The 288,358-nt window shown below is 44.1% G+C and overlaps 9 protein-coding genes across 16 annotated transcripts in view; 3 read left to right on the top strand and 6 right to left on the bottom strand.

Moving 5' to 3' along the window:
• The window catches only part of LOC119657467 (cell wall protein DAN4), a 2,359-nt gene extending 426 nt beyond the window's left edge, over positions 1-1,933 (bottom strand). The window contains exons 1-2 of one of the 2 annotated variants that reach the window (XM_038064386.1): positions 1,407-1,933; positions 1-1,112 (exon numbers count right to left, since the gene is read on the bottom strand). The exon at positions 1-1,112 is cut by the window's left edge and continues 426 nt beyond it. In XM_038064386.1, coding sequence (XP_037920314.1) covers positions 1-1,112; positions 1,407-1,857 — 1,563 coding nt within the window. In that variant the 5' untranslated portion in view covers positions 1,858-1,933. The other variant, XM_038064385.1, reaches the window with a different exon arrangement.
• A 21,651-nt stretch (positions 1,934-23,584) lies between these two features.
• Positions 23,585-25,980, bottom strand: LOC119657380 (mucin-5AC-like). Its single transcript, XM_038064264.1, has one exon. It carries the CDS (start codon positions 25,893-25,895, stop codon positions 23,775-23,777), a length of 2,121 nt encoding a protein of 706 aa, XP_037920192.1. The 5' UTR covers positions 25,896-25,980; the 3' UTR covers positions 23,585-23,774.
• An 11,713-nt stretch (positions 25,981-37,693) lies between these two features.
• On the bottom strand, positions 37,694-39,247 carry LOC119657865 (mucin-5AC-like). The gene has a single exon (XM_038064990.1). It carries the CDS (start codon positions 39,224-39,226, stop codon positions 37,790-37,792), a length of 1,437 nt encoding a protein of 478 aa, XP_037920918.1. The 5' UTR covers positions 39,227-39,247; the 3' UTR covers positions 37,694-37,789.
• A 6,808-nt stretch (positions 39,248-46,055) lies between these two features.
• On the top strand, positions 46,056-56,464 carry LOC119657866. Its single transcript, XM_038064992.1, has 3 exons — positions 46,056-46,285; positions 46,343-46,847; positions 55,649-56,464. The coding sequence occupies exons 2-3, from the start codon at positions 46,358-46,360 to the stop codon at positions 56,317-56,319; spliced, it is 1,161 nt and encodes a 386-aa protein (XP_037920920.1). The 5' UTR covers positions 46,056-46,285; positions 46,343-46,357; the 3' UTR covers positions 56,320-56,464.
• A 7,389-nt stretch (positions 56,465-63,853) lies between these two features.
• Positions 63,854-66,784, top strand: LOC119657864 (tubulin glycylase 3B-like). Its single transcript, XM_038064989.1, has 2 exons — positions 63,854-65,494; positions 65,561-66,784. Exons 1-2 carry the CDS (start codon positions 64,108-64,110, stop codon positions 66,766-66,768), a joined length of 2,595 nt encoding a protein of 864 aa, XP_037920917.1. The 5' UTR covers positions 63,854-64,107; the 3' UTR covers positions 66,769-66,784.
• Positions 66,785-127,131: 60,347 nt separating this feature from the next.
• Positions 127,132-221,811, top strand: LOC119658403 (adhesive plaque matrix protein). The gene is made up of 4 exons (XM_038065792.1): positions 127,132-127,887; positions 213,925-216,481; positions 220,985-221,100; positions 221,183-221,811. The coding sequence occupies exons 1-4, from the start codon at positions 127,885-127,887 to the stop codon at positions 221,297-221,299; spliced, it is 2,793 nt and encodes a 930-aa protein (XP_037921720.1). The 5' UTR covers positions 127,132-127,884; the 3' UTR covers positions 221,300-221,811.
• Positions 221,812-236,436: 14,625 nt separating this feature from the next.
• LOC119656932 (monocarboxylate transporter 2-like) lies at positions 236,437-244,239 on the bottom strand. Its single transcript, XM_038063626.1, has 6 exons — positions 243,806-244,239; positions 243,618-243,743; positions 243,447-243,564; positions 243,248-243,391; positions 236,610-237,482; positions 236,437-236,552 (listed from the first exon to the last, which is right to left on the bottom strand). The coding sequence occupies exons 2-6, from the start codon at positions 243,729-243,731 to the stop codon at positions 236,437-236,439; spliced, it is 1,365 nt and encodes a 454-aa protein (XP_037919554.1). The 5' UTR covers positions 243,732-243,743; positions 243,806-244,239.
• Positions 244,240-250,187: 5,948 nt separating this feature from the next.
• On the bottom strand, positions 250,188-252,075 carry LOC119657557 (monocarboxylate transporter 9-like). Of its 2 annotated transcripts, none has more exons than XM_038064514.1 (6): positions 251,904-252,075; positions 251,711-251,844; positions 251,522-251,648; positions 251,325-251,468; positions 250,380-251,264; positions 250,188-250,323 (listed from the first exon to the last, which is right to left on the bottom strand). In XM_038064514.1, exons 1-6 carry the CDS (start codon positions 251,932-251,934, stop codon positions 250,208-250,210), a joined length of 1,437 nt encoding a protein of 478 aa, XP_037920442.1. In that variant the 5' UTR covers positions 251,935-252,075; the 3' UTR covers positions 250,188-250,207. The 2 variants fall into 2 exon arrangements, with proteins under 2 accessions (XP_037920442.1, XP_037920443.1); XM_038064515.1 differs by having other exon boundaries at positions 251,927-252,075.
• A 7,595-nt stretch (positions 252,076-259,670) lies between these two features.
• LOC119657277 lies at positions 259,671-283,539 on the bottom strand. Of its 6 annotated transcripts, none has more exons than XM_038064118.1 (6): positions 283,347-283,539; positions 267,604-267,769; positions 267,350-267,476; positions 261,463-261,606; positions 260,161-261,396; positions 259,671-260,005 (listed from the first exon to the last, which is right to left on the bottom strand). In XM_038064118.1, exons 2-6 carry the CDS (start codon positions 267,751-267,753, stop codon positions 259,854-259,856), a joined length of 1,809 nt encoding a protein of 602 aa, XP_037920046.1. In that variant the 5' UTR covers positions 267,754-267,769; positions 283,347-283,539; the 3' UTR covers positions 259,671-259,853. The 6 variants fall into 6 exon arrangements, with proteins under 6 accessions (XP_037920046.1, XP_037920049.1, XP_037920047.1 ...); XM_038064121.1 differs by lacking the exon at positions 283,347-283,539 and adding an exon at positions 283,061-283,173; XM_038064119.1 differs by lacking the exon at positions 283,347-283,539 and adding an exon at positions 274,802-274,912.
• Positions 283,540-288,358: the final 4,819 nt, after the last annotated feature.

Here is a 288,358-nt window from a genome sequence, read left to right as displayed (position 1 = left end):
CGGAGCCTGGGACGGGACATCCACACCATCAGTGGTTGATTCCCCATTCTTATGCTTGCATTTATACACTTTGTTACTCACACAAATTTTCAATTTAGGGAAGAAGTTAGTTTTCGGAGGACACGTCATTTTAATGGTTAGGTACCCTCCATTGAAGTTTGAATAGCAGTAATAATATGTCCGGCAATCATGAGGGTCTGGGTAGTAACCGACTGACTTGCACTCAATTGGCGCTGGTGGCGGAATCGGGGTGTCAGGAGCAGCGCATCTGTACAAATCTGGAATGAATACTAATCCCTTTGAACATTGCATGGATATGGCGATGTAACCAAATCCGTCAAATATGCAGACATAGAAGTATTTCTCATTGGTTGGATCGGGGAACATTCCCGTGCGAGTACATTCAAAAGGAGCTGGTGTGGTCGTCTCTTCGGTAGTTTCTGTAGTTTCCACCTCAGTGGTAGTTTCCGTGGCAGCAGTAGTTTCAGCAGTGACTACCTCCTCGGTAGTTGTGTCTTCAGGAGTTGAAGAGGGTTCCTCAGTCGTTGTAATGATTGGTTCTTCCGTAGTTGGCTGGGTGGTCGTTGTTTCAGGTTCAGTTGTTGTGGTAGTTTCACTGGTAGTTGTTTCTTCTGGAGACTCGGTTGAAGATGGTTCACCAGTCGTTGACACTGGTTCCGTAGTAGGTTCGACCGTAGTTGGCTGGGCGGTCGTTGTTTCTGGTTCGGTCGCAGCAGTAGTTTCCTCGGTAGTTGTTTCTTCTGGAGACTCCGTTGAAGATGGTTCATTAGTCGTTGACACCAGTTCCGTAGTAGGTTCGACCGTAGTTGGCTGGGTGGTCGTTGTTTCAAGTTCAGTTGTCGTGGTTGTTTCACTGGTAGTTGTTTCTTCCGGAGACTCGGTTGAAGATGGTTCATTAGTCGTTGACACTGGTTCCGTAGTAGGTTCTACTGTAGTTGGCTGGGCGGTCGTTGTTTCAGGTTCGGTCGTGGCAGTAGTTTCTACGGTAGTTGTTTCTTCCGGAGGTTCGGTTGAGGATGGTGCGTTAGTCGTTGACACTGGTTCCGTAGTAGGTTCGACCGTAGTTGACTGGGTGGTCGTTGTTTCAGGTTCGGTCGCGGCAGTAGTTTCTACGGTACTTGTTACTTCCGGAGACTCACTTGAAGATGGCTCGTTAGTCGTAGTTGGTTCAGCAGTAGAACTCGCCTCAACGGTTGTTGTAACGATTGGTTCCGCCGTAGTTGTCGGGACGGTCGTTGTTTCCAGTTCTGTCACGGAAGTAGTTTTACTGGTGGTTGTTTCTTCCGGAAGCCCGGTTGAAGATGGTGCACCAGTCGTTGACGCTGCTTCCGCAGTAGAGCTCGCCTCAACAGTGGTTGTAACAATTGGTTCTACCGTACTCGTCTGAGTCGCGGCAGTTGAAGATGGTTCGCTAGTCGTTGACACTGGTTCCCCAGTAGAGCTAACCTGAATGGTAGTTGTAATGACTGGTGCTCCTGTAGTTGACGGGACGGCTGTTGAGGGTAGTTCTGTTGCAACAGTTGTGGACTCTCCGGCAGCAGTTGTAGCTAATTCTACAACTGACTCTGCATCCCCATCTCGTGATTCAATTGCAGACTTTGTCACACATTGCTGAGATGGTCCATCGAAGGTATATCCTGGTGAACAAGTGACTAACGTCGATAGGTATTCACTTCCGATTGGTACACAATAATAGAATTTAGCATTATCCGTAGGATGCGGGAATGCACCAGCTGTTGAACACTTAAACGGCTGATTCTCATTAAGCGCGACTGGGCCAACATAACGCCCTGCAGCTATGGCTGCTAATGCTCCGAATATTAAAAGATACTTCATTGGACAAACTTTCCTTTCCGCTTTGAATTTCGCAACATCTACCACTCAAAAATTTAAACCTTCTGCCCCTCTCAAATTTGCACACGTTTATATATCTTTTATTTTTGGAATTATCTTCTTTTGAACTAATTTATAAGTATCTTTATATTTGATAAGAAAACAGATTGGTATCAGATTTTACGTATTTTTGTTGACATATCCGTTCAGAGATAATGTCTATTCAAATCAACCGTTCAATAGATGAGCATATCTTTCCGTAGATGAGCAGTTTCATAGAAATCGTCACTGACTTGGAGATAAGATTTCCTTTTTGTCATAATATCTTGTTAACCAGTAAAAAACGCAGTTCTAAAAATTGGCTTTGTCAATCACTGGTTTTGCGTAATAATGTCTGTGGTTGTTGTTTTGAAATCAGCTTAATTTTATGACTGTTATGCCAGACTTCTGTCTCAAAAGTTGCCTGTTTAGAATATCTAGATACACTGTGTGGAGTTGCCAAATCTCATATCAGGCGCGTCCCTTCGTGTGGATAAGGGAATGCTCGGCGAATGTGTCATGGCCATGCACATGCACGCATCCGGAGATGTGCGTGTATGGGCATGTTTATGCGCAGGCCGGGTAGGTGGGAAGTAAACGCCCACCCGTGGATAAAAATTGGCTATGGGAAGGATACCCAGAAATAAAACCAAACATGGAGGAGCAGAAGAAGAATGAAGTTACGGTGCAGGGCTTCGGAAACCCAGTGCCGGGGGTTTGTGTGAGTGAGCAAGCGGGCTCCCGGCCGTCGATATCCAACGACCGCAGTGCCTCAGTAGTGGGAACCTTGGCTACTGTGGCATCTAATGTTACAAGCGTACGGGAGGAACTTGAACTGGCTCCAGTGATGGATCCGTTCAGAAGGAGCTCGATTTTTCGCAGATCCCCTCCCACACGGGCACAAGCCCCCACCATCGCTACCCCCAGTAGGAAGCGTATAGCGGGAGTCTTCGATGAGGAAGAATCACTGATGCCAATCCACCCGAGCGATGTTTTGGGCAATGATCAGTCTGGAGCTGCCTTTACTGCCCTCGGTAAAAATATCATGGAGCTGTGTGAGTTTATAAAGGAGCGCAAGAAAATTCACCAAAATATAAGGGCCATGATAAGAGGCATCCGTTTGACGTACGGCAAGGCCCAGGATGAACGAGTAGGGAGGTCGCCGATTGGAAAAGTGAACCAGGCAACTCAAGTAACGCCGGTTCAAAACACAAAAGGGGACAAACCGGGGAAGAGGCTGCGCGAGAAGCTGAATGACTCAACAGGCCACCAAACCCCGAAAAGAAAAAAGGACTCAACTCCCAAAAAGGCGGAGTTCATGAAAAGTACGTCTGAAGCTACCAGGGAAAATACTGCAGTGGCTACCTCGAGAAAAGGGATCGAACCTTCAAAGGCGGATGCGGAAGCTTGGAGGAAGGTACAACCGCGGAAAAGAAATTATCGGAGGAAGATTAGACCGGAGGTGATTTTCATTTCCAAACGAGGCGAAGGGTCATACGCCGACATTCTCAGGAAAGTGAAGGCAGACCCCGAACTCACCAATTTGGGAGACAATGTCAGCCGTATTAGACGGTCCCAGAAGGGAGATCTTATGTTGGAACTTAAGAAATCCAAGGATGTAACCGCGGACAAATTCTTAAGCCAAATCGGGAAGACTTTAGGGCAGGAAGCCGACATAAGAGCTAGCAGGCCGGAGATCACTATAATCTGCAAAGATATAGATGAAATCACGACGAAGGAGGAGGTTCGCGAAGCGTTGGAGAAACAGTTCGATCTTGCCGGACTACAAGAGTCAGTGGTGAAAACGCTAAGGAAAGCCTATGGGGGAACACAAACCGCCATCATCAGCCTACCAGTGGAGAACGCACTCAAACTGTTAGCAGCAGGGAGAGTGAGAATAGGCTGGGTTATGTGTCGCCTTAGGGAACAGGTAGCGTTAAAACGGTGCTTTAGATGCCTTGGCTTTGGTCACATTGCGAAGTCATGCACTAACCCAAATGACAGGTCAAAGCAATGCAGGAGATGCGGAGTGGAAGGCCACATAATCAAGGACTGCGGAGCTGACCCAAATTGTCTACTGTGCAAAGGAAAGGAGGGTGTGGACCATCGGCACATTGCGGGCAGCAGCAGGTGCCCGGAATACAGGAGAGCCCTTAGCACAAATCGCAGATGAGGTTGATACAAATCAACCTCAACCACTGCGAGGCGGCGCAGGATTTACTCGCGCAGAGCATCTGCGAGAAAAACATCGATGTGGCCATACTAAGTGAACCATACCGAAACCGCGGTAGGCCTGGGGGGCCTGGGATCTATAGTGAACCTGGGGTCTATAGTGGACCTGACATACGTGAGTGCCACTTTAGCCAGTAGAATCGCTTGGCATGTCAGTGAGGACTATACTCACAGCGACCACCAGGCAATCTGCATAGAGATCAAGGGCGGATTGAGTTCGAAAAAGAGTTTTCGCAGAATGCCGGGTGGTATGGTTGGCTGAACAGTGAAAGCTTTCGAGGGAGACACGTTTTCCGCGGTGCTCAAATCCGACATATCCCCGAATGGTACGGCTGGAGAGAAAGCCACGCAGATCACTCGATAGGTGACGGAAGCATGCGATGCTACTATGCCCAGAAGGCGATTGCTCCCCAGTAGGCAACCCAACTACTGGTGGAACAACGAAATCGCAAGTTTGCGAGCCACATGTTTTCGGGCAAGGAGGCTTTGCCAGAGGCTCAGGGGAAAACCCGGTGGCGACGGTCGAGAGGAGGAACACAAGCAATTGCGTGGCCGCCTAAAGGAAGCCGTTCGGAGGAGCAAAAAGAACTGCTTCAAACAGCTGTGCGACCATGCCGACATAAACCCTTGGGGCAAGGCTTACAGAGTGGTGATGAAAAGGCTGCGGAAATCACCCCAGGTGACCTGTCCGCGCCTCCTGAAACACATTGTTACCACTCTGTTCCCTCACCGCGAAAATAGGGGAAGGCAAATTTTTGTCCAGCTAAATGACGGCATAATACCGCCTGTAACTGTGGAGGAGTTGCGGGAAATATGTGGTAGGTTCGGTGACAACAAGACCCCAGGTTTGGATGGCATCCCGAACCGAGCTTTGAAACTGGCAGTGAAGACTAGGCCCGACCTTTTCGCCAACACCTTCGAGGCGTGCCTAAAAGAAGGAATATTCCCTGCCCAGTCGAAACAACAAAAGTTGGTGTTGCTTCCGAAGCCTGGCAAGCCACCTGGAAACCCAGCGTCGTATCGTCCTATCTGCCTGTTGGATACAATGGGCAAGATGATGGAGAGAGTCATCTACAACAGACTCTTGCCCATCGTCGAAGCCAGCAATGGTTTGTCGGAATGTCAGTTTGGTTTCCGACGCGCCCACTCTACGGTGAACGCAATTGGCATGGTGGTAAACCTAGCAAAAGGTGCAATGTTTTCTGGCGGCTGCTGTGCCGTGGTGGCGTTGGATGTCAAAAACGCATTCAACTCGACCAACTAGAATAGAATTAAAGGGGCGTTGGCTGACATAGGTGTCCCCGGATACTTAGCGAATTTGGTGGAAAACTACCTCTCAGAGAGGACTCTCTGATACGGGACGGATGAGGGCCCCAAAGAGTACATTGTCACAGCCGGGGTACCACAGGGATCGGTACTTGGTCCCCTGTTATGGAATATCATGGATAATGGGGTGCTTGCTCTTCCCGTCCCAGAGGGGACTACGATTGTCTGCTTTGCTGATGACCTAGCTGTGGCTGTTGCAGCAAAACACCCAGAAGATGTGGAGGTTTACGCAACGGAAACAGTGAGAGCGGTAAAGTCCTGGGTAGAAAAGGCCGGGCTGACCTTGGCGGACACGAAAACGGAAGCGGTCTTAATAACGAAACGCAGAAAAAATAACACTGTAAAAGTGGAGGTCGGTGGACATACGGTCGTATCAAAGCCGGCTATCAAATACCTGGGGGTAATAATTGACACCAAATTGAGTTTTAGGGAACACCTAGAGTATGCATGCCAAAAGACAGCCAGTGCCACCACGGCACTTGCAAAAACGTTGCCAAATATTGGTGGACCGAAACATTGCCGGAGGTTGGTGCTAGCCGGAGTGGTGCGCTCCATCCTGCTCTACTCGTCGCCTGTGTGGGCAGAGGCGCTTTCAGACTCTCAGAGACGGAAGCAAGTGAACTCAGTTTACCGGCGGATGGCTTTGAGGGTTTGCAGTGCTTTTAGAACCACATCAGATGAGGCAGTATTGGTGGTGGCAGGCATGATCCCGGTTGACATTCTGGCCAAAGAAATGAGTGTCCTGTACAATACAAGACATATGGAGGGGCATGCACAGCGTAGAAATGCGGCAAGGTCAGAGTCGCTTGATCTCTGGCAACGCAGATGGGACGAGTCTACGGTGGACGCACAGGCTCATTCCCAACATTAGGGTGTGGCTTGAGCGCAAACATGGGGAGACCAACTACCACATTACCCAGTTCCTCACGGGACACGGTGGTTGCTACAGGCAGTATCTGCACCGCTTTGGGTTGGATGATTCTCCGAACTGTCCCAGATGCGATGGCATACCGGAGGATCCAGAGCATGTGATGTTTCACTGCCCACAATTTGCGATGGAGAGAAGGAACTTAAACCAGTTGCTGGGCAGGAGCGGGACCCCGGAGAGCTTGATTACTGAGATGCTGGAGTCCGAGGAGAAGTGGCTTGCGGTTGGCTCCGCAATCATCCAAATGCAGGAGGAGTTGCTGAAGGAAGAAAGAAGGAGGAAAGCTGCAAATAGGAGAAGAATGAGTGCCTAAGAGCAAACCTACCCCGCGAAGTAATACTTCAATGGTGGTCCCGCGGGGCTGGGGCTGGAGAGACCGGGAGTGGTTTTTAGTGGGTGTGAATCCCACACGCGCCCGCTGTAGTTCCGCCGTTCGGGCGGCGGAGCTGCGGCGGACGTGTCTTTCTAAGATTTTCCACCTCCGTGTACGCACAAAAAAAAAACAAAAGAAAAAGATACACTTGGATTTATTAGGCATTACTGCTATACTGACTGCAGAAAGTGTAGTACGAAACCAGATGAAGCACTCAAAGGGCCATAACCATCGCGGTGAAATTACATCAGCCGTTCAGTTACTAAATCCTATCCCTATTTGTACGTGGCAACATTTGGGTGTACCCAGGTTAGAGAAGGCGCAGCAATAGAGGACTTTCCCTTGGTATTCCTCATGGCTTTCGCATGTATAAGGACCCCACCCTTAAGCCCACCATAAAATAATGCGTATCAGGGGGCAGATATACACGTCCAGATATGTGTGAGAAGGCATGTTTATGCATTGGTCGCATTGGTGGAGGCAAAACAAACACCAGTAGACAAACATGACTTTGGAGTTAGATCCACAAAAATAAACCACAATATTATGACCGCTTGGTTGTGGATTAAATCCAGCTCAATGCGCTTCCGTGGACAGGTCACCTAATCTTAGCCCGGAAAATCTATAAGTGCGAAATCTACGGTAGCAAAAGAAGACGCGGCTGACCCTACCTCCCATCTAGCGTTGGTGTAGACTAAGACCTCAGAAAGCTATTAGGGATACCTTGTTGGTGGACTTCGACGGAAAACTGACTTATGACAGTTGCTTGGTATGGTAGATATAGGCCGGATACTAGTAGTCTCTTCACTTTGCCAGTGGATAGCTTGCCAGTCGTGGCATCTAATAGCGCAATGAGTTTGGAAAAAGAAGGCTACAAACACGTTGCACCACATAAAACAATAACGCAGCAGAGGGTGACAAAGGGAAAATGATGGAACCCAAGCTGCAGCGACTCTATGCAACCACTAATGGGTTGAAGATAGTCAAAAGAGCATCATGAGTGGCCGGAGAGCTATCCAAAAACCTAAGAAAAGACAAACAAAACTTGGCGAAATTGACCGTGAAGGCTCGTCCGTAAATCTTGAAGCTTCATCGATACGTGCTTGCACACCTCTATACTAGCCAGGCTCGGGAATGTTAGGGAGGGGGGGGGTTCGAACACTTCGATCCCTCACGAGTCATTATATCAAAATTCAAGTGCCTTTGTCACACGCGAGCTAAACCTAAAAATAAAAATTTTAAAAAACACGCCTTGGCGCCTTCTTTGACAAAAAAAGATATCGATTTTTTTTAATTAAGGGTGGACCGGGAAGGGGGGACCATCATAATTCTGCATAGATCGATATGGGAACTAATTGGTCCCTTTTTCAGTGCTTATTAAACAAGTTGTCTGCAGACATGCGATGATGCGGACAGAAAAATGAGGGCGACAAAAAGAAAAGGATTCCCCAAGCGACCGCTTGTTTGCTGCAGAAAAGAGCGGTTTGACCATTCCGAGGAAGAGTGGTTAAACCACGGCAGGTCGCAAAAATACCAATGTCATCATGCGACCCAACGTCTAAACAAAAAGAATCTGACAGTTGGATCAAGGTTGAACCAAAAAATGAGGTAAAGCCTGTATTGGATCCGTCTGCTGTCGCTGAAGAGAGTAGATCATTCTGAAGAAATGCTCAAATGTCTCATTTTCGGCCATTTTACCGGCGTTCTCAACCTGACAATTTGCATTCCGTAAGAGCTGATCAATTTTTGTTTTTAGATGTATAGTTGCCATTTATCCCTTGCTCAGATATAGTGCGTCAACTACACGCACGCCTCATCGTTCGCGGTTACCTAAAATGCCCTTCAGTGTCCCCGCCCTACAACTCCCTTAGACGCCTGACCTCTTTCCCTACTATTCTGTCTCAAGTGCCCCTAAGACGAACCACCCGTCGGAAATCTTGGGAGAGTGGATTCCACTGCATGGCATAGCTAGCATTGCAAATTATCATCTCTCTTTAATGCGTGACCTATCCACCGCCACTTTCGCCTTCCGATCATAGTTTGCACCAGTGCCAGGCCGGTGCGCTGACAAAGTTCTGCATTTCAGACAGTATCAGGCCAGCTTACTCCGATGATAAAAGGCAGACAATTGTCGTCGAAGCCTTCGAGCTTTTGAGTAACATTGGAGTTCACTTTTCTTGAAAACGCAAACAACACTAGTTCAGAACAGTCTCAACTTGATCTGGGGTAACTGCGTTTCCAGATTTAAGGCAAAGCAGCCAAAGCGGATCAAGCGCTGTTAATGCGTGAGGCAACATCCAGTTCGGTGCCACAGTCGGTAAAATCCACGCTTCCTAAATATATAAGTTGACCGATGCCTTGGATACTTTTCCCATTAATGCAGATGGGAAGAATGAAATAAACCGTCAGACTGAGAACCTCGGATTTGTTGGTGTTCATCTTCAGGCCAATTTTACTTGCCTCTCTTTCCTAATCCGGAGCCATTTGGCCACGGTTCATGACTTAATGAAAGAGGCAGCAGATGTTGTCAGCGTAGTAGAAGTGTTTGAGGAAAGATGTCCTAGTCCATTGAATCCCACCACGTCCTCCCGACAAGGCAGGATGAAAAACGTCACCGATAACAAGAAGAAATAAAAAGCTGATCAGATGCATGATGCAGATGGTAAATGCAGGAGGATCCGAAGAGGAAACCAGCGTGATCTCTAAGGATTCAGCTTTCGAGATGTTCCATAATGCATCCCAGGACTATTAGCTAGCTATTATCTTTGCAACAGCGGGTAGCACACAGAATTGTCACATTCAAAACAGGTCCCCTTCTTTGGAATCGTGACGATCATCCTCTTCTTCCTCTCTCTTGGAAAGGTCTTGGTTTCCCAAAATTTCCGTACGAGTGGAAGTAGCAGATCTTCAGGAACTGCAGGTGCAGCGATAAATAACTCTGCGGAGAGACCGTCAAGCCCTGCGACTTTACTCCGCTTGAATGCATTGGTGACTGAAATGATTTCTCTTCTGATTGGAGGAACAGTTCGTATCCGTATGCCACGATGACTAGCGTTTCATCAACAAGAGGAGGAACCTCACCGAATGTAATACGGTTGAAACAGTAATGAAGTGTTCTTTCTCCCTCTTCAGTTATTCGACATGGTGGATGAGAAGTCGAACGTTAACGTTTATCACAGAACCATCAATAAATTAACCACCACATGCCAGAACTTTCGTGACGCGGTATACACTTCTGAAATAATTGCGATCTACGACATCTTCCGCTTCCTTGACTAGCACAATAGAAAATTCTCTCTTGTCGCGGCATACACTATGCTGAACTTCTCGGGATTTCGCTCGGTAACGGAGTTCCAGCGCGTCACCCTTGCCATCACTTGCACCGGTCAGTAGAGCCTTCAACCTTTCGTTCATCAATCTGTTTTCACGACTCCGCAGTCGGCCAGATCTTATGACTCTCCTTTGGGGTGAGGTCGACGAACGGTACAGCATACGAGAAAAGAGCATTTTTGAAGGCCGTCCAATGTTCATCGATATTTTCAGGCGCATTACCCATTAGATCTGCCGCTCGATCAGTAAGATAGCTCTCCCACTGTCGAGCGATAGCTGCTCACCAACCCTGCAATACGTAAGCGAACGGCAGCGATTATCAGATGGTGATCCCTATTCGAGGTCGATGTCAGCACCTCTCTTGTTACGCACATCCAACAGATAACTCCTAAATCTATTACTGATCATGATCTGGTTGCTCGTACGGTGTTAGTCCGTTGAAACTCAACAGCAGGCTCTGTGCTCGAAGAGTGTGCCACCAATAACGAGGCGGTGCTAGTTGCAGAAAACCTCCAACCATTATCGTTATAGTCGCCAAGACCGTGCTTCCTTATCACATGTCCGAGCAAGATGTTGTTAGATCCCAACTTGGGATTCAAATCACTCATAACGACTGCAATGTCACCTTTAGCAAACCTCCTCCCTTCGTAGAAAACATCCTTCTTCACTCTATCGGAAGCTCCGTGGGTGCATAGTACTGTGTAATTGTGATGCTCCTCAACCTGCACTGGAATTTTACAATTAGGAGTTGGTCAGAAACCGGCCTTCAGGTCAAAAGAGCGCCCGGCCCAACACCGGACTCGTGTCTGCTATCACTTGGCTTTCCAGGGTACGAAAGTACACTGCCGCAAGAAGGAAAGGAGTACACTCCAGAGTCGCAACATCGTAACCCAAAATATCCAGTTTATATTGCTAGAATTCCTGCTGAAGTTGGAGAAAGTGAGCATTCTGAGGACCATTGCTACCGTTATCAAGGAGCGTGCGACCTTTCGAGAAACCAATCGTAGGCAGTTTCCAATAACCAAAGCCCTTTGGCGTGAGCTCAGTCCCTATCCGAGGGGTTGTTGATATCTAGCTGCCAATAAAGTCTCAAAATTATCAGGTTGCAGCCCATATATTTCTATCCCTTTTAGTGGTGCTCTGAGGTAGCGGTGAGGAAAACGAGACAGTAACCCTGTCAGTCAAATCAAAACCAAGTGGCCGCGGAGAACCTCCATAACGGTTTCATCGGGAAGCGCTGTATTCACTTTGGTCTGCTGACCGTGATGTAGTAGGCGAATGCTCCAAAGGCCTATTAGGGAGATCAGACCCGAATTTGCATGGTATTCATCTGGAGTGAAAATTGGTCACGAAACCTTATCAGGGGTAACTGGTACCATGGGAAACAGGATAGCTTTTGAATTCACATGTCTCAAAAGAATTCCTATCTCTTGTGCGTTTATCTCGGTTATAGCGGCTTGCCCCCTAGTGGGGGTTTCATGGGGGTTGTGGTCACGTTCAAGCGAAAAAAGGATCTTCCGGCCTCGGCACAGTCTTGCATTTCAACTCGGGTACCATAATCCTTAGTTCAGTAGAGATTTAGGTAGGTCTTGTATTAACCAGTGAGAATAAACCGAGCCATACACGGTTGCATACCTGTACGGTTGTGCTTGTCTTACGGGGGCTCTGATTGTGGTGGCAAAATCAATCACAAACAATTTTTGCGATCACATTGAATGTGGAACCAAATGTGGAGATCCCTATCGCGTTCGGTGTACCGAGGTACTTGGCTGCACGTATGGATAGGGATGTTGCTCCTAAAGGTTTTTATCTTCGGTACCCTACTTTCGAGAATCATTACACCCTCGAAGCTAAGGAAGCCACGATTGTGGGTTAGGCCAACTAGATAGTTCAGAGCTCAGTCATTTTCGCGGATCACTTGCCCTACCTTCTTGTTGTGTCTCATCGCGGGGTTATTCCACCAGCATGAAGGGGATACTGACAACTTTGTGACAGCGATTCCATCAATAACTACAGACGAGCTGTTAGCGATCTGAAGCAGAAGGCTACAGCAAAGCTCCGGCATGGACGGAGTACCAAATGGGGCCCTTAAACTCCGAGTGAAATCTACACTGAAAAAGTTCGTTAAATATTTCGAAATGTTCGTTTCCCAGGGAATATGTTCTGCAGTATAGAAGCAGGATACGGTGGCATCGCTGACATTCAGGTGAGCCATCATCCTGTAGAACCTTCTAGGCACTAAGAGTAAAATGTTGAAGTATCTTCAACTGGTTGCTCCTGGTTGTTGATAGCCAAGGCCTTTCAGATTGCCAGTATAGGTTCCGTAGCCAGATAAACCATCGATACCATCAAATTGATCACTGCCAAGACCGCAATTCAGGGAAGGGTAGTACCAGCAAATACTGGATGGTGGTGATCTTGGACGTGAAGAATGGATCCGATATAGTCACTTGGAGCTTAATACGGAAGACCTTAGTAACGATTGACGTCTACACCTATCCCGCTGTTAGCATCGACAGCTACTTAGCAGAAAGAGCACCTTGGTAAGACACCGATGCCATAGCACCAATTATAACATAAATACCGTGGAATCCTGCAGCCATAAAAAAGGTTGAACCATAGACTGCATCTGCAATTGTAAATGGGCTGTCTCCACGGGTATCTTATAGGGCTGCGTACCGAGGATGTATTTAATCCTTTGATTCCGGAAGAAGTAGAGCATAGCTCCGGCAAGAATGCCGAACGTGCGAGGGTCGTAGTTTGGTAATCAGCTCCAGCTTGGTTTATGCAGCCCCAGTTTGGGTACAGGCACTTCAAATATCATCCAATGGACGTAAACTGAACGCGGTTTGTAGAAGGACAATTTCAAATGTGTTTTCTTCCTTAAGAAAAGTCTCATAGGAGGCAGTATTAGGCATATCGGGAATGGTACCCATTGTGATCTTGGCTGATTAGATGACGACCATATACAATGGGAAGTTAATACCCCTGCACTGCAGATGGACAACGCCGAAAAGGGGATTTCTGTAAATAGTTGGTAAGGGCGATAAGAACGCAGAAAAGGGAAGAGACAGCATGGTGAGATTTATTATGACCTCACTTACAGGTTTAATTGGACACCTCATCCGATTTATCAAAATGCGGTGGAGTCCTGGAGAGACCAAAGCACGTATTCAGTCCACACTGTCCAAGATTCGGCGAGAATGCTAACATCTCAAGAGGATTGGGATGCGATCAATATCCCCACCAGATCTGTCTAGCGCAAACTGCGAAAGGCAAGGGGGACCAAAAAAGCTCGGTTACGAGCGCTTCATATAGAAGAAACGAAACAAATCTATAGTGAGCTAACTGCAAACCGTGTTGTTATAACTTTTGTGGCCCCACATGATAAAAGAGAGTCGGGGGGAGCAAGTAAATGGCTTACCTTACGCTTAAAATTAGAGAAGGAGGCAAAGTCAAAGGACCCAACTGTAGGGCGTTGTAGGACCGACATAGCTTCGGGATCGGGGAGTGGAAGTAAATTTCGAGCGCCGCGAAGGGTTCTTCAAAAATGGCCGCACTACGTGTGTTATGAGAGGCGGTCAGGAAGGTAATATCCGAGTTGGCAGAACAGTCCATCAGACAATTGCAGAGTTTGAAAAGAGAACACATATCAAGGAAGATACGGGGACGGGAGATTGAAGGTGCGGAGCCGTGACGGATAATCAACCCGTGGAAGGTTCTTTTTGTAAAAGAGGGTCCAGGTGAATTTGTTGTTGTTCTTGTTGTACAACTTCAAGAGCGTGGCAGTCACGAATGCGGTAGGGGGACCAGACTACACAGTAATATTTAAGGATGTTTCTGACAAGGGAATAGAAGAGTGTTAAGGAGAGCTAAATTGAGGTAAAGTCGGAGGAGGAACGTAGGATAAAACCAGACATTTTGGGAGTTCTGTTGATGATGTCAGCGAAGTGGGAATTGATACGAAGTTTGTCGTCGAATATCACACCCAGATCTTTGAAGGAGGCCAGTAGTGAAAGAGGTTATCCACTAAGGATGTTGGGGAGGGTTTAAACGAATAGCACATCCAGTGGCATTTGTTAACATTCAGTGTGACCGAACACCGACGGACTAAATTGTCAAGGTCGGACTGTATGAGCGCACAATCCAACGGAGACGAAACAGAGGCAAACAATTTAAGATCGTCTGTGTAAAGCAAATACCGGCAGGTGTGGATTGAGGTCATTGATAAAAATCAGGAAGGGTAGGGAGCCAGGTATAGAGTCTTGGGAAAAACCAGAGGAGGGAGAGAAGGAACGAGATGAGTGACCATGAAAAGAAACTTTGCAAGAACGGTATGAGAGATAGGAGAAAAGCCAGGAGATGACTGAGGGAGGGAAATTGAGTAATGAGAATTTAGAGAGAAGAATATTATGGTCAACGGTATCAAAGGCTTTGGAGAAATCAGTATAAATAGCATGTACCTTCTGTCGTGAAATAAAGCATGGAGCAACGAAGTTGGTAAAGACCAGAAGGTTTGAAGCCGTAGATCTCTGTTTCACGAAACCATGCTGCTTTTTGACAATGGGGTGACCGAATTGCGCGGTCAACCAGTCGTTGACGTATCTTTCGAGGATTTTGGAGCAAGAGGAGAGTCGGAGAGATGAGGCGGTAGTTCACAGCAGGAGAAGGATCTCCAATCCGGAGGATAGGGATGACAAGGGCCTCTTTCCAGAGATGGGGGAAGTAGCATTCTTCTAGACTTTGATAGTAGATTATACTCAGGGGAGGGAAATATGGTTAGGAAACCCATTGCGGTCAGGTCCGACATTGCGGTCAAGATGACCAATGAGAAGCTTAACCAAGGAAGAGGTAAGAAGAGGAATGGCCGGAGATTCGGAGCAGTCTGCAGTTAGAAGAGGCGTAGAGAATGGAGGGCTCGAGGGAGAAAACACGGAAGAGAAGTAGGTGCAGAGAATGTCGCAGGATTGTTGTGGGGAGTTCGCAGTAGAGTTAGTAAATCTGATAGAAGAAGAAAGAGATTGACTGCGAGAGTGAGACTAAAAGGGCGGCCTCAACACTCAAAAAACACCTTTTAGGTGTTTTTTTAATCATTGACATCCCAGTAGAATGCATGGCCTTAAAGTAAGCCAGGTCGGTGTCATTCTTAGAAGCCCGAAACTTCTTCCGCAGTGCATGTTTCAGGCGAATGTTATCACGAATCTCCGTTGCGAACCACGTTGGGTACGAACATAGGCAAGCAAGGGAAAAAGGGACATAACAGGAGAGGAGATTGAACAGTATTATAAAAGGTATTTTAAGCTTGATCAGTTGCTTAATATATGTACCCAGTTGATAGACGGTAGAGCTGAGTTCACACCGTCAAAGTTGGCTTTGCGGAAGTTGAACTTAGTAGATTTTCGCTCGGTTTTGAAGTTTGAACGTGCGAGCTCCGATTACTTCAATTCAAGCACGGGATGGTGAACGTCAATTTTGACATGCGGAAATGTGCAAGGAAATGGCACTCGGGGAGGTTGGAAAGGAAGAGATCGACGGTACGGCCCAAGGAGTTTTTGGTGGTCTTGAAGTTTAGGACAGAGCAAGTGTTTATAAAGGAGGAAAGTGGAAGGGAAGAATGGGAGAGGTTGTTGGAAGGAATTGGAAGGCTAGGATAATTAGGCCAGTGGAACATGGGGAGGTTAAAATTTCCGCAAAGGACGGATAGGGAGGGAAAGGAATCTGAGAGTAAGAAGTTCAGACAAACTGTCAAACAATTCTTCAGACAAGTGAGAAGGGGAAGTTGGGCGGGGAGACACGAAGAGCAACACAGTCAAAAGGAAAGCCAGAGGAGGTGAAGACGAGTTCGGCTTGTATTGCAATTAGGACCCCAACGCCGGTGGACTTACGAGTTGCATCCCGGTCCCTGTCACTGTAGAAAGTGGAGTATCCTTCGGGGAGCTCGAAGTTTAATATGGCATCGTCCAGCTAGCTTTCGGAGATACAGATGGCATGGTGTTGCTGAGCCAGCGTGGATAAATTGAAGGCCCCAGCTTGGTTCTTAAACACCTAACATTCTGACAAAACAGCCGGACAGTAAACATGGATCCAGTTATATTACTTGGCGAGGAAGACGGATTGCCCTGAAATTTACCCGCGAATTGGGGCGTTTGTATGGCTTGATGAATACACCTTCAGGCCAGAAAGAAGGGTTGCCGAGGACGTTAACTTCGTGTGGATAAGTCTTCTTGAAAGATGTAATCACCCGGTCAGTGTTGTTGTCTTTTGTCAGTTTGACGCAAGACAGAGGAGAAAGTAAACCAACTCCGCTCTTTACGTACTCCAGTACATCGTCCGTAGAAGTCGCGAACGCTAGTCTAAAAGTAAATAGCTAATAAAGTGGGGACGCAACCTTTAACCTGGGCCGCTCGTATGGGTGAATGAAGTACTCGGATATATGGCAGCGGCAGCAACTGGGTAAAAATCCCAGGTGTTCAAGATAGTGTCTTTCCAGCTCCTCAAAACTCAAAAACCTCAAAAATCAAAAATGGAAGATATTTTCGTTGAATATAATTCGTAACCATTAAGGGGTTGCGTATTGACAAAAATCCAGCAATTAGCATTTCGATACTTGCGATTTCGCTTCTTCATGGACAGGGATAAGGCAGCGTTTAAAGAGTGGGAAATCCCGTAGTTCACTTCTTTGAAAAAAAAAAAGAGATTCACAAGTTGCAACCACTAAAGCCTTAGTTGTTCTATGCCAGGTAGGACCATCCTGTTACTGTTGATGTGACCTATCTACTGCCGATTCCGTCCTACGCCGGCCAAGTTCTTCGTTCTTCTGTTCACAGATCCGGTTATCAAATGTATTGAAACAGAACATATTCTGGGTAGACTATTTATTCGCTAAAATCTCCAAACGTTTTGGAATTTGTTCAATATCAGTTGCTGAGAATGCATTGATTTTGAGATCTTCCCATCAATATTTCACACGGTTTTCATAAAGGCATGGATAATAGTCCAACACCTCCAAACTATGCCTTAACTTCTCACTTCTCCACACTATCCTAACTCAGTTACTTTTGAAGCAAAGGCGTTGTACCTATCGTCGATACTTCTGGAATAGCAGTGCTGCCAGATCCTTCCTCGTCTTCGCTATCATCATCCGTTTTACATTGAAAAAGGTCTTCAGATACACAAGCCTCCATATCGGGAAAGTAATTTGTCCCCACCGGACATATCATCGACACAAATAGGTACCCTTGGTCATCCACTTCACAATAGTAGTAGGAGTGGCAATCTTTAGGATTTGGATGATAGCCAGTTGATTTACAATCCATCGGTAAAGTTGGTATCGTTGCATTTGGACGCCCGCATGTTTGCAAATCTGGAAGGAACACTGAACCCGGGAAGCACGGCAACAAGATGGAGATATATCCAAATCCAGTGAATACACACAAATAGTAGTTTGAATTTTCCGTTGGATCTGGGAACATTCCACCGCGGGTGCACTTGAAAGGAGGAATTGGAGTCGTTGTCTGACCTTCCTGGGTTGTAGTTTCACTGCTTCCTAACTCAGATACAGTTGTTGTAGTAGTAATCGGTGCCGATGAAGTTGTGGTCTCATTCGAGGTTTCTTGTTCAGGCTCTGTCGCTGCAGTCCCCTCACTATCTAGCGCGGTGGTATCACCCACAGTTGACGAAGCAGGAATATCCCTGGGTTGATTCGATGTTTCCAAAACACATTGTCGTAGTTTTGCACTAAAAACAAATCCCGGTGAACAGGATACCGATGTTACTAAATATTCAGGTCCGTTAAGGATGCAGTAATAGAATTTGCTTTGATCATCAGGATTCTCAAATTCTCCGCTTCCAGGACATTCAAACGGTTCACTATTGCTATCAATTGTTTCAAGTTTTCGTCCGGCAGCAATGGCCAAAAACACACTGAATACGAAAAGATACTTCATCGTAGGGAGAGTATCTTGTTCCGTTCTTTAAATGAAGCTGTTCCTTTTCGTGAGATTTCTGAATTGAACTATACCCCAAGTGACTCTGGTAGGGTTTTTATATGAAAACTGGTGCAATTATCTTCTCCGAAACTGCACTTTTAATATTTCATTTTATTTTATAGATAACCAAATTGATTTGAATCTGATTTGCAAATCGAAAGATAATGCGTGTCAAATGTGTGATCGAGGAATGCGCACCTGGTCATCCGACGAAATCAGTGGAAATTTGGAAATTCCATCAAGGTTCATCATTAATTTGAAGATAATCCTGCATATGGGAATTGGAGATTATATTGCATTATGTCAGTTGGGAATTACTCATGGATTGAGGTGGAAACAAGAGCCTTCAATAAATGCTGTTTGATTATTTTAATCTAATCAAAAAATACAGATCAAGGCAAGAAATTATAGGTTCACGTGCCAACCACACATCATGTACATAGGTTAAAGTTTGTGAGATCTGAATTTTTTTCTAGTCTAACCTCAGTGAAATACTGAAGACAACATCTAATGATTTAAGACTTAAGATGCAGCCAACATGCTTAGTGATGCCACAACATCACTACCTACAAATTTCACAGCGTAAAATGTATCAGAACAGATGGTCCGGGGACTGCAAGCGACGATTACTTCACTTGAGGCAACTATTCGGACAATGAGCACCTCGGAGGAAGCAGGTAAATACCAAAATTCCTCCAATTGTAGTTGCGAAGTCCGCCGAAAGCTTTGGTGCTACCAATGCTCTCATGTCCGACTCCATCACCAAGGACTTCTTGGCCAACAAATGAAGAAGTTAAGGAGAACTACTCCCTAACCAATAATCTTCTCGTGGAGAACCAAACCTCCCCTCTCCTCTCCTCTCCTCTTCTCCCCTCTCCTCCCCTCTCCTCTCCTCTTCTCTTCTCTTCTCTTCTCTTCTCTTCTCTTCTCTTCTCTTCTCTTCTCTTCTCTTCTCTTCTCTTCTCTTCTCTTCTCTTCTCTTCTCTTCTCTTCTCTTCTCTTCTCTTCTCTTCTCTTCTCTTCTCTTCTCTTCTCTTCTCTTCTCTTCTCTTCTCTTCTCTTCTCTTCTCTTCTCTTCTCTTCTCTTCTCTTCTCTTCTCTTCTCTTCTCTTCTCTTCTCTTCTCTTCTCTTCTCTTCTCTTCTCTTCTCTTCTCTTCTCTTCTCTTCTCTTCTCTTCTCTTCTCTTCTCTTCTCTTCTCTTCTCTTCTCTTCTCTTCTCTTCTCTTCTCTTCTCTTCTCTTCTCTTCTCTTCTCTTCTCTTCTCTTCTCTTCTCTTCTCTTCTCTCCTCTCTTCTCCTCTCCTCTCCTCTTCTCTCCTCTCCTCTCCACTCTTCTCCTCTTCTCTCCTCTCCTCTCCTCTCCTTTCCACTCCTCTCCTCTTCTCTCCTCTCCTCTCTTCTCCTGAATTATCATTCTTGAGATAGTTGTTTATCTCACACCCTACCAGTTCACACTCCATATGCTTGACCCAAGCTTGGAAACTGAAGTTAATGCTTTTTCGCCCTATTCAAAGCCAGCCAATAAGCTGTCAAGCTGGCCTGATCAAAAATTCACTTCGCCAGACTCACTGGCTCTCGCTAATTCATTAAATTAATCAAGCCCAAATCAGTCGAAATGTCCATTAAGCAGAGTAAAAACAAAAAACAGACAGGGCTTGATAAAATCCCAACCATTGTCCTAAAAACATACTCTGCAGCCATTAACCTACTTCTCTAATTAATCACTACCTGGTGAACGCCTACTTTCTCCCGAGCTGGAAGTATGCTCAAACCATTTTTATCCCTAAAAAGAATGAAAATCATCTCCTTCCTGATAGTCATAGGCCTATCCCCATTCTCTCCCAAATGTCGCTAAAATCTTCGAATAAACCAAAAAACTCATCAATGATGAGGATTGTGATAGCAACCATACTATCCCAGATTTCTAGGTCATTCGGTTCAACATGCCCTGCGTAATTCGGCAAGTCCTCGCACGACCTCCTCGCAATGACCGCTGGAAACCGTCTTCGGGCGGGCCAAGAGTTTTAAGGGTCCGGCTGGGAGTACACTCATCCTACTGATGAAGATTTGAATATCTGCTGATCACGTGTCAGGGGCAAGTACATTTAGCGGGAGAATGAGCCGAAGCAACAGCCCGGGGATCGTCCTCCCTGCATTGGAGAAGGTGCTAATAGGACACCCAGCCAAGGTGGAACAACATACGCCGAGGACTGAGTGGTCCATAGCTTGAATAGCTTGAGCACTTTCAGTTTCAAATAAGACCCTTTCCCTGGTGGCGGGCTAGCAAGGGTGGGCATTCTTCCGGAACTACTCGTGGGACCAAGACATGAACTCAATTTTAAAAATTAATAAACCGAAGATAGAAGAAGAGGGGGTGATGCCAGAGGCATCATCGGAAGACGAGCTGCTGACATCCAACCAGGAGACAGTAGCCGTCGAGAGCAGTACACTCTGTGCGAGCCGTAGTACCGCTGTACTGAAATCAACCGCAGGAACCTTCCGGAGCGAAGCGGAAGACGGACTAATGGTTTCCAGCCTGGAATCCACCATAGTGTGTGTAGCGAGTACTAGACATAGTACCCCTAATGAGATACCCTCGACGTCGGGGGATCTCTCAAAAGTAAAGAACGACTAGAACGTCGGTTACCGAAAAGCAGCTAAGAAGCGAAGGCCTACCGATGTCCTGCTCAAGAACCAGTACCAAAAGAAAATATATATTCTCAGCTAGATTTCTAAGAAAAAAGGAGGTCGGTACTGTCGATGAGCGGGACGAAAAAGGCCTCGCTAAATATCAGGCGATTCTTGAGTAATACAACAGCAAACGGCTGGCAGACGGGCAGAAGGTGAAGCCCATCACTCTGAAATGCAATCATTCTCAAGACGTTGTTAGGCTAGATCACAGGCGGAGCTGGGTATGCAAGAGCTTAGACGCTAAGCAACATCTGAAGGAAAGTACGCAGCAACAGCCAGCCGACAAGCCACGAACTGCGAGACCCTTCAGCGACGTGGCCAGGAGTCACTTATGTGTGGCGCTGGTGGGTGGTATTTCCAGTAGCAGCAAACTAGCGCCCAAGGGGTGGACTAGTGTTGAGTTCAATCTGCGGGAGATGGTCATTGGGCATCTCCTGGACGCCGAAGACAAATGCAAAAAATCCATCCCCTTCTTTGATTCCTCTCAGGTGGCCCGTGAATTCCACGTTATAGCTTTCGACGACCAATTCTCCCAAGAGTTTCTCGGGTGGTGCGTCCTAAAATCATCGACGCCTGGGAGGACATCAAGCTCAATGTCATTCCCTAAGACGAGATTCCCAGGAGACTTATCGCTGGCACCTGGTTGCTGAAGATCGGCATAGATAAGGACCAACTCGTCCAATCCCTGCGCCTTCAAAACCCCAGGATTCCCATGGACGACCGAGTTTTTATCAAGGACGAGGAACCCCAAGACAAACAGTCAACCTTTTCAACTCCGTATAAACGAAGAGTGCCTGGAGGCACTGGAAAAGGTCAACAATAAAGTGCGGTTCGGAGTCAGGAACGCAAAGATATAAGTGCTCCGCTCTGGAAAATCGGACAACGACGTAGATTCAATGTACAACGAGCAGTTGGAAGAGATGACGATCAACCGTCTGACGGGGACTGAAGAACTCCCCACTCAAGCAGATCATGCTGAGAATAATCCAGATAAATCGGCACCACTCTAAGTGCGCCTCGGCTAATCTGCTTGTTTTCCTCCTAGAGACATCGACATAGCACTGATACAGGAGCCTTGGCTTGAAGACGACCGAACCATCAAAGCGCTCCAAAGCAATTATTTTAATTTATTCCACAGCACAGGAGGCGCTGATCAAGACAGACCTAGAGCATATACCATCGCTAAGTAGAGTCTACATACTTTTCTGTGTCCGAAGTTGCAACGACCAAGTCTGTTCAAACTGGAGCAGGCGGGGGCAGAAAACCTACATATTTCCTCGGTTTACATGGCTCACGACCGATCAGCTTCGCCAGAAGAACTACAACATTTGACGAACACAATAGCAACAAAGGAGGCCAATCTGTTAATAGGCTGCGATGCCAATGCAGAGGCATATGCTTTGGGACAGCTTGGAAATCAACGAGAGAGGTGAGTCAATCATTGGTTTTATTAATACTTGAAATCTATCGGTGTGTAACAGGGGCAGTACACCAACCTTCCATTTCCCCAGCTCGGAGAAATGTGATATCGCCCTACTAATCGACAATGAGATTCGTAAGATGGAGAATTGGAGAGTGTCTGACCAGAGATCCTATTCAGATCACAGTTGGATACTTTTCAGTCTATATCTTGCCGCAAACCCTTCAGAGACCCCAGAGGGATCGACTGGAGTAATTAAGAACAAACTGTCCGGTGCGCTATTGGTAAGATTGGCACGGCAGACGAGCTCTGGAAAAGGCACTCATTGCAGGAATAAATATTGGCAGCCAAACAAGAAGTGTCCGAAGTCGGCCATCACGACCGCCAAGAGGCCGTCTTGGTTGAGCATCGAAAGCATCAGCGAATCCCCGAGGCTCAGCAAGATCTGCTTTCGTTCAGGAGTCTTCTGGTGAAACCTTGAAACTGCTGGTTCAGACGTATTTTTACGTCAGCGAAGAGGACTGGGAGTCAGAACCTTGTTTGGAGCCTCCGTGCCTAGATGACATAATATCAGTCATGCTACAGAAGAAGCAGGAAAGAGTTGTGTCGTGGTTTGTTGAAATTTACCGTGCTGCATCCCTTTAGGATACGTACCACAGTCCCGGAGACGCGCACGGGTAGTTTTCATACCGAAAGCGGGCAGGCGCGGCCATGGGTCCGCGAAGGACTTTCGATCTCACCTCAATATACTCCTACACCTCCTCTCCCTAGACCTCCACATTAAATACGTTTTAGCGTGCAGTCCCATCAGACTACGTGAATCCCGATGCCGGACAGCGAAGCCCTAAGGCCACAATAACATCCTGGACGAAGTACCTCAGGAAATCTGGGCGTTCCCCTCGGACTACGCCATACCCAAGCTGAACTCCATGAGAAACTTTGCTGTGGAAAACCGGCGGCGTGTTGCAAGGTTATGACTCAGTATTCTTTACCGATGGAGTAGACGGGGAGGTTTCCTCGAATACACACAGTGCATCCGAGTCGTATGGTCTCCCAAGTTTTGCTAGTGTATTCCAAGCGGAAGTACTGGCGATACTGGAAGTTTGCCGATGACTGGAGCATGATCCGAGCCCTAAGCGTAACATAGTCATTCTGACCGACAGCTAAGTGGCCATTAAGACCTTATACTCAGTGACGACATCCTCCCGGCTGGTGGAGCAGTGCAGAGACGCGTTGAACCGTCTGGGCAGCACATTTTAGGACACGCTTCTCTGGGTTCCCCGGTATAGGAACGTAGAGGGGAATGAGCCGGCTTGATGATAAACTCAACTTTAGAATCTAACTGCACAAAGTGCTTGGTCCCTTGGTTCCAAATTCTGCAACAGTACAGCGAAATAAGCTTGTCCATTAAAATAAAGTGTATATATTTCGTATTTTCACAATCACGTTGCCATTTTCTGGACATAGGACCGTTACATTGGTACATAATTAGATATAATCTATAATACATAATATGTGAGATAAATATTTAGTTAAAGAGGAATGGTCTTCACAGCGCTTCCATAACTTCCATGACTTGATTGAGGGGTGGTATTACCACCACCACCACGACCAGTCATCATCAGATACACATTTATGTTTGGAAGCAGAAAACTGGGAACCATGGTCGCACTTCTTCTTGCTTGCTTCCAACTTTCCGCCATGTTTATATTTGCATTTGTAATACTTATGGTCGTCGTCAGGATCTGCGAAGTTCCCTGCACCAGGACATTGGAACTTTGGTTTGGCGGTTGTGGTAGATGTTGTCTCCTCAGAAGCTTCAGTCGTGGATATTGATCCAGATCCTTCATCATCATCGTCGTCATCATCATCATGACCATCTTTGCATTTCAGTACTTTATCAGTGACACAAATTTGCATGTTTGCAAAGTAATTGGTACCCGGAGGACATGTCATTTTGATGGTCAAATATCCTCCGTCAAAGTTCGAATAGCAATAGTAGTAGTTTTGACAACTGTCTGGGTCGGGGTAGTATCCAACTGAGTTGCATTTTATTGGGGCAGGTGGAGGAACTGGCGTATCTGGGGGAGCACATCGATATAAATCCGGGATGAAGACCATATCTTTGGTACACTGCAATGATATTGTGATGTATCCAAACCCGTCAAATATACAAATATAGAAGTGTTCATCATTGGATGGATCTGCGAACATTCCATTTTGGGTGCAACTGAAGGGTGCAAGTGTGGTTGTTTCATTATCCTGTTCGGTTGTTTCTGTACTTTCCGGCTGCAAAGTGGTGGCTGCTTCGGTACTGCTTTGTGAGACCTCGGATTTGCTGCAGAATTTCTTTTGATTGTCGAATACCAATCCCAGTGGACAAGTAAAGAGAACTTCTCGGTATCCACTTCCATCAGGATTCTCGAAACAATAAAAGAATTTAGTGTCATCTTCAGGGTCGGCAAAGACTCCTTCAGCACTACAGACGATGGGCAATGGTGTAGAAGATTCAGCAGGTGACTCGGTGCTAGATATATCTAAATCTACGCATTCGAGTAGATCAGCATCAAATACTTGATCTGCTCCACAAGACAAAGTAATAGGGATGAACCCGCCTTCACCATTGGGGAAGCAGAAATAAAAATTGCTATCACTGTCAGGATCCGCGAAGGCTCCTTCAACAGAACATTTGAAATCACTATTCGCTTCTGTTGTTGTTGGAACTTCATCAGGGGTTGGAATTCCACATCCTCCCAGATTTGCTATGAATTTTGCTCCTGCACCACAATTCAAATCGACAGGAATGTAACCTCCTTTCCCATCGGAAAAGCAGTAGTAGAATTTGGTTTCATCAGAGGTGTCAGGGAAAAATCCAGCTCCTGGGCATACGAAAGGCTCGGGTTCAAGGGTAGTAGCACTTGGGTTTTCAGTTACTGGTTGAACATCTCCGGAAATTCCACATGTCTCAATTGAAGAAATATATTCAGTACCTTCCCCGCATTCAATTTTTATCGAAGTGTATCCACCAGCATTCTCCGAAACACAATAGTAGAAACTCTTGTTGGTTAGTGGGTTGGGGAAGGCTCCTAGAGCAGTGCAGACAAAAGTTCCGTCATTGGTTGTTGGGGTAGAAGCTTCCGTTGTGGATTGTTGGGTTGTGGTTGAAATCGGCTTTTCCGTGGTTGGTTCAACCTTTGGTGTCGTACTTTGTTCCGTTGTTGATACCACTTTAGTCGTTGTAGTTAGGACCTCAGTTGTAATAATAGGAGTTGGGGTAGTTGAGGCAATTGTGGTTGTCTCAAGTTTAGTTGCTGCACTGGTGGAATCAGGACCTCCTGTTTTCGTTGAAACTATCGTTGTTGGTTGTGCTTCTGTGGTCACCGCGACAGTCGTTGGGCTTGCAGTTGAGGAAGGTACCGCCGTCGTCGTAATGGGCGCAGGAGTGCTGTCACCATCCCTAGACTGATTCGGAGTTTGCATGGCACATTGTTGAGATTTAGCATCAAAAGCGTATCCATTTGAGCAGGATATTAAGGTCGACAAGTATCCACTACCAGTATAAACACAGTAATAAAATTTTCCACTATCACTGGGATCCGCGAAAGCGCCTGCTGCAGTACAAGTGAAAGATCCATCATTAATGAATACGACTGGTTTGTAATTTTGACCCGCAGCCAGGACCACCAGCGTCCCGAGAATTAGCAGATACTTCATCGTTTTTATCTAACTTTGTTTGGTACCGTCAATTATTTTTTCACAACTTTCTGAAATTTCAAAGCAGAACTACTTGACTGCCAGCAATTTTGTCCACACTTATATATCAAAACTCCTGCGTGGTTATCTATTATCTTTTCTAAAGCTTGATTGGTGATAAGCAAATCGATTTGAGTCAACTTTTCAATTCCTATTTTCATGAGGAGATAATGCCTATTCGAACAAGTCTTCCAGGGAATGGACATGTTTAATTGATCAATTTCGCAGGGAAAGAATCCGATCGGGACTAATTTAAAGATAACAATGCACCAGATTAGATTGCTTAGTTATAATTTGATGATACTAATGAAAAATGGAGGTAGATATCTCTACTTCCATGTTTGCTTACTCATCAAATCACCTGGTGAATAGGATGACTAACTGCAGTCAATTTTTCTGGGATTTACCCTGCGGGTGACTCTTGATTCTGTCCGTTTAACATAGTATCCACTTTAAGGCTACGGCAGGGCAGGAAGGGTCCTACAAAATATGCCAACAGTTTCAGCCCATTGAGCTGGGGCTTAAGAATTTACGGAAAGTGTTCACCGCTTGTTGGGAAAGGAATATAACTTGTAGGTAAGCAATAATGCTTCGGATAGGGACTGATCTCATCACCACAACGGTATGGCTAAAAGAGGCCTCCTAAAGGCATGTCAGTGAGGACTATACTCACAGCGACCACCAGGCAATCTGCATAGAGATCAAGGGCGGATCGAGCTCGAAAAAGAGTTCTCGCAGAATGCCGGGTGGTATGGTTGGCTGGACAGTGAAAGCTTTCGAGGGGGACACGTTTTCCGCGATGCTCAAACCCAACATATCCCCGAATGGTACGGCTGGAGAGAAAGCCACCCAGATCACTCGATGGGTGACGGAAGCATGCGATGCTACTATGCCCAGAAGGCGATTGCTCCCCAGTAGGCAACCCAACTACTGGTGGAACAACGAAATCGCAAGTTTGCGAGCCACATGTTTTCGGGCAAGGAGGTTTTGCCAGAGGCTCAGGGGAAAACCCGGTGGCGACGGTCGAGAGGAGGCACACAAGCAATTGCTTGGCCGCCTAAAGGAAGCCATTCGGAGGAGCAAAAAGAACTGCTTCAAACAGCTGTGCGACCATGCCGACATAAACCCTTGGGGCGAGGCTTACAGAGTGGTGATGAAAGGGTTGCGGAAATCACTCCAGGTGACCTGTCCGCGCCTCCTGATACATATTGTTACCACTCTGTTCCCTCACCACGAAAATAGGGGAAGGCAAATTTTTGTCCAGCTAAATGACGGCATAATACCGCCTGTAACTGTGGAGGACTTGCGGGAAATATGTGGTAGGTTCGGTGACAACAAGGCCCCAGGTTTGGATGGCATCCCAAACCGAGCTTTGAAACTTGCAGTGAAGACTAGGCCCGACCTTTTCGCCAACACCTTCGAGGCGTGCCTAAAAGAAGGAATATTCTCTGCCCAGTGGAAAAAACAAAAGTTGGTGTTGCTTCCGAAGCCTGGCAAGCCACCTGGAAACCCAGCGTCGTATCGTCCTATCTGCTTGTTGGATACAATGGGGAAGATGATGGAGAGAGTCATCTGCAACAGACTCCTGCCCATCGTCGAAGCCAGCAATGGTTTGTCGGAACGCCAGTTTGGTTTCCAACGCGCCCACTCTACGTGGACGCAATTGGCATGGTGGTAAACCTAGCAAAACGTGCACTGATTTCTGGCGGCTGCTGTGCCGTGGTGGCGTTGGATGTCAAAAACGCATTCAACTCGGCCAACTGGAATAGAATTAAAGGGGCGCTGGCTGACATAGGTGTCCCCGGATACTTAACGAATTTGGTGGAAAACTACCTCTCAGAGAGGATTCTCTGGTACGGGACGGATGACGGCCCCAAAGAGTACATTGTCACAGCCGGGGTACCACAGGGATCGGTACTTGGTCCCCTGTTGTGGAATATCATGTATAATGGGGTGCTTGCTCTTCCCGTCCCAGAGGGGACTACGATTGTCGGCTTTGCTGATGACCTTGCTGTGGTTGTTGCAGCAAAACACCCAGAAGATGTGGAGGTTTACGCAACGGAAACAGTGAGAGCGGTAAAGTCCTGGCTAGAAAAGGCCGAGCTGACCTTGGGGGACGTGAAAACGGAAGCGGTCTTAATAACGAAACGCAGGAAAAATAACACTGTAAAAGTGGAGGTCGGTGGATATACGGTCGTATCAAAGCCGGCTATCAAATACCTGGGGGTAATAATTGACACCAAATTGAGTTTTAGGGAACACCTAGAGTATGCATGCCAAAAGGCAGCCAGTGCCACCACGGCACTTGTAAAAATGTTGCCAAATACTGGTGGACGGAAACATTGCCGGAGGTTGGTGCTCGCCGGAGTGGTGCGCTCTATCCTGCTCTACTCGTCGCCTGTGTGGGCAGAGACGCTTGCAAACTCTCAGAAACGGAAGCAGGTGAACTCGGTTTACCGGCGGATGGCTTTGAGGGTTTGCAGTGCTTTTAGAACCACATCAGATGAGGCAGTATTGGTGGTGGCAGGCATGATGCCAGTTGACATTCTGGCCAAAGAAATGAGTGTCCTGTACAATGCAAGACATATGGAGGGGCATGAACAGCGTAGAAATGCGGCAAGGTCAGAGTCGCTTGATCTCTGGCAACGCAGATGGGACGAGTCTGCGAAAGGTCGGTGGACGCACAGGCTCATTCCCAATATTAGGGTGTGGCTTGAGCGAAAACATGGGGATACCAACTACCACATTACCCAGTTCCTCACGGGACACGGTGGTTGCTACAGGCAGTATCTGCACCGCTTTGGGTTGGATGATTCTACGAACTGTCCCAGATGCGATGGCATACCGGAGGATCCAGAGGATGTGATGTTTCACTGCCCACGATTTGCGATGGAGAGAAGGAGCTTAAACCAGGTGCTGGGCAGGAGCGGGACCCCGGAGAGCATGGTTACTGAGATGCTGGAGTCCGCGAAGAAGTGGCTTGCGGTTAGCTCCGCAATCATCCAAATGCAGGAGGAGTTGCTGAAGGAACAAAGAAGGAGGAAAGCTGCAAATAGGTGAAGGATGAGTGCCTAAGGGCAAACCTACCCCGCGAAGTAATACCTGAATGCTGGTCCCGCGGGGCTGGGGCTGGAGAGACCGGGGGTGGTTTTTAGTGGGTGTGAATCCTACACGCGCCCGCTGTAGTTCCGCCGTTCGGGCAGCGGAGTTGCGGCGGACGTGTCTTTCTAAGATTTCCGTGTACGCAAAAAAAAGAACAAAACGGCCATGTTCAGATCGTGATGGAGGCGTGGACATGGAATAGAGAGGTACAGTGTTGGTGAGCGTAACAGTAATAGTGAAATGTTTACAGATTCAGGCTACCTTCAACGAGTCGTCATCAGTGACACACTATCCAAGTACAGAGTTTACCCCAAGGTCAGTTGAGATTCGGCCAACCGTCAACGAAGAGCTACTCAGATCGACTATATCGTGATCAGCGGTGGATTTTGAAGTTATCTTTTGGATGTGTCTAACAAAAGGACTACCAACGTTGCCCTCGAGAAATATTAAAAGGGATCATCGTCTGACGGTCGCCTGTTTTCCTCTACCTCTGATATGTCGTCGGTTACGTCCTAATGACCAACGTAGATCAGGGAACGGGTGAGATCCATCAAATTCAGAGGGTAAGTGACCACCCCCATGATGGCTCATCATCCGGCAGAGAAGGCATTATCAGACTTCGTGTTTGGAAAAGTGGGCACTGACTTATATGGTTCCCTCCAAATAAAACTAAGCTCGGTCCAAAATTTAAAACCGGTAAAAGTTTATGAAGTTGTGTACATGGATATGGCCAAAAATCGGGAGATTTGCTCGGATTTTGAAGGTTTACGAGTCGTCGGGGCCAACTAAGGACAGTACGCTCTGATGGTGGCACTAACTTGGCCAGAGCAGGCAGTAAGTGTCATCTAAACCTGAAGAGTGTCTGGCGCAGCAGCGTATTGTTTGGCTTCACAATCCCGGTTGGTAGTTTGAAGCGGTACAGTAAGAGAATGCCGTCCGAACATGATGTATGAGGGCTTTCATACCGAAGCATGTCCTTGGAAAGCGGTCCTTAAAAGCAGGCCAATGCGATATTGTCACAGACGGCATGAAACGGTGCTGCATCCTGCTGAGAGCCGGCCGGAGGATGACTCTACAGGGTTCACATCATATCGAAAATTCGACCACAACGGCACCCTCTGGAGTCATTCTTCCCGCAGATTTGATCGAGGTAAATCCAAAAGATATATATGGTTTGCGTCCGTTTTCTAGTAAACCAGGGAAGACAGTGTAGCTACATATCAGAGAGTCTGGTTCAAAAACTGCGTCTTAACAACAAACAAAGGTTTCAGAGGTCTTCGACTGTTGGTCTGACTATTGAGTTAGAGGGCGGGTCAAAGATTACGACCAACAACTTGTCGTGAAGCGGATAGCCAAGAGAGAGCTCTTTCGCCTACTACAAAAAATCGGTGGGTTATTCCCAGGCGACAAATTAGCCAAACCAGCCACAGAGCATGCTTCTCCTTTCCTGCGCTATTAGGGTGTAATATCTTAACTTAGCGACTTTTATAAAAGGTGTCAGTGAAAGATAGATTCCTCGCGCAAAATACACTCAGGTCCAACTGAGTTGCGCACTGCCAACGTTGCCGCCACATATGTAGCACTGGAGGAGTTTCAACGGGTGTTAACAAACTTCTGGGACCTGCCGGTCAGCAAAGATCAAATAGACAGAGAAAACTGTGAATATCTTTGTCAAGTAGGGTCCTACCGTGTTGTGCCCACACGACGGAAAGGTCCTTAAGCAGCCAAAAGCAGCCCACGAGGGTCTTTTCCTTGCTGTAGTCAATTCTACCAGGCCCAGATTCCAAGATGGACCGGTTACCTTAACCCAATTGATATTACGGAACTATAAAGGGGATCAGCGATGCTTTCGATGATGCCGTAATAATTTACAGTCGCGTGGAATTTAGAGGGCAACATGTCGTATGTTTTTATGCAGCCAAGGAACACGTCTTCCCATTAAATGCCCGACAAGCAAGCGCTTTCTACACTACAGAGCGTGGTTCTGTTGGCCAACTTCTATCGGAATGTGAAGAGGAGCGTGGGAGCTATCCTCCAAAAGGTTTATTGCTTATATTGATTCAGAAGTAGCTCTTGCGTAGGTCCGAACCAGAAGGAGCTGGAAAATAAGCGCAAGGTTTCCCAGCTCCTAGACCCCCCAACCCATATGCCATTTGAAAGGTCCAATTCTCCTCTCTTCAGGTGATCACGGATTAAGCTCCTTCTCTGGAAAAAAAGATTCCCCCAATTTACGGCCATTTTCTCAGCTCCTAGACCCCTCCAACCCATATCCCATTTGAAAGGTCTAATCTGTCGAAGAATTACAGATGAAAGGTGCTAGGACATAAGAAACATAATAGAAAATAATAAATGCGCCCGCTTTGGGCCAGGAAATATTTAGGGTAATGCAACTGCGAAGGAAAATTTCAGAGGAGAAGATGGATTCAGCACGGAAGGGATATCTAAGGGCGATCGAGAATGCCTTCACCAAATGCCACCAAAAGTCACATGGTCTTCGTCACAGCGAAAGATAGAATAGCCTCCGTGGGAGTCAGCATCCAAAATTTTGTCATTTACCCAGATTTCAAATATGTAAATGACATGGTGCCGGAAAACCAGGACAGATAGGTTGAAACGCAACGGCTTGGATTTTCTACTTTTCGCGGGAGACGGCGTCAAGGCACGGAGATGTCAGGAGAATGAGGAGGTTTTGCTCTTGATGTGAACGATAATAGTGTCGAAAATGAACCAACTTCGATACGAAAGGTCGGACCGTGGAAGGAGTCGTTGGTCGGTGGAGTTCGTTTGACATAAACAGGGGGCTGCGTGACGAGCTTTGGTTTTAAAGAATCGTTAAATTGAAATCAGTATTTAAGGCCACCCGGGGCCGCCTGGAACAGGCACGGGTGAAGGATAAGGCGTCCAGGGTGACTTGGGTACTATGGTAGTTTTAACATTAACAATTTTCACTAGGCTGCCCGAAAAAGGGGGTAGAGGTTAAGTCGCCAAATTCCTGTCGGCATTCCTAACCCCGGGTTCCAATCGGGGCTACCTGCTAAGGCTAAAGTTTTACCTACGGATCAGCATATATTTTCGGGCAGCAAATAGCCTCCGGGCAAAAATAAGCCTACTGCCAAAAAGCCTTCGGAAAAACCGCCATCGGGCAAATTGCCTCTGGGCAAAGCGCCTCCAAGCAAACCGCCTTCAGACAAAACACAACCCTCGCGTTGTGCCAATGTTGAAGGGAAAGGATCGTCTGGGACATCTACGGCTAAGGGCAAACCAAAGCGGCAGCAGTATTCTGACGCTTCCAACTCTTCGGCTCTAATGGCTGCAAAGGAGGCTCGGCCGGTAACGGCTAAGTCTTCATTTGCAGCCAAGACTATCGAAGCCTGTATAACGACAACGAGTGGTTTAGACAGTGCTGCTCCTCCTTCAACGATGTGTGGGAGGGTGCGCGATTGACCCTGAAGGGGGTTTCCGAGCTACCATTGTTTAAAAAGTGCTTTCTCTGGTTTCCAGAAAGGGGGCGTAATGATGCTGAGGTCCTTGAACAACTTGGAGTCCAGAATAACCGCAACAGCTCCACCTGGATGCTACTAGGTAGCCTATAGGCCGCGAACTTTCCTCACTATTGCCGTTTCTGAACCAGATATTCAGAAGGTTCGGTAACAAATGGGCTATCGACTTCACTACGGGCTTGGGATCGTCACATTATAAATGTCGTCTGTTAAAACCATCAAAAGGGACGTGCAGCCCACGGCATCTTCATCTGAATCGTAGATGAGGTGCCATATCTCTAAGGTAAATTTGCGGCATTGTAAAACAACGACTACACTTATCAGCCTTCGGAACAACAGCTGCTAGACATGTATATACTTCATAAAAGAACCATGGGTTTGTTGGTGGAGAAATGAGGGGCTTAAACTTCCGACATGCTGAGTTGCTGTATACCAATGGAAGTGATAGACCCCGCTCCTGCATACTGATTTCAAAAGAACTTCCAAGCTATCTTGGTTAACGACCTATGTGATGGCGATACCACAACGATCAAATTGACCATAAAAAGCCAACAGGGAGATAAGAAGATTCTAGGGTGCTCTGCTTATTTCCTTAATGACGTAGACAAGGTTTCCAATTGAACATTAATCAGAGCTGACCAACATGCCCAAGGTGATGATAGCAGGATGTGATATGGCCCACTATATATGCTGGGAACGCAAGAGAATCGAGTATCTAGTAGGAACCGAATTGTAGATCCTCAATTTGAGTAATGAACCAACTTTCTTAAAAGTGGTCAGGCAAGAAGTCATCGACACCACGGTGGCATCCCCTGACATTGCGGCTCTTGTCGGAGAGTGGAGATTATCAAATGGTATCACGCTCTCTGATCATTGGCACATTGATTTCGTAAATGGCATGATCGAGCAAAACTGGGCGGCCGAGTTACGATCCCTGGGAGAAGCACCAAATCCATTGCAGGAATTGAGAAAACAACCCAGATGAACCCTACCAGCATGAGAGAGCTGTCTACTCAAGATGCCAAAGAAAAGTAAAATACCACGGTGGAACTCGGATTTGCTGAAACAGAGGAGAATGAGAAGGGTGCTCTTCAACTGCGCTCCAAAGTCTAATTCAGCCGTTTGATGGATTCAGTACAAAGAGGCCCAAAAAGCTCTAAAGAAATGCATAAGGTCCGCCAAAGGATCATCATGGAGACGCTTTTGCGAAGAGACCAGCTCTCTTGAAGCAACCTAAAAGCTAAAGCGGATTCTTTTCGAAGGGCGCAGCCAGCAATTGGGTTGTCTATGTTTACAGAGCGGGAGGTACACAGAAAGCAATAAGAAAACGGCAAAACATTTGCTTGAAGTGCTTTTCCCAGGTAGCATCGAAAATCTCATCTCGGGGCCGACAGACACATACAGCCTTCAACCGGAAGATCGGACTCTGGCATGCAAAATTGTTTCACTGGTGCGAGTGAAATGGGCATTTAACACGTTCCATAGATATAAGTCGGCAGATCCGCAGTGCTTGCCTAGCACACATTTATATTCCAACCAGCTGGCGTGATGCCAAGGTGATATTTATTGCTAAACCAACGAAATGCGTAGCCTACATAACGACGAAATCTATGAGCGATACCATGACCGTCCGGTTGTGGATAAAATCCGGCTCAACAGGGCGGGTCACTTAATCGGTATGATGAGGATGACCCAGCCTGGAGACCCTATAAGAGTAATATCTATGGTAGAAAAAGAACACCAGGCAGACCCTGCGTGAGATGGAAGGATGGCGTAAGTCAGGACGCCAGGCTTTTAGGGATATTGAATTGGTGGACCTCGGTGCAAAAACCGGGGTGTCTGAGGTTGTTACGCCGTTGATGATAATGAAGGAAACCCACCAGCACAGACGCAAGAAGCTTCCGGCGGATCAGTCTGACTTCCTTTCTGGTAAAAGGCATGGAAAGACTCGTATATTAGTTCATAAGGAATACATGTATCCCTAAGTGGCCAGTTCATTGCAGGCAACAATTAACCAGAAAGCAAATCCACGGAGACAGCACTCCATGAAATAGCGAAACTTGAGAAGGAAATATCCGTTAAAGAATACGCCCTAGGCGCATTTATGGACATCGATGGCGCCTTCAATTATGCCTCATTCGCGGCGATTTGTAAAGTGGATAAAGGAAGTCTATCGAGTCAGGGTGTCTTAGGGGTTGCCCACTGGAAGGGGTTCTCTCTCCTGTGTTATGGCTCCTGGCAGTGGACACCTTGCTATGCTTCCTCGAGGGCACCAAGGTCTTCACACAAGCATTTGCCGACGATCTAACCGTAATAATTATCTGCTAGTTTAGGGGCACAGTATCTGACCGCTCGAATGCAATACTGCAAGTAATCCACAGTTGGTGCCTCCATAATGGACTCACGGTGAACGCTAGGAAGACTGGACTAGTTATGTTCACTAGGAACGACAGGTGGTACATCTCACAGCACACCGTTGCAGGGGCGGAAATCCAGCTGGTACAGATAGTCTAATATTTAAAAGTACATCTGGATTCCAAGTTAACGTAGAGGTACCATATCCAGAAACAATACCAAAAATCCTGCAGATTGCCCTGGTGATGTAGGACTGCGATAGGTAACACCTGCGAACTTTCACCAAAACGGATTCATTGGATATATACATGGAGAATAAAACCCTTTTTGATGTATGCATGCTTCGTCTAGTAACCGAGAATGAACTTTGCTAACAGCAGGAGGCTGCCGACGCAGATTCAGAGGCTCGGTTGCCTAAGTAGTGGCACTCGAAGCTATTCATAATTTACCTCCAATCCATTTAGAGGTAAAACGGAAAACAGCTAACGACCCATATAGGATTAATACTATTGGCACGTGGAAAGGCGACCAATGATTCAGTCAGGCGTCCATCTGGAAATTTCATGGCAAACATCAGGTGGCTCTAATGACCGCCAAACGTATGGTTTCCAGATTCGTCTTCGAAAACACATATTCCGTCGTAATCGCTAACAGAGAGGAATGTTCGATAAACGGCCCCGAATCTTTTTGATTTAAAGACTTAATCATCTTCACCGACGGGTCAGTCATGGAAATAGGATCGGCCCCAGAGGTGCTTCCGAGAAATCCGATTACGGAAGTGGTTCGACTTCTGGGAAAAATAAGGATCATATTCCAGGCGAAGATTTATGCCATTTTGTTGACAGCAGATGAATATTTTCGGGAAAAATGGAGGAGTCGCATTATTCGAATCTGTTCCGACAGTCGGGTAGTATTATCAGCACTATCAGCAATTGGTGTGGAACTGTCATCAGACGCTGCTGAAACGTGGCCAACTGAACGAAACATTCCTGATGTGGGTACCGAGGCACTCAAACATTGCTGGTAAAGAGGAAGCTGACAGATCGGCTTGCCAGGGTTCCGAACCAACAATAGTGGGGCCAGACCCGACTTTTGGCATCCGGCCATCTACTGTCAAGTCTACTCTGACAGGAGAAATGACAAGGATTCACGCAGCCGAATGGAGAAATTCGAACTTCTGCCGGCAGACGAAATTCTTTGTGAAGGAACCCGAGGCCGCTATAGAGGCATTTTTGTTGTCCCTTATGAAGTGGGACTTTAAAACCCTAGTAGGGCTTTTGACGGGACACTGACCCTTAAACTACTGCTTGGAAAAAATCGGAGTGGTGGTCTCGGCCATATGCAGCCAAAGCGAGGAGGAAGAAGAGGCGGCCCTGAACTTCGTATGCAGCTGCCCGCCTTCTCAGAACTCAGACGAAGATACCTTGGTAAGATTTTTTTCAGCGAAGATCCTAAGCATCCTCTCTCTCTGGAAAATGTTCTCAGATTCACGAAAGTCTGCGAAAGCCATGATCAATAGGCAATCTCCGGGGATAGTGGGGTCTAGCAAAGGTCTCAGTGCTTGGAGCTGCGGCTCCTCGAACTAAACTAATCTAATTAAGTCGCCGAAGAAACACTGTCTACCTTTGAAGCAGCCAGAAGGAGTTGTACAGTGGGGAAGACTCTTAAGGACTATATAAAGGAAGGGGTCATGTCAACTACCTGCTGCAATCGCCATTTGGTTTGCTGATGCTTATTTGAACCCCGTTACTAAGTAATCCACCGGTGGTTGAAGTACCTTACCAGTGAGGTTAATATCCTTACTCCTCATTGATTTTCACTCTCTTCCGCCGTTTTGCATTGAGTGGGAGCTTTAACGAGTCTACCGGCGATCACCACATGACTTTCTCATGGTTTATACTGTGACCTACGCTAACTTTTAGCAGCCCTTTTTACTGCTGAAAAGCAGTTTATAGTAGTCGATAAAACGACATTCGGGGTTTCTTGCCAGTCGAACAAACCCTCCTATAGTACCACGAAAATAAATTGTCCATTAACATAGGGTGCATGAATATATTTGGTCCTTCCACAATCAGAATCTTTTTATAGACATACGACCGTAGCATTAGTACTCAACCATAACGAAAAAGTCGGATACAATTTATGGTAGATATTTAGTTTAAAGGGAATGGTATTCATAGCGATTAGACATAGCTTGACTAAGCGGTCGTCTTACCACCACCCCCACCATCAGTCATCGTCAGACTCACATTTATGTTTGGAAGCAGAAAACCGGGAGCCATGGTCGCACTTCTTTTTGCTTGCTTTCAGCTTTCCACCATCTTTATATTTGCATTTGTAATATTTATGGACGTCGTCTGGATCTGGGAACTTCCCTGCCCCAGGACATTGAAACTTTGGCTTTGCGGTTGTTGTTGATGTTGTTTCCTCGGAAGCTTCAGTCGTGGTTATTGATCCAGATCCTCCGTCATCATCATCATCGTCGTCATCACTGTCATCGTTGTCATCATCGCCATCTTTGCATTTCAGTACTTTATCAGTGATGCAAATTTGCATGTTTGCAAAATAATTGGTACCCGAAGGACATGTCATTTTGGCGGTAGAATACCCGCCGTCAATGTTCAAATAACAATAGTAGAAGCTTTGGCAGCTGTCTGGGTCGGGGTAGTATCCAACTGAGTTGCATTTTATTGGTGCAGGTGTAGGAACTGGCGTATCTGGGGGAGCACATCGATATAAATCCGGAATGAACACCAGACCTTTGGAGCACTGTAAGGATACTGTGATATATCCGAACCTGTCGTATATGCAAACATAGAAGTGTTCATCATTGGATGGGTCTACGAACAATCCATTTTGGGTGCAACTGAAGGGTGCAAGAGTGGTTGTTTCATTATCCTATCCGCTGGTTGCTGTACTTCCCGGCTGCGAAGTGGTAGCGACTTCGGTGCTGCTTGGTGGGACCTCGGGTTTGCTGCAGAATTTCTTTTGATCGTCGAATACCAATCCCAATGGACAAGTGAAGAGAACTTCTCGGTATCCACTTCCATCAGGATTCTCGAAACAATAGAAGAATTTAGTATCATCTTCAGGGTCGGCAAACACTCCTTCCGCACTACAAACGATGGGCAATGGTGTAGAGGATTCACTGGGTGACTTTGGGCTAGATATATCCAGCTCAATACATTCCAGCAGATCAGCATCAAATACTTGACCCGCTCCACAGGACAAGGTAATTGGGATGAACCCGGCTTCGCCATTGGGGAAGCAGAAATAAAAATTACTATCACTGTCAGGGTCCGCGAAAGCTCCTTCAGTAGAACATTTGAAATCACTATTCGCTTCTGTGGTTGTTGGAACTTCATCAGGGGTTGGAATTCCACATCCTCCCAGATTTGCTATGAATTTTGCTCCTGCACCACAGTTCAAATCAACTGGAATGTAACCTCCTTTCCCATCGGAAAAGCAGTAGTAGAATTTGGTTTCATCGGATGAGTCAGGGAAAAACCCTGGTCCTGGACATACGAAAGGCTCTGGTTCGAGGGTGGTACCATTTCCGGAAATTCCACATGTCTCGATTGATGAAATATATTCAGTTCCTTCTCCGCATTCAATTTTTATCGAAGTGTATCCACCAGTATTCTCCGAAACACAATAGTAGAAACTCTTGTTGGTTAGTGGGTTGGGGAAGGCTCCTAGAGCAGTGCATACAAAAATTCCGTCATTGATTGTTGGGGCAGAAGCTTTCGTTGAGGATTGCTGGGTTGTGGTTGAAATCGGCTTTTCCGTGGTTGGTTCAACCTTGGGTGTCGTACTTTGCCCCGTTGTTGATACCACTTTAGTCGTTGTAGTTAGGAGCTCAGTTGTAATAATAGGAGTTGGGGTAGTTGAGGCGATTGTGGTTGTCTCAAGTTTAGTTGCGACATTGGTAGAATCAGGATCCCCTGCTTTCGTTGAAACTATCGTTGATGGCTGTGCGTCGGTGGTCACGGCGACCGTCGTTGGTCTTGCAGTTGAGGAACGTTCCGTCGTATCAACCGCAACAGATATAATGGGCGCAGGAGTGCTGGCACCGTCCCGAGGATCATTAGGAGTTTGCAAGGCACATTGTTGAGATTTTGCATCAAAAGTATATCCATTCCAGCAGGATATTAAGGTTGACTTATATCCACTATCGGTATCTGTACAGTAATAGAATTTCCCACTATCATTGGGATCGGGGAAAGCACCAGCTGCAGTACAAGAGAAGGACCCATCATCAATGAATACGACTGGTCCATAATTTTGACCCGCAGCCAGGACCACCAGCGTCCCGAGAATTAACAGATACTTCATCGTTTTATCTAACTTTCTTTGCTATTCTAAATGGTTTTTTACACAACTTTCTGAAATTTCAAAACAGAACTACTTGAATGCCAGCAATTTGGTTCACACTTATATATCCAAACTCCTGCGAGATTATCTTTTCTAACACGTGACTTCTATCGATCTGTCTTTCATGATAAGAAAATTGATTTCGGACAACTTTTCAATTCCTATTTTCACGAGGAGTGATGTCTATTTTAACAAGGTTTTCTGCGAATGGACATGTTTAATTGATCAATTTCACAGGAAAAGAATCCAATTGGGACTAATTTAAAGATAACAATGCACCAGATTAGATTGTTTAGCTATAATTTGATGAGACTAATTAAATATGGAGGTAGATACTTTACATCCATGATCACTAACTCATCCAATGACCTGGTGAATAGGATGACACTCATGGCAGTGTTTCTGGGATTCTCTTCTAAAGGGGCAGTGCGTTTTCCGACTCCGGTATCATAGGGAGTAAAAGCGAAGCATTTAGGACTCACGTCTGAAGCCAAGTGCCTTGTTTCACATATTGAAGAAAAGGGAACTAAGGATCTTGAAAAATATTGGTTCTCGATAGCCTCAGTCCATTGAGCAGGGGCTTAAGAATCACCGGAAAGTGTTCCCCACTTGTTGAAAAAGGGACAGAACTTCTAGGTAAGCAACGATGCTTCGGATAGAAACTGATCTCATGGCTACAAACTTTGACTATCGAAAACGGATTCTGACTGGTTTTAGAAATGTCCGCGCAGTCCTCCACAACGATGTAGGTGTCCTTCGGTATGTTCACCTTTTCCAGCTTGGGCCTGGATGAAATTAAATGAAGAGACACCACTCCTCCCCATTTTGCGGCACTATGATTGTGTACTTTGGAAAGCCTAAATGAACATGGCGCGCTAGCATGGCTTGGGAGTTGATTACTGACAGGTTCTTGACTTTGAGGTTCCGATCCAGGCTAAGCAACATCAAAATTGTTTATAGTGTACACAATCCGTTAGAAAGTGCCGTCCCCAAATAGTAGAGGAAGGCGATCAGGCCCGAGTCTGGAAGGAACTCATCAAAAGTGGCTCTTGCTACGGAGCCTCACCGGAGGTTATCTAATACCCTGGGAACCAGGAGGGTTGTGAGAGCATATGCTCCAGGAGGGTTCCTGGACGATGTGCTTTCGGCCCGGTTATTTGCGGTTAGGCGCTTGTGGGAGTTTCATGGTGGTTGTGGATAAGCCTACATCGCGGGCAGAAGTGTCAGATAGGTTTTGCATCCACTGGTATGAATGCTAAGCCTGCACTCAGTAAAAACCAGTACCGCTGTACCAGTCATGGCGGGACTCTGATTGTGATCTCCAAATCAATCCGTGTCCGAAGAGGACCTACACGGCAAGTACTCACATTAAACCCCCAGGACCTTCAGTAGTGTACACCAACGAACATTTCCGATATACCCCAGGAATATACCTTCTGTAGACAATTAGATGCTCAAAAAGGCTTCCTAAAAGCGATGTTGAGATTGTGTTGAGATTGTGATGGTTTATACTGAGTGCAGGCTCAGCATTCATGCAAAGCCTATCTAACACCTCTCTCGCAACTAAGGGGTACGACGTCCGAGTTGTACAGCGCTGAAAGCAGAGAATAATAATGAGTATTAGGCTATCGTCCATGGTGGTATTTGTGGTCCAGGTTATGTTTCCGGTCAAGTCCCAAAAAGGTGCTAAAAAGGCTATCTGTGAAAATGTGGCAGCGGATTGATGAATGCAATGAGTTGAAAACTCTTTTGATGGCTTCGAACAGGAGTGAACCCGACGCGTTGAGACTCCAATACCGTGACAAAGTACGAAAGGTGTACCGTAACGTACTGTCTAATAAAAAGAATTTCAGCATAGCGTTGGTCAGACAAGCGAAAGTGGCAGAAAATGAGAACAATTTATATATATACAGTTGACACTTACCCCTTGGTGTGGTATAACACGTCAACGACACCTACGCGCCATGCTCGCGGTTACCTGAAATGCGATTCATTTCCCCGCCGACTTCCCGAGCCGCTCGCACTCCTCCTTTACTGTTCTGTACCAAGTGCCCTTGAAGCGACCCACTCGTCAGCCATCTTGGGCATGCCCGTAATGCAATTGTCGGCCCTCCTTGAGGGACCTATCCACTGCCACTTCCGTCTTCCTATCACATCGCATACGAGTGAAAGCCTGTGCGCCGACCAAGTTGTTCATTTGAGATATCGCAGGACAGCGTATTGCGATGGCACCACGTAGATAGCTATTGACGAAAGCTTGAGGCTTTTCGGTAACCGTGCAGTTCACCTTCCATGTGTTACTTGCATATGGCATTACAGAAAGAACACTAGCGCATAACAATCTCAACTTGATCTTAGTGTTGAGAAAATCGTATTTCCAGATTTTAGACAAGACAGCGATAGCAGATCTAGCGCTGTTGATGCGCCAGAAACCATGCTTCCAAGATATACAAATTGATCGACGTTTTCGATGCTCTCCCTATTAATGCAGATAAGGACAGTGCGGTGAACCGTCACAAGAAGAAATAATATAATAATAATAACCGCCATAGCCGGTTGTGGAAGGAGGAGGGAACCGCGTCCACGTCCTCCGTAATAGCATCCACCGTGGATCTCCCTGCTCTTAACCCGAACTACCTTGGGAATAACTTCCAGGCAGCGCGGGTCGCTTCAGTCACTCTACTCCTGGTGAGCTATTCGAGCACTTTCCGGCCGGGTCAAGCATACACAGCTGTCGGTATGCTGACGCCAGCTCCGGGTATCCTTTTCTATTGCTAATGAGCGCGTCTCACTACTTTCCAGTGACAGGGGAAAATGCCCCCCCCCCCCCCTCCTTCAAGCAGCAAGTCTGGTCGTTGTCGGAAAACCAGTTTGCAAACTTCCGCCGTGAGACCATCAGGACCCTATCGTGCTGCGGAGTCTCCTTTTTGCTGATCCATACTCTGCCTTCATGACACATGCCTCCTCGCAGGCGAGTAAACTTTGTACCAAACGTCGGAACTTATGACACTCTCTCCGTAGTTCGGCAATTTCTGCCGTCCATTAGTAGGCTTGTCACGGTTGCAGCCCCTCCGGGGCATGGAAGCATCACACGCTGTCGTTATCAGGTTCATCACTGCGTTTATGACAGTGTCAGCTGCTAGGCAACCAGACCCTGAAGCACCCTCCAGCGCGCCTCTTCCGAGAGCTTCGACGTACTTCCCGATGTTCACCCTGGCGACATTCCGGGTTGGTGCACGTCGGCAAGTAGCGTCATCCACTTCGAACCCGGTGTACTGCCGAGATGGTGACCAGGATCCGATGTTTAAAACTACGAACCATTTCCAGGACCTGTTTCCCTCAAGAGCCTGGGTGAAGCACGCCCCATTCAAAGGCCCAAGCATTAAGATCACCGCCTACTAAGATTCGCACTCTGCGCCCGAAACGGCGTTCTCGACAGCATCAAGCCGGTGACGAAAGTCGACATCGTCTTATTCAGCGTCAGGTAAACGCTAAAAAATGTTATCTATAAACACCCAATCCACACAAAGACGTCCCGGATGGCAGCGGTACCCGATAAGTCGAGATGCCATGAAGATGGGTCCTTATTCCAGTATTACTCGCTAATTAGCACTAGATCAGCGTTTACTTTCGCAGCGAACTGCGCTTGCAGCTGTTGAGCGGATGCACTCCGATACATGTTAATTTGTAGAATACACCCTAGCCCTTTCTAGTTCCGCTCTAAAGATTGGACACCGTCCCGAGTTCGGAGTGTGGGCGAGGATCTCATCAAACGCGCTACAATCCCTGCAGAGAACAAAACTCACGCTATCAATGCAGGAGTTCGCTTGATAACCCACCTGACCGCATCTGCGGCATGTGTCCCTAGCAAGATGCTGACGCCCATAGTCCAGATACCTGTAACGCTTAGTGGGGATTATCCGCATTCCTACCCTGCATACTACCCATCCAATTTGTATTTTCCCACTGGTAAGGAGTTTCCTCACATATTGCTCGGCAACTTCCATCACGGCGAGTTTTTGGCCTCGAGCATTTATAGAAGTGATTCCTACCCGGGCATTGGTTACCTCTGGAAGTTCACACTTTATGATCTCCCTCACTTTTCTGTGGGGCAGGCAAAATCTCGGATTTCTAGAGAGCGCATAAGCTCTAGATTAAAACCAAGAGCATTCTTCCCCCAGAAACCCCTTAACCGCTTCGCAGAACGTACTCTTGCTAACCGTCTTTGAGCCCAGTTCGACGAGGACTCCGCAAGCTTTCGTTTTCCGTATGGAGTACACTTCTGCTCCGTTATGTTCGTAATTCATCCAGTAGCGGATTTCGCTAAGAAATATCGCAAATGTCCTGCCTCGACTTAATGAGCAGAGTCGGCTGTCTAGTCCTTCTTCGTTTCTTCGTCACTGCTACAGGCTTTTGGTTTATAGCCTCTTTGTCCTTGGACATACGGGTTTCTGGTAGGGTAGCCAGTTGTTTCCTTTTATCTTTGTTCACCTTCTTTTTTTGGGCCCTGGAAACTGCTTTGATAGTCTTCTTCAGGCATTTCGTCCTGTTTCCGCCTTCCCTCCAGTTCACTTTGCAGTGGGCTAGCTGCGATCCGTTTAGCGCTAGCATTGTTCTTAGCGGGAAGTGCGGTCGTTTCAGTTTTTCAAGCGTGTTCCGCTACTCTTCAAGTTCGCCTGTAGAGGGAGATGCGGTCCAGTAGTTCCTTTAGTTCCATCAACCCGGTTTTGACGTCTTAGCTGACGTTCTTCTGGAGGAACTTTGCCTACCGCATACGCTTCACCACTGCCACACAGTTCCTGATAAGCCTTTCCTCTAGCTAGGACGATCGACTGCACTTCTACTCGATTCGTGTCCGAATCCACCTGCTCAGGACTAGCGATTCTGGTTAGGTTTTTTTTCCGGAATAGGGACTCTACAGCGTATAAGAATTATCATCCTCGCACCCTCAGTCGCGCCACTTGGCAAGGCTTCCTCTTAATGTGGACGTCCCGCTGTCACATCGGGCATTTCAGCTTTCGCTGCCTCTTTCGTTGGTCGCTGCGGTAAGCCACGCATTATTGTGCTGCGCTTTCCCTGCTACTTCCTTGGTTTTACATTGCATAATTAGATTTATTCTCCATGGAAGATTCACCAGCGCATCGTGTGCCAGAGAGCGGACTGCAGTAGCAGCAGGAGCGGGTGTACCCTCGGGGACAAAGCCCCTACCCAAGTTCCCTGAAGCCTAACCTACGCTTAGCTGATCTCACGGATGAATCAGCGCTTGCTCGGGGCAATGCGGTTTACTAACACCGGTTCAATACATACTACCTGACCAGGGCCCCGAGAGGGTTGGCTCCTGATATACGTCACAACTACCACCTTGGCAGAGCTAGATTCACGTCGCACAGAAAACTTTCAACGGCTCCGGGGACTCCCAGTGTGTCTCCACGTGGGTCACTCATTTGCGGTTCATGCGGTAGAAGAAGGGAAGTCTGGGAATATCTTACAGATCAGGATATTTTGGAAGATGTGCAAAGGCAGAGGACCGCTAATGACAATCAGTCTTAAGACGAGGAAACCACAACAACCACAATAAGGTTCGACTGTATTTGCATCGCGCGGTGATGTTATGTGATATTACACTATAAAATGATATCAGTTCCGTGATATTACATACATCACCAACCTGAATATGCCACTGAAGAGAGTTTCATTTACTACCCTACCGTCGACAGTTGTAATGTAGATAGTTGAAACCTGTAATTGTCATTTGCTACCTTCATTTATAGTTACAAGGATGTGAGTGGGTCCTGTGTTTCCATCGACTCCATTCTGCTTATATCTAATTTCAAATCTATATATGCCACCAGGAGGATAAATATCCAGGTAGGTTCGTGCTAATGGTGCATTCATTAAGGTTGTTTCTCTTATGCGCTTTTCCCATGAACAGAGTATATAGGACTACATAAGCTGATCATTGCAAAAGACCTTACCTGATGAGTTTCCATTGAAATTCCAACCAAAGACCATCCCAAAGAAGACTCGGGGAGTAAACAAAGATCTGTAATACAACTTACCAAGATATCACCTGAAATAGCCGCTCCGTTACCATACACCTGCTTGGCATACGTTATCATTGTCACGGGGCACAACAGTAGTTTTTTTTTTTGGCTTTTACGAGGTTACGTAAATGCTTTAACGAGTTCCAGATAATGCGGGTATTGTTCAGACAATATTTTTCTGGTTGTCAATTTGTTTATCGGTTGGCAATCGACAACAACATGTTTTGTGTTTTATGCATGTTGAAATCAAAGTGGACATTGGTCATCGGAAGTGTGACCAATTTGGGTTGAGTCGGCATCATCTTAAGGATTTGGAAAATTCAATTCTACACTTCGTCTGGAATTTCCGCTGCAACAATTGTCAAATAATGAAGCATTCTGGAATCAACCCTTGTGAAACTAAGACTACCCTGAAGCGAACCCAAGGTTTGCTGAGATATGACAGAACTTTCTACTGAAGCAATCTATAACTAGTATACTGCGTACTATCTTATCTATAAATGGTAACTCCACGACAAGTAGCGCATCATCTCTCCTCACTATTACGGAAACATTACTGGAATTCACCTGGTACTTTGGGCACTGAAGAAGTGCAGATTTGCTTATTATGCCTCTTTCGTAACTTCCGTTGATGGTTACTTTGTATCGACAACTGGCACAAGATATCTGCAATTTATGCAGTCGCGCGTCTAACCCAGATGGACGCAACTGGAATAGTTAAATAGGAAAACTCTCTCATCAAAGGTAATTAGGTATGAATAGGCACGGCCTTCCTACAAAGACCGCACAAAACCACGTAGTGCTTCGCGAATATGCAAAAGTAGATACTTTTTGTCACTAGATTGCTGTGTGTTTTATGTTCATCGTGAAAATTTCCCTTTCATTTTGCCTGTCAGGTTCCCGTCAAGATATTTTAATGTTTTTAGTAAAAAGGAAATAAACAACTCGAGAACTGAGTGAGGATATATTTGATATGGTGAGTTTAGATACTCCACGAACAGGCTGAAAACTTAACTGACCTCTTGGATTACAGCATCCGAAGACCTAAATGTCTCTGGATTGGTTTTATCTATTCACTGTCGGAATAATGATGTTATTCACTTTAAGAGTCAATGCGAATGGTAGCACAAGTACCCTTCCACCTTGCGGTCAGTATGGATTTCGGTGTTTTGACAGTAAAACCTTCCAAATTTGTGCTATCAACGAAGATCCTGAGGACGCTAATCAAGAAGTTCATGAATGCCGTGAAGGACTCATATGTGATGAAGACAACCCAGCTTACTGTACACCTATAGATCCCATGTTTACTACCCACAAAATAGCGTGTCCTGGAAGGATTGCCAGGGAATCGCAGTACGTTATGTATGATGAATTTGATGAGGGATCAAAGATGAATGGTCGAAACAATCGTGACAATGATAATAATTGTGGTTGCGTTGACGAGATTGTAGCCACGACCTCGACAACCACGGAAATACCAACTACCGGGCCTTATGTCCAGCCTGAATTCGACTGTGAAGGATATGGGTTCTTTCCAGGTATGTCCTCAGATACTTTCTATTCTTAATATTTCGTTCATCATTGGGAATCTGATAAATTCGATTTTGTCACTTGGGTCATGAGAATTTTTTAGTCCATCAGTGAGATTTTGGCATTAACTATTTTGAAAAAATCCTTGTTGGATACTTGACAGCTTAGGTTTGGTGACTGAAATTTGCAAGATTGATGAAAATCTTTCAAAATGTTGGTGAAATTTTGAAGCGAATTTCAACAATGAAGCTAAACAATCTACAAGGTTTTTAGAAGATATTTGAATCTTTGAATTTTCCTTTTGACATTTTGGTAAACAAGTTCCTTATCAAACCAGATTTCAGAGCTAACCTAACTCAGTGGGTATCCAGACTAATTCTCCTGACAGCATTTTTTGGGGACGTTAGTCCTTGAACGAGACAGGTCTTTGTTAGGAAGTCCATATACCGCCTACTAGACCCATAGGTTAAGCAAGCCATGATTTCCAAACCAGGCAGAACAAATTTGCAAGAGTACTTGACCGCCTTGAAGTAGCGAGGATGACATGCTGGAACTCCTATACCGTACAATATTCCAGGAAGTTCACCATAGTGTTAGTGTTAATTGAGGGAACGGGGGAGAGAAGTGGTAGGGGGAGAGTTGACGGTTCTTGCAACCCCCTCAACATGCAAGTGTTGCAAGGGGAACTGGAACACTGCGAAAGCGGTTGTTACCCATAAAAAGGTGAGAGCTGCCATACTGTCCTTTGAACATTTCAAAGCATCTGGCATGGATGGCATCTATCCGGCAATGCTAAAGGAGGGTATGGAGCATTTAGAGCGACCTCTAAGAAATATTTTTCGAGGATGTCTTGCTCTGGGCTACGTGCTTTCTTCTTGGCAACAGGTTAAGGTAGTTTTCATACCGAAACCTGGGAAAGATGACTATTCTAATCCAAAGAACTTCAGGCAAATCAGCTTGACTTCATTCTTGCTGAAAGGTTTGGAGAGACTGGTGGAGCGTCACATTCGTGGAAAGGCACTTAGGTCACACCCACTTAGTGAAAACCAACATGCTTACCAACGTGGAAAGTCCTGTGAGTCTGCTCTTCATTCTTTGGTCACAAAGATAGAGGATGCAACTTTGAGTGGTGAGTACGCGATGGGGGTGTTCGTGGACATTGAAGGGGCTTTTGACTGCGCCCCTTTTCAAAAACTTTGTGATGCTTTAATTAAGTGGATCCATGCTATGCTAATGCAAAGATTGCTGTGCGCTGAGGTAGGGATCGATCGCTACCTGACTACGGAAGCAACGAAGGGCTGCCCCCAAGGAGGTGTGCTTTCGCCGCTTCTGCGGAGTATGCTGATCGACAATACACGCTCAAGCTTATGCTGATGACGTGGCTGTACTTAATGTTGATCGGGATCTTGGAACGGTGTGTAGGAATATACAGCGTGCCGTTGATTTGATAGACAACTGGTGCCTTAGACATGGTTTGTCAGTTAATCCAAATAAAACCACAATGGTTTTATTCACAAAAAGGAGAAAACTGGATGGACTTTGTCTCCCTGGGATGAGGGGTACTACCCTTCAACTCTCCGAAGAAGTGAAATATCTGGGGGTTACTCTAGATAAAAAACTTCCTTGGAACAAACATGTAGAGGTAAAGATGAAATGAGCTCTCACAGCTTATGGGCTGTGCAGACGGACCTTTGCCTCGACATGGGGACTCAGGCCTCATGTGGTAAACTAGCCGCACTGCAAAGAACTGTTTGTCTGGGTATCACTGGTGCCATGAGCACGACATCCGGCGCAGCTCTGAATGCACTACTCAATTTGCAGCCACTGGATATATTTATTCAAAGCACTGCAATGAGAGCAGCTCAAAGGCTAATTCGATTAGATCTATGGGAAAACAACGGATGGGGGGGCCACAGAGCATTGGAAGAGTTACTGGGAAGACTGAATCCAGTTCTTACAATGCCTTCCGATTCTCGTGTCCCCATACATCTGTTTGGTAGAAGATATGTAGTTACCCTGAAGCGTAGAGAGGACTGGGAAGACCCAGAGGAATGCGTGGCGGGATATACGGAAGTCTTCTACACCGATGGCTCAAAAACAGAAGAGGGTTCTGGAAAGAGGGGTCAATCTCGCCTATGCCGGGACCGGAGCCAGCAATTAGGGTATCAGTAGCATTGGCTAAATCTGTTTTCAAAAACTAGCAACAAGTTTCCCATAATGACAGGTGGCAGAGCCTAAATGCTGCTCGACACATCAAACTTTTCCTGCCAGAACCCTTTTATCCTGTCGAAAAGCAGGAGGACTTGCAGGTGTATTGTGGGCATTCTGACAGGCCATAATTCACTAGCTGGGCATTTGTTCAGAATAGGAAGTACCGAAGATGATACGTGTCCCTCCTGTAATGAGGAAGCGGAATCCACGGAGCATTTCCTATGTGAATGCCCCGTCTATGGCATCAGATCTTTGGTGCCGATGTTCTCCAATTGCAACGGGTAGCATCACATCCACTAATGGAAATCCTGCGATAAATTAACGAATCCGGAATATTCCGTTAGACGGGGGTGGCGAGTACAATGGGTCAACACGGCCTGAGTGCTCAGAATGCGGTAGCTTCTCCCCCCCCCCATACATACACACACACACACGGTTAGGGTAGCAGAAACTGTAGCAATAATTTCAGAACCGAATATGGGATCACGAAAGAACTGGCAAATCATTTCATGGGCCAGTGAGACTTCTCGGGCAGTCGTGGAGTAAGTTCAAGTGCATTTCAATGCTTCTAGTTAAATTGACCCCACCAACTATTTATGCAAAACTGAATTAATAATAATAGGCTTTCCGCCAAATTTCGTTGTGGTATATTTTCAAGAAAGTTTGTTCGTGCAGCTTAAACTTAAGGGGGGTTTCCAGTGATGCAAAGTACCAATGGCCGCTTCGAGGAACCTAATTAGCACCATGGTGAATTTTTTTATACCTCCAAGACCATGAATGCTAGGGGGGGGGAAGCATGCAGAGCAGAATTCTGCCTAATCAAATCTTTAAAGCGAACCCGCATCGCTTATGAAGGGTATTAGCTCCCACACCCTGCAAATCTTTGAGGTCCCCAAAGAATTGTTTACTTAGCGTCCGCAGCCTAGCTCTAGCTAAAGCTACGCAATTTCTCCCTCATGTGTGGCAGAGAGGGTCCCTCATATCCCTTGTGTGGGGTTACCAAATCTCCCACCAGGCACGTCCCTTCGTGCGGATAGGAGAACGCTCGTTGGATGCGTTGTAGGAATGCACATGTACGCATGAATGGATGTGCGCGCTTGACAAGCTTATCTACAGGCCAGTTACGTGTGCCAACCCCACCCGTGGATAAAACTTGGCTACGGGACAAATACCCAATAATCAAGCCAAATATGGAGGATGAGAGAGGAAGTTTGATTACAGTGCGGGGCTTCGGAAACCCAATACCAGCAATTTTTTGGAGTGGGCAAGCGGTCTCCCGGACATCGATGTCCAGAGACCGTAGTGCCTTAGTAGTGAGAAACTTGGCTACTTTTGCATCTAATGCTGTAAGAGATATGTTAATAATGGAGCGGAAATGAGATCCACGCCGGAGCATTTTTGCAAGAGCTGAAAGCTTAGAAGACCACCACCGCGGGCAACGTTACTCCTAGGTAGTCGGTATTCGCAGGACTCGAAAAGGAACACGGATAGTCTCCGGGTCAACATGAATGCTGCTGGTGTAAAAGCCGAGCGTAGAAGTATACATATGGCAACAGTCTCTTTTATTGGGAGAACTCATTAATGAGTTCTGTAAATTTATTAGGGAAAGGAGCAATATCCACCAAAATATCAGAGCTCTGATACACGGGGCATTAAGTTGTCGTATTATATACTAGGACGGTGGAGGAGAAAATCACTCAAGCGTCATGTGACAAAGTCACGTGAGAGACGGAGAAGCCGTAATATAAGGTAGGTGTGAACATAGGCAAACGGCACAATCAGTAAACCCCTTGGCATCCAGCAAGCATATATGAAGGAAAAATCCTCTTCGCCAAAGAAAGCTGAGCTGATAATTCTTCGATAAAAGGCAGAGATTCTGCAGCAGGCAGAAGATTAGTTTGTAAATAATGATTATTTTCAAGGAAGGGGATATGTCTTCCACCGATATCCTTTGGAAAGTCAAAGCTGGTCCGGAATTAACAGACCTGGGCGGTAGTCGAATCAGACGTACACGGAAGGGCGACCTGATGTTGGGACTAAACAAGTCAAGCGAGAAAACAGCGGATAGTTTTCACGACCAGGCAAAAAGAGTGCTGGCTGAACAAGCAGAAATGAAAGCTCAAAGAGAAGAGATAGCAATGGAATTTAAAGACCTAGACGAGGTTATATCACGGGAGGATATCTGTGTTGAGCAATTCAACCTTGGCAGGATACAAAAAAAAATCGACCGCTATTATTGGCTTGCCGGTGAAACCAGGAGTTAAACTGATTACCGCAAGCAAGGTAAGAGTAGGTTAGGTCATGTGCTGACTCAGGGAGCAAGTATCTCTCGAAAGAAGCTTCAGATGCCTCGATTTCGGCCACAGTACAGCACCGTGTACTAGTGAGTGTCATAGTTTGAAAATGTGGATGAAATGTGGAAAGGAGGGCCTTATCAAAGATTCAGATCCACAAGGCATGTTCTTGCAGAACATGGGAAAAAAGGGAGTGGACGGTCGACACGTTGCAGGTTTTGGTAGGTGTTCGCTTACTCGAGGGAACTGAATCGTAGGGCTGAATAAGGTTGACCTGCTCTTGTGAACCATTCGAAAATCGACTGTGGACATGACGGTAATCCGTAGGTGATAGACTCATCTGGAAACGCGGTGACATGGGCATGCAGATGGCAAGCCATTCGAAAAACAATAGCATTTCCGGGAGCAGTTTTGTAAGGGCGAATGTCATCGGCGTCCATATACATCATTAGCGCAATATGAAAAGATGATAGACGAGTTGGTGTTGGACGCTAGCGATCATAGTCCCAAAATTATTACGATTTTAATGGGTAATGAATACAAGGGACCAAATCTTGCTTTAAACTTTCGCGAAGCTGGACATCGTACTAGCCAACTTTGGATGCCAGAGGGCTAGGCTCGATCGTCGATCTAACGTTCTTCAGTACCTCGTTCGTGAAAGGGATGGTGAGGTGAGCGAGTGAACGCTACACCCAGGAAACACCATTCAACTTTTCTTGATATCAGAAGTAGTGGAGACGGCAACCGCGTGCGAAATGGAAAAACAAGGATGGTCTGCTGGTCCACTGGACCTTTTGAGGAAGAGACATTTCTGGGCGCTTTAGAGGGGTTGACGACTCAAAAGGGACGGCTACGGAACAAGTGATTTAATTATGTCGGTGGTTAACTGAGGCATGCACAGTACGAAACAAAAGGCTGGTGGAACCAGAAAATCTTGCTGTTAAGATGATCGTGTTTGGGAGCTATGAAATACAAGAATCAACCTAGAACATCGGCAGGGGGGAAGGAATAGCGGGATTTTCGAAGAAGCCTTAAGAAGGCCAGACGGGAAAGTAAGCAGAATTGCTACAAGCAGCTTTGCCTTGAATCAATACGAACCCGAAATGTGCTACTTACAAAGTTGCAACGAACAATATTCAGGGGTAAAAATCACCCCAATTGACGTGCCTACCACGTACCTTGTTCCGAATAATCGGAATTTTTTTCTCCCAACTGGCGGGAAATGAACCTCAACCGACGGTTCAACAGGATGTCTTCTCTATCCCCATGGTGACCGAGGAGGAATTACAAGATATCTGTTGACGAACTGGGTATATCGATGCTCCGGGATTAGACGGGATTCCGAACAAAGCCCTGAAGTAGGCTGCTAAAATTAGGCCCACATGGTTCATAAGCGTATTCGAATCGTCCATGATGGAAGGAGTATCTCCCGCCAAATGAAATTTGCAGAGATTAATTCTGCTACCGAAGCCCCAAAAACCACCTTGGGCAGCCTCTCCATATTACCGTATCCATATCTGTCTTTTAGACACTGTGGGAAAGATGTTGGAGAGGGAGTGGCAGCATGAGTTTCGGAGAGCGCGCTCTACGGTCGATGCAATAGTAGTAGTCATGAACCTGTCTTGGAAAGCTTTGGTGGCTAAAAATTAAAGGCACCCTGGCTAAACAGGTTATTTCGCTCGGATAATCGAAGATTGCCTCTCTGAGAGACTTCTTCGGTACGAGACGGATGACAGGCCGAAAGAAAATTTTGTGAAGGCAGGTGATTCTCAAGCTTCCGGCTTGGCCTTCATCTGCCAAAGGAGGCAATTTTGATTAGTTTTGAAGACGACCTGCCGATGGTGGTAATTACGAAACACTCCGAGGACGTAGAATGGAAGTAAAATCAGAGAAGAATAAATTCTGCATACCGGCCAATCGCGGAGGTGTGCAACGCATCTAGGCACTGGTGGGTTAATTCCAAAAAGGGCCAGTGAATCCATGTGTTGAGAGATGGGTCGAGCGAAAACAGGGAGAATCAAATTACCACCTAACATAGTTCCTTACGGGACACGGTGTATACAAGAAGTACTTTCATCGCTTGGAATTGGGTGAGTCCCTGGAATGTCCCGAATGCGCCACTACACCCGAGGGCTCGGAGCATCTTGCCCTCCAGATTCGCGAATGAAAGAGAGAAGTTAAATGACGCCTTCAACGTAATTATCGGAACCCATCAACTCTTGAAGAGATGCTGAGGTCAGAAGCAAATAGGAGGTTGGTAAAGGCAACAATGGCTGCGATACACGAAAAACTGCAGGGACTGGACCGAGCCCGGAAGGCGCATGGGACGCGTGACTTAATCGTGCTGGTATAAACCAGAACCCTCCTCACGCTGGTCCCGCAGGTATATGGACGTAGAAGTCGAGGTAGTTTTATGTGGGTCAATATCCCACACACTGCTGCAAACTAGAACATCAGCAGCTTTTCAAGATTTGCTCATCCATCCATAAAAAAGCCCTTGAGACTGCCAGCCACATTGGCACTCGGCGCCAGAAGCTCTGGCGACCGTGACTGTTAAACAAGGATCAAACCCTCGACTTGGCGCAGGTAGTGAGCCTTCACCATCTAAAGTCAGCAGCTATTAAGTAGTGTGAGTAGATTCCCCCATTGACAGTTCCCGTCGTGACGCCGAATGCACCGACAACTGCCAAGCCCCACCTGGCCAGCTCTCCGATACTCTCATTCCTTTCTATGTTCCTTTTACCGGGAACCCAGGGGACGGTGGCTTCGAGCGTGCCACACAGTCTGCGCAGCGACTTCTTGCACAATCCTACCAGTATGCAGGATGCCGCCACTTAACGCAAAGCCTTAATAGGTGCTTGGCTGTTGGTTAGAAGGACCATGTTACACTTTGGGACGGTCCCTGCCATCGACAGGTTTCCAGTACCCCCGCTTGAAATACACGCCGCACTGACTCCTCATCATCTTTGAATCGTCGGTGCACAAATATGTTTGCCGTATATTCCCACGTTGAAATCCGCTATGTTGGGCCTACAGTACCTGTCCACCGGTCTCGAGTACAATGGACCAACATGACCTGAGTGCTCAGAAGCTGTAGCTTCTCCCCCACTATACACCTGTCCAACGCGCCGCAAGTACCGTTCGCCTTTTCCACGATGTGCAGAGAACTTGACCAAGGGCTGTCCATGGATGGATGCATCATCGTCAACTTAAATTCTTCTTTTGCCGCTTGAAACTATGCTGGATCTGGTCACGGTCTCGCATAAGGTTGAAGTTCAGAGCCTTGTTCGTTCTGTCAAAAGTCTACCAAAAGACTAGTATCGTTGGCTGCGTAGAGAGTGCAAGACTAATCCCAGCAAGACTAGAACTCTGTGTCGATGAGGCATGTCTCGTTTATCCGCTACTTGTTGTAGAGGCGGAGTAGTGTGCCAGCGGCGGTTTCCGCCAATAACATTGTTGGTTGGAGTTCAACTTACGCAGCTTGATATCTCCATGGTTCTGCGCCAAAATTGTGATGGTAGTAACAGCAGCCATCGTACAATTTACCTTTTGAGCTACTGCAGCTTTCTTGGTCGTCCTTGAAGCTGTAGTTGGGCGATTTACTGGCGGAGGTTTGCTTTTACACCTTCCTAAGTTGATACGATCGGTATGCGTTGTTCTGCGTAGAACGTGGAATGTGACGGGTCAGCTTCGCCTATTTTATCCACTGAAGCTCCCAATTTGAAGTTTGTTTGTCCTGAAGCTTGTAGAGTCCCCTATGTGCACTTAGAAAGCGCTTGCAACCAGAGCGGTCGCAGGAGATAGTCTAGTCTTGAGTAAGACTTTTTACTAAGTCGAAGACCTGTTGTAATACCTCGAAATTAAAGTTGGCGATAACCAGTTGGAATCGGAGATCGTCCTTCTTTATTCAGAAAGTGGCAAACACGGCTTCCATCTGGTAAAACCAGAGTGTTGGCTCCGCTTTCCAGAAATGTAAAATGCGCGGTGCCGGCCTTCGCTTTCCAACTCCACGCTTGCAGGGATAAGGACAAAGCTGACGTTATCCCTGAAATCTGAGAGAACAAGCAGTCACTGCTTGTTCCCTACAGAAGTATTCGTCCACTGATACTTTCACGCCACTACGTTAGTTAGCTAGGGAATTCAGGCGCGACCCCTGTCAATTCTTGGTTTGGATTTTATTTTAAAGTCTAGGTTTCTTTTGGAAATTTTTCATTCAGAGTTTTAGGGAACAAAGAGGGCCACTGCAATATGCTCTCAGTACTTTCTCAAGAAACACCTTAACGAAACATCCCTTACTTTTCCAGACTTCACCAATCAAACACTTTTCTGGTTTTGTGATGTCCCTGCTAGCGGCGAAGGTTACTACATCCGTCACATGATATGTGGTAATGAGCGAATATTCGACCCCGTCCATCGAGCCTGTGTCCTCATTGGAACGACGAGAAGCACCCGAATTGGCGAAGAACGAAAACGAAAGAAACAAGTGGATCCAGAGTCTCTAGCTCGACCTAAAAAATTCAGTTGTTGCGGTAAAGTTCCCGGACGATATGCGGATGAAGACAATTGTCGCCTCTACCACTATTGCCTTAGTAAGGAGTTTGCACCTGTTGAGCAGCTTACCCTCCTATGTCCTTATGGGACTGCGTATGACCCAACAACAAATAAATGTTCATGCTATGCCACTTATCGGTGTCTGGATAGACGACGAGCGGAACGTAACCAGAATGCTTTGGATGAGGAAAGTCTGAAGGATTATCCAGAGGAATTCCAGGAGGTCCAGGCAGCTGAGAGGAGACAACGCGAGGGTAGAAACATCAACTGTCAAACCCCAATGCGGTTTCGCGACCTCAATTATTGTGATGGATATTTTTTGTGTTTTGGTGATGAAGTTATCGAAATGGAGTGTCCTGAATTCTATAAGTTTGATGATAACTTGCTTGAGTGCTTACCTGAGAAAATTGCAAGATGTCAATGACATATTTATTTTTATTGTTAAGTTTTTGAGATATATTTTAAAGAATTTTATTGTGATTGAACTTATACAGTGGTCTATATTGCCTATGAACGTTATAAAAAAGTTTTTAAGAGAAAACCGAATTCTTTCGTTCTTTCGATGGATCATGCACCAGCCTCAGATGATAGACCCGGGGTTCACGACCTGCGAGTCATTTATTCTACTCTAGACGTTAATTGAATTTAGTGCGATGTTCTATGTAAAGATTTTTATCTAACTTTATACAAATTCTGTAAAGTACAGGAGCAAATATTGTCCAAACTATCTCAAACTGCAACCGTACGGGGACATAAATAGATACACATTCTTAAGTAATAGCTACTGTTCTAATCATCGACGAACCCAAACGTTCAATAAATTCCTGAATTAAAAAAGATACATTATTATTTACTCGAAACTTAGAATTTTATGAATTTATAACTATCCAGGTTTACGCCTTCAATTTAGCGAGGAATGTTCACCGGAGAGGAGGAGATAAAAAAGAATCTGAGTTAGTGCAGAATATAATATTTAATCAGTTATACTGCAGGTGGACTACTACCGTCTATCGTCGTTATTATTACGTATATGATGGCGTATCAACATTTGTTTGAAGTAGGATTAAAAATGATTAAATGAAATATTTTTGGAGAATATCATGGAATAGAGTTGAAAGCAATGCGCTATCTTAAACGGAATTATCTTGGAAGGAAGCAGCAATTGACGTAGTTGTTTCTGGATATGCACTGAAGTGGAATGGATTCTTGTCAGTAGCGAACTGCGTCTTTCGCTATGGACCCTCATGTCATGCTCGTAAAGCCAAAATTGCGTTGATTTTCTGTGAAAATAGATAGGAATACTCTCAAAAGATTGGAATTTATTTTATTGTAGTTGTTCTTTTAGAAGCTGATATTTTCCGCTCGATTTATATTTAAATACAAAATATTAACTGAATGCAAACATTTGATAAAGCGTCATCTATGCCTAAAATGCTCCCCCTCGGACAGCACCCTGTCGTGGTGGGGGAGCTTGTGGTAATTTAGTACTACACTAAGGGTGTCCAAAAACAGATGAAGATGGAAACAAAGATTGTAACTTTCCAAGTGGTAAGAAGTCACAGACTTCCAATCCACCCGCGACTTTGAGAAATCAGCTCGCGACCGAGGCACGGATTTTGGAGGCCTCACCTAATTCATGTTCCCCCACGGAGAAATCTGTGGAAGACAAGCTCTCCACTTCAGTGGAAAACTTACACTCGGTGTCTACGGCGCGGTCAGATAAAAAGGATAGTACAACAACTCCCTTAATGAGAGGAACTGGAAATCTGACTACGGCCGGCCTGTCGGTGACACTGTTGCCTAACTCTTCTAAAATACGGGAGAGGAAGGCTCGGCAGCAGGAAACTTTACACGCAAAGGAGAAGGGACTACAAGCTCGCCTGTTAGAACCTTATCGTCCACCTGTATCCGGAAAAACGGAAGAAAGGGAAGCTAGTAATGTAGATGCAACTGGTCTAACGCGGTATTTGAAAACTGATCCATGCAGCCCGGACACCGTGAACCTAGGAGAGCTCCTAGCCGGCGACACTGGAGGGCACTGCGAAAGAAGGTGAAGTTTATTTGGAATGAGGACATGGACATTGCTACACCACCAAGTGTGGCGATATCCTGGAAAATCGGACACAAGTAAGCGGAACTTTCGGCGGAAAGTGAGAACAAGCTGGTAACCCCGCAGAGATCCACACTGAACCTAGCAGACTTTTCAGTTAGTGCGGTTTTCATACTAGACTGCGCTTATGGCTACAAACATAAGAGTTGGGCAAACTTACCTGCAGCATGCCAAAGCTTCTTCATATCTACTGGCAGCATGGTTGTACTTATATGTTCCTGGTTCAAGAGCCATGGGAACGCTTTAACAGAATCTGTGGTATTGTATCAGCCAAGGGGACTAGGATCTTCTTCGATGGGAGATGTACAACCCTCCCACTCTCCAAAGAAGTGAAATATTTGGGAGTTATTCTAGCTTCTTTGCAACAAACATGTAGAGATAAAGATGAAACGAGCTCTCACAGTTTATGGGCTTTGTAGGCGGACCTTATCCTCGTCATGGGGACTTTGGCCTCAGGTAGTAATGTGAATATATGCTGCTATCATTAGACCGATGTTCGGTTATGCATCCATAGCGTGGTGAGTTAAGATGAGACAAATGAGTTTTCGCTGTAAACTAGCCACACTGGAAAGAACTGTTTGTCTGGGTATCACCTGGGTGGTGCCATGAGCACCACATCTGGCGCAGTTTTGAATGTATTACTTAATTTGCAGGCCTTGAATTTGTTTATTCAAAGCACCGCAATGAGAACAGCTCATAGACTAATCCGAGTAGTAGATCTATGGGAAAATAATGGACGTGGGGACGCAGAGCATTGAAAACGTCATGGGGGGAACTGAAACTAGTTTTCGCAATACCTTCGAATTCACAGATCCCCATACATCTGTTTGGTAGAGGATATGATGTTATCTTGAAACGAAGAGAAAACTGGGACTAACCAGAAGAATGTGTGTCAGGATATACTGACGTCTTCTGTACCAATGGCTCAAAAGCAGAAAATGGTTCTAGAGCCAAGGTCTACTTCTGGAATAAAAACGAGAAGTGGGCTTTTCCTTTGGGACAATACACAACGGTCTTTCAGGCTGAAGTGTATGCGATCCTAAAGGCTGCAACCTGGATGATTGACGAGCGGTCGAAGGGCAGGCGCATCGCAATCTGAAGCGATTGTCAATCTGCAATGAGGGCGTTGAGTAGTACTTTGATCACTTCAAAAATTGTTCAGGAATTTAGAAACCGATTAAACTCTGTTTCTAGATTCAATATGGTGGAATTACTCCAGGTAATGCAACGGTATACAAGGGGCTACCAGCTAAACACCTCCTCATCCTCTGAGAACTAGCATGGAACCGTTTGTCACATTACTTCGAGCTAACTTTCCCGCTCTCTCGCTCAAGGGGGCCAAATTCACGAATTCCTTTAATCAACGGGAGAGGTAAAGAGGAAAGGAACTGTACCTCTCACAATGCCAATACTCATTCAGTTCGTATGATGGATTTGTCTGCACTTTCATATTCCAATTTTTATCCATTTGATTTCTAGTTCAATGCTGGCATTACTTCAATATTTTCAATATTTTAAAACGAGTGTTTTAGAAATTAGTCGAAATTTAGTTTATGAGAATTGGTTTATCGTATTCACAAGATTTATTTTTATGAGAAATGTTTTTCGGATTGATCCCGCCTCCGAGGAGCGTTCATCCTAAAGGGGACCCGCGAGCATGCCTCCAGGTCCCTGGGGTTGTCGACCTCTGGCGTTGTGTCGGAAAGGTTGAGTTGGTCGCAGTCTCCAAAGCGTGCCCCTGAGCAGACGCATCAGGCTTAACCCTGCTCTGATGTCCAGCACAGGGTCGACGGGTGCCGCAGATTCTCCTCATACACCATCTCCGCGGGATTGGCCATGAACTCCTCTCGATGGGCTGTGCGAAGGCCGAGGAGAACGAAAGGCAAGGACCGCAACCATGACGGATCATCGCAAGCTATTAAGACGGCCTTTAGCGACCAGCGTTCCAGCACCCCAGATGCAGATGGTATGCAGTGCGTATGTGGCGTTTGAAACCGAGGAACTTATGAACTTCGAGAAAAGAGTAGATTCAAACTGCATTCCCTGGTCCGGAATGATTACAGAGGGCCTCGGTACATGATTGTGTCTTGTGTGTGAATAAATACTTGCATCCGTGCGAGTCTCGCAAAAGGCCAACGATGTCAAAGTGGATGGTGTGGAAGCGCTTGGTCGACCCAGGGAGTACCCCTACTTCCTCTTTTACGTGCTTGTTGATGTTACATTTCTGGTACACGATGCACTGTCTGGCCCAAAAGTTTACGTGCTTGTTCATGGACGACCAGAAGTATTTTCTGGTAACTAACCGCTTCGTCGTCCTGATCATGATGCAAAATCGTGGACAGCTACTTTCTTCCGAAAATCAGCCGGAATAAATGGTATATGTCCTTTGGCTGAGGTTTTGCAGAGTTAGTAGGAGTTTGAACCGAGGATATCCTGAAGGTCTGCGTCGTTTTTCAACGGCGCGGCGGGAATTGTGATCTCCGAGGTTTGTGGCAAAGCGTCTGCAGTGACTTTGCTTTTCCAGACACGTGTTGGTTGTCGGGAGTAAACTGACTGATGAAGCCTATTTGCCGAAGTTGGCGAGGAGGCGCTATGTTGGGTTTCTGTTTAAGCGCGAACGTAAGGAGCCTGTGGTCCGTGGAGACAGTGAACGGCCTGCCTTTAATGGTCAGCAATGCTCTCGAAAACAATGAAAAGGGTGCGTAAGTAGAAATTTTTGCTGACGACTTCAATGAGGTTGCGGGGTTTGTCAAGGCTTTATTCTGCACGGATGGGAGACGAGCTCGCAGCAATCAATCGCAAGTTTTGCGGTATTAAGGTGTTTGGATGGAGTATGTGAGAACCGACAGCCCTGTAACCGTGTCGACTAGAAAACAACGTCTGCCCAGAGGTTCGAAAATTGTAAGGCGATGTGGCACTGCACTTCGGGTAGTCGCTGCCAAGGCGCCCAGCAAGACTAGTATTTGTTGTATTGAAATTGGATCCGATGGTACATTTAGTCGCGTGAGCTCCGAATTTACGGTGGAAGCAGCAAATTTCCGTGGCCTATGAGGGTCCCGGAGTGTAACAAGTGTAACTGCGATTGAAATTTATTTTCTGAAAGCGAAGTACTCAATCATACTGACTTATGGTCCTCAACCTCTCGACTTTTGTTGCTAGACACTCCCACAAATAAGGTGGGGGGGACGCCTACACCTCGTGGAATTAGCCGGCCGAGGCGGGACCCCGAGTCTGCGCAGGCCAAGATGGGGCGGGTACTCTCCGGCGATTCCTAAAGCCTCGAGCCGACCTTATCCCCACCCAGCTGCCTCCTTTCTCGAAGCAGCTGACTAGGGGTACGGTCGCATAGCGTCAGCTCGTTTAGCAAGTAATTCAGCTTCGTTTCCTGACTTACTGACAGCCGGCGTATGTGCTGCTCTTTTAGTCGTTCGTATGAGCAGTCCTCCAACACGTCCGCGATTAGCCCGATGATCTCTTCGTCACGACCGATAAGCGCGTGATCAAAGTGGAACTACGTCGCCGTATTACGCCGCCAAAAGGGGCATCCTGACTGCAACACGCCGCCGTTTTGTCATTTCGGGTAGTAGTACTCAACTACGTCGAGGTCACCAATGTAGTTCTCACTATGCAAATACACATTCAATTTGCATGATGGATTTGTCTGCATTTTTTTCCCAATTATTTTCCACTTGATCTCTAGTTTGCTGCTGGCGTTACCACAATATTCCCAATAATTTAAAACGGGTATTCCAAGAATTACTTAAAACGTTTTCGGAATGATCCGAAAAACAACTGTACCCTGCGGCGGTTGGAATAAGAAGGAGGAAGTGTAACCGCCGGACTAGTACCAGGGCAATGAGGACAACTCGTACGATCATCATCACGGGCGGTTCAAAGGAAGGGCTCTGGAGGCGTTGCAGTGCGGAATCGCTTAGCGGAGATTCACACAAGCTCCACACCAAAGTAGTGCAGCACAACTCAGCTCGGCTACCTATTGATAGCAGGATGACAATCACGGGCCAGGATAGGAACCGGGCTAGTCAGTCTGAACTCAGTCATTGATCAAGACGGAGCAATGAATAATTGTAAAGGAGAACCAACTGCCTCGGTACGACCATTAAAATCTGCGGAAGCTGCGGCAGTAAAAAGGAGAGACTGTTGACAAAAAACCAGGAAGTCCAGAGGGAAATTCACGACCTTAAGAGTTTGCAACAACAAGCGGAGGAAGCAACTGCAGAACCAGCCAAGGCTCCTCCAACTCTACGAACAAAAATACCTTCCTGCCGAAGGTCCGGTACTACCCCCAGAGAGCCCAGTAGTTTGCTCATGCCCCACATTCGAATAGCAGAATAAGTCACCTGAAAAACTCAGCCACCGAAGGAAGAAAAACATACATTTCGAAGAAGTTTCCACAACTTCAACAACAGCCTACATTTTTTTTTGTGTATCAATATTATTGAATTGGTTAAATTTAAAATATTTGAAGGAATTGTTAAAAGTAAAATACGTCAAGCCGCAGAAGCCGGCGCAAAGTTTTTTAAAGACAAGGTTGGGCAGGCTGTGGCCTCTATTGGTCTTCCTGGTTCCTCATCCTGATATTGACATTCCACCCTTGCGGCTACCGTCTCTAAGCTAGTGGCAACAGTTGGCGCTTTGGGTTCGGGAGGAAGACCCCGAACTCATTCGGGTTATAGCGAACGACAGCCGCTAAGCATGATGTATAGCACCACATCCACACTACTGGCTCCCCTATCTTCTCGGAGGTACATCCAGTACCACGGATGAAGATGTAACGACTGGTTCCCATAGATGAAAGTGTGGAACGCAACTAGTGTTCTATGTGATAGACGTATCAACGAACATCTCAAATCTAAAATTGACCACCATCCGTCATATCGCTCTCTATAGTTCTGAGTGTTGGCCAAGTATAAAAGACAGTGAACCGCGCCTTGGGGTAATGGAGACGAAAATGTTGCACTGAAACTAATGGCGTGACATGTTTTGATCACATCCAAAATGGGGATATCCGCGATCGATATCGGCTTGCACCGATTGTGGAGAAGCTGCAAGGGAGGCATCTTCGATGGTATGGTCTCGTAATTCGCGTCAATGAGAACTCAATTGTTAAAAATGGTCGAAAAAAGTCGATAGTAAGGGACTAAAAAGTCGGCTAAAACAACGCTAAATGCGCTGGATGGGGATTTAGAAGTCTCGCGATTGCATCCAGATCAGATGTTGATAATGGCGAAACCGATCACGACGAGCCGACCCCGCTTTTGAACGCGACAAAGGCTGAAGAAAAAGAAGAAGAACACCTGCGAAGAGTTTCGGTCATGCTGTTCCCAAGGCAAAAGTAATACAGCGTCGAATGAATTGCCTCTACCTTGGTACGAAACCGGAAGCCGTCCACGCCCCCTTTTAATTTTTGAAGCTTAGTTGGTAAGCTCAAGAAGGGGTAAGAACTTTGTAATAAGTTGCTCTCCATTTGGTCTAGTCCCATATCAAATGTATGGGGACTAAGGATTCCTTAAACCCCTACAAAAGAAACCCGCATGATTTTCACACCAGACCCGTATAATTCTCATCCTAGGCCACGTTTTTCAGCAAAATTTTCATTCTGGGCCCAAATTTTTCCTCTACGACACTGCTCAGGAATAATCAATCATCAAACGGAAAAATTTCGTCCACAATATTATATGATACAATTCTGAGTATTTTAGGCCGCTTAAACTCAGCCATAAATGTCGGACAATTGATGATTGTCATATCATTGCCGCACTGTAAAAACTACTGACATTATACCTGTGAGGAGCCAGGCCACAATCAAACATTGCAAATGCCAAATGAATATCAGTTATTATTATTGCAATAAAGGACACGAAAGGTCCGCTTTAATCTCTGTTTGAAAATTGGATTATTTATCCACTGTGTTCCAATGGAATCCAAAAGCAGGCAGATTTCTGAAATGTTTGACTAAATTCCTGTCAAAATTTTAGAAAATCACATGCACCAAACAGAAAACTAAAAAAAAAAAAACCTAGGAAGGAAACCAAAATCTCATTTAAGTAGATAACCCAAATTCACAAGTAAGTTAAAATCAAAATGGAAAGTGCCAAAAAGAAGCATAGTGCTGCGAAAAAAGGAAAATCGACACGGATGCCCACTATCGGGTACTGGGAATCACCTCCAGAAGTGCCAATTCTGAACATCCGCAGCATGCTAACGAGCCTGGAGAAGGAACTAGAACTACTGAGTGAAGCGAGTGAAGTCAAAAAGACGGAAGGGACATCGTCAAAACCGGGTGTCTTCTTAGCCCAGACGAAGCTACCACCACCACCGGTACCTCCTAAATTATTGCAAATATCTCAATGGCCGGAGTCATCTAAGCCGCAGCCCGTACAACCAACGGTCCCTCGACCGACCGTGCCTCAACCAGCTCGTCCTGTTGTCCGACAAACAGCGTCCCAAACGCCCGTCCCAAAAATCGCATCAGTTCGTAACATACCGTCTGTGGCACGTCACTCATCTTATAGTTTTGATCGCTATAAACGATACAAAACCCTGGTTTTGAATGCCTACCAGAACCGTAAAATCTTCACTATCTATGGTCACTATCCGGAGCTTAGATCGGCTCTATTGGCTCGTGGTTGGCTGGAAAAACTCCCAAATGGGTCGCATCGAAGTTTGCAGAAAATGTCTCAACATAGTCTAATAGTAAACGCCAAAAACCATAACGAATACGAGACTGTGGTGCTGTCCAAAATGCTTGAGAGCTATCCACCCTATTTTATCTGGCAACCGAAGAACCACTATGACTACCACAATTACGCAATGCCTTTTCGTAACCGAATCCGACTACGTGTTGACTTTGACTTCACTACGAAAGAGGGGTTGGTGTCGTGCGTGAACCGTGCTCAGGAGCGTGGTACTTTGGGAGCTGAGCATCTGATACACCCTCGAACTTACAGATTGGCATTCAACAACGAGGTTGCCGAATTCACCCGGAATTTTAGATTGACTCATTGCTTCAATTTACTGTTGTTTATAAGCGAAAAGTCCACCATTGAAGACGTATTTAGTGCAGTCGGAGAAGTCGATATTTGCTGTCTAAATTTCGCTATGAGTCGTATTGAAAACGAACTTGCTGTAAAGAAGGGTCAACCTTCGGATACCTCTGAATACATGTCAATCAGCCCAGTAGAGTGGGAGCGATTTTTGAGCGATAGTGACAAAGTCATCAACAAGGGGATGAAATTCGTCTGGACTAACACAGAGCAGAATACACATCTGGAGAAATCTAAAAAAATGATTGCCGAAGTAAAGGAATGTTGGCCAACATTCAAAATGGACGGCTATTCAAACGTGTGGATTACCAAGCCGTCAAATTATTGCCGGGGGTGCGGCATTATATTGGCAACTGATTACAATAAAATTTTGAATCACTCAAAGAGGCACTTTAAGCTTCGGTACATTGCCCAGAAGTATATTGGTAAGTATTCGTGGTTGTCTACCAGGAGCAATCTTCTGTAAAAGAGTAATCCCTTCTTTTCAACAGAACGACCCTTACTGATCTATAAGACGAAATTCGATATTCGACAGTACGTCCTTGTGACTGTTGAAGATGTTATAACGATTTACATGTACAAGGATATGTATGTCAAGTTTTCATCGCAGGAGTTCGATTTGAAAAGGCTTCATGAGTCCGTGCATGTTACCAATTTCGCCGTGCAATCCAAGTATAAGAACGCAGAACGCTCTGACCTTCTTCCTCCCCACAACATGTGGTCCTTAGAGGAGCTGAAAAACTACTTCAAGTTGATTAAAAAGGATAATATTTGGGACGAATTCATATTTCCGCGCATGGAAAACACAGTGGTATCCGTTATGATGGCCAGCTTTGATTCAGCTGACCTAGTGACGAATGCCTTTGAGTTGTACGGGATTGATTTCATGCTCACGGAAGATTTTGAACCTGTTCTAATCGAAGTCAATGCAACTCCAGATATGACACATTCTACGTGTGTCACTGCCAAGATTTGTCCAGCCACATTGAATGATTTAGTGAAAGTTGTAGTCGACCTGCCTAAAAACCCGCATGCAAACATCGGTAAATTCAAGCCGGTGCATAAAGCAGTTTGGTCAAGAGGAACCAATAACAAACCTATTATCCACAACAATGCGAATCTGTCGACTACGCCTACCACAACGCCGCTCGTTCCGTCAGCTCCTGCCAAAGCAGTGTCCCCCGTAAAGAAGCCAAATACAAATATTTCAACGCGACTTCCACTGAAGGGAAACCGGACTGGAAACTACCGACAACAAGTGATTGCCAAGAAACAGAATACCACCAAGCGCAAGGTCGTCTCCGTACCGATGACAAAAGACGCAAGCAATCGTTCAAAAACTAAACCTAAGTCAACACACAAACTCAACGTGGTCATCGCGAAACCGATTACCAAGAGCACCAATGCCTTCCTGCAGCATTTCTCGAACCAGGTCCGGAGTGTCCAGTCAGTGAAAAAGAATACATCTAGGAAGGAAGCTATTGCCAACCAAGTGCTTCATGTTATCGAGGCTCTCTACAAAATCAAAAACAAAGCATTCTCAAATACTGACCCCAAAACACTCCTCCCTGACAAAAATATCCTTTTGAAGTCCTCGGCATCCAAGAAACCCTCTCGTAACCACAAAAACAAGAATATCAACCACGAAAAGTTTGTGAAGAGTCTAGGGGAGGCATTATATAACAAAATCTGGAACTAGTCCTTGGACAGTTGACTGCTAGCATCGTTTTTAGTAAGGCGTGGGTTCCTATATAGGAGAGGGTTGTATTGGTACGTCTGAGAATGTTTCGCAATTAATATCCTTAAAGCCATACTGGGTTGGCAAAGATCAGTCGACTCCAAACGCTGCACTATGATTATTCGTCCTTTGGATAATGCTCGTCTTATTCAGAGACCAGAAAACTGGTCAAAGATATTTGGCAATCACTTTCCAGCACATAAAAATTTAAAAAATTTGGTTTGGTGTACAGTTTCTTCAGAATAAAAAAAATGAAAAATTATCTTCAGCTTCCTTGCCTTCCTTCCGTTCATTATGTTCTTAAATATGTCGATACTGCCTTGCCAAGCTGGTTCAACGAAAGTTATCTTCCTAGGAGAATTCATCATCATCAACGGTGCAACAACCGGTATCCGGTCTAGGCGTGCCTTAATAAGAAACTCCAGACATCTCGGTTTTGCGCCGAGGTTCACCAATTCGATATCCCTAAAAGATGTCTGGCGTCCTGACCTACGCCATTGCTCTATCTCAGGCAGGGTCTGCCTCGTCTTCTTTTTCTACTACTTCTGGGATAATGAGCACGATCATACTGATTGGAATACATTAGTGCTTCCTTTCCACTCCTTATTGTAGTATTTTGCATCCACATAGTCTCCTTGTTGCTATTGTTTGTTCCCTTTACACTACAACGAGACAGCGCTTCAGTTTCGTTATCACACTTAACGCTATGCAAGTGGTAAAGTCAGAGCATCGTGACAAACGACCACCATAGACGTCTATGATGTCTTAGATTTCAACTCGAAGTAATGAGATTGAGGGGCTGACGCTCTACCCCCACAATCATCTCGCCGCCAAGTTGGAGGCAGAGCGTGTCAACCACACCCATTCGTCTTGGCTTTTCGTCCCTGGGAGTAAATTTCAGCCCCTTCTCGATTTTCGCGCAAAGTAGTTCTAGAGTGACTTGTCGATCGTCCCTATTACAGCTAGAAGTGGAGTTTTCACCCTTTCTCAATTTGTCACCTATCCACTGCCACTTCCGCATTCTTATCAGCAGGGCACAAATATATGTGAAAAATATTTACAGGACATTTTGGAGGAAAAGTCGAAAAACACCTCCACTCGTTGAGCATATTTAAAAAAAGGGTGGAACGGGGAGGGAAAAAGGAATGGGTTAGGATGGGTGATAGGCGGGAGAGGGATGGGAATCAGAAGCTAGGAGAGGCGCTACTGATGGGTAGGTTTAAAAAATTGGGAGTCGAAGAAATTGCCAATGTAGAAGACTACTCTACTTTGGGGATCAAAAAGACGATTCTGCGATTGGAAGGATAAGAGGATCTGGGGAAACAGATGAGTCCGAAAAAGGTTATTTTCAACGATCTGGATCTGCATGGCTTTGGAGACAAGAGGATTGGGATGGGATTGATATTTAACCAGGAAGTGGAGGGTATGACGGATAAGGAAGGCATCTATATGTGGGGTTTGGCAGGACCCGTAAGGAATCAGGTTGGCAATGTATTCGGAGCGATCTTCGTTTTTTAAAATGTTGGCGCAGTGGCGAAAGATTCCGCGCTCTTTATAACGGAGTCCTTCAATTTGGGATAGGGAGCCGAAAATGAGGAGTGGTCGGATAAGCTGCTTATAACAAAACAGCTTAATCCTTTTCGAAGTAGGGACATTGTATTTAAGAATAGGAGGTAAGGACCTGTAGGCACCAGTTGCACCGCCTAGTGCCTTAGTTATATGAGACACATGGGAGAACCGGGAATTCATTGTCACTCCACGGTATGTGATTTCCTTTACAGTAGGGACGGGATCTTCGTGGATTGTGAGTGGCAAAGATCTAATGTCACTCCACATTTTCGGCGTCATTCTCATGTTTTCATGGAAGATGATGGTCTCGCATTTGTCGGGAATTAAGGATTTCAGACGAGCTTCACTGTGGGAGATATCTTTGGTGGAAATATAAAGGATGAGGTCATTAGCGTATTGAAGGATTCGGATAAGACACGGGTATGGAGTTGGTTGGGGGATGTCAGCGGTGGACAAAGAGAAAAGTGTTGCGGAAAGGACTGAACCCTAAGAAATGCCGACGGGGCAGGTATAGGACGAGGAAAGGTGCTGTTGGATGTTGACTAAGGATTTCTGCCCATTTAGAAAGCTAAGAATTAGCATACAGAATTTCGGATGGAGGAGTTGCATACGATATCGAAAGCTTTCCTTCGTCAACGATCCTTAACGAGTCGCTTACGATACAGAGAGTGGCGTCCCCGGAGTGCTCAAGCAAGTAGTTCTAACCCCCTAGCTGGTATAATACCTGCGTCCTAGGTACTAGCCTCGAGAAAGTTCCTCAGTGAAAAGAGAACTTCTAATGACCGATACACGCCGGGACATATTGGGAGTACCCGGAACCGTCGACCACGCCTTGTCGACGTCGATGGAGTGATGTGAGCCTAGCTCTGCCAGGGTAGCAATTGGGGCGTGTATCAGGAGTCTCTTCGGGACCCTGGTCAGGTAGTGTGCATTGAAGCGGTATTAGTAGATCGCCTTGCGCCGAGCAAGCGTTGATCCGCCCGTGAGTTCCGGGAGCAGCTAATCGTAGGTTAGGCATCAGGGAACTGCGGTAGGGGCTAGGTGTGTACCCTGATTATTGCGGCCCACTCTCTTGCACCAGATGCGCTGGTAAACAACTTAAATGGCGAATAAAAACAAATCAAACGAGATAGTGGAAATGGAGAGTGAGCTGGCTGCGTTTATTCGCAACACGAAAACATGGAGAGTAAAAGAAAACATGCAGGAAGCAGAAACAAACGCGCCTCCCAACGAGAACACTACGAGTACCAAATGAATCGCTGAAAGCCCATTTCAGAACGAATTGGGGCAGAAACGAAAGGAGGAAGGGGCATCTGAAGGAGACTTCGCTCAGGCACTCTCCAGGGCTCAAAAGAAGAACGCGAAGAGGAACAAGAGACAACAGCACGTCGCGCCATCAGTAAAACCTCTGCCTAAAATTAAGGCGAACACGAAGGACGCAGCACCAAAAGAAAAGGAAAAGGAGGATTAGACCGCCAGCTCTGCTTATTAGGCCGACGGAAGGCAAGACTTTTACTGAAGTCCTCAGTGAAATCCATTTCAAGATTAAACCCGAAGATAATGGAGCAGAAGTGTCTTCCATTCGTAAAACGAAGGGTAGTAGAGTCCTAGTCGAACTAGGCCCGAAGACAATAAATAAAGCTACGTTCAGTGAAGCAACCAAGGGGCTTCTTGGAGAAAACTCCGGGCCGCCCCAACCAAATGTTACAGATGGTTAGATTATGGGCACACATCAGCAACCTGTCGAGGATCTGAGAGAAGAGCACATGCCGTAAATGCGGGCAGGCAGTCCATAAAATGAACACCTGCAATGAAAAGGAAAGCTGTGTCCTATGCAGGGACCGTGGTGCGACTGATGAGAAAGTTGTACACCCTGCGGGCTCGGGGCGGTGCCCAGTTTTCAGAGCAGAATTGGAAAGAGATAGAACGCGGTCAACATGATTCCCCTCCAACAAATCAATATACACCAGAGCGCAACCAGTCACGATTTGCTAGCGCAGTTCGCTGCGGAGACCAAAGCTGATTTAGTACTCATCAGTGAGCAGTACCAAAACAAGGACCCAGTTTCATGACACCCTCACATATCAGGTACCGCTGCCATCTGGGTTCGGAACGCACTCTCCTCTTTCTTACCTAAGGCCGAGGGGACAGCTTTGTCTGCATTCGGGGTTAAGGAATAACGTTTTTTAGTGGCTATCTTAAGCCGAATGAGACGATGCCGGACTTTCGACGCAGGCTTAATGCTTTGAAGGACGCAATCTTAGGCACAGATGGGCGCATCCTGGTCGAGGGTGACTTCAATGCCAGGACTCTTCAATGGCGCATGCCTCACATAGACTCCAGAGGGAAACAAACTCTGGAATTGGCGGCTAGAACAGGACTGGTGGTTTTAAACACCGGATCAACCCCAACGTGGACTGCGAGGGAAGCATTCCAGACTTAACCTTCGGAACCACTGGTGTCGCTGGTGGACGGGTGCGAGTTCAAAAAGACTTTTCGACAAGCAATACATTGCCTTCAAAGTGGTGGACACAAACTCTCGGTGTGCGCCACCGCAGCGCTCTTTCTCAGCATGGAACGTCGCGAAAGTGAACACCAGGAGGTTTGTCGAAACTCTTGGATAAGCTAGCGCCACGCTGGAGGGTACTCCTGGGCGCGGTGGCGCTGGAGCCGACACTGTCGTAATTTCAGTTATGAACCTGATAACGACAGCCTGCGGAGCCTCCATGCCCAGGAGGGCATCGAGAAGTGACAAATCCTCTATGCATTGGTGGACAGTGGAAATCGCAGAGCTTCAGAAGGAGTGTCACAGTCTCCGCCGCTTAACAACAACGTCTAAGCGACCGGAAGGAGGTATGCACCATAGTGATGGAGTAAAAATCAGCCAAGAGGAGACTCCGCAGCGCAATAAACAAGAACAAATCTCGCTGCTGCCAGGATCTGGTCCGGGGGGATTCGGTTACAAACTGGCAAACCGAAAAATCGTGGCTCTACGGAAATCCTATTCCCTTAAAGCCGAGCAGATGGACCCATTGTAAGGACACTATTCCCTGCCCACAACGTATGGGATGATGGCGTCGGCGCAGAGAGCGCAGAGGACTGTCCACTTTTCTCTATAAAAGAGTTGGAACAGGCAGTCCTCTCTATGAAAAGCAAAAAGGTGCCACTACCCGATGGTATTAAAGCAGAGGTATACAAACTGGTATTCCAACACCGGTCAGACCTACTGCTCGGCGCATTCAACGCTTGGCGAGGCTTGCGCTGATCCACAAGGGACAGGCGACCCCGAGTTGCCGTCTTCATACCGTCCACTATGCATGCTCGACACTACTGGAAATGTGCTCGAAAACCTCATGAGAAGTAGACTCGCTGAAGCGATATTCGCTGCTGGAGACTTATCTCCTCAGCAGTTCCATTTTAGAGCAGGGAGATCCACAGTTGCTTCTGTCATGCAAGTTGTGGATGCCGTTCGTCGAGCGGAGGCACACAGCCGCTGAACTCCACAGGTGGTGCTCTTCGCAACGCTTGACATCAGAAACGCCCTTAATTCCGTAAGATCGAAAGACATTCCAGGCACACTAGACAATACTTTCAACGTGCGGAACTATCTCTTATGGATATTGAGGAACTATCTGCGGAACCGCTCCCTTCTTTATGAAACACACTAAAGATCAGAGGAGAGGATTGAGGTCACGTCGGAGGTAGCACAGGAATCTATCCTAGGGCCGGACCTCTGAAACACTACCTATGATAGTCTACTTAAATTCGACATGCCAGAAGAGTCGCACCTGGTCGGCTATGTAAATGATGTCGCCCCGCTTGTTGCTGGACACACTGTCGAACAAGCGCAAGGCAGACTCGGCATATTGATGCGACGGGTAAGCGGATAGATGACTGCTTATGGTTTCAACCTTGCCCAGGAAAAAACAGAAGTAGTCATTCTGACTAAAAAAAGAATTCCGACCCTGCGTCCCATATCGTTCGGCGAGTTGATGATCAAGTCAAAACCAGCAGTAAAGTACCTCGGACTGACTCTTGACTCAAAGATAAGCTTGTTTGAGCAAATCAAAGCAGCAGCGAACAAGGCTGCAGCTGGAGTTTCTTCGTTAAGTAGGCTGATGGCAAACATTAGCGGTCCTACGTCTAGCAGGCAACGTTTCCTGATGAGTTCAACGCAGTCTGTCCTGCTCTACGGCGCAGAGGTATGGGCTGACGCTATTGGCAAGGAGGTATATCGTAAACGTCTCGTGCAAGTACAGAGACGGGAGCGTTGTAGGTGGCGTCTGTATACCGCACTGTCTCTGAACCGGCCGTGATGGTGATCGCGGGAGTGATCCCCATTGCCCTTCTTGGTAAGAAGCGTCAAGTCATATATAAACGCAAGGGAGATAAGCCAAGGGAGGTGGTTGCTCGTGAAGAACGGCAACGTACCCTAGACGAGTGGCAGCTCTCTTGGCAAAATGAATCTAGAGGCAGATGGACTGCGCGGCTCATCGGCAACTTAGATGCGTGGTTGGATAGGAAGCATGGTGAGACTGACTATATTTCCTTACCCAATTTTTAAGTGGGCGTGGAAGTTTTCAGTCTTATCTGCACAAGATTGGAAAGGCGCGTTCTCCGGATTGTGTGTTTTGAAATGGAGTTGTGGACGACGCCCACCACACTTTTTTTCTTGTGGAAGGTGGGATGGGGTTCGTCAGTAGCTCTGTTTAAACAAAGGGGATCTCTCTCCAGACAACATTTTCGAGGAGATGCTGAGGACTGCTGACAGGTGGAACCGTGTTGCACATTATGTTCGGGCCCTTCTCGTTGCTAAGAAGATAGAACTCGACCGGTGGAGGAGCCGGACAGCAGGGGGTTCCTTGAACTGACAGTTCCCTTCCTCCTCTCCTCTTCCGTTGGTGAAAGGAATTCGCTGATTTGAAGGCTCCGCAAGAGTTCGGAAACCAGCCCGAAGTAATGTGACAAACGGTTTCAGGCTAACTCTCTGACGATGGGGAGGTGTTTAGTTGGTAGTCCGACGACGTACCGAATCGGGAGTCCAACACTGTGTGCGTAAATGCATTCACCTACCCTACCCAAAAAAAAAAATACAATTTTTCCTACAGGTGGGAAGGGCAAGCACAGAGGGCATATACACAAGATAGAATGAACGGGAGGAAGCAGGGCGGGGAGACACGAAGAGCAACACAATCAAAAGGAAGGCGAGAGGAAGAGAAGGCGAGTTCAGAGGGGAGTGTATCTTTTATTCCGGTGGACTTACGAGATACATCCCGGTTCCTATCACAGCGGAAAGTGGAGTACCCTTCGGGGAGCTCTGAATTTAATAAGGCATAGTCCAGCCAACTTTCGGAGATACAGATGGTATGGTATTGCTGAGCCCGCGTGGATAAATTGAAGGCCCCCAGCTTGATTCTTAAACCCCGAACGTTCTGATAAAACAGACGGACAGTAAACATCGATGCAGTTATATAGCTCGGATAGACAGGCGGGTTGCCCTGAAATTTACCCGTGAATTGTGGCACTTGTATGGCTTGATGAATACACCTTCAGGCCAAAAAGAAGGGTTGCCAAGGACATCAACTTCGTGTGGATAAGTCACCATGAAAGATGCAATAACCCGGTCGGTGTTGTTGTCCTTTGTCAGTTTAACGCAGGACAGAGGAGGTAGTAAATGAACTTTGCTCTTTATATACGCCAGAACATCGTCCGTAGAAGTAGCGAACGCTAGCCTGGAGATAAAGAGCTGTTTAGGTGGGGCTATGTTCCGATTCGTGACTTGTTGAGGAGGCTCCGGATATTGGATGATCCCTCCCATAGGAGAGAAGCATGGGGAGATCAATTATAATCTCATTCATTTTCTCACCGGCCATGGCGAATACCGTCAATACCTGTACAGGTTTGAATGGTGTCCATCACCTAATTGTCGAAACTGCGACGGGGTATCAGAGGACCCAGCGCACGTGTTCTTCCAATGTCCTAGGTTTGTGGAAGTAAGGAGAAACCTAGAAGAAACTCTAGGTGAAGAGCCATCATCAGGCAATTTTGTCCGGAGAATGGTAGCTTGCCAGGAGAAATGGGATGCGATCAATTCCATGAATCCAGGATGAACTGGGAAAAGCAGAAGAAATGTGGAAAGCGCGGATAGACGGAAGGAACCTAGCTAAAGTAAGATAACTCCGCTCCATGATGTAATACTTAAAGGTGGTTCCACAGAGTAGGGGGCGAGTCGGGGGTGGTTTTAGTGGGTAAAAATCCAGCGTGCCCAGGTGAGAGTCTCCTGAAGATTTCCGTAGAGTGTTATATTCCGCATTCGTCTATCCGTCTATCTAATACCAAAACCAGAACGTTGTCCTTCTTTCCATTTTCTCCATCTGAAAGCGATGAAAGTTGAAATCACCTCGCGGAAATTATCAGCTTCCATACTCTCATTTGTGTAGCTTTAATTAAAGTCTAACTGCCAGTAATGCCTTAGAAAAGATAGATTGTTCAAATTCCTAGCAATTATCGTTTAGCGTATTTAGATTAATTGAAAGCGATAAACGTTGAATATTTTCAGCACCTGAATGAGCAGTTAAATGAGTCATTACACTGTTTACTATGTCCATTAACATAATCTCAATGTATAACTTGGTTATGTGCCAAAAAGTGAATGAATGAGATTAAAAACGAGATACAGATACATATGTACGTGTGTACGCATTTGATTAGCGACTCAACGGATAGCCATCAACACTTTATAATCGAAGAAATCCTCCGTGCTTTCCACATCCATCAAGAGGTAAATAGAATCGAAAGTTGACTGTGAATTCAATCTGAATTTGATATGGCAAATTTGTATCTGAGGACAAACATTAAAGCTGATTTCCGCTCACGTAAAGTCTTCAAAGTGTCCAAGCAATAATTAAAACCTCGTTACAAACTGTTGGCTGTTGCGTTTATTATTACAAGTAGCCATGATAACCAGCCGAGAAACCTGAAAGCTAATAAGGAAGGCTGAGGAGCAGATACATATCTTACCTGGGACAGATGAGTGAAATCAAATCATGAATTCAATTGACTCTTACGCTGTAATCAATGAAGTTGTAAAAAACTTAAAGAATTACCGCCCTCCGGGGCTGTTCCGTAATTGACGATTCCACTCGCGGCCGGAAGAAAGCGTGCTTTGCCGAGATGACGCTTGGCTTTTCTTTTCTTCTTTCCGAAGAAATTCTGGTGACCCTGATCCCACGCGCCTAAACAATAAATCCATTACGAACTGAGGGAAAAAGTATTTTGCGCACCTCAGCCGTACGACAACATTGTTTATCGCCGCATCGTAAATTTTTACTTTTCCACAAACACACCTGGAAAATTTCCTGCTCAATGAAGAAAGACGCAAGTCGCCAAGGTGAAGAGCATCTTAGATGACGCTTAGTATGGAGATGGTCAGGAATGTTGCCAGTTGGAGTTAGGAACGAAAGCGGAAAACTCTATTTTTCTGAGAGTTGTTATTGAAATTCTGGATGAGATTGACATGGAATAACCGGGAAGGACCTGGTACTTTCATGGTCGCAGGATTCGCTGCCCTGCATATTTACTGAGCTAACTGGGGTCGTTATCATTAGCGCCACATGTTTATCATCTCTATCAAAACTTTTCCCACCAAATCAGATAACCATTTTCTCCATTTGTTAACACGACAACATCGGTTTTCCCACGCGGAGCGCCGATCACTTCTTTAAATACACATGACGGCGGTAACAATAGCAATCTCCATTCAAAAGCGCGATTTACTAATATCGCGTAATTTTCATGAAAATGAACGGTCAGGGTGGGAAAATGGTCAAAGTCAAGCGAAAATTTGCCTATGGGAAGGTTTTGCTAGTGAGCCGCATCTGAACTTGAATGGACTTTCACTTTTTTCCGTGCGGTGGATGTCGTGGGCGGAGGGCTAATTACCGTGGCTACTTCGCGTGAATTCCAGACTCAGATTCACTTTCAATGTCCGGTCGATGGCCAAACTCATGCCTGTTCTGGCTTTATACTTTCCTTTCAAGCTGCCAATTTCGGTTGTTTTGGTGACCATATTATGTTATGGACATTAGAAAAGGTTACGTAAGTTTTGCAGCATATAATTTAGACACAATCAATATTTATTTAATGAAGACTCGCAAATTGCAGATCAGTAGTTTTTGGAACTGAGAAATGACAAAATTCCTATGCAGCCATGGTTTCCCTCTGAATTTCGGCCGACCTATAAGGTAAGAAGTACTATGTTCATTGCTGACATTATATAATAGAAGCAGGGACATGCCACTCTTCCCAATTATATCTAGATCCCTGTTCCCGCCCAATTGGACTGAAGGGTGACTAACCTTACAATGAGCTGATTTGTTTTAACGCTAATTACGAATGACCTCCATCGGAAGAGCTTCCTGCCAATCCCCTAAAAACTACCAAAGTTATTACCACTAACCCCTCTGAATCGTGGAGGGACCACGATTATCTACCTTGCCGTACTGACGAAGCTCAGTAAGGATTCTCCGAGAAACCAGAGGTGACACCTGAAGCTAACCGGGAATCAATTCCCCAAGCCAAGGTGTGACTACCGTCTCGAGGGCTGAATAGTCACAAGGGTTAAGAACTCTGGGTATCAGGCAACTTCCAGTTTCAATAGCCTTGTCTCGGCAAAAAGAGGCTCTGCCAAGATCAACTCTATCTAGAAACGAAAAATTTAAAAAACAAAACAATTCAACAGCACTTTGATCATGACGATCCAATCCTGAGCGAAGGGGCAACCCTGACCTCTGCGATGGAGAATCTAAGTCTAGACTCAGATACGCCACTTATTCAAGTGTGAACCAACCCTATTGGGGCCCAGTCTTTAACGAAGCAGCCCAATTCTCTGAAAATTGCTAATTCCAAGCTCCAATCAGCACCACCTGCTGAGGCTAAAGTCTTACCTACGGGTAAGCATCTGTCCTCGAGCAGCAAACAGCCTTCGTGCAAACCGCATACGAGCAAATAATTTCCGGGCAAATCGACTTGAGGCAAAACACAACCCCCAGGTTGTGCCAATGTTGAAGGAAAAGGACCGTATGGGACATCTGCGGCTAAGGGCAAACCAAAGTAGCAGCAGTCTTCTGACGATCCCAACTCTTCGACTCAACTGGCTACAAAGAAAGCTCGGCCGGCAACGCCTAACTATTCTTTTGCAGCCAAGGCTATCGAAGCCGATTGATGGGTCTTGTATGACAATACCAATCCTTCCTGTTACGATACAGATCAGTGGGAATCCCTCCTAGCTGTAAGGGCTACATCTTTGTAAGGGATTACACTACTCTTTGAGCCGGTAGGTGTATACCGTCAAATGTTGCGGATAAACTTTGCCGACGAAAGCACGAATGAGCGACTGAGACAGTACTGCTCTTCCTTCAACGATGTGTAGAAGGGATATGACTAACCTTGAAGAGGGTTTCCGAGCTACTACCGTTTAGAAAGTGTTTTCTCTGGTTTCCAGAAAAGGAGCGTGATAGTGGTGAGGTCCTGGAACAACTTGGAGCCCAGAATAATCTCAACACCTCCACCTGGATGCTACTAGGTAGCAAAGCAGGAGGAAGAGCCAAGAGGCGGGGAACTTTCCTCACTAGCGGCGTTCCTGAACCGTATATTAAGAAGGTTCCGGAACAAATGGCTCTACTACGGGTTTGGGACCGTCACATTACAAGTGTCAGCTCGTAAAACCATTGAGGGGGACGTGCAGCCCACGGCATCTTAATCTGAACAATAAATGAGATGCCATATTTCTCAGATAAATTTGCAGAATTGTAACGCGGCGACTGCACTTATCAGTCTTCAGATCAATGCCTGTAAAACATGTATATACCTCATACAAGAACCATGGGTTGTTTGTGGGGAAATTAGGGGCTTAAACTTCCGGCATGCTGACTTGCTGTATGCCATGCTCCTGCATAGTGGTTTGAAAATGCCTGCAAGCTATCTTGTTCAACGACCTATGGATACCAACCAGCACAAGAGAAGCTTTCGAAGAGAGCTGTCCACTCATGATGCCAAAGACGGGTAAAACACGGATTTGGAACAAACAGAGGAGAACGACAATGGTGCTCCTCAACCGAGCTCTAAAGTCTGATTCAGCGGCTTGCTGGCTCTAAAGAAAAGCATAAAGAACCTCAAAGCTGAAGCGGATCCTTACCAAAGAACGTAACTAGCAGTTCGGGTATCTACATTTACGAAGTGGGAGGTACACAGAAAGCCATTTGCTTGAAGCACACTTCCGAAGCAGCATCCAAAAATCTCATTTCGGAGCCAACAGACACACATACCCCTGCACCAGAAGATTGGTCTCAGATATGCAAAGTAGTTTCACGGGGGGAGCGAGTGAAGTAGGTATTTAACTCGTTCCATTGACGCAAGTCTGCAGATCCGGATGGCATTATTCCTGCTCTAGTAATAAAGGGAATGGATGCAGTACGCCGACCGTGGCACTCGAAGGCGGTCATAGGGTCATGCGTCCATCTGGAAATTTCTTGGCAAACATCAGGTGGCTCTGATGCCCGCCGATCATATGGTTTCCAGATTGGTCTTCGAACAGACATATTCCGTCAAAATCACCAATAAAGAAGAATGGTAAAAAAATGGCCACGAATCTTCTGGGATTGCAGACTTAATAATCTCCACCGACGCGTCAGTCATGGAAAACGGATTTGGTGCAGGGGTGTTCTCGAGAAATCTTGGTATGGAACTGGCTTGACCTCCCAGAAAAATGAATACCATATTCCAAGCGTAGCTATATGCCAACATTGTTGGCAGCAAAAGAATACTTGCGGAAAAAATGGAGGGGTCGCAACATTGAGATCTGTTCCGACAGTCGGGCAGCATTATCAGCACTAAACCGCTGCTAAAACTTGGCCGATTGGACGTAAAATTCCTGATATGAGTGGGCAGGGCACACAAACATCGCTGGTAATGAAGAAGCTGACAGACTGGGTCGCCAAGGTTCCAAATCCACAATTCAGCTTTTGACATCCGGCCATCTTCTGTCAAGTCTACTCTAACAGGGGAAATGGCAAGGATTCACGCAGCCGAATGGAGAAATTTGAACTTCTACCGGGAAGCGAAAATTTTTGTGAAGGAACCTGAGATCACTGGATCGGCATTTTTGTTGTCCTTTAAGAAGCGGGACATGTAAACCTTAGTAGATTTGTCACTTCAGTTCTATGCGCAAACATCTCAAAACATTTTGATGTTCATAAATTCGTAGCTGACGGTGCGCAAAAGGCTCCCCAGGCTGTAAAAAACAGCTTATAATGGATACGGTAGCTATGAAGCAGGCTGTCTACCAAAAACCATTACCTCAACAGCCTACATCGATTATAAATTAATCTTTGACTCCATATCACATTCGTGGTTCAACCCGAAGTTACTATGGAATTTGAGTGGTGTCTGGATCTTGCCCTGAAACCTGAGCTGTTAAGGAAAAACAAAATCATGGCAATCAACAAGTTCGCCGTCCCCGTCGTTCGGTTTGATCCAGTAGAGTAACACTAATTTAGGATTTGTCAATAGACGAATAAAGATCGTTCTTGGAAATAAGAACATACACAATAGAGCTGCCGAAAAATTGAGGATCACTATTCCACGTCATCACGTCGGAGGTACTTCACGTCATCAGGGGGGATGGGGGTGCTGGATTTAAAAATATTACACTGCAATCAAGCGCATTCTCTTCGTAAGAGAAACGCCAGGCATTGACACCGAAGTTTCCAAAGCATTTTTCACTAGAATGCAGGATGCTTCGCTCCCAATAAATTATAAACGGTTCATTCTTCACAACTCCTCAGTTACTAGTTGTAGGTTAAGCAACTGTGAAGAGGAGACCATCAAGCAAATAAGATCTGCGTTGTGGGTTTTGAGCCGAGTACATCAGTCATCATAAGTCGGTCTCTCGGTTGCGGTACAGTATAGCTTACTGACAAATTACCGTCCTTATTATAAGGATACTCCGCAGAGAATCTTAGAAATAGATTGGGTAAGTCACTGTGGGATTACACTATTGCCACCGACCATAGCGTTAATCACAATAGAATATGGTGCCAGGAAGACGACTTTCTGCATCTCTATGTATAGTTTGGCCCTTAGATCAAGCCTCTTTCAGGAGTAGTCCCATCGTCCCGGAACGGTCTCACCCCTTAAAAAGTTATGGTCCCTCAAAATGAGTTAAGTATTTGGCGATACGTTCTTCGCCAAAAAGTGTTCCATAGACCAATTCTACCAATAGTGTACCTAAATCCTCCATTATGGTGTTTCTAAGTCCAGAAAGGTTATAAGAATGCTTAACCTGTTGTGACTCTTACACATCACCGTCGCTTTCACCCACCTGCGCCAGCGCTCCGAAATCCATTTCGAGGTGGAGTAGTATGCTCTTCTCGGAACCAGCTTACATCGGAAGCCCCTTGAACAACCTTGCTTCAATGTGCGACCTTTAGCCGCTGGTGTTTTGTACCAGAAAACTTATGTAGCAAAAAGGCATCTGCTACCGTCCCTACTGATATATTTTTGATAAGTTCTGCTTGTGGCCATCTCGTGAATCTGCAAGATTATGGTCAGGATATGTGTATACCCCTGCTAGTCTGCAAGGTTTAGCGCGGTTTAGCGTTTTAGTGTGCAGAAGTGGTAAACTAGCGTTCCTGACAGTTCTAAGCAGTTGACAGGATAAACAACGACATAGGGTCATATCTTGTCTGTTTACGTGGCTTAGTAGAAAAAATCCTTACTTCATCTGGAACTTGCGTAACTGTAACTGCTTGGCCTGTAAAAATTCTAGAAGTCGGGTCCTCGCCTCTCAAGTATTTAATGGTGCTATAGATCTCCTGAAGTTCACGATCATAAGTGCTGCATCTTATTTGGGCTTTGCTAAATTTGCTCAAAAAGTAAGTCAACGGCTAAAATTGCTACCCATTGAAGAAGATCTGAAATGAGCAGCTCCAATCCTTGAGAACATCCCGTATTGGTCCTATCAGCATTAATGAACCGATTATTTCGTTTATAAATTATTTAAAGAATTTTCCAGTTCATAAACACTATGCTATTAACACAGTATGCTGGTCCCAAGCCCGGGTAAAGGAGGAGGGTTTGAGGCAACGTACTCTGTACTATCCTCAGTAAAACAAAAATAAAACGCTGAGATCAGGGAAATAGATAAATAGAGTATAGTTGGAGTTATCCTACTATGCTAAATCCTACCTGATCTCTCTTGGTGACAGGCTCCGCGACAGGTCGACCAAGAAAATGCATAGAATGTCGTTACAAACATGATGATCGGATTGAGTCACAACGCTCGGAGAAATGCTAGGGCGTCCACCTCAGTCGACGAGGCAGGACTAGCCTCGGTCCTGTCGAGAAATGGGCAAGGGTTCTTGACGCATGGACGGCGTCAGGACGTAAGCAAGTTAGTCCGCACACAACGAACAAAACAAATACGTGTCTGCACGCTAAATATTGGTACCCTAACTGGAAAGACGGAGAAACTCGCAAGAGCCCTTCGGAAAAGGTGCATTGACATCTGCGCTCTGCAAGAAACCCGATGGTCTGGTTCCAAAAGCTGCGACATTGAACGCGAACGCGGTAAAAATGGCTACAAACTTCTCTATTTTGGTAACCCACACACTCAATATGGTGTTGGCATTGCCATCTCAGAGGGTTTCCGTGATGCCATTAAAGAAGTCGAACGATTTGATGATCGGCTGATGAAGCTCACCATTATATCAGCTGATCGCACTATTCACTTCTTCACCGCGTATGCACCACAGACAGGTGGACCTGATGCCGAGAAAGATGCCTTCTGGCAACTTCTCGATGAAAAGACTTGTCACGTGCCTGCTGACGATTATATAATCATTGCCGGCGACTTTAATGGTCATGTGTGTGAAAAGGCAGGCGGAAACAGGTGTAATGGGGGAAAGGGGTTCGGAGCCCGCAATGAGAGTGGCGTGCGTATAATCGATTTGGCGGACACCCATGACCTTGTCCTTATGAATACATGGTTCATCAAACGATTGTCTCATCTTCCCACATTTTATAGTGGGAACAATAAAACGCAAATCGACTATATTCTCATAAGACGCCAACATTTTACCACTCTCACTGATTGCAAAGTCGTTCCCTATGAGACCATCGCACCTCAACATCGGCCGTTGATTGCTGTCCTGCGAATTAAGCCACCGATAAAACAGCGTGAGGAACGGACTGGCCCGCCGCGCATTAAATGGTGGCGATTTGGTGAGAAGAAAGAAGAAACGGTCTCACTCATACGATTGCCAACCATTACGAATGTGGAAGAATCATGGAACCAAATGAAAGACACGATCCACAAAGCGACCTCTGCAACCCTCGGGGTCACCAAGCCGGGTAAGCGGTACATCAACCGAGATACTTGGCTTTGGAATGATGATGTTGAAATGAAGGTCCGTGAAAAGAAACGCCTCTACCACAAATTTCTCGACGATAAAACGCCTGCTAATTGGCAAATTTATAAGAATGCCAACCGGGAAGCAAAGAAAGCGGTCGCTGTCACCCGAGCGAACCATTTCAAAAATCTTTACGATAAACTGGACACTCGGGATGGCGAGAGATCTGTATCGACTGCTAAAAGCCGTGATGAACGCACACAGGATATCGAACACTTCTGTTGTGTTAATGACAAGAACGGTACTTTGCTTACCAACTGTTGAGCCGCAACGGATAGATGGCGAGAATACTTCGAGCACATTTCAACTGAAGAATTTGCTCATCCTCCACTTCCACAATCATTGCCGACAAGGAGGCAATAAAACAAATGAAATCGGGGAAAGCAACAGGACCTGACGACATCGCATCTGAGCTCTGGAAAGCGAAGAGCTGGGACCCAACACTGTGGCTCAGTGAATTCTTTAACCGAGTTATTCAGGAAGGAAGAACACCATCTGACTGGCAAGAAAGTACCACTGTTCCAATATGGAAAAAGAAAGGTAGCCCAGCAGAATGTTCAAATTACCGTCCGATCCGGCTACTTTCCCATACCATGAAGATTTTTGAACGCATTCTTGACAACCGTATTCGCGAAATCGTTCAAATAACCGTGAATCAAGCCGGATTTGTCAAGAACTACTGTTAAGTGGTGAAATCGAAATGTGTAAAAAGCTGAAACTGAGACAAAATATGAGTTCTATGTCTCTCACTTATTTCGTATTCGGAATGTGCAATGAGAGTTAAAGTGTCTCCGACTCATTGATTATCAATGCGCAATCGGATGAAAACTATGTAATAATTGTCGTGGAAGAGGTTTAGTTAAACGTGTAGGACGAGCATGGTAACACGCAATTAGTAGATGTACTAACTTGTTACCATAGCTTGCAATCCTACACAAATGAGAAAATTGGGAACAGATCTCGACGGAGATCTTCCAATAATACATGTGTGTGGTGAATATGTGTGTGTGAAAACCGGTTTAGCTTGAAACCCTTCCACTTGTCCAGTTTTACGCTTTAAGATAAGAAAGGATCTCAATCGGAGATACGCGGTGGAACGATAACATAGGAGAGGATAGAAGAGGAAAGATCTCGGTCGAATAGATACGACCCGAGTAAGAAATAAAAGACAAAGTGACGAAATTATTTTGTGTTTTAATATTTGAGCGTTTAAGTACTTTACAACTACGGAACTACTGACGCAATACACGCTGCGCGGTTACTCATGGAGAAACACCGTGAGAAGCATCGCCCTCTTTACATTGTATTTCTGGATCTAGAGAAAGCGTTTGACCGTGTACCACACGAACTCATCTGGTATGCTTTACGACAACACTTCGTGCCAGAAGAACTCGTGCGCTGGGTTCAATTGCTCTACCACGATCCGAAAAGTAAAGTTCGAAGTATGGCGGGTGTATCAAAACCGCTTCGTGTCTCTGTTGGAGTTCATCAAGGAAGTGCCCTCTCACCACTCCTCTTTGTCCTTGTTATGGACACCGTCACACGGGATATCCAACGTCCAGCGCCCAACACACTGCTTTATGCAGATGATGTTTTCCTAGCATCTGATAGCAAAAATGATCTCGAGCAACTTGTTCAAAAATGGAATGATCGCCTCATGCAACACGGTCTCAGATTGAATTTAAACAAAACTGAATTTTTGACGACCGATCCCCATGAAACAGGTACAATAACTGTCAGCGGCAGTGATCTGCCCAGAACTGAGCGATTTGAATACCTCGGGTCAACGCTATCAGCCAATGGAGAACTGCGTTATGAAATTGCTTCACGCATTAACGCAACCTGGATGAAGTGGCGTTCCACAACTGGTGTCCTTTGTGATCGACGTATCAACGAACGTCTCAAATCTAAAATTTATCGCAATGTTGTCCGTCCAGTCGCTCTCTATGGTTCTGAGTGTTGGCCGACCATAAAAGACAATGAACGGCGTCTTGCGGTAATGGAGACGAAGATGCTACGTTGGACTAGTGGCGTCACACATTTAGATCACATCCGAAATGAGGATATCCGCGATCGTTATGGGGTTGCACCGATCGTGGAAAAGTTGCGAGAGAGGCGTCTTCGATGGTATGGTCACGCAATTCGTGCAAACGAGAATTCACTTGCCAAGATTGGTCTGAACATCGAAGTCGATGGTAAACGCCCAAAAGGCAGACCTAAGCAACGATGGCTTGATACGCTGGATGGGGATTTGAAAGCCTCGAGATTGCACCCAGATCAGGCAAATGGCGAAGCCGATCACGACGAGCCGACCCCGCTTGTGAACGGGACAAAGGCTGAAGACAAAGAAGAAGAAACCCTGAATATCTTGAAAAACTTATTGCCTCTAATATTCTGAACTAGCATTCTCTCACTGTCAGATAAATTTTTGTTTGCCATCTTAGCCTATTTCTTTGTCTATTTCGAAATGTAAAATTATTCTTTTAACAAACATTAAGGTGTCTTTATACTGGCACGGCCTACCAAAGACTACGAACCCTGGCTATCAACTAATGGTAGAATTAGGGTCAGCTTCAAAAAGTACCAATTGAGACCTTCCATTTCATAGCGAATTTGTGAAAGATTTGATTAAATTATGGAGATTGCGGAATGTAGTAAAGAAAGTGAATGTGGGCTGTCAACGTAGCTGATCCTATCTGGACCCAATCATCACCTCTGTCATCACGGTTACAAATTTCACACGCACAGACCCTAAGGGCTGATAGGCTCCCCCAGGAATACTGAGTAACTGGTTGATTGTTAGCACCCCAACAAAGCCGGAAAAGGATCATACATTTTCCGAATTTATCAGTCGTACTGGTTTTCAAAACACTGATTTTCCTTAGGTCATATATCACTAATTTTCCTGGACTCAAGCTTGTGCTCCTATCAAAATAGCTGCGGCAAACCTCTTATTGTTTTTGACTGAAAATCAATGGCTACTTTTTCCACAAAATGTCGGAGCGATTAGGATCCGCATAAAAGCAATTGAATTGCATAAATTAATGAGCAATTTCGTATCTAATTTCAAATTATTCGAAAAAAAGTTATCAGATCGTGGCATTGAAAACTAATGAGTAAGCTTTATTGGAGTTCTAGAATTCCGTTGAAATCGAAAGCAGATAATCTCTAGATGAGAAGAAAATATTGTAATGGGTAAATTTCCATTAATAATAATTTATACTGCATTCAATCTATAAATTATATTCCCCTCCTAATGATACCGAAGTGGTAAAAAAATTGAACTTATCATTGACGCATGGCGTGATCGATTAAAAGTTGAACAGATTATGATAACCATTGTATTGGATTCTGTTTTTGCTTTGTTGTCTTACTCGAAAGGAAGTTTACTGCATTGTTTATTATTTGGAAGTAGAGTAAATATCAACAATTAAAAGCAATCAATCAAAGCGCGGAAGCGTCGTGGTGAATCACTCAAACGGATATGAGCGACCAAAAAACAATCTGAACGCCTTGGACAACCAAACTGAAAAAACCACCCATTTATCTATATTTTGATTGTTTGTTTACAGTATCTTTGATCTGGCTTTTTGACTGATTTTGGTTTGTTTTGTGTTTTTGGGTGGAATGTATCTCCAGTGGTGTGCATCGTATCTTTTGAATACTCATCAAACCGTGTCATCAAATATATGATAAGTTTCTTTCTACATATGTTTTCTAGCTTTTCCCTTCGTTTAATCAACTTGTTGTTGGTCAACTGTCATCAGATTTCGCCAAATATTAGCGCATCAAGGCGCATTGACACAGAGCAATATTTGTTTAAAGATTTGGTCGAAGTAGCCTTAGGAACCATTTTGAAGTTCAGTCTGGTCTAATTACGATCATCTTGGAAAAATACGGTACACCATAGCATGTTTCTATTCTAGGTATACATATGTAGGTACATGCTCTCATTCCTACGTTTGAACGATTCGCTCGCTCCCTTCGTAAAAAGTCTAATTTAAGACCATGTGATCCAGTACCCTCACATAGCGCTGTAAAATTGTGGATCGAGAATACTAGGGAACTGCCATCGCCTTCAAAGGAAAATTCAACTTCTGAAAACTGAACTGAAACCACCACAGAATATAGGTCGTGTGAGGAGTTAAGCGACATTGGGAACCTCTTTCAGAAGAACTGCTGACTACGTACGTCTAAAAGTCGCCAAAGCAGTGATGGAGAAGTGGAGCGGTGAGGAGTGTCGAAACTTCATGTCCATCGGCAAAAATGCATATTTATATTCCGATAAATGAACAAACAAAATTTACGACACTAGGTATTACCAACATGGAAAGCGATCAACTGACAGTTTTGTCCAAGATTGGGGCATACAAAAGAGGATGCCCTATCATGCGTCGTGTTTAACCTGACCCTGGAAAAAGTGATTCGTGATGCTGTGGTAAATGCGAGGGTTACGATCCTCTTTAAGTCTTGAGATACCATTTTTGGGTAGGACAGGCTCTGAGGAAGGGTCCGTGGAGGAAATGATCTCTTTGGACCCCCCGCACCCCTCACCTTTTCAACAAATGTCAAAACTAAAATTGGCTTTGGAAAGTACTAACCGAGACCTTACTTTCGACCATATTTGGTCAAAAACAAAAAAAAATACAACCTCCCCCTCCTCTGCACGTATGGGAACCTTCCCTTAATTTCGACGTAGAATGATGTAAATCACTGTATTCTTGAGCGTTCACAGTTCCCATGTTTCCACCGAATTCGGCGTCAATCACCATAATCATTTTCAGGAAATGTGAGTGTGACAGACAGACGGAGAGACGAACGGACAGTAAATCGATTTTAATAAGGTTTCATTTTACAAAAAACCTTAAAAAATGGTTCGACTGCGCACGTGGAGCCGTAAAACTCCGGACTCAAGTGCCGCAATCGAAAGGCAGGATCCACGACGGACCGCATCCTCGATCATTGTTCCTCGTTCCTCTGACGTTTAATAAGGCGTGGCCTCTCTCAATCTAATCCTCTGCGACGGTTAGGAATTTGATTGTTGTTCTTCGTTAATAACCACGGCGAGCGAAGGGTTTTCTGCTCACTTGACGAAAACAATTTCATGAAGTTGGAATGGCATTTTGGCCATCCAATAGTTTTCCGGAAAATAATAAAAAGAGAGAGTCCCGAACACTAAACGAATCAGGGACCACAATATCAGCCTGCTTCAACTCGTGTCACGCAGACGTGACATTGGACGTAACACAAATAAATTTTTCCGACATGACGATGAACGGAACCAAATTTTTTATAAACTTGACGACAGATTCGGATTCGAGAATTTGACTTCTCTCTTCTCTCTTTTTTCTTCTCTATTCTCTAGCACATCAACTTCTTTGTCCTTCCGCATAGAAGCATTCACCAACACAACGTTAAAGGGGATTTCGATCTGCTGTGTAATTATGTACACACCCTATTCAGAGACAAAGCAGCAGATTGGTATTAGGATTACCTCCAGTCTGCCGGACGAATCGAGTGGACTTTTTTTGGTAAGGCTCTTCACCAGCAGTTCAAGGATTCATTATATGATTGGCACATTCTGAAATGATGCGAGGCCGTACGTAAAGTCCATCCGAGGACTTCGACAGTTACTATAAAGTCATGCGTTTGCTAGCCATTATGCTAGAAAATTCCTTAACAGAAGACAAATTGGTACAGTTGCTACATCGTGGGTTAAGATCCAGCGTTCAGAGGTAACTTCTCTACTTTCCGGCTAGCATGGTTCGCGAGCTGCGTAAACTAGTGCAACAGGAAAAAGTTTTAGGGAAGCGTCTTCCAAGCATACTCTCTAGTCAATTGCACAGCTGAATCTGTAGAGGGTGTTGGTATAATGTGCATCTGAGGAAATCCTTAGTCTAAGATTCAGGATTGTCATTCAGATTTGGTCGGGTGGAATCCTCTGCCGATTGAACATTTGTTCGGAAACTTTTGCTTCGGTGTGGGTGCCCGAATACTTATAAGCCCGTATGTCCACAGTATCAAATTCCATAGGCCAGCTCCAGTCATCAGGGCATTTCTGCATCAGCGCACGCGACTGCGCGACACAGTAACTCCGAAAGTTACCGTGTTGAAGTGGTTCGACAACTTAGATTTGACCATCGCAATTCTCTTTAAGTCATTACAAAGACTCCTTATTCTATCTAGAATTTTCACACTTCCTAGTCCGATTAGACTAGGAAAATGATAACCAGCGAAGCTATTATTGAAAGCTATGCAGAGTGGGAGGGAAATGTATTGAATAGCGGAAACAGATCAGGAAAACTATTGGGGCCAGGCCCAACATTGACGTCAAGGTACTATGGAAGGGGTAAGGGCGTGCACCTGCTCGGGAAAGGAAAGGAAGTAGATGAAATAATACACCGAAAAGCCAGCAGAGGAGGCTGTGAGTGGCTATGGCAGCGGGACCAATGCGAATTCGGCACTGACCAGACTTCCTGAACTTACTGCGCGGTGCCTTCACAGAAGTTCGCAGAGTTTTAAAATAAGTGAAATCAGCGTAGCTCACAGGATACTTATAATTTCTGCTTGCTGCGAGTTTTAGATAAAGTTTCCTATGGACCTCAGTCATAAACCAGAATAGGTAAGAGCGTATGAATAGAAGAAACAAAGGTTACAGGAGCGAGGATGAGATGCCAGTTGATAGTCGCCAAGAATTAATGCAGGCTTTCCAAATTGACTTTTCGAAAGTTGAACTTAGCAGGTTGTCCACAATATAGGATTTGCGCGTTGCCTTTGAGACCAGGAGGGCAAACATCGGAGAAAATGTAAGAAGGAGCATTTACAGATAGAAAATGGCAATGTGCAGGCAGACTTCGAAGGTGAATTGGTTTTGCTTCTATGTATTCGAGAAGGATAAGGGAGAGAATTTATTATTGCGCTTGCAAGGAAGCAAAAGATGCTGCAGAACGCAATGACCTCAGAAGTGTATACCGCATCACGAAGCAACTTGCATATGTTATGATCGCAAATCCCTCATCGTTCTTAAACGTGCCACATTGGATAACGTCCCTCCTCTTGTGGATGAAATGGAGAGTTCCCGCAGCACGCGGATTCAAATTGTTCCTCGAAGCAGAAGAGACAGCGTTTCCACTGTGAATGCACTCAAATGTGGTGAAAGTGCAGGGCTTGACTGTCTCCTGCAGAGTTAATTATTGCTGCATCTGCAGTTACTGCAGAACTGCTACTTCTACTCGTACAAAAATCTTGGCAATCTTCCCAGAGAGTGGAAGAAGGGGTTGATATTCAAGATTCCAAAAAAGGGGACACGTTTTGACTATGACAGTTGGAGGAGTATCTGCGTGCTCGATGCCATTGAAAAGATAATGGCTAAAATAATCCTGGAAAACATCAAAGAACATCTCGAATAGTTGATCGACAGAGAATAGGCTAGTTTCCGCCCCGAATCCTGCTGCATTGGCCACATCAACACCCTACAGATCATTTAGGAACAGTGCGCGGAATTTAGATCTGTGCACCTTCTCTTTACCGATTTCAAGAAAGCTTTCGATAGCGTGAACAAGGAGTGCATCTGGAGTACTCTCTCTAGAGTACGTATGAGAGGCATTCCGGAGAAACTAGTAGCTATTATCAAAGCGACATGTGACGCTGCAAAATGTCACGTGCTGCACTGAGGTAAAATCTCGGAGGATTTTGAGGTCCAAAGAGCAGTCCGCCAGGGTTGAATTCTATCATCGATATTACTTCTTTTTGTTATCGGTGACGTTCTTCATCCTGCGTTGACGAAATGGCTCTGGATTTGGAAAGAGAGGCAAGTACAGTTGGACTGAAGATAAATACCAACAAAAACAAAGTTCTCAGTCTGACGGATCATCGCGCTCTCCCTATCTGCATTAATGAGCATAGCATCGAAAGTGTCGATCAATTTATATATATAGGAAGCGTCGTTACTGCCGACGGTGGCACCGAACTAGAGGTTGCCCGACGCATTAACAGCGCTAGATCTGGAAATGCAGTTATCTCAACACAATGATCAAATTGAGACTGCTCTGCGCTAGTATTCTTTCCGTGTTGCCATATGGGAGTAGTACAGGGACTCAAAAGCTCGGAGTTTTCATCAATACCTGTCTGCGTCGTATCATCTGACTACACCTGCCTGACACTATTTCAATCTATCAATTTGGTCAGCACGCAGGCCTGGCACTCATACGCGATGTGATCGGAAGACGGAAGTGGCAGTGGATAGGTCACACATTGAGGAAGGGCGACAATTGCATTGCAGGCTATGCCATTCAATGGAATTTACTCTCCTAAAATGGCCAAAAGGTGGGTCGGCAGAAGGGCACTTGGCGTAGAACAATAGAGGACGAGTGTGAGCGTCTCGGGATGTCGTGGTGGGAGCTGAAGGGCATTTCGGGTAACCGCGAGTGATGGGGCTTAGATGTGGTTGACACACTACACCCCAACAAGTGGTGAAGGACTTCCTTATATATATGACCACTATGGATATACCCGGTCATTTAGCGGCCTTACGACAGCTATCTTCAGGGTTAGCTTGGTATGTTACCGATGGCGGACTGAAAAAGCAGCTGCATCCATAGTTGTTCCATAGGGTTCTGTACTGGGTGAAATATTTTGAAATATTATTTACAAAGACGGCCTTAATATTGTAGATGTTGATCAGACCACGATAGTAATTTTTGTGGACAATATAGCGGTAGAGAATGCTGGACATGTCACTAGCGAAGGATGAGATGGAAACGGTGATTATCACAAAATACCATAAGGACCGTCTGTTCATATCAGAACAGGAAACCACATTGAATACATTAGAGGGATAATAGACGGTAATCTGAACTACAGGTAGTATCTTCAACATGCTGACGCCGAAACATGTAGTGCTAACATAATCCTAGGAAGTATGAAGAAAAATAACTGAAGCCTGCATTACTTAGCTAGACTGCTTATGATTAGATTGATAAGCTCTCTAGTGCTCTTTCGAACACCTGTTTGTTGACCTGGACTGCATTCTCCCCTCAATGTTCTGAGGGCGAATGGGATTTACAGGAGCCTAACCTAAAGAGTATCGTAGGAATTCAGGGATGTTTCTGATACGCTAGTGACGAAATAGTACCCACCGACATTCGAACCAAAGATACTATGCGCATCATCAATACTAAGTTAGGAAGATACAGTTGCGAGAGCAATAGAAGGGCGAGAAGGACTACGTAGCAAGAGCTTAGTCAACCCCATGACGTGGTGGTTCCCCGCAGGACACACTTCTTCCTACACAAAAGCTTGAAATCCATATCTGCTTTGCTTTGCCTAAGATATAGTTTCCCCAAAACGTAGCTCACTGTATACAGTCGCTGTCAAGTGGAGATCGTTTTAGATACTTTTGTCGACCAGAAATGTTATTCATGTTTCATTCTTATCTGGAACTTGTTGTGCTTTCTTATTAGCTAATGAGTAGAATCTGATTAATATGCATAAGCTTTTCAATGGCATAGCGTATCTTATTTGTTTGCTATAAAGTTTTCCAGGCTTTTTTGAAACACAAGCAATCTTACCCATAAAACTAGTAACTGAAAGGTACCCGACATGACTTACTACTGTTTTTTCCGCCTACTTTCACATCAAAACACTATCAACGGCCGGCAGCCTGCAAAAGGCAAATATCACTCCGACATTGCACTGTACTATTCAATTTCCATGGGAAAATAGCATTTCCACATAGTTCGAACAGCCAACGTGCAATATAGGCTTTTTGCTGACTGTAATCTTGGCACCGTGTATGACTTTCTTCACGCCGTTTGCCAAAAGAAAACACAGAAACTGACTTACTATGTATGAGCCATGCAGCCATAAGTCTCCTACCTCCTCAGAGACCTTTTAGCAATTATTGAACATATTGATTCGGAATTCGTATCAGATTAGCCAATATTTATAGATACAATGTTTTTGGTAATTGTTGCAGACAATCGATGAACAAATGCTCAAATATTAGAACCAGTTTCGCTGGAATCGAGGCTGAGAGCCGTGGAAAACGAGGTGCTGTGCCTCGTAATCAACACCCTACAGGTGTTAATTATTGTTGTCTTTCTTTGTTTACAAAGTTCGGGTAAAGAGTCCACCAAGAAAGATAAGAAAGTGAGACAATTAGTTTACCAACAGCCAACGTGATGTAATTAAAAATTAAAAGTTGGATAAGGCCATGTTGAGGCAACCTGGGATATCACAATTGATAAATTGAATTTTAATGGCGAAGGTAAAACGGGTGCTGACAGAGGTGGAAAATCTGGTTGAGGTGATGATAGTTGGAGTACTTTTCTGCTCAGTGTGGAGTATATACATTCTTGTGTCATGTTGAGGATGATTTATGACTTCAGTCTGCACTAGATGTGTTTCAAAATAATAACAGAGATAGCCGTTCAGGCACATGGAAATATTCAATGTTTTTTGAAAAAATTTTCGACTCTTTTGAGTTCTCAACTCGGAAAAGTGAAAGCTCTCTTCGCATTGACATTAACCTTCAAGCTATCAATAAAGCGGATAACATCGGACCATGAAAATGGCTCTTTTTCCACTTTTTGGAAATATTCAATACCTCATTTATTAGTACCAATTCCCCTAATTCGTGCAACGAACGAGGTAGTAATTCGGCAAAAGCTAGGATATCCCTGAGGTTAAGATTAAGTTAGCCATGCTACCTAAACAATTTCCGGAGCAAATACTCATTCGTGAGAAGCACAAAATCATCACCAAGTTTGTGTTCAGCAGCATATCCTTTTGACCATCGATGACACGCCAAAATTGCTGAAGACGCCAGCCCATATATTGCTGGGAAGAGAGCATAGCAGTGAACATCTTCTGGAGATGAAATGTCACTGTCATCATACAGTTAACCTTCCCAATGGGGAGAGAGAAGCTTGTGAATTTCTTAATCACCCAAAACCAGAGTCTCCACGCACGACTGTCAAAAGTGTTGAGAAGAAAAGCGCAGCGCAAGGGCAAACTTCTTGGGTGGATCCGAATAAAAATACTTTAAAAGACACATCGGGAGGAAATTCTACCGCGATCCTTAATATAATCGTGGATGTTATGTTGGCCGAAAGGAGAAGATGGAATAACGAAGTGAATCTACTACCGTTTAAATAGGAAGCACTGAATTATCTAGACCTGTATCTCCTAAGGTCCAATACAAGAACCCTGGGTGTACCAGCGATAGAATCATAGTCTCGAAGTCAGAAGTATGCGGTTAATTTAGGACTCCTTTTCTGGAAAACCTAAAGCTTGCATCTTCTTCAAATCAAATTAAGTATGTGCCTACAATGTAGGTCCACTGCTTCCTACCTACTTGACTTTACCAACTTTTTCGCCAAATATCACGGCAAGAAGTGCATACCATTTACACTGACTTCGCGAAAGTCTTCGACACTGTAAATCACAATATACTTCTATCCAAACTCTCGTCCCTAAACGTTCCCATACCACTTGTTTTATGGCTTGCCTCTTACCTTTCCAACCGATCCTCCCGCGTCTCTTTTGACGGCTGTACTTCCTGCTCCTTCTCCCCCTCTTCTGGCGTCACACAGGGGTCTATTCTGGGTCCTTTTCTATTTTTATTTTTTATTAACGACCTTCCTCCCCTCCTTACTTGTCCCTGTTTGCTCTATGCAGACGACCTTAAGCTGTTTTCCACTATATCGTCGCCTATGGACTGTGTTTCCCTTCAGAATAACCTGGACACTCTGGTTCGTTGGTGCTCGACTAATGGTTTAGCGCTAAACGTCAGAAAGTGTCACTCTATGTGCTACTCCCTAAAATCCTCACCCACTTCTTTCTCCTACTCGCTTGACGGACATTCCTTATCCTGCTTAAATTCCACTCAAGGCCTCGGAGTCACTTTCGACAATAAACTCCGCTTTGACACCCATTGCCTCGATGTCATCAATCGAGCAGCAAAATTGTCAAGCTTTATTCTTCGCTCCTCCTCTGATTTTGACTCCATCCAACCCTCCTTAGCTCTCTTCAATTCCCTCGTGAGGAATACCCTCGAGTATTGCTCCGTGATCTGGTCACCCTCCCGTAACTGTGATTGTCTTGCCCTTGAAAATGTGTAACGTAAATTCACCCGTTCCCTCTTCTTTAAGAAAAGCTTCCCTCGTGTGGATTACCCCCCCCCGCCTCCGCTTTCTGAACCTTCCCTTCCTACAACAGCGTAGATCCTATCTGGATCTATGCACATTCTTTAAACTTTCCTCGGGTCTGATGGATTGCTCCGCCGCTGACGAGATCACCTGCCGTCCTGCGTCTTATAACACACGTAACGCAGACATTTTCAACGTGCCCTCCGCAGAGCTCGAAGTCAACTTTCATTCCCCGATTCCTAGCCTTGGAAGAAACTATAATGCAGAACAGCTTGGTCCTTTTAACTTCCCTACTTTAAGTAGTTTTAAACGTAGGATAAGTTTTTTGGTTTCTCCTCCTCCTGAGGACAATAATTAATTGGAATTTTCTCTGTTTGTTGTCCGTTAATTAAATAAATAAATAAATGTCTTTGGGGAACAAAACACAGAAACATGCAGGCCTTACGAAACTATAGCACAAGAAAGGTAGTATCTTCTGTCTATCTGAAAAAGGAAAATGGGTTGTTCACCGAGAATAAGGAGGACAGGGTAAACTGCTTGCGTTGCGTTGCGTTTTGCGAATTATAAAAGGGAGCGTGGAACACGTGCGAACCGCCTCGGTCACGCTGCTCTCAGGGCAAAGGTGAACCAGTGATGATGAGTCGTCGCTACCTTGGTAGAAACCGTAACCGTCGTCGTCTTTAATTTTTGGGCTTTGGAAATTAAACCCAAGCAAGTTGACCTCCATTTGGTCCAGTCTGATATCAAGTGGATGCGGACTTAGGACAGGAAAGGCAGGAGTGTCTACTTTAGTCTGCAAAGGAACCTGTGCGGTGTTCCCAAATCTCCCTGAGGAACGATCGGATGATGTCTTATGGGCGTGCCCATATACTTGTCCAGAGATGTGCCCCTATGGGCATACTTATTAAGAGACTGAATAATAATAATAATATCCATTGTAAATCCGCCTACAATTCAGACCAAAGCTTGACCAGAGCTAGACAATTTTTGTTTAGGGATTGAGGAGTCCGAAGTCCGCATCCACGATGTCGAGCAGCTTGCTCCTACTCTTCATGGCGCGCGAACTCCTCTTCTTTAGGTTAAAGTTCGAACATTAAAAGAGGGCTCCTCAATCCCTGAACAGAAATTGTCTAACTCCCGCCAACCTATGGTCCGAGTTGCGGGCAGATTTACGTTGGATATAATTCGTACGAATTATAAAAGGGAGCGTGGAACACGTGTGAACCGCCTCGGTCACGTCTCAAGGCAAAGGTGAGCCAGTGATGATGAGTCGCCTCTACCGTGGTACGAAACCGTAACCGTCTTCGTCCCTCTTTTAATTTTTGAACTTTGGATGTTAAACCCAAGTAAGTTGGTCGGGTCCGACATCAAGTGGATGCGGTCTTAGGAAAGGAAAGGCAGGAGTGTCTACTTTAGTCTCGAAAGGAACCTGCGCGGAGTTCCCAAATCTCCCTGGAGAACGCTCGGCTGATGTCTCATGGGGGTATTCATGCACTTGTCCAGAGATGCGCCTCTATGGGCATACTTATTAAGAGACTGGATTGGTGACACGAAAAAAGCATCACCTCTAAATAAAAATACCTAGAAATACAACTGCAAATGGCGGAAAAGTGGTTTGGCGGTTTTTCAGGGTGGGCAAGCAGGCTTCCGGTCGTCGATATCCACTGCAGTGCCTTTGTAGCGAGGACCTTGAATAATGTATAATGATTCTTTGCGGAGCCCCACTTTTGCAGACACAAGTCCCCGCGATTGTAAGTGCTACTGTTCACGGGTAGAGTGCAGCGGGAGCATATGGAAAAGAAGAAACTATGACATCTAATTACCAGAGCGACATAAGGTGTAGTTACCTTTGTTGCCCTAGGTTGTAATATACTAGAGCTCTGCAAATTCAACAAGGAACTCCGCAATATACCTCAGAAAATGGGTCCATGATAAAAGCCATAAGGTTTGCATCCCGCAAGACCCAGGATGAAAGATGATTGAAGACGTCTGGCGAAGAAGTAAGGCATTCAACACAAGTGACGTCCATTCAATACATGGAAAAACCGGGAAGGAAGCTTTGCGAACAGTCGAACTAATCTACAGAGCAGCAATTACCAAAGAGGAAAAGGAGCTCCACACCCAAGAAAGGGGAATGGCTAAAGCTGACCCCACAAGGAGAATATTAAAGCCTGTAGTGAGAGGTTATTAACCGAGTGAGGGAATAGGGTAAAGGGCTGATATTCTGAGGGGGGTGAAAGCAGATCCAGAACTCACCAATTTGGGAGATAAAGTTAGCCTCATTAGACGATCCCAAAAAGGACAGATGCTTTGCTCCACCCATCTCTGCACTTGTCGAGAGTGAACAAACGCTGATCGCTCTTGTTTTGAATGCGACATGATCTGGGGCGATGATCCGGCAGAGAATTTGAATGCGTGGGTTCTTGAATGGAGTAGCCGCGAGGACGAATGAGAGTAAACGTGTTCTGCTGGAAGCATTTGCGAAGCTGAACATGGTACTTTCAAACCTCGGGACCCCATATACTTTCAGGGGTGTGTATGTGCCACTTTGACAGTTGCAAGAGGAGTTAGTCAGGACTATATTCACAATGACAACCGGGTAATCCCCATTAAGATCAAGTTGAAATCAGTCTCAAAATAGAGCTCTCACAGAATACAGGGTCGGTTGCACGAGTGTACGGTGAGCCCAATATATCCCTGTGTTGCCAGAGAAGTAGTCACCTTCGTCACCCAATGGATGACAAACGAACGCGATGCTACTATGCCCAGAAAGTGGCTGCTCCTCAAAGAAACAAGGAAAATCCCACCTTGCATGCAGCATGTTTTCGGACAAGGAGGATTTATCAGAGGGCCAAGAGGAACCCAGGCAACAAGGATAATCTACAGGAGGCACATAAGCCAATGTGAAAAAGCAGGGGTAGTTGCTTTACACAGTTGTGCGAAGACGCTGATATAAGCTCTCTGGAATGGTGTTTGCAGGGTGTTAAAGAAGGTGGTACAAAGGGCAGCCCAGGCGACCTGCCTACGTCATGTAAAAGAGATTTTTTCCAGTCTATTTCCTAACCACAAACTCAGCGAAAAACAAATGGTCGTCTAATTCAACGAGCACGTGGTACTTCAAGTTACTGAAGAAAAACTCCGGGAAATATGTGGTATTTTCGGTGATACTAAGGCTGTAGGTTTCGATGGCATTTCTTACAAAGCTTTGAAGCTACGCCTAATCTTCTCGTCAACATCTTCGAGGTGTGCCTAAAGGAAGAAATATTTCCTACTGAATGCAAAAATTGATGTCGGAGCCAGAGCTTCTGCCTGATTCTAGTTGCATTAGCTCTCCCACACTGACTCCTTCTTACTCTGCAGTTGCAGAGAACGAATAAAGACCAAAATCCACAGTTTACCTTCACCTAAACACTCTTCCATCCACCGAGGGGGTTTTCATGGTAGCTAGGTCCCTTTTCAACGCGTTATTCTCCTCCAATTGGACCTCAATCTTGGACTTGGACTGATGACAAACGCGAAACGTACTAACAATTTCTCTCCAAGTTGCTAGACAACCAAAATGAAGATGCTCACACTCATCACTAACTCGCTCCTTTCAACCAACAAACGTTTCGTCCTTCACAAATCCCTTGAGAGCATCGAGCCCAATGTTTCTCTCCTAAAAAAAAATAGGCTTGGAGAAGGTCCCAACATCAAACTACACGTGCATGAGTACATTACCTTCCGCAATGATGTAAGCAGAAGTAAAGTAATTCCAGCCGGAGCTAAAGGCAAATATCATCCCAATGGATTCACTTGCTTCAAACTGCCTGTTAACGGTCGTTTGACAACCGGCTCTCGCTAGTTCCTAGGTGGCACAGGCCGCCGCCCTACCCGCCCCCTCACCCTGTGTGAATCAGTTTTTACGCTTTCATTCTAGGAGGTGACCTCAGCACCAATTCAGTCAACAACGACGACGGCAAACCTCTCCTCAATTGGTTTCAGTCAGGCCCATTTCTCAGTGCGGACTTTATTAATCTGGAAGTCCCAACTTTTCCCCGGGGGTCATTCTTCCTAGACTTTGGTCCAACCTGCCAACTTGTGTCACTAGCTGTTCTTCCGTAGCAACCCACTCTAACCGTCATGCCCTCAACCTGTCAATGCATTTACAGCGAATTCTCCGTTCCTACAAGTGATCAAACTCCCACGAGTCAGACTGATAAAGCAGTCAATCCTCGCCCAGGTGTCGATCACCTGTTCCATTTTATATTGCTTTAGATTAAGGTAGTTCTCTCACTTTTGTTAACCTGTTGCCTGAATTAAGGCTCCTTCACTATCCAGACTCACCAATTCACGTTTCCTCAATCTTTCAGTCTTCTCCTTCCCGCTTTTGGCCCTTACATAAAAAGCAGCTCTCATTCCTTGTTTGCCACTTGTCATCCTGGGGACTTCTGTTCTGGTTCGTTGCTTTAATCCTGAACTTTCTCCTATTTCAAAAGTAATGTTCTCAAATAGATACAAATTTTGGAAGCCACTTGCTCTCTTCATCAATACTTTGGGTGGCCAATGGCCAATAACACACCCTTTAAATTTCCAATGGACAAATTTTCCACCCACATACGAGAGACAATTTTTTTTCGTCTATTCAAAGTCTTGCTTGTTTCGAGTTTACTATTCAGTTCAAATGTGTAGCTATATCTGCACCCACTTCAGATAAAAAAAGATCTAGAACGGAATCTATTCTATTTTTAATTGATTTACTGTCCAGTTCTGGAAGGATTTGATTGACTTTGATGGATCACCTTCCTTTCGGGCAGTTTTCCGACAATCCAAACCCGCATTTGAAAGTGAAACTGATCATCAATTGCCACCGCCGTCGCAGAGGCTCTTCCACGGGATGGGCCAATATGCGGGTACCTACAGCAAACATACCAATGGTCTACCCGTGGTAAATGATGACACCATGGGAAAACGCAGGTGGAATTTAAAATTCCACCTTGATATTTTCAGTTCAGTTACTCGTACGTTGGGCGAAAAACAAAATTATTGTAATTTCGAAGTTTAGTGGATCATGCCATGTTACCTTCGCAATTTGCGACCAGAATTCGGAAACACTTTGAAAGTTGGCTGGAACCGTGCGTAATACTCGCGCAGAATTGGCGATCAGAAGAAATGATGAGGTTCCATGTCATAGTGAAAGTGATCGAGTGGTTGGATTCGGCCATTTATTAAGTAACGAAATGCTTTATTTTGGGTTTTTGTATAACAACATTTACATATGCTCAAACATGCGCTGAATTCGTTCTTCACATGTAATAGGGTAAAATATGTGTTCATTTATCAATTCGATGAAGCACGAAGGTATGAATAATGGTAGCAAGCAAAAGTGGAAAAAACGGTGCCCGTTTATTGTTGTTTACTGAACATTACATCACACAAGGATCGTTTCGCAAATGGAGGATTCTAGACAGATAAAGAAATATCCATAAGGGCTGTTTGTTAGCATCAATCCTCAGTCACTTTTGCCAACCTTGTAACAGGAAGTTAAATATTATTAGAAAGTCCGTTAAAGAAATCATCAATATCGACCCCCGCACTCCCTTTTTTCAAACTAACTGTCAAAACTATGACTACTAAAGTACTAATCAAGACCTTTCATTTGATACCCAACATGACTATATTCGGTCAAAAAAAAGTGTCCACCCCCCTTTTGCATGAATGACGACCCCCTCCCTTAAACTCAACGTAGAAAGATATAAGATGTTCATAGTTTCCACCTTCCCACCAAATTCCGTGTCAATCGGTATAGCTGTTTCGGAGAAAAGTACGTGTAACAAACAGACGGACAAAGGAACAGACAGGGAGACATTTCTGTGAGAAATTGCCAGATGTCCCGTCAGATGTGACCTCAGGTGGCGGAAAGGCGTATACCTAGGCAAGTTTTGCTCCTCTCTGGTGCGTGGACCAAAATGGCTATGGAAAGGATACCCAGAAAATAAAACCAGCATGGAAGAAGATGGGTTGAAAGAATATCGTTGCCCGACTAAGGCAGTTTCGATACCCACCGCATTTGCAGAGGGACGACCATTGGAGCTACTCCGAGGCTAAAAAATTGACCCCACCAAACTCCACCAATGACTGCAAAAAGTAAAATGCAGGAAAGCACCTCAAACGCTACGGGTAAAGGTGTGTTTAGAAGGAGTAATCCAGCCAACAGCCAGGGTAGTTATAGAGAACAGAATCCTGTCCCGGAGGACCTACCTTTCAAGTAGCTTGGAGCCAAAACAGTTGTGCCGTCCGAGGTCATCAAGGACAAGCACGACGTGCACCAAGATATTAAAATGATAGTGAGGGCCATTAAAGTCTTCTATAATATACTATAGGAGGACGAAAGAGACCTCAAGGAAAAGACGAAACCTGCCATTTCAACAGTCTCACAAGCGACCCAAGTGACACCGAGCGGTAGTGTGTGCGACCTGCCAGCAAAGAAAAGAGTCCGGAAGAAAGACGGTGATCTTCTAGGGAATCAGCAGACGCGTGAGCTTGAGAAAAGCCAGTGGAAACACCGCAGAAACGATTGTCGGCCGGAAAGGTTCGAATTGGATGGGTCGCCTGCCACCTGCGAGAGTATGTTTTATTAACGAGGTGCTTCAAGTGCCTCATGTTTGGACACTTCGCGAAGGCATACACCACCGGCATTCATCGATCCGACCTTAGCGAGGGCCACACCAACAGCGATAACCAGGTAATCATCTCTGAATTGAGGAAAGAGTCACATTCCTGGGAAACAGGATCCCTAAAGCCGAGGGGTTTGGAAAACATTGGACGAAGGAAACTTCTTGAAACTGTGGCTAGGCCAACCTACTAAGGAAGGCGATTCAAGGGAGAAAGCTCTCCATATCACACAATGCATCACAAGTCATGTGCATGCCCAGGAGGTGCTCATTCCCAAGTGTTTTGGCCAATCTTTGATCAGCCTACCACCGAGCCAGACGAAGCGAAATTACGCCTGAATTGGAATTGGCAATCACAACAAATACATACTTGGGAGTTATGATACATACGAAGCTAAGTTTTAAACAACACATGCAATATGCTTGTGACAAGGGATCCACGGCGAGTATGACTCTGGCAAGGATAATGCTGAATATAGGAGGGTCACGATTTTTCTTGTAACTTATTTATTGCCAGGATAGTGAGCTCGATCTTGCTTTACGCCATCTGAGTCTCTGAGCTGCCGTCTGCCCACCTACCACTTTGTATGCTACAAATGGATGGGAAAGTGCTTGAAAAGCTCATCAAGAGAAGTGATACGTATCGTCGGGGGCTTATCCCCAACATAGTTCGACTCCAGCAGGACAGGATAATCGATGGCTGATGTTATCCTGGAGAACATGGATGGCAAACAGCCCTCGATTTCAATTAATAGTACTGGTCGACTTGATGTTAGAAATACCTTCGTTTTCGTAAGATATGTTAGGCATGCAGGAAAATTTATACCATTTGCTGGGTTACTCCTTGTCAATATTTGTGGATTATCTGAGAGACTGAAGGGGGAAAGGAGGATGGAGACCACATCGCAGGTAGCACAGAGATCTATCCTAAAGCGACACCTTCACGCGGTCAAGGTGGCCCCGTAAGAGTAGGTCACTGTCGCTGTCGATGGGGGGATGTGAGCTTACCTCTACCGAAGTGGTAGTTGTGACGTGAATCAGAAGCCAACCCCTTCGGGACCCTGATGGGGTAATATGCATTCAACTGGTGTTAGTAGACCTCGTTACCCTGAGCGAGCGTTCATCTGTCCTTGAGTTCCGGGATCAGCTAAGCGTAGCTTAGGTCTCAGAGAATTGGGATAGGGGCTTTGTCCTGGAGGGTAGACCCATTCCTGACTATTGCGGCGCGTTCCCTTATACACACAAAAAAATCGACGAAATATCAGGGAAGGAGCAAGAGCTGAGTGCGTTTTGGGCGCTGCGACCAACAAAAGAAGCAGCGAAGTTTGAAATACCTGATTAAACACCTAGACGCCTAAATAAGAAGGAATGCTTACCAAGTGGTGGGACTGACGGCGCGGGGCCGGCAACTCTAATACCCTGTAGTGTCCCTATTCCGGAAAAAGCCAAGTCAAAATCGCTAGTTCTGGGCAGGTGGATTTGGGCACAATCCGAATTGAATTGCAGACGACCGTTCTAGCTAGAACGGAAGAAGAAAGGCTCATCATAAAATGCGCGGCGGTTGTGAAGGTCAGAAAAGGCGTCATAAACGGACTAATGAAACTGGAGGAACCACTAGAAGGCATCTCCCTCTACAGGCGAACGTATACAGCAGCGGAGGACGCGCGGAAAGCAGAAACAACCGCACTACCCGCTGAGGATACTTCAAGCACCAAACGGATCTCAGATATCCCACTGCAAACCGAACTGGAGAAAACGCGGAAAGAGGAGGACGTGCCTGAAAGAGACTTTATCCAGGTAGTTTTCAGGGCAAAAAAAGAAAACAAAGAAGGATAAAAGGAAACAACTGAATTTTTATTTGGGATATTTCGTTTTTTTTTTTTTAGGAAGCAACTGACTACACCTTCAGATACCTGTCTGTCCACCGACAAGGAGGTTACAAACCAAAGGCCAGTAACAGAAAAGACGAGGAAGCGACGAAGAACTAGACCGTGGGCTCTACTCATCAAGTCGCCGGAAGACAAAACATTCGCGAAAATCCTCAGTGAAATCCGCTGCAGAATGAAACCCCAAGTTAACGGAGTAGAAGTGCCTTTCATACGGAAAACGAAAGGTTGCGAAATTCTCGTCGAAATAGGTTTTGGGAAACGGTCAAGCGAATGCTAGGAGAGAAGGCTCTCATTCCTAGAAATCCGGGGGATTTTCACTGCGTCATAGAAAAAGTCAAAGTGGGGGTGGCCATAAAGAGTGAATATCCAGCGGTAACCAATGCTCAGATTCGTATCACCCCTGTAGATGCTCAAGGTCAAAAACTCACTGGGGTGGAAGTCCCCAAGCAATATGCGGAGAAACTACTTAGAAGCGGAAAAATCAAAATTAGATAGGTACTATGCCGTGTGAAAATGCCCCCCCTCCTTCTCAGCAAGCGATCGCCAGTACATCGTGTTCGAAGTAGTTGACGCTACTTGCCGGCTTGCGTGGGGTGGTAACGTTTCAGTTGATAATGTCGTGCACTCAGTACTAAACCTGGTAACGACAGCATGTAAGGCTTCCATGCCCCAGAGAGGGCCGCAGCGGTGACAAGTTGATGTGAGTAACGCGAAAATCGTCAAGGATTGTCCCCTTTTTACAAGGAGGCGGTAGATCTTGATGATATCCCGGTGGAAGTTTACAAACTCAGGATGTTCAATGCTTGCTAAAGGAGGACGTTTTTGTCTTGTCGCTGAGAAGAGCTGATCAGCAAGGAAAAGGAGACTGTTGTCGGAATACCGACCGCTGTGTATGCTTGACAATCTCGTGAAAGTGCTCCAAAAGCTCATCAGGAGTAGATTCGCTGAAGCGATCTGCACTGCGGAGATTTATCCCCAAGGTAGTTCGGGTTCAGAGCAAAGAAATCTACCGTGGATGCTGTTATTGAGGTCGTGGATGCAGTTCATCGAGCCGAGGCACACAACCGTCGATCTCGACTGATAGTGCTCCTCATAATGCTTGATGTCAGAAACACTTTCAATTCCGTAAGATGGAGAGATATTATATGCCAGGCACATTAGAAAAATCATTCCATATGCCAAGCTATCTCATGCAAATATTGAGGGATTATCTGAAAGAACTGCTCTCTATGAGACGCTGGAGGGCCAGAGGAGGATGGAGATACCGGAATAGCGCAGGGATCTATCCTGGGGCCGGACTCCTGGAATGCTTCCTAGGGTAGTCTGCTACAGCTCACTATGCCAGAAGAGTCGCACTTGATCGGTTATGCAAACAACGTTGGAGCAGCTGTTGCCGGACGCTTAGTTGAACAGGTCAGTTGCGCTGAAAAAAACGAAGTATCTTGCCCAGAAAGAAAATCCCAACCCTGCATCCCATATCAATCGGTGAGTTAACTAAAGGGTGAAAATCAGCTCGACTCGAAGATGATCTTTTTCGAGCAAATCTTGAGTCAGCTAAAGGCGAATGTGGGGGGCCTTATATATACCAGGAGGCAACGCAGACCGTTCTGCTCTATGGTACGGGGGTATGGGCTGGTGCCCTAGCAAGGAGGTGCATTGTAAGCGTCTTCTTATGGGAGCAACGCAGTCCGTTCTGCTCTATGGTACGGAGGTATGGGCTGGTGCTCTAGCAAGGAGGTGCATTGTAAGCGCCTTGTTCAAGTGCAGAAATTGGGAGCTTTGCGAGTGGCGTCTGTCTATCGCACTGTCTCAGGACCGGCTGTAATGGTGATCGCGGGATTGATCCCCGTTGCCTTTCTGCCTCTACAGCCACAAGGGTAAAAACTTAAGAAATGGGTTTTTCTGTGAAGAACGTCAACGTTCTTTTAGTGAGTGGCAAGTCTCTTGGCAAAATGAGCCAAAAGGAAGATGGACTGCACGACTCATCGACAACCATGGCAGAACCGAATGCATGGTGAGATTGATTACTTCCTTATCCAACGTATCTGCATAAGATTGGGAAGACGCAATCTCATGATAATGTGTCCTGCAATGGAGTGGCGGACGACGCTGAACAGAACTTTTTCCCTCGTGAAAGCTGCGACGGCTTTCGTCAGCAGCTTTATGCCGACACCGGGGAGCTCTCTCGAAACAACATTGTCGGAGTGCTGGCGGATGTTCCGGATTATTTTCGGGCTTTTCGGCCCTGGTCATAACTCCTCGACTTACATGATTCATGACCGATCAACTTTACAAGAAGAACTACAACATTTGACGATCACGCAGCAAGCCAACCTATTGATAGGCTGCTGAACCAATGCAAGGTTACACGCTTTGGAGTAGCCCAAAATTTAATGAAAAAGGTGAGTCTCTTTTTGAATTTATTATTCACAAAATCTTATCGGTGTGTAACAGGGACACCAACCTTCCATTTCCTCTACTCGAAAAACTGGAGGACTGCAGATTGTTTGATTAGAGATCCTTCTAAGGACATAATTGTATATTTTTCAGTCTAAATCTCTTTGTAAGGAAGTATCGACTGGATGAAGTTTGGTCAAGTTGTCGAGAACAAACTCCCAGGTGCGCGAATCGGTAATATTGACACGACGTACAAACTGGAGTCAAAGGTCGGTGCTTTAGAAAAGGCATTCAAAACCGTCTTCAGAAAGCTGATCTTGGAGCCTTTAGCTTTAGTTTCAGACACAAATACTGGCAACCATACAAGGACGGCCTGAAGAGGTACTTGTTGACTATCAAGACTGCCTTTTTTTTTTGAGGAGATGGAAAATCCTCTGCCTTTCGCAGTTTGCTCTGGATAGATATGACCATGGAGTTGATCGCATCCCAGTCTTCCAGATATGTTAGCATTCTTCGCACCAGATTCTCTGGTACGAGCACCTCTCCTAGAGTCTCCTCTAGGTTCTTCCTTTCTTCCACAAACCTTGAACAGTGGATGAATACATGCTCTGGGTCCTCTGGGACTCCATCGCAGTTTGGACAGTCGGGTGAGGTATCTAGTTTAAACCTGAACAGGTACTGGCGATATCCTCCATGCCCCGTGAGAAACTGAGTAAGATTATAATTAATCTCACCGTGCCGTCTCTCCAACCACTCCTTGATGGCAGGGATGAGCCTGTGTGTCCACCGACCCTTTCCCGAGCATTCCCAACGCTCTTGCCATCTATTTAGCGATCTCTCCCTTTCGGCGTTCTTCGTCTGCGATAAAGGAGAGATAGACTTCGCATTATCTATATTCGTCATCTCATCTGCCAAGATGTCAATGGGCATCATTCCAGAAATGACGAATGCTGCATCGTCTGAGACTCTCCTGAATGCCGAGCACACTCTTAGGGCTGTTCTTCTGAAGACTGAACTCAGTTTGTTAGCGTTAAATGTAATCTGCAATGCCTTTCCCCAAACTGGAGCTGCATAGAGCAGGATCAACTCACGTTCGGCATCATTCTTGCCAGGGCCACACTCGCAGTGGATACTTTGTCATAGACATACTGCACGTGTGGCTTACAGCTAAGCTTCCCATCAATCAAGACTGCCTGAAAAGTGCTCGATTGGACTGTCTTCAAAACATTGAAGACAAAGGCACCTGGACGAAATCTCCTATGGCAAGGAGGACTCTGAGGCAGAGTCTTGGTTGGAGAATAAGAGTTAAATTGGAGATTGAAAGTAGAACTGAGGGTTAAAACGGCCTGTACAGCCTTCTATACCTGCGGAGGACCTTTGCAAAGAAATAGGACCTGTGATTGAGGATGTACATAGCCATGGTTTGTCCTGTCCAAACGTATGTTTCCATTGTGTGGTGGTAGGCGCTGAGCAAGACCTAAAATTAAACCAAACTTCATAGGATTCAAAAAACTGTTTGTACAACTGTTACGAAAGCTCCGCAGACCCGCAAGGCAAATGTGTTCAACGAGATGAAGTAGGTCGACATCCGTAAGCATTTTCAACAGACTACGGCACAAGCAAGCCGAGCTTCATGAGAAACTTTGCTGTGGACTTCCAATCAAGACAGAGTGGAAAACTGGCGACATGTTGCAGGGTTACGCCACAATATTTTTCACCGGTGTATCGAAGAGTGTGCGGAGTTTTCTCATATACACCTGAAGTAGCCGTGTTGTAAAACCTCCCAGAATTCACCTGTGTATACCAGGTGAAAGCTGGAAACCTGTCGCTGAGCCATAATCCGGGCCCAAATGTAATATTGTCATTCTGACCGGAAGTCAAACGGTCATTAAGGGTTTGGAATCAGCGTGGGGTAGAATCTACCCGGACTTCTTAACAGCCGATGATTTCAAATGGCAAAGGCTCACCACCTGCACAGAGTGGAAGAGGATTTGGCCCGTCTATAACAAGACCCGATCGCAAGAGTTTTTGGGCCAGACACGCGCAAATGCGGCTTGCACCGGGCACTGACCTATAGGGTTTTTGTTGTTTTCCGAACCATTAGCGCTTAAAAAACCAACTTTCTTTTGTTACGACTAATTTTTAGGAATTACCACTTTTGATTGGGATGATTGGGATCCAGGTCCACCCAAACATTGAACAATATGTTGGCCTGTAATTGCTCCAGTCTCTTTTGAATTCGTTGAGGTTCATGGCTTTAGCATAATTCTAAGTAAGATTTTCCACCAGGCAGGAGAGAAAAATGATTGAGTCTCACTAATACCGCTGTTAGAATACGCAATGGCTCTCCAAAATTGCCAAGTTTCATAAAATTTATCTTCAAATCATTAACGCCAATCAGTGGAAAATCCACAATATGGCTTATCATAGATTGATAACCAAAACAGAAGGAAATTAGTCCTCAGAACACTCGAGATAAAAATTTCACTTCTAACTCTTCAACTATCATGACTGTGTTGAAATTTTGATAATAATCCCAAATAATTTATTATGGCCAATTATATTTTATTGATTTATTATTCACGTGCAGAAGGAACCACTCAATCGGGCGAAATGTTCAATTCACAAATTATGGTGATTAAACGCGTAGAGTGCGGAGCGATATGATCAGATTTATGATAAAGAGGCATTTCAATGAAATGAGATCGGTAAGACATACACACGTTTGTATTTGAATAAACTCGCCTAGATTTTCCGGACTTTATACGTCTGAAGATAATTTTTCCAAACTTCCTTTTTGCCTTTTCAATGAAACTTTTTATATATAGAGTCGACTCGTTTAATTAAAAGATTAAATAAGGTAACAGATAGTTACCAAGCATCGAAATTCAAGCTTGTGAACAAAAAGCCACCGATATGATACCGATAATTAGATATTTCACCTGTCAAAACTTATTACCTTTTTGGGAAAATTAGATTATTTCATTAAGGATTGTCGTCGGACCTATACATCACTGCGATATGATGAAGGAGACAGTATATGCGACTTTGCCTGACCAAAGCTTTGAAGCTGAGGTCAACGCATCAATTAACTTCCTTGGATCCTCAGACTCCTACATCCAAACAACCTGTTAGGCTGAACTATTCAAATACCCACTCCTCCCAAACAGCCTTACTCCTTCAATCCCTCCTATTAGCTTTGTTAAACCCAAGATGATCGCAATGTTTATAAAGCAGAGCAAGAATAATAAGTTGACCGGGCTTGATCAAATTCCTTCCATAATCCTTCAAAAATGCTCCATCAACTCCTTCTTGTCGACATTATTCAACCACTGCTTGTTGAATGCTCATTTCCCTTTGAGCTAGTAGTGTACTCAGATCACATCCACCAGATGAGCATTGCGATAGAAACAGCTCTATCCCGGATTTCCAGTTCGCCAACCAGATAAGTCGGTTGAACATACCCACCTTGTTCTGAAAATCGACGTCTTACTCGGATTTAGTCTCAAGAGACCTACAATAGCCCGTATCCTTGACGTAAGGCAAGCTATTGACTCCGTATAGCAATACGGACACATTTATGTCGCACTTCCATCTGCACCTCTGTAAACTAATACTTAGCTTTCTTGATGGGAGGCAATCCCAAGCCAAAGTTCAGCAACAACTATCGTCCCCTTACAACAATCCAGCTGGAACTCCCAAGGGTCAGTTCTCTGCGCAATCCTTTTCTCACTGTTTTTCCACGGATATCCTGAAACCTACTTCCACAACCAATTCTATCAAGATCCTCTAATGTTCCGACGACCTTATCGTCTACAGCACCACGAAGGACACAGTAGGCGGCGGGACTCGTTTGAATTCATACTTCGATGAGTTCCACCAATACTTCACTAAGTGGAAAATAGTCCTCAACCCGCAGAAATGCCAAACAATCGTCTTTATTGGAAAAATGAAGATGACTCCGAAAATGGTTTCCGCTGTCAAAACCTGTCTTTAAGAAATCCATACATCGCCCATTTTCACAGTGAACCAAGTGATCTACCTTGGTCTCACTATAAACTCAATCTTATCCAATATTTCTCCTATCAATAAAGATCTAAACCGTGCAAACGGCGCCTTCAGATCATTATACCCCATAATCCACTCAAAGAAGTTCACCCCTCCAAAAGAGAAAAGAAGGAATGCTTCAGCCGATTCAAAAATGGTAATTTTGACTTTTGCGGCCAACTACACCCCGGTGCATCAAAATAAGGTTTGAAGACGAAAAATTGGAAGCGTTATTCCAAGAATATCTTTGTCAAACTCTTCAAGAATTATTATCATCATCACCAACGGTGCAACAACTGGTATTCGGTCTAGGCTTGCCTTAATAAGGAACTCTAGACATCCCGGTTTTACGCTGAGGTCCACTAATTCGATATCCTTAAAATCTGCCTGGCGTCATGGCCTACGCCATCGCTCCGTCTTAGGCAGGGTCTGCCTCGCCTTCTTTTTCTACCATAGATATTGCCCTTGTAGACTTTCCGGGTGGGATCATCCTCATCCATACGGATTAAGTGACCCGCCCACCGTAACCTATTGAGCAGGATTTTGTCCACAACCGGACGGTCATGGTATCGCTCATAGATTTCGTCATTGTGTAGGAATCGTCCATCCTCATGTAGGGGGCCAAAAATTCGTTCGTTTTGAGGAATTTAATTAAAATCCTAAAGAGTTCGCCAAAAATTGTTGCGTCCAGTGGGCGGAGAAATTGCGGACAGAAAATGTTCTATTTGGGGGAAATTTACGATGTGTATTGTACAGCTAACAAGTTAGTTTGTGTAGATCAAAACCTTATTACAGTTGGCTTCCTGGCTGTTCGCTTGTCGGTTTATTTGAGCGTCTTGCTTTTCTTCCATGCGTCTACCCTGTCCCTGGCATTTACTTCACCTGAAAAACGGTTCCATTTTTTTAAATATTAGAACAGTAAACTGTCACGTTAACAGCATCATTCCGGATATAAATCACGTTTATGCCACTGATCCAAAGTTTTCGTCTCCATTACCGCGAAACGCTGTTCATTGCCTTTCTTACCCGACTAGCACTCAGAATCCAGAGGGCAACGGTTGTCAAATGCCTTCTCGACGAGTGACCGTGCAATCTGAATAGCATGTAGTTCCACATTTCTTGACTAACGTGTGACGCTTGGTTCAAATTGAACGCTATTACAAGCACGATTATAAAGAACGCGCTCAAAAATCTTTATGGTATTGGATAACGACCAAAATAGACCTGAACAGGCAGTAATTCTTCTTTCTCTTTCCTTAGTGGAGCAGTAATGCTTGTTAACCAATCGACGTTGTTCCATTCCCCTCAATAACGAGATTAGAGAATTCAACGAGCCTCCATGCTTTCCAGAACTCAGCGGAGATTTGATAACTTGCCTGTTTTCCGTTATGCTGACAGTCACGTCCTGGTGCTTTTCGTGAGTAACTGTCATTTAAAGTTACTCCCACGATCTTCTAAAGGCAATTAGAGCCCTGCTGTGGCAAGTAATAAATAACACCAATCTATAACGAGTGCCTGGCTGAGCATTCGTACTGGTGAAAGCAATATCTACCCAATTTTCTACCCAACTAAGGATTGCGACACTCGAGTTGTGGACAAACCTCCACATTTGAGGCCGAAAGATCTCTTATTCGCTTGGACGTAACCATGACCGTGAAAGTCCCACTAGAGCGCAACCACAAATAACCAGGCTAACAACACATGCCCCAGGAATTCCCCTGAGACTTATGAATTCAGAAAGCTATCCTGATTCCTATGGTACCAGGTAACCTTTGGTAAGGTTTCGTGGTCGAAGCTCGTAAGCGTCGATAAAATCCACTATACGGTTTTCCTCCATGGCACTAGTTGCCGTCCGCCTTTTCACTAACATGACCACTCTGATCACCCACAATGACGACTGCCAGAAGATGGCTTCTTCGGTATCGGGAAGGTTTCCCCTCCCCTGGGGAGCATATGTTGGAACGAACTTAATCAGCCGGTCAGCTGCAATAGCCATCATCATCATCAAGGGCGCAACAACCGGTATCCGGTATAGGCCTGTCTTAATAAGGCATCCCGGTATTGTGCCGAGATCCGAATTCGATATTCCTAAAAGTTGCCTGGCGTTCTGGCCTACCCCATTGTTTCATCTCAGGTTTAGTCTCCTATCGTAATTCTTTCCGTTTGAACAGTACGATTTGATGTTATAGGTTGGTTGGCTTTTGGCGCTAGCGTTGCTACCATATATTTTGTCTTGCCTTCATTGATGTACAGCCCAAGATCTCGCGCCAATCACCGCCTGCTCGATCTGGATGAATGCAGTTTGTAAGTTTCGGATCATTCTTCCAATGATGTCGATATCGTCAACATAAGCCAGTAGTTGGGTGAACTTAAAGAGGTTCGTGCCCCCCGCAGAATCAGTCTTATCAATTTCATCGGGATACCGAATTCTCTCATGCCCCTGGCTATGCTATCATAGGCGGTTTTAAAGTCCATATCCTGATATCCATCATAGCCGCAGAGAGAAAAACTGATATATCGTTGATTTGCCTGAATTTACACAGACTGTATGTTGTATGCTTGGTGGTGGTAGCATTTGTCCGTAGTCTCCAGTTGACGGGACCTCCAACTCTCTGATGGTCGCTCCCTGTACTTTTATATTATCCTATCCAGAAAAAGGTGACAAACTGGCATGCCAGAAATATAGAGGCATCTCGTACTGATATACTTCCTACGAAGTATTCATCAAGTTTCTGGAGAAGAGATTCAAACCTTACGATGAAGATCTTCTTCTTCTTTTTCTTCAGCCTGATAGGTGAATATCAAGGAGGTGTCAGGACAAGGCGATCTACAAAAAATCAACCAATTATGACAATGATTTACCAGTTGAAAATCATCCCTTAATTCCCATAAGTGAGAAACAATTGTGTTGCGCGGCAACATATTAAAGTGTGGAAAGACATTGCCGTCCTTTCCCTCAAAATGCATGATACGTCCCCTACTGCCACTGTGAAAAAGAAGTTGCTTATCAAATCCAGTGTGGTCCTCAGACGAGGTTCTTTTTATGTTATTCATGAGTCATCATCATCGACGGCGCAACAACCGGTATCCGGTCTAGGCCTGCCTTAATAAGGAACCCCAGATATCCCGGTTTTGCGCCGAGGTCCACCAATTCGATATCCCTAAAAGCTGTCTGGCGTCCTGACCCACGCCATCACTCCATCTTAGGCAGGGTCTGCCTCGTCTTCCTTTTCTACCATAAATATTGCCCTTATAGACTTTCCGGGTGGGATCATCCTCATCCATACGGATTAGGTGATTCGCCCACCGTAACCTATTGAGCCGGATTTTATCCACAACCGAATGGTCATGGTATCGCTCATAGATTTCGTCATTGTCTAGGCTACGGAATCGTCCATCCTCATGTAGGGGGCCAAAAATTCTTCGGAGGATTCTTCTCTCGAACGCGGCCAAGAGTTCGCAATTTTTCTTGCTAAGAACATAAGTCTCCGAGGAATACATGAGGACTGGCAAGATCACAGTCTTGTAGAGTAAGAGCTTTGACCCTATGGTGAGACGTTTCGAGCGGAACAGTCTTTGTAAGCTGAAATAGGCTCTGTTGGCTGACAACAACCGTGGGGGGATTTCATCATCGTAGCTGTTATCGGTTGTGATTTTCGACCCTAGATAGGAGAAATTATCAACGGTCTCAAAGTTGTATTCTCCTATCCTTATTCTTCCTGTTTGACCAGTGCGGTTTGATGTTGTTGGTTGGTTGGTTTTCGATGGTGACGTTGCCACCATATACTTTGTCTTGCCTTCATTGATATGTAGCCCAAGATCTCGCGCAAATTACCGCCTGCTCGATCTGAATGAAGGCAGTCTGTACGTCTCGGGTGGTTCTTCCCATGATATCGATATCGTCAGCATAGGCCAGTAGTTGGGTGGACTTAAAGAGGATCATACCTCGTGCATTTACATCAGCATCACGGATCACTTTCTCGAGGGCCAGGTTAAAGAGGACGCATGATAGGGCATCCCCTTGTCGTAGACCGTTGTTGATGTCGAATGAGAGTGATCCTGCTGTTTTTATCTGACCTCGCACATTGGTCAGGGTCAGCCTAGTCAGTCTTATTAATTTCGTCGGGATACCGAATTCTCTCATGGCCGTGTACAGTTTTACCCTGGTCATGCTATTACAGGCGGCTTTAAAGTCGATGAATAGATGATGCGACCGTTGTCCATATTCCAACAGTCCCTCCATCGCTTGCCACAGAGAGAAAATCTGATCTATTCCTGATTTGCCTGGAGTGAAGCCTCTTTGGTATAGGCCAATGATGTTCTGGGCGTATGGGGCTATCCGGTCTAGCAAGATAGCTGAGAATATCTTATAGATGGTACTCAGCAACGTGATACCTCTATAATTGCTGCACTGTGTGATATCTCAGGCATATGCCAGGCATTGATTCGCTGTCCCATACCTTGAACACAAGTTGATGAACCACTTGGTGTAACTGGTCGCCTCCATATTTAACCAATTCGGCTGTAATTCCATCGGCTCCTGGCGACTTATGATTTTTTAGCCGATGAATTGCACGGACTGTTTCTCCTAAGCTTGGTGGTGGCAGTATTTGTCCGTCGTCTTCAGTTGGAGGGACCTCCAACTTGCCGATGTTCTGGTTGTTCAGTAGCTTATCAAAGTATTCAACCCATCCCTCCAATATGCCCATTTTGTCGGAAATCAAATTTCCCTCTTTGTCCCGGCAGGATGAACATCGAGGTGTATAAGGCTTGATCTTGCTGACTTGTTGGTAAAACTTCCGCGCCTAGTGCGGTTGCTCCCTGTACTTTTCGAGTTCACAGACTGGTTGGTTCTCCCAGGCTTCCTTTTTCCGTCTGTGAAGTCGCTTCTCCGCTCGATGGAGTTCGTGATAAGTTTCTGCGCGTGCCCGCGTTCTTTGAGAATGCAACATTACTCGGTATGCGGCATTCTTCCGTTCCGTTGTTAGCTTACATTCATGGTCAAACCAGCCGTCGCGACTCCTTTTGCAGCTGGGGCCAAGTATGTTTGTGGCCGTATCCATGATAACGTTCTTCAGGTGGTTCTGAAGATCATTTGTAGATGCTTCATCTCCAGGTCCTCTGTCGACTGCGGTTATTGCAGCATCCATTTCCCTTTTATAGGTGTCGCGGAGGTCTCTGTTGTGGATGGCTTCAGTATTCACTCTGACCTGACTGTCAAAGGGGATTCTAGGTGGTGTCGTAATTCGAGCTCGTAGCACCATGCCAACGAGATAGCGATCCGAGTCTATATTGGCCCCCCTATATGTTCTGACATTCATCAAGGCTGAGAGGTGGCGTCGTTCAATCACCACGTGGTCAATTTGGTTGAAAGTGGTCCCGTCTGGAGAGGCCCACGTATGTTTGTGAACCACTTTCAGCGCAAACCAGATACTTCCAACAACCATTTCGTGTGATCCTGCTAACTGGATAATGCGCAATCCGTTATCATTGGTGTCCTTATGTAAGCTATGGGAGCCAGCGTATCGCCTGAATACGGGCTCCGTCCCTACTTGACTGTTGAAATCCCCAAGTATGATTTTGATATCATACTTGGGACAGGCTTCGAGGGTCCGCTCAACTGCCTCGTAGAAGGTATCCTTCTCCGACTCTGCAGTCTCCTCTGTAGGGGCGTGAACGTTTATGAGGGTTATATTTCTAAACTTGCCTCGCAACCCACAGTGCATAGCGTTTTGCTTATATTTTCAAAGCCGATAACAGCAGGTCTCATTTTTTGGCTGACTAGGAAACCTACTCCGAGCACATGGTTTACTGGATGATCGCTAAAATGTATGGTGAAGCGGCTCTTCTCCAGGAAACCGGTCCCTGTCCATCGCATCTCTTGCAACGCTGTTATATCAGTCCTATATTGGGACAGGGTATCGGCCAGCTGCTCATCAGCTTCATCTCTGTACAGGGAGTGCACGTTCCATGAGAAAATGCGCAAATCGTTATTCCGTTGTCGTTGCCGGGTTCGTCGTTTTAAAATCCGTCCTGTCCGAGGCTCCTGTTGTGGCTTCGTAACAAGTTGTTTTCCGTGTAGGGTTGTCAGCCCTACCCAACCCCCAACTTGGAGGACCAGTTGGTACAATTTGTCCCGTTTTTAGGCGCGGGAGACTCGTCTTCATCCTTCTCCGTCTGCTGCTTTTCATTAAGAAAGGGCTCCCAGCGGTCACCACGTGGAGATGGAGATAGGGTTTGGTAGTAGAGCTGTTGGTGTTGGTTCAGCAGGCATTTCCCAGGTTTTATGCTCCATAGTGGGTACCAATCCACGTTTCGCCCCGGGACCTATACTACCCTTTGACCACCCTTTGTGTGAGTTTGTGTAGAACAAAACCTTATTACAGTTAGTTTCCTGGCTGTTCGCTTGACGGTTTATTTGGCTGTCTTGCTTTTTTTTTCATGCGTCTACCCTGTCTCTCGCATTTACTTCACTTGAAAAACGGTTTCATTTTTTTCAAAAATGTTATTAGAACACAAAACTGCCACGTTAGCAGTATCATTCCGGATATAAACTACGTATATGCCACTTATCCAAAGTTTTCGTCTCCATCACCACGAAACACTGTTTATTGCTTTTCGTACCCGACTAGCACTCATAACCCAGAGAGCGACGGTAAGGTACAGTTACCAATGTACGATTTCCTAGGCTGTCAAATGCCTTCTCGACGAGTGAAAGTGCTTTTTTTGAAAAGCATGTAGTTCCGCAGTTTTTGATAAATTTGCTTGGTTCTAATTAAACGATATTAAAAGCGTGGTTCTAAAGAACGCGTTCAAAAATCTTTATGACATTAGATAACGACCAAAATTGACTTCAACAGACAGTAGTTCTACCGGACTGCCTTTCTTTTTCCTTATTGGAACAGTAACGCTTGTTAACCAATGGGACGTTGTTGCATTCCCCTCAAAAGCGCGATTAGAGAACTCAACGAGCCTCCCTGCTTTCCAGAGCTCAGTGGCGATTTGATTACTTGCTTGTTTTCCATTATGCTAACAGTCACGTTTTGTTCTTTTACGTGAGTAACCGTCGTTTAGAGTTAATCCCGCGGTCTTCTAAAGACACAGATTAACTTTGTAACCACAATTAGAGCCCTGGTGTAGCAAGTAACAACACCAATCTGTATTGAGTGCCTGACTGAGCATTCGTACTGGTCAAAGCAATACCTACTCAATTCTCTATCGAATTAAGGAGTGCGGCACCCGAGATGTGAACGTAACTCCACGTTTGAAGTTCAAAGGTCTCTTATTCGGTTGGACATAACCGGGGCCAACTGTCTATAACATCCCAAAGCATCGTGCGTCAAAGCATTATATCTGAGCGTTTGGTTGTCACTATTGCGTTAAGCAATGGCTCTTCAACAGTCGTTTCTTCTGGGACATCGGATCGTCGAGCTTCTGATGAATGGTAACCCGCTGACTCAGTTGGTAATATCCACATATCAATTTGCGAGTAAAACGAAGCAGCGATACCTCAACAGTCCCTTACTTGAATCACGTTTCAACTTGCTTTACACCACCGGTTCAGCAGTCTTCAAAGAACAAGCTGACAACAGATTATCCATCTCCTACGTCCACGCCTGATTCATCTTTACGCATCCTTATACCTCCTGAACAATTATTTGTTCCGTGGTTTACCTTCCACACCTCCTCGGATGACATCCTGAACTTTGTCAAAGATAAACTAGGATATTTGCCACCACCGTTTGCTTGTAGGGTCAGTTATCCCCGTCACATGTCGTTTTCCCTATACTATCAAAATGTGAAGGGCATCAGAACCAAGCTGCCAGATTTTAGGGGGTGTTTTAATTGCCATTAGGTAACATTCTTCTATCTTCTTCTATTCTTCTACTCAATCATATCATTAAGTGTTTGGCCTTACGAGTCGCTCATTGCACTAATTTGTCCTCCAAAAAGTGTTCCGTTTATAAGATCATGTAACTACCCTCTTGGTTCATGCCCAGTCAGGCCAGGCTAGGAATTTCTCGAGGTACTTTCGGATATCCTCTCAGACAAATATCCTGGTTTACCTTTCATCCTCTGTCGGGACTTCAATTTTCCTTCCATTGAACAGCCAGATTCCGCTGGTGTTCCCATCCACCCCTTCGCATTTAGCGCTCATCGCGAATTCTAAATTCTTGTTCCGCCTTCCAATTCAATGTTAATCGCAATCACAATGACCACATTCTCGATATGATATTGGCCAGCATTCCTGGCAATCGGTGCATGTTATTTCCTAGCGATTCGCTTTATACTAAAATTGATGGTCACCATCCACCTCTGGAAGTTGATTTCTATGTTAATCGATCCAATATACTGCCACCTCACAAGGTGGGCAAATTCAACTTTCGCAAGGCCGAAAAATGCAGACCTATATCCATCCTTTCCTCGCTCTCCAAAATTTTTGAAAGATACGTCAAAGACTGCCTTTCGTCTTATTTCGGTCACCCCATTGTGAAGGGCAGCATGAGTTTCAACCCGGTCGCTACAATGTGACCAGATTGTTAGAATTCACCAAATTTGTTGCGACGTCATTAAATTCATGACACGACGTCCATACAATCTATACTGACTTCCCCAAAGCTTTCCGATCCATTGACCACTCCTTGCTCCTCACCAAACTCTGATCGTATGGATTTCCGACAAGTATTCTGTCCTTGGTAAGATCTTACTTAGATGGTAGAGTAAATCATGTCTAATCGGGTGTACCCCAAGGATCCATTCGGGGTCCATGTTTCGCGAATCATATTCCTTCCTTGCTTACCTGTCCAAGTCCTTTATATGCATATTATTTAAAATTGATTTCTGATGGCAGTTCGCCTACTGATTTGTGCAGCCTTCAGTCAAACCTTGACACATTATCTCAGTGGTTCGTTCGTGACAAGTTGCCACTTAATGTGAAGAAATGCCACTCTCTCACTAAAAACTTGTCCCCCAACCAACAATCAACCCAATAATCAACCCTTAGCCGTGATTGCCTCTTACAAGGACCTAGGTGCGACCTTTGACTGCAAACTTAGATTTAATTTTCATTATGTAGATGTAGTCAGCCGTGCTTCCAGAATATCTGGCTGTATGTATCCTTCGTTCCTCCTATCAATTCATGGATATCCACCCCTCGATCATCCTTTATAACTCCTTCGTCCTTAATATTCTTGAGGTATGGTTCGGTAGTGCGGTCACCTTACCATAATTGTGATTCCGATGCAATTGAATCTATACAATGGAGATTCACTCGATTCCTAACCCGTAAAAAGTTTATACCTTGATATTTCAATTATAGTTTCGACCGATCTTCCCAGGATTCAACAGATCCGTGTAGGGTTTATTCACGCACTCTTAAGCATATATGGGGAAAGTGCCATTCCAACTCCGAATTTTGAATCTCTGTATCTAATACGCGGTATTCACTTCTCTAAATTTGAGCTATCTAGGGAGGGGTTGTGATTTCATTTTACACATCCCTAATTAACACTGGAATTGAGTATTCATATATTCAGGTTTCAGTAAAAATGGTTTTTCCAAGTGCTCTCGTGAAATATTCGCAACGTAAAAATGGGTTTGTTTCTAAGTTGCGTGTTTTCAATTTGCAATCACGTTACATAACTCAAGATAGCTTCCGTCCTCGAAGCACCTTTTCACTTTCAGATTTCACACTTTATCAACAACCTGAAAATAGGACACTATTTTCTCGCTAAACGCAGTTCAAGTGCTGTAATGTCTGTGTACACTTTTTTGCAACATTTCGCCTGACGCTCGAACTAACACCAAATGTGTTCATACCTGGATATACCAAAGGAAACAATGGCGCATTGTTGTTCTACATGGCATGACTCGACATAATTGGTAAGCCGATTAGTTAAATCAACATAGGTGTCCGGTCCAAGCCGCTAAAACTCGTGGGCGACATAGTAACTCAAGCGACGAGGGACCATTATGCTCGGCAGTTGACCATCTAAAAATGTCACGAATTAGCTGGTTGAAAGCAAAGGCATGACAGAGGAAAAAATTAAATAATAATAAGCTGAAGAAGTCTTAACTAGTCGATGGATGAGGTAAATCACAACAAGATTCATAGAACAAATAAATCTTTTTGGATACCTATCGGTGATATGGACAAAGGTGAAAAAATTACCGTAGATATCTCCCATTTTAGGGGTTACTTTAAAAGTACGCTTGGGATGCATTTCATATCACTACATACCTGTTCAAAAAGATTCCTTGTACCCCCTCTTATATATTCCCAGACAGTTACTACTTGGTTAGTTACGCTTCCAGCTGGTGATCTTTCTGACTTAAGACAAAACTTCAATGAGAATCTTTCCAATGTATTTTACTGGGCTGAAGACCTTAAAGGCTGCGCCCATTGACTTCTTTACAGCCCCAACCTTTGTCCCTAGTTCTTTTATAGGATTAGAATCAGGAGTTATGAAAAATGTTGTTCTAATGGTTATATCAAACTAACTCCAGTCGGTCCTACTAGAATCCCTGAGTGATTTGGCATCCTGCATCAGTGCAACGTCTGGGTTTCTCTCCTAAGGCTCCCTGTAGGAACCCAGGAGATTAGTCAAGACTACTGCGAAAGTGCTGTAGACCAATTTGCCTTACCCTTAACATTTCCTATCTTCATAGAAATTTCAATAGGAACGTGGATGGATTTGCAGTATCTCATTAACAAAATCAACTGAATTTAAGTACGCATAGGTTCCGGGAAGTAGACAACCTTAAACTTTTGCGTTGCTGAAGTAAAATCGTGCTTCAAGTCTCCAAGCAACCTCCATTTACGAGGAGTGGGCAAGACAAGCAGTTCTACAATATTTGATTCTCCTTCTTTACCATCACCAGCCATTCATAGAGAACATGGGATTACGAAGACGCAGACATTGGACGAACTTTATAGCCGACTTCCGGGATTAATTAAGGGATCACATTTCCCAGGTACAGCTGGTTTTAACAGAGCTGAGCAAATCTGTGGAAACCTGGTCTCATATAATATGTCATGTTACCTCCGGCCCAACTTCGAGGAAGGATAACTCCAACTAGGTCTACCCTAATCCAACACACTATCGAAGAGGTGTTCAGTAACCATTTCTAGAAGATTCGTCACCATAGTGCTCCACACCTCTAAAATTACCCCCGTTTGTTAGCTTTTATATTTATTGGCTTTCAGTATTTGATTTTTGGCAGAGTTACTTAGTTTCAGTTTCTTAACATATCCTGCTTCTTTTTGGGCTGCTTCTGGCATTTAATTAAGAAGCTAACGGCGTCACGGACAAGGTCAGCGGTGGTATAGGGATTCTGGCAGGAATCATATAGGATTTGATTGAAAATTTTTTTTGAAAATATTAGAGCGCTGACAGAGAATCTTCCATTCTCCTAGGCAGTGTCGGGATGGGAAACTAACGCACCAGAATATAAAGCCAAAAATGAGGTCTGAGAAACTAAGCAGCTTAAGTTTCTGCAGCATATTATAGGATAGAAGTCGAAATATGGTGTACATAGAAAAGACATCACTCCTAGGTAGGTGGCTTCATTCCTGGTAGGAGCAGGCATATCATGGATTTTGAGGGAAAGTAATGCAACCTCTCTCCTCAGCACCTTTTTCAGTCACTGCATAGAATGCGCCCTTAGATGAGACCACCGATTTACTTTCGCCGTGAGTATTTTCAGTTTACATTCACGCAACTGGTAGATCTCCGCAAAGTCCGATTACAGTCAGCCGTCCCCTATACCTGAAGAACTGCTTCTATTTATGTCAAATATATTGATTGCGTGTTGTCCTGCAGCTTTGACAGGAAACTGAATAGCCATTCTCATACGACCTGCATGGTAAAATTTCACGGCACTGCCCCTACCTATACCTAAGTTAGGTAGGTGGGTATCAGTAGTCGCTCCGAGGAGCTCAGCAGAATCCAGCCGACTTAGATTTTTAGAGCCAGCGCGTAGCATTCACGAAGGAAAGTAGCTTTCCCACCCTGCAATTAGAAAACTCTCTGACGGCCGCAAAGAATGGTTTACCTAGTGTCCGTAGCTTGACTCTAGTTACAGCTGGACAATCGCAGAAAAAATGCCTGAGGGATTCCCCCTCGTATCTGCAGTTTCAACAAGGTGAATTTGTAGGGTATGCCAAGCATGGCGACATGGTTGCCGATGGGTCAGTGCCCCGTGCAGACCGCCGTAATTTTGATTGCCTTTGCACGCGCCTGGCACAAGAGCCGTCTTGATCAGGCTATATTATAAGTGGGTCAAATCCTCCTTGACTTCGCCCTGGTTGTAATCCTTCGCCATCTAAGACCGCGGCTGCTAAGTAGTGCGAATAGATTCCGACCTTGACAGTCGCCGAGACACCGACTATGTTCCTATCCCCAGGATCCCAGAGGAGGGCGACCTTGAGCGTCCCGCCCAAACTATTCAACCCTTTTCTGCACTGCCCCACCAGCTTGGAGGATGTCGTCACTGAGTACAAGGTCTTAATGGCCGCTTGACTGTCGGTCAGAATGGTTATGATACGCTGGGGGCTCGGATCATGCTCCAACATCGGCAGTTTGTAGCGTCGCCAGTGCTTCCGCTTGGAATACACTGGCGAAAGCTGGGAGCCCATACATCTCGGATAGACTGTGTGTATTCAAGACAACTCCCGCACCGGCACCACAAGCCATCTTTGATCCAGTGATGAAGAATAGAGTGTCATAACCTTGTAACACTCCGCCTGTCTTCCACTCTGTCCTGGTTGGAAAGTCCACAGCAAAGTTTCTCGTGAAATTCAGCTTGTGTGTGGCATAGTCTGGTGGGAATGGCCAAATTTCCCGAGGTACTTCGTCTAGGATGTTACTGTGTCCGTACGCACGTTACAATGAATTTAATGTGGAGGGCTAGGGGGAGGAGATGCAGGAGTGCATTGAGAACATCTGCTGGGCAGAGCACCAGTAGTGCCTGCACACGCGGTTCCTGGAATCCAATTCATATTTATTCTATTGTACTTTTTGCTCAAAGCCTACCAACAAACAATAAGGCCGTACATTAGGATTGGACACACCACAGCGGTGAACATCCAGAGAACCATCCTCAACCGGAGACTCCGTTTCTTTGCAAACGTTCTCTTGCAGGCATAGAAGGTTATACAGGCTTTCTTCAACCTCACGTACAAGGCTATCCAGGCCTTCTAATCCCTCAGTTCTAGGTTCAATCTCCAATCAAGTTTTAAATCCAGAATTACACCAGGAGGACAGGAATGAACCAATCTTCATTCATTCAGCCGTGGTAGGTGGAATTCAGGTACCGTTGTCTTGGTTGTGAATAGCATCTATTCCATGTTTTTTTAGTTTATGCCGAGTCGGTATCTTGTGGCCCACAAGCACACTTTTCGGAACGCTCCTTCCATGATCTCGCTCACAATGGACGAAAACATCCCTGACACTAATATCACCAAGTCGACGGCATACTCCACTACTTTCACCACTACCTCGTAGAAAGCAGTTTTTGTGGATTTGCCTTTGAAGTAGGCATGCTGGGAGAAAGGCGTTCTCTACATAATCGCCCTTCCAAAATGCGGTCTAGGGTCTCTCAACACGAAAGCGGTGAGGCTGATTGGTCCAAAATCCTTCCCCGACTCATGACCGCGCCTGCCCGCTTTTGGTATGAAAACCAATCGTGCGCGTCTCCAAAACTGTGGTACGTAACCTAAAGAAATACAGCTCCGGTAAATCTCAACAAACCACGGCACAATCCTTTCCTGCCTGTAGCATGACTGCCATTATGACATCTGGGCCCGAAGATTTATATGCGGAGAAACTGTATATAGTCCAACCAATCTTAATAATAATAATCGTTGGCGCAACAATTCATATTGGATCAGGGCCTTGAAGTGTGTTACAGCACTTTATTGAAGACCGTAACGGTACAGTACAGTAGACTGTAGGAGGCAATGTGGTCAGCATTGCGCTCGCCCGAGATTATTACCCTAAGGCTCTTATGTTCCTTGGACTGTTCTGGCAATAGTCCAACGGAAACCACCTCTTGACTTGTCTGAACTTATAACTCCTCAGGCAGTCTTTTTATAGCTGCCAATATTTATGCCTGTAGTAGATGTTGAAGATTTCCTTGGTCAGCTTCCTGAGTCTGAAGCAACCTTCATTCCACCACGGTGGCAGTGTGTTCTTGCTATACTTAGCTGGGATGAGACTTTAAAGGCGATATGGAATGCCTTTTCCAGAGCTCCAACCTTTGACTCCAGTTCGTCTGCCGTGCCAACCTTGCCAATGTGCGCATCGGAGAGTTTGTCCTTGATTGCATGACTAAACTTTCTCCACTCGATCATCCTAGGGTTTCCGAAGGGTTTACAGACCTCTACGGCGAGATCTAGACTAAACTAGACTGACTTTGACCTAAGAATCTGAGGATCTCTTGTCAGACAATCCTTAGTTCTTCTCCCTAAGAATCTCTTTGTCGGTTAGGCTAGCGATATTAAGGACCTTCTCCCAACAGTCACAGTTCTTCGAGCTGGGGAATTGGAAGGTTGGTGTGGTGCCCATGTTACACATCGACCGTATGTCTTGGGTTAGCGTCACAGCCCATTAACAAGTTGACCTTCTTTGTTGCTATGGTGCCCGTCAAATATTGTAGTCTTTATGGCGGACTTGATCGATCGTGAGCCATGTAAGTGGAGGAAATACACACGTTCTCTGACCCCGCCTGCTCCAGTTTCACCACGACTAGCTCGCTAGAACTCAGTTCCGGACACAGGAAAGTGTGCAGACTCTTCTTTGCGAGGATACATGCTCTAGGGCTATCCTAATCAGCGTCTCCTGTGCTGCGGAATGAATTAAAATATTTGCTTTGGAGCCCTTTGATGGTTTGGTCGCCTCCGACCCAAGGCTCCTGTATTAGTGCGATCCTCTAGGAGGAAGACAAGCAGATTAGCCGAGGCGCACTTGGAATGCCGCATATTTATCTGCGTTACCCTCAATATGATCTGCTTGCAGAGGGGGGGGGGGGTTGACAATTCTCGTCGGACCGTCAGCGTCGATTGGATCCAGGTTGTCGTCCGGTTTCACAGACTGGAACATTTTCACCTTTGCGTTCCTGACTCCAAACCGCAGTTTTTAGTCGGAGCGGGAAAGGTTGGCTGTTTGTCTGGGGTTCCTCCTCCTTGATAGCAATCCAATCGTCCATGGGAATCTTATGGTTTTGAAGGCGCAGGGATTGGACGAGCTTGTCCTTATCCATGCGGATCTTTGGCAATCAAATGCGAGCGACCGGTCTCGGGAGTCATATCGTGGAGGATGACATTGAGCTTTACGCCCTCCTAGGCGTCGATGATTTTAGCGACGCACGAACGAAAATCCCTGGAGAATTGGTCCTGGCTAGCCATAACGTGAAAATCACAGAGAATCTGAGAGGAATCAAAGCAGGAAATAGATCCCGTGTATTTGCCTTTGGTGACGAGGAGATGATCTTCGTCAGCCCGGCGTCTACACTGGTCCACACCTCCTGCGCTAGTCAGCCGCTACGAATTACCACCTCCCAACGCCACACTTAGTGGCTCCTGGCCACATCGCTGAAGGTTTTCGCAGTTTGTGGCTCGTCGGGTGGCTATTGCTACATATTTTTCTCCAGATGTTGCTTGGCCCACGCTGCTCCACTTGTGATCTTGCTCGAGCTCGTCTTGAGATCGATTGCATTTGAGAGCGGTAGGCTTCGCCTTCTGCTCGTCTACTAGGCCTTTGCTGTTATATTTTTCAGCAATCGTCTGCTGTTTAATGAGGCCTTCTTCATCCCACTAGTTGGCAGTACCAGCCTTTTTATTCTTAACAATTTTGTTCAGAATATGCATGGCCATGGTACTCGCTCTTGAACAGGAGACCAGTGGACCTTCGCTTCTTAGCTAGATTCCGATAACTGACGTTCTTGTCGGTCTTTACATTTGAGGGATCCCCCGACGTCGTGGGTTTCTATGTCTGGTGCTCACTACACTCAACTTGACGGCAGTGGATTCCAGGCTGAAAACCATTAATTCGTCTGCCGCCTCGTTCCGAGAGGTCCCTGCGGTTGATTTCAGCACATCGAATGTGTTGCTCTCGACGGCTACTGTCTCCTGGCTGGATACCAGCAGCTCATCCTCCGACGATACGCCTGGCATCACCACCTATTCCTCTATCGTCGGCTTGTTGTTTTTTTCTTAAATTGAGTCCATGTCTGCCCAGAATAAGCGTCTTATTTAAAATTGAGTTCGAATACTAAAGACCAAGCTCTCCATTGGCTAAACAGCCCTCGGCCTATGCTGTTCCACCTTGGCTTGGGGTCCTATTAGCACCTTTTCCAGTGCAGGGAGGACAAACCCTAGGCTGTTGCTTTGGCTCATTCCCCCGCCAGATCCACTTGCCCCTAACACATGACCACCAGACAAACCTAGTTAGTTGAATGAGCCTACTCCCAGCCCGGTCCTGCATACCTCTTGGCCCGTCCCAAGACGGTTTGCAGCTGCCACCGCGAGGAGGTCGTGTGAGAACTTGCCGAATTATACAACTTTAACCTGTATAATCAGACCAGGATACCTGGAAAACTGTGTTGTTTGAAAACTTCACTCCAATTAGATAAGACCTCTTTAGGAGACAAACAGCTGATTTACATTTAATTAAATTTTGCACTTTTGTAAGGAAACCGTAGTTAGAAAATGAGTCAAGAGAAAAAATCTAGCAATAAAAGGTCATACTCGGGGCTTCCTTTCATATTCATATTTCATATAAGGACTGTCTTACCATTGACTTTTTCCTCTAAAGATCAAGGGGACAGCTTCATTGACGCTGCGAGTAATAAGACTCACCTAATCGGTGCTTAATAACCCAACCTGTCTTCAGAAAACCATGCAAAAATCACGAAAAGAGCATTAGCCAGGTCCACGTGACTTTCCAATGTGCACTCCTCCATAAACAATTACCACTGCACCTTGGTCGCATCTTCGCTCCTGCACCTTAACTTGATCTTCTGCCCATGTCTGTCCACCAGCGGCAACCGAAGACAGGTAAGAGAGACGATGCACAAATGAAGTAGGAAGAAATGGGTCATCAGGTATAAAACGATATCTTTGAGATTTACCTTACTATTTGGTCTTCAAACGTGCGTCTAAGACTATGTGCACGTCGGATAGCCGCCGGGGATTGCTATTTCTACCACTTCTGCTGCTGTTGCCTCTTCTGTTATTGTTCGTGGTCTGTTGATGGACATTGCTGCAAAGTTACACGCGATTTTTTAGCGTCTTTCTTTCTTTCCCTCCCGGTTACTGGTGCTAACTTTCCTACTACCAGTGGTGGAGTACCAGCAGTATTACGAGTGCCGGTCTCACTGTGTACCCCGGCCGTGGACCATCCAAAGGCTTCAAGTGTTTCTACAAAGAGTGTCGCATGGTAAAACTACTATCACTATCGATCGGTTAGCGTTGGCGCGATCTTGCATGATCATTGAACTTGGCGTTTGAGCTTTTATTCATAAAAATGAAAATGGTAGAGTTGCTTCTTCAGGTTTAACGTGAAGTGTAGTACCCAGTGAAGTTTCGGGATCAACCGTTTCAGTATCGCGCATTCCCAGCGTTCAAAAGATTCAAGCCCGTTGATAAAACCGTGAATTCGTGAGGATAGCCCATGAACTTCCGTGGCCGATCCCCAGTGATGTAAAGATACAAAAGAAAACCAAACAACAAATTGTGCCTAAAATCTTAAGTGATTGAGTATTATCCAAAGAATCGGCTTTTTCTTTCGAGCCTTGATATTTTTTTATTGGTGTTTTGTGATCAATCTTGACTGGCCGACCCTCGAGCTGAACATCGCCTAAGCGGATTATCTTAAAAGGATCGAACCATTAACTCGAAGACAAGATGGTAAGTTTTTTTTCCACGGTTGGAATGCTATTCTCATTAGGCAACATTCTAAGAATTCCATTCCCGTAATGGATTGCTGTCAGAAGGGAGATCCACAGCAAATCTGTCGGGATCATAAACAGGTAGCTGAGGCCAGATACAGATTTTCCGTGAAGGAAATAAAGCAATAAATCCATCCATCTGCGAGTAGCTCTCCAGAGCATCATGGGAAAATGTTTTCCACGCTAGTGAAAGTGTTTCAAATGATGCAAGTTTTTCCTATTCGCCGATCGATCCATGATCTTTACGCGTGAATATTGAATTACAGCAAATGAATGCGGTTCCAGGGTTAATGGAATTTCCTTAGCAAAACGCCATGAGTAATGTACTATGGGTACGACAGTTTGTTACGTTGTCAAGAGCTTTGAAGACTGTATGTCATGACAATTCTACATACATATGTGTTTCGGAAATCTTTTGTCTATAATTTTAAGATACCATTTCGCTCATAATGCTGCTGTTTATGAATCTTGCTCATATCAGGATGATCCTCCAATTTGAGATTGCGCCAATAAGAAGATTGGTAGCCTCTTCGACATTGGACAGCTTCGGTAGTTAAATATGAAGAAATCACATTAATATCCTAATTGCAAAATCCGATATTTCGGGAACCACTTGTTCCCTTCATTAATGCTACAAGGACTTATAAGACAAGTACTTGTAGCACTGGTGAAGGGAACAAGTGTCCTTGTAGCACTGATGAAGGGATCAAGTGTCCTTGTAGCACTGTCCTTGTAGCACTGGTGAAGGCCACAAGTGGTTCCCGAAATATCGGTATTTGCAAGATTAATAAATCTTATCTTATCTATTAAAAAACCTTAGTATTCGTAAATGCATTGGTTCTATATCCTTTTAATTACTTCTCACAACGATACTAGTCCGTAAAATACAAATTAAAATTTAAGAATATACTCTTCCTTGGGTTCCTACTCAAATATAGTCCCCATCACATATAATGATATATTGCCCTTGATAACAACGTTCCAAATCGATATTATCTTCATGAATTTCTCTAAAGGAACATGTGGCATATGCGCTTTTAGGGACATCTCAAAGTTTGGTACCATATTTTCTTCAGGATCTTCATCCTGCCGACTTGTTGGTGAAACTGCCGGGCCTGGTGTGGTTGCTCCCTATACTTTTCTAGTTCACAGACTTTTCGGTTCTCCCAGGCTTCCTTCTTCCGTCTGTGAAGTCGTTTCTCCGGTCGACGGAGTTCGCGATAAGCCTCTGCGCGTGCGGCTAGCTGCTCAGCAGCATTCGATTTGTACAAGGAGTGCACATTCCATGAGAAAATGCGCAAATCGTTAATCCGTTGTCGTTGCAGGGTTCGTCGTTGTATAATCCATCCTGCCCGAGGCTTCTTCCGTGAGTTCGTAACATCGGCTTTCTGTGTATGGTTGTTAGCCCTACCCAACCCCTGGAGGACCAGTTGGTGCATTTTGTCCCGTTTTTAGGTGCGGGAGACTCGCCTTCATCCTTCTCCGTCTCCGTCAGTTTTTCATGAAGAAAGAACTCCCAGTGATCACCACATGGAGGTGGAAATAGGGTTTGGTAGTAAAGCTGTTGGTACTGGTTCAGCAGGCGCTCTGGGACCTATACAACCCTTTAACCGGATCGGTCGAAATTGTAATTGAATTATCAAGGTACAAACTTTTTAAGGGTTAGGCATCGAGTGAATCTCCATTGTATAGTTTCAATTTGCTTCTTGACATCTATTAATCATCCTTCAATGACTTTTTTTCAAGACTTAGGTTTCCCATTGACCCCCAATATCGTTAATTAATTCCTCTTATCGATATAAGATTGTCCTTCAAAAACGGTATTGGGTTGGAAGTTTGGAAGAAACAGAGCCTAACTTGAATCATATTTAGAGAAGAAATTGAAAAGTTATGAGGACTTGCAGCAAATCTCGTAATAAATTGTCACAGTTCCTTAGGAGAATGGCGGAAATCTTCAAAAGGTCAACCCCAGGGTTCATGTGGGTGTGCGAGAGTGTGTTATTTTTACTCAATAAATCCACCTCTCCCGAGGCTACCACTATGATTTCCCTATCCAGCAACCTCGTTTGCATAAGTCAACTTCGCATTTATAAGGAAAATATCCTGTAGCCGATCCCAGCACCTTGGCTGGCTTTACTGTGAAACTAGCTGTTCCTGAAAAGTTCAGACCTTAGCCAACTTGTCCTTTATGAAGGCTATACTCTTTCAGGTCGACTCCTCATACTTTTGATATCTGTCATCGTTATTCTCATATGAACGTGCTTAATTGAATGCCCTCACTAATCACCTGTATTCGCAGTTTCATAAGGAGATCCTTTTGAAAGTTTTTACGACTTTGAGGTGTCCTTGGGACTGCATCAGAATTGTGTCCAAACGTCCACATGGTGTTGTAGATCTGCTATTTAATTAGTAGCTTGTTGGCGATGGTCGCGGTGGAATTCCACCCTAAAAGCCAGTATATCTATCTGTATCTGGCATTTAGCTGATAAAATGCAATGTTTAAATGGTCTCCCACCCCCGGGGTATTTAATCCATAGTTTTGTTCCATTGTGTATAGGTGGATGCGAATTTTACCTTTTGCCAGGATCACTGGTCTTTGTATCTTTCCCTGCAACCCAACTAAGGTTTGTTCACTACACGGAGCCTGTCTAGTGATTATCCAGGGCTACCACTGGGAGGTCTGAACGGACTTGATTCGAGAATGGAGATGCATCGTTAATGGCCTTTGCAGATTTAAAGGCAATCAGGGACTTTACTTTTCCCAACTGAACCCAATCACCCACTGAACCCATTCCATAGAAGTCACAATTAATAGATGTTTACGGAATGTGCTAACCACCCTGAGCAGATAGAGGGTACTCTATCCGTGATCGTTACATTTCAAATATCTTATCCGATTACGCATGTGACTTTGTTGATTTGAATTGGTTTCTATAGTCAAATAATGAATTTAAAATTACTATGAAACACCCCAGGAAATAGCTCATCTTAGAAAGGGTCCTCCGGGGTTCATACATACATCTGATTTAGGTTAGGTTTAGATTTAGTCTAGTAGGCGGCCTTTTATGCACTCGGAGTAAACATTATGACTGTCTCTTTCGACATATACGTTATTCCATCCGTTTTTTGACTCTTGGCGGTTTTATGTTTCTGGGATCGCTGGGTATTAGCGACTCCAAAGGGATATTGTGTTTAAAGTAAGACAGTTCAGTACGCTTTTAACTGTTTTCCATTACACATTAGACTAAGGTTATGTTGAAAAACGCACCCCGGTTTTGCGCCGAGGTCCACCAATTCGATATTCCTAAAAGCTGTTTGACGTCCTGACTGACTGACTGAAGTTGTTTGGGAAATCTTTTTTGCGAATCGCCATAATTTCTGCTACTTTTCAGGTAAAAGGAAGGTAACTATTACTAACACAGTTATTGAAGACTACAAGAAGATATTTTAGAGAGGCTCTGGGTAGGTGATTTATCGCAAGGTTTGGGATTTCATCAGGCCCGGTTGACCTTTTACCGTTTAAGTTTTTGGTTAAGTTAATAAGTTGAAACAAATTCAAAAAATATTGCGAATCCATTGGTTTGACAGAAGAGTTCATAATGGAGAAATCTGAAAACTTATTAGAATGCTCAGAGGCAAAGGCTATGATTGTTCAATCTTCTAGCAGCTTGTACGTAGGATATGCCTGGTTGGGCTAAGCTTTGTGACATCTGTGTCACTGACTGCTTGACTCGTGCAGCCTAATTCGTTTTCTTCGATTTACCAGCTTCCATTCTAGCAATCATTTCTTTGTATGTCGGACATCCGCGGTAGCTCGCGGGATGACCATTTTCACCGTAGTTACAGCCAGGTGTTTCTGTTTTGGACATTCCCCACACAGGTCGCTTCTAGTCCACTTTACACACCTATGCACGTTTGAACAGTTTGAGCCAATATGCCTGAAGTTTTTGCAGTTGAAACACTGGACTTGTTCGACTAGCCTAATCTTCTCTGGTATTACTTTCTATTGAAGAATGTACTTTACGTTAAACACTTCATTGAGATCTTGAGTAGGCTCAAACGTGGCGCTAAATAGTCCCGATTGTGATTTCAACGGGAGCGTTGGGTTTTCACCATGCATAGTTTTATGCCTTCTCGTTACGGAATTTGTATTCGGAGCTGCAATTGAGGGTATTCTGTTTAAGCTCGTTGCTTATATTTTCTGGGTCGGTTTCTCGATGCAGACCCCGGTTATAAAGAACTGCGCTCTTAGTGATGGAGGAGTTATCGTTATGGCGTTGAGCCCTATCTCTTTGATAAGAGTGAATATCTTAGAATGATGCTCGATAGAGACAGCGAAGATTAGTGTCTTCTCACTTATGATATTTTTAAGGGACACCTTCAATCCCTTTGCTTTCAGGGATTCCAAAAAATCGGATACATTCAACCCTGTTCTAAGGGAGATCAATTCTTTTTTCCCTTAGTACTGGTTTGGACAGCTGAACAAAATTGACTTCGTTTTTGCCGCTGTCGCCGTCTCTCTTTTTCCCTGTCGTTGTCTAAAGCCGCTGCTGAATCTACTGGTACTCCTTGGCTGACTTCCAATTGAGCGCTTAATTTAGTCACTTTCTTCCCTTAAGGCTCGTAGCTCCTCCTGGAATCGAAGGATGAGAGTCTGCTAGCATTTGATCCAATATGCCATAGTGGCTTTTAGCTCCTTAAGCTCCTCGATTTTAATTTGGAGGCTCGAAATCGTCTACGGCTGTTCTACATAATCCTCCAATTTGCATTTGTGCCTGGAAATCGTTATTGAAATACTTGGGAAAATCCATGATTAAATTACTTATCTATGTTAATTACTCGTAGCATACATGATACTAGCCTGTAAAATACAAAATAAAATTTAAAAATAAACTCTTTGTCGGATTAAAACTCATGAATAGTCCCCCATTCAATTTAATGATATACTGGTCTTGATAACCGCGTTCGAAATCGATAATGTCTTCAAAAATTTCTCTAAATAAACATGTAGCATATGCGCTGTCAGGGACACCTCAAAGTTTGGTACCATATTTTCTTCAGGATTTTGATAGTTTTTAACTCCGTTCTACTGTTTTCGGACAAAATTTCGGAAAATTTTCATCGTGTTAATTTGTGAACCAATGAAAAATCGAACTCCATTTCTAACAATTTTTAAATCTTGTAAAAATTTGACCGCTTTGGATTTCCCATCCAACTTTGTCACAAATCGTTCCAATTGCTTCCATTTCATGTATACAAATGGCGGTATAAATTAGGCATTCTAACCCTAAGCAAAGTGAAATTGTGGGACTTTGGAGAATACTCCTCTCCCTCTTGCGTTTTGCTCTCTGAGAAGCATAGTAGTAGTAAAAGTGAGTCTGATGTTGGTCTGTTACTGATGATTACCGAAAGTCACATCCTCATGACTTAAAGCCAATTTCCGACAGGATACTCACTACAAAATTCCGGTCCAAATTAAGGAACATCACATCCTACGTACCAACCGAGATTCGAATATAGAGGAAATGTATGAATGCTTTCTATGAGCAACTACATGGTGTTCAGGACTGGCCTTATAAAAGTGACATTGACATGGCATGATCTGAACTCCTCTGGGAATACTTGCTCAGGCATGTAATGACTAACATGATTGCACGATGGTCAATAGATCTTCCTGAGTGTCCAGAGTAGCCTTAAAGGGGAAACCAAACCAACCAAAAACCTAAAAAGATGGCGAAATTTACCCTGATGTTTGCCCACAAATAGTGGAGCTGTACTGAAGTGTTTACACGCCTATGTGCTAGTCAACCTGGAAGGGAATTCTTTTGAATACTTTAGTCCTTCTCGCGGCTCTCAGGTGGTAGGCGAGAAAAGTGCGGGAACTATGTAGTCTTGTAGAGTACTGACTGAGGAGGCTAACACCCCACTTGGCAGTTCGGTATAGAATGCAAATCCCTTTAATATGGGGACAAGGAATTAAACGCCCGGTACGGATAACCGGTGGCAATCGTCTGCCTTTATGAGGTTTGCCGTTTTGCCACAATACGGCAAACTGACTGTGCAGCCGGGTACCGACCAGTACCGCTTCACTGTAGCAACACAATCCCAGTCGTCACTAGAGACCGTGACCAACAGTCGATTGGGGTAAAGGGGGCGGCATCAACAACACAGCGCTGTATTGCACTTAATAGTTTCATTACTCGCCATAGAACACTTCTTCACCATCCGGCTGAAGTTTCCGCTGAGGTTCGGAAAAAATTCCAGAGAGCATGTATAGAATTTTCGGAAATGCATCCTCTGCATAGACCAGGTATTCCCAGGGTCAATGCATCTTCAGCAGCTTTGACAAATTTACCTCAAATCCCAGATGAAATTGCATCTCAGCTGCAGCAATTACAATCACTTATATTATAAATTGTAGTTCAGTTGCGGCTATTAGATTGCACGGTCAGAAGATTCGCTTCCGAGTTATTATTTTGAGTGACCGAAGCAATCCACCATGGAAAATTCATCTAGAACATAGACGGGAAACAATGCGATATTGCTAGGCTGACTCAGTACTGCCACTGCCAACAGACGGGTTAAAAATAAAGTGTAGAGGGATGGCAGGAACTATGCCCCCCGTAGTTGAAATTCTGAACCCACTAAAACAAAAAATATCTGTCATATGTGGTCGGTTGCCACGGTATGACGAATGTCACTCCAGACGTGGTCAGAATGGATTGTACGCGAGAAAACAGCGGAGATTTCAGGTAACTCAACGAATCCAAACAGAGCATCGGCCGGAGAAATTTCCACCCTTCCTCACTGTGGCGATTTCATACCTCATCCCCAAGAAAGACACAGTTCAGGACCTCGCAGACACTATACCAATTACTTTGTTAGGAACCCTCAACAAATTCATATCGTCCAATATTATAGAAGGATCAATGCGCACCTCGAGACCAACAACATTCTGTCCGAAGAGCAGAACGGCTGCCGAGTTGGGTCAGGGGGTTGAAAAGGGTAACTCATTATCGACTCGGTGGTTGTAGGACGGGCAACTAAAGTCCAAAGAAATCTCTATAGTTGCTGTATCGATTACACCAAGGCGTTTGACAGGGTCCCGCACACCTGACTAATCGATGTCCTACGTCTGCATCGCATTGATTCCAAACTAACAAAGTTTGTGGCGACAGTCATGGAAGGGTGGCATAGCACCTTATTAGTGTTCTCTGATCTGAGGATACCAATATCTCAGAGTCCATCCGAGAACAAAAGGGCATCTTCCAGGGGGATTCGTTGAGCCCCCTTTGGTTTTGCCTGGCACTGAACTCCCTTTCTTGGCTACTGAATAATGCTAGAGGGTTTAGCAATTAAATATGACCTACACGCTAAGTGCGACCTGATGCACTTAATGTACTTAGATGATATCAACTTATATACTGGTACCGATGAGCATCTTAAAATTCTGTTGCGAAAGTTCGATGTTGCGACCAATTCACGGCGGATTCTCCCATAAACCTACCATCAGCAACTACCACCAGGGTCCCTGTATATTTTAGCCAGATAGGATTATCCAAACCGAAACGCTGAACACCTAAAGCCCTTAGGGTAACCTTGATGAGGAAGTGATTCCCTTTTCCAGTGGTACTTTGATTATACATACCTATGTATGTGCTGCCGTCTTGTAGACTATTCCACTGAAATTCTGTTTTTTCTCCATGAACTTCTGATTTCCTTTGCTCTTAATATTTAATTAGGCACAGAACTCCAAAGAGGAAAATTATGATAATATTTTTTCGTTGAGGATGCTGGGAGTTCTGAGTCCACACGCACTTAGTGACGGACCGAACCACTTGGGGAGCAACTTACTCCCTCTTTTGTAGTTCACGGACTCCTCTTTTTTAAGTTAAACCCAAGTTTTCAAAAAAGCAAAAATTGACTGACGGTTTCGTCCAGGGCAGAGGCTGCACTTGTTCCAGCAGCCAAATATATAATTGTTGGGAGATATTTTTGGAGTGACATCTCGACTACTGCCACCGATTGGTTTAAACTGTTACAAAGACGCATATAATACACTCTGCTTCTATTGCCAATCACAACCACTCCGGAACAATTTTAAAGTTAGAATGCTATTTAGCGCCATACACATTAGTGAAAAATAGCGTAAAAATGGGCGTCACGATCGAAAAATCGTTTCAGAACCACACCAGGAATTCATGTATACGCAAATTAATTAAAAATAATTTTCTATCAGAACTGGTTGCTACCCCCTTTTCAACCATCTAATTGATTCACAAAACTAGCACTCTCCACCTCCAACTTCACATCCCACGCAACTAGATAATATTCGGCCCAAACAATGAACCCACAATAGATCATTGGCTGGGATAAACAAAGGCTGTCTCGATTTTTTCCATATTTCAGATGAACCTTAATCGAACCGGCCTCTGTCGATCAACAAAAATCCCACAATTTTCTCAAGTTTGCAAGTACTCCATTTCACCTTAGCCAAAAACGAAAGTTAGAAATGCATCTAATAATGCACAGCATAATCAGGTCAATTGTGAAAATAGCAACAAAAAAGGTTAATGATCATTGCCGAAATATGTATTTGAAAATGTCATAACTCTTACTAGAAATATTCAAATGAGTTTAAGGATAAGTATAAAATATGAGATGATTTTGTCGCTAAAATTGCCAAAAGACATTCATAAATTAATATTTTAAAATAAATCAATAATGGAATAGGAAGTAGGGGCAAAGCCGTGGACACTAGACATAATTTAGATGACCGTAAAAGGAACATTGTAGGGTTTCTAAATTTCTATAACTTTCACCGCCTCGTTATCAGCGGCACACTGTGTCAACAGAAGGCCCGTCATAAGGTATGTTAGGTTTCCATTAACCATTAGCGAAATCTAATCAAATCAACCATATTGTGTTGCGAAAAAATTCTGGCAAAGGCCCTGAATGGGACTACCAACTTTTGTTCAGTTGTCATTGCTTGCCGGTCACTATTGCATCTGCTTGCAGAGGAATAGAGCCTTAACCCCCAAAATTCATAAGGGCCGTTTCTGTGATTCGGCTCTCATATAACAGCGGTTAAAACCATGCAGAAGTACACCATTCTACAAATGTACTGGATATTGCCGGGAGTCATAGAGAGATTTTCTCATTAATCTAATACCGGGCACCACCACAGGAGTCTGTATATGTTGTTTAGGTAGGTAGCATCGTCCGAGCCTGAATCCGTGGTTAAAATCTGACTTCTTTGAAGTATGGACGTTCGCAAAAGATGTGGTCGCCGAGTAAAATAAATAATAACCATATAACGGAGCATCAAGTTACTAAAATTTGAACTTTTTTAGCACCAGCGGATTTCAATCTCGATAATATGAAAGAATATTTATAATTGATTAATATGCCTCACCTAGCTACCATCAGTGTCGCAGAAATATAAGTAGAGCGCATGATTTATTTAGAAGTACAAGCTGCACCACTTTATCAATTTCGAGGCAAGAGCATCTCTCCTCTCCTACCGGAAATCCAAGGCTTCCGTTGACAACCATTGATTCTGCTCACTTTCGTATGGCCCTTACATCACACTCAGAATCTTAATCTCGCCGTTATTGAACTCTTTTTGTTTTCAGACTTCCTTCCTTCAAAGAAACTCCCTAAAATGCTTGGTGAATGTCGCTAAGATTCTTTAAAACTGGCTCGACTTCAGTTGAAGAAAAATTTTCCTACTGAAACTACGTCATCGCCTCGAACAGAATCCTGTTTAATTTCCGATTTTTCAAATTTGCACAAATGACTTGTTTCAAATCTACACAAAAGACGATCCTACTGCAGCAATGGCTACGAACGAAACCCTTGAACAAAGTATCACAAAAAATAAAACGACCCCGCGGATGCAGTACATGCTATTGGCTGTGCTTCCTCAACTACCCAAAACTACTTCCTCAACTACCCCAAACACTCTTCACTAAACTCAAACAAAGCAACGGCTCAGTTTCGACTTCATCGTTTCTGCATCTATCTAATAACCAAAATCCTGCAAAATCCCACCGTTTTCACCGTTCCATGCATAACATTTCACCTTCAACAGAAACAAAGGCTAGAAATGCACACAGTATGGTCAGGTGTATGTGAAAACATAAAAAAAAGGTTAATGATCATTTTTGAAATATTAGGAAATTGCCATATTAAAACTGGAAATATTTAATTGGATTTTAGCGTTTTGGGTTAAGTTAGAGTTCTGAAAGGGTTTTGTAGATAAACAAATTAAATTCATCATTTGTAAAATAAATAATGTGTACGGAAGGTCGCCAAGGATTATTATTATTATTATTTGTAAAATAAATGAATGGAAAGTAGGAAATTGAAAGGAGAGTAATTGAGGTGTTGAAGAGAACTGAGGAGGAAAAATGCGGCATACCAGAAAATAAATCTCTTGTCAGCTCTTAATAGGACAAGAGGACGAAATGATGCATATGCCGCCGAGCTGCGAAAACTACAGGATACACATATGCCCAAAAAGCAATCAATGGTGAAGATTTCACAGGAAGGTCTGTAAAAGTAAAAGAAGAAGAAGTAAAGGACATTAAATGCATTAAATGTTCAGCTAGAATATACGACACCAGTAGTTATTGTTCACTCATAGTCTTATGTCTTATCTTGGTAGCACTTTTAGCTGTAATTTCGTTTCCTATTCACTGCATTAAAAAACATAGATAAAACATTCAGTTAGCCTGGCACGTAGGCGTTGGACTACAGGAGATTCATCTACCGGCGCATTGCATGAATTTATATATTGGAAGAAAAGCATTGCATATGTTTGGAATTCTTCGGTCACTTGCGCGTGAAAAATACGGCCCATTTACTCTTGTATTAGGGTCGTGTATGTGATGCAATGCATTGTTCTGCGGCCACGTGGCAATGAGCACATGGCTGCGAAAACAGTTGCTTATGGCTTGCCACATGGGATGGGGCAAAATGAACAAATGAATCACCTAGGCGCCAGCGATAACCAATACATGACCCGCAAGGGCCACAAGCCAGTTAGACACCTCGTACCTACCCCACGAATGCGCACTGATATTTCCTGCTCCTTTACTTTGCTCCTCTTGCGTTTAATCTTTTTCTGCAAAACATTAGATACCATAATCATTCCCAAGATCCCGATGTGTACCATGAGCTCTCCTTTATAACTCTCATTATATCTAATACATCCTCGGATTGGCACCTTCCTAATCTACCAAACTACTAAGCAAAACATGCAGATAAATATATCCATTCATCTATTAAATCTTTCTTTCTAAAAGAAATTCTATCTTTTATCTCCAAATGAAAATTGCGTGCGATTATGTTGAGCCGGGGTTGAAAAAAAGGTTGAGGCAACACAAAAACTTCAAAAGTAAACGTGCATTGCTTCATTGCGCAATCTTTTAATTTTTTTCTATGACGAACCATTTCAATTATTTATATGAATGATTAGTCGATTTCCGCGCTAATATTCAATATTTTCACTGGACCTATTCTGCTATTTGAAAGCTTCCTAAAATTATATTATTCGAAGCCTCACTGAGTACATATGTTCGCTTACTTACAAGTATGGTAAGCACATATGCGAAATATGCCAAGTCACGAATGGATAATTTATACAAGAAAAATCTTACATGCACAATTAGTAGCTATATTGAAAAAGATAATTGGCATAAATGGATTGATTATTTTTTTTAAAGATTGAATTATGGTACTCCATGGACATTTGATGATTATCCAGTGCCCGAGGAATTTTAGTTTCGTAACAAGATTTTGTTTGGAACGTTATGGATGAATCTTTGTTAGGGAATTTTAGATAAATTTAGAAATCAATTCGGATGGGAAAAAGTTTTTGAAGTTTTTGTTTACTTTTGTTGGATACTATCTGGATTGCCCTTTTTGGAGATGTGGAGCATCATTCAACTATGGGCGGTAAAACTCTTGAAATGGAGTTTTTTACTGTATTTTATTCAAGTCGGTTTACTGCTAGCCTGTCAGTCACAGATATTTGTGATTCCAAACTATTAGGTTGTTGCATATGAAATGGCCGTTTTGGCAATCAGGTGAAGTTAGTTGCGATTTTGGTGCATCAAACCACCAGCAGTTAGCGTTGTTGGTGTTGAATATTGAAGTATAAATACTCTTACATTTAATCAAGGAGTCATTTTAGTTTTGACCATCGTTGGGATAACAGGGAATAGGAAGGAAAAGAGCCAAGAACGTATACTTTTTCTGTATAAGTTCAAACTCGGTCATAAAGCGGCGGAGAAGACCAAAAACATTAGCAGCGCGTTTGGAGCTGATACGGTAACCGAACGAACCACACGGCGGTGGTTCGAAAATTTCCGGTCAGGCGAAGTAAACCTTCAAAGTGAGCCATGTGGACATCCAGGACCATCGATTGACAATGACGAGCTGCGTTTGCTAGTCGAATCCGATACACTTCAGTCTGTGGGAGACATTGCAGAGAAACTGGGCGTACACTATTCGACAGTTTCCCGGCACTTGCAACAACTTGGAAAGGTGAAAAAGCTCGACAAATGGGCTCCGCATGCCCTTACAGAGCAAAACATGGCCCTTCGAATGGAAATTTGCAGTTCTCTGCACACCCGCAACAGAACCGATCCCTTTTTGCACAGAATGATTATACGACAATCGTCGCTATTCAGCACAATGGCTTGATGCTGATGAACCACCGAAGCATATGCCGAAACCGAGCCTCCATGCAAAGAAGGTATTGGTGGTCTACAGCTCGAGTTATCCACTATTCTTTTTTGGCACCTGGAGAAACAATGAATGCACAGAAATACTGTGCCCAACTCGAGGAAATGCACCAAAAATTGAGTATTCAATGGCCGAGATTGATCAATAGAGATGATGCGATACTCCTTCATGACAATGCACGACCTCATGTTTCCAGAACAACGGTTCAAAAGTTGAACAAATTGCACTAGAAGACCCTGCCTCATTCACCATATTCACCGGACTTTTCGCCAACCGACTACCACTTTTTTAAGCATTTGGATCATTTTTTGGCGGAAAAACAATTTAGAAACGAAGAGCCTGTCAAAATTGCTTTCGACGAATTTATCAACACCCGACAGTTGGACTTCTACGAAACTGGCATAAATGCTCTTGCATCTCGCTGAGAGAAGTGTTTTGAATCGACTGGCACCTATTTTGATTAAATAAATAAATTTTTGTAAGCTTTGCAGTCGTTTCAAATTTTAGTACAAAAACGCCCATTTCATTTGCAACAACCTAATAGGTGCAGATATTGGAACTACGAACCCTATGCATGCATGCATAGACAATGGTCACCATACATGCAAAACGGGGGTGACAAATTTAGTAGTAAGTATAGTCATATGGTGTATCAGCCGTATTGTTAAACGTGGCACACCTAAACCAAGGACCCATTTTCAGAGACCACAGAATCAAAATCCATCGTATTTATACCAGTTGAACCTCAATATGCCCTCCCTTCGACATCTAGTCAACAAAAAATACCCCCTAAGACTATTTAAGAATCATAATGCCGTCACATAGGCGTAATATGGAGCACGATATTGCAAAGTTTAGTGGAAATCCTACTTAATTTATAGTTAGTATATCGTAAAATCCATCAACCAGTAAAGTCTTCCCTATTATTGGATCGGCTTGTTGTGATGCTCACGTATGGTCGTCATACTGTCGTTTTTTCAATTTCCTGAGATATTCGATAAAAGCGTTTATGGAAAACCTGAACTTTCCATCTATCTGCGTAATTTTTAGGTTAGAGAGGCATATTTTCGCCTTTCCTAAATTTAAAAATTATCCAAAACATCAGTAGAAAGCCAACTAAAATTCTATGAACCATTTACACAAGGATTTTTATCAGAAACTCAACAGAAAGAATAGATACATTAAAGACAGTATCGTCATCATCAAGGACAAAAAGTAAAGAACTGGGATCTACATGAGCTCCTCTTCAGACTGTGAGATGGCTTACGTAGGGCAAACCAAAAGGTTGGTCCACACTCAGGCAAGGGAACAAATGAGCAAAGAAGAACAACAATCAGCATATAAGGTCAACAGTAGTCAGACACATAGTGAAACAACGACACTACCTAACATGATACATAGGTCATCAAGGAAGTAAAGGACGTTAAGAAGCTGGACTGACATAGGAGACATAGGAGAGTGTCTAGATGTCACAAATTTCATTCCATAGTACGTTACCATATTTTGTAAATTTACTAATGAGATAATAATCCTTGAATGATGATGAGATCAGAACACGTGACCCCTCGTATGGCTTTTGTGTGACCCTACATACGTCAACCCAACCTGTCAAAAAATTGTGTTCTATCTCTAGGTTGAGTCTCTTCAAGAGGCCCCCATACCTCGCTTAACAACTTACATGAGCTTCCTGCAGGCATATAAGCTTTTCATAGGCTCATTCTTTCCAACTTAGTAAGTTACTCCCCTTTGGTCAATTGTTCGGTCCAAAAATGTTGCTAAAAGTTAGGTTTCTCTCCAGGGAATATGCATAATTTGTTCACTGAGCAGCATTCTGTTCTGTAGAAAATTCGCTTTGTACCTGTTTTGATCACTGGTCAACCTAAGAGCTTCGACCTTTTTTTGGTTTTGCACGTTTGACACAGGCTGCTTCCTAACTGGAATAAAATAGCCTGGTGACTTCAGTGAGGAATAAAGTGTTATGTTAAGCCATGTTGTGCACCAGCTCAAATTAATATTTATCTCAGTTCTGGATATTTGACGCTAGCAGAAACATTATTACTTACAACTTATACTTTGAGATGCCCTTAATCCTCATAATCGCTGGAATAATGAGGCCAATCAATACATGAGCAGGACCTCTTCTACATTTATAAAATACTAGCTGAACCCCGCAGACCTTTTTGCCTTTTTGCCTTTGGAGATTTTCTTCAGGTCTTGGAAAAAGTAAACCAATCTGATGGTATACTTGTCCTTGCACTTGTCACAATCACGGAACACATGTACTTGTACCGCACCTGATCCTGCTCAGGATGCGTTTAATCAAATTAGTATGCATGTTGAGATGTGTCAAGAGGTGCAAATGACGTCTGCGCAGGATGACAGCTAGATATGTAGGACTCTTCCTTGCATGTTCTACGTATAGGTCCCCTCTGTTGTATAAGTTTGCGATGGCGGTACAGGGCCGAAAACTGATCTCCACTTGTCAGCACGTGGCGTTATTAGCGTGCCTTCCAGTATGTCACAAGGTTTCGACCGACCGACCCCTTGCAGGTATCCTTGGATATTCCTTCTCTTGATCTGAAAGTATTCCAACATACCACTAACTACAGGAGGTGCGTACCTTTGCTGCAAACGAAAAGGTAAGGACCACTTGCGGCCAAACGATTGTTAGATGAGATTGTAACCAGCTTAGACGGAGTAAATGCGGGAAAGGTCATATGTGTACGTTAAAAATATATTTGCAAGAGGAAGTTCGGGCTTCAGATGAGCTTCCTCCTGAGGGTGAATGCCAGCTTTAATGAGTTTCTCTTTACGAGGATCTTTCCCTCAAGCCAAGGTTATGATCATTGTGGGGCAGATTCAGAAGACTGGTTTCATGTCCTCTCTGTCTGTTGGGCATACTGGGACATACGCAATCTAAAGGGTATGGAAGTTCATGTAGTGAACGGTATCTTTGAGTTTATTCAATGGTCTTGTAACACTAATACAATTCGAAGCGCTAATGGATTCACGCGTACTACCTGCCGGCAATGGAGGGAGATCCACAACGTTACTTGATATACGGTATGATTGGCAAATAGCCATATTGGACAGCCACAAGTTTCGCGTGTTTTGTGTTTGTGATATGTTGTATTGTAAGCAGAGCTTCTTCTTTCTGTTCAGCCTTTGTCCTGACGACGAGCCGGGGTGGCCTTCTGAGAATATATGTTCCAGGAGAATTCCTAGCGGATGTGCTCTCGACCAGGTTATTTGCGGCCGCCTTATGAAAGTTTCATTGTTGTTGTGGTTGTGCATAAATCACGGGCAATGCACATTGTTGGCTATCGCGTGGAGTTACGCTATATAAGCAGGGTGCCGTACTACTATTGTTAGATAGACCTCGCATTCGCTGGTATGAATGCTAATCCAGCATCCAGTATACACTAGTATCTATGTGCTAGTCACGGAGCAGCTCTGGTTGTGGTCCCCTAATAAATCTGTCCCCCGGAACCTTCATGCCCTTGGACTTTGAACGCGGGGGTGCTATATTTTACATTGCTTTTCCGAATATGCTGCAAAAGTTTTCGGAGTCTTGAGTAATTCCAGCAATATGAATTAGAAGTGGCAAATTAACTTTGCCAGTGGAACAACACATTCCTACTGAAGCTCCTAGGCGGGGCAATGTAAGCACAATGTAGCCATTAGATCAATGAGGACATACCGATGCACTTTGAAATCAGAGTCTATACTGAAATTGAACGCTGCTTTATTGGGATTAACTCTCAATATTGAGCGAGCCTGTTGTGTGCGTTCAGCTTTACATCGTCCCTTGTTCTTCAGGAATTGCAGCAGCTCTTAAAGTAGACACTTTCGCTCTAAGATTTGTTGTTGAGATGTTTCAGCAGGTTTTGAAGTGGAAGTTCAAACTCGTAGGTTGACAAATCGTGCATTTCGTTTCTCTGTGATTTCAACAACTTTGAAGTAGAAGCTCTCATTTGGTTATATTTTCCGCATGGGTCTTATTCTTCTCGTGTTTCACCAGTTCTTAGAGTCGAGGCTTTGTTAAAAGGGGGACGAAGATGGCTACGGTTTCTTACCAGGGCGGAGGTAACTTTTCAGACGGTTACTTACCTCGCCCTGGGAGCAGCGTGACCAAAACAAAAAATAGAGGCTTTGTTTCGTTGGCATTTTCAATAATTTTCAGAATTTAATTTCTCAACAATTGCAGTCATTATTTGTCATGACGACTGATTGAAAGATGTATAAATTAATCCGTCCCAGTGTCATCTAGGGGCAAGTTACAACAACGTGGACAGCACCAAAATATTTTCCATTAAAAGCCACATATATCTACCAATTTTCATAGCGGTCGGGTGGACGACGTAGAAGTCATTCCTTTCGAGCGCCACCTAGTGGTAGGTTACAACAACTTATATAGGGCTTGCAAAAAAGCAAAAAACGAACTGTCCGCGCCGCAGTCCATCGCGAGCAGGTGATGTCATACAGCATGCGGACTGTTTACAGCGGGCTAGTTTTATGCAAAAAGTGATTGTGATCTACACCGCTGCCAATTTTGTTTCCAGGATGATATCCGAAGAAGAAGAATTTTCTAATTTTTTTCGGTATCCATTTTTCGTGTCCGTCACGAAATCTGTAATTTTTTACAAAGTATCCGTGTGGGCGAGACTGGTTCACCGCAGTAAATCGTTTTCTGTTTAACCAGGATGATACGATATTTCATAATATAGAGTTCGCGACTGACAGTCCGCTTTCTGTTTGGCAAGCCCTTATAAACTCAAAAAATGACTAGTTAATAATCTGTTTGGGGACTTTTAGCATTATTCACATCCTTCACTGGTCAGTGTTATGGATTTGATCAATCGTTGGTCATATTTGGCTGGAATTACTCTCCATTATTCGAGGGGACGTTGCATCACGCTTTTTTTTGCTCGCTTGCTCCCTTGATCTCCACTGTTATGAACTTGATTCACATCAAAAATAAATAGGTGTTTGATAGTAGCCCAAAAAGGGAATCACTAAGGAGCTGGAGAACACTATTCTCCAATCGGGACAGAACTATCCCCATTGTCATGAGCCTGCACTGGTCATCTTACATCCTCTGCTACTTATGTACATAAGGGATCACGGTCGTCATCATGTTTCTGCATTGGTAATTTTAAATCCTCTACCACTCTATGGAAAATCGAAGAAGTTGAGCTTTTAACCATTCTTCAACTGGATTTCATTTTAAATAAAAAAGGAGTCACGCCGTTTTGTGGCTAGGCTACAAATACGGCCTCACCAGCAACACCCTTGATATGACAATTTCCTTGATATTTACGTGAACAGCGTCTATACTCACATACTTCGGCACTCATGTATTGGCAAACAACTGATCTCTCTTCCTCCTCAACGAACTTCTCCAACGATAGGCTCCTTTCATTCCTAAGGTAATCTGAATCTTTTAACTGGAAATGAGAAATGGGTATTATAATAAAGACCATGGCCTCCACACTCTATATGACCTCCGATTTTATAGGTAGGTTTGGTCAGTGCCACAAGGTTTTCGGAGTAGATACCTCTAGAGCGTTTCGTTCACTAATGATCTGAAATAGCAACGCCTCGATTAGCTGTAACCTAACTCAGTGCATGAATTTCACAAGTTCATCAGAGTAGTTTGTCACTTCTTGTAACCAACGTTAACCTCTGGTCTCTCAGCTTACTATTTAGGGTTTAGGGTTTTTGGCTGTCTGAAGCATAACGTCCAATGTAAGAAGTAAAACTAAATATGAAATTTAGTGCAAATCTTGCCATTAACAACCAAAGTTAAATAGATCAAAACCACAATACATCGAAGTTTAGGTATGGAAGAGGGAATTAATGGGGAATAAGATTACCTTAAAATCATCAAAGTCCAATGGATATGCATAGAATTATATAAAGTAAAATATTATCAGTTATGCAATTTCCTACAACTGCACGAGGAGAATATGAAAACAATTTGGTTTTCCAGGAAATTATGCATATAAGTAAGTGGTACACATCCAAGCTTATGGGATTTCAAAGTACTAATCCATATTGATTTAGGACAGTCATTATTTTTCTAACACTATCAAAGTAAAAGGATTATGATAAGAATAAAGTATCAACAAGGCTCAGTGAGAATTCCTAGAATTCGGACAGAACAAGATAACCGTCCAAATGAATTATGGAATTCACACGAAAGGTACTTAATTTGCAGTAGCCGTATAAATTCATAATTTCAATTTAGACCGATTAATGCTGATAATTTTCAGTCTAAGATTTAGATTGACAATCTTAGAGTAAAAGAAAACAATGACACTATCATGGAATTGCAGATAATAATCAGCGGATAATATTATAAGTGTGATGAAATATTTGATGAAATGTCGTATGTGTGTCAATGGCTGCATTTCGTCTCCATTTTTCCGCTCATCGGGAGTACCTCAAGGGTCCATCCTCGGTCCTCTTCTGTTATAATTTTAAATTGTTCTAGGCTCCTATATGCAGACGATTTAAATTTAATTTCTAATGTCGGTTCCCCTATTGATCAGAGCAACCTCCAGACAAACCTTGACACAGTATCTCAATGGTGCGTTCAGCGACCTTTCAAAGGCGATCGCTTTCCAGTTTTACTCCAGACTAACAATCCGAAAGGAGACCAACACTGGAATTTCACCAAATCCCCTTTCGCTGAAACGAAATCTGTGGAAACTTTCTTTGGATCTTTGGACACAATGTTCAGTGTCAGAAATAGCTAGCTCGTCCAGGATCAAGCCCATAATGGACATTTCTTGAACTCGTTACAGTAGATCAGAAGAAAAGTTAAAACACGACTCGCGAGGATCTGAAGGAAGTGTGTCTGTGATCGACGAAATACGATGTATTCAAAGAAAATGTCACGATCTGTTGTTCCCAGTTTCGTCAGCGTTTCAAATACTTGGATTAGAACCACTTACTTCTACGCTGTTGAGAGCGTAGCCCCAAAAATTCACTAGAATTATATCAACCATTCTGTGATGCGCTATACCCCACCAAGGGGTAGATGACGAACACAAACATCTATGATGAATCTCCTTGATAGCTGGCCTGTTTACTAGGCAAGCCATATTATTATACGTTATCATAACATTATAAGCCCTGTGAAGTATTACTTCATCGATGTATACCTAGAATTCCAACCATGCTTCGAAAGGAGATACTATTCACTGTGTTATGTGTCATGTTTTCCGAGATACTTAATAGTCCGCACTAAGTTAGCAGCCATACATAGTGTATTAGCAGAGAATTAATGAAAAGGACCACAAGGATAAGGTACTATGTATATGCACCTAAGTTGGCAAGAAGACCACATTTCCATTAACTATTCATGCGGTAAAAGCTATTCGTTATAGCAAAATATACAACTCCTGGTAGATACAAAGGAAACCACAAAGATCAAACCTCTGACAATAGCCCCGATCAATCATTCCTAGGAAATGCCAACCATATTGGCCACACAAATTAGCAGCAATTTAAGTAACTCCACGATTCGTCCTGTGGTTGGCAATATTCACTCACCATTAGCCAATACATATAGGGAACCAGATTGCTGGTCAGATGATCAAGATAATGTTGTATCTAATTATGTTTTTATATGGATAAAGATAATAATTACATTTTAATACTCTTCTCTGGAATGCTTACAATATCGTAGGGATAGGGATTAAAGTTTTCTGATAGTTCGAACCATTAACAGATCATTAGGAGTCATGGAAAAATTGCGCCATCGCTCGCGGTTACCTGAAATGCGATTCAGCTCCTCAAGGACTTCTCGAGACTCCCAGATTCCTATAGCCTTCTTCGCCAAGTGCTCTTGGGTCATCCACTCGCCGGCCATCTTGGGAGAGTGGATTCCACTGCATGCCGTAGCCAGCAATGCAATTACCGTCCCTTCTTAATATGTGACCTATTCACGGCCACGAGTGTCAGGGTTGTGCGCTGACTGAGTTCGTCATTTAAGATAGTATCAGGCAAGCGACAGGTATTGGAGGCTTGGAGCCATTGAGTGACATTGGGGGGTCCCTTTCCATGTGCCTTTTTAAAATTCACGTTCATTTGGCCAAGGTGACCCGGTGAGATAGCGAATAGATGCAATGGGTGCATTCAAGGTGTTTAAAGAGAAGTGTCATATTCCATTGAACTCCTCCGCATTCTTCGGATAAGGCAGCATGAAGGTAGTCAAAATAATATCGGTGACAAGGTGTAACCCTGATGGTGCGATGATAGTTGTCCCCAGGTCTGAGAAGAACCCAAGTGTACTAACGTCTAGGACGGAACCTTCATTGCCAGCGTAATCAGTATATGAAGGGCAACTCCCTCCGTTGAGCTATGATAGGATTTGCGCACTTGTGATACTCATCCGTCACCCAGGACTTAGAAGATCCCAAAGCGAGAAGATTTTAGCGGAACTTGGGGCCAGAGGTAAGTTAGATTATGTGTTTAAAACACATGGTCATAAACGACACTTATTTTCAAAATTTGGGACATACGAAAGGCTTACGGGACAGCAAATCAGTCTGCCAGATGCATCCGAGCAAATGATGTTTTGCGCTTTCATATGTCACTTTGATAACTCCAGGTATACTCCCTTTTCACGCTATCGATTGCTTTCTCGAAATCGATGAGGAGCAGGTGCAGCCAGATGTAAATTCCGCGTACTGCTCGAAGATAATCCGTAGAGTATTGATAAGGTCAATGCGTCCCAGGATTATTTTAGCTATTACCTTTGCGACAACATGGTGCACGTAACACCACTCAAAATGAGTGTCCTTGTGTGGGAAATTAATTGTCAACCCCCCAAAATTCCTGTACAAGTGGATAGCGATTAATAACTCTTTGGGGAGACCGTCAAGCCCAACAGCTTTACTCCGTTTGAGTTCATTGATGGGCGAAATTATTTCTTTTTGGTTGGAGGAACAGCACGTATCCACATGTAGCCATTTCATTCAGCCGCGAGTAGCCATTTCATTCACAAGGAGAGAGAGTTCGAGCGCGTCACGACCATCATCATTCGTAGCCACCAATACAGCTTTCAACCACTTCCACCTGCTTCGACGATTTCACAGTCAGTCAGATCTTTTGATGTCGCTTCGTGACGTGGCTGACGGTTTTCATAGCACTCGAGAAAAGAGCATTTTTGACAGCAGCCAAATGCTAATCGATATTCTCAGACGAGTTATTCAGTGTATCTACCGTCCGGTCAGCATGATAGCTCGCCCAATGTCACGCGGCAGCTGGATCATGCAAGTGGTCGATACTAGATTTGGTGGGCCGCTGCCAAGGTAAGGAACAATCAGATGGTGATCCCTTTTGAGATCGATTTAGGTGCCCCTCTTTTTACACTCATCCAGCAGACAACTCCTAAATCTACTGTTGATCATAAAGTTGTTGATCGAATTACTTGTACCGCGTCGTAGCTGTGGAAGCTGCAAAAATCCACAAACTTCTCACCATCATCATTGGGATCCATATGACCCATCACGATCACAATGTCATCTTTAGGCCCTCCTGAGCTGGATGTAACTGCTCGTGGAAGGGATCCTTCTCCACTATATCGAAGTCTCCATGGGTGCATTGCATTCTACAGGTACGGCGCTCCTTAGTTTGGACCGGGATCTTTCAGTCAGAAGTCTGTCAGAAACCGACGAAATCGGTGAGAAGAGCCCGCCTTGTATAACCGTCATATTGCTATCAATGTCCTAAGAGGGAGAAGAGCACTTTCCAGAATTCGACCATCTTACATCGCGTAGGCCCAGAATGTCCACATCATTTCGTTGGAATCCCCCCTCGAGCATTCTGAAGACCCTTGCTATCGTTGTCGAGCAGCTTGCGCATATTCCAAGAACCAATTATAGTCGGTTTTCGATAGCCAAAGATCGTAATCGTGAGATCAGTTCCCAGCCTTTTAGTCGCCTTTTACCACAAGCAGGGAAGACTTTGAGTGAATTCTCATTGTATACCGTTCAGGTAGAGACGTGGTAGGTAAGAGATATTGGTGTGTCGATGATCTTGGATGCATCTACTTATTTCCTCTTCAATTCCTAGGAGAGCGAACGTAGATCTATTGCCAAAAATGTTGCTCGTATTTGCTTCACCAAGCTTCCCATAGAGGAATTTGGATGCATCATTCGCTAACTGATTCTATTAAAATGCATTACCATTAATCTGAAATGACTCTTCGAGGAAGCTGTGCCTTTAGTTCCCGCTGGGATGTGCGAAGCCATGAAATATACTCACAACTGTGTGCTTGCAACCACTTGAACATATACCAATGCACTGCATGAAATACACGGCACTCATGCGTGGTATTTTGCTCGCGCAACTCCCGTCACGGTCGAAAGTATGCAAGACTTTTCCGTCTCTATAAAATTGGTGTTGAAGATTATAGTCACTTATGTCGTTGCCAAAAAGGATAGATATTATGATAGGCAGCTACAGTATTGCAGATGATAAAGTGGTTCTGATAGGAATGAGAATCACCTTTATTGAAGGGCTTAGCGAAATGGGGGAAGGAAGTTGATCCAGGGTTGAGCCTTTATTCGAAAACGGTGGAGATTTCCTTCATTCTGTTTTGACAATGCATCGAACCAAAACTTGTGCCTAGGCTTGAATTCTTGACCTAATCTTAGATGGCAGGCTTTACTCTGTGCCCCTGGTTGGGAGACGCAGCAGGAATGGATCTATTGGAAATCAGAGGTATAGATAAAATGATCAGAACAGTAAAGGGTGGCGACGCAAACCGAGGACGATTAAGTTTCAAAGGAAATGAGGGTGATTCGACGCTATTGGCTGGTGGTCAATATTGATTAGACGGGAATTCCTGGGCGATAAGGATGACCGAAAGAGGGTGTCAAAATGATGATGTTGAAAGGTTTCTGCATCACTAAGCGATTTGTTGCCAACAAATCAATTAGGTTTTAATTACGGAATTTATGGAAAAGCACATGCCTATCTTTATCTATTCTAAATGGCCCAATACGAATTTAATCGATACAGTTTCACTTTCATCCGAAATTAATCCAGATCACGTATACAAATATGTTAAATGCCTGCAGTAAGTAAGTCTCCTATCAACCTGACCATTATTACCAAATGACCAAACCATGCGTTGATCACTATACGTTTCATGAATGACAAATTTATTACATAATGCAAATTAGGATCAACCTTTCTATTATTAAAATTCACCAAAGCTGCACCTGATATTCCGGAAAGGTCTCCGGAGAAAGTAAAACTTGCATCGATCTAACCGACGATTATTCAAATTATGGACACGTAGAATGCTCAACGGATGAGACCTTGCTTCAGTTTTATGCATTTTCAAGATGACCCATTTTTGTCAACCTTGCGCCACTCCATCATTATCGAGTACGAGAACTGCATTGGCATTTCCCCGGTCGCCATAAACAATAGGAAATCTTCACATGCGAACATTGTTAGAGGTTTATTGGGTAAGGCTCAGTCTGAGCACAACAGAGTGATTACCGCGATTTTCACTTTTCACCGAGCTTACTCTCTAGGAGGCAGGCGGAAAAGCATGTTATGAGTGTGGGAAGAATTGCACCTTTCCTATTGCCATTTGTCATAATGCAAGAAATGAAATTCTTCCAGCATTTCCATGGTATGAGACTACGGTAGTGCGCGATATGCAATGCATCCGACCACCGTGAATTGCGGAAGATGAATGGTCCGGAAAGTGGAAGTGGCTTTTGTAGGAATGATCTAGTTTAAAACTTTCAATTAGCTAACTCCAAAGATCGGTCCCGGGGTGCTGACAACTTTAAAAACGGCGAATCCTTAAGATATTTATGACTGCAAATTAATTCTTGTCAAACAAACCTATGCCCACATCTCAGCAACTATAAGCTCTTTGTCAACCCCCTCAAAAACCCGGAACATAGCCTTGAGAACTGGAAAGTATCGAATCAAAGTCAAGATCCGTAGATTCTCATCCTTTGCATACAATTGCAGGTTTTCTGCATTTACATAGCATTGTATGCATCCATGCCAGCAGGTGAAGATCATGTCTGCGCAGAGGGAGTGCTATGATAACGCCTAATGTAGCCATGGCTGCTCATCAGCAAGATTTTTAGTAGATCACTTTCGAGCGTGATCTCGTTACATGAATAGAAGAAAACAAGTTACTGGTCGTGTGCTGGTGATGCACGGGAAGTCGATGGTTAAGATTGCCTGAATCATTCAGTCGCATGGCAAACAATTCGATGCGATTCCAAATAAGTAGAAAATCAATTGATGTCTCATTTCCTATCAGGTTTGTTGCAGTATTGCTGCACTGACAGAGAGGATGAAAAAGTTGCTTCTATGCTGCTCCCAGTACCAGTTTTCTGTCCGATACAGGCTTGGATTGCATTCTTGCACTGACATCCGCTGAAAGTTATTTAGTATGAATGAGTGGTCAACTAATGACTTTATTACACCCCACGGCCCATTCATATATTAATCGACTTAAACGTGTCAGGACTTTCCACAAGATTAAGTATCGCAAAGATTCGTATAGTAACTCAAAAGCCACTTGCTTCCTTCGTCAGAGCGGAGATCGTAGCCATACCATACTCCCTCATGTTTCGCAGCTCACACTGGATCGATCAGATCATGAAATTGATGGTATCCTAATCCTCCTGCCACGCTAGCATACTCCGTAGCAAATTTTCCAATAACAGCACCTCACCTAGAACCACGAATCTCCAACCAATTTAAACCTAAAGAGGTATTGGCGATATCCTTCATGCCCTGTGAAATTCCAGTTAACCCGTTGGGGAGTTCCGTTCCCACGTACTCGAGGAGGGCGATCAGACCCGAGTCTGCAAGGGACTCATCTGGAGTGGCTCTGCCGCGAAGCCTCACTGGAGGTTATCTGGTACCATGGGAACCGGGATGGCCCTCTAAGAGCATATGCTCCAGGAGAATACCTGGTTTTGGTTATGCCTACATCGCGGCCAGAGCTCCTCGGAGCTCAAGCGTGGAGTTGCGCTGTACAACTCGGGTGCCGTACCCCTAAGTTGCCGCAGAGGTGTTAGGTAGGCCTCGCATCCACTGGTATGAATGCACTGCCTGCACTCAGTATAAACCAGGACCGCTGTGCTTGCATGGCGGGGCTCTGATTGTGGTCCCAAAATCAATCCGTGTCCGAAGAGGACCGTGTGATTATGCCTTCACGGCAGGTACTCACGTTAAACCCCCCCCCCCACCCTGGACTTTCATGCCCTGTGAAAAAAACTGCTTGAGATTGATCTCCCCATGTTACCAGTCCAGCCTTTCTTTGGTGGTCAGGATTACTCTGTGTGTTTATCAGCGCTTTCCTGAGCATTCCAGTGCTCTTGCCTCTTTATAGATGTGTGCCTTTCGGCATCCGCCATAAAAGAGAGATGGATTGTTGTTGTTTACGTTAAATGTTACGGTACAGTACGATGACCTGTAGGACACTTGCGTAGGCAACGTACTCTTATTAAAGTTTTCTTTCTGCTAAACGTGATAGGTCACAGTGATACTGACTATTTCCTAACCCAGCTCCTAAACGGACATGGAGGTTTTGCACCTTACTTACACAAGATTGGCAGAGTTGTGGACAGAAGCTATCACACCTTCCTTTCTTGCGGAAGGTGGGATGGTAATCGTCAACTACTTTATTTAAACACAGGGTACCCCTCTCCAGACAACATGTCGAGAAGATGCTGGGGAACGCTGACAGGTGGAGCTGTGTTGCGCATTACGTTCGAGTTCTTCCTCGTTGCAAAAAAATAGAGATCCACCAGTGAAGGGGCCGAATGACAGGGGGTTGATTAAGCTAAGAGTTCCCTTCCTCCTTCCCCTCTTGTTAGTGAAAGGAGTTCCCTGATTTGAAGCCTCACCCAGGGGGGAGAGTTCAGGGGCTAGCCCGCAGTAATGTGACAAACAATTCCCGGCTCCCCAAAGATCTCCTTATTAAATTGAAACCATTTTCCACATCCAGGATCAATACCACACAGTGTTTCCTGGTAGTACACTTTCAATGAATTGTCGGCCATGCCAGTAACTAGATGGGTGGTATTAACGGTTGATTATACTTTACAGACCCAACAATGCCAACTTAAATTCCTCCTTGGCTCTCAATTACCTGTATTTCTACTGTTCACTTTTTGGTGGAGTATAAGGCAAGATTACGGCGGTCTGCACAGGGCACTGGCCCATAGGGAACCATGCCGCTAGGCTCGGCTTACCCTACAACTCGCATTGCCGAAGCTGCGGAGAAGGAAGGGAAACCCTCATGCAATTTCTCTGCGATTGCCCAGCTCTGGTTAGAGTCAGGCTGCGGACACTGGGTAAACCATTCTTTGGGGACTTCAGAGAGATTTCTAGCTGCAAGGTCGGAGAGCTGCTTTCCTTCGTGAATGCTACGGGCTGGCTCTGAAGATCCGAGCCGGCTGGACTCTGCTTCCCTGCTCCCATAACAACAGTCACGGTCTTAGTAGTTTGTGGCATCAAAACGGCGCACCAAAGCGCTATTTGGGCTCCTCGGAGCGGCCACTAATACCTACTTACCCATACCGCGCCCCTCGTATATTTAGTATGATCCGTACCAACCTTGATTAAAACTGAGCGTCTGTCATGACTCTCAAGTATTTGATGGCTGTCTTGGCAGGGATGGTATGACCTTCAATCTGATTGTGGGCGTAAGCTCTCATACGACGCTTAGTATAGCAAATTGCTCTGTTTTTTTTTTTCGCCGGAAGTGACAGTCTAAAACTAGACATTTCCAACTAGGTCTCGAAGTACTGATTGCTTCGCAGCGTAACATCAGCATCTTCTTCATGCTTCGCAATTACAACGAAGGGTAAACCACCAGCTCCGGAATATTAGGCAATTATGTATATCAGTGTAGTTGTTACACAGCAGTAGGTCTACAACAGAGCTATGGGAGACACCTGGCAGGCATTTTTATAATGCAGGAAATCAGCGAACTTATCCCGTCTAGACTTCATTGGCAGACTTAAGAGGTTACTTGGGTATTAGGTATGCCATCACGGCTGGTATTGTTGTTATTACCTATTCCATTGCAAATTTCCAGCAGCTCATCTCGGGCTTCTGCGGGAATCGCCGTCGCTTCTGCGGGAATCTTCGTCACAGTCAGAGGTCACTGAAAGCTATCAGTGCCCCTCTCTTGCTGATCATGCCATGTATTTTGAACGAAAATCAGCTTTGACCTTTTCGATTATCTACGTGTAAGAATGATTGCCATTCCTAGAGATAACAATCACCTCTAGGCAAATTCGTATCTTTGCTTTCCTATCTTTGTGTAAAACAAAACCTTATTAAATTCGGTTCATTGTCTGGCTGTATATCTGTCTGTCTGCCACACGCACTTTTCTCAAAAACAACTGCGCCAATTGACATGAAATTTGGAAAAAAGCTGGGATCTGTACGCCCACGCATACAGGTTAGAGGTTACATTTTTCATTTTCGTTGAGTTTAAAGGCGACCTCTAGATATGTAAAGAGAAGAAAGGTGAACTGCGAGCATTCTTTTTTCTTTCTCTCTTCTCTGATGATCAACTGGACTAGCCTCTTCTTTTTCCTGTACTTTTTTATTTGACCATAATCGGTGGCCATACGGTTAGGCGTCACTTGAATCTCATGTGAGGCAGCAATTTTCGATTCCTCCTTGAATTCTCTTTTTTACTCCTACTATTTATAACAAAGGGTCCCTCTCATCATCTTCCTTATGGCTTATGGCACGTCATGCTCGTCTTTTATAAACTCAAAGATATCGCCTAACCTAACCTAACCTAAATAGTCGCTCCGGTTCAAGGCTCCGTTCTCTATGAATATCGGCCAGATTGTTCTTCCTATACAGCACTTCACTTCTAACATTGGTTGACCTTCTCTGTACTTTACCTTTTAAGGCCATTGACATTGGCGGGGCTCTCAGATTCGGCGAACTTCGCCTCAATGGATCCACCTCCTAGTTCTGGAATACCTCTTCCCGACACACCTTTTGAATATATGCGGTTGGTGCTGTAACGTTTGTCTTGCAGATGTCAAGGTGACTATGTTATTAAGGCACTAGTCTCGATATCGACGTGGTAGCATTCTTGACAGCCGCTGATGTTGTGGTTTCTCCTCCTCTCCTTTTCTGTTCTTTTGTCTATTCTTGCTTCAGTCATTTTGGTCCACTCACCAGAGAAAAGAAAACAAGAACAGTCTGAAAAGGCGGTGTTTCCCTATCGACCAACTGGAATCATGCCTGATGGGGGTCCAGAAGCTTCTTCTCGGCCTATCTGTTGATCTAACTATCTGTCTATCTGTCCCCACGACCCTAATTATTTCAAATAATGCAACCAATTACAGTAGAAACTATAAGCATCCCTGTTACAGAAGATGAAAAGTATAGGCTTGTCGGGAAGTCCTGTCCTGTTATTATACTTGCAGAAGACGAAACACTGAATTTACTGAATATACATACGTCAAATTTAAAGCTAATAAAGATACCTTAACTATAAAAGCTTAGTATAAAGAATAATTCAATTATCACCAAAAATACTGGATTCTCTACATGGTGCCAGCGTGATGTGATGCATTTGTTGAGTGTGGAAAAGTTAGCAAAAAACACCACTCAGTTTGCATTAGTTTGAAAATAGGGACGGGGGAGGAGAAGAGGGAAAAGGGTGGACAAGGTTAGTGTATACCAACGATGTTTGCCTTTCGTTGTTAGCAGTTTGACGTCCAAAAAACCGAGGAAGCCTTCCATGGTACAATGACTCTACCATCAAGTTTAAAAAGTTGGTTTTCGTCAATCAGAAAAAAGAGGCTTTAGGAAAACTAATTAGTTTTAAGGCAGCTGTCATTGGTGCAATCGACCGCTTACCTGGAAATGAGAGGGTTGTAATGATCGAAACATGTTTAAAGGTTTGTTGAAAACAACTCATTAAAATCGGTTTTTGTGCCTGTCTGTCTGTTGTCACACCCATTTCCTCAGAAACGGTGACTCCTATTGATGCGGAATTTAGTGGAAAGGTGACCGGTACTGTGAGTTAACTTGTCCTTTGTTGAGTTGAAGGGTCTAAATCTTTCTTCACCGAATACTATCATGTGAGGTATGAAATAAAAGGTCGCGAGTAATACTTTTCGAAGCAGATACTAGTTCTAATATTGGCTGCAAAGAGGAGGAGTGCAGGGGGTCCGAAAGGGGTCATTTATTTCAAGGACTCGTTCTCAGAAGCTACCCAACCGTTACATCCCGTTAAGATATCTGCTCAAATAAATTTAACCCACTTGGGTTCACCCTAACATCCGTAAAATTTAAATAAAAAAGAATTTATTAGAAAGCATCATACTGGAAAGTTTGGTGGAAATCTTACTACTATTAACAAAATTATAGTAGGCCAATTTCGGGCGTTATTATCTTTCAATCCGAAGAAACTAGAATAGAATTGAGTAGACGGTGTAGTCTTTTCTCTTTATTTGTGGTAATAGCCCATCTGCGCCAGGTAATGGCTTCATGGGGCTTGTGGGATAGGCTATAGGTTCTGGAAGCATGAAATACAGAGAAACAAGTCTTTGTTACAAGGTATTTCAAATTATTTCCCAAATATCGCATGACAATGGTTGTTTTCCTCTTTTGGTGAAACAGCTTAGGGTATATCGTCGTGTTGTGCCAATTAGAAGGTTACACAGCCAACTTGGACCCAGAAACTTGAAAGTTGGTACCACGCAAAATATAGCGCTTTCATTTAGTGTTGAAATGATCAATTCCAACGTAAGAACATTTCACTACCTTACGACGTTAATCTGAAATCCCGGAAAGATTAGCCTAGGCACATTGATGAAAGCTGTTTTAAAGAGGATCATTTAAGTATTTCCCGTCGTAAAAACGCCTTATTCTGACAGAATTGGCAAGGTTTAAAAAAAAAATTGAACATTTTCAACTTTAGTGGCGAAGTTAGGTTTCGGTCCTTGATCGATGGTATAACATCAGACGCTAGGAAAAAAATCGAGGTAAGGAAAAGCTTTATTCCGGGCTGAAGAGAAAACTCTGGGCTCGGTGGCACCCTCTCTCTCTCTCACTCGCCAGACTTGGCGCCAATCTTTGAGCTTCCGTAATCCTAGTTAAGGATTTGGTTTCGCCAGCACCGAAAACTAACCAACCAACAATATCAAACCACACTGGTCAAATGGAGGGAGGGTCTGTAAGGGCAATATCTATGGTAGAAAAAGAAGAAGACAGCTTTTAGGGATATGGAACCTCGTCGCAAAACCCGAATGTCTGGAGTTCCTTATTAAGGCAGGCCTAGACTTGATGATGATGATAATGCAAGTCGTTGGCCACGTTTCGAATGGACGTCATAAAATGTAACTGAGTGAGGAATCGTGAAAGTGGATCGATGAACGCAAGGGATTGAACGCTCTATTGATTAGTGCGAGTAATGTCAGGCGTAATGCGCTCGAACTCCGATACCGAGCGAAATTCCGAAAAGTTCAGCGTCGTAGAATTTGCTATTGCCCTGGTAAAGGAAACGGAAAATGACGCAGAAAGCAATATTTTAAGAAGTGTATACGGCATGTGGTCGCAAATCTTTCGATGGTCCTGTGAAGAACGTCAAAAGTCGACTTCTCATCCACCATGACGAACTACCGAAGAGGTGAAAAGAACACTTCATCATGTCACACTCAGTATGGTTCCTCCTCGTATGCATGAAATGGCTAATCATTTTAAAATACGGATCGGGATTATTCCTCCAAGAAGAAGACAAATCATACTGGCCATCAATGCATTCAAGTCGAGTAAAGCCGCTGCGTCTGACGGTCTCACCGCAGAGTTATTTATCGCTAAACCTCCAGTTGTTGCAGATCTACTGCTGTCACTCGTACGGAAATATTGGGAAACCCAGACCTTTTTCAGAGCCACATATGATTGTTCAAAATGTCACTTACTACACGGAGGTAAAATCACGGAGGATTTTGAGGTCCAAAGCGGAGTGCACCAGGGCTGTATCCTGTCACCGATATTATTTCTTCTTGTTATCGGTGACGTTCTACATGCTACCTTGTCCAGAAGGCGTGGAGGAACTTAACGGACGATGACGTCTTCCCTCAAACACCTGGACCTCGGTGATGACATCTGTTTGCTCTCACCGGATAATGGACGTTAGCCAAATGGCTCTGGATTTGGAGAGGTAGGCAAGTAGAGTTGTATTGGAGAGAAAAACCAACAAACCAAGTCATTGCACTCTCTATATATGCCTCTGCTCATTAACAGAGCGTCGATCAATTTCCGTATCCAGGAAACGTTCTTTCTGCCGACGGTAGCAGTGAACTGGATGTTGCTCGACGTATTAGATCCGCTCTCGCTGCCCTGTCTAAAATCTGGAAATGCAGTTATCTCAGCACCAAGATAAAGTTGAGACTGTTCTGTACTACTGTTCTATGTTCCTACATAGAAAATGAACCCCAATGTTGCTTAAAAGGTCCACGCCTTCGTGAACTCCTGTCTGTTCCGTATCATCGGAGTATGCTGGCCTGGTATTATCTCAAACAAAGGACTTGGTCGGCGCACAAGCTGCACAAGGCGAAAGTGACAGTAGATAGGTAACACTTTCAAGAGGGATAACAATTGCATTGCGAGCTATGCCATGCAATGGAATTCACTCCCCCAAGATGAGAGAGGAATGGGTCGTTCCAAGGCCACTTGGGGCAGAACAGTAAAGAAGGTGTGCGTTCGTCTCGGGAAGTCGTGTGGGCAGCTGAAACGCATTTGAGATAACCGCAAACAACGGCCTGTTGGTGTGGTTTAGGTGCTGTTCCCCACCGAGGGTCAAATGGCAACCATATACATATAGGAAAGCATCGCAGCTGTCTCAGCAGATATACCGAGCATGTGACGCTTCTAGCCAAGACGTGCACACTCTTGGAAGCACAACCCCAACTACTGGTGGAACACTTCAATTGTGAAGTGTCGTACGGAATGCTTGAAAGCCAGAAGACAGAGTCAACGCCGCAGACTGGGCCTGGCGGAGGAAAACACGGAGGCAACCCCCATTACAAATCACTGGAGAGGAAATACGATCAGTCTGCGGGTCAGATGCCATATGACGTCTCAAAGCCGACCATCAATTATCTTAGTGTGACTATCGATGCGAGGTTGAGTTTCAAAGGGCATATATCGTACCCCTGTGAAAAAGTTGCAAAGGCCTCCAAGGCACTTGTCAGGATAATGCCGAACGTGAGACAAAACAGTGTAGCAGGCTGCTGATAGCTGGGGTTGTACGCTCCATATTGTTGTACGCGTCACCTGTGTGGGTGGAGACTTTGGACAATGTACATAATTGGAGGAAGATGGATTCTGCCTATCGTCTGCTTGCGCTGAGGGTATGCAGCGCATTCCGAACTAGTTCGGATGATGTCCTCATCGCAGGGATAGTCCCTCTCAATCTATTAGCGAGATAGACGGGATGCCTGGAGGCACGCGGGTCCATCAGAAGCGGCGAACAGCAAGAGAGGAGCGCATAGACTCTAGCAACGACGAAGGGATGAGTCGTCGAAGGGGCGGTGGACATACAAGTTTGTTCCTGATATTAGAGAATGGCTTGACCGACAACACTAGGAGGTAAACTATTACCTCATGCAGTTTCTCACTGAACCCAGTGGTTGCTACCGAACGTATCTGAATCGTATCGGTTTGGTTGATTCCCTGAATTGTGTTGTTTGAGTGCCCGAGATTCCGGGAGGAGGGAAGAAGCCTGAACGAAGCCCTGGGAGTTGGCGTCAGCCACCAAAATTTAATCCGCGAAATGCTCAGTTCAGAGGCAAACTGGACTTCGGTCATCCACAGAATTGTGCGGATACAAACCAAACTTCTGAGAGAAGCACGCGCAAGAAGAGCGGAGTGGAGAGGCTGTAGGGTACAAGACACATATTTTCTCAAGGGATATAACTTAAAAAGTTGATATGAAATTAGCGGTTTTTCATCATTAGTTTATCATTGTAATCATAGGAGATGGAAAACCAAGGTTGGGGATACATTCGGCTTGATGGTATCTGCAAAGCATGTTGTGTTTTCTTATCACAAATTTCTATCTTCAATCAGTCAAATTCAGTTAAATTTCCCTCCATTGAATTACCAATTTTTATTCAGATTAAATCGGGTGCAACGCTAATCACCAATTTAATGCGACTCGCGTTATTTTAATAGGGACCCATTGACTTGCTCGACGAACTTCATTAGCATTCCATTGTCTACATTCGATTAACCCAACAATTTCACATTTCACTTGCTCCAAACCTTAAAGAAAACTCACCGGCACTTTCCTCTTGTGTAAAATCAGCAAAGAAAAATCAAAAAGAAATTTATTTCCTAAAACAAACAAACCAAATATAAACAACGTTCCGTAGATGTAACCATAATAAGAACAATTATGTCCGGTTGCATCTTAGATACATTATCAAATATCCAACAGAAACTCAGATACTACTTTCTATGGTTGTGATTATGATTATTATTGCCATTTTCGTTGTTGGATTTTTTCATGAACAATATGAAGATTGTGATGTTGATGGAGATTGAGGCGGGCGTGATACATAATAGCGCGGATTTGAATAAAAATCAACTTCCTTCTGCGGCCAGGACCGGTCTTTTTGCATTTTTCTCACAAGACAATCTTTTTATTTTTTCATATCTTTGTTCCGAGTTTTGTGGTCTTTACATAATAGAAGAATTTCCCTTTCAAAATGATAATCATGGAAACTAATAACAACCAAATTATGATAATGCCCGGCTAAGAGAAGGTTAGTGACCATTGAAGAACTTGTGCGTGTTATTATTTAATAGCCTTGGAGGGGGGTAGGGGCGTCTTATGCAAAGCCAATGCATTTTGCTTCGCTTTTTCCTACATTTTGCACCCAAACCATGGTTTATAAATTATCGCTTTCGCTTCGATTAATCAATTACTTCGATCAAGATCTGCATAGGCTTAAAAGTGGTTCCTCTACCTCTTTTCATGTGAAAATTCATTTGGATTAATCCATTTGCAACAAGTCGACATGTTGTCAGCAATAATTTTACTTCCAGGCTTCCAAGAGATTAGCAACCTTGACCGAGGCGCGCTGATCAATGTTTTGATGAATGATGATCATTAAGTGATTAACAGATCTAAACAGTGAATTATACATGAAGCCAATTAGAAAATGGGTTATATATTTCCGAGTTTGGCAGATGCCTCCAGCTTCCGCTGATGTTTGGTTTTTCCGTAGGAAAACGTCTGGCTTGGTAGCCGGTAGTGATGAGAAAATAAAATTTGCCTATACAAGAAGCAAGCGTAAATGACGTCACAAAAAGGTCGGAAAGTGGACTTTACATAACCTCTGGATTTATTCCCATGAAAGTTAATCAAAATAAAAGAAATCAAGTCAATAGAAAAAAAAATTGGTCAGTTGATTTCATCTTCAGAAAAGTAAAAACACAAGCGTTAAATTTTTTTGACTGACTACCTTTGATTGGAACTTCCTGAACTTTGAAATGTTTACTAGAAGAGCTATGCTGATCTATCTGACGTAACCGTGTTGCCAAAGGCTTAGCCAAATTTAGAAATGCAGTAAAAACGGAAAGTCCGGGCTTTACCCAGCAGAAGCCCCCTGTAACAACACTGCTAACAGCAACAGCTTCAATATTCTTGGGCTGCAACAAAACTACACTTTTAACCATTCTCCCCTCTCTAAATTTATCTCTTGATGTAACCTTATAGCTAAGTTTAGAGAGGACAGCTATGGTGGTGTCATTTTGACTTTACATAAATCCATTCGCTTCCGCCAAGTCAGCTATATTTCAGACTATGGTGTCGTCATACCGGAAAGGCTCAACCTCTCTTCCTATTTTGAGATTATTTCGGTTTACCTCCCTCCCAGTATCTCCAACATCTAAATGCCAGATACATCAATCTGGGTGATTACCTCAGCAAGGGCAAATGCAGATGTCTAGAGGTTGCGGTCCTCAATTCATTATTTATCTTCCTTAATAATGATATGCCCACTTTTTACAGCCCACCGTCAATATCAAGCCAATTGGGCTCGGTTCAGGACATTGCTCTTGCTAATTCTGCCTGTCAATGCTGGCAATGGAATCCGATTACGGACACAATATCTAATAGTGACCACACTGGATCTTTTAAAAACGGAAATTGCTGATGTAACTAGACTTTGCACTAACCACACTGGCCAGCCAAAGATGTGGCGGGCACCAGAGCTTACGTTCTACTTTGAAAGAAAGCAAATCGCGTATAGGAGTTTTAGGACTAGGTTCAACACTACAAATTTTCTCCTTTCTGAGGAGGCCAAAAGTCTGTGGAGGATGGTGGTTGCGAACGCGGAGCGGAAGCGTTGGCGTGAAATTTGGTCTGATTTATCCGAGACAAATGATGTTATCTCTTTCTGGAAATCTATGAAGGGATTTCATGGCTATCTTAGTGACAGGCTACCAACTTGGGATCCTTTAAATAATATCTCCCTCTCTTCTTGATGTCCTCAAATATCCCACAGAGTCGTTGCCTTTTTCCCTAGTAGAGCTTACTGCCGTTTTACTCAAGCCCCTGGTGCTGACAACGTCATTTAGCAATATGTACACTGGTTGGCGCCTAAAACCCACGCAGCTTTGCTAGATGGGCTTAACCTCATCTGGGGCAATTCGATCCCACCTGAGGATTGGTCTATTATTCGGGTTGTACCCATCCACAAAACTCATAAGGACCAGGAGCTTTTGACGAGTTACTGCCCTATCGACAGCGTTGAAGTTGGCAATAGCATCCGCAAGGATGAGTTTTAAGTCCAATGTTGTTCAGCCTTTATACAGCTTCCCTGCACAATAAATGTTCTGATAGTATTGAAATCTTCAAATATGCGAACGATTTCCTTATTTTGGCAACCGTCTATAAAGACAGGTTAATCTCTTTGTTAATGAATCCCCTAGATTGGGCCTACCAATCAACACAACCTAATCCCAATCTATATCCTTTAAGAGAAGTAGCGTCACGCCCCTGCTCATTAAAGTTAATAATCACAACCTTGCTCATGTCACCTTCTTAGGCAGGGAGTTCGGTCAGAGATCATTTGAACTCTATTATCCTGAAAACCTTAAAGGCGGGAGGCTGATTCATTTTGCAGCTGGTTTTTTCTTGGGGCCTCAAACCGCAGAAGGCCATCAATCTCTAAAAATTTGTGGTAAGGCCTATCTTAGAGTATGCAGTTACGTCCACCATGAAATCGCCCAGATACTTTGAAAACAAGCTTAACTCCATATTGACTTTTATTCTGAGAAGATGCCTGAGGCTGACCAGAACCACCCCCTTGCACCAGATTTCTGCTTTGGCTAAGGAACCGCCGCTTTGTTTCAGAAGGCCACTCTTGGCATCCAAAGAACTTCTTAAACTAAATGAAAGGAGTCCTTAAACCTATAATTTGGTGGTACGAAACCCGGATGCTAACAATGGGCTGTCCTTGATCTATAGGTCGTTCCGGAGTCTGTTTGGGACTGTAGTTCCCAATGAAGTTCCCGTGGTTTCAAATAAGGTTCAGCTCATCTTGTCTTATGATTTGGGAGGAGCCATGAGGGGCTGCTTGTGGTAAGTTGGCCGATGGCCTTAAACCTAGAGATTTTCTGGTCCTGGCGTTGAATGCTGCCTTCAGGCGTGATGGTTCGGCCTGTGCGGTGGTTGGTCCCTACAGGGCCCAGGTATCACGTTTTTCCTCGATTGTTAGTTAGATTTTGGCGACTGAACTTTCTCTTGTCCTTCAGGCCATCAAGGTTGCTTTCAGGATGGGTAAGGAGAAGGCTACCATCATAACAGACTCGCTCCAGACTTGTAAATTACTCAAATAAACTTCGCGATCGTCCTACCCAGTAAGCAAAATACATTCCTTGGCTTTTGACCCCTGTTTTAAGTCACTGAAAATTATCTGGTACCCGGCTCATGTGAGGCACCCAATAAATGAATTTGTCCATGTAGAGGCCCGCAAGTCTCAGGGTTCGTATCCTAGGAGATTGATCGAGCCCTTCCCTGTTGATCTTAGGAAGGCTGTTCAAGAACCCTCATACAACGAGTGGGAGGATGACTTTTTGCAATGTCACGGGTGAAAAGGGGTTTTTTCGCCAACATTCATCCAACTTTACCTATAATTGAACCAGAGGGCAGGCGTGTATTTACAGCTTTTGAGGAGAAATGACTAAATCTTCAAACAATATAATAAAGTCTTTCTCAAGAGATTTGGAAACATAGCTTCGGACATTTTCGAGAAAATCATCATCATCAACGGCGCAACAACCGGTATCCGGTCTAGGCTACCTCCTCCCAATTCGACCGTTAAGTTTTTGGTCAACATATTGCTGATGAAATTAGGGTCTATTCTGGAGTATATTTAACGCCTTCGGAAAATAATTTCACTTCTGGTGTTGTCAATGACAATGTGCAATTATGAAAATCCTTCAAGGAGTATACGTCCTCCCATTTAATGACTACCCAACTCTCACTGCTCACGTGTTAAAATCGCTTATCATAGTTTTTTTCTGAGGACGATTGCATCGCTGCTGGCTTTCCCACCAATGGCTAGTACTCCTTCAGTGCTTTACCCGCCGCCCCTCCAAACAGCTGCATATGTGAGTGTTTCCAATCTTCACTAGGGTAAATCAACGAGGTCACCAAGAAGTACTCGAGGATACTTCTAACGTGAGAGTCGAAGAGAGTCAAGGAAGATTGGAAGGAGTCAAAATCGGAGCTGGAGCGTAGTATGAATTCCGACAACCGATAAGTGACTTCGAGACAATGGATATTGAAGCGGAGCTTACCCTCGAAAGTGACTTAGAACACTTTAGTGAAGCTCGGATATGATAAGGGAAATCCACCGAGAGAGTCGGCAAAGGGAGTGAGTGAGGATTTGATCAGAACACTAGAAAGCCAAATTTTGAAGGTTTGATTGAAGGAAGATACAGTCCATAGGCGCGGAAAACAGGTTAACTTCGTCGAGAGTGTCGAGAGCAAGCAGTGACAAATAAGCAGGGGAAGATCGTTGATAAAGAATAAAAATAATTGGGGCCCAGAATAGAGTCTTGTTGGAGGAGGAGGGGTAAAACGAGCGGAATGTGCAGCCATCAAGGGAAGAATATCGGTTGGAAAGGCAAAAGGGAAGTCAGGTTACAAACAGTACTGATTTTTAGTATCAAAGATACGTAATTTTGTACCTTTTGCAATTCATCATTACCTCAGTATTCTTCCCCAGTTTTCAGTACTTCTTTACTTAAGTGGGAACTTTTCAGCGGAAACCCAGTTATTTGGCTGTATCACGTTTTGTAAATGATCAAATGGTCGAAATGCTGAACTGGTACGTTACGTTGCCTATCGTCCCTTCGTGAAACAGGCAACACTGGTTACAAGTGATATGGGAACGCTGAGAGAAATAGATTGTTTCCCTCTCCTGCCGAGAATTTAAGCATTTCGTTACAAAGTTGGTGAAGCAGAGCAAGTTTGACTCAGTGGACGTATGTTTTACAAAGTCGAGTTGCTCTTTCATTATAAGGTGGCCAAAGTTTCGCGGACACGCGAAGCACTTTTGTGAATGGAGATCATGAGAGCTTCTTTCCGCAGGCTTGAAAAATGGTTCTCGTGGAGGTTCCTGTTCAAAATTGTTTGGAGAGGGGAAGGAAAAAAACAGTTTTAGAAGACCGTCATGAAGAAGGTCAACATTAACGTCAAGATTGCACGATTAGGAAAGAAATAAAAATGGGGATGGCAGGAGATACAGGACAGGCCGCATCCAGTCGTGGGAGAAAGGCAGTATAGACAGAGAAAAGATAGTAACAGAGTAACTAGCTTTACAAGGACTTACAAATTTGACCTTGGAATGCAGTGTTTTGAAAAAAGAACGTCATCAGTACGGTTTCCCGAAAACTGGAACACGAAGCTTTTGACGAAATTTTCTACAGACTGCAGTGGTGAACCAGACTGAGTAAGGCCACAGGGTCATACGAGATAAGGTATAGAAGGTGCTGAGTTCTTAACAGAGAGAAGAGACGGCCCCAGCCGATTGCCGGCAGGGTTAACTTCAGGCCTTCGAATTCCGACTTACCAAAGGATTACGGACCGTAAGGAAGCGAAGGCAGGCGATGCAATCATCCAAGGGCAGCATGAAGAGCACCAGAAGCAAAGTAAGAGGCGTGACAAGTAATGCGCAAAAAAGTTGGAGAAGACAATATCAAAAATACGATTTAAGTGATTTTTAACAAGATTGAAGTGGTGGGCAGCATAGATATTAATGAAAGTGAATCAAGAAAAGGAAGGATTAGAGGAGTTATTGGGAAGCGATGAAAGGACTTGAATATTAAGTCAAAGAGCTTAGGAAGGTTAAAGATGCCACAGACGATGAAAAGTCAAGAGGGGAACAATACGATTTGAACTTCTGGTAATCTGTTGAAGAAATCTTCGTCCAAGAGAGGACGGCTGAGGCAGGGGAAATATATACAGGACATAATAAAGGGACATGAGTTTAGTGGAATTCCTCGTATGGTCATTGCATCATGGCGGTAAGAGAAAGATGGTTTCAGCACGGAAAAGAGATTTCACAACTAACAGAGTACCTCCGGTTGATTTGAATAGTGCAGCGCAGTCTCTGTCTTGATAGAAGGCAGAACAGCTGTCAAGGAGCTTGGAATCTAAAACCCTGCCATCCAATCAGGTTTTAGTAATGCATACGACGTGCTATTGGAAAGCTAAGGTAGAACAGTTTAAACTCAATGGCTTGGCCCTTAGATTCTATACATTGTGTTCAAAAAGTTTGATTTTATTTCAAATAAGGTTGAAGACCGACGAGACAGATTGTCGCTATATCTTACATATTTTAGCTGAAGTTTTACGTCATTGTTTTATGTTCTAGTTGGAGATCTTGTTACCATAGTGATTTTTCCTAATAAATAGTCGAATTCAATCACTTACGACTTTTAGGGAGCTCTAACACATTTGCTGGTGGAAAATCCACGGGGATGTCCGGTTTATGGAGAGGTAGCACCTACAATATATTCTTCACCAAGCTTCGAGTCGAACGGACTTTCATCGGGAATATTCTGCAGTTTCCCTTTACCTTGTTCTTTGAGCCTTTTCCGAACCGCGATACTAAATTTCTGTTTTCCTGTAATCGAGTAGATAATAAGTGCTACGTATTACTGTCACAACACGCTTGCCTATTGTGCGTTAGGTGCTGAGTTCGATTCTGTGCCGCATTGGTTCTTACTCTTTCCGCTAATAACATATACTACTGCCGAATCTATCCTGAGTGCGCCTAATTTAAATTCTACTTCATTTTGCCATCGATAAACTATAGTGACTACACGGTATAACATTTTGCATCATTAGCTTCCGTGGCTGTGTATTCAATCCCTTTTTCAAATTTATTATGGCAACTTTCTCACCGATTTATGGTATTTGTAAGGAGCCGGAATCTATTCGCTCCAAATTTTTAGACTTCGATGGGTACTGTAATACGAGCTTCCACACCAAATGTCTGGGGATTCCCTCTGCGATGTAGAAATTTGCGCAAAATTTTCACCGAACGTTACTTATTGTTGTAACGCATGCTGCGGTACCACGCTATCTGATGTAATTCAACTGCTGCCTCAGCGCATGGCGACTTTAGTGTCGATTCAACATGCAGTGTCAAAATCACGTCAATTCTGCTCCCTCAAGCTCCTGCTTCATCGAGCACCAGCATTGCCTCAGCTCCTGAGACGCCGCTGACTGGCTCTACTTATACTAGCGCCATACCTAAGTCGCCCCGGTCGACTAACTCTCTGCCTCTATCTGCACGCACTGTTCCACTGCGTCTATAAAAGATGATTATCCGACTGTCACTGCATTAGCACCGCCACACCTTTCCTCTTCTGCATCATCGACGCCCACCACCACTAAACTGCAGGCCTTTCCCACCTCATGCTGCCCGAAGAGGCCACAATTAAACGTCGCCTCCCCGCCGAAACAGCTGTTCGTGTCGAGATTGGCGTACTCCACCACGTCCGCCAAAATTCTGGCCTATATCAGAAGCAAAACCAACTCAACTTTGTCACCTCTCTCATGTGTAAAGCTGACGAAGGATGACTCTTCTAACCGAGTGATAGCTTCCTTCAAAGTGACGAATCCCCACGACTTCGATGCGATCGTCCAAGCCTTATCAGAGGATTAAACTTCGTGAAAATTTCCGGTCCCCTCACCTGCTTCGCCGAACGCAAATGATTCTGACAACTTTAGACTCTTCTTTTAAAATGTAATGGGTCTAAGGATCAAGCTGTCGGATTTCAAACTGTCTACCTTGGCATTCCAACACCACGTTATCCGCATCTCTCAAACCTGGTTGGATGATGGGATTTTAGATTCCGAGTTCCTCGAAGGTTACTCTGTTTTTCGTTGTAACAAAAACTGCGTTGCGTTTGGCAAGACAACCGGCGGAGGTACCTTAATACCTGTTAAGTCCCCTCTCCGTGCGGAAATCGTCTTTCCCTCCTCTTTCTCCACCTACGATTCTGTCACCATACGAGTCATTCCGCCAAACGTATGCGCCTTTATCATATCGTATGTACTCGTATATTTTCCTTGCCTCAGCCCGCCATCTCTGTACGAGGATTTCAGAGGTCCTAATCATTTTGTTCTCCTCATTCGCTTTCATCCTCTGTGGTGACTTTAATCTTCCCATGCTTGCTTTACATGGTCGAAATCAAAGTGTCTTTTGTAAAACGTCATAATATATATATGTATATTAAACTGGAAGTCATTTCATTCAGTGTTTCACAAAAACCATCCTCCTACCAAACAATCCCAAAAATTCACACATCTATAATATTATCTGATATCAAAACGTTGCTTTAATCACATCAGAAAGAATCAGAAGGCACAAAGGAAAATGGGTCATTATCGATCATAATAACATAGCAAGACATAGATGAAAACAATACCCCAGAATCGTAAGATCACGACTATTATCGCTATCTTCCCTGTCCATCTTAGAAGCGAACCAAAAAGCTACAAACTCACCTGGAAGTCAGCGACCTTTCCCTTCTAGACATGATAGACTGCACACAAGGTGGCCATTTCAACAGTTGATATGCAAATATCTGTTACATCTGCCGATCTTCGATCGTCCACGCTGTGGGAGCACATCCATTTCACGTAACACAATACGAGGTCATTAAGATATGGAAGCTGCAGGTAAGCTCGAAAAGAAATTGAAATTTAATTCTCACCGATTCATTTCCTTTTTAGCATCTAATAAATCGCATCCGAAATACCATCTTTAACAGACACTTTTGATTTCATTTTCCCGCTAGTTGGTCTTTAGATACTCGTATCTATCTCCTCGCAGCTTTCCTCTCCCACAGTATCTTTCTGCGTCTTGTAGTTTAACGCGCCTTTATTTTGTCGCCGTCATTCGTCACTTTCCACTGTCCGAAGCCGGCATTTATGTTTTGCCAGGTGATTGTGCAAAGGTAAATATGAAAAGCATTTATGGCTACGCAGATGGGCCAGGTTGGCTCAACCTGTTATGCGGGAGTGGTTACAAGTTACTTGTAATAATCATAAACTGAAATGCTCTGGTCGTGTTAGAGTGATAAATTCTTACTGGGGTTGTAAAATATCCACACATATTTGTAAAACAATACGAAATTGCTGCAACATTACATTTATTGCCTTTATTTCGGTAAGATTTCAAGTAAGAATCGGCTTTCCCACGTTTTTGGAGAGCTTCTCGTTTTTACGTAAAAGATTGCCGCAATTTTCGGATGGTTAAATTCCGGTTTTGCACTTATGATCTGTTTAACAAGTGATTTTTACAGTGGCAATGTGTATCTTTTCAGTCCAAATGTAAATATAATGATCAGATTTGCAGCAGGTAATAACCTAAAATAACCTGTGTTATACCAATTGACAAGGCTGATAAAAATTCGTTTCATTTTCTTCACTTTCTTATTGACAACTAAGGGTATCTCAGACTATATTTTCATCGCAGGAAATTAACTATTATCCGAGTTGTCACAATCTCGGCTGAAGTCGCGCTTTACCTAATACTAGCACCAAGTACCAAGAATTTCGGCTCAGTCGATCCTACTTAAAATATAAAGGGGTGCCGGTGGTAGGCTAGTAGGAGAATCCGTCGAAAACACCCCGCAACATCGGGGACTTCATGAGGTTTTTACGAGCTTTGGTGGCGACAACGCCATCCTGAAAGAAACAAATGAATCGCTCCGTCTCACCAAAAAGCTCCCCAGGACAGACAGACAGACACAAATCCAAATCGACAGATTGGTCCTTCAAGTTGAGTGTAGTCAGCTCACAATTTTTCTTACAGACAACCGCATGAAAGGGACCCGACTGCTCCTTGCTGTAAAAATAAGTCGACTTGGCGATGATGTTGCATCGCCACATCCACTACACCACTGCCTTTGATGTCACGAGGAGGATTCATTTTGGACACAATAGTCCGCATCCGCTGCTGGACGTTTTCCAGATCGGTTTTCGTCTACGACAATATTCCCAATGCATAAGCCAGCAGAGCGACTATTTCATTCTTCCCCGAGAGATGCGACTTGAGTGCCAGCTTTACATTTCGCAGTAACTCGAAGAGCAGAGCATCCTTTAGACCACCAACTTGAGAATGGGTTCCTTGCAGAATTTCTAGGTACTTGTAGAAGTCTGTCTCGGTCGGAGCTTAGATGTGGAGGTCACCAATGCTATGGTACCGAATGGCATGGATTCGACACTTGTGGAATCCAAATTTCATCCATTCGCAACAGACTTCTAAGATGGTCGTCAGAACCAGCATATAGCTTGGTGTCAGTTAGATGTACTTACATCAAGTGTTTCAGCTCGCACTTAACACGCGGGCCATATTTGACTGTAAAACCATGGCATCTAGTACCATGCAAAACCAAAGAGGACTCAAAAAATCCCTCTGGAAGATACCCCACCGTATATACATAGGCTCTGATGTATTAACACCCGCAGATGAACGCAATGATAAGGTGATATTCCACCTTTCCATCACCATTGCCAATATTCTCAAACCCAATATTTGGTATTCTCCAATTATCCTTGGAGCCTTGAGAAGTTTATGAAATTATTGGTTGATGATGAGGGACAATTTCCTGGCACTCAAGAACATTTTGGAAATCATCCGTCCTCTATTCCCGGACTTAAGAATACCCGCAGTATGGACAGGACGGATCTTTGTAAGATTCTACCAGGAGGGAACTGTTTTAGTGGAAAAAAATGTATCTCGGGTTTGCCAAAAAAATATCTTTTTGGTTATTATTTATACGAATTAAAAATGGTGCGTTCTATTTTGACGTTATTCACTTAAAAACTATAAATAGGATCGTAAAATTGTCAACTTTCCCGAAATGAAAAATTGATTCCATTTTTCAAGTGGCTGAAATTGCCTCAGAGAAACCTTTTCGTGAACCGCGGCCATTCCCAGGAATTAATAATAATGTTGGTGGAACAATCCAATCGGATCAGAGCCAAGCGTGTTAGAACACTTCTTTCAAAACCGTAATGATACACTACAATACACTGTAGGAAGCAATGTGGTCAGCTTTGCATTTGACCCAGGTACTCATTCACAGGTGAGTCAACTCGCATCCGACATCCAATCACGATACAAATCACTGCGATCATTCCAAACTGAGTTTTGGTCCTCGACCTTCCGCTACGACAGATCAATACTCTATCCACTGAGCCACCCAGACTCAGAAATTCCAAGCTGGAAAAAGGATAAAAATATAGTACGATGGTGGAAAGTTTGGTGCAAAACCAACTGCAATTGACAAAACTGTAATGAGTAACCCTGGCTTCTTTCGTGTAAATCGTTCGTCTATACAAAAAGTCTAAGTTCTCCTGTTAACATTAGACAATTAGAAATTAACCCTAGAATTCTAAAAACTTCAAATCTAACGTATTTTGTAGTAATAGAAAAATGTTGTACCTGAAACACCAAGCTTTCTGTTTTCTGGTTATTTAAGCTTTTGATATTATAATGCTATATGCAACTCCTGTGTAACAACATTGGGTTCATTAGCAGCTTGTTGTCTCCTGGAGAAAAGCAAACAGACCCACGTCAGCAAGGGACTCTTCTGAAGTATATTTTTCACGAAGCTTTACTGGAACTTATCTTTTAGCATGGGAGCTAGGATGGTCCTGGCATTCTTGTTCCTTCAGAACTTTTGGAGGATGTGCATTGGGTCTGGATAATTGCAGTTGACGTCCTTGTGTGAGTTTCATTATGGGTTGGGTTGTGGGTACGCCCATATCGCATGCAACTACTTGTAGACTCAATGCGTGGTGTTGTACTTTACAGCTCAGAGGTGGTAGCTTTTAATTGCGACAAAGGTGTTAGATAGATCCCGTAACCAAAGGTATGAATGAGTCTGAACACCGTATATACCAGTACGTCTTTATTCACGGCCTACACGACAGGTACTCACGTTAAATCCACATTGAGCTTTGTGTCATTTCAACAACATGACACGTCTATGTAGCTTTATTGAATTTAAAAAGACTTTACTTGACCGTTTATTGGATTGTCTTCACTTTCCTTCTTATTGAAAATCATCCCTTTTTTAATGACATAAAGGGCTTGTCGATGATCAAAAGACCATCCTGAGTGCCCGGAGACGACATGGCAGAGCTATTCCAAAAAAACTGAACAGATGGTGAAATTGCTCATGAAGGTTCAGGAATGTAGAGGGGGAGGCACTTTGCTCCCTCATGTGTAGTCACACCAAAATTGACCTGTCCTTTCCGGTACGTGGGTACACACCGGATCCTGAAAAGTAAACTAAACACCGGGATTCGCTCAAGGCTAACGAACAACTCTCGAGCTGAACCTGGAAATGAAATAAAATTTAAAAAGACAAGTCGGGATAGCGAAAGCTGGGCGCTTCGAATGTAAAGGTTTTGTGTTCATTTTGTATGAGAAATTTCTTATTCACATTTTCCCACTCGTATATATCGAAAAATTCTAAATATTCCTTGATATATGTGTGTCTGTATTTCCTAACATCAACCCCGCCGTTCATATGAGTTCACTTTATATGATGAGGATGTCATGTGTCTTAAAGTGCCATAAATTCACGTGAAATACATAATTTCGACCTTCTATGACTTTGTTAGTAATAGTTGGATTTTAGTCAAACTTTCCAAAATTGCGCGATATAACTTATAACGGTAGCAAACCTTCTACTTCTTGGATGAATTTAAGGAGGGTTTTCGAGTAAATTTCTAAAATATGGCAATATACTGTTATTAAATTTATTTAAACAGGTATCGGTAGAGCGAGAACTGTTATAGTTTTTAGGGTACACATTTGGAGCCCTCACTCTCCTAAGTTTCACCTGGTATCAAAAATATCATCAGTTTCGAAAAGTACTAATTGAGCCCTTTCATTTGACACCCCACGCAACCATATTTTTTGAAAAAAAAGTGTACGTCCTCCATCACGTGTATAGGGAGCCCTCCTCCCTTAATCTCAGTGGAAAATAATGCCACCCGTTGCATGTAAAAGGATTCACAGACTACATGTTCGCACCAATTGGTTTAGCCGTTCCCGAGTAAATAGGGTGTGACAGACAGACACATTGCCAGATCTTGCACAATCAAGCACGATAGGTATGATCGATGCAGCCGGTGTGGCGAAAAAGGACACCTGCACGAAATTGTGAGAAAGACTCAGAATGTGCATGTTGTATAAAAGTGCAGGTTTTCATAATAAGGACTACGCCCCAGGAAAATGCCCGTTGTCTAGGAGGAAAGAATAAGAGTAAAAGAGTAAATGTGGTTTATTCAGATTAATCTGAACCATTGTAACATTGCACACGATCTTTTGAGCCAGTTAGTCCAAGAGCGGGGCGATTATTAGCGAACCATATCGAGGAAAAGATAGCGCTGTATTTACCATCGAGAAAAGAGAAAAGTGCGCAATTTGGACGACAGGACGATACCCCTTCGAAGAAATAACCGCAACGCCTGGTAATGAGTTCGTAAGAGCTAAAATGATCGGTATATTATAAGCAGTTGCTACGCTCCGCCAAGTGCAGCAAGCGTGTTATGGAATGACGAAACCATCCCTTTAAAGAACTCTGCGAAGAGGCCGTGATTAACACGTAGGGAGAAGCCTATAGGACGGTAATGGCTAAGTTGAAAGGAAGCAGAGCCCAGTTATATTGCAAACAATAGTGACCACTCTATTCCTGGAGCAAAGCAAATGCTCTATTGCGGTCGAAAGAGAGCATCCCAAAAAGCCTATCCCAAGTATAACAGAGGATTATCTTACCATTGCCTGCGGGCTAAAAAAGAACCCTGGGTGGATGGGATACTGAATATGGCTTTGAGCACGGCGATAAAAGCAAGACCTGAGTGGTTCATTTCCACTCTTATGGTGGATTCTCCCGACTCAGTGGAAAAGGCAAATTTTGGTGCTGCTACCAAAGAGCGGTCAACTACCTACCTACCGTATTGTCCCATTTGTTGGCTGGACAGTATAGGAAAGTTGCCGGAGCGCATTATATGCAACAGGCAGCTTCCAATTCTAGAGGAAGCGGGAGGCATGTCCACACAGCAATACGGCTTTCGTGCCGGGCGATCAACGGTGAATGTTATCAACGCAGTAGTCAATCTGCAGGTGGTAAGGCGGTACCAAAAAATACTGGGCTATTATCACCCTTGATGTGAGGAATGCTTTCAACTCAGCGCAATCGCAGCATATAATAAGATCCTTAAACCAGCTGAATGTGCCTACGTAAGACTAAGTTGTCGAAAAACATAAAGATTGGTCAAATCAACCTGCAGCATGCCAAAGCTCCCTCCTACCTGTTGGCAGCGAGAATGACAAAGCTACAGGATTTCCGCTATATCTTTTTGGTGCAAGAACCGTGGGTTCGATTTAACAGAATCTGTGGCATTGGATCAGTAAAGGGGGCTAGGATCTTCTACGACGAAAGATCCATAAGACCGAGAGCTTGCGTCCTGCTGTCAAGACGGTTAGAGGCAACTATGCTGAGACAATATTGTTTCCAGGGCTTAGCTACGGTCATCATTCAATACCAGATAAATGGCGAGAGGAAAACATCATAGTTGCCTCCGCTTATTTACCCTATGATTCTTTGTATCCTCCACCGACGCAAGAACTTAGGGATCTGGTGGCGTATGCAGAATCAAGTGGTCTCGAACTCTTAATAGGTTGCGATGCGAATGCTCAACATATTTGTTGGGGCAGTAGCAAATGCAATCCAAGAGGAGAGAAGCTATTTGATTTCATCACTTCAGCTGGTCTTATGACTGCAAACGTGGGGTGCGCCCCTACGTTCGTGGGACCGAGAAGAAGCGAAGTAATTGACCTAACAATCTGTACCCCAAAATTGTTAGAATTGATTACACACTGGCGAGTGCTAGACGAGGTCTCACTGTCAGATCACCGATATCTAGAATTCAATCTGACTATTGCGGGCGAACAGTCTGCAGTACAAAGACGGAACCCTAGGAAAACGGGTTGGGCAAAATTCAATGAACTTCTTGGCAATAAAGTACAGTTCCCTAGGCGACTAAGGACTCCTTTGGTGCTAGAAGATGAATTGAAAACTCTGAACTGCACACTTTTAGAGTGCTATGAAGAAACTTGTCCTATTTCCCGAGTCCAAAGCGGTAAAACGGTTCCTTGGTGGAACCGAGAACTGCAAAAACTCAGGAGATCAACCAGGCGACTTCTAAATCGTGCTTGCAAAAGTAACAAGGACGAAGACTGGTTAAATTTCAGGAACTCACAACGTGAATATAAGAGGCTCGTGAGGTGCTCGAAACGAGACTCCTTTAGAGCGTACTGTGAGGAACTGGAAGGCGAAAGGGAGACTTCAAGGCTGTGCAGAGTCCTCAAAAGGGATGAGTCGGCCAAGTTGGATTCTCTTAGAAAACCCGACGGTACTTTCACGAGCTCCAGACTGGACTCAGTACAGACCCTCCTGGAAGTACACCACCTGGGAGAACGGGTGAGAGAAGTGGTAGGGGAAGAGTTGACGGTTCTTGCAACCCCTTCAACACGCAAGTATTGCAAGGGGAACTGGAACACTGCGAAAGCGGTTGTTATCCATGAAAAGGTGAGAGCTGCCATACTGTCCTTTGAACATTTCAAAGCACCCGGCATGGATGGCATCTATCCGGCAATGCTAAAGGAGGGTATGGAGCATTTAGAGCGACCTCTAAGAAATATTTTTCGAGGATGTCTTGCTCTGGGCTACGTGCCTTCTTCTTGGCAACAGGTTAAGGTAGTTTTCATAGCGAAACCTGGGAAAGGTGACTATTCTAATCCAAAGAACTTCAGACAGATCAGCTTGACTTCATTCTTGCTGAAAGGTTTGGAGAGACTGGTGGAGCGTCACATTCGCGGAAAGGCACTTGGGTCACACCCACTTAGTGAAAACCAACATGCTTACCAACGTGGAAAGTCCTATGAGTTTGCTCTTCATTCTTTGGTCACAAAGATGGAGGATGCAACTTTGAATGGTGAGTACGCGATGGGGGTGTTCGTGGACATTGAACGGGCTTTTGACTGTGCGCCTTTTCAAAAACTTTGTGATGCCGCCAGAGCGCATGGTGTTGATGATGCTTTAATTAAGTGGATCCATGCTATGCTAACGTAAAGATTGCTGTGCGCTGAGGTAGGGGTCGATCGCTACCTGACTACGGAAGCAACGAAGGGCTGCCCCCAAGGAGGTGCTTTTGCCGCTTCTGTGGAGTATGCTGATCGACTCACTACTATGCGAACTGCAAAATTTGCCAATACGTGCTCAAGCTTATGCTGATGACGTGGCTGTACTTGCTGTTGATCGAGATCTTGGAACGGTGTGTAGGAATATACAGCGTGCCGTTGATTTGATAGACAGCTAGTGCCTTAGACATGGTTTGTCAGTTAATCCAAATAAAACCACAATGGTTTTATTCACAAAAAGGACAAAACTGGATGGACTTTGTCTCCCTGAGATGAGGGGTACTACCCTTCAACTCTCCGTGAAGTGAAATATCTGGTTGTCACTCTAGATAAAAAACTTCTTTGGAACAAACATGTAGAGGTAAAGAACTTATGGGCTGTGCAGACGGACCCTTGCCTCGACATGGGGACTCAGGCCTCATGTGGTAATGTGGATATACGTTGCCATCATTAGGCCGATGTTCGTATATGCATCCGTAGTGTGGTGGGTTAAGGTGAGACAAAAAGGTTTTCACCGTAAACTAGCCGCACTGCAAAGAACTGTTTGTCTGGGTATCACTGGTGCCATGAGCACGACATCCGGCGCAGCTCTGAATGCATTACTTAATTTGCAGCCCCTGGATATATTTATTCAAAGCACTGCAATGAGAGCAGCTCATAGGCTAATTCGATTAGATCTATGGGAAAACAACGGATATGGGGGCACAGAGCATTGGAAGAGTTACTGGGAGGACTAAATCCAGTTCTTACAATGCCTTCCGATTCTCGTGTCCCTATACATCTGCTTGGTAGAAGATATGTAGTTACCCTGAAGCGTAGAGAGGACTGGGAAGACCCAGAGGAATGCGTGGCGGGATATACGGCAATCTTCTACATCGATGGCTCAAAAACAAAAGAGGGTTCTGGAGCCGGAGTCTACCTCTCGAATAAAAACGAGAAGTGGGCTTTTCCTTTGGGACAATATGCAACGGTTTTTCAAGCCGAAGTTTATGCGATTATGGGTGGCAAACTGGGTGATTGACGAGCGGTTGAAGGGCAGGCGCATCACAATCTGCAGTGACAGTCAAGCTGCACTGAGGGCATTGAGCAGTCCTTTGATCACCTCGAAAATCGTTCAGGAATGCAGAAACCGTTTGAACTCTATGTCTAGATTCAATACGGTGGAACTACTCTGGGTACCTGGTCACTGTGGCATAGAGGGAAAAGAAATCTCGGACGCTTTAGCGAAAGAGGGGTCAATCTCCCCTATGCCGGGACCGGAGCCAGCAATTGGGGTATCAGTAGCATTGGGTAAGTCTGTTTTCAAAAACTGGGAACAAGTTTCCCATAATGACAGGTGGTAGAGCCTAAATGCTGCTCGACACACCAAACTTTTCCTGCCAGAACCCAACATACGTACCGCAAATTTTATCCTGTCGAAAAGCAGGAGAACTTGCAGGTGTATTGTGGGCATTCTGACAAGCCATAATTCACTAGCTGGGCATATGTTCAGAATAGGAATTACCGAAGATGATACGTGTCCCTCCTGTAATGAGGGATGAAACCGACATGTACTCAGTTGAATATTTGATAACCGATGGAGTGCCTCAAGGGTCAGTGCTAGGCCCACTATTCTGAAAGGTGCTGTACGACCATGAACTTCACATCAAACTCTCGCGAGAAGTTACCCTTATCGGCTATACAGACAACATCGCAACAAACACCTGGAGCATGTTATCTGGACCTGAAAAACATCGGTTACGCTGATCAAGGATTGGTTGCTATCACATGGATCAGAGGCGACGGAACACAAAACTGAGACTACTGAGGCTGAAAGAAGATGAACGGCGAAATCTATGAGCGATACCTTGAACATCTGGTTATGGATAAAATCTGGCTCAATAGGTTGTGGTGGGTGGGTCACTTAATCCGTATGGATGAGGACGATCCAGCCCGGAAAGTCTACAAGGGCAATATCTATGAAGGAAAAAGATAACGACGCAGACCCTGCCTAAGATGGAGCGTTAGCATAGGCCAGGACGCCAGACAGCTTTTAGGGATATCGAATTGGTGGACATCGGCGCAAATCCGGAGTGTCTGCAGTTCCTTGTTAAAGGCCTAGACCGGGTACCGATTGTTGCGCCGTTGAAGATTATTAGAAGAAAGAAATTTTTCATTCGTTCTTTAGTAATCGTCTATGCAGTTCCATACAATTAACTAACTAAGCAACAATACCAAGTTCCGAACCACTGCTTCAAATGCCCTTAGTCACCATTTATGTGTATTTCTATAGCTTTCCTGAAGACTGGATAAATAGTGGAAAAATTATTTTCTGAATAATTTGCAAGCTTGGCCTCTCATCGCCCTGTCTCGCGGCATCACCTAACTTACAAGAAGGTACTCCAGCACCAACTCGGTTCGCTAATTGTTTCATTGGTGACATTCCGCGGCAATAATCCCATTATGCCGGCTGACAGGTGCCGCATTTTTGCTTTTTATGCATCGTTTTATTTCTAGTTTTTATCACCATCTTTTATTTTGAAGTCAGTAAAGTCAATATCATTAAAAATTTCGCTTGCAGTTACCACTCACATGCCCATACCCCAAGGAAAGTGTTTGAAAATGAAGATACTCTTGCGTACGAATGATAGCCATAGGTCAGTAACTTTCTTATCTCTGAGATATTAGGCTCAAATAGGGTCAAGATCTTACGTGCACACATCTATTTACCGTGTTTAGATACTTTCGTAGATGATGTGGATAATTGTAGCTATTGCTTTACCTGTAGATAATAGTTACAATGCAATTCATGATAGTGCTCTCCGTGCTTTATGGACGCACGCTTCTTGAGGAATATTCGATAATGTGACCTAGTTCCTTCCTCGTGTTGCTACCACAGAAGTCATAAAATATGCAAGCAACTCGTCTGTTAAATTGCACAATAAAACGTGAAAGAGTTGTTTACGGCCATGCCCAGAAGTTGCACTTGTCTTCTTCCCGTCGCCATTAGATAACAAGCGTCAGGTTGAAATAGGTCAAGTATTCTGTTGAAATTTCACTGGGTGGAATAACTTCCCGACAAAAAAATTACGCATACCTTGGAGACATAGAGAAATGTGAAATGTAAGTCAGTCGTTATAAAAATTAATGTCTTCCTCAGTTTGAAATAAAACCTGTGGATTTTAGAATGAAGTGCAATGATCTTCTGGTTGTTAAATACTTCATCCCACTAGCTTTCAGTGGACATTATTAAACCTTGCATCAAAGAAATGCCTTAGCATCATTAAAATGCAAACTAAGGAGGAATGTGACGCTTTAATAATAACGCACGGATTTGTGGTCCTCCTGGAATAGTAGATTCCACTGAATACTATAACCTGCCCTTCCAGGACCATCTGATTACTTTTCCATAAAGCCAAACTGTATTGACTAATTTGGTAACTCGTCCTACTCTTCGGAGTGGGAACTTTAGACTTCTTCTTCTTCGACAAGCCAAATTTCATAAGCTTTTTACAGGCCTCGTCCACTGAGTCCTCCTACTGTTTGCATGGCTTTCCCACTAGCCGACGTCCTTCCGCTATACCTTTAAATACCCTGGTGGGTATTTGCTTGTCGTCCACCCGTCCTTCGTGACCGACCCACTTTAGTTTTACCACCACCGATACTGCAGGGTCGTCAGAAAGCCGGTAAGACTGATAATTGTATCTAATTCTCCAGTCAGCTGCATCTTTTACCGGTCAAAGTATTCGACGTAGAGCGTTACGTTAGAGTCCACGCTTCACAGACCGTGTCATGGTCTTATAAATTCGGAGCTTTTTTTCCTGTGCACCCTTCTACTTTTTATTATCCGTAGAACTGAGTAGTATGATTTGTTGGCCACCATTATTCGTCGCTGAACTTCGTCCTTTTCATTAGCACCCTTCGCTATGTTTACTCCTAAAACAAGCGATAGGTAGATAGGTATCAGTGGCCGCTCAGAGGAGCCAAATAAGCGCCGTGGTGCGCCGTCTTGATGCCACAAACTCCTAAGACCGTGACTGCGGTTATGAGAGTAGGGCTCCAGCATCCAGCTGGGTCGGATCTTCAGAGCCAGCCGGTAGCATTCACGAAGGAAAGCAGCTCTTCCACCCTGCAGCTAGAAATATCTCTGAGGTCCCCAAAAGAATGGTTTACCCAGTGCGTGAGAGAGAGCTGGACAATCGCAGAAAAAGTGCATGAGGCTTCCCCTTCCTTCTCCGCAACTTCGAAAATCCGAATTGTAGCGTATGCCGAGCCAAGCCGAGCAATCCCTATACGCCAGTACCTCGTGCAGACCGCAGTAACCTTGAATGCATTCGCACACGTCTGGCACAGGAGCTCTCGTGATCGGGCTATGTTATAAGCGGGCCAAATTCTCCTTGACTTGGCACAGCTCGTAAGCTTTCGCCATCTAAGACCCGCGGCTCCTAAATAGTGCGAGTAGACTCCGCTGCTGGCAGCCTTCAGCGGAACACCAACTGTATTCACCGAAGGGCTGCCAAGAGCAGAGCCTCGCCTGGCCAATCCATCAGCCCACTCATTCCCCTCTACGTTCCTATGCCCGGGAACCCAGAGGAGGTTCACCTTGAGCGTGCCGCCCAGACGGTTCAGCCCGTCTCTGCACTGCCCCACCAGCCTGGAAGATTTCGTCGCTGAGTACAAGGCCTTGATGACTTGATGATGGCTGTCGGTCAGAATGGCTATGTTACGTTCGGGGCTTGAATCTCGCTCCAGCCATCGACAGGCTTACAATATCGCCAGTACTTCCGCTTGGAATACATTGACAAAACCTGGGAGACCATATGACATGATATGATATGTATGCTTTCGAGAAAACCCCCGCGCCCACAGGCCATCTTTGATCCACCGTTAAAAAATACTGAGTCATAACCTTACAACACGCCGCCGGTGTTCAGCTTCGCCCTGGTTGGAAAGTCCACAGCAAATTTTCTAGTAAAGTTCAGCTTGCGTGTGGGATAGTCCATGGGGAATGCCCAGATTTCTCGAGGTACTTCGTCTAGGATGTTACTGTGGTCGTAGGACTTCGCTGTCCAGCATCCGCGTTCACGTAATCTGACGGTGCTGCACGCCAAAACGTATGGAGGTCTAGGGTGAGGAGTGTCACGTGTACATTGAGAACATCTGCGAGGCAGGTCTACAGAGCCCCAGTAACACCTGCACACGCGGTTCTTTGAATCCTATTTAGCTTCATCCCATTCCCATTCATTCAAATCCTGCCACCATACAATAAAGCAGTACTTTAGGATTGGACGCACTACAGCGGTGTACATCCAGAGAACTATCCTCGGCCGGAGACTCCATTTCTTTCCAAAGGTCCTCTTGTAGGCATACAAGGTTATACAAGCCTTCTTAACCCTCAGTTCTATGTTCAATCTCCAATTTAGATGTGGATCCAGGATTACACCGAGATACTTTACATTAGAGGGAAGAACCAATCTTTGTTCATTCAGCCGTGGCAGGTGAAATTCAGGTATCCTTAGCTTGGTGGTGAATAACATCATTTCTGTTTTGGTTGGGTTTAGGCCGAGTCCGCATCTTGCACACCTTTCGTCACGCTCCTTCCATGATATCGTTCATAATGGACGGAAACATCCCTGACACTAACATCACCAAGTTGTCGGCATACACCACCACCTTCATCCCGCTGGTGTTCAATGTTCGTAAAATTTCGTCCTTTACTATTAACCAAAGTAGCGGAGAGATGGCCCCACCCTGGAGTGTGCCTCTGTTCGCAGCTCTGGTCAAGTGGTTGCCTCCCAGATCCGGCTGGATTATCCTGGTACTTAGCATTAATATAATCCAATGCGTAAGATAGCCCTCCAATCCAATACTTGCCATGGCGTTGGTACTAACGTTGTTGATAGCTCCCTCTATATCCAAAAATGCAGCTAGGGCATACTTCTCGTACTGCAGCGACCGCTTAACCGTGCCAATTGCCTCATGGAGGGCGGTTTCAGTGGATTCTCCTTTGAGGTAGGCATGCCTGGACTTAGAGAAAGGTGTTCTCTCCATAATCGTTCTTAAGTGGATGTCCTGGACGCGCTCTAGGGCCTTCAACATTAAAGAGGTAAGACTGATTGGTCGAAAGTCCTTCGCGGACTCATGACCATGCCTGCCTGCTTTCGGTATGAAAAGCGCTGGTTCGTATCCTAAAGAGAAACAGCTCCGGTAAATCTCAATAAGCCACGGCGCAACCCTTTCCTACTGCTTCTATAGCATAACTGGCATTATGCCATCTGGGCTTGAAGATTTATATGCGGAGGAGCTGTTTATTGTCCAACCGATCTTATTCTTTGTAATTACTGATTTGATAGTCTCGCACAGTTGGGGTGGCCGCAAACCCTCCAAGCAAGGTTCTAACTCACAGTCCTCCTCGCTGGCGGGAAAGTGCGTTTGAACCAGCAGGTTTCGCCAGAAGCTTCCGTCCAGGAGCCTTCCGACTTTTTAAGAAAGGATGGGCTCTTATGTTCCTTGGACAAAATGTTACTGAGCTTCGCGGATTCACTGGTGCTTTCGATATTCTAACAATAATCCAATCAAGACCGCCTCTCGGTAGTCCTGATGGCCGACTTGTACTTCTTGAAGTCCTTGTATGGCTACCAATATTTCTCTCTTCTCTCTGGTCAGCTTCCTGAGGCTGGAGAGATCTTCGTTGCACCACGGTGATAGTATCTTCTTGCTGTACTTAGTAGGGCACGATACTTTAAAGGCGGTATCGCATGTCTTTTCCAGAGCCCCGACCTTTGATTCCAGTTCGTCTGTCATACCATTCTTACCAATTTGTGCACCGGAGAGTTTATTCTTAATTACTTGATCAAACTTTCTCCAGTCGATCCTCCTGAGGTCTCTGAAGGGTTTGGTTGATTTGGTTGCGTTGAGATCTAGACTGAAAAGTATCTAATGATGATCAGAGAAGGATCTCTGATCAGACACTCTCCAGTCCTTTACCGTAAGAATCCCATTGTCGGTTATTAGGGTGATATCAAGGACCTCCTCCCAACCGGCACAGTTCTCCGAGCAGGGGAAATGGAAGGTTGGTGTACCGCCCTTGTTACACACCGATAGGTCTTAATTAATATTCAAATCGAAAAAAGGGCTCACCTCTCTCGTTAATTTCCGAGCAGCCCCAAAGCGTATGCCTTGCATTGGCGTCACAGTCTATCAAAAAGTTGGCCTTCTTTGCTGCTATGGTTTTCGTCAGATGTTGCAATTCTTCTGGCGCAGCTGATCGGTCGTCAGCCATGTAAGCCGAGGAAATAAATGCTCCAGCTTCACCACAACTAGGTGGCTGGAACTCAGGTCCGGACACAGAAAAGCGTGCAGACTCTTCCCAGCGACGATACATGCTCTAGGTCTGTCCTGATCAGCGTCTCCTGTGCTGTGGAATAAATTATAATATTTGCTTTGGAGCCCAACATATAGGTCGTCGTCCCGTTTCTCAAAGCAGAACACTTTTACCTTTGCGTTCTTGACTCCGAACCGCACTATATATAGTCGGCCTTTTTCAGTACCTCCAGGCACTCTTCGTTTATACGGAGTAGTAAAGGTTGGCTGTTTGTCTGAGATTTCTCCTCCTTGATAACAACCCAGTCGCCCATGGGAATCCTGGGGTTTTGAAGGCGCAAGAATGGGACGAGCTTGTCCTTATCCATGCGGATATTTGGCAACGACCAGTATCCTGGGAATCTCGTCTTAGGGGATGACCTTGAGCTTTACGACCTCCCAAGCGTCGTTGATCTTAGCGACGCACAAACCGAGAAAGTCCCTAGAGAACTGGTCCACACAAGTTATAACGTCCCACATGTTTGCCTTCGATGTCCCGGAGATGCTCAAAGACCGTCCCCGACAGCCTGACCTCAACACTGGTCTACACCTTCGACGCTAGTTTGTCGCTAGCAGAATTACCATTCGCCAGCGCCACACGTAAGTGACTCCTGGCTACGTCCCTGAAGGATTTCGCAGTTCATGACCCGTCGGCTGACTGTTGCTGCGTAATTTTCTTTGAATGTTACTTAGCGTCTAAGCACTTGCCCACTCTGCTACGCTTCTGATCTTGCACGACGTCGTCTTAAGATCGATTGCCTTTCAGAGCGATGGACTTCGCCTTGTGCTCGTCTGCCAGGCGTTTGCTATTGTATTCGTCAACCATCGCCTGGTATTTAGCGAAGTCTTTTTCATCCCGCACGTCGACAGTAACGGCCTCCTTGTTCTTAGCAATCTTGCTGAAAATATACATGGACTTCGGGTACTGGCTCTTGAGCAGGACACTTTTACTTTCGCGGGGGATCCTTCATTGGTCCCTGTGATTGGTTTCAGCACAATGGTGGTACGGCTGGCATCGAGTGTACTGCTCTCGACGACTACTGTCTGCTGGAGGCCAGCAGCTCGTCACCGATGATGTGCCTGGCATCAACCCCTCTTCTTCCATCTTGGTTTTTTGTTTCTTTTTTTGTATAAATTGAGTCCATGTCTTGGTCCCACGAGTAGTTCGGAAAGAATGTCCACCCTGGCTGGCCCGGCCACTAGAGTAAAGGTTTTATTTAAAACTGAAGGTGCCCAAGGTATTCAGAGTTTGCATACTAAAGACCAAGCTCCCCTTTGGCCACGAAGCCCTCGGCGCATGCTGTTCCACCTTGGCTTGGGGTCCTATTAGAACCTTCTCCAGTGCAGGAAGGACGATCCCCAGGCTGCTGCTCCGGTCCATCTCCCCGCCAGATCTACTTGCCCCTAACATATGACCAGCAGACAAGCAGATCCGCATCATTTTGATGAGCCTACTCTCAGCTCGACTCTACATACTCTTGGCCCGTCCAAAGACGATTTCCAGTGGCCACCACGAGGAGGCCGTGTGAGGACTTGCCGAATTATGCAATTTGCCACTTTTGTCACTGTATTGATTGCATTAACAATAGACCTTCCTTTTCGGAATCCGAACTGCTTATCTCTTCTTCTCTGTGACCGGTACAAGCCTATTGAAAATTACTCGTTCGAAAACTTTACTAAAGCCGTTTAATAGGCATGTAAACCTAAAGACGACGAATCACCCAAAAGTTTATTTGGCTTCGGGATTATCACAACCTTCTGTTTCCTCCACTTTTCCAACAATCGTTTCTTTGTAAGACGTCGTCAATGTCTCAGCGAACCACCTTGGAACTGTTTTGACGGTCACTACCGGAGTTTTATTCGGAATGTCATTTAACTCTGCGATTCTATTTCGACAATTTTCTTCGCAGCTTACAGGAATTCAGTGGTTACCTCGGGAATTTCATCAGGCTGTATCTGGATAGTGGGCAGGTTCGATTCACTTGAAGCTTGTGAGAAGAGAGTACTAAATTATATTTCACAACAAATCAGAGTTGGCGATTGGTGGTGAGCTTTTACCCTTGATTGATGAAATGACTGCCTTGTATGTACCGCCCCATGGAACGGAGTCTACTTCCTTGCATAACCTCTTGAAATGTTAAATTTTGCTTCTAGAGATGGTCGGTTGCAATTCTTGCCTCGTCTTTTTATATCGGTTGTCCAACTCTTCAGACTCAGGTCGGTTCCTGGTATGTTGACTGTGTCTCTTAGTTATAAAGCAAACTTTCCGAAGTTCTTCAATTTCGGAATTCCACCAAAAGTTGGGTGTTCGTTTCTTGAGTACAATGCGACGTGGCATGGAAGCGCCACATGCCTTCTGTATCGCGTATCTCTGTCTGTCTGTCACATCCGGTTTACTCGGAAGCGGTTGAACCCATTCTCACGAAATTTGGTGAGAAGATGTGATCTGTGAATCCCCTTACATATTGCAAGTGGAACCATTTCGCTTTGAGTTTAGGGGGGGGGGGAGAACTCCCCAAACATACAAAAGGGAGGTAGCTTTTTTTTCAGAGAATATGGGCATTTGTGGTATCAAATGAAAAGGCTTGATTAGTAGGAAAGTGGTCTCGTTTTTACTGGGTGAGATATAGAGGAATGAGGGCTCAAAATGTATGCCTCGAAAAGTGTAATAGGTCTCGTTCTTTGAACCTATCCAACCGAAAAATCTGAAAAAAAATCCCGTTGGGACACCTGTATAAAATCTAGGCCTCAAAATACATCCCACTCCGATACCTGCTCAAATAAAGTTAACAATAGCATAATACAATATTTTAAAAATTTACCCGAAATCTTAAATCGATTCGATTTCGGTTCCTTGTAGCCGCGTTTAAGACAAACAGGGAATTCAAATTTTAATTATAATTCTTTGGCCGGCCATCGACGTTCAGTTCGGTCTGTCAGTTACGCATGAAGAATCGACATTTGACCGCCCGCCGAAACGTGGATGGGATGCAGTTGGTCTGCCAGTTTTGACTGTTCATGCGGTCGGTGATCGAATGAAAAGTGATCCGGCGCGACATATTTATTTTGGCGGTGAGCGAGGATTTCATGTTTGTTTAGGCTACGAACAAGAATTTTATAGGTGTCTTTACCGCTGATGACCATTTTTGATAATATAAATGCTCTCAAACAAAAATGTCTCAAATTCTCGTTGTAAGGCCCTCCACGTCCAGAGTTGAACTAATAGTGTTGCGCTTGCCGGTACGTCGTGCTTTCAGTTAAACTGGTGACCGGGTGAATTCTAGATTCTTCCGGTGTAACTGAGAGGCCGAACCGAACGTGGATAGCGGTCTTTAGCCTCCAATCTAAAGGCGAGCCACTATCTTAAGGGAGTCATTGGTAAAGAACTGGATAAAGATACACATATAAATTTTTCACCATAGATTTGTGGCGCAGCATGGTTAATAACATTCGAAATTTATTTCGAATGTTGTTAATTCAACTGACAGATGCCACTACCGGTGTTCTCCATGGCGGAGTAGGCCTTGATATCTGATTAGAAAAAATTGTAAAAAAAACAATTGAAATTGACAGTCAGTTCACAACCATTCACGAGTTGCTAGCGTTTTTCACCAAAACTTGCCACATTCATTTATGTGTAATTTTACAGTTGAATTATAACAAACCTTATCATTTTGAGAAAACAGAAATATAATTCGAAATACAAGAAAGAAATTTCATTTGTCATTCTTTAGAGGCAAATTCGTGCAGATCTAAAAATTTTTGAATCCAAACTAATTTCATGCATCAGTAGCGAGTATTTGTCAGAAATAATTCAAAGTACTCAAGACAATTAAATTGGTGACCCCGAAGAACTCGCCCGATTGATTGGACCGAGAAAAAAAGGCAGGTTTGTGCGGAAATTTACAAACTGCTACGATTGTGCCCAGGTAGAGCGAGGCAGCGCAGCCAGGACGTGAGCGAGAGCCGACATTCTCACAGGGCCAGTTTCAGGCTGTTTTTTTTTGTATGCCGCTCGTGCGAAGACGAACCGTGCCCCAGAGGGAACCAGGCGCAGCGCTAATTTCGGAGACGTGACCGCCCCGTAGTTGAATTCTGCCGAGGACGCCCCATATGAGTGCCGACTGGAAGGCTCGTGCCGTTTATTTTGCTGGGAGAGACACGAAAAATGCCGTTGGTTTTTGTGTGCCCCCGATGTCTAGCGCTGAAACCATTCATGAGACCGTTGGGCGGCCAACCTCTAAGAAGCGGAAGCTGACTTCGACGACGTAGCCGCAGCGGATCAATCGTAAGCTCAGGAGCACCAACCTTTAAGGAAACGCTGTCAGTGCAAGCCGCCGCAGAGAAGACTCAAATAAGGCCACAACGAGGTATCATCTAACAACACCATCAGCAGCAACATAATCAACAAGCACCTCATGAACAACAGCTTATCTTATTAAATAGGCTAAGTCATTATTCTTTTTGTTAACATTAAAAATCATTATAGAACCGCCGCAATAGACGCGACGATATTCATCGTTGGAGTTCCGCTCTCTTGGCGAGTTTTCTATTTATTTTCGCCTGCGCTTCAAGCGTCCGCTCCGGAGAGCGTCGGTGGTTTCTCTTTTCTCGTTCGGACGGGTATTTGGGGGTGCGGTCTGCCGTCGTCAAATTAGAGTCTTCTAAAATACGGTACAGCCGCGTCCTCGACTCAACTCACATCATTAAACTCAGCTTTTGTCATGTCGCTAGACAAGAAAGACGCGACAGGCCCATTGGACCCCCAGGTGACCGCCCTCGCTGTAAGCGTCCCTCCCTTTTGGCGAAGGAACTTGGAGCTGTGATTCGTCCATCTCGACATTTCGAGACGCAATTCCAGATGTCCGGTATCACAGCGGACGCGACAAAATTCAACTACGCCATTGTGGGCCTGGATGTGAAATTCATCCTCCTGGTGGCGGACATCGTAAAGTGGGTTTCCTACAGCTTATTGAAAACGGAGCTGATCAAGCGCCTGTCAGTAAGTAGCTGACTCAGCTGGATCACTTGCTGGCAGGTTTGACGTTGCGCGATCGAACTCCCAGCCAATTGCTTCGCGAAATGAGGCAAGTTGGTGGCAGCAAGATCGACGACGACCTGATGAAGTCGCTCTGGCTGCGACTCCTTCCGGGGAGCACCCAGGCGGTCCTTGCTTTCGGTAAAAATGCAATAGATTAATAGTGAATATTCTCACTTACTTTCTGAGATGGCTGGGTGTTACTGGTCCCTCTTCCTTTTTCAAACGGTCTGGGCGCCGTTTCTCAACAAGCCTGCCTACGTTGGCAAATATTATATTCTAGAGAAATGTAGAGACCTTGGTTTATTCTGATACAAGCCTTATAGGCAACCAGGTATATCTATAGGCAAAGGATCTACGAGTATTTTTCACATCAAATTTGTTCAAGATTTTTGATTACTTAGCCGTATACTAAACCTAGTCGAATGCAATTGTCAACTTGCAGCAATTAATTTATTTCAACTGACTGGAACACTACCTGTACCATGCAGTTGCAAGCAGGCTGAATGCCACAAATGCAGTCACTAGATAGGAAAGAAACTCAATTACATTTGCACATATTATTTGCGCTCATATCTACGGAAGCATACTAGATATATATGTATCTACACATGAGTATCTCTGAGTAACATCACACCCGGAAACATTTTCCCTGGCATTGTACTAATATTTATCGATTTAATTGAATTTCACTCCTGTAAAGTTCGCACTTAACAAGAAAAACAAAATGTTTAATTGTCGAAAAGAAAAAAGTCATGTTCGCGGTTTTTTCCCCAACAGAATCAAGGCAATTTCCAGTGGGCGGAAACTGGCATTTGACGGTGTTTTGCGCTGACTTTACACGCCAGTAACACTATTGTTTTCGCTGCTTTCTTCTGTTGGGACATTGATATGTTATCTGTGAATCTCGATAACAATAATTGAGCAAAAGAATGCTGAAGCGGTTCTCAGTAGGCTGTCACCAGGCATAATGGATGAGACCCCGAAGATTGGTCAGTATTTGGTATTAAAGATAGTTTCCTGATTCATTGCATTCCAAGCTTTCTTGGAATTTCCCAGAAAGAGAACGTATTTTCGGAAAAATTCCTTTGGAATGTAACCTGAAAGGTGACCGGAAATGGTCTGCCAATTTGCGGTCTTTTATTGATCCAAGCCGATCCATTACACAATTTAGAAAGGAGACAATCAAGTGCAAGTGCAATGCACATTCGATCGTTTTATCTGTTAATTCCACTGATAAGACCTTGCAAATTACATCTAATGGCATATCATAATGATAGGATCACCGCAAAGTCTGCAATTTTCCCCTTCATTTCCTTAAACTTTCATGTCCCCATCGGTATCAAGTTCGCAACTGAATTCCTTTCAGATAGTTTTAGATCCGTTCAACCGGTTGGTCCACGCAATACTCGTAAATAATCTGGTACTACGTCGGTTACTGCATATTTAGCCAATTTAACGCGGTGCTAATTGCATCAAGCCAGGATAAGCTACTGATCTTGCTGATGCAATTGCGATAATAACCTTACAATGAAAGTAAGTTAGGAAAGTTATTTGAATGGCTGCCACCTGAGATTGCAAATGTTTTATTAAAATTGGCGACTCATGAGCGAAAAGTTCCATAAAATGGTTATTCAGACATGAGCATGTCTGATATGGGCGTTGTGGTACTTCTTTAACGAACACCTATAAGCGACACAACCAGTTCATTGAGTTTACATAGATGCACATAGATTTGATGATTTAATCGGATTTCACCTTCATATGCACAATTAAAAAAAAAAAGTTTTTCTCATATAAATATTGCTAAGCAGCGCAAAGGTTGAATTCCTGATGTCTGAAAGTGCAATAAAGTACTTTTGATGATTTGCATGTCAACATCACTTTAGATACTCAATCCAAGATAGTTTACACGTTTTTTAAAACATATTTTCCCTAGACTGTCTGCAACTAACGAAGATTGGAGGTTAATCTTTCTTCTATTGGCTACCCTACGCAAAGGTGTGAACAGAAGACACATGAATAAAACCAGCAGATTTTTTTCTAATTAGGGAAAACCTTAATGTAATCGCAGATTTCGATATTTCGGGAGCTAGTTGCTTCCTTCCTTAGTGCTTACAATCTAAGTCAAATAATGTCGGAGTTTGACATCCTCTGAAAAACCGCCCACTAACCATCTTAATAACCTCTGAAAATTTACCGAGTAAAAAAATGGCCCCCCTTAACTTCATGATCGCATGTATACGGTCCCACCAAATGGGGAACACTTCGAAAAAGGGAAAGAATATATCCTGAGCATCGTTAGGATGAACAACTAGAAGGAGAAAATAGTGGAGCATCTAGTGGGACGATAGGGGAGGCAGCTGAAGAGGAGGGAACTAACGCATCTTAGGGTACAGTCAGAAAACCCAGAAGACAGCAACAGATTCCCCTGTATCTACTCAAGGGCAACGCCTACGCAAGGTAAACCTGGTGGCGATACCTACAAGCAGGAAACAGCAGTTAAACAGAAGCTAGGGTTCCCAAAAAGACTGCCTGCAAAAGAGAGAAAAGAAAGGAATCTAAAAATCGATTGCCTGGAATGCGACCAGATCTACGTCAGATAAACAAAAGGCCTCCTTATCAGGATCAGAGTACAGAGAAGCACTAGTTCCATTAAGCACATGGTGCCCAACAACCACATCACCATGGATAACTACCAGATACTGCATACAGTACGAGGAACCCGAACATTGGACATCTTAAGCCCGCCTGGTACAGTTCGGCCTGTCTGTTACACTTGAATGGTCCGCATTTCACCGGCAGCCGTAATGTGGGTGAAGGCTCTGACCTGTCAGTTTGGACTCCTCAAGAAGCCGGTGATCGAATGAAAAATGATTCGACGAACCACCGAGACATGCTTGTTTAGGTTATGAGCAAGGATTTCTTGTTTGTTTAAAATGTGAGCGAGAATTTTATCGGCATATTTATCGCTGGTGGAAATGTGTGACAAATACTTATATGCAGAAATATCTCAAATTCTCGTCTCAAGGCCTTCCACGTGTAGAGTAGACCTAATAACATTACCGCTTGCCAGTACGTGAATGGTGCTTCCAGTTCAACTTGCGGGCGAGTGTGCTGTGTATCTGGCAGGCCGAACTGAAAGTGGATGGCGCGCTTTAGAAAGTTTATAAATCCCCAGATATCCTGAGGGAAAAAGGATAAATACCGATCTTGGGAACGCACCATTATGGCTCTTTAGCCTAATCTAGAACTAATTATGCATTAACCTTTAATTAATCAAAAACTCCGAATCTAGAGGTACTGTGAGTAAGTAGTATCTACACCCAATGGACCGGACTTGTGAATGTATTGAGGAAGCTTACCAGTACACATCATAGGCACTAAACCATTAGCCCTTATCCTGCCTATATTTGGAGGTTTTGGGCAGCAGCAAAAGTCGTTGATCATGTTTTTATGAAGAAATCTAAATAAATTAGAATAAGATTGGGGGGGGGGGGGGGGGGGAAATCTCCAGAAAAAAAGTGGAATGTCAAATGAAGGAACTTTTGAGAACAGTTCTTACTTTCCATATCGGCTGAGAAAGGGGGGACTAGGACCCAAAGTGTAGGCACTGTAAAGTGTAACGGGTGTCGTTCTTAGAACTTATCCAACCGAAAAATCCCAAAGTAATAACAAAGACGCATCTATTTATCTAAGTGTGCCTGTGAGTTAGGATTTAAATGTACACTCAACGTCTTCCCTATATGTCATAAGAGGCTACTAAATGGGATAGGAATTTGCGGGATAGCAACCTGGAAATTTTGAAACTTTATTGCTACCGAAACATCAACAACGACACACATGACGACTGACCTTACACCGAAAACCGTTCCCTATCGAAGACGGACTATCATTGGTTTCTGGAATGTGCACACGCTTCTTGACAACGGCAGCTAGTGTTCTCAGAATGCCCCCATATTCCAACTTGAGCGGGAATTCCAACGATATAAGCTAGACATTCTGCACCTAAACGAAATAAGATGGAGGGACTCTGGAAAAAACTCCTCTCCCTCTTGCGGCAATGTGCTTTTTCACTCTGGAAAGCCAAGTGGTAGCATGCGCGAATCCGGTTTCGGGTTGTCTCTAGCGGCTACCGCAAGGCGCACGTCCTGAGGGCCGGTTTTTGACAGATTTCCAACTGCAAGATTCCGGTCCAGGTTAAGGAGCATCAAATTAAAAATGACATGCTCCAAAGGAGGCTTACAATATAGTATAGAAAGATGCTTTCAATGAGTAAACGCAGTTCATGAAAGATTAACGGTGACATTATAATCATGATGGGTGATCTGAATGCCAAGGTGGGATCTTACAACATGTGATGGATAAACACGGTTTTGGCGGCCGCGGCGGTAATGGTGAGAAATTCACCAACTTCCACCACCTCATCATTGGTGACACATTGTTTGAGCACAGAGCTTGCCAAAAGGTGAGTTAGCTTCACACCGTTCGAACAATCCGATTGATCAATTCGCGATCAGTAGTAGATTCAGAGGTTGATTCCAGGATATGCATTGCAGAAGAAATTGATCACGTTCACTTGGGTGTTATTACCGGCACTTCTCGCAGGGTCGGAGCACTGCCACCCCCTAAGTTCCTCATCGAACGCTTGTATGACCTAGCTTTGTCCGGAGGACGCAGGGGAATTCAATAGACGATGACATTTGTCCTGTAACTCCTCGACTGCGCTAATGACATCTTCTTGCTCGCTCACCGGGTCATGGACCTTGGTCAAATGGCTCTGGATTTAGAAAGAGAGGCAACTAGAGTTGTACTGAAGATAAACACCAACAAAACTAAAGTTCTCAGTCTGATAGTTCATCGCATTCCCTCTATCTACATTAATGAGCAGATCATCGAAGGCCTCAACCAATTTATACATTTAGGAAGAATGGTTTCTGTTGGCCGTGACACCGAATTGGATGTTGCTGACGCATTAACAGTACTATATCTGCTTTTGCTGTCCTGCCTCAAATCTGAAAATGCAGTTGTGTCAATACCAAGATCAACTTGGGACTGTGCTGGTGTTCTTTCTGTGTTGCTATTTAGGAGTAACACATAGAAAGTGAACTCCACTGTTGTCCAAAAGTTCCAAGTTTTCGTCAATACCTGTCCACGATGTGATCGAAAGACGGAAGTGGCGATGGGTAAGCCACATTCTCAACATTGCCGGCGAGTGGGCCCCACATGGAAAGAACACTAAGGGAGAAGTAAGGGCGTCTTGGGAAGCCAGGGGGAGCTAAACGGCATCTCAGATAACCGCAAACGATGACGCATAGTGTGGTTCATGTGCTTTACTCACCAAAGGGTAAATCTTCTTTTTTTTCAGCCTTTGTCCCGTTCACAAGCGGGGCCGGCTCGACTCACCAAAGGGTAAATGGCAAACATATATGTGTATACGGTCGAACCTGAAAATCGAAGGGACCAACGAAAAACTTCAAATTAACCAATAATCAAAGAGTGGAAGTTGAGAGCAGCAAATTCAAGCGACCAAGAGAAAAGTTCGAATCATCCGTGATTTTAAATTGGCCTAATTCCAGTTATTCAGGCTCCACAGTATTAAGAACTTCGACATGAAAACCCTAGTATGGGTTTCAACGGGGCACCGCTCCTTAAAAAATTGGGGTGATGGACACGTCCAGCTCGGCATCTTCATATCTCAGACAATTCGGTAAGATTTTCTTCAACGAAGAATCTCCGCAACCTCTACCTTTCGAGGATGACCTGAGTGGTCGGAGCTGCGACCCTGGAATTTGTTTTCCAAACACTTTGAAAAAGGAAGGGGCTTAATTTTCTTTCCAAACATATCAAATAAAACGTCTTGTTCTATGCAAAGCAGATATGAGCTCAGAAATCGACTGAAGCGGGGGGAAGTGCGGAAAATATCATTGCTGATTCCGAAGATCCATTCTCGATGGTTAGGCAGCGGCAAAAAATATAAATGAAATCATGCTGGTGCTTGTAAATGCTATCTAATTCAAGATACTCTCCACTGCAATTTATACTAAATAAAGGGGAGATAGTATATTACCATATTTCGTAAATTTACTACAAACCCCCCTTAAGTTCGATGAAATTCTGTAGTAATATAGATCACAATATGGAGACTCATTCTGGAAAGCTTCACGGAAAACTTGCTATTATTAACCGAGTTACCATTGGTCAAAACTATCTTTTTCGTGAAAAATATTACTTTTGAAGGAAGAAAATGTCGGTATAACTTTGGCATGCTGGCCTGGTTTGTCCGGTGTATAATCTTTGGGAATCCCGATAAGTTATATGATAAACTCCGTTTTAAGGCCGCGCCATGAATGGAAACATCCAAAGGGCGTCCCATATTGCCTAGCCCCGATGGTACATAGCGTTGCGAGTACCTAGTCAGGACACTTTACTTAAATTGCAGTTAACTGTTGGCTTCCTACACGGATGAGTTTCCGATCCGGATAATTCCTTTGACCATCAGTAACTCCACGAGCAGTTACTGATCCTTTCTCTCACGATACTCATGGTGACCGAAGAGACGTCTACTCTTCGGTGTCGACAGAAGTGTGTTGGTTGGTCGCGGGTATTCGGTTGGAAACAGAGGTCTGGCTGTCCCCAATTTATAGTCAATTTTACTAATTTGTATATTTTTCTCTTATAATTTTATTTTTGTTCGCAGTAATTGGTAAGTTGTTTGATTCGGCTTGTCACATATGCACTAGACAGCATATTGACCCTCAGCTGTCTTTCCTCGAGCAGGTCTCGGAAACCCAATTGACCTCTAGTGTTCGCGGTTTTGCGGCATACACAACATTTCCTTTGCCTGGTCCAGGAACAATCCCGTCCTAATGGTCCCAAGTTACTCCTTTTAATTTACCAATTCCCATCCCTACATTCATTTACCTTCAACATTTGACTTTTAAAATGATTAATTTGTTTTATTTTACAAAATGCTTAACAACTGGTCGCATTCCCCGAAACTCAAAAATGTATTTACATTTGAAAAATTCCAAATTTTGTTTTAATTTTCGAATAGTGCAAACCAATATTGAACGAGGAAAATGAAGGCTTGCATCCTTTGCTTGTACCTAAGTGTGGAACGTTGTTCTTGTTTCCGCAACACAATGTTCCAACATAACGGAGAGATCACCATGTTGTTGGGTGCATGCTCTAACTGTTGTTTGTTTCTGGACAAGAAACGGTGGATGTTGTTGCAAAAGTGCCTATTTCAGCTTACAAAAACTGTTCTGCTCGAAATGTCTCATCATAGGGTGCAAGCTCTTACTGTACAAGACAATGATTTTGCCAGCCCTCATGTATTCCTCGGAAACTTGGGTTTCTAGCAAGAAAAATTGTAAACTTTTGACCCCGTTCGAGAAAAGGATCCTTCGAAAAATTGTTGGTCCCCTACATGAGGATGGACGATTCCATAGCCTACACAACGGCGAAATCTTTGAGCGATACCATGTCCGTCAGGTTGAGAAGAAAATCCGGATCAGTAGGATATTGTGGCCAGCTGACTTAATCCGTATGGATGAGGATGATCAAGCCCGAAAATCTATAAGGGCAATTTCTATGGTAGAAAAAGAAAACGAGGCAGACCCTGCCTGAGAGAGAACGATGGCGTAGGTCAGGACGGCAGACAGCTTTTAGGGATACCGAATTGGTGCACCTCGGCGCAAAATCGGGATGTCTGGAGTTCCTTATCAAGGCAGGCCTAAACTGGATACCGGTTGTTGCACCATTGATGATGATGATGATGTCCTTATCGATGCGAATCTTCGACAAACAGCTCAATTATGCTCATACTGCCTGGCCTCAACGCTGGTCCACCACTTCGGTGCTAATTTGTCTTAAGTGGAATTGCCATCTGGCAGCACCGCACGTAAGTACCTCCTGGTCACATCGCTGAAGGGTTTCGCAGCCTGTGGCTCGTCGGCTGGTTGTTGCTGCTTACCTTTCTCCAGAGATTGCTTAGCTCTCTCCTCCGCTTTTGTTTTTGTTCGACCTCGTCTTGAGATCGATTGCGTTTGAGAGCGGTAGTAACTGGATTAATGCGCAATTAATCCGTAAGGCCTGTCAATCGCTATCAGACAAATTACTAACTATGAGGTTCCGATCAGGGATGGGGAACACTTCAATAGTGCAGTGTTACGTCCCAAGGGAGACTATGGTGGACTATGGTTAGGAAAGGAAGCTTTCTACGAATAATTCAATGCAATCCAGGAAAGGCTCTCTAAAGCGAACATTGCGATCGGAATGAGATATCTGAATGCCAAGTTAGGCTCTGATTACACCCTGCTCCGACATATGATTGGAAACCACCATGTTGGGAACCGATCTGATCAAATCGGCCAACAGAAATTTAGAAGTTGTCTTGTGAATGCGCGAAACAAGAGAAACACTGACATCGACCTCGACGGTGGCCTACCTTCGCTTGCTTAACACTCCTCATTTTCCCGCAAGGTTGGGAAGTTTCGACCCCCATGTTCAGCACGGTTCGCTTATGGGGTTAGACATGGGCATATGGTTCGACATATGGGCATATGGTTCGACAATGCGAAACCAATTTTACTAATCCCCCGAAGTGGCGCCAATTGGTCTAACTGACAGTCGGCACACAGAGGCGGATCGAGGAGCATAGGGAATTGTTTGTGGCCGATCGGTTTCAATCACAGGGTAGAGGCGATCTCATCAGACACTACCTGGCATCTCTACCGTGCAGCGTGACCCAAAGCGGATGCAGATGGTATTAGCTCTCTTTACCCCACAAAGAGGTTTGCCCGGTTTGCAACCATGACAGGTTTCTGCTAAGACAACTACTTTTTGTTTAGGGATGGGTGGTTCAGAACCCGAAATTATTTGAAAAGTTACTCGGTCCTTCAAGTTAGTGCGCGGACGCAGAGTACCAGTAAAGGGGAAATTCTTTGAAAGTATTGGGCACATGCCCAAGAAAAGAGAGGCTCGTGTACTAAACCAAAGGCGCGGGTTGCTCTCTAAATTAGTGCGACCTACCATTAAATAAATGACGGGCTCAGGACACAGAATAAAAACAGAAACAAAGACAAGCTTCCATAATCCGCCCAGGGTTCTAACCTGAGTCACGAGAGTTATGAGGTCTGCTGTTGATACCCCCTCTGGTGCTCTCAAAGAAGAGTGGACGGATGAGTCCAGGGTTTTATTGAAAATAGATAACACTGTGCATCCCAATCCAAAAATTCCACGATTCTCAACCGGATTTGTTAAATAAAATATAACCAAAATACAAAATCCGCAAACAGGTTGCTCCTCTATAAATAACAAATTCGCTCCATTCATGAAAATGCTGGAATTTATTAAAGTGGAATCGTCCGAAGACATTACACAACACAAAGCAAGTTTTACCCATCCATTGTCTTTTGTTTAAATATAGTTTCCGATCAAAGAAGGTTTACGATATCATCAAATTTCGCTACGGAACTCATCTATTTAAAATTTTCGCTTTTTGATTTCAAACCAAAGCCCACACACGGTACACGATAATAAGACGTTTGGGAATCATCACCAAACAAGTTCAAGCGCACGCCGAGAGATGTTTTTTCCTTGAACGACTTCGGAAAACGCATAGCAGAAAATTTCTCTTTCAACCTGAAAACGCCCATTTTATAGTCGACTATCTTCCTTGTTATTGCAATCATCGTTAAATTCACGGTTTAGAGTACATAAGTAAGTAACATAGTTAGATTTTCGCATCTTTTTATAAAAAGATACAAGTATCTCCGCGGTGCAAGATACACTTATCAGTTCCGAAGGTTAGTCAACTTAGTCAATCGTTGCACATAATTTGAGCCGGAGAAGCATGACCAGTTCCAAGAAATACGCAAAGTTCCAGCAACTTATGGGGGCTGCATTGACATTGGTCAACTGATGAAGGCAGCCTAACCCGAACTTGTGGGATAATTGGAGCCGGTTCGGCTAGCACTGGATTATGATGCTAAAGGGGCCAAAGATTTACTTTTCGCTATTGGCAATAAAGGTAACGAAAGTAATTACGCTGATTTTGATGAGATTTCAGAAAAACATTCCAGCCAGCGGTAAAGCTAGAAAATGTTGCTAATGAAAGGCCTTTCAGTGCCTAAGACAATGCTGGGAAGAAAACGAGTTTGGTATGACTTCCACGTCAATCTATTAAAAGTGAATCGAATACGGTCCGACGAACTTATCAATCATCTGATGAAACTCTGCTTAATGGCTATGTAAGTTTGTGTTCCGTAAAAAATATATAAAATCGAGACAAGAGAAATGCTTGATAAATAATAATTATTGAAAATCATGATGAAAATAATAATCGAAAAATAGCTGCCAATCAAGATAAGAAAACGTTTGATAACTTTTTAGCTTTCCTAGTTGTTGACTATTTGCATTACCGGAATCTGTGGATTGAAATATTATCTGATGGAAACGTTTTCAATCAAATAAATTGTATCTAATATCTAATATTCTGAATGACCAAGAAATATAACACTTAAGCGCCTCAAGATAAGTTTCCGACATTTTTTTATTTTAAGATGGAATTAAATTGGCAAATACGTGACATTTGTCGTGTGAGTTTAGATACAGTGATAGAAATAGGTGGCAAATTTTGGGAATAAAATTAAGAAAAAATGCATTATCTATTTATATTTATATTTCTCAATTGGGGATTAAAAGATAGCAGTATAGCGTAGTCAGTAATGAACTGTCACTTCCGTCTCCTTATCAACCGTCATTGAAACCTTAATTTGATGCTGGTGCTTTTTGAATGTTGGACAAAATAAAGAAAACCGATTTAGTATCAAATATAATATAGGTCATTGCTACCGTCGTGGGTATTCAAATTATTTGGCAACTTCATCTGAATTTAAGTTACTTCAATGAAGGAATTTTGAAAAGAGCGAAACAAATGAATGTCTGACTGCGCAAGGTCAAGCGAGGATGCTAGGTGAGACAACACATCCCATCCAATGTCTAATAATTGTTAACGAGTCACGACATCCTTGTGATGGATTGCAACTCCCTTAGGATGGACGAGCTCCCCGCTTTTCTGGATGGGAGATACCTTCGAACTTTCCAGTTGCCGACAATACCCTTTCAAATTGATCACCACACCCTTCCAGTCTCAGCATACCGAGAGCATAACCTTCTTCTAATGAAGTTTTGCTTTTGAAGTCGTTTGAGGCGGATTTTCACGTCGGGACCGATTCGGTTATGCTGCACATTTGATCCGCATCTTTTCAAACAAGGATCATTGTCTTGTCGTTTCTGCGGTAGATCACAGATGTCAATTCGAAGTGAACTTCTTTGAGTCCAAGTAAGCACTTTTTTGACTAACTTTTGATGTTCCTGCAATGTCTTGTGCCGTGTAACGTAGGTTTAACTTGACTGTCACTGTCATAATTTTGTCGTCACCAATTTCAGTGGATCCTCCTGTCCAAGAAGCACCTTTAATATCAAAATTTCCAACATAGAATTTCTTAAACCAGTTTTTGCACTTACATTTTTTGGGAGCATTACCACCATAAACATCACAACATTTTTCATGGGATTCATTTACCTTCTTACCTTTACGGAAGTAAAAGAGTGAAAAATGGCGGAAGTTAACAGTTTGGTCTTTCAACTTGTTTTAAATTCTTTAAAATTGAACCAAATCTTTTTTCCCAAGAATGTATGTAAGCATAGATACGGAGGACCCCACTATGTGGTTTCAATTAGACTTTTCAGTGCTACTATTCTTCCCAATGTCTTCTCTAGACCCTTCCTTCCTTTCCCCAGCGACTTAAGAAGGATCTAAGACAATATGCACCGGGCCTCAGCAATGCTGTCGCAGCTGGAATAGGCAGATGAGCTGTCCAGTCTAAGCTTATACAGAAACTGCCAATGAAAACAAAAGCAAGTGTCCCAGCAGAACCACTACTTGATAACAATAGGAATCGCGGTATTCACATTGACGGTTGGTCCTGATACAGTAGATAGATGCTCTAAGGTCTGGGGCGATCAGGCCCGAGTCTGCACGAGGACTCATCTGAAGTAACTTCGGCCACAGAAGCTCTCCAGAGGTTCTGGTACCGTGGAAACGGAGATAGTCATCAGAGTTCATATGTCTCAGGAAAACTATCTGGAGTATGTGTTCTCGGCCAGGTTATTTGCAGGTAGCCCTGGTGGAAGTTTCATGCGGGTTAAAAAGGTGCGCTTACAACCCGGATGCCATACTCTTTGGTCGGCAGAGATTTAAGTAAGTCCTGCATCGATTCGATTAGTATCGTTATTCCTTGTCATAATGGGACTTTGATTGTAGTCACAAATTCAATCCATGCCTTAAGAAGCTCGTGGGGTTATGCCTAAGTAGGAACTTACCTTAAGCAAACGAACATAAGATGCGTTTGTCTGCATCGATACGGAACTTTATTTTGAGGAGAAAGAGCTGGTATAGGTGACTAAATATTCATGGTCTTCGTCGTTTGAAACCACGAAAACGAGACAGCATGGACTGGCCCACTAATTGAAAAATAGTCGGAGGAACCCTTCTGTAGGTCTCAAAATTACTCTTTGTCGTACTCCAGATGAGAACTGATGAGTTTGCATGATCGCTGCAAGGTAGCAATATCTATTTTATGAATCTCATAATTCACAGCAAACCAGCAACACTGAGAGAGTATCTTTCGGGTGTTTCAGCAAGGCTTTGTCGAGGTGACTATAGTCTATATCCTTTTTAAGTACAGTGAGAGCAAGGTTCAAGGATCAGCAGTTACAAATGTGATTTTTTGACTAGATGGAAATTGTGAGTCAACAGCTGCCATGAAGGAAAAGGGTTTGGAATACGTAATAAGAGTGGCAAGCGTATAGTCGATCCCAAATCGATATACTCTTAATAAGCCGCCATTTTATCACCCTCACTGACTGCAAAATTATTTCCTATGAGACCATCGTACCTCACCCAGCTAGGAAAGCCAGTTCATCAACTGAGATTCGTGGCTTTGGAATGACGATGCATAAATGAAGGTGGTTGAGGGGAAACGCCTCTACCATAAGTCTCTCGTCTATAAAACATTGGTCAATTGGGATATTTACAGGAATGCCAGTCGGAAGAAAAGAATCGTTGTTACCAGAACAGTCCATTAAAGGATGTTGGGAGAGAACTGTAACGACTTGTCAAAAGCAAACAGCAACGGACACAACATTTTGCGTTAACAATAAGAATGGTGCTTTGCTTCCCGATCGACAAACCGCGACTACAAGATGGCAGGAATATTTCGAACAGATTTGAATGGAAGAATTTGCTCATCCTCTGATTCCACAAGCACTGCCGCCATTGGAGCATTTCCGCCTATCTATGCCACTATCGTCGAGAAAACAATCAAATCAAATCGGGGAAAGCAACAGAACCTGAAAGCATCACATCTGGAAGTTCTGGATCCAACAGTGAGTGCTCCATGAGTTCTTCAATCGGATGATTGAGGCAGGTACAACACCGACTGACAAAAAATCATGATCATTCCAATATGGACAAAGAAAAAGCGGCTGTATCATATATTACGAAGATTTTGAAGCATTGTTAACCACCGTATTCGGGACATTTATCAAAGAAGTGTGAACCATTCCGGGTTTATGAAGAACTCTCTGCATTTATTTCTGAATCTAGAGAAGATGTTCCACACGGACTCATCTGGTATGCTTTGCGATCCGTAAAGTAAAGTTCGAAATGCGGCAGACTGCTTCTCTCTGCCGATGTACATAGGGGAAGCTTCCTCTCGCCACTCTATTTCGTTCTTGTTATGGACATTGACATACAGATAGCCAACGTTCAGAGAGCTTCACACTGCTCTATGCAGATTATATTTTCGTAGCTGATCTCGAGCACCTTGTGCAAAAGTAGATCGCTTCGTGCAACACGGACTAAGCCTGAGTCAGAATAAAATAGTGTTTTGTGATCGAAACACAAAGGAAACTTTCCAATCCGAAATTTACTCACGCTTCATTCGCCCTGTGGCGCTCTATGGTTCCTAGTCTTGGCCAAATATTAATGACAATGAGTGACGCTTCGCGGTAATGGAGACAAGAACGTTGCTTTGGACCAGTCACATAACACGCTATCAGATCAGCGCTGAGCAGAACTCACTTTCCAAGACTGGTCAAAACAGCGATGGCTTGTCACTCTAGATGGTGATTTGAGAGCCTCTCGACTCCATCCAGATCAAGCCTGTGACTGACCAAAATGGTGCAGCCGATCAAATCTAGCCGACATCGCTTTTGAAAGGAACAAAGGCTGAAGGAGGAAAAGAAGAATGGACTAACCTCTAACAGGTCTATTCAAAGAATTGCCTGCGTGGATGGATCGCAGATCTTTATAAAGCCAAGCTCACCTCGTAGAGGTACAGTGTCTATAGATTCTTTGTCGAAAAGTAAAGTGCCAAAGTATTCTCATCTTAAATCTTCCCGTCTTTTCTTTACACTGGCTCAAAATAATCGAGTCTACTACCCCGTGTTCTTACAACTTCCTCCTCCGAAAGGGTACTCCAACAAAATCTTAGTGAACCAGTCAATAGGATTTTTTGCTCTAGAACCATTACACCTACATCAAAATCATTTCATTTAATCAGATAATTAATATCGAAGCATAGCACGAATTCTAAGTCTGCTTCATAAAATAGAGCTTCATTTTTACAGTAACGGTTTCCTTAGTTTACAATGATTAACCTTGGTCATCAGCGAAACTTTTGGTTGGTTGTACACGACGTAAGGGCTTGCAACTAAATTTTCTGAACTATAAAACATCAAGCGGGTGCATACTGAGTAGGAATTAGTTTACCTACTATAAGCACAGGGACAGGGTCCCAGAGCGAAACATGGATTGATACCAATGATGGAGCATAAAACCTGGGAAACGCTTGCTCAACCAATACCAACAGCTCCAGTACCAAACCCTATCTCCACCTGGGAGGAAGTTATGAAGCCACAAAAGGAGCCCCGGACAGGATGGATTTTAAAACAACGAACCCGGCAACGAAAATGGAATAACGATTTGTGCGACCTGGCTCCTTAGCAAGAAAATTGTGAACTCTTGGCCGCGTTCGAGAGAAGAATCCTCCTAAGAATTTTTTAGCCTCCTATATGGAGTTGGACAATTCCGCAGGCTCTATGACGAAGAAACCTATGAGCGACACCACGACCATCTGGTTGCGGATAATATCCAACTCAACAGCTTGTGGTGGGCGGATAATCTAATCCTTATGGGAGAGGATGATCCAGCTCGGAAAGTCTATAAGGGTGATATCCATATCTTTACGGATATCGAATTGGTGGACCTCGGCGGAAAACCGGGATGTCTGGAGCTCCTTCACAAGACAGACCTAGACCGGATACCGATTGTTGCGCCTTTGATAAGGAATCAGAGTCCCGCGGAGCTCGGCATAGCCAAGGTTTATACTCAGTGCATGAACAACCTATCTAATATCTCTGCCGCAATTAAGGGACACGATTGAGCCCACAAGGACCTCTGCTTGCGATATGGACGCAGTCACAACCACCTTAAAATGCTAATAATCGGGCCGGGAACACATCCCCCATGAATTCTTCTGGAGCATGTACATCAGATAGCCATCCCGGTTCCGATGGTACCAGATAACCTCTGGTAAGCTTCATGATAAGAGCCACTTTAGAAGAACGTCATTGCAGACTTGGATCTGATTGGCTTTCTCGAGTACGTAGGGACTAAATTCATGGGCGAATATTCTTTGGCAGAACGCCTACCGGATTCTGCCATCCAATGAATGAGCAGACATGCCGTTGTATAGCAAAGGTCCTAAGACTCCTTCAGAAGAACCGTTTTTACTGCACTTTAATTAATTCAGCGTTACTACACTTCTTCGATACCGGAACCAATTTAGTCGAGCTCTTGCTGCTAGCTTACTTGGTTATATATCTTTAACGTAGAGACTTCCAAGAAAATTTTCTGAAATGAAAGCACCAGGAGGGTGACCAAAATCAATGAACATTGCATGTAGTGTTATGTAACCGTGAAGACTGCTGAAAGTATTTTATTTCACTTCATTGCAATTTTCGTCTAATATACTCTAGACTTCTTGATTAACTTTTCAATAAGTCAAATGCAGGGTCTCCGCATCAAACCTACGACATTCCAATATATTCCCGAGCATATACTCCAGCCATCCAAACGTAAAGATTCACAAATAGATTTCCTAGTTATCTTCTTTCTTTTCCTCACTATCATCTTCCTGCTGATGTACTCACTTTATTTCCCAGTTACCACTTCATTACTTCATCACCAAATGATGATTGAACCGATTAACGTGCTGAGCAGTTACAAGTCCAACCTCAGACCACGACCGCCAAGCCACAAGTAATTTATCTCTCAGCAGTAGCTTTTTTGTGATCCAGAAATTGACATGATCACCGACGATCGGTAAACTCAGCGTGATCAGATTAGCTCGCTGTGTTGATTGATCGATCGTTTGAACCCCATCTAATCCGAGTATCAACAAAAGAGAAACATGTCGGCTTGGTGCACGCTCAATATTTAATGCATTACATAATTTCAGTGTTTTCGAACTAAACATTTTGGACCATGAGAGGCTATTAGCCAAGCCTGACCTGACAGCCTCCTGAGAATTATAGGGAATGAGCAAGTTCTACCTGAAAAGATAAAAGATTCATTCTAAGCATATCAGTATCTTAACACCTTCCTAGTCTCCACGAGAATCCGGAGTTTAGGTGTTTCATATGAACCCCAACACTCAAAACTGTGCTTAATTAATTTGCCATCCTTTATTTTGGACTATAAGTTGTAACCTCAATGGAGGTCTTCTCCAGCCTCTGACACTTCATTAGTTTTTTGTTAATCAAAATCTTTCGACGACTTACAAAATTTTAGATGAATACCAAAGAGAGCCATGATGGTGAGCAAAAAAACCTAACAGACACTGGACGCTTTTGTAGGAAAGCTGGAGAAATTAATAAAGATGGACAGACTACATGATCGGCGTGCGTCTGCAAATTGAAAGCACCGAGACAGAAAATGGAAAAGATTTTTTTACTTACCTCAACAAACGAACACCAAATAATTACCTCCTGCAGTTGACTTACAAATTTAAGAAAATTGTGGTATTGTTAACTCAAGACATGGTGTGGTTCCAGGCAGGTGCCAATGAAATTAATTCGAGGATTCAATTTAGATTCATTGAAAGAAATTTAAACTTTTTCTCGTGAAAAATTGGATTATACGCACGAACCTATTGGCTTCAGATAACTTTGGTGGTGGTCTGTAGTTTTGAAATTTTGACAACTATTGAGAGCAAAGTGGAAACATCAAGGCTTCAGCAAGGCAGTGACTCTTCAAGAACCCAATCTCGATTGACTTTATCATATGGATTTCCAGCGAACTTATGCAAACCAGATTTACATAATTCCACTGTCAGTTCTGCGTCCAAGATCTTAGGGTAGGAGATCAGCTGGCAAGGGCTTACCCCAAGAAAAAGCCATAAATCTGGACTTTGGCAGAATCCTTGACAGTGCATTGGAAGAATCTGACACCTTCTTCAGACCATACCATATTCCAGCGCTTCGAATAGACACAAAGACCCATTTTTGATAATAAATTTGGCCCAGCCGTGACTGACATTTTCCTGGATCCACTGCAATCTTTACGTACTTGTCTTAGAATAAAGGTTTTTTCAAAGTACATTTATGAACTACTTAACATGTTGGTGTTTGTTGGTATTCAGTGATGTATCCTGCCTGCCTCAATTCCATCTAGTTATTTCAAAAAAGCAACCTGACGTTCAGATTCAGACTGAAGTTTCCTTGACTGGAGCCTTATCATCATCAACGGCGCAACAACTGGTATCCTGTCTAGACCTGCCTTAGTAAGGAACTCCAGACACCCTAATTTTGCGCGAGGTTCACCAATTCGATATCTCTAAAAGATGTCTGGCATTCTGACCTACGCCATCGCTCCATCTCGGGTAGAGTTATACCTAGAATTTTTTTGCCATCCCAAACAATATTAGTACCTTCGCCCCCAAGAGACTTCCATAGAGTCCACTTTCAGACAGTATGGACACCATTATTACCGAAAAAGCGAACCTAACCGGCAATCTAACCATGGTTGCGGCATATTTTCTCCTTCTTTAGTCTGACCACCTTCCTTGAAGTCAGGCAAAACGTTCTCACTGCTGGAGATCTTAACGCCCGCTCAAACTTCTCTGGTAATCCTTACACTTCTGCCAAGGGCCGTACCAACGAAGAAGTTGCAAACAGCTCCACCGTCCGTCTGTTCAACAACGGCTTACGGGCATTTTTCAAGTCCCATACCGAGACAAACCCCACCGGCTGTGTTCCCGATATAACCCTATCCAACTCGGTCTCAACAAACTGGCTATCGAATACTTTGAAAGAGGAAATCTCAAATAGCCACGCCCAACCTATGTTAATACAAGATAACAAAACAATTGAAAAAAGTGCGTCCAAAATTGGGAACACTCAACTCCATTCCAGGCTCTCCACCTTCAACCTTGCTTTCGGCATTCAAAAAATAGTCGAAACTATAATATCAAAAATCAATGCACTCTCTCCACTTTTAAACCAAACGGCAGCGGTTCAGTCCAGAAGCACTAGTGGTATGCTAAGTTCAAACCTCTATTCCGGGCAAAAGAGCTTGACTTCAGGAACTTTAAAATGCTGGCGAATCAGGATAAGTTCGGAACCTTTATTGAGACTACAAAACAAGAAACAGTTGGTTTCGAGCGGTGGGATGAAACCAAGGGGAACTCCTAGCAAAACACTTGGATGAATATTTTCGACTGTAAATCCTCAAAAGAATTCTAGAATCAAATCAATCAATTTAAATTTCTTCAGGATTATCAGGAACACCTCAATGTATGAGACGATATAGAATGCATCCATTTTTTGGACCTTGTGAAAGACGACTATAACAGTGGCTCTATCTCCTTCTCCCTGACCCATGCAATCCCTTTCGCTTCTCAACTCTTCTCCCCGCTGGAGTTTCTAGATGTCCCTGACAGGCGTTCATGCCTTGACCAGACGCACAAAGACGGGCTCCTGGAAGCCTTAAATGAAGCGTGACCTAACCAAATCCACCCAAGGACTAGTGCGTAATCAAAATGGTTCCGATCCTTAAGAAAGGTAAATCTCAAAATTACATCAACAACCTTGGACCGATCCCCCCCCCCCTTCAACATTTTCTCCAAATTAACAAACTCCATGGTTAAATCCACGCTCAACTAAGCTCTCGAGGATCTTCACCTGTTCCCGAAAAATTGCTTTGCCTACCGAAGACAGATCTCTATTGAGAAGAATCATAAAAAACCTGTTGTTGTCTTCTTCATAGACATCAGCAAAGCCTACGAGATGGTTGACCTGTCCGTCTTCATGGGAATCATGGCCAATATGTAACTCCTTCAAGACATCATCCTGTAGACATGGAATATCGTGCGCAACAGTAATCTAATCATGCACGGCCATCACGTCCTGATAAACAATAACCCAAGGGTGTGCCCTCTGCAAAGTTCTGTTCAATTTTTACATGTCCCTCCACAAAAAACGCTCCAGCAGAGTGGAAATATTTCAATACTCTGATGACTTCCTCATTATAGCCTCTGAGGACTCCAGAGAGGAAACAGAAAACACCCTCCGACTACAGGCGAATCTCTTCATAAACCAATGCGACTCCTTAAAACTTCCGGTCAACCAGCAGAAATCTTTTGATTGCTTTTGATAGTTCCCGTTTGGAGGAATTTAGGCTGAACATCAACAATATCTCACAGTTAAAGCGCACATTGAGTTCACCTCGGCCAAAGCTAAGAACGCGACAAGGATCACCAATTTTGTCTCTGGGGATTCCCGCCTAGAGAGGCCCTCAAACTGTTTAGACGTATTGTCAGACCAATCCTTGATTACGCCTATTCCTCAATCTTCTTTCCTAAGTACCCAGAGAAAAAAACTGAATCTCACACAGTGGGCTCCCTAAGGTGCTGTCTAGGCCCCATCAGGCCCACCTCCACTCAATCCTATTGAAAAAATTGCCGGCTGTAAAGCAGATTCTAGATCCAAACATTTTTTATGTTTACCTCTACACCCTCATTAGCAACATTTGCGTCACCTCCAACTCCCAATTTGCTCTTTTCAACAAATTTCACTCAATCCTAGAGAGCTCTTGTAAGGATATACCTCCCAACCCCTTAAAGGACTTCTTCATACTTAACCATTACGGGGATGATGACTCCCTCTCTAGAGCGGTCGTTGCGTCATGGCAAGTTGGAAGCTGAAAAACGGGAAGCCCTTGGTTTCACGATGCTATGCACTGATGCCTCGGTCCACGTCTCGAACTTCGAATGAGCAGTATTATCAAAGCCTGAACAATTCTGCTCTATACTCAGAACATCCATAGTCTCGGTTCTCTTGGCTGAGCTACCAGCTATTGTTCAAGCAACTAAACTTCCAGGTACCGCAAAACTATAGAAAATATTAATCATCACAGACTCCCTTCAAGCTATCAAAGCCCCAACAAACAAACAAAGTCCTCACCTGGCCCACGACGAAATCAGAAGAAGTACTCGTTCTCTGGTTCCTGGGTACAGGGGAACTTTTAAAGCAAAATGGGGGACGAAATCGCTAGGCGGGACAGAGTAGCCGGGGACTCTGATGCTCCTCCTTCTGTTTTCTCCGACTTACGCTTGTTAGTCCGCAACACCATTCGAACGAATGGAACGAGCCCTCCAAACTCACCTCCATTGAGAAAGGTAAATTTTTGTCCCATCAAACCTCCCAGGACATGCTCCGGAGATGTCAAGACCCTTAACAGGGTAGTCTCAAAATTTTCCTTCTTTTTCTCCTCGCCAAGATTGGTGCGGTTCCCTCGCTTGTCTGTAACAGCTGCTGTGTGGATGAGATTTTTTCGGCATAGTACAAATCTTCAATGGACTTAGCGAACTGTCTACTTGATCTCCTCACGGCGGATGATAGGCCTCTTTGGATAAATCTGGCCAGTTTGATAAAAGAAGCTGGAATCAGACTCTAGCTTCACTCTCCCTCTCCTGCTCATGTTTTTCAATTTTATTTTTCTTTTCTCTCGCATTATCGTTTGTTCGTTTTGCACGACCGTAAAATAATCAGGTTCCATCAGGGTCTCTTTTCTTTCCTGCCCCTTCAAAAGACTAGTTCCGTCGAGGACGCCTGGACGAAAAGCAATTTCCTCTCAGCATAATTTGGCATGTGCGAAAGATACACCAGATAATGCGCCGATATTGAAATGCGGAAAGTCGTACAAAAACAATGGCATTCTCGGGAGCCAGCTTGGTAGGGGAAAAAATCAATGGCCTGGATTTTGCTAGACAGCTTTGTGTTGGACGCTAGAAACCAACACGTCAAAATTATTGCCGGCAATTTCAACGCGTGGGCATTGGAGTAGAAAAGCCGAGTGAGAAACGCAAGGGGTCAAATCTTCCTTAACACCTAATTATTGTACTAAGCAAAGTTAGAAATGTGTCCACCTTCCGAGGCAGAATATTAGGTCGATTGTCGATCTCACTTACCTAGTCCCTGTACCTCGTTAACAAAAGGGATGGACTGGCAGGCGAGTGAACTCTGCATCCACAGTGACCACCAGGTCATTTTTCTCGACACTGGAAATGGAGGAGACAGTTGAATTCGTAGCAAAAGTAAAAAAAAAACAGAATAACGGGCTGGTCTTCTTAAGCTTCCAAGAAGACCTTCTTGACAGCTTTTGAAGGAGGTAACGGCCCTAGAAAGTAAATCAATTAGGTGAGCGGTTAACGACGACTTTACAATATCGCGAAGAAGTTTGCGCCATAGTAAAATACCAACTTCATCGAAAGGCAAGAGAGAAGCCAGAACATCGAAAGTTGGAGGAGGGATACCGCACAGCACTAAAGTAAACGGAACTGCTACAACCAACTGCGCTTTGAGGCAAATGTGAATCCATAGGGCGCTGCCTACAATGTTATAATGAACAAGATTCATTGGCGCACCTTTTTCATATCCCCCTGCTTGTCTGTTAGAGACTATGGAGAAGATGTTGTAGAAGGTGGTATACAATAGGCTGCTTCCGTTCGCCGAGCTAGCGGGTGATCTACCAGAGCAGCAGCGTGGGTGGTTTCGGCGAACCTGTGGTATGATTGATCCAAGAGAAACGGTCATGAATCTGGTTCGAGAGGTGTTAGCGATTGGTAAGTTCTGCGCATTGATGATGCTAGATATCAGGAATACTGTTAAATTCCGAAAACTGGAATTAGATTAAAGGCACTTTGACTAAACTAGGTTGTCCTGGTCGGAGAAACTTCTTTGGTATAAGGAGGATGACTGGCTGAAAGAATAGGTTGCAGCAAGGTAACGCAGTAGGCAAACACTCTAAGGCATAATAAGGGCATCAGGTCCGAGTTTGCACGGGGACTCATCTGAAGTGACTTAGGGTCACAAAACCTCATCAGGTGTATACTGGTACTATGGGAGCCGAGTTAGATTTTACATGTCTCAAAAGAATTCCTGGTTCATGTACTTTTAGTTCGGCTGTAGCGGTTGGGCCTCTAGTGCGAGTATCAAGGGGGTTGCGGTCAGGTCCAAGTGGACAAGAGACCTTCGGGCCTCAAACGGCGCCGTTCTCCAAGAAAAGGAATCACAGAATCAATCCTTGCCTTAAGAAGACCAAGGGATTATATCAACTCAATAGGTACTCACGTTTAACCAGCCAGGAAGTAACCCTCTTACCCAAGAGGAGACGAAGTAGTAGTAGTATGTCGGGTTGAAGATGGGGGCCACCACCTCTCCCAGTTTGGTACGATTAATTCATGCCGTTATAATGCGAAATAACCCCACCTTTACCTTATTATATAGCCCCTATTAAAAAGCCATCAAATACTTCTACTTGAGGAGTCAAAAGGACTGCGGGCGCTAGTATTTAAATTTCATATAAATTTCTTTAATAGACATGCGATTTCTAACCAACTTCTTTCCACTTTCTTTCCAGATCACTCGTCGACTCATACAAACAGCGATACTTTTAACACTATGCATATCCTGCATAACCGCTTCACCGCCATCCGAGCAACTGCTTCCACCGCCACCCGCTCCATATCGTCGAATGCCACCCGCTCCCCACTATCGAAAAGTAGTTGTTGAGCCACCCGGAATTATGACGCGAATAGCAAGATGGTTCGGTATAAATGAAAGGCCAAAGGAGCAACAAATAGAGGCAAGCTACTTCCAGCCTCAATACAAAGAAGCACCATACACCAACTATTATCAAGGTGGACCTAAGGCGCCATGCAATCTCTGCAATAAGGACCCGTGGATACCTATGTTTCCCGGAAATCTTCAGTATCCACTGCTGAAAAGCGAGTTTCCGTCACATCCACAATTTAAATTCAATCATCATCCAAATAATAACAACTTTGATGCACCTTCACCACACATTTCCTTGCCAACGTATAGGCCACCGCCACCGCCCAATTTCACGCCTTTGAAAAGATATCCTTCAACATTCAGTTTTCCGCCTGGATTTAAATCTATACCACCCGGAGGATTCCGACCACCACAAAACATCCCACCATTCCAGAAAACCTCAGAACCAATTCCACTTCCGAATTTAAGTCAATCACCAATCCCTCCTCTATACGATTCTGTTCCATTCCGAGACCTTTCCAACAACAACCATTTATTGGAACCAGTTGAGTCAGTCACCCAGTTTCCTTTGAAACAAGAGGTAGTTCCGTCACAAATTCCGCCTAACCACGGAAACGAAGATGCGAGTATTGAAATTATCAAAAGTATTCCTTTGAAGGAGTTCACTTCTTCAGTGGAGTATCCTATAGATGTGATACAATCTCCTATTGTGGACTTAACAATAAGTAACCCATCTCCCTCCTCGACAGTATCTCCTCAACCTCCCATTTTGTACTCAGAACAATCAAACCACATAAGTTCTTCACCAGCTTTTGAGGAACACTTTGCACCCACTGTACATCCACATCCTGCGGAGGTATCGATCCTACCACAACCTACCGAGCCGCCTATCACCGTCCAGCAACCAGTTCATGAAAATTATGTTACTTCCATTTCCCCTCAAAACAATGACAATCATTTTCTACCAGAAGTCCCAAAACTAACCGAACTAGGCAGTTACAGCCCAAACTTAGTTCCACGTCAAGAAAGTTTCTTTTCTAGTCCTATTGTGGCCTATACGGAAGCAGACAGTCATGCAGCGGCATCATCCCACAATGTCTCATACAGAAATGAAAATAATTTGGATATTGGAAACTTTGGGCACAATATACAGAATGCCTATAACCCCAGTACATTGGGGCCACCAACAACATTTTCCGGAGAACCCTTCACTACAACGGAGCCACCCACAACAATACCATCAATAGTTCCTTTCGAGCCGCACTTGGAAAAGAAGAATCGTGAAACGCCGAAACACCTCTTGGATTCGCCAATCTACTATACGCCCGGAAGTTCACCACGCCCATTCACTAGAGATCCAAGTGAAATACAATTCCGAAATGCTGGTGTTGACCATCCGAACAGCTTATGGCAATCTTCACCTACTGCAACTCCTTGGGCTTTCGTCCCTACGCCAACTTCACCTTATTCCACCTCCCTAGAGGCAAGCGGTGTATTTGCTGGGATTTCTCCTCCAGCTCTCTATCAGTCCACCCCCCATCCCTTCGAATATCGGCAAAATCAACGCGCAAAGCAAGTTAAACAAATTGTGATACCTTACACCATTGACGATAAGCCCACCCCCTTCAAAGTGCGTTTTGAACTTAATGACCAACCCGCTGAGGATGAGCGATATATTCAATGGGCGAACTCCCATGAAATTGACCTCCATGAACAGCAAGAATCAAAGGTAGTCACAGCAACGGAGTCTCCTGCAACGATTTCGAAAACAACGAAATTTTTAACGAAGATCCTGGCCTCAAATATCCGAGAGCTTCTCAGGCGAGAACATGAAAACAAGAATAAGTCAAGGAACTCATTTGACTTGGTGAAACTCCAGAAAAATATCGACGACTGGACGGAACAGGAGTTCACATCACACACCCACAAAGCAAGCACCGTATCAGGACGAGGTCGATCGAAAAACATCCCCAACGAATATTTAACGACAACGCCTTCCTTAACACAACTGAAAGAATTAAATTTGTCTACGGAACCACCGTCAACTCCTAAAAACCATGCGACCTTGCTTGATAACTTCGAACTGAAAAAATATGAGGCACTGACGAAGCTAGTTGATGACAACCGAATTGAATCGTTTGAAGCCGCGGCACAACTTAGAACCACCACAACTGAGAGTCCTCATATTTCTCCGTTTTATGTTAGGACAGTCCCTCCGACTCCACCGACCCAAGCACCTCAGGAATTGTGGAATCATTTGAAGGTTTCGATTTCGCCATTAACGAAGGAAAAGGTCTACGTGGTGACACCGCAGAATCATAAGGTTCAGACACCAGCACCCGGAGATAATGTGGGTACCTTCAAGTCCCCAAGGTTTCTGGTACGACCGACACCAGGAGTGAGTGAGTATTACTTTAGGTTTTGGTCATCTTTACTGTAATATTACTTTTTTATTTGGTTGAACTTGATGGGGGGGGGGGGGGATTTTTAGTGGAAACTATTGTATAATACAAAACTGTCAAATTTAAGGGACCTACAGAGTATAATTGTTATCCTGTCATTAATTATTTCATACCATATACCACTCTAGAATTTTGAAGAAAGATCACCTAAATGTCACTTTTCATCAGCTATTGTGGTTAATATGAGTTCCACTGTCAACTTCTCGAAAAATTATGTCATCAAAGAAGAACTATCCCAAACCCTTATAAAGCTCGGTTATCCTTAATGATAATAATATCTTTCCTGAAAAAGCATTAAAGCATTAGAATAGTCTGAAATTGTCAACAATCCTTATCCAAACTGGTAATACTAACGGTCCTAGGAATGTTGTGTCAAAAGAAATTGGGGACTTGACTGACTATCAGCCTTTTTGCAGATAAAAGGAATAGTGTATGTTCGCCTTTTTTCGTAAACCTTCATCCCGTCCCTTTCGGCTCTTGTTTGTCGTGTCGATGCACTGGTACCTAACCAGCAGCTAACCCAGCGGATGGATGTCTTTCCAGGTATACCATTTGAACTTGGCAAACCGGGGTATTTCTAAAGATGCGGATTGCATCACACACCACGTAGTTCCCAACAATGGTTTAACCAGCGGTAAAGTGTTGCGAAGAGAGTATAGAGTTGGCGCTCAACGTGGGGCTCGAAAGGTGGTATTCCCGCTATCTTTTAGGGTTGAAACCTTCCTTCACTTGCGAATACTGTGATGCCTAAACGAACTTCACCTGGAGAACATCCTCTTGTAAATTCGAGTTCGACGCTCTACAGCGGATTCTTCCAAATTGCCAGCCTTGCTCATTCACTGATCCATCCGAAACTCTGGAGGTACACCGAGAAGTTAGCTCAATTTAATGACTCATGAAACAGTAGAGTTTGAGGTTTGTAGGTGTCTGGTTTGGATCGTGGCTTTAAGTTTCGACCGGACAACTCGAAGTTGGAAGGATGGCCGTGCCATCACCCCCATCCTGATATTCCGACCGGATTCCTCACAAAACGTAAAGTTTCCCAGCCATATCCTTTGATTTTCCTTATTAAACCTTTGCGTTAATTAGGCTGCTTTGTCGCTGGATGGTCGTAGACTTTCTTCTTTATGGAAGAATCTTTTTGTGCGGATTAACGTTTTCTGAGTGTTGGGAAAACCCATAAATACCACGGGCTTTCACCGTCATTTTTATTGTTGCAGTCTTTACCTCGTTACTATCCCGCCATGGCTCTTAAAAAAGCCTCTGTCTGCCTACAGTTGGAATAGGATGAAGAGGTGGAATCGAAACCGACCCAACTCCCATAGGGCAAATGGCTGCTCAGCATTAAATTGGAAAGAAAGCCAGACCAGCCTTTTCAGCGGATCTACCATCAAGCATTGACTTAAAAACGCCCCTTATCCCCTCTCGACAAACGAATACCGGACGAAACCTACACACACAACAACCCTCTGCGCTCATTTAGGAGATTGAGTGGCTGTGGGAGGAGATCCGGAAACTTTGGTTCTCACCGGAGCACTGCACGATTCGTTTGCCGGCGACTATATCAAATAAGGCCTCGACGGGTCCTTGGTGGTATCAAAATTTTTCCACTCCTCGAGCTGGAGCATCGCATTTACCATCTGCGAGTTCGGGTCGGAGACCAACTACCGACGTGAACAGATTCACCAGAGAAGAACGTAAGTAAGACAGTGTCCGGATGGAGCCTGAAGTTCTCGGGAGTTACTTATAGGTTACGGATAGGCCGTTTCCTGGATCGGGTGGCAATGTTGATGGAGGATACCCTGGGAAGGCAGTTTCATCCCATTTGGTATTTCCACCTATTGTTAGCAGAACTTGCACTGGAATGGTATTGGCGTTGTCAACCTTGAGCTGGTCGCAACAAACTAATAGAGCAGTTCGATCAGCCTCTCGGAGACTCTTGAGAAAAATATTTCCAGGCCATCTTATAGCTGGAAAACCGCCAATGCTTAGTCAACGACGAACTGCCCAATGTGCCATGAACAAAGATGAGCATTCGGCTTAGAACAGCTCTGCTCAGGCAACGTCTTAACACCGTAGCACAGTTGGAGGACTGAATAGGGAAGAGCGATGGAGGGGAAGGTTTGGAACTTCTCGGAGACCGAACTCTCGAAGACCGGGGTTTTCAGCGATTCGGAATTTCCTGCCCCGAGCGTCGAAAAAGTTGAGAACCAGTTGGAAGCTATTTTGCCTGCTTCACTGAGTTGAAATTGCCGTGAGCCTGACCATCGCTGGGGTCTGTGTCGGCGCGCCGGGCACTTATAAAGCTGATTGCACTGCATGCTGCCAAATTAACGGCCAGAAGGGAGCACCCTACCACTAATGGCTTCTCATTGTCAGATTAGTGATAGTCCCAGAACATAGGAAAACCTGTGCCAACCAATTTACCGATTTTTCATCCTTGTAGTCCGTCTGTAATGCGATGATTCCGGGGTTGCAGTTAAAGTCTGTAGTCCACCTGTCATCTAACAATATCCTTATAAAAGTAAACGGAAAACCCAACTCGGATTCATCGACAAGCATTGCAGCCAATACTGGCAATTAGAATAAACAGTTTGCTTGGGGAGGAGACGTACGAACATGTACCTAGACACTGGTTCCAGTACCATGTTGCCATGGCGGCAGAGGTATCAGGAAACGCGAGAACGAATCATGGGCATCTCGAAGCTTCATGAAACCTTCCCGCTTAAACGTTCCACTCTCCGCTCTCCGCTCCTACTGGGGTGCATGAAAGATAAGCCGAAGGGAGACAGGCTGAGCAAGTGTTACGTCAAAAATTTGTCTCCATCCGAAAATTCCGCCTTTAAAGGCGGCAGATGAGGTTCCTTATTCTACGCTATGGTCTCGTTCAGGCTATTTGCATCTGACCTGGAGTTCTGGATCATCTCCAGCCTAAGTCAAAACTTGTATTTGGGTGTGAATTTTGTTCGCCCTTTCAATCTAGCTCCTGGCATTCTTCTAGCAAACGGCATTTCGTATTCGCGGAGCGCTTTGGAGACTATCGATGACTCCTGTGGTCAGTGGTATGTCCAGTCACCCAAGCAGGAGTTCAAGCTGCCATATCCATGTTTCCCTCTTGCATGAAAGAAGGACTGGGACGTACATCGTTGGTATCGCATCACATTGATGTGGGAGATGCCAAACCGATCAAACTGCATCACTATCCGGTATCGCCAGTGGAGGAGAAGCTTTTGTACGCGAAGGTAGATCGTCTGTTGGAAATGGGAGTTATCGAGAAGGCGCTAAGCGCTTGGGCCTCTTCGTTGGCGGTTTTCGTTAAACCAGGCAAGGTAAAAATGTGCCTCGATGCCCGTAAATTCAATCTCTGCACGGTAAAGAGGGTTTATCCCATGCCGCTCGCTGAGGGTAATTTGAGCCGGTTGCCTAAGGCTCAATGCATTTCCGGTGTTGACCTTAAGAACGCCTTCTTGCAAATACCCCCGATGAGGCGTCAAGGGATAAGATTGTCATCCCAGGAAGGCCCTTGTACCGGTTCCATCTCAACGGTATATTGATTCATAAAACAGTGATTAACAGCCGTGTACGGAAAAGGAAAAACCGTTCAGAATGCTTAAAGATGTATAAGCCGCTACTGAACCCTTACACTACTGAATACAAAGCCCGCTTCCATGGCGAATAAACCAAAGCCTTTACCGACTGTCACCCCCCTTCCGCTGGCATAACCATTGACGTTTCCGATAATGATGTTGTCGACAAGTATGTCAAAGCTCTGGTCTCGTGACACCATGTTGAGGGCCTGGGCCTTCAAACTAGATTAGTTGCTCTTGGTACCACCCCATCGAGTTTGCCTCAAAAACACATTATTAATTCCTCGTCAGGATGGGATCTGGGGATGGGCTCGCGCTAAAAGGAAGCTTGGACACATTCTCTGAGTTGTTCCATAGTTGAGACAGCTCATTGCAGAGGAAATCTTCTCTGGAGTGTCAAGGTAGCAGAAGCTTGTGTTGGTTCCCAACGTTGGTAAATCTCCAGCCAAATCATCTTTCCATTGCCCTCCACATATTTTGGGTACTACAGGGAAAGTGCCGAAGTGTACCAGCTTATTTGGATTTTAGGAAGCCATAAGAGTCACAAAAATGGCCAAAAACAGAGATTATGATCACGACAGGAGACATGCGGTATATCTGTAGGTTACTCAATCATGAATAGGCAAGAGCGAGGGAGGTCATTCGCCTTGGGGCTTTTTCGGGGATTCGAAATAGACAAACAGAAAAAGATAGTTCACGAGATAGTAGAAGAGTCGGTATAAACTTCATCTTGGGACCCGAATTTTCTCTCTCCACACACAGCCACAACTCATAATTTAACTTAAATTAAGGACGATGGAACTGTACGTAAATTATTGGACAAAAAAGCAGAACTAATGCGATAATCTTTCCACAGGTCAGTCCAATAAAATCAACAGTACAAACGCCTTTACACCCGAACTATTTGGCTTAATGGGGGTATCAGCTTACAGTCCACCGGCACCGGTTGAAACTCTCGATGGTCATTCAAAAGCAAGTGCACCCTATCCCAATAAAGCCAAACATAATCACTCCCTCTAACCTATCCAGTACTCATATCTTATACTTCTTCCAGGTAATCACCATCGTCACTCCATCCAGCTTCAATAAGAAGAGGTCAGCCGAATTGGAGCGTCCAACAACAACCACCCCGTCTGCAGTGCCGTCTACAAATCAACCAAAATCCAGTTAAGCCGTCACCAAAAACTACCCTCATCCTTCCCATTGTACACTAAACCTAAATTATTCCATTCATCACCAATTTCCATTCACCAATTGACTATCGAAACCATTCTCATTCGCAATAATTATTTTAAGGTGCCAGAATGATGTGATTTTATGCGTGTGTTTATTTTAAGTCCTCGGTATGTGCTACGTAGCCTTAAGGAACATGAAGTTGCTATTGCGTCTCGACTGATGGTTTGACAGCTGTGATAGTCCTGGTATTCCCCACTCTTCCTCAGAACTCTTCAGAATTGAGTAATTTTTTTGTGAATATTGAATTAGAGTCAAACACCAATTTTACGCTAACCTGCTTTGGAAGCGGTCCCTGCAGTCTATGTCCTGATAGGGGTCGTTACGTCAAAAGGAATACCGAAGTGTCACAGCTATCGCCTATAAATTCTTATAATCTTAAAACAATATTTGAGCTAAGAAATGTTTCTTCCAAGACCATTTATTGTAAATTTTTTCTAAATAATGAAGACAATGAAAAATAAAGAGAAGTTTTATTAAAACGCGTGCACTTTTTCTTGCCTACTTTTGTTCAAACCAATAGGAAAGAGCAATAATCGAATCAGTTTCACCCCAGGTTCAATTTCGCGTGGGGCTCATTGTTTTCCTCCGAAGCTCGTTTTTTGCAATCCACCGAATAAGCGTCTAATTTCCTACTGATCGCAGAGTTAGCATGAATTCGCTAAATTTGCAAATTAGCGCCAAGTGGAAAGTTGTTGAAAAGCAAAAAGATTCAATCAAGTAGGGCTGTTTATTGGAAAGATACAATTGGATTTACGTGGATTATTTTGACTGCAGCGCTTGTGACCTTTGCAGAAACATGGTCGTCGTTACTTGAACAGCAATATTTCGGAAACAAAAGCACATTTTATGGAAATCTCTGTGGTTTGTGGGTCATCCGTCATGACCACTCACAATTCATTTATTGTAAATAAGTAAGAGTAGGCATGATAATTGATAATAATTACAGATGAATCTCTTATAAGCTCTGATGCATTATCGTTTCTAAAAAGACCATTGCAAATGAACTATTCTCAGCCAAGAGAACAGGGTTTCTAAGGGAAGAGAGAGAGGTTAAATTTTCAACTCCATCCCCGGAGAGGTGATGGCAACCACTAGAGATCACCTCTCTTGAAAATGTATGATACCTCAAAGTCTGCTTTTTCTATCAACATAATAAACTATTAAACCCTACACGTCGAACAGGAGGATCCAGGAGGAACAGGAAGGTCTCCCTTCTCTAACAAAGTTCTGGGTATGGTCCTCGAAAATCGGGCTACTTAGATATCATCTCGTAGGATTTAGTGTTGAACCCCACTCCCAAAAGGAGGATATGGAGAGATAAGCAGGAGGTGTTTCTTTCGAATCCTAGTATCCCTTTAAAAAGTTATTGCCTCAACCCCACCTCCAAAAGTTGCTGTTTTCATACCATAACGCTTAAATTGGTAAGACAGTCATCGCTGCGATTAGAAAGAGGGACTGAAGGGGGTCATCCTCTCTTTCTGACACGTTGTTTGAGATCCTTCCGACTCCCCTCGCATCAAACTTGCGGCCAAGAAAAATGCCGGCCCGGTAGTTGCTGTCGAACGGAAGAAAGGCAGATGTAAAAGGATAATTGAGCCACCAAACCCTTAATCGAATATGGCAACTGGATTCTAAACAGTGACCATTTGAATTGACTATAGTCACTCACGTCAGCAGAGCAATTCCATAAGCATAAGAAGTGGTGGAAGTTCATCGTTTAGGTCCGTCAACACCTAATTGCATTTCCAATGTGCTGGCCAGCCTCACGAAAGTTGAGGGAGAGGATTCTTTTGGACGCTTCAGCCCTTCGCATGCCGTCTACCAAGCTTGACATGTCTTATACACATGATATTTTAGGATCTGAAACATCCAAATGCGAAAGCTAGCAGAATTTACGGAAAACGCAGCCCAAGCTAAGTTGGAAAAAAATAACAGTGTAGCCAGAAAAGTGACCTAAATGTTACAATCGAACAGGGAAAAACCCACGATAAAGTCGATAAGTGTCGATAAAGTGAGGCCTTCACGTTTCGCTCCTTGCCTCGGCATCGACCAGCTATTGATATGAAGACGACCCTCACTAGTGTGAGCCTTGCGGGAATTGGAGCAACCCACACGTCGGCCATCTTGGGAGAGCAGATTCCACTGCATGGCGTAGCCAGAAACGCAATCGTCACCCCACTTTAATGTGTAACCTATCTGACCTATCCGCCTTCCAATCTCAGTGCGTACAAGTGCCAGGCCTATGCGCCGCCAAAGTTCTCTGGCTGAGATAGTGACAGGCCAGCGTGCTCCAATGATACGACGCAGACAGGTATTGACGAAGACTTGGCGCTTTTAGGGAACAATAGGTTTCACTTTCTATGGTCTACTCCCATATGTGTTGCTATATGGGAGTAGCACATGAAAAGAACACTGGCATATAACAGTCTCAGCTTAATCTTGATGAGACAACCTCATTTCCAGATTTAGACAAAGCACCAAAAGCGGATCTAGCGATGTTAATGCATCACATCCACGTTCGATGCTCTGTCCATGAACGCAAATAGAGAGAGATCGATGATCCATTAGACAGAAGACCTTAGTTTTGCTGGAGTTTATCGTTAGTTCAATTCTACTTGCCTCTCTTTCCAAATCAAGAAGCATTTGGTCAATGATTGGCGAAAGAGCAAACAGATATCATCAGTGTATTCGAGGTGTTTGAGGACAGATATCATAGTCCATTAAATTTTTCCATGTCCTCCGAAGAAGAAACCATTAGCAACGTCACAGGTAACGACAAAAAATAACATCGCGACACTTTGGACCTCAAAATTTTCTAAGATTTTACTTCGGTACAGCGCGTGATATTTTGTGCCGTCATATATGGCACTCATGATGTCTATTAGTTTCTCCGGAATGCCTTTGCGTAAAGCACGCCAGATACACTCCCTGTTCACACTATCGGAAGCTTTGTCAGAATCGATGAAGAGCTGATGAAAGAAAGATCTAAACTACGCGCACTGCCCTAAGGTGATCCATTGGGTATTGATGTGGTCATTGCAGGAGGATGGGGAGCGGAAACCAATCTACTTTCTGTGGATCAAACTTTTGAGATGTTCTTTGATGCGTTCCGGGATTATTTTAGCTAATAAATTTGCAATCACAGGGAGCACGCAAATACCCCTCCAACTGTCACATTACCTCCTTTGAAATCTTAACGATCTTCTCCACTCTCTGAGAAAGGTCTCGGATTGTCAAGATCTCCGTACGAGTGGAAGAATAAGATCTGCAGTAACTGCAGGTGCAGCGTTAAATAACTCTGCGGGAAAATCACCAAGTCCAGCCGCTTTATTCCGTTCGCATTGATGGCCAAAATGATTTCTCTTTTGTTTGAAGCAACGCATATTACGGGGACTAGCTATTTCATCCACAAGAGGAAGTACTTCACCGTATGTGATATGGTTAAAAACCGTGATCAGGTGTTCTGTCTACCTCTTCAGTTGCTGGCCATCGTGGATGAGAAGTCGACCGTTAAGGTCCTCCACAGGTCCATCGAAAGATTTACGACCATTTGCAAACTCTTCCGTAATGCGGTATACTTTTGAAATCATTGCGTCCTGAGACATATTCCGTCCCCTTGACCAGAAAATTGTTTCTTGTCACTGCGTACACTATGCTGAACTGCTCGGGATTTCGTTCAGTATCGCAGTTCAAACGCGTCACGCCCGCCATCACTCGGAGCGTGCAATAGAGTCTTCAACCCCTTCCGTTCATCGATTCTGCAGTCAGCCAGATCTTATGACGCCCCTCCAGGACGTGATCGACGACCTTCGTAGCACTCGAGAAAAGGGTTTTTGTGATGACGGCCCAATGTACATCAATATTCTCAGGCGAGTTAGTACGAGAATATCCGCCATCCTTTCAGCACGATAGTTCTCCCACAGTCGAGTGACATTTGGTCGATCAGATGGTGATACCTTTCGAGGCCCACGTCAGGTGGAAGGTGGAGTTTGCAAAAGTTGCAAACCTCCAAACATTATCGTTATAAAAAAATGAAACGATGGCGGCTTTACGGTTTTTTACCAGGGCAGAGGCAAATCGTCAGACGCTGCCTCACCTCTGCCCGTAGCGGTCACGCTGCTCCCAGGGCAGGGGTGAGGCAGCGTCTGACGATTTGCCTCTGCCCTGGTAAGAAACCGTAAAGCCGCCATCGCTTCACTTTTTTGAGAAGTTTGGGTGCAAGCCCTAAGCGAGGGGTCCATGGACCAGGAAAGAGGGAGTAAGTTGCTTCAAATTTGGTCCGGTCCTGCATTAAGTTGATGCGGACTTAGGACCCCCATCATTCCAAAAACGAATATTATCATTATGTTCGCAAAGATCATGCTTCCCAATCACATCTCCGAGCAGGGTGTTGTCAGATGTCACCCATCACAATCCCAATGTTACCTTGGGAAAGCCTATTCGGAGCTACGTATGTTTGCTCGTAGAAAGCACCCTTTTCCACTATATCGGAGGTCTCCGTTGCTACATAGCCCAGTGTACAATTATTACTCCCTCACCTGGATCGGAATCTGTCACTTAGCGTTCCCAGAGGACCAAAACATATTGCCGAAAGAGGAAAAAGCGCTTAGGCCCAGCATGTCCAGTTTATATCGTTGGAATTCTCGCTCGAATTGTAGGAAGCGAGCATTTCGGGGACCTTAGAGCATTCCAGAAACCAATCGTAATCCGTTTTCGAAAACCAAAGTTCGTAGCCGTGAGAAGAGTCCCTATCTGATATCCAGCAACCATAGTGCCTCAGTAGTGGGAAACTTGGCTAATGGGCATCATGCTTAACTGGTTGAGAGAAGCTACATTCAAATACATACAAATGATAGAAAGAATGTTGTTGTTAGAGCAGATTGAAATTTTCCCTGACGACCGAAGAGAGGTTGTGGGGTCTATCAGGGACCTATGCTGCATATCTACTAGTAGCCCGTACTGACACAGAGAGGCCTCATATAGGAATACTGATGTCAGCCAAAATGAAGCGCCTGGAGAAGGTCCTACACAAGACTTATATCTACTTGCCTGTCGCCGTAAGTTGCGATGGGCGTCGAATTTTAGCTGCTGGGGGAAAAAGTTTGTTGGGTCTGGAGACGGGGAGGACCGAAACTTCCGTGCCTGTGTCTACCAGATAATTTCACCTACTAAGGAGGTCGTATCCTGTAAGGCGAAGTGTTGCTGCACTTCGGGTAGACGTTGGCGCGCCCCCCAGAGAACTCAGTTGTTTGGAGTTGGGTTAAAGGTACATGGGATGGTACATTTCATAGCTTGATCCGCAAACCTGTAGTGGTACTAACTCATGCTGGAGTTCGATGTGGACCGCGGCAGGCGGCTACTCGAAAGCTTAATTCGACGTTGAATGAGTTCGAGATCGCTCTCTTGAACGCAAAACATCCACGCCGCTGTCAGTGTGGCCACATTGTTCATAATCGCGGGCAATTACCGACAGGCGCCTGATGATCTGGTCCTTTAGCCTGGCATTGAAACACCCGCTCAGCACATCGACGACGAGTACGACGGATTCCTCGTCCAGACCAGCTAACACGTGATTGAATTTAGTGGCGTCCGTCGTGACAGTCATCAGCGCGAATAGCGACTGGAGAAACGACACAATCGGGGTTCGCCATAAAATCAGTGACACCCTAACCGAAACGGCGGTTAGGAGGACAGAAGACCCCGCGACATCTTTCCTCTCGCGTGAGTTACGGCATCACCTACACCACACGTGCCCTCAACCGGGTCACCATCATAAATTATATCATTTCATTGAACTTTGCAATATAATGCTAACAGAATTAAAATCCATTGTATTTGCACCTTGCACATTCCATTGCGCAACATAATACTTGCACACGCTAAAAGTTAATTGAACCAATAAACCTTTGTAAGCAATTTATTAACTTATAAATTGTAGACGCACATTGCAATAGCTGAGTTGTAATTTGGAAGGCAGAAACTCTGCCAGAATAAAGGTCTAATTTAAAATTTTAAAATCCAATCTTTTATTTTTTTTTGGACATAGATCCCCTAGGATCTATAACTGGCGCAGTCTGCAAAGTAAGGGCGGAGGAGATTTTGCGAGTTTTGTGAGTTCGTGCGAAAAGTTTTTCTAAAATCGTCTAATTCCGACGGGTTATCGGTTGGCGAAAGGAAATCGCCCACGGTTACGGATACTTTTCGAAGTGTTAGTGCAAGTGACGAAGGAATATCGTGGCGGAAGCAGGCTCAGCGAGAGAACATCGCTACAGGAGCAAAACACACAGAACGAGCTTAGCAACAAGGATGTTCAAGGTTGCTGTATTTTTCACGTAAGTCAACTTTGGATTAATGCCTCTGTACTCCCAATCCAAAAAATCTCCTTCATTTCGGCCCTATTCCACGCTCCATAAATCTCTTAGAAATAGGCTTAATAACCGTAGTTTAAGTTGTGAAAATTTACCTAGTGAAACTGAAAACTGCACAACAAAAGTGATAAATTCATTCAGTACATCAATTGTATCTCGCGATAATAATATCGATAATAATTCTGTGGTTAAGGAAATGTCGAACCCAAGCGCAAGTGTTAACCAGAATACTGTGTCCTCCGTAGACGTGGTCAATTCATTAAGAGTTCCAGATGCAATCAAGGACCTCCCAAAATTTGATGGGAACCCTAGATTGTTATTTGATTTCCTCGACAATGTCGATGAAATCCTATCTCTCATTCAAGTAACGAGTGGGACACCTTATGGGCAATTACTATTAAGAGCCATAAGAAATAAGATAGTTGGAGATGCTAACGAAATCCTCAACATGTACGGGACCTCACTAAATTGGGATCAAATCAAAGAGAACCTCATTTTGCACTATGCCGATAAGAGAAATGAGACATCTCTTATAAGAGACCTTCATAATCTAAAGCAAAATAATGATTCAATTCAGAAGTTCTATAGTGAAATAGTCGAATTACTCTCAAGTATGAATAATCATGTGAATATTCATGAGAATGATAACAATGTGATAACCGCTAAAAAGGCGCTCTTCGCGGAAATGTGCCTTAACACGTTTCTTTCTGGGCTAAGAGAACCCTTAGGTTCAACCATACGGGCCATGAAACCAGAGACGTTAGCTACCGCTTATGCATATTGCATAAAAGAGCAAAATATATTCTACACGAAATCGGAGTCTAATAAACATAACTTAAATTTGATGTCTATGCCTAACTCTAAACCAAAACAGTTGCTACCGACTAAACAAAATTTGAAGTTTCCACAAATTATCTCGCCGAGTTTCCCAGTTCAACCATTCAGGCCCAATCATTCATACTACCCTCCACAGCCGAGACCAGGTTTTCACCAAACAAACTTTCAACCCTCACAATGGGGCAATCAGTTTCCGCAAAGGCCATATCTTACCCAGGGAGGCAACCTAAATTTTCAACAAAGACCAAATCCGTTCCAAAGTGTTCAACCTAAGTTCCAATCAGGTCAAAACGTATCCACGAGACCAGGTAATGCACACCTTGCTAAACCCGAGCCGATGGACATTAGCTCTGGTAATTTCAGAGCGAACCAACCTCAACCTAGACAACCTCAAAATAATTTTTTCAGAGCATCGAGACCTCCAAACTTTATCTCAGAGGAGTTATTTAATGTCGCAATACCAGGCTATACCCCTGATGCACCAGACACTGATCCAAATTTTGCACAAACAAATAATCCGGTTAACCAACCTTATTACACGGAACAGTTTTACGGACAAAATTTCCAAGATGAGGTTTCACTTCCAGAATTCAATCCACCTGAGGACCCACAGCTCCTCAATGAGAATAACAACAATGCGCAGGTATACAACGTTGAAATCGATGATGGAAATTTTCCATTCAGTGCCTCCAACGACCAATTGGATACCTAGACATCAACAAACATGGAAACACACTTCCATATATTAATATATCATCCCCTTACGGACAACCATTAAAATTTTTAATAGACACCGGCGCATCATCTTCATTCATCAATCCGGAATTAATAAACCCACGTGACATTAAACTAATAAGTCCAATTTCTATTACTACTGTCCTTGCTAAACACAAAATAAACAAAGAAATTACACTTCCATATTTTCTCGAATTTAATCAGCCAGGATCGGCAAGATTTTTAATTTTCAAATTTCACGGATACTTCGACGGTTTAATCGGAGTAGACATTCTAAGTGAGATCGGTGGGAAAATTGATTTGAGTAATAATTTACTTATAACCAAAAACGCATCAATCCCTCTGAATTTTAAACCTAATTTTACATCTCAAAGATATATTGTACCACCCCGATCAAAACAAATCGTCAAACTTCCAGTTGATGTAGAGACTGGTGACATTTACATTAAATCCATTAAAGTAACCCCTGAACTTATAATCTCTGAGGGACTATACGCTGCTCTCGATTGGCATGCTATGATCGAAATAGCAAACACATCGAATTTAGAACAATCTCTTTTCCTTGAACACCCCTTAAGGGCAGAGTGTCTTTCCCGCAATTACGAACAAATAAACAACCTAAACGTAAATTATGAAGCCGAAAATTGGAACTCTTCCATGTCAAAGGATATCATCGAACTACTTCGGACCTCTCATCTAAATCCGGAAGAGAAGAAAGAACTTTTTAAGGTCTGCCGAGAATACGATGATATCTTCCATCGTGAAGACCAAAATTTAAGTTTCACTAACCAGGTGAAACATCGAATAAGGGTAGTTGACGATACCCCCATATATACGAAATCGTATAGATATCCATTTGTCCATAAACAGGAGGTCCGCAAGCAAATATCGAGCATGCTTGAACAAGGCATAATACGGCCTAGTTATTCACCATGGAGTTCCCCTGTTTGGATTGTGCCGAAAAAATCGGACGCAAGTGGAAAAAAAAAGTGGCGGCTTGTGATAGATTACCGCAAATTAAACGATAAAACAATTAGCGATAGGTATCCTCTTCCCAACATCAATGATATATTGGACAAACTAGGAAAATCTATGTACTTCTCCACCCTAGATCTTGCTAGTGGATTCCACCAAATAGAGATGGATCCACAAGATATACCAAAAACAGCTTTCACTGTTGAAGGGGGGCACTATGAGTATGTACGAATGCCCTTTGGCCTCAAAAATGCCCCTTCAACGTTTCAGAGAGTGATGGATAACGTTTTGAAGGAGTTACAGGGAACTATTTGTCTTGTCTATTTGGATGACATAATTATTTTCTCCACCTCGTTGCAAGAACACATAGAAAATCTCAAAAAAGTGTTCCACAAGTTACGAACAGCTAACCTCAAGGTACAGCTGGATAAATCAGAATTTTTAAAAAAGGAAATCGCTTTTCTCGGACATCTCGTCACGACAAATGGAATCAGGCCCAACCCTGATAAGGTTCAAGCTATAATGAACTTCCCAATTCCAAGAACAACAAAGGAAATAAAATCTTTTCTTGGGTTATTGGGATATTACCGCAAGTTCATTAAGGACTTCGCGAAACTAACCAAACCCTTAACAGAATGCTTGAAAAAGGGGCGGATTATAGAACTGAATAACCGTTATTTAGCGGCATTCAAGTGCTGCAAAGATATTCTGATGAATGATCCACTTTTGCAACATCCTGATTTCAGCAAACCCTTCGTCTTAACAACGGATGCTAGCAACTATGCAATTGGCGCCATTTTATCCCAAGGACCTATCGGTAGCGATAAGCCAATTTGCTATGCTAGCAGAACACTGACCGATTCGGAGATTAACTATTCTACCATCGAAAAAGAATTTTTGGCCATAGTATGGGCCACAAAATACTTTCGGCCATATTTGTTCGGCCGGAAATTTAAAATTGTAACCGACCACAAACCGCTCACATGGATGATGAGTTTGAAGGACCCGAATTCGAGGCTAATACGTTGGCGATTAAAACTAGAAGAGTACGACTATGAAGTAGTCTACAAAAAGGGCACTCAAAATAGCAACGCCGACGCTTTGAGTCGAATTAAACTCCCACAAAATAAGGTCGAAATTAACATCAACGAAAACATCGACAACGCAAACGAGTCATTGCAAGGTACTAGAGGGACAACTGTACATTCTGCAGAGGAGAACTTGGACACTGGTATTCCCATTTCCGAACAACCTCTCAACGAATTTTCGCTCCAACTTGTACTTGAAGCTTCAAATAGAAGGTCACAAACAACATTAAAAATGCCCTTCAGAAATAAGCAACGGCGAACAATTCGTATGCAGGAATTCACGGAACCGACGATTATCGAAATTTTTAAAAAATTTATTCCTCCCAATCGATTAACAGCAATTTTAAGCTCAGATGAAACCTTTAGAATCATTCAGGAGGTATACTCAAAACACTTCTCACATTCTAGCAATTTCAAACTTGTTCGATGTATGGAATTACTAGACGAAATAGCAGAAAGCGACGAACAAGACACCCTCATTCGCAACTATCATACAAAAAATAACCATCGCGGGATAAACGAAACACTTGCCCACCTAAAAAGGGAATGCTACTTCCCTTACATGAAAAGCAAGATCACCCAAGTAATCAACAACTGCGAACAATGTCAAACCTTAAAGTATGATAGGAATCCTCAAAAACCGAAATTTCAATTTTCAGAAGCTCCCAAGAAACCCCTTGAAACATTGCACATAGATATTTATACAATCGACAAAAAATATGTTCTTACATTAATTGACAAATTCTCCAAATTTGCTGCAGCTTATATGCTGGTTGCTCGAAATAGCCTGGCGATCATTAAATCACTGAGACATTTTATTAGCCTTCACGGCGTACCTGAAAACATAACCTTTGTCACCGATCAAGGAACGGAATTTACCTCCTCAATATTTACAGAATTCTGTAAACAATATGATATTAATCACCATATCACCTCGTTTCAACAAACAAGTAGCAATGCCCCTGTTGAGAGACTTAATTCAACCATAACTGAAACATACAGAATAATATACCATAACCACCGGGACAAAGATCCCGAAGATATCCTGAATGAAGTCATAACAACATATAACAATGCGATACATTCATCCACTAAGTATACCCCTTTCGAATTATTTTACGGAAGGACGTATAAATTCAATAAAAATATAAAACATAACAACCTGCATGAGTACTTAGAAAGGCTTAGGGAATTTCGAGATAAACTCTATCCAGAGATAAAAACAAAACTAGAAGAAGTATCAAGGAAGAAACTAGAGAAATTAAATATGAATAGAAATGACCCCGAAACTGTTAATGAGGGATCCATAATCTATCGCAGGGAATGTAGGAGAAATAAACTAACTCGTAGGTTTTCACGTCAGAAAGTAAAAAAGGACAATCACATTACTATCTTGACTAATAACAATAAAAAAACCCATAAAGCAAAAATTAAAAAAAGACGGAAATTTCAGGCAACTTCTTGCAACACTCGGACAGAAAATAGACTTGCAGGACCTGACCAATAGGAACGGACTTTTACCAATAAAACTTGGCGACGCACGTTTGATTACATCATACAGTGACCTAATACACATAATACGGCTAGACGAGTACAAAGAAAACATTGATAGAATAACTGACTCACTTAGGACTTTCGACAATATTACTGAACTATCGGAATCATTGAAAATTACGGGAAGCAAACTCAAGGAAGTTAATAACAAACTCTTATCCATAATACCTCGCAAACGGACAAAAAGAGGGTTGATAAACGGACTGGGTACCATCATTAAAGGAATCACTGGCAACTTGGATGCTAGCGACGCCGAGAGAATTAATAGGCAAATTGATATTATATTAGGCAATGAAAATAGTTTGAAATCGGAATTTAGTCAACAAACAAAATTGAATACACAAATGATTGAACGATTTGGAAACATAACAAAACATATTAATCAACAACAAGAAGTAATCACTAGGTACCTCAAATATTTGAACGACAATTCCCAGAACCAAATCAGAAATGATTATAAAATTTTCAAATATTCGCAATATTTGAATCAAATTAATTATAACATCGATTTACTGAATGAACATATCACAGGCATCGCTGAAGCAATTGTCCTAGCGAAACTCAATATAATCCCGAAAATGATACTAAACCCTCACGAATTAGCAGAGATAAATCATACATTTGAAAATCAGAATATCAACATTACAACAATAGAACATATTTACGAGTTATTAAGTCTACAAGCCTACTCAAATGGAACGAATATCATTTTTAACATTAGAATCCCCTTTACCCTGAGAGAATCCTACACACTCTTCCATGTTATTCCTCTACCTATCCAAGGAACAAAAATAATCCGAATGAAACCCTACCTAATCCTTAATACCGAGCATACCCAAAGTTTTGATGAAAAATGCAACCACATCGAGGGAACATTCTACTGCTACCAAACGCCAAATTGGAAGAAAGTTAGTCAGTCAAAATGTATTGCGAAAATCATCAACAACGAACCAGCCCAGTGCGAACTCCACGATCGAGATAAGGAAGTAGAAATCTTCGAAGCGGAACCCAATCACCTTATCTTCATCAATATGCCCGAAACCGTGATAAATACTACCTGCGGTCCAAACAACATCAAGATAAGAGGAACTGTTTTAATACGATTCACAAATTGCCAAATTACTGTAAACGGAATCACCTATATATCAAAATCAACAACTTTCTGGGACCAAATAAATATATATCCGACATCATTCAATCAAATAAATTTTACATCTCCCCACATAAACAAGCTACAACTGGAACAACTCGGAACTTACCAATTTACAAAAAACCCACCTGCCAATGCCCTGGTTACCTATGTAAAGCAAAAGGACTTCCTCACCATAACTACAGCATCAATCTGTGTGATAATTGTCGTCATAATATCTCTTCAAATGGTACTTCATCGAAAATCCAGCATCGTACTCACAACCCAGAGCGACCCACTTCCTGCTGCATCTTCACCTTGCGAACCGACTAGGATACAATTCCTTTGGCCATTGCATCCTACTAAGGGGGGAGGAGTTACGGCATCACCTACACCACACGTGCCCTCAACCGGGTCACCATCATAAATTATATCATTTCATTGAACTTTGCAATATAATGCTAACAGAATTAAAATCCATTGTATTTGCACCTTGCACATTCCATTGCGCAACATAATACTTGCACACGCTAAAAGTTAATTGAACCAATAAACCTTTGTAAGCAATTTATTAACTTATAAATTGTAGACGCACATTGCAATAGCTGAGTTGTAATTTGGAAGGCAGAAACTCTGCCAGAATAAAGGTCTAATTTAAAATTTTAAAATCCAATCTTTTATTTTTTTTTGGACATAGATCCCCTAGGATCTATAACTCGTGACATTATTAACGGAGCAACACCAGAAGAACCCGAAATAGAGAGAAAACCGTTGACCACCTTTGGACCTGGAAAGAAAGTGGTAGTACCGACTCTTATGACCTAACATGTTTTACTTTTATTTTTGAATATCGAAGTCAATGGCGATGGCGAAACCGATCACGGCAAGTTGACCCCGCTTTTGAACGAAACAAAGGCAAAGGGGGATGACGGTGCCAATTGATTGTTGGTTGGTTATGGCAGAATAGACTTTCTTTGTTCGGCTAATTCGCCATCGAGTCCTGATCCTGCTGATGTTTCCTCTCACCAGACGTGCGATCGACCTTGCCTTGATTCCGGAGAATTTGCAGCCCATGTGAATTCGAGATCAATTCAGCTGCGGGCCTCGAAATTTACATGTTCCTGTGGTATTTTCCGTTCACAAGCAAACTATGGGAGTTCGCCGCTACTGTCGCAACGAATGAACTCCATGTGAAGTACTCTGTACTAATCCGACCTTCAGCGATTGATCGCCATGAGCGTTGCCATCAGCAAGTAGCAAGAATGCAAACACATTCTCCCTATTATGATTAAATGTAAATCATTGTTTGCCAGTGTAACACGTCGTAGTAGTCGGAGTGACTCTTCCAAGTATAATAAATACACAGTTATTAAGGTATTATTTTGTATTTCTCTTTGGGTATATTTCGCAGCGGAATTCTTCCAGGAGAGTAACGTAGCAGTAATATACAAACGTCATTGCTCAAGCCGCTACAGATTGGTGGCCCCGTAAGTCCCTCTCTTTCAAATCGGCCTCATGGCAGTTTACGCAGTTTTGCGCCTAGTGTCGCTTCGCCACAGGTCAATTGGAATCAAATTAGGATGATCACTGCTCACTGTGAACAATCCCTTATTGCCTTTTAATTTTAGTCCCCAATTAATGATTTTTATAAATGAATAAAAATTCGTAAAGCTAGTTCCTAAGCCATGCGATGGAAATGTTGTGGAGACTTTTAGCAAAGCCCACAACCAAGCACGAGCGAAACATATCTCCGGTAGATATCACGCACAGAGCTTATGCACAGCGCAATCTACCTGATTTTTGTATAACCAATATTAACATACTTCACATATCTATCGTGCTTTAGCTATGTTCGCTTATGCAAATAACTTTCCGCTACATTTTTAGAGGGGCTGCAAATATTAAGCAAGTATACACCTCTCCACTCTCCTTCTCCTGAGGGCAATAAGTAATTGGAGTTTACTCTGTTTGTTTATAAATAAATATTTTCATATATTTATGGGATTTAAAGAAAAATGGAAATACTGTTCTCTGGTGCGATGACAGCTTGATTCAGCTGTTTCGACCTTTATTTTTCTAGGTTCATGATAGTACCTTTAAGTACGGGTACAGCGGACCACTAAGGTCTGAGTGCTTAGAGACTTTGCCTCTTTTCCTCTTCATATAGCCTGCATTATGGCCATTGAATGGTAGCTACAGATACTCAAAAATTCATGGTATTGGTGGTAGTTACAAGAAAAATCAGATTCAAAAAGAGGAATCAAGGCATGAAGATGTAATATCTGAAGGAGTTCGTCCTGAAAGATGTGAATCTGAAAATGCTGTTCGGAGAAAGAGTCCCTGCAAAGAATATAGTCAAATCTTTTTCGAGGTACGATACTTTAATTCATCGTTTTCTCCTACAACATATATTTTGGCAACTCCACAAGACAACTGTTAAGCCTGTAAGCACGTTCAAACAGTTCAACATCGTCCCGGCGCTATATTTCTGCTGGATTACGCCTGCAAATAAAACCGCGATCAATATGGATTTGAATACTTTTTTTAGTTCAATCCTACCAACAACTGGTCCCATCGATATTGTGAAAATTCCTGACATCGTCAGTTGCAACCCCGTTGCCGCAGGAAGACGTTTAATTGGGACGCAACTTGATATTACAAGGTTCAGGAAAACAGCAGTAATGGCTTTACCAATACCGATTAAAAAGCATGTGTAGAATATCACGGAGTAATTCTGCGTCTGTGCCACAATAGCACGACATGCTGCCGATATTAAAATGCCTGACATGTAAAAGGTTCGATTAGTCCAAGCCATTTGTCCGACCACCAGTGGAATTAAAAGTCGCATACAACTGTCCACTCCTGCCATCAGTGATAAAAGAGTCACAATTTGCTCCTTCGAGAAGCCGTAACCATTGAAAATGAACGCCATCAGCATCCCGAAATTCATTTCAACAAAATCAGCAACGCTTAATCCACACATCGTTATAACGAAGTTCGAATCCTTGAATAAGTCCAAATCCAAGGAAAACGCTATTCTCTGGTAAATGGAAGACTTTTCATTCCTTCTGCTTCTTCTCCCATTTTTCACAGGAGGCAGCATCCCATCTGAGTACGTTTCAGTATCTTTTAGATGCTTTTGGTCCTCCATTTCAATCGAGTGCAAGGACCTTACCTTCTCTTTACCAATATGCCAACTTACAGGTTGGAAAGTTAAGGCGCAAACAGCAGAGTTCAGTACGAACGCAGAACAAATTAGAACCGTTCCATTGACACCATAATGGTCCAAGAGTATGCTGGTGATGATGGGCATGACAAACGGTCCAAGCGATGCCAGTGTCCAAGCAATCCCATTCGCCATTCTACGCCTTTGACAGAAGTAAGTGTTGAGAACAACAACGATGGTCGACAAAAATAACCCGAAACTAGCACCTGTGAATATTTTTAGGGTTTATTTGGTTTGCTCAAAAATAAGGATAGGTTTGCATTGAACAGTGGATAATTTTGATTTTCTTCGGCGAAGGTATATGTAAAAAAATTCACGTTTTTCTCTTCTTCTTCTTCTTTTTCTTCAGCCTTTGCCCCGTTCACAAGCGGGGGTCGACTCGTCGTGATCGGTTTCGCCATTTGGCTCTATCAAATGCTTGATTTGGATGCAATCGCGAAACTTTTAAATCCCCATCCAGCATATCAAGCCACCGTTGTTTCAGCCCGCCTTTTGGTCGTTTACCATCGACTTCGATGTTCAGACCAATCTTGGTAAGTGAATTCTCGTTAGCACGAATTGCGTGACCATACCATCGAAGCCGCTTCCCTCGCAATTTTTCCACGATCGGTGCAACCCCATAACGATCGCGGATATGCTCATTTTGGATGTGATCAAACCGTGTCACGCCACTAGTCCAACGTAACATCTTCGTCTCCACTACCACAAGGCACCGCTCATTGTCTTTTATAGTCAGCCAATACTCCGAACCATAAAAAGCGGCAGGACGGACGACATTGCGGTAAATTTTAGATTTGAGACGTTCGTTGATACGTCGATCACAAAGAACACCAGTTGTGGACCGCCACCTTATCCAGGTTCCTAGATCTACTTATAGACTAACTGCAGAAACGAAGGCTCGGATCCACATGACACTAATGCCATCATTTTACAGAGATAACAAAGTTTAAAACTGCTAACGAAACCATATAATTACAAGCTCAATATACGGAGAGGCCAAACCTAATCACAGAAGAATGATCAAAGAACTACCAAACGTTGCGCTGGGACACTTCAAGAACATCACTGAAAGCACCCTTAGAACACTATCGTTCAGAATAGGAGTCACCACAAATAATAATTATCTCCAGCTTCCTTCGAAATCTCTCACTGGTATTCCTCAAGGAAGCGTCCTAGGTCCGATATTTTATATTGCTTGTCCAGCTAACATATCAACTAACGATCAGGTGATATAAAGCCAGGCCCCAAATCCGCATGCTGGTCGAAATCCGGTGAAGCCAAGGAAATTCTGTATAAAGTTTCCAGCAGACATGGGAGAATATTGGCACAAAACAACCTCTAGAGTTCAACCAAACTTGAAACAGAACGGTCAAAACTTATTTAGTACATTTAAAATGACTCGGTGCCATCCGTCATCAGCAACAACGCAATCGAGCTAGACTATTTTTCCAATCATCAATGCAGATAAGATAAAAAGACCTATTGTGAAAATCTGGATTCGTTAGAATTTAACTTCAGTTTGTCCCTTATTATTCTTTCCTCCCCAGTAACAAAAACATCGAAGCCAAAGAATGTCGCGTGATAAACCGAAGTGAAATCTCAGAGGATTTTGAGGTCCAAAGCAATGAGCAAAGCAGCGAAAGCGTCGATCAATTTGTATCGTGGTTTCTACCAACCATGGTACGAACTGCATGTCACCCAGGTCGACTGAAATCTGGATATGCAAGTCCTGATTCGAAGCCAATAGTCAGTTTCCTAGATCGGGTGCCAATGCTGACGGAAGATTCCCTACGAGGCAGTTCCACACCCTGAGTCGGCATCTCCACTAATTGTTTAGCAGGACCTTCACTGGGGTGGTATTGACTCTATCGTCGGAGAGCTGGTCCTCTGCCCTGGAATCTGCTGTGCGACGAATTACTAGAGCGGTTCGGTCAGCCTGCCTCCGATAGTGATATTGGGAGTATATCACTTTCAACGAGTATCTCCAAGCTATTCTACAGTCGGAGAACCACCTAGCCATGCTCCTGGCCAACGACGAACTTCTCAATGTGCTGCGAGCGGGGATGAGTATTCCGCTTTGGAGCGCTACTCAGACAACGTCTTAGCAGCGTAGCGCAGCTTCGTCGGGCATTTTGAGGACTGGAGTTCCTGGATAGGGAGGAGCGATGGAGGGGAAAGTTTGGAACTTCTCGGAAACCATACCCTTGACTCCATCCTGCCTTTCGTCCAACTCTCGAACCCATCGTGATCGAGGTCTCTAGTGATTCGTAATTTCCACCTTCGTGCGTCAGGGTGTTGACATCCAGTTAGACGCTATTTTGCCTACTCCACAGTGCTGGAATTTCCGGGAGCCTGGCATCGCTGGGATCTGTGTTGGCCACCCCGTAAGGTATTTCGGATTCGGCGTGCCGAACACGCGTGTGCATCAAAACAACGGTCAGAAAGGGAGCACCTTACCACAAATGGCTTCCCATCGTCAGGCTGTGTCAATTAATCCATCGACTTGTCATGTCCGTAGTTCGTCTGTATCACTAGGCGATGATTGCATTTAACGTCTGTAGTCCACTCCGTGTGCGCTCCTACTGGACTCCACATCATTTCCTTTCGTGCGACCATACGCGAACATCAGCCTTTAGGGTAAGGATGTACTGGGCTTGATGTACACCGGAGCTCCGAGGAGTTGTATATCCGCTGAACTGCCTGATTCCTGCGTGAAAAATTAGTCCCCACCCGAAAATTACACCTCACTTTAGAAATAGCAGATGGGCCTTCTAATTCCATGTTTAGGGAATTTGCAGCTGACCTGGAGTTCTAGAGCATCCCCAGTCTAAGTCAAAACTTGTATTTGGGAGTTGATTTTGTTCGCTCGTTCAATTTGGGACCTGACCTTTTTCTAACAAACGGCATTTCGTCTTCGCGGGGTTCGAGAGCTTTACATTAATGTAGGAGATGCCAAACCGAGCAACTAACGCTCACTATCCGGTATCGCTAGCTGTGGAGAAGCTTTTGTACGCGGAGGTAAATCGGTTGTTGGAAATGGGGGTCGTCGAGGTTGTTGGAGGACCACATCCTTATCCTTAAACTGGTTGCTGCTCACCTGAAGTGCGCAGGTTTGACTGTCCCCGACTTCGCAGCTGTTTTAACTCCTTTGACCAATAGCATAGCATAGCATATATAAGGGTCGCCGATTCTATTGGACCGATGATGGGCTCCCAGCGTTTCTTCAGCTGAATTTGGGATTTACTTCCGCTCCGGTGCTACATAATGCAGACGGCATAGGCGCGGTTTTCGTCCAAATTACGCCTGAAGGAGATGAAGTCCCTATTGTCTTCATGTAGTAGAAACTTAACGCTGCACAACGCAATTACAGCTCCAAAAAAAAGCTCCAAGGTATCAAGTTCACCATCAAACATCGCAAGGGGTCACAGATCATCGTTCCTGACACTCTGTCCCGCGATCATGATACTGACGAACTCGACTTAAACTCTCCCGCGTGGTCGACGGGTGTGTATAGAAAAGAACAGAGCACGCCTCGAGAGATGATCTCCAGGAAGTTTCGAGTTGGAAAATCTGTGTTCCAGGGAAATTGACGGAGGATTTGATTGAGCGATTTCATGACCACTCCATGTGTACTCATGGTTTGCTAAGACCCTACATCGTATAAAAAGCGTATATTTTTGGCCTCGTATGGCTCAATAGGTGAAGCCATATGTGAGGAGTTGTACTACGTGCAAGACCACGAAAGCGTCCAATCAGACACTTCGTCCTCCTATGGTTCCCACTCCACTCCCCACTAAGCCGTTGCATAAGTTGTTCACCGACGTTATCGGCCCGTATCCACCAAAAAAAGTCGGGAAACCCCGGAGCTATCGTCGTGCTTGATCACTTCACGAAATTAGTTTTCGTGAAGCCTATCCGGCGCTTTGTGGCTAAGGTTGTAACCCGATTTCTAGTGGATCGGATCTTTAATGTCTTTGGCACTTCTGAATCGGTATTGACGGAGAGCAGGGTACAATTTCTTTCACTTCAGTTGGTTGATAAAAAACAAAAAAACATGAAGACCTTAGCCATCAAACGGTACGGGGCAGGATCCATTGCAAAGGTAAGAAGCAAGCCATTTAACAGGTGGTCTGGGAACGCTTAGAGACGAGAATTTGGATAGGGGTATCTTGTGATTTACAGTGTTAAAGCCTTTGGCAAAGTCAGTGTAAATATCATAGTATGCACTTTTTGCCTTGAATTTAGACATTTAGCAACAAAGTTGGCAAAGTTGGGTAAGTTGGAGGCAATGGACTTACAGTTAACAGAGCCATGTTGCTCTTTCACTATGTGGTGACAAAGGTTGGCGGATAAACAGTCATTTCCAAGATTGTGGAACAGGAGGAGAGAAGGGAAATGGGACCATAATTCTTGGCAAACATGCGATCGCCTCGTAGCTAGGGTCGAAATTGGCATCAAGTTTCCAGTAAGGTTCTCGACAAAGAGATGAGTAGGGAGGGGAATGGTAGGCGATGCAAGCCGGGCTACACCCACTAGTGAGAGAGAAGAGGAGGAAGGAGAGGGAACACTGACTGAGGAAAAGTAGCGGTAGAGTAAATCACAAGATAGTTGGGAGGAATCAGATGAGGAGTCAGAGAATTTAATGGACGGAGGGGCTAGTTGGGCAGGACAGCGAGAGTGAGACCAGAAAGGTTTGAGGTTTCCACGGTTCAGGAGTCTTCAGCACTCGTTAGATATTCGTTTCTGGACTTACGAATTAAGGATTTGACCGAAGAACGTAAAGTTTTGAAAAGCTATTTTTCGCAGGGCCTGTTAACCATAAATTCTTCTTTGCGGAAATCACAGCGAAAATGTGATCCCTGCAGTAGATGCTAAGGTGCTCGTTGAAGATTCCGTTGAAAATCTACGCTGCCCTGATAACACAGTTCCTCATTGGTTGATCAGCCTCTATGAATTGTTGTAGAAAATTCAATTCAACTATCTATTCTTATTAAAATGTACCTTGAGCGGATGCTTTCCTACCAAAACTGCATGAAGCTTAACCAGCCTTAAATCTAGCTTAGGCAGTCGAAAGGTCATTGATCCAACGAAGATTCTAATGAATTGAATTCTTGAGGTACACGATGACATCATCCCCAGAACTGCCAGTAAGAATTTCTCCTATCGTTACTGGGAAGTTAAATACACCAGTCTCGCAAAACGTGGGAGGGGGGGGGGGGGGGGTGGTCCTAAGAGGTACAAGGCTATTTCAATTCATGAGGGAGGGAGGGGGGTTGGTTGTTGATAGCCTCGGAATGTAGCAATTATTAATCGCGATGATTGAGGTTCAAATCCTTCTTTTTAAGTTGAGTCTTACCCATCTTCCGCGGGAGATAATCTTGTCATGCCTGCGTCGTAGACCTTGCCATTGCCATGGTTAAAGAACTCCGCAACTAATATGCCGTGACTAGTGCACTCACCCGCCGATCTTACTTACTTCCAGTTCGATGGGCAGGTGATGGCTGGAACTTTGAAAAAGGCTACTTTAGAAATACAATGATGAGAGAGACACTAACTTGACTACCGCTGCTCTCAACGGGAAAATACATAACCAAGACGCATGCCTATATGTTGAAATCCGAAATGCTGTTGAGAGTTTCAAGGTGACTTAAAATTATGGAATTGCCATCAGAAAGGTTGGATGTAAATCTTGCCTCTAACTAGAACCTACACCGCAATGTCATTCCGACCGAATGTCTGGATCACATTAAGTACTCATCAGAAGAGCATCCGAGACTGGATCCCATTGAAAGCCAAGCACTGACATTGGCAAGTTGACTGATCGCCAGTTTGAGGAATGAATTTTGGCACCAATACGTCACATAAGAGTATACAGGAAAACATAATACTTAGATGCTTATGTGAATAAGCTACCACCAATTTCGTTATATATGAACATGGTAAAATTCACTAAATTATAGAATATACCTACCATAGAGCACTCCGAACGAAAGTGCATATTCCAAAAACGTCGACGAGTGGGCAGTGAGAAATAAGCCCCAGCTTGCTAGTATGGCAGAACCAATGCCAATTTTTCTAAATGAAAACCGTCGAAAGAGTGGTCCATTCGATAGTCCTAAAATTGAAATACAGTGAAATTCACTTCCAATAAAATAAGGCGCAAACTTTACCTACAAAAAACGAAAACGCGTTGTACAAATTCATGATGGTAGTGATTTGTGAAGCACTGAACCCTAAATTCGGCATATGGTCTTTGTATATCAAGCCGAATTGGAATATGAGCGGCATCTGTTCATAGTTGAAGTTCCATATTTGAAAAGATTAACACTTTCGTAACTTACTTGACCGAGCCCTACAGCAAGACATACGACCCACCCCCAACCACCATCGGGAGCTGGAAAATCTGACTCCATTTCTAATTCCTTCCTCGACTTTTTGCTAGCTCCTGCCTCCATTTCGAACCCAGTCTGAAAGGAATTATGAAAGTCCTTTCACTGTTTGAACCGCCAACATGTCACATTCAAGATACCTCTCCAAAGATTGGTTAATATTCCAAAAGTTATCAATCATAAACACTTTCCTCAACGTCGTATAGTAAAAGGATTCTTTCTTCCTGCCCGCCAGCACTTTCCTGAAGAAATGACACTCAAGTCATCTTGCGCTCCGATACTAATCTTGCATTAATCCGATAGAATCTACAATATCTGATATTGTATCTTAAGCTCGTTCCTCATCAGCCTGTGGTGATTGCAACTTCCGTGGACTTAATTGAAAGCACGGACGACAGAGTTGTATTTTTCACTATTTGGCCAATGGATGGAGGGATGAATAACATTAAAAATTAATTGGCTCAAATCTGCACTTTAAAAGGTTAATCGTTCTTGGTTACAACGTGCGATAAATAATACGCATCTCGTGAATTAAAAAGTACAGATTGATAAGGTGATTATGTATTTAGTCGCGTCTAGATCTGAAATGTAACTGAAAATTATTTCAAAAGTATCTTATCGCCAATATTTTCTGTATCAACCCATTGGCAAGATAATGGCAGATTTCTGAACTTTAGGACTGATATGGAAACGAAATGATTATTGATTTGTCGAAAACAGTTCAAGTTTACAATTGAATATTATATTCCATTAAGCTAATCCAATTTTTACTCAGATTAAGGGGATGTTATCATAAGTAACTTCAGAAATTTCTCAGAAACTGCCCAAAAATCTGAAAAAAAAATCAAGAGGCTCCTAGGCTGCAAAATACCCTCCATACCGATATCTGCTCAAATAGAGTTAATAATAGTATAGTACTATAATTTTTAGTAATTGACTTGATAACCCCCCTTAAGTCCATCCTAGAGTCACGAATGAATGAATGTAGACTATAACATAGAACATGATTCTACCAAGTTTGGTAGAAATGGCACTATTATTAACAAAGTTCTAATAGGTGAAAGTTGCCACTTCTGTGCAAATTCAACCCTTTGTGCCAAAGGTCACATAATATACCATATGCATATATTACGTGCTAGGTACTAATTGGACACAACCTAATTATCTATTAATTACCGCGGCAAGTCTTATTAATTTTAAGGGGCAATTGCCGGAATCTGTATTTAAAAACCGCGTCGCGTCTTCTCTCAGAATTTCTAGACTTTCCCAAGGGTCCAAGGTTGTCGTTCAGTTTGTATGCCGCAAGAGTTCAAGGTTATCGCGTTGAATGATATGGGCTTCTTCGACTATGTGCGCTGCCACTGATGACCTTATGGACGACTGTTGTTTCCGAGCGCAATTTACGGCTTCCTTGATGTACTCATTAAATCTCGTCGTTATCAGGCGTTTCGTTTGTCCTATGTATATTTTATTGCAGTCGCTGCACGTTATTCGGTAGATCCCGCTTTTTTCGTCCGCTACCAAAGGATCCTTAACGCTTCCCAGTAAACTCCGCAAGGTGGACGATCGACTCGAACCTACGATTTCCAGTTGGTACTTTTTTACCCAATTCCTGATGTTGTTAAATAGGTAGAAATATCCCCAATAACCCCATCCTTTTCTACCTCTAGTGTAAACTCGATATTATTATGAATCTTGTTTATAGAGGAGATGACCATGTCTATGTCGTCCCTTCTAACGATCGCAAATACGTCGTCTACATACCTAAACCATACTTTAGGCATTATTCCCCTCGATTCAATTTCTTCTTCTATTGATGACATGAACCTTTCGGTGAGTAACGGCGAGACGGGGTTCCCCATCGCTACTCCCGAGGTAGTTTTGTAGAATCTGTCCCGAAATGTAAAATAGTTTTCGTTCATGCAGAGCCTGACAAGGTTTGCATAGATATGAACTTTTCTTCTTCATTCCGGGCCAGATCCAAACTGGCTCAGCCACCTCTCGAGTTCGAAAATTGACTCTTTCACTGGCGTATTGGGAAACAATGCCTTCACATCGAACGGCACCATCACCTCGTCCTCACCCATCCTCTAAATGCGTTGTAGCTTCTCTATTAGTTCATGGGAGTTAGCAACTGAGTGCTTACTATTCGTCGTCCCAAGGTTCTGGCACTCATTAATCAACCACTTGGCTATGTTGTACGTCGGTGAGTTCGAGTCCGCAATGATTTCTCGCATCTCATCTCCTTCCTTGTGGATCTTCGGTTGACATCTGATTCTTGGAAGCGCAGGATTAGGCATTCGGAGTCGCCCAATATTCGGGAATACCACACTAGCTTCCTTCAACGCTCGATCGACCCTTTTGATGGATTCGGGCAGTGGGTTGTTCCTCAGTTCGAAGAAGTTTCCACTCTCCAATTTTCGAAAAACAGCCTGGTCATACTTAGTTTTTTCCATGACGACGACGTTGTTCCCCTTGTCCCCCTTGAGAAAGTACAGGGTGCGGCAGCATAACTTCCTTTTTTAAAATGCGCGCCACTCAGTTAGTTGATGTCATAGCGGAGCGCTAGTGGTCTCGTTCAAGAGGGGATACTGTAAAGTTTTGTCCCGATACGGTTCAGTCGCCATCATGCGTTGGAATAGTGAGGAGCGTGCCTTTGCCGTTGAGTTTTACTTTTCAAGCGGATGTTCGGTTATTGCAACACAGCGTGCACTTCGGAATCGCTTTAATTTAGCCCCTTTGGCTCCCGTCCCAGATCGCAAATCAATTATTACATGGGTCACTACATTCAGACAAACTGCAAGTGCGACAAAAGGAAGAACTGGAGTCCCTCGCCCCGTTAGATCACCTGAGAACATTGAAGCAGTGAGAGCGTCAATGTTGCGATCGCCATGGCGTTCTGCGCGCAAACACGCATCTGCCCTTGGACTATCCGATCGTTCTGTGAGAAGAATTCTTCGTGATGATCTTCATTTTCATCCCTATAAGATGGCGATAGTGCAGGAACTTTCAGAACGTGACTTCAATTCTCGGATGAACGCGTGTGAGCGTCTTCTTGATGTCGTTCCCGAGGGTGGTATGGGGTTTTTTGAAATCCCGTGTTTATGTGAACCGTCCAAGAACCCTACAAGATTTGAAGGCCAACATCCAAGAAGAAATTGCCAACATAACACCTGCTATGCTAACAAGAGTCATGACAAACACCAGAAATCGGTTTACGCAATGTATGGAGAATGGGGCACGTCACCTAACAGATTTGATCTTCAAAACAATGTAAATAAAAACTTTAGACATGTACCTAAATTATAAACAATAAATAAATATTTTCCGATGCATACAATAGTTTTTATTGAGTTTTGAAAAAAGGAAGTTATGCTGCCGCACCCTGTATAGCGGTTTATCACGAAGTTCACGTATCGTTTTTAAATCGCGTTTACAAATCTTTAACGGCGCGTTATTCCGAATAATTTTAGTTAGACCCGAACGAATTTCATCCTTGTCCAAGTTGCTCCCGAAATATATATATACAAAACATAGTAAAATTGTAGTTTGGAGTAAGCTACTGGTCTATCAATTTTAGACTTAACTACAAACAGAAGGCAATATCTAACATTTTATTCACATCTGTTTGCTTGATGACGTTTTGCTCAATATGTTCTCCTTTTATTTAGATCTCCAAATTTAATCAACTTGAATGAAAACGTCCATCAAAAATGCGATAAGTTCAACGATTTGTATTTATGATTATTATTTTAGTTTCAGATAAAATACGAAATCAAATCTTTTGGTTATTTTATTAGGTTGTTGCACATGAAGTGGCCGATTTGGCAATTAAGTGAAGTTAGTTACGATTTTGCTGTATCAAACCACCACCAGTTGGTGCTGTTGGTGTCAGATAATGAACTATAAAGCTTCCTACATTTAATCAAGGAGTCATTTCAGTGTTGACCATCGTTGTGATAACAGTGAATAAAGAGGAAAAAAAATAGAAAAGAGCCAAGAATGTATACTTTTTCTGTATGCCTTCAAACTCGGTCATAAAGCAACGGAGGCGACCAGCGCATTTGAAGCTGATACGGTACACAAACGAACCTCACGGCGATGGTTCGAAAAATGCCAGTCAAGCGACGTAAGCCTTGAAAGTGAGCCACGTGGACATCCAGGACCATCGATTGACAACGACGAGCTGCGTTTGCTAGTCGAATCCGACACACGTCAGTATGTGAGAGATATTGCAGAGAAACAGGGCGTACACTATTCGACAGTTTTCCGACACTTGCAATAACTTGGAAAGGTGAAAAAGCTCGACAAATGGGTTCCGCATGCCCTTACGGAGCAAAACATGACGCTTTGAATGAAAATTTGCAGTTCTTTACTCTCCCGCAACAGAAGCGATCCCTTTTTGCACAGAATAGTGACATGAGATGAAAAGTGGATATTATACGACAATCGTCGCCGATCAGCACAATGGCAGATGCTCATGAGCCACCGAAGCATATGCCGAAACCGAACCTCTATTCGAAAAAGGTAATGGTGACTGTTTGGTGGTCTACAGCTGGAGTTATCCACTATTCTCTTTTGGCACCTGGAGAAACAATAAATGCACCGAAATACTGTGCCCAACTCGAGGGAATGCACCAAAAATTGAGATTAGTCAACAGAGATGGTGTGGTACTGCTCCACGACAATGCACGACCTCATGTATTCAGAACAACGGTTCAAAAGTTGAACGAATTGCAGTATGAGATTCTGCCTCATCCACCATATTCACCGGACTTTTCGCCAACCGACTACCACTTTTTTAAGCATTTTTTGGCAAAGTAACAATTAAGGAATGAAGAGGTCATCAAAATTACCTTCGACGAGTTTGTCAACCCCCGAAAATTGGATTTCTACGAAATTGGCATACATTCTCTTGTATCTCGCTGGGAAAAGTGTTTTGAATCGACTGGCACCTAATTTGATTAATTAAATAAATTTTTGTAAGCTTTATAGTCATTTCAAATTTTAGTACCAAACCGGCCATTTTATGTGCAAGAACCTAATACAATAGACTTAAAATGAACATTTCCTGTTAAATTAAAACGACCTGCCCAGTCGGTGGTTCGCAAATTAATAATTATACTCATCTACAGAACTTGTCCGGAGAATCGAAAACGGCATAAAATTCAGGTTGTTACCGAGCCATACCAATTGGATAGCTTGTAGTCTGAAGTAACCTGATAGCCTCAGTAAGTAACTCTAACCTTACGGTGCCGTTGGGACCTGTGTAATGACAGACCTCTTAGCACTTACGCTGGTCAAAACTAAATCAGTGCAAATTTTGACAAACACAGAGGGAATGGGCAAGAAGGACTCAATATCACACACAAACACTGATAAATAGGACACAACGTCGAAAAGGTGTGGAGACAAATACCAGCGTCAGTCCGACGCAAAGATCCCAAACTGACGAAGAATAAATATTAGAAGACAGAGATTTGTGAAAGTTCGTCTAAGATAGAAACAGTTTTCTGTAAAACAAAACCTTATTCAAACCTGTTCACTGTCTGTCCGTCTGTCACACCTATCATCTCAGAAACAACCACCTCTGTTGATACAAAATTTGGTAGAAAAGCGGGGGCTGTGAATCCCCTTGCATGCAGTGAGTAACATAGTTGCACGTTAAGTATAAGGGGGGGAGGGTCCCCATATGGGCAAATTGTTTTTCACCGAATAAGGCCAAATGAGGTATCGATTGGTACTTTCCGAAGCCGATATTAGTTCTGGCATTGGTGGCAAAGGGAGGAGTGCGAGGGTTCCAAAAGAGTCAGTTACTTGAAAGATCCATTCTCAGAAACTACCCAACCCAAATATCTGAAAAGAAATACGGTGGTCCGTGTATATGGTATCTAGTCCTTAAAATACTCTCCATACAGGTACCTGTTTAAATAAAGTTACAAATAGTAATTATCCTATTTTTTACATATACATATATTTTAGAAGTTGGCTGGGAACCCCCCTTTAGTTTATCCTAGAATCATCATTTTGCAGTAATATATGGTATACTATGGAGCATGATACTACCAAATTTGATGGAAATTACACTGTTACTAACAAAGTTAACATTTGCGCACGCTCCTCGACAGCGGTAGCGAGGGTCCTCAGACTGCTCACTTTCTCCAACTTGAGCGGAAGTTCCAACGATATAAACTAGATATTCGGGCCTAAGTGAAGTACGGTGGTGGGATTCTGGAGAGTACTCGTGTAACTCTTGCCACACTTAGGGCAATGTGCTTTCATACTCTGGAAAGCCAAGTGGAAGCAGACGCGAATCCGGTGTCGGGTTGCATCTGACGGCTACCTCAAGGTGTTTCTCTTGGCATGGGAGCCAGTTTCTGACAGCTTCCCAGTTCTGTGTTCTTGGTTCGACTCCCAGCTGTCATGGATGTCTGTGTTCATCTTGTGTTTGTCTCGTTGCTATGAGCTTACCACTTGCACAACGTTAAGTGTGATAATAGTGAAATTGAAGCACAATCTGACTGACTTTCCAAAGCTGATGTTTATTGTCTCTTCTTACAAAAAATATATTGCCAACTCCATAGGACAACTGTCACGCATGTTAACACATTCAAAGAATGCAACAAGACTGTAGTGCTGCATTTGTCCTTGATTATGACTGAAAGGAAGACCAAAACTTAGTCTCTGTCAGATATTCTTTTTATTTCACCATACCAACAAGTGGTCCTCCAGTAACCGCAAAAATCCCGGTCATCGTCATTTGTATCCCCGTTGCTGCTGGAAGGCGCTTAATTGTCACACAACTTGGAGTAACGAGGTTCAAAAAGACAGTAATCACCGCTTTTCCAAACCCAATCAAAAATGATGTGTAAAATACAACCGAGTATTTTTTGGAATATGCTAAGATAGCCCGGCCTATTGCCATTATTACAACGCCCATCAGGTAGCAGCTTCGGTTTTTCCACCCCAGTTTCTCAACAAGTATTGGGACTAACAGCCTCATGCAACAATCCATCAAAGCTATCAGCGTTAAAAGGGTAACGATTTCAGCCCCCGTAAAACCGATTTTGTCCAAAACAGAAGGCATTAAAATATTAAAATTCATTTCTGCGAAATCGGCGATACTTAAGCCAAAGATGGTTATTACGTAGTTAAAATCCTTAAACAGATCCAGGTCAAAATTGCGCGCTATCCTTCTCAAGATCGAGGTCCTTTTGGATATTTCTTCCTTCAAAGGTTTCGAATGCGCTGACAAAACTTGCGAGCTAGATTCAATACCCTGTGCGTCTACAGGCTCGGAGACTTCCGGACTCTTAGTCCTCGGGTTGCAATATGTTTTGAGCTTCTCCCTCGTAATATGCCAGCTAACAGGCTGAAAGCTCAGGGCGCATACAGCTGAGTTTATTGAAATTGCAGAAAGAACTAGAACTGTTCCCTTTACTCCAAACCGTGCCAATAGTAGGTTGGTAACATAGGGCATGATGAAGGGTCCTATTGATGCCAAAGCCCAAGAAACTCCATTCGCCAAACGTCGCTTGCGAAAAAAATATGTGTTCAAGATAATGGTGCCCGTGGTTAAGGAAAGCCCAATACTAGCACCTGACAAATAGTTGAAAAGTTAAGGTCTCCGCAAAGATTACTGAGAAATCCATTGATTACCGAAAAGAACGCCAAAGCCAAGCATATAGGCTGGAAAGGATTTCGACAGCGCTGTAAGAAATAGAGCAAAACTAACTAGCATTGCGGAGCCAACTCCAACCGTCCTAAATGAAAACATTCGGAACAAAGGACCACTGATGACCGCTGAAAGTGAGATCATGAACTTTATGTCATACCAAAGTGAACGCTTCCCTCACCTACTAAGTAAGATAAGGCGTTACTCGTATTGATGATGGCCCCAATCTGGGCGGAAGTTAACCCCAAATGCTCCAGGTGATCTTTGTATATCAAGTCGAATTGTTGCATGGCTGGTAAGATTGTTATCTACTCAAAATTAGACCCTAATTCGTTAATTTTTTTTGAAATCTTAAAATGGATAACCTCACTTGGGAGATCCCGACCGCAAAACAAACTATCCACCCCCAGCCGCCATCAGGGGCATCTTCATCGGCGCTGGATCCTTGGCCCATTTCCGTGTTACTCATGGTTTCAGCTTCCATTTTCAACTTAAGTAGACAATCTAAAATAGAAAAGAAAGTCAACTGCTTCTGTCAAATATTTTAGTGGTTCAATATTTGCTTTTGATTAGGAACACCCAGGACCTTGACATTAAATTGTCAAAGAAAGCTTATGTTAATGTAAAAACCTAATTCGTTATTGAACAATTTTGATTCGGAATTATTGGCCAAGAAGATAGCCACGTTTTGACAAGCTAAATAAGCTAACGATACCCAAAAGTTGGCAATCAGCAAGTGAAATGTCATTTCTGTGAATTGTGGGAGGGACATGCTCCTACTTAGTTTCAACCTCAGCGCTCGGGGACTTCCTGCAGTTGTTTTTTTATTATAGTAAAGAAAAGGAAGGCTCTTGCAGGGTCAAGTTTCTTTTTTACATTGCCTATAGCCATGACATTCGCCCTTACAATCTCCCGCAACCTTTCATCCTTCTTAATAGTTCAACTGTTTGCATTCGGACATAAAAGTTATCGTGGACCCTTTTTCTTATATTTCAATGCTTTCCATAATAGTATGCAGTTCAATACATTTTGCCTAGCGGAGGCTATGGAGCTACGGTTTATTAGGCCTTGCTTTTCCATACGAGGGCCCCTCAGAATGCCCGCTTTTTCCAACCCACGTGTCTCTCTCAGTGTTAAAACGTTACTGACAACTACCCCGAGGCACATTGTCTTGACCTGAGTGACAGTTTCTGACAGATTTCTACCAAGGGAGATTTCCAATACAGTGAAAAAGAGTACCTTATATGAGCAATTACACTCAATTCACGAGAGGCTTTCCAAAGGTGACATTGTGATAATGATGGGTGCCCTGAATGCCGAGGTCGGTTCTGACAACACCTCGCTCGGAGATGAGAGAGCACCTCTTTAGGAACAGTAAGGACAATGGTGGGAGGTTTGGGGATTTCTGCAGTTTCCACTGCCTCGGCATCGGTGGCACATTATTCATGCGGAAAGCTTCCCATAAGGTCAGTTGGGTATCAGCCTGGAAAGGGATCACCATTTGATGGTCACTTACCTTGATTTACGTATTGCGTCCGCAATTTCTCACAAGGCTGCACAGACTTCAAGTCCAACACCGACCGCTCATCTGATCTAGCAGTCGCTCGACAGTGTGATAGCTGTCTTCCCAACTGGGCCACCGATACCCTGAATACCCCACCTGAGAATATTGATGAATATTGGGCCTTTATCAAAATCGCGCTTTTCTTGGGTGCCACGCAAGTTGCCGCCACGCCTCGAAGGGCTGTTATAAAATCTAGCCGACTGGGAAATCATGGAAGCAGGTCGATGAACGAAAGGGATTGGAGGCTCTACTGACCGCTGAAAGTGGTGGCAGGTGTAGCGCACTGTAATCCCCATACCATGTGAAATCCCGAGAAGTTAAAGTTTTTTTTCGCCTGGACAAAACGCAATGATTTCGAAAATGTATACCGCATCACGAAAAAACTTGCATGTGGTCGAAATTTTTTCAATAGTCCAATAAAGGACGTCAAGGATCGACACTCCTTCCACGATGAAAAGCAGGTGAGAAGCTGAAGACAACACTTTACCAAAATTCTCAGTCATACCACATCCGATGGAGTTCATCCTCTTGTGGACGAAATAAGGTAGGTAGTCACCGTAACGTGCAGATACTTGGCTCTCCGTAGAGTTATTTATAGCTGCACCTGCAGTTTCGGCAGTCTTGGCAATCCGAGGCCTTTCCCATAAGATGAAAAAAGGCAATGGTCGTCATGCTTCCATAGAACAGTACCTGTTTTGAGTGTGACATTTCAAGGATGTCAGCGTGCTCCCTGGGGTTGCAAAGATAATAACTGACAAGATACCGGAGTGCATGAAAGAACATCTCGAAAGCTTGACCTTCGCTTCACCGATTTGGAGAAAGCTAGGGTCCTTTCAATACTTCGATCCCTGACTTGCCAACATACAAAAATTCATGTGTCCTTTTAGCCGGTGCGCAGGCCGGTAACGTATCCTGGGAATCTACAAACAGGTGATTCGGGCAAGACTACCGAGAGATCAGCACACGAGCCAAAACTGAAAAATGAAATTAAAAAAATAAGAGCTCGACCGCGCTTATGGAGCCATAAAACTTCGGACCCAAATGCCACAATTGAAAATGAAGATTCAAGACGGATTGAATGCTGAATCGATGCTTCTCCTGCCTCGGATGTATTGTGAGGCACGGCCTTCGCGGTACCTCCTTGCTTGGCATCCTCAGACCATTCTATTGGATGATGCCCCCTAGATATGGAGGTTTCGCGAAGTTAGAGAGGAATAGGAAGGAGGAAATCCTCAAGTCAAAAAGAGATTTAGTTAAAATTCAAAATAATGGGGGTTTATTATATGAACTAAAAAAAATTAAATAGCAGCGACACGATCCCGGCCACCATCAGGGAACGTGTTCGACTTGAGGTCATCACGGCAAATAGTGACCAAGAGTCGGTGCGGGCAGACGCGGTGTCACCAACATCACCACGACGCTCTGCAGGCAACAGTTTTAGTACTCGCCGAAGTACTGTCCTTCACCGCCTGGCAGATGTCTCCGCTGAGGTTCAGGACAAATTCCAAAGAGCGTGTATAGAATTCTTGGAAATGGACCCTTTGCATAGACCAGACCAGGATCTATACATCTCCAACAACTCCGAGAATTCTATCTCAAATCAACGATTGCATCTCGGCTGTGTACTGATATGTCGATACTGAAAATCCAATCACCAATCCAATGTGCATTGTGGTGCAGGTACGGCTGTCAGATTGCACGATCAGAAGATTCGCTTCCGCGTTATTGGTTTGAGTGATCGAAAATTCGTCTGGAACATCGGTGGGACTCACTAAGGCATGACATTGCGAGATTGACTTAAATCAGCACTGGCAGTGCCAGCAGACAGGTAGGGAACAAAGCGCTAAGGGTTTGCTGGAACTATGCCATCCCCAGTGAAACAAATTCTTGACACAGTAAAGTAGAAATTTTCTGTCATATGCAGTCCCTTACGACGACATGACGAAAGTCATTCCAGACGTGTCCAGAATACAACATATGCGAGGAATCAGCAGAGATTTTTCAGATCACCCAACGAATCCTAACAGAGCGTCCAGACAGTGAAGTTTTCGATGACGGAAGCGAAGGAATATTGGGGTGGGCTTTGGGGGTTACCCGACCAGCATGCTGTGCTGATCACCGCCGGAGCACCGCCATGCCACCACGGTTCGCATGAATTTCGCGGATGTTACCGAAGAGGAAGTTCGACTAGGGATAAATAACGCGAAGAGCTGGAGGGGCCTAGGTCTGGATGGAGTGCAGAACTTCTGGTATAAAAAGTTCACCAGTATACATGGTCGGATGGCACATAGCATAAATGAGGTCCTGAGTCGGACGGAGAAATTTCCACCCTTTCTCACTACGGGGATTACCTACCTTATCCCCGAAAAGGGCACGGTGCAGGTCCCCGCAGACACAAGACGGATTGCTTGCTTACCAACCTTCTACAAATTCATAACGTCCCTCATTAGTGAAAGGGTCAATGCGCACCTCGAGACCAACAACGTTCTGCCCGAGGAGCAGAAGGGCTGCCGAGTTGGGTCAAGGGGTTGCAAAGAGCGACCCATTATCGACTCGCTAGTTGTAGGACAAGCAACCAGAGGCCAAAGAAACCTCTTTAGTGGCTATATCAATTATGCCAAGACTTTCGACAGCGTCCCGCATACTTGGCTGATCGATCATCATCACACCTGTATCGCCGATCCGAAACTAATAAAGTTTTTTGGTGACAGTCATGGAAGGGTGGCACATCACTTTATCAATGCCTTCATCTGAGGGTGTCAATACCTCAGAGCCTATCCATATACGGAGGGGCATCGTCCAGGGGAATTCTTTGAGTCACCTTTGGTTTTGCATGGCACTGAACCTCCTTTCATGGCTACTGAATGATGCAAGAGGGCATGGTTTGACAATCAAATATGGCTTACGTGTTAAGTGCGAACTGGCGTGACGGCACAACATCATCGCTAAGTCGACTCGCTGCACGCTTATTTTTACAGCTAACAGCAGGCGAGTTTCTTGCATGCGGCTGTCTGTAAGGCAGCTTGGAGGCTCACTTAACTTGAAGGATCGATCTTTCAATCCGAAGTCAGACCAAAAGCGGATCAATGAATGGAAGTCGAAATCAATGCACGGTAGACAGTAATTCACTGCATGTGTTGGGGTACACAGTTCACACCTCAGAAAAAGTGCTTGTGACTGACAAACAGAAATTTCAATAGTGTACGAGGAAAAATTCCTGCAAACTGCAAACAAAATACCAGAAAACAGGGCTCTGACTCGGACAATATCCCCAACAAAGCCCTTAAGGCAGCAGTGAATATAGCGCCAAATATTTTTGCCCAAGTGTTTACCGCGTGACTTAAGGAAGAAAGCCGCTCTTGAAATGCTGTGCAGTGAGGCTTAACGTGAAGAATGGCTTCATTTCCGCAAGATGGAGCAAAACACTACTAATTAAATTGGGAGGACAGCGGTATCTGGTTCACATCATTGCCGACTTTTTAATCGATCATTGCGGTATTGAAGGAAACGATAACTTGGATAACTTAGCACTCCCTCAACGATTACCTACCTTGTCGTGGTGAGGGAGCTCAGTAAGAAAGATCTTCCGGGAAACGGAAGTTGACACCTGAAGCCTGAGTCTAGGCTCAGATTCTCCACTTACTCGAGTGGGAACCAATCTAATTGGGACCCAGTCCTTAACGGACGAACCGAAGCAGGCCCCTTCTGTTAGCACTCCTGACCCCAGGGTCCAACCGGCGCCACCTGCTGAGGTTAAAGTCTTTCCCATGGATAAGCACCTGCCCACGGACAGCAAACAGCCTTCGAGCAAACCGCCTTCGAGCAAACCACCTCCGGGCAAACCGCCTCCGGACAAATCAAAACCCAAGGGCTGCGCCAAGGTTGACGGGGAAGAATCATTCGGGGCACCTGCGACTAAGGGGAAACCGAAATGACAGCGGTCCTCGGGCGATCCTAACTCTTCGACACAAATGGCAGGAAAGAGGGCTCGACCGACAACGGCTAGGCCATTATTTGCAGCCAAGGCTATCGAAGCCGATGAATGGGTCTTGTATGACGGCTCGAATCCATCCGGTTTCGATACTGAGCAGTGGGAACAGTTTAAGCTTAGGAGGAAACTCCTCCTAGCTATATGCACTGCATCATCGCAACGCATTAAGCTTTGCTTTGAGTCGGCAGGTGTATAGCATAAAATGTTACGGCTGAACTTGACAAACATCAGGTAGCTTTGATGCCGACCGGTCATATGGTTTCCAGATTTGCCTTTGAAAAAACATACACTGTTATAATTACCGAAAAAGAACAATGGTCGACAAATGGCCATGAGTCTTTTCATATTACAGTCTTAATAATCTCCACCGACGGGTCAGTTATGGAGGGCGGATCGGGCGCAGGGGTGTTCCCGGGGAATCCGATTATAGAACTGGTCCGACCCTTCGGAAAAATGGCGATCATATTCCAGGCGGAGATATATGCTATTTCATTGGCAGCACAAAAATGTCTGCGATAAAAATGGAAAGGTCGCACCATTGGAATCTATCCCGAAAATCAGGCGGCATTATTAGCACTAAACAGCAACAACATATCAAGCGAGTTGGGGTGAAGTTGTCATCAGGTGCTGCTGAAACTTGGCTGAAACTTCCTGATGTAAGTGCCGGGGAACTCTAACATCGTTGGTAATGAGAAGGCTGACAGACTGGCTCGCCGAGGGTCTAGATCCACAATGGTAGGGCCAGAACCAGCTTTTGAAATCCGGCCATCCACTGTCAAGTCTACTTTTAAGGGTGAAATTGTAAGGATTCACGAAGCCGAGTGGAGAAATTTCAACTCTTGCCGACAGGCGAAAATCCTTGTGAAAGAGCCTGGGGTCACCAGAGCGACATTTTTGTTGTCTCTTAAGAAGTGGGACATGAAAACCCTAGTAAGGCTATATGGAAAAGATTAGAGTGGATTTCGACTATGTGCAGCCAATGTGAGGAGGAGGAGGAGGAGACGGCCCTGGACTTTCTATGCAGCTGCCCGGCCTCCTCAGATCTTAAAAGAAGACACCTTGGCAAGGTTTTCTTCAATAAAGAATCTGCACACTCTCTGCCTCTGAAGAATGTTCTCAGATTCGCTAAAGCCTGCGAACGTCGTAGGCGGGAAGCGGGATAGTACAACGGGCCTAGCAATGGCCTGACTGCTCGGAGTTGCGGCTTCCCCCAGTAAACTAAGCTAACTAAACTAACTAACTGGGTGCCTTAGCAAAACTGGGCTCAATTTCTCCCATGCCCAATTTGCAGTCATCAATGGATTCAGCAACCTTGGCTAATTGTGCTGTCAAAAACTGGGAACAAACTTCCCATAATATTGCTAAGCACACAAAAGAAAACAAAACACCAAACTTTTCCCGGTAACACCAAATAAACTTACTAAAAAATTAAGCCTGTCAAAAAGCAGAAAGACTTGCAGGAATATTGTAGGCAGTCTGACTAGCCATTATTCACAAGCTAGTCATATATTCAGAATAAGAATTCTTCAAGATGGTACGTATCCATCCTGTAATAAAGAAGCGGGATCCATGGAACATTTTTTGTGTGAGAGCCTGGCCTATAGACGCATCAGACATGAGATTTTTTGGTGCTGATGGGCTACAACTGCAGAGTGCATCCAGTGACGGAATTCCTGCAATACATAAACGACTCCGGAATATTCAGTAAGAGAACTCGGGCCGAGTTCAATGGGTCGCTAAGATCTCAGTGCTCAGAGGCTTTCTTTTTTCCCGGAGGATGGGGGACATATGGCCCAAGGCTACCACAGTGAGTTGTACACATTATACGACGGGATAGAAGCAGTCATTACTGTTAAGATTCGCAAACTCGATTGGACTGAGGCCATGGATGCCAGAAGAATTCCCTAGCGCCTCCTGAATGTCGAGGAGGAAGGTTAACCATCACCTGAAAAACCCCGAAACAGGTAAAAGGACTCAGTGAATATTTTCAGTAGTCTCCATGTCGCTCGAACGGAAAGAGGTGCGACAGACACTTTAGGGGACCAAGGGCCGACGTCATATTGTGACGCCATAGAAGCACAATATTCTTCAATTCGTCTATTATCAAAAGAATTATCGTAGCGAACTTTTGTTTCCCTACTTGGGTTTGGATCCACTTGAAACAATTGTACTACGCAGGCCGATCGTCGCAACTTCGGGGTAGAAATGGTAATGGACATTTGCCATTACTAGAATTAGGTCCACCTTTTTACCAGATCATCATCATCTTCAACGGCGCAACAACCGGTATCCGGTCTAGGCCTGCCTTAATAAGGAACTCCAGACATCCCCATTTTACGCCAAGGTCCACCAATTCGGTATCCCTAAAAGCTGTCTGGCATCCTGACCTACGCCATCGCTCCATCTCAGACAGGGTCTACCTCGTCTTCTTTTCCTACCATAGATATTGCCCTTGTGGACTTTCCGGGCTGGATCATCCTCATCCATACGGATTAAGTGACCCGCCCACTGTAACCTATTGAGCCGGATTTGATCCACAACTTGACGGTCATGGTATCGCTCACCGATTTCGTCGTTATGTAGACTACGGAAGCGTAAATCCTCATGGAGGTTGCCAAAAATTCTTCAGAGGATTCTTCTTCTCTCGAAAGCGGCCAAGAGTTCGTACTTTTTCTTGCTGAGAACCCAAGTCTCCGAGGAATACATGAGGACTGGCAAGATCATGTTTACCAGATGTCATCTGTTAAGGCTATCTACCACCCCAAAAAGTGTTACTGTTAATCTATCACAAATCTCTTTTATTTTAAAAAATATACATCCTCATTACATCCTTATAAATACAAATTTAAATATCCTAACTATTAAAAGCGTTCTGTATTACAGATAGACGGTGATGGCTATTGGTGGAAATACTGTTGTTTCCTTGGCTATTTACATAATTTGATATTGACCTAAAATTTACTCCTCCTCAGGAGAAGTCTGAGCTTTTTGCTTGTTCCGCTTTCGTCTGTTGATTATTGCCCCAACGGTCCAACATATCACAGTTGTGAACGTCAGGACATTGAGGCAGTGCAAAGTAAAAACATAATTGGTCTTATCACGGATGACACCTGAAAATAGTAAGAATTCCATAAGTATCCATCCATATCCAGACAAAAAGGATATTATGTCAAAAAAGGAAGCCAAGAAGTTTCAAAAAATATTCATGTCTCATTTTGAAAAGAACGAACAAACTAGGTAACTAGGTAATCTCACATCTCCTCACCTACTAGTGGTCCAGCCATCAAGGTGAACATCCCTGATACCAACAGTTGTAATCCTGATGCAGCTGGTAGCCGATTAAGCGGGACATACCCTGGTATGATCAGTGCTAAAAACACTGTCCTCAAAGCCTTGCACATTCCAATCCAGGCTCCGGCAATCAAAATCATTTGCAACGAGTGAAAATGCGCAATAACAATCCTTCCACAAGCCATTCCCAGGACACCCAACAAGAAGAATGTCTGATTATCCCAACCTATTTTTTCAGCAATAAAAGGTATCATAAACCTCATTCCTGTATCCATGCTTGCCAACAATGACATCATCAAGGCTATTTGCGGCTTGTCGAATCCAAAGTCACTCAAAATGAAAGGAGTCAGGATTGAAAAGTTGATTTCCGCGAAATTGGCAATGGTGATGCCCAACATGAGATTCACATAAGTAAAATCCCTTAGTAAGTCCAAATCGAAAAAGATAACCACTTTTCGCCAAAATGGCAAGTTCTCATCTTTCTCCTCGCACTCCTCTTCCTTTTGTTCAGCGGCTAGGAGTTTCCGCTCCTCATCGCAGGTGCACATCTTCGGTTTCTCGAACTGTCCTTTGATCTCACTGGCTAATCTGGCCTCTTTCTCTCTATTGAAATTGTTGGGCAAGTAGTGTCTCATTTGCTCCTCTGAATTCTCTGGCACTTGCAGTTTCGAGAAATTTGGACTAGAAAATTTATTGCGGGGTATATTCTGGGTGGATTTCCATTTTCCAGAAGTCAACGAAAGCCTGGAACTGCATCTGCTCGGTGGGGAGTACCACCCGTCATTTGCCTTGGCCATCATTGGAGTGGCAGGGTCGAAAATTTCATATCCAGGCATGTCCTTGTCATCCTCAGTGTAAATGTACTGACTAGCCAACAAACTTGACGATTTCATCTTCCGTAGTCGACAGTAAGAGCAGAGATATTCCTCTTTTTCAACTTGTGCAGGGTCTGGCTTTTGAGGCTTTGTGTGCCAAAGGACCGGCTGGAAGATCATAGCACCAGCAACGGCATGCATCGCGAGCCCCGTGAAAATGAGTACTGTTCCTTGAACTCCATATTCTCGAAGCAGAGCAGTTACCACGTATGGCATAACAATCGGTCCAAGAGAAGTCATTGTCCATGAGAAACCCGCGGCGAAACGTCGTTTTTCCTTGAAGTAAGTGTTCAACGCAAGCGAGGACGCTGAGGCGAACAGTCCGAATCCAGCACCTATAAAGACGTCGAAATAAAATAATGAGAAAAAAAACTTTAAAAAATGACCCCACGTTAACTTACCATATAATATTGCTATTGAGATGAAATATGATAGGAACGAGTTTGACAGTGTTGCGCAGAAAAGTCCCAAGACGTTGAGAAGGGCAGCACCAATTCCTACTTGCCTAAAAGTAAACCTTCTGAAAAGGGGTCCATTCAAAAGGCCTGAAATTGAAGAAAAAAATATGAATGCGTATAAGATTCCCAAGAAAAATTGACATGTCTTAAAGCAAATTCATAATCTTGCAAGTGAAATTAACACTTTCCATTGCAAATTACACCTTTGAGGGGGAGGAGGGAAGGGACCCCAGAATGAAGACTTCGACAAAATAAGGTAATATTTTGACAATATGGAGAGGCCCTTATTCACCCTCTGCAGTCCTGCTCATAGCTGAAATCGATCCGTTTAATGCAGAAGTCGTAGGGGAAAAGGACCTATTCCCACAAAGTGTAAGTGTTACGCGAAGGGAAGAAAGATTTAGATAATTGCTGCTACCGACAAATACCCAGAACTGCATTTGGTGGTAACTGGAAGGGATAAAGGAAATTAACTCGAGCTCAACCTTTGAAGAGTTGCTCAGGATTTCATTTACGGATCAGTTCCCGATTCAACCCTGCAGGCGCTTCTATTGAACACTGGCGAGACTGATGCAGCCTTAACATGACTTTCGGACGACCCAACCACACGGAGTTGGACGAGGCAGCTTTGTATGTGCATACAGTTGCTACGCTCCTCCGCGTCTTATTTTGAAAAAGTTCGCAAACATGCTTCAGCAGCTTTCTCTCCCTTATCCAGGAAGCACCCTTCATGACGAGGATTGTCATAGTTAGATATGGTGTCCACTCGTGGGATTGATCCTTATTAACGCTGCCCAAATCAGATTGCAGTTAGAGAGGAAGCCTGAAGAGCGTACAAGGTCCTCCAAAATAGAAAACCATCAAACTCTTCCGCGAGAAGAGATGAGCCAGTAAACTCTCGTCGAATTAACCGCACAAAAGGAACTTCCTTTACTCTCCAGGAACAATTTAATATTAGAGAAGAAGCACATTGCCACTGTCAAGCTTGACCACATGTGGGAGTGGTGATAATCACCGCCGACCACAGGAGGTATTAGGTTCCTCAAGTCCCAGGAGAGAAATGGATAAGGAGATCATTTTCCATAGATTCCCTGTAGGACCGGGAATAAAGGCACACATCTAAAACGATAATTGAGGCCCGAATAATTTTCATCCCAAGCCTGAATCTTCTCTCTACGATCCTGCGTATTGGTCATGTATCAGACGCTGATGAAGGGTTAGGTTAGATCACTTTAAATCGCGGTGTTGCGAGCTGCATGCTTCCGAGCAAGAAACACCTGCCAATAATCTAGAAGACCTGACTTCGACGAGAAACGCGAAGTATATGCGAACCTTCGAGGTAGGCTCAAACATGCCAAACGAACCAGCAAGTGAGAACGGTTGAAGGAACTTTGCGCTGGGCAGATCAAAACCCTTCTGGAACAGCGTACAGGGTTCGTATGAAGAAGATAAGAGATGTCTTTCCCAATAGAATCCTTAAACTCGCTGTTAAGATTAGACCCGACTGGTTTATCAACGTATTTGAGGCATGCATGGTAGAAAGTGTTTTCCCCGCTCGGTGGAAGAGGCAAAAACTAGCTTTGCTGCCGAAACCCAACCCAAGCAACTGGGACATCCATCATCATACCGCCTGATTTTCCTTATAGACACAGTAGAAAAGATGCTGGAAAGGGTCATCTACAATAGACCCTATCATAGAATGTAAGAGCGACAGTTTGGTCTTCGTCACGCTCATTCAACGATCGAAGACATTGAAATAGTTTTAAAGCTTGCGCGGGTCGAGATAGCCTCTGATAAATGTTGTGCCATGATAACTTCGGACGTTCAAAATGACTTCAATTCAGCCAGCAGGGAGTGGATATAAAGCTCATTGGCTCAAACGGGTGTACCTAGTTATTTGACTAAGTTCCTCGAAAGTTACCTCAATAAAAGGACCCTTTGGTACGATCCGCATGAGAACCCTAAACAGTACACCATCACAGCCGGAGTACCACAAGGCTCAGTATTGGGCCCTCTCCTGTGGAACGTCATGTTCAATGGGGTCCACGATAATATGCCTTGCAGATGATCTAGCGGTGGTTGTCGTCGCAAAACAACTGGATGGTATTGAAATGTACGCTAGCGAAACCATCAGTTCTATTAAAGTGTAACCTTGCGGAACAAAAACGGAGGTGGTCTTGATTACCAACCGTAGGAAAAGAAATACGATTAGTATTCGTATTCGTGGACACATCATCACTTAAAAGCCGGTTATAAAATACCTGGGGGTGATGATTAACATGATAATCAATTTCAAGGGGCACCTGGTCCATGCCTATGAGAAAACAGCAGATATCAGCGTATCCTTAGCGCGAATGATGCCTAACATTGGAGGTTCAAGATATAGCCGCAGATTTCCCAGTTATACACGTTACCGGTCTGAGAGGAAGCATTAGCATATGAAGACAATCGGGGGAGAGTAAACCTGACTTACCGCATAGTGGTGTTAAGGGTGTGCAGCGCCTTCAACGCAATCTCAGGCGAGGCAAGTATTTCATTGTGGGAATAATCCTGGCTGACATTTTTGCAAGTGAGACACGGGGTCTGTACGAGAAAAGGAGGTTGAATCTACCTGAAAAGGATGCAGAATACCGAAAAGCAAGACGGGAATCGCTGGGAAAGTAGCAACAAAGGCGGGATGACTTGCATAGGGATCGCTGGAACCACACCCTGATTGCCCGTATTGAGGAGTGAATTCAACGACGATACGCCGAGATTGGCTACCACCTGACTCAGGAAGTATCTGCACCAATTCAGGTTGCATGATCCACCCTTTTTGTCTTGAATGTAGCTGCACATCTGAGGACCTGGAGCAGGTCATGCTTCGCTATACACGATTTTGCTGAACAGATGATGAGAGAGGAGGAGCCTAGAAGACTCTTAAGATCAGCATCAGCTCTCAGATCGCCATCGTCCTCAACGGCACAACAACAAACTGGTGCGTAGTGAATTCCGCAATCAAAAGGATACAGGTCGAACTTAGAGAAGCAGAGTGCGCAAGGAGGAGACAAAGAGCGGAAGGCCTGGCTGCTTAAAGCGCAGACTTCCACGAGAAGTAATGCTTTGCGACGGTCCCGAGTGGAATAAAGAACGGGAAAATGGGGGTTAGATTGCTTTGGCGGGAGAGCTATACTTCCTAGCACTCAGGCCCTTTGTTGGGCCCATTGCGCAATGCCCTAAAATCGCGTTGTCAACGGTCTCCCGTCTGTGGTGATCGCCGGCCAATGCATCTGAGAACGTCTTGCAGAGGAAAACAGTGGGCAAATTTTTCGTTGAAAAGAACTTTTCCGAAGCCATTTTTTCTGAATTCTGAGGAAACTAGAAATATGTAACGCAAGGCATCTTCTCCTCTTCCTCACATTGGTCATATATAGCGAGACCACTCTCCAAGCCCTATTAGGATGTCTCCCGTCTTCAAAACGTAAACATGTTCACCTACCCCTCTCCATTCTGCTGCGGCCTGACTCTCGTCCTATCCTCATTACCAACAATGTTCGAGTGCTTTAACCTCCACATCAGGAAAGCTTCGTTCAGCCAGTCAAGTTTTAACAGCAACTGGTTACATTTTCACACCAACTGATACGGTGCTGCTATTTAATGGTGATAATGTTGCTTGCCTGTCTAGACAGATTCGAATGACGCAACCTAACCAATTTAATCATGGAGAAGAGGGCAGGAGCTTAGTAAAGTTGCAGATTTCTCCGCCGGAAACATGGTCGTCGCTTATCCGATAGGTCGGTGAGGCAATCGCACCTCCAAGGAACACCACTGAACTCGATCCGTCTTTCTGACAATTCCATCGGTGAAAAGTTAAGTCTGCAATCTCCAGATACCCGTGGCTTCTTGTTTACCATTCTCTTTTTTTCCAAATGGAAGTATGATTGGACACCTTTCCGATCATGTACCGATGATATCAAGCCTATAGCTGCCTTCCGTTTCACCTCCAAATAAATGCAAAGTAAACTTGGATAGGATAGTTTCCAGTGCCAGCAGTTCGCTCCGTCATACTTAGCCGACCGAGCCTCTGGATCTGTGCCAGCAGCTGACTCTCCTTCATTGCTGCATAGCAACATCCAGGTGGTGGTTTACGGTTGTTTCGAAAACCAAGTTGTTCCAAAATCTCAGCGCCACTATGCTCCTCATCCGGAAGCCGAAAAAGCGCTTGTTAGACCAACAAAACTATCATAGCTTTAACTACAAACGCTCCCTTTTGCGGCCATTTGAGTTAACATAACATATTTCCGCTATTGAACTTGGAAAAACTTTTGTCGATTACACCCTTATCTTCTCTTCGAATCCTCCTCGAATTCCTCCAAGGCAGTTGAAACCATGGAAAAAAATTTGGTAGATCATGCAAAAAGGAGAAGAAAAAATCTTGAATGACGGTTTCGTCCAGGTCAGAGGCAACTCGTCAGACGCTGCCTCACCTCTGCCCTGGACCAAACTGTCAGTCAAGATTTTTCCTTCTTCTTTTTGAACTTCGGTGTTTAACCCAAAGAGAGGTGAGAGCCCCTACGTGGATCATATTGGAACGCTGAGTCTTATGATATTGCACTGACATACCTTACAATTGGAAGACAGAAATATCCGGACCAAATATAAAAGTACCGAACAACCCCGCCCGAACCCCAATATTAAACGGATACACCAGGAAAGTACAATACCCTCATTTGCCATATCCCTTAGGCCCTGCCAAGTAGTGAGCACTGATCTGAAAATCTGTTTTTTTTCTCTCTCTTTCGGTGCCCCTTGTGTGGTAAACGTACAAAGAAACAAAAACGCAATCAATGCTAGTAGTTACTGTATGAGGTAGAGGTAAGACTAGAGTTAAGGGGCTGCAGCAACTATTATATATGACGGTGAAGGATTTGACTCTGTGCCCATTTGACATTTATGCTGTTTCGTCTCGGATCTCCAAGACCACCAACCAGCAGTCGATTTTTCGGCATCCGCTATGGTCCAGAAGGATGGTGGTCCAAAAGGATGGCACAGTTTTTCGGAGCCTGCAGTCGGACTCCAAATACAAGTTTAAGGAGTTGGCCATCATCGGTTTACCTTCTGCTGCGAAATCTCTGAAAAGCGACCTAAGCCATACATTCCAAGTGTTGCCTCACGACCATTGATCAGTGTGCGTTGCTGGTTGAGGCAATACTTCTGAAGGACATTATAGACACTTCTTTTAGCAGCTCCTTCTTCTCTGTAGGAATTGCACCTTTTTTTTCTTTTTAACTTGGATCTTCTTGAGACAAATACTGGCTGGAGCACAATACGAAATTAAGAACGAGCTGTTTGGACAATTCAGTCGATAGGCCACATCTTGAGAAGAATTCTGGTTGGTTCAGACTCAGGTTTCTCAGTCGTGGACCTTCTGGGACTTCACCTCCAGCTGATATCGAGGGATATCGGCGAGAGAACCAGCGGCGGGCTGCTCGACTACTGCCGACTACCGAACGCAAAACGTACGCGACATTAGCGTTCCTGTCCAGTGCCGTCTGCCCTCGGAAAAAAAGGCTTCAGCCTCTCTGAGGATACTGTCTTGGGCTTGTGACCGACATCAAAACTGAACTCGTGCTTCCCACGCACCAGAACCTTATAGGGACCCTCATTGTTGGTTGCAGCGGCCTCCGAGGGGCATCAATCCTCACCGATACATAGGTGCAGGCCTCAAGCTGAGAACGGCCTTCCGTTGCAAACACAACAATCCGGTCTCTCTTGACGGGAACAAGATCGCCGAGTAATGGTAGGTTTCCCTCATTCACCAATAGTTTCTTTTATTTTTCTTATTTCTTACCTGTAACTGATGACAATGCATTATTGGCATTTATTAAAGTTGTTATCTGGGAATTCGAAATATTCAAGTCCATGAGACGTTCCCGATATATCAGTCCGAATTGTTGAATGACAGGAAATATTGAAAGCTGGAATCACAGAAAAGATAATGTAGATTATGCAAAAATATCTAAGACGGTTAAAAGTTTTAATGTATTGAAAATTAATTTTCCACTTTCGTGATTTCATAAATGATGGCAACTGTTTTCAACTCACCGTTGAAAGACCACCAGCAAAACAGACAGCCCATCCCCAGCCGCCATCTGGTGCAACAAAATTTGGTCCTAAATCACTTTTATCTCTTCGTTTCTTTTTGCATGATTTTTCCGGAGGACAAACGCCATTTTTCGCAGGTTTAGTTTCCATTATTCATTGAGATTGACTGAAATTGGGAAAATAAATAAATTAAATTTATTAAATTAGACAAAATTAAAAGGAATAAGAACTTGCTCAGCTACCAAGCAAACCTCGAAGCATACATGCTATGAGTCCATTACTCATAGGCCCGGCCATCGGGTAATCTTCACCGGGTTCTTTTCTATATTGGGCAATAAGTCTAGGAGAAACTCGGTACAACATATACCGCGAATGTTCAATAAGCCAATAAACGTCGAAGAAGGTGAAGCAGCCACCGTGAACCAAGATATTGCAGATCGGTTAAATATATATCACCACGGCCTACCTCAAGAGAGATAGAAAATGAATTACTCGAAAACCCCTAAGCCATGTCGAGAAGGACTACAGATTTATCAAGGATGTTGACACCAGCCAAGGCGCCTATGACAAGCGAGACTGAGTCAGGCTCTTTTAAGCTTAGAATTTGCGTAGTTGGGCACATGGGATCTCTGAAGGAAGATGTGGAGTCCTGGAGAAAGGTGGCACCTCCAAAGTACAAAGATCGGACCAAGATAAGAGATACGGAGGTTATCATTATCTCCAAACGCAGTGAAGGGTCAGACGATAGCATTCTCAAAAGAGTAAAAGCAGACTCAACTCACCAATTTAAGTGACAGTGGCAACCATATTAGTGGTCCCAGAAAGGAGAGAGTAAGAGTAGGTTGGATTATGTGTCGCTTCAGGAAGCAAGCGGCGCTGAACCGATGATTGAGATGCGTTAGCTTCGGATACATTACGATCCGTTCAAATCACAGGTTGAAACAATGCTCGAGATACCGAGCGGAAGGCTACAGCAGCAAGGACCGTGCATTTGATCCAAATTGCTTTCTATGCAAAGAGCAGGAGGGTATGGACCCTCGGCACAGGCAGAGGCAGCAGTTGCCCTGAATAAAAAAGAGCCCCCAAAGCAAATCCCAGATGAGGTTCATACAAATTAACCTCAATCACTTCCAGTCGACGGAGGACCTACTTTCTCAAACCATCTACAAGAAAAAAATCGATGTGGCTATAATCAGCGAGCCATATAGGAATCAAGGTGATGGCATTTGGTTCAAAGACCAAACGAGGACCCGAAGGATGGATTCGTCAGAGCAGAAAGTGAAAAGAATCCACATATATAGTTGCTATGATCAACCCAGTGCTACATTTTCCGTATGTGAGCAGATGCTGAGCGCGCTCTGAACGTAAGAGGACATGAGCTGCAAATCATAGCGGGTTATTTGAAAGCGCAGCCCCTTGAGTGGTTCAGCCGAACAACCAATTTGAGAGGACGTGTCCCACTCGAAACATTCGCGGAGCTAAATATGATACTCACGAATGTCAGGACCTCATATACTTTTAAGGGAAGAGACCAAGACCTATAATGGACCTGAAATACGTGAGCGACGCTTTAGCTAGTAGAGGAGGGTGGGGTGCTTTGTTCAGTTGGACGGATGAAAGCTTTTGAGAGGAGACGTTTTCTGCGGGCATGACACCCAACATATTATCCTTGTTTGGTGCGGCCAGAGAAAAGGCCACCCAAAATATCCGATGGGTGGTAGAAACATGCGATGCTGCTATGCCCAGAAGGCGACTGCTCACCAGTAGGCAACTCAACTGCAACTACAAGTGCAGCATGTTTCCGAGCAAGGAAGCTTTACCAGCGGAGGAAGCTCAGCAGCGACGGTCGAAAGGAGATACACAGAGAGCTGCTTGTCCGCTTAAAAGAAGCTATGCGGAGGAGTAAAACGACCTGTTTAAAACAGTTCAGTTCTGCGATCATACCGATATAAACCCTTGGGGTAGGGCGTACAGGGTGGTAATGGAAAGTGATTATTGTCACTCTGTTTCCGCACCATGACAATAACAGAAGGCAAACCGGACTACAGCTCAACGAATGCATAATACCCCCGGTAAATATGGATGGCATCTCTAACGTCAACACCTCAGAGAACTCCCAGAGTCAAAAACATGCTGTGGTGGAATTTGTGGGGCAATACGCGAGAAAGTTTCTTAAGAGGGGATAGGGGTGGGATACGAATTCGGCCCGCCCCAACAAAATGTTACAGATATTTAGATTACGGGCACACGTCTGCAACCCACCGGGACCTGACAGAAGGACCACAAGCTGCAGATGTGGTCAGGCAAGACATCAGACGAATACTTGCAGCCAAAAGGAGAGTTGCGTTATTTGCAGGGGTCGTGGCGCGTCTGGTGAGACCGTTGGAAAGGTTCACATCCTACAGATAAGTATGCACAAAGACCAAAGCTGATCTAATGCTCACCAGTGAGCAGTACCGAAATAGGAGCCTAGCTTCATGGCACACCAAAATATCAGATACCGCTGCCATCTGGGTTCGGGACAGCACCCAACTTAGGGTTCTTACCCAGAATTGAGGGGGGGGAGGCGGCGACTTTGTCTGGGTTCGGTGTTTGGAGGTAACATTTTTCAGTGTCTATTTAACGCCGAACGAGGCGATGCCGAAGTTTTGACGCAGGCATGATGCTCTGGAGGGCGCTTAAATGGGACATGCCTCTCCTAAACTCCAGAGGAAAACGAATTCTCAAAATGGCGGCGAGAAGAGAACTTGGAGTTTTAAACAGCAGATCCACCCCAATGTTCCGGCGCCCACGCTGCGAGGGAAGCATTCCCGACGTAACATTCGCACCGGAATAACTGGTGTCGCTGGTAGACGGGTGGCGAGTTCTAGAAGACTTTTCGGCAGCTACTACGAATATATTGTTATCGAAGTGGTTGACACAACCTCTCGGTCTGCACCACCCCGAAGCTCTTTCTGTGGGCGGAACGTCACGAAGGTGAACATTGGGAAGTTTGTCAAAACTCTTGGAACAAGTGAAGCCGCGATTGAAGCTATTGCTGGGGGTGATGACACTAACAATGCTGTAAATTCAGTTATGGACCTAATAACGACGGCCTGCGGAGCTTCCATACCCAGAAGGCATCGAAACGTGGCAAATATTATTGCATTGGTAGACGGCGGAAATTGCAGAGCTTCGGAAAGAGTATCGCAAACTCCGCCGCATGACCAAACGACCAGAAGGAGGCATGTACCATAATCACAGGGAACAGATCAGCCAAAAGGAGAAAACGCAGCGCAGAAGCAAAGCTCGCTACTGGCAGGACTTGGTCGACGAGATGAATGGGGACCCGTGAGGACTCGGTTACAAATTAGTAACCTGAAAAATCGGGACCTTGCAGAAACACCATTGACTTAAGGCCGAACAGATGAACTGCATTGTATGGGCGGACGCCCTTGTCAAGGAGGTATATCCTAAGTGTTTTGCAAAAATACAGAGACGGGGAGCTTTGGGAATGGCACCTGCCTACTGCACTGTCTCTGAACTGGCCGTGAAGAGAATCGCGGGAATTATCCCCGTAGCGTTTCTTGCTAAGGAACGTGAAGCTATATTCAAGCGCAAGGAAGAAAAGTCAAAAGTGGTGGCTGCTGTGAAGAACGCCAACGTACCCTAGATGAGTGGCAACTGTTTTTGCAAAATGATACTAGAGGCAGATGAACTGCGCGGCTAAATGACAACTTAAATGTGTGGCTGAATTGAAACCATGGTGAGACTGACTATTTCTTTACCCAGGTCTTATAGAGGTTTTCAGCCTTACCTGTATAGGATTGGAAAGACACGATATCCTGATTGAGTGTTTTGCAATCGAGTGGGGGCCGGATGGCAGGGGATTAATTGAACTAACAGTTCCCTTTCTCCTCTCCCCTTAGGTTGATGAAGGCTCCGCAGTTGGTAAAGAACAAAAAGGTTTGTACCAATAGATCGGTGTTCCACGAAGCCATGTTGTTCTTTCACAATAAGGTGACCGAAATGTGCCGTCAGCCAGTCGTGTGTTGTTTATAGTTACAAGGAAGAGGTTAAGAATCCTATGGGGGTAAGGTACGACATGTAAAGATTGCCAATGAGGAACTCAATTAAGGAAGGCGTGATGAGAGGAATGGCAAGAGATTCGGAACAGCCTGAAGAAGAAGAGAAAGGTTGGGTGGAATTACGTGAATGGCGAGGATGGGACCGAAATTGTTTCTAGTTACCGCGGGCAAGGGCGGCCTTGCGCTATTTTAAACATCGACTTCACAATGGAGCGCATAACCTTCAAATGAGCCAGGTCGGTGTCACTTTTGGAAATCCGAAACTTCTTCCACAGAGCACGTTTCAGGCGGATCTTAGTAAGGATCTCCGTGGTGAACCAGGTTAGGTAGGAACGAAAACAAGTAAGAGAAGAAGGGATGTAAGTAGAGAGGAGATCAGACAGGATATTATAAAAGGTGCCAGGAGCTTGATCACACGTATAGGCTGACAACATATGATCCCAGTTGATTGAAGCTAGGGCTGAGCTTAGACCGTCAAAGTTGGCTTTTCAGAAGTTGAATTTATGCCAATAGTGTGCAGTTTTGGCTCCTACATGAAGATGACCGATTCCATAGCCTATATGACGACGAAATCTATGAGCGACACCATGACGGTCTGTTTGTAAATAAAATCCGGTTCAAGAGGTTGCGGTGGGCGGGTCACCTAATCCGTATAGGTGAGGATGATTAAGCCCGGAAAGTCTATAAGGGCAATATCTATATAAGAAAAAGAAGACAAAGCAGACCCTGCCTCAGATGGACCTCTAGGCAAAGCTGGGATGTCCTGGTCTAAGGCAGGCCTAGACCGGATACCAGGTGTTGCGCCATTGATGACGATGATGAAAGAGAGATTCCCTGGCTACCTTCACTATTGAGTATAAGCATTTTTTCCCCGCACATTCTTAAAGTAAGAATTTTCGTACTATACGGGGTTTCCCCTACACAACCGACCATCCAGTCAAGAGAGATAAGACCTGTGTAATTATGATAGATAAGTTTCTTTTAGATTATTTTTTTATTCTGTAGATAGAAGGCTCTATTTATATTAACTCTTGACCTAGAAACAGAATGAAAACTCTTCAGGACTTCATATTTTTTAAAGGGGCAAAATAAATGGATAACAGTCACTCATTCACAGGTGTCAAAAGACGTTGAAAGCCTACTAAAAAACCGAGGGTTTCAGAGAGTCATAATCACTAGAAACTTCTAATTGAAGACAAGACTGCAACCCACTAATAACCGGAGGTAATAGGTGGGAAAAAAGTGAAATACACGGGGTAACTCAGTCTAGATTACAGCAGGATATATGCAGGACAAACCAAAGAGATGGATCCAAAGTATGTTATGAAACACACTGAAAAATCTTAATACGCAAAAATGAGTTACAACTAGCATACATAGAGGTCTGCAGTGACTAAACACGTTGTGTTGACTTTGGTAAATCTAGCAATGACCAAAGCCACAATCAACAAGAAGAAGCTGGACACCTACGAAACTTATCCTCAGCAATAAGAAAAAATAAAGATTTTCCAACTTTATTCAGATTATCAAGTAACAATGAAACGCTTGGTGAGGAGATCACAACAGAGATACAATTATAACAATATTTGCGTTGACTGGGAACTCATCAATCTCGAGTTTCAGAAAAAGATGGAGATTAACAAAAGAAAGAAGGGAGGAGCTGGTTCCCGAAACACTGTATGAAAATAGTAAGACACATTTTATGGAAAACTCTCCTTCAATTTTTTCTGAACCATTAAAGATTGACTAACACACACTTCAATTATCACAGAATTAAGGTTTTTCCGATTTGTGAGCCAACCCTTCTTTTTCATAGATTATAAATGATAGTAGGGATGGAAGTTTTACTTCTGGGACGCACCTACTCTCTCACTTGTTCAATATTTATCACTACATTAAAAAAACATCACAGAGCAAGGCGTAAAAGGAAATTACCTATCTGAATTAAGTTCAATTACTAAAGGATTAATATAGACAGAAGGCTTAAACCTTACTTGTCAGGGTTGATTACCGACACAACCGTCAGACTCACTGGCAAATTTTAAACTACCTCCAGCAAAATGCACAGAATTATTATCTTTAAACTATCTTAGAATTGACATATTAAAAATAAATCTGTAAAAGAGTTATCTTTTATTGAAGCTTTGTTTTCAGAAAAAAAAATATATTTGATAAATATTAAAATCGGCCTGTTGGCTACAAAGTCGAAAAACTTATCTTTATTAGCAGTTATGTTAGCTAAAGCCACAGTGAGACCACGTGTTTACTGCATGGCGTCCTATTTACTGTGATGTTTACCCACTCATATGGAAGTACAATATATGGTATATGCCAATTTGATCTCCATTCACCAACCTAGTAGTTCTTTCTAGTCAAGCTAAAAACATGACGTGATGCGGAATACTATCACGTCAAAAATAAATGGTTCTTATCAAAATATGATTAGATACGAACCATAGACTCATTAAGGCATTATTGTGCTAAGGCTCCACGAGTCGCATGCGAATAGATACGCATTACTAATCAAAGATTTCCCGAATTGACTGGAATTATATTTGCTCACCTAGCCACTTTCCTCACGCGTGATCGACTATCACCTAACAAGGGGGTGGTCCAAATAAAATATATTTCGTCTCCGAATTGGAAAAAAAGATTAAAATCCAATAACAAGATCTTATCGTCTGAAAATAAATTGATTTACACTTTATAATATCTATAATGCGAGGGAAACGTTTTGAGGTTGAATGAATCTTCCGGCGCTGGTGTTAAGTGATAAAGTACACAAGCCACTGATCGTTGGTCCAAAAATAGAAACGAAAAGGGTCGCACGAAGTGCATGTCTACCTACATATGTAACTTATCATTTCATATCGAATCCTTGACTTTCTGATATGCCCTTCCCTCCAAGGTTTTGAACCCAGACAATGTCATTTACTTCAAAAGTATGGTGTAATGTGATGTGATGTGATGTGATGTTCTTTTAAATAAAATTAAATTGGCTCAAGGACGGATTTCACCTCTAAGTTATCAGCAGATCAGTCTACAACAAATGAATTTGTAGAATTTTGATTTACCAGAAAGCCTCTAAACTGCTTTATAAGTACCGAATTCTAATTAATTTCACCACTTACATGATTTCACTACTTCAATCTTTTTACGAGTATCTTACACATCCACGACCTTTTATATTAGACTAACTTGAATTTTTTTTATTCCAAACGGTCCGATATACTAAACTAAACTAATCTGTAAATACAATCTACAAATTTTTCGTGTTTTTCCCTAAGAAAATTCTCCACATGTACATACATAAATGTATAAATATACCATAATATTTGTACGATAAGATACCGAGACACCTTGACTGTCAATGGAAGATTCAGATTCCGATTAATTACCGAATCATGAATATGAATATGGATAGGATCTGATAAAATTGTCGCTGCTCCTGCCCAGTGCAATTGATTATAATAATTTCCAGCAGGCGTGGCATTCATCAATCTATAATTAACTTGCAATAGGCATCACCTCTGGAAACAAGTAATATAGATTGCAAAGCCCAGTGAGACAAAGTGGCGCCGAATGCAACAAATTATTCTTATCTGGAAATACATATTTATTCATATGAATGTTGGTACGGTACACATGAATGTAGATATTTGTTCGTAGTAAACATTTAGCGAGGTTCACTCATATATGGGATTCGAGATCATGCGAGGTGGTAATTAAAGGCAGTATAATATCACCGAGATAAGTCACTATGAAGGTGGTGATTTACGACGATGTGATATATGTACATGTTGGTTCAGAACAAAATAACAATAAATAATCATTGTGGGAAAATTTAATAATCCAATGATTTGATTTATATCTTTCCAATCGAAACACAATGAAAGAATTAACTCGAAATCGAGCTGTCGACCAATCATGCATACGTCACACAATCAAAATTGAATAAAAGATAAAATATTTCCGTACACGTTCATCTGATTGTCATTATCTCCGCAATTTAAATCCATATGCACGAAAAACCTAACGTCGGAATTTGCAAAGAATTAAATAGATTCCTTCCTGCGAGGCCGTTGTGGAACGACTCACTAGTCACTGCCCCTTCTGCATAGCACAAGTAGTAAAACTACCGAAATCCCTTGAAGCCGGTTAAAGCAAGACCTTATCAAAACTATCTATTCATAGTTTATGCGCCTCACACTTGGTCAACAGGCGCTGCATTACCTCTACCTTGAGAAGCAACGTGTAGAATACATGAAATAAATTTACAAAACCCACCGCAATAATCCTATACAAAACCTTAAAGCACACTTCACAAACCCGTAGATAAGGTGATTCCCAGATTAAACAACAAATTCCTTGCTACCAAAATTATAATAAACATACATCAAAAACTACTTATAAACTTGCGTCGCCTAACGCACCAGTAAAAACTTAGAAATTACCTGCAGACAGACTGCATATCAAATTTCACTTGTACGAATAACTTACAGATATTGTTAAAGATACTAAATGTGGAATTTAAACAAAAATTTGTGTGAGAAAAACCCTCACGTAAAAGGGTGATAAGAAATTATATTAGGTAAGCAAATAATTTGTATATATTAAACTAAGGAATTAGAAGGGGTCAAACAGTGCACTGCAGGATAGACTGACGCGGAAGATAACTCCCTGAGGCCAACCTATCTCTCTCTGAGGATGAGCTGTTTCTCCTGTGGGGCGATGCGTGGCTTTTTAGGGGCCAAGCCTCTCGTCTACCAAGACCGTTAGTGAGTGATGATAGCCACACCCTGTACGAGGTGTCCTTACTATTAACAAAACGCTACGGATCTAGACTGGGGAGTTGAAAAACACCTCCCCCAATCCAAAGTGTCATGCGAACCGTGCCCTTTGGATAGTTTGCAGTCGGGGGTAAATAACTGTATTCGAACGGAGCCTCACTGATACCTGGTCGCCTCAGTGAGTAAGATAGACCTTACCGTGCTACGAGGGGCTTTGGCACGGCGGACCTCCTAACTCCAATACTCGTGGGAATCAAATGACTACAAGCAACAAAGAAAAGAAAATGAAAACCAGCAAAGCATAGTCCCGTTCTGCACAAAAACTGGATAATCAGACGGGAGCACAAGAAGGGAAAAGTTGGGACGTCAAGCAGTGGATCCGAGGTTAACATTGGTATACTGCGTGGACAACAACCAACAAACACCACTGCTCAAAAAGCGGGGACCAGCAAAAGCACGCTTGAGATAAATATATCAGACATCAAGAAAGAGGCAGGTCTCAGTGGCGCAGGTGCTAAAGGGTACTTCTATCTTAAGGAAGGCCCGAAACCGGAAGAGGCCCTGAAGAAGGCTCAGGATAGACCTAAGCCATCTCTACTGGAGCCGAGAACGCGGAGAGCAGCAAAGATTAACCCGCATGAAGGGAATGCTCCCAAAAAACCCAAACCTGAACCCACGGGAGGAGAAAAGCCGGGTAGGTTAGGAGTGAAGGCAGGAAGCAGGTCGCCCGCCATTAGCTATACTAGTGCAGTCAAGGGCATTCGACTGGTCATACTGCCAAAACTGTTTCCTGAGCAAATACTCACTTGTGAGGAGCAGGAAACCATCGAAGACCTTGTCGTCAGGCAGATGTACAAGGGGTGGACTGCGAAACTTGTGTTCTTCGGGATACGCTTTCGACCAGGACTTATACTGGTGGACTGCGCGACGGAAGACACCGCAAAGTAGATAAGGACCATAGTTCCTAAATTCCAGCCTGACTGGACTGAACAGTCAACATGTGCTGGGGATGATATACGAGAAGCACACATGGTGAAAGTTTTCTCCCAAAACCCGCGACAATAGAAAGGGAAGATCTTATGGGCCTCCTAATCGCTCAGAATAAAGATAAAGTAAGGTGGAGGGAAAGGGTAAACTCCTCACGATCGGAGTAGATGACCGATCCCTGGGAGCAATCAAACATCGGAGTTTCCACATCAACTATCGATTTTGCAAAGACATCTCGGAGGAGACACCGGGTGAAAAGCTTGCCGATGTTCCCAAAGAAGTCTCGAAAATCAAAGAGGCGAAAAGGACTGGATCAACCAGGGAAGTAGACCTGCTGCCCAGTGAGGAGCAAAAGTTGAACGACCTAGGGCTAGGACTCCTAGGGCTCAAGGTGGACAGCGACGCGCAGGAAAGCGCCATGTCGGATGAGGAGGGTGATACTCCAGCTGGGAAGAAGAGCTCCAAATAATAACGGAGCCAATAGCCGGCACTAAGATAGTCCAGATAAACCTCCACCATGCGAAAGCTGCATCTGCCGTAATTGCAAAAGCAAGTTCCAAGGAGAACATTGGAATAGTGGTGGCTCAGGAGCCCTGGGTGTACCGGGGGCAGATACGTGGTCTGCAAGGAGGAAGCATGCAGGTAATTTGGGACTCCTCTTGTGAAAAACCAAGAGCTTGCATAATTCTTAATTCGTCTTAATTTAAACTATATATGTCTTTCAGAGTTCTTTTCCGGGGACATTGTGGCTATCCAAGTCTCATTGGAAGCCGGGAGGAGCACTCGAGAGGCAGTTGTGGCATCGGGATACTTCCCAGGAGACGAAATCCGGGGTCCACCGGAACAGGTCGCAAAACTGTGAAGTATTGTGAGAAGAGGGCATTACCACTTCTCCTCGATTGCGATGCCAACGCTCATCACGAAGTCTGGGGAAGCGGCATAATTATTCCCCTGAGCACACGTTACTAATTAAATTACCGAATATAGTCATAATGTTATCACTAGGTATATTATTGTGACGCATGAGGGGAGTGCTTCTAAAATTTCACCATCTTACCTCACCAAAATCCAGTGTGTCCATTTTGTATGGCTACTTCGCTATCAAGAAATGCGCAAATATTGCAAAAAAGTCTTTGTCCCACTTTGATAATTAAAATACGAACCTGAAAAACGCATGAATATCAGAAGCTCCAATGCGTTCGCCAAAGAAATAATTTATCAGTTTTTTTGTATGATAAATGCTGGGGGTCAGCGTCCACAATATCAATAATCTTTTTAGTGGGCGTTTGCGAAAAACATAAGCCGAAACAACTTGTAAGGCCGAATTTAAGGACAAGTGACTGTATGGATTGGTCTCCTTGACACCGTCTATGGGAACTTTTAAAATCACCGGTGATGTAATTATGGATGTCTAATATCTCTATAAGTATGCCACCGACAGACAAGAAAGCACCTTTATCGGATAGCTTAATCTCTGGAGAAGTCTTATCAACATTCTCATAAATTCCAGAAAAACAAACAATGACGCCAAGAAATACTAGACAAACAAAATTAATTTATTAATAATTTATGGGAATGGATGAAGGCAAGTCTACCGCGCCTTAACACGAAACAAATTGTACCAACTGATCCTGCTGGATGGGGGTTGGGTAAGGTTAACAACCCTACACTGAAAACCAAAGTTTCAAAACCACGGAAGGAGTCTCGGGCTGGACGAACAACACAACGACGAACCCGAGTGCTACTCAGCAGCTAGCCGATACCCTGTCCCAATATAGGGCTGATGTAACTGCGTTGCAAGAAATGCCCTGGACAGGGACCGATTTCCTCGAGAAAAGCCACTACACTATATATTATAGAGGCCATCTAGTAAACCATGTGCTCGGAATAGGTTTCTTAGTCAGCCAAAAAATTAAACCTGTTGTTATCGGCTTTGAAAATATAAGCGAAAGGCTATGCACTCTGCGCTTGCGAGACAAATTTAGAAATATAAGCCTAGTAAACGTTCACGCCCCAAAGAGGAGACTGCAGAGGCGGAGAACAATACCTTCTACAATGTAGTTGAGCTGACTCTAGAAATCTTTCCCAAGGATGATATCGGAATCACACTTGGAGATTTCAACAATCAAGAAAGGACTGCGCCCGTATTCAGACGATACGTCGGTTGTTGGAAGTACCTGGTTCGCGTGGAAAGTGGTCCACAAACATAAGTGGACCTCTCCAAACGGGACCACATTCAACCAAATTAACTACGTGCTGATCGAATACCGCCACTTTTCAGCCTTGATGAATGTAAGAACATATAGGATGGCCAATATAGACTCGTCATAGTGCTCCGAGCTCGAATTACGACACCACCTACAATCCCTTCTGACAATCAGGTGAGAGTGAATACTGAAGGCAAGTTTTACCAACAAGTCAGCAGGGTGCTCAGAGGTGGCGGTGAGGAAGACGGGTTGGCAACCCTGTCGGCCAGACCAAAATCAAGTGGCCGATGAGAACCTCAATAGTGGTGGCACCGGGAGACGCTGTACTCACTTTGATTTGCAGGCCGTGATGCAGTAGGCGAATGCTCCAAAGGCCTAATTAGGGCGATCAGACCCAAGTCTGCACGGGGACTCATCTGTGTGTGTGGCAAATTGGCAAAACCTTACCAGGGGTATACTGATACCATGGGAACCAGGATAGCTCCTGGACTCTCATACTTCGGGTGAACTCCTGTTGTATGTGAGGTTATTTGCAGTAGACCCCCTAGTGGGAATTTCATGCAGCTGTGGTTATGCTCAAGCGAGAAGAGATCTTCGCGCCTCGGCGTGGTGTTGCGTTTCAACACGGGAGCCGTACTCCTTAGTTCGGTAGAGATTTAGATATGTCTTGCATCCACCAGTATGAATACTAAGCCATGCACTTCGTATAGACTGCTATCGTTGTTGTTTGTCTCAGCGGGGCTCTGATTGTGGTCACAAAATCAATCCATGTCTTAAGAAGACCGTGGTATTAAGTCGCAAGACAGGTGCTCATGTTAAACCCTCAAGGACTTAACAAGTCAGCAAGATGAAGCTTTATACACCTCGATGAACATCCTGCCGAGACAAAGAGGGAAATTTGATTTTCGACAGAATGGGAATATTGGAGCGATGTATTGAATATTTTGATGAACTGGTCAACAGGCAAAATATCGCCAAGTTAGAGGTCCCAGCAACTGAAAACAATGGACAAATGCTACCACCGAAAAGCATAAAAGAAGCAGTCCGTGCAATCAACCGGCTTAAAAACCATAAGTCGCCAGGAGCGCACCGCCCATGATAGCATATGTTGCAAGCTCGCCCAGTCTTGTTCTCTGATAGCATAGCCAGGATAAAACTAAAGAGAATTCGGTATCCCAACGAAATTGATAAGACTGACTAGGCTAACCTTGGCCAATGTGCGAGGCCAGGTAATAGCAGCAGATCACGCTCGAGACCATTGAACATCAACAACAGTTTAAGACAAGTGGATCCCCTATCATCCGTCCTCTTTAACCAGGCCCTAAATATAGTGATTTGCGATGCCGATGTAATTGCGAGAGGTATCATCCTCTTCAGGTCCTACCAACTACTGGCCTACGCTGACGATATTGACATTATGGTAACAGCAACCCGAGATATACAGTCTACCGTCATCCAGATCGACCAGGCAGCGCGAGATCTCCGGCTGCACATTAATGAAGACAAGACGAAGTACATGGTAGCCACGCCAGTGCCAAATCCAAAAGAACCAACAGCATCGAATCGCACTGGTCAAACGAAAACAATGAAGGAGACTACAACTTTGTGACACATTCACCGTGTGGATGAGGATGATCCAGCCCGAAAAGTCTATAAGGGCAATATCTATGGTAGAAAAAGAAGGCGAGGCAGACCCTGCCTGAGATGGAGCGATGGTATAGTGGTATAGGTCCATCAGACAGCTTTTAGGGATAACGAATTGGTGGACCTCGGTGCAAAACCGGGGTGTCTGGAGTTCTTTATCAATGCAGGTTCAGACCGGATACCGGTTATTGCGCCGTTGATGATGATGATAAAGAAATTTTCGTAGTAGTCAAGCTTTACCTGCTTGATCGCTTTCAGTGCAGTGGAATCCGCTCTCCCAAGATGGCCAACGGTTGAGTCCTCCCAAGAGCATTGAGGCGCCGAACAGCAGTGAAAGAGTGCGGACGTTCCAGGAATTAGTGGAATGAGCTGAAGCGTACTTCAGGTAACCGCGAACAGTGACGCGAAGGTGTGGTTGGCGTGGGATTAATGGCAACCTTATATTAATGAATTTGATGCCTCTCCCAGAAATCGTAACTTGAACGATTAGTTCTACTTTACACGTCGTATAATCAGTCTTTTGCGGATTCCGAAATGGAGGGGCTGGAGGTGGATACATGCCCATTACTAAACCATAACGCCTGTAGTTATCAAATCTCAGAAACGGAGGCAGCACAAAAATTGCATTAAGTAAGGTCCATATGCATTACTTTTCGCCCAGTATTTTGAGTCAGTTTAGTTATAGATCACTGAGTACTCAATTAGTTCTCAGTGGGTATTCAATTAGAAATCAAATTACCTCAGTACCCATTGTAAGTCTAAATTTAATAAAGACATTTTCATTTTCGATCTTAAGATACAGTTTAGTTGATCGTATTCGATTAAAGTATCTTTTCGTTTTTTTCCGCTAACTCAGTCATCACGACATAATTAGCGCATTATGGTTCGATACTCGCTACTCTCAGATGAGATCCACCACGTCAGGGGATGCCATCGTGATGTCGGTGACCTCTCGCCCGACCGCATTGAAGCTAGTTGATTCATTATTATATAATAAGTTGAGGATCTCCAGTTCGGTTCCTACCAGATACCCTAATAGTCTCGCTCCTTTCGTGTTGATTTTGAACTTCCCCAAACAATCACGGCAGCCGTTAACATCACATGCTACTCTTACCTCCAAACCTTCACTCATGGTACACTAGATAGATTGGATTGGAACATTCACTGGGAGCTTCGTCCTCATGGTAGGGGAAATAAGCAGAGCTTCAAAGAATTTCCTTATCTCCCTGCTGAATTTTTATGGTTAGTTTGACCGTTGTGATGTCGTTATCACATAAATCATTACCTAAGATTGCCTGGTGATCTTTTCAAATCCTCATGCAGGAGGGATGTGTAGCACTTCTGTTGGCATGGAAAAGGTCGACATGTCGGAAGTATAAGCCAACGACTTTCCGAACAAGCCACGGTTCTTAATCCAAAGACTGGTGAATACAGTACCTTTTGACAATGCCCCCATACCACTTTGTTTTAATATAACAAATGGATTTGCTGTACCTTATGTCTCCTCACCAGCTAAAAGTACCTTTATATAGGAAAGCCGAGGCAACTGGTGATCACGGGGTTCGAAGAGTACATCCAGAAAGCCAGAGATCTGGTAACTTCTGGTAAATCCTAAACGACCCAAGTCAGCATTATGGTGGTAGCGCAGCATAACATCACACTCGTTAATTCAAAAATCACATAGCAGAAGGACATAAGATGAGCACAACACAACGAAAATTTGAAAGTGCCTCCGATCCGATTCGAGCGACATGTAACATACCTTCGATAAGATAATCCAAAACTTCGAATGCAGCGTTTTTCCCACGGCTTATTCTCAGTAATTCACATTTCGACTAAGCTCCATTATTTGATATAATGGAACGACTCTATCCACTTTTGACGGTTTAATCACCGAAATGTTAGGAAGAATAAATTTGTATAAAGTATCTGAATTAAAGATAGTAAAGATAACACAGTAATCCTCACATCCAAAGCCAAACCTTCTGACAAGCCTAGATTTATGTCATATTTCAAAAATAAAATTCCGGGGGGCCTTTACTACTTACCGGGCATTGTATTCTGGTTTCCATGTCCTACTAGCGTGATAACTCATTTTCTGACACTGCACCCCAAGCAGACAACAAACACGGGTAAATAAGGCTACAAGAACGCAAACAAAGCGGGGGTGAACCTCTGGGAGAAACTGACGTCAAGAATACAAAATTTGACTCCGCTGCACACCACGTGCTCCGTAAATCAAAAATCAACAGACAAGGTCGACTTAGTTTTTCTGAATAAATGAATATTTTAGAATATTAGCTCCGACAAATAGTTTACTCTTGGGGTTAGAAAATTCATGTTAATAATTTTTTTGAAATTATCTTAATTTGTCTGTGCAGTTGCCAAGGCGATTCCCCTGAGAAATTGCTGTTCAGAAGCGTGCAGCAGTGAATTTTCAATTTGTGTCAATAAATGGTTCAATTATTCGATGAACACCAAATAATTAATTAGAAAAGCTTCCCAATTAATTATGCAATTTATACATACACGCGTTGAAAAAATAAATTGAAAGCTCTTCATAAATTCGAAGCTCATTGTTATGGGTAGAATTCAAACGCTAATAAAAAATTAAACCAATTTTAGTCACTAATAAAGGGAAGCGAGGAAGCAATGAAAATTACAATAAAAGTATTACTACCGAAAGAAAATTTTGCTGACAATGTTGGTCAACCCAAACTCCAACACCACGGGTTCGTCCAAGGCAAAAGCACCTCATCAGACGCTGCTTCACCTTTGCCCTGCAACAGCATCACCAAAAGTGATTCCTAGATATTATTCGCTTCCTTATATAGATTCACAAACACAAGATAGGAATATTGAAAACGAAACGCAACCTACTTCAGGTCCAACCTAGTGAAACAGAAATCACTTTTGGTTTAGAATTGAAGAAGTGTCAGTCCGTAATCATCTATCGGTCATGCTGCTCCTAAAGCAGAGGTGAAGCAGCGTCTGATGAATTATTTTTTTCTTAATTGAGTCTTTACCCAGAATAAATTGCCTCAGAAGACATTTGTAAGGCAGGCAGCCAATAAGTTTGAGAAGAAAACAGATCTGCGAAAAGTTAAGTAACGCAAGCTGTTTTGTATCCCAGAAACGAGTACCAGACTTTTGATTGAACTCTAAGATAGAGGAATGCCAAAAGGTCTATTTCAAGGCCAGAGGACGCAGTCAGCGAAACAGAAGCCGTTCCGACATGAACAATGCAAAAAGGCGCAGAAGAAACCATAAAAAGGAAAAGTGAACAATCTAAGCTACTGTGCAAAGAAGCTGACACTAAACCCCTGCAATGGCGCCTACAAAACAATCATGTTAAAAGTCAAACGCCAAACGTATAGGCTGAAGTCGAAAAGGTACAGCAATCCAGAAGAAACTTTGGTAGGAAGAAACCAATCTTGGATGGAGGTATGAACGACGAACACGAACGTCAGCACGAGCGCGGAATAAATTCTGACTCAGCTCCGCGGCGTGAAGTTTAGGGAGAATAGAAGGAAAAGAGGGTCGTTTTAGTGGGTAAGAGCCACAGTGGTAACCTTCATAGCTTTCCACCTTTCAGGGAAAAACAGATATTGAATGGATTTTAATAAGCTTTGTTTCGCACAAGACCTTAGAAAGGATAAAGCAAGTGTGAGATAAAAACGCCCGTCAAACTTCGTTTGAAGCGAAATCTGAAGAATATTTTGTCAAAACATAATGATCAATCACGTGGTTACAAAGTTCCACCGTAGGATTTTCTATACGTTTCACTGGTCTCTTCTTTAATTGATAGTACTCGCAGGTATCGATGGACATTGGCATGTACCACAGTGCTCTTAATACGCTACAAAGAATTCGACTGCTCCTTTTATAGCGACTTTATATTTGTTGTGCAGACTAGAAGCTATCTCTGGCAGTGTTTCTGTCCGCCAATATTAAGCTACATTTTTACAAGTGACGAGGTAGCACTGGTTGCCTTGTAACATGCATATTCTAAGTGCTCCCTAAAACTTGGCACCAATTACCACCCGCAGGAATTTGACAGCCACCTTTGAGACGGCCGACCGACTTCCACTTTCGCAGTTTTCTTCTTTCTACAATTTGTTATTAGGACCGCTTCCGTTTTCTCGTCCATCAAGATCAGACTGTTTCCACCTCTACATCCTCTGGCATTAAAATTGTGGCCAAGATTCATTTAGATTGCAGCAAGCACGGAGGAATAGTGGAACTGGCTCCTGAAATATCGATATCTGAAAACAGGGTTGTCCCTAATCAAAAAACTATCTTCATTCAAACACTGAGGAGAACCAAAAAGTTCAACGTCAATCGTATTCTCCTCTGGGATGCGTGGAGCAAACACCCCATTATATATGACATTCCACAACGGGAGACCCAGTACCGATCCCAGTGGTACTCCCGCTAAGACAATGTACTCTCTAGGGCATACATCCGTTCCGTACCAGAGAGTTCACCCTGAGAGGTAATTCCCGACCAGACTCGTGAAATACCCGGGGACACCTATGTCAGTAAACGCCCTTTAATCCGGTTCGAATGCGTTTCCTATTCAATACCAACACGGCATAGCAGCTGACAGAAACCACTGCACATTTTGCCACATTCGTAACTATGCTTACTCCATCCTCCGTCGGACCAATTTTAGCGACTAGTCACTACTGATTTCGATGATGGGTAGGTTTCTGTTGACACTCTCCATCATCTTCCCCATTGTATCCAACAGGCATTTCGGGCGATATGATGCTGGGTATCCAGGTGGCTGGACCAACTTATGGGCAGTTCCTCCGCCGTTACTGGAGGTATTGAGGTGTTGTCCTGCGCAGCCGTTAACCTTGCGCTGCTTTCATTGTGAGGAAATAAAGTGGTAACAATCTCTTTCAAGCGGCGCGGGCAGGTCACTTGAGGCGATCTTTGCAGCGTTTTCATTACTACCATGTAGGCGTCACCTCATTGGTTTATATCAACATGATCGATTTGTTTGAAACAGTTCTTTTCACCCCTTCATGTAATTTCTTCTAAGTGACCAAGCAGTTGCCTATGCGTCTCCTCTCCATTGTCGCTATCGGGTTTCCCCATAAGATTCTGCCCTCCTTGCCCGGAAACAAGTGGCCCGCACACTACTGGTGGAGCAACGACCACCAATAGTAGGGTTGTCTACTGGAGAACAGTCGCTTTCTGGGCATGCTTCCCACCGCATGCTTCCGTCATCTATCAGGTGTTTTTTGTGACTTGACTCTGACCGTTCCAAGCTCGATTGGTCCTTCCTTTTCATGCAGATTGCCTGGTGGTCACTATGAGTATAGTCCTCACTAACTTGCAAAGTAAGAGCCCACGCATTAAAACACCTTCGCTCCGATGAAGCCTTCCTTCGTCTGCTCCATGGGACTTGCTTGGCTCGTTTGATCTTTGATTCAAATGCCATCACCGTGATTTCGATATAGCTCACTAATTGTGGCCACATTGATGTTGTTCTCACGATGGTTTGCGATAGTAGGTTCTGCGCCGCCTGGCAGTCGTTGGGGTTCAATTATATCAACCTCATCTGCGATTTCTGTCTTTCTGGACGCCTACTGCTGCCTACAACATACCGGTGATAGGCACCCTCCTTTCGTTTGCGCAGTAAACAATTTGGGTCTACTCCACAGTACTCACTGATATGGCCACTTCGCATCTCCTGGGTTGCTTTGTCGTTTTATTTTGGGCTGAGACATGCCGTCGCATATGACTGAAGCCAAGACATCTAACTCATCGCTTCAATGCCACCTAGATCATCACATAATATAGCCTATTTTCACTCTCCCTGCATCTAACAGTTTGAGTGCTGCATCCACTGATGATGGCGATCTATGTTTCCCCGTAGGCTTTCTTGCAGTCTGATGAGGTCGAATAGCTTCTCCAAAGCATCGCAAACCACCTCATTCGTGGTGATGTCATTCATATCGTTGAAGATAATACTGATCTCCGACCACCTAGCCCTTATGTCAGCTTCCTGTCCTAACGACTTTCCGATTTATCACAAAATTTTGCCGCCGGTTACACGATTTCTTGAGTTCCAACAAAGGGTCTCCTTTCTGAGACCATCTAATGCGGCTGACATTGTCACTTAATTGGTGAGTTCGGGGTCCCCCTTCACTCTCCTGAGAATGTTAGCGTATGACCCTCCACCATGTTTAGGAATGATGATAACCTTTAGCTTTATCTTCTTCCGATCTTTACTTTTTCGAGGTGCCACCTTTCTCCATGCTTCCACATCCACCGTGAGAGATCCACCCCCTTTTCACGAACTCACGGCAACGTAGGTTTCGCCGTTGAATCCTTCTCTCTTGTCAGGGTTTGCTGTCCTGTTGATTCGCTCAACCCTTCAAGCAGTCTCTTTCTCAGGTTCTCCTCTTTCTTGTTTAAACTGGCGTTACTTTTGTCGGCTGACTCACTTTATCCCCCGTCCTCCGTCACCTCACTTTGATTTTCGCCCTTACTATACACCAACCGGCTGCCTCTTGTCATAGCCCTTATATTCTGGTGAATATTCTGGCGCTGCTTGACGAATTGATACAGTTACATAATCTTTTTAGCCAGTGCGATAAAAGCAGCGCCCGATTGGTTACTACCTCCAATATCGCTCGGGTGGTTTGGCGTCAAGGTTTCTTCCTCATCATATACTCCCGCTACGCAATTCCCACGGAGGCAGCACTAGTATTGACGAGGATCTACGAAGAATCGACCATCTTCTAAAGGGCCTCGTAGATGGAGCCAGTTCTAGTCCCTCCCCGGCGCTTGAAAAATTACATGCCACAGTAGCCAAGATTCGGTCGTTAGATATCACTTGTCAACTCTCAAAAACCGTGGGTATTGGGTTTCTAAAGCCGAAAGCCGTACACGGTAACTTCATTCCCTTTATGCTCCTTCATGTTTGGTTTAATTTCTGGGTATCCTTCCCAAAGCAAATTTTATGAACGGGCATCCAACGTCCCACACTGTTCTACAATGATCCGCAGCGTTAATGTGGTTGCTACAGGAAAATCCAGAGTAG

The sequence above is a fragment of the Hermetia illucens genome, chromosome 5 (assembly GCF_905115235.1).
Source record: "Hermetia illucens chromosome 5, iHerIll2.2.curated.20191125, whole genome shotgun sequence".
Taxonomy (NCBI): domain Eukaryota; kingdom Metazoa; phylum Arthropoda; class Insecta; order Diptera; family Stratiomyidae; genus Hermetia; species Hermetia illucens.
The sequence above is the reverse complement of the archived record's forward strand: the minus strand, read 5'-3'. Positions and strand labels throughout refer to the sequence as shown.

Bases quoted from the DNA above. Each gene is read 5' to 3' on its own strand.
- LOC119657380 (XM_038064264.1), bottom strand. From the start codon at position 25,895: ATGAAGTATCTGCTAATTCTCGGGACGCTGGTGGTCCTGGCTGCGGGT.
- LOC119657864 (XM_038064989.1), top strand. From the start codon at position 64,108: ATGGAAAGTGCCAAAAAGAAGCATAGTGCTGCGAAAAAAGGAAAATCG. The intron at 65,495-65,560 runs GTAAGTATTCGT...TCTTTTCAACAG, and splicing joins CATTGCCCAGAAGTATATTG to AACGACCCTTACTGATCTAT.
- LOC119657866 (XM_038064992.1), top strand. From the start codon at position 46,358: ATGTCTCTGGATTGGTTTTATCTATTCACTGTCGGAATAATGATGTTA. The intron at 46,848-55,648 runs GTATGTCCTCAG...TTACTTTTCCAG, and splicing joins AGGATATGGGTTCTTTCCAG to ACTTCACCAATCAAACACTT.
- LOC119657557 (XM_038064514.1), bottom strand. From the start codon at position 251,934: ATGTCAAGGTCCTGGGTGTTCCTAATCAAAA. The intron at 251,265-251,324 runs GTAATCAATGGA...ACTATTTGTCAG, and splicing joins TGGCTTTGGCGTTCTTTTCG to GTGCTAGTATTGGGCTTTCC. The intron at 250,324-250,379 runs GTATGGTGAAAT...TCTTCCTTTCAG, and splicing joins TACTGGAGGACCACTTGTTG to TCATAATCAAGGACAAATGC.
- LOC119656932 (XM_038063626.1), bottom strand. From the start codon at position 243,731: ATGGAGGCAGGAGCTAGCAAAAAGTCGAGGAAGGAATTAGAAATGGAG. The intron at 243,392-243,446 runs GTAAAGTTTGCG...TTTCAATTTTAG, and splicing joins CGCGTTTTCGTTTTTTGTAG to GACTATCGAATGGACCACTC. The intron at 237,483-243,247 runs GTAGGTATATTC...AAATATTCACAG, and splicing joins TTCGTTCGGAGTGCTCTATG to GTGCTAGTTTCGGGTTATTT.
- LOC119658403 (XM_038065792.1), top strand. The intron at 216,482-220,984 runs GTGAGTATTACT...ATCTTTCCACAG, and splicing joins ACGACCGACACCAGGAGTGA to GTCAGTCCAATAAAATCAAC. The intron at 221,101-221,182 runs GCAAGTGCACCC...TACTTCTTCCAG, and splicing joins CTCTCGATGGTCATTCAAAA to GTAATCACCATCGTCACTCC.
- LOC119657865 (XM_038064990.1), bottom strand. From the start codon at position 39,226: ATGAAGTATCTGTTAATTCTCGGGACGCTGGTGGTCCTGGCTGCGGGT.
- LOC119657277 (XM_038064118.1), bottom strand. From the start codon at position 267,753: ATGGAAACTAAACCTGCGAAAAATGGCGTTTGTCCTCCGGAAAAATCA. The intron at 261,607-267,349 runs GTAAGAAATAAG...CTTCAATTTCAG, and splicing joins TGCATTGTCATCAGTTACAG to GCCTTTTGAATGGACCCCTT. The intron at 260,006-260,160 runs GTGAGGAGATGT...TACTATTTTCAG, and splicing joins GATGGCTGGACCACTAGTAG to GTGTCATCCGTGATAAGACC.